The sequence below is a fragment of the Nymphalis io genome, chromosome 14 (genome assembly GCF_905147045.1).
Source record: "Nymphalis io chromosome 14, ilAglIoxx1.1, whole genome shotgun sequence".
Classification (NCBI taxonomy): domain Eukaryota; kingdom Metazoa; phylum Arthropoda; class Insecta; order Lepidoptera; family Nymphalidae; genus Nymphalis; species Nymphalis io.
In genome coordinates, this window is record NC_065901.1 from 6,858,697 (window position 1) to 7,145,420 (window position 286,724).

At 33.4% G+C, this 286,724-nt stretch overlaps 4 protein-coding genes across 24 annotated transcripts; 2 read left to right on the plus strand and 2 right to left on the minus strand.

Annotated features, from left to right (window-relative positions):
• Positions 1-23,969: 23,969 nt before the first annotated feature.
• On the minus strand, positions 23,970-194,341 carry LOC126773332 (furin-like protease 1). Of its 5 annotated transcripts, none has more exons than XM_050494181.1 (16): positions 194,199-194,341; positions 191,291-191,534; positions 67,754-67,931; positions 64,174-64,319; positions 55,290-55,418; positions 49,308-49,473; positions 42,481-42,653; positions 39,785-39,994; positions 39,197-39,335; positions 37,014-37,237; positions 35,212-35,351; positions 33,882-34,000; positions 32,687-33,142; positions 31,707-31,906; positions 30,151-30,241; positions 23,970-25,902 (listed from the first exon to the last, which is right to left on the minus strand). In XM_050494181.1, exons 2-16 carry the CDS (start codon positions 191,453-191,455, stop codon positions 25,247-25,249), a joined length of 3,192 nt encoding a protein of 1,063 aa, XP_050350138.1. In that variant the 5' UTR covers positions 191,456-191,534; positions 194,199-194,341; the 3' UTR covers positions 23,970-25,246. The 5 variants fall into 5 exon arrangements, with proteins under 5 accessions (XP_050350138.1, XP_050350137.1, XP_050350139.1 ...); XM_050494180.1 differs by having other exon boundaries at positions 191,291-191,573; XM_050494182.1 differs by having other exon boundaries at positions 191,291-191,585.
• Positions 194,342-203,962: 9,621 nt separating this feature from the next.
• Positions 203,963-223,823, plus strand: LOC126773344 (uncharacterized). Of its 2 annotated transcripts, none has more exons than XM_050494227.1 (8): positions 203,963-204,277; positions 206,129-206,310; positions 211,401-211,630; positions 212,750-213,196; positions 214,840-215,107; positions 219,010-219,109; positions 221,062-221,248; positions 222,733-223,823. In XM_050494227.1, exons 1-8 carry the CDS (start codon positions 204,155-204,157, stop codon positions 223,218-223,220), a joined length of 2,025 nt encoding a protein of 674 aa, XP_050350184.1. In that variant the 5' UTR covers positions 203,963-204,154; the 3' UTR covers positions 223,221-223,823. The 2 variants fall into 2 exon arrangements, with proteins under 2 accessions (XP_050350184.1, XP_050350185.1); XM_050494228.1 differs by lacking the exon at positions 203,963-204,277 and adding an exon at positions 204,469-204,959.
• Positions 223,824-226,188: 2,365 nt separating this feature from the next.
• On the minus strand, positions 226,189-261,633 carry LOC126773355 (casein kinase I). Of its 16 annotated transcripts, XM_050494260.1 has the most exons (16): positions 261,351-261,623; positions 260,573-260,926; positions 256,237-256,283; positions 255,760-255,917; positions 247,618-247,728; positions 246,336-246,499; positions 245,262-245,376; positions 242,939-243,058; positions 242,251-242,399; positions 241,377-241,547; positions 239,048-239,122; positions 238,460-238,540; positions 237,692-237,757; positions 236,483-236,608; positions 234,400-234,521; positions 226,189-230,681 (listed from the first exon to the last, which is right to left on the minus strand). In XM_050494260.1, the coding sequence occupies exons 3-16, from the start codon at positions 256,266-256,268 to the stop codon at positions 230,606-230,608; spliced, it is 1,566 nt and encodes a 521-aa protein (XP_050350217.1). In that variant the 5' UTR covers positions 256,269-256,283; positions 260,573-260,926; positions 261,351-261,623; the 3' UTR covers positions 226,189-230,605. The 16 variants fall into 16 exon arrangements, with proteins under 16 accessions (XP_050350217.1, XP_050350213.1, XP_050350210.1 ...); XM_050494256.1 differs by lacking the exon at positions 256,237-256,283 and having other exon boundaries at positions 260,573-260,849; positions 261,551-261,633; XM_050494253.1 differs by lacking the exon at positions 256,237-256,283 and having other exon boundaries at positions 260,573-260,885; positions 261,551-261,633.
• Positions 261,634-263,720: 2,087 nt separating this feature from the next.
• On the plus strand, positions 263,721-285,770 carry LOC126773420 (alpha-tocopherol transfer protein-like). Its single transcript, XM_050494367.1, has 7 exons — positions 263,721-263,849; positions 266,365-266,473; positions 282,077-282,236; positions 283,018-283,271; positions 283,573-283,679; positions 284,266-284,402; positions 285,202-285,770. The coding sequence occupies exons 2-7, from the start codon at positions 266,380-266,382 to the stop codon at positions 285,299-285,301; spliced, it is 852 nt and encodes a 283-aa protein (XP_050350324.1). The 5' UTR covers positions 263,721-263,849; positions 266,365-266,379; the 3' UTR covers positions 285,302-285,770.
• Positions 285,771-286,724: the final 954 nt, after the last annotated feature.

The window sequence follows — 286,724 nt, forward strand, 5'->3', positions numbered from 1 at the left end:
AATGAGATGTTTGCTCGGAATTTAACCCTTAATTTCCGTTTAAAATCCATCTTTCTATGTCCCTTTGCCTCATATTTTTGTATAACTTGAACACTATTTTTAAATAATGTTCTCAAAACTGCTATAATAAGATTGTGATAAAAAAAATATTGTAATTTTTCATCTAGACTCAAATATGGCCAGTGTGTTGTAGTAATAGTTAGACTACAAAGGTTTCTCCTGTAAAGGTGAAGACTCAGAAGCTGTTCCACGTCGTATTGATCCACTTCTTCCGATACATGCTAAGGTTCCCGCGTGATAATTCTTCACTGTCGGGCAAGAGATACATTGTTACACGATTTTAGTAAATCTCTGTTTTATACGAAAAACTACATACATTTACATACTTAAATAATATGTACCTATCTACTTGGCTTTTCATTTAGGTAGGGCATCGTAAAGAATGTGATGATTATATTAGAAATATTCAACTGAAAACAACGAATGTACACTGAATTTATGCTCTTCTAATTACAATAGGTTGAATTACGACGTTTATTGAATAGATGCATATTTTTTACTCACCAATTAAATATATTTTTTTATAAACATTCTCTTTACTGAAGCTTAAAATAAATTCGAAACGAGATTTTTAATATCGGTGTAGTGAATTTTTTGCCTGGTAATATTTTTTCTATATTAACGGACCGCTTGCTCTAGTTATTAACTAAAAATACGCCTGAAAAACTTTATGCGGCTTAAAACAAAGCTAGTTTGTAAAATTTTAGTCCTACGTCCCGCGTTGTAAGGTTGAATTCAGGACACAATCTATGTAGGTTCAATATATCCTGAATTGGTTTGCTGTGGTATGGAAGGTGGGTTATTCTTTGTAATTTCAACAGCAAGCGACGACCCAGATTCTGCAGTTGACAGCGCATTAGCACGGTAAGAAGTGGCATAACTATAATTAACTAATAAATTTTGGCAGCATAACTTACACTTACACACCTTCACGGCGATTTTCACATTTCATATAATGAAATGTGAACGATAATGTCTTCAAAATTTAGTGTCATGAATTTATCCAGATTCTCAATGATTCGTAGATGGTATTTCGCTACATCTGTATTTCAAACTTCGCGTGTTATCGGTAGTTTCCAATTGAGTACAAATCAGCACGCTTCGATTTATTGAGCAACTACTTGTAGTTTCCATCAACTTTGTAATTGACCGATCTTGTCGAGTGCACTTAATAACTATTCTGAAGTGCTTAAGTAATCCTCTAGACAACAGCTCACGTGCAGGAAACGTTAACGTTACGTTAAGGAAGTTTTATATTTCAATTATTTTATTTTTTTTCACTTCTTTAATTTATAATTGCTACTCTTATGAGAATCGATAAATAAAAGAAGAAGTGATTCAATACCAAATTAACGTTTGCTTTCAGGAAGCCTACAGAAATAGCCAGTCATTTAACTGAGTATAGTTTCGTATAGTTTATTTTATGCAACGTCTTAAAAGAGTTTTGCCATTGGATATTTATATTATGAATTGAGATAAAATAGTAATAACAAAAATATATAATTAATACAAACAAAATTATGGTTTGATATAGACTGAGAAGTGAAGAACATAATAACACTAGATTGGATATCATTCCGACATTTAACAGGGAGTACTTGCAACCCTTGAGTTCTTCCTAAAGTTAAGTTAAAATTTATAAAACTGTCATCAGACATGTTGCCATGTATGGATTAGATCGTAACGCCACTAAAGTAATGGATAAAAGGCTAATGTAATCAAATGAGATGAGAATATTTAGATGGATGTGTTAAGAAGAGACTAGACAGACTACGAAATTGGTATAAGAGGAAGTAAGGAGAAAGTAGCTGTAACTACAGAAAAGCTTATCTAAGCTTATTAAATATAAACGATTATATTATATATTATATATATATTATATATTATAGACTTTTTTGCGAAGAGATAAATATAAATATGATAATATAAGAAGCAGGCATGGCTAATAAAGCAAAATGAAGGAAAAAATTAATGCGCTGTGCTAAATGTGTGTCCGAAAAGGAGTTTCTGAACATATATAATGTCCTCCAGACCGATCGGCCGGCGGCCAATCTCAAGAGAGATTAGCTAACTACGTAGGAGATATTATAGTGCACAAGTGTTTCCGAAAACACAGGTGCACTCTCTATTCCCAAATCTCATAATCCGATGGCAATCCAACACCATCGGAAAGTCCGGAGTTCAGGCGCAGGACCAACGTCTTTACGTACTTTCCGAGGTACGGGAGAGTACACACTTCCAACCTCCAGACTCCGGGCTGCTACTGAGAATTTTCTTACAGAAAAACCTAATAACTTTTTATTGACCTGACCTGGGAATTAAACCTAGGACCTCCCATTTTGCGGCCTTACATCAAGCCACTAGACCAACGAGGCAGTCAACATATATAATAATAATATTCAGTGAACATATATAATAATAATATCATAATAATCTAATATAGAAAGGTTTAAACTAAGTTTGCGCTGAATAAATAGAACAAGTACAAGATAATGTCAGCATAAGCTTATCCGAGCCGAGATGGCCTAGTGGTTAGAACGCGTGAATCTTAACTGACGATCGTGGGTTCAAACCCGGGCAAGCACCACTGAATTTTCATGTGCTAATTTGTGATTATAATTTATCTCGTGCTTGACGGTGAAAGAACACATCGTGAGGAAACCTGCATGTGTCTAATTTCATTAAAATTCTACCGCATGTGTATTCCACCAACCCGTATTGGAGCAGCGTGGTGGAATAAGCTCCAAACCTTCTCCTTAAAAGGGAGAGGAGGCCTTAGCCCAGCAGTGGGACATTAACAGGCTGCTACTGTTAAGCTTATCCTTAATCGATGATGTTTTATTTAAAGAAATGATGATTTATGCTAACAAAACAAGAAATATATCAGCTAATATTTTTTATAATTTAAAAAATTAAATGAATTTTACATCATTATCATTGAATGTATATAACAAATTAAGATATCAGTCGTTTCCTTTGATAAAAAGAGAAGATTCAAATAATGAAATTTTTATGTCCGTTTACAAATAAAGTGAGTCATTTGAATTTGTATTTGACTTTAATACAATGTAATACCAACTAAATTTGCAACTTAAATAATATTTAAAAGGACAATGCTTCTATTTAAGTTAAATTCGTGCTTTCACCGTAAATGTACCTTGAAGGCCTCCAGGGCAGATTGAACCTTGTTTAATTTTATTCAAAGAGTACTAGATTCGGTATACATTTATGGTGTAAGCTATAGTAAGTATTTTTATTAGATTTTTAAATTCAAAGAGGCAAAACTCAAAATCTTTATAGAGGTAACTAAATTATCAAAGTGTCAGGTTGTTCTTAAGTTTATTCGTTTGAACACGGAGGGAATACATTAATTTAAATGAAAATCCTAACCAGTTCTTTTTCTTCTTTCTATGTCTATCTATCTATTGTAACTTATATTATAACAATTTCCAGAGGGTGGATCTACCAGTTATCTGTCCGATAGCTGGTTGGAATCACTACGGGTACGCGACCCCGGACTGCTCTAGCTACCAGTGTCACATTCCTGTATCTTCCGTGATCACAGTATCCTCACCCCTCTCCTTGATACGTTTCCCAAAATTATCCCAGCGTCACGCCAAAGAAGAAGGAAAACTAATATTAAACCCGGAGCGGTGCCTCCGTTTAGGCGTAAGCCAGTCACCTGCGGCCAAACCAGCACCACACGTATTGACTCGTCATTCCTGCGGATCCTGCTGGGGAGGAGGAGAGGGTGGCATGGGTACTGGGCAAGCCCGTGTTGCCATAAAGTCGCCTGGCCCAGGCGTAGCAGCATCCACGGAGAGGACACTTCGCTCACCTGTCTTGCAGGTGGAAAACAACACGGAGAGTGGCAGTCACCGGTTATAAGTCAGCACGAATAGGCGTAAGTGCGGACGCCAGGGGCCACTCTTGACAGTAGGAGGATCCATTGTAGATCCATTGATCAGTTACCGCCTGCTTTAAGTCGGGCAGCCCCCGATCAATAAGGTACTGATCCGCCTCAGCGTTAACTTGTTCCGCCTGGGTGAACGGAACACAAGCCTTACAGCTAGACGTTGACGCTGTGACATTAACCACCTGCTCAAAGAAACAAAAATCTCAAAACCCACAACAACGCTGCTTACATGCGCTTTGCGACATGGAATGTCCGAACGATGAGGACAGGCTTCCCGAACACCTACGGAAGCTCCGATTGCGCCCAAAAACTGCGCAAAACTTACAGTATCGACGTGGAGCTTAAAAGGCTCAATATCGATATCGTAGCCTTACAAGAGACCAGAACTGAAGACGAAGGGTCTTTGCGTGAAGCTAACTACACTTTTTACTGGAAGGGCAAGAGTTCCTTGGAAACACGAGAGCATGGTGTAGGTTTCGCGGTTCGAAACCATCTCATCAACGCCATAGAGACACCTGTAGGCGTTTCCGAGCGGATTATGGTCTTGCGTCTAAACACAAAAAGCGGCTTTGTCACGCTAATTTCCGCTTACGCACCGACGCTTAGTTCAAAACCTGAGACCAAGGATCAATTCTACGGCCAGCTCGATGAGACAGTGCGCAGGGTGAATCCAACTGACAGACTGCATATTTTGGGTGACTTTAATGCCCGCGTCGGTCAGGGTACATCAGCCTGGCCTGAATGCCTCGGTGCACACGGCATAGGCAAGCTTAACGACAACGGACAACGACTGTTGGAGTTTTGCTCAAGGCACCAGCTGTGTGTTACCAACACCTTTTTTAAAGGCAAAATGATGCGGAAAGTCTCGTGGATGCACCCTCGATCTAAACACTGGCACCAATTAGACCTTGCTCTTACAAGAAGGAGGGATCTACGGGAAACGCTCCACACGCGGGCGTTTCACAGTGCCGATTGCGACACCGATCACAGCCTCGTCGCTACTAAAGTCCGACTTGTCCCTAGAAGAGTCCATTCTTCCAAGCCACTCGGTCGAAAAAAGATAAATCTTTTCAAGACTCGTGACATGGAAGTAGTGGAGTCATTTGGGGAACTCGTCCGCGAAGAAGTTGCAACTTGGGATAGTACGGCATCAGCGCGAGTCGAATGGGAAAAAGTCAAGTCTCTTCTCACTGACACTGCAGGCAAGATTTTTGGCTATCAAAAGGCAAAATCTTACGACTGGTTTCAAGAAAACGAGAAGCACTTACTTCCCTTGATTGACTCGAAACGCCAAGCCGCTTTAAATTTTCGCCTTAACCCTTGCGATGCGACGCGTAAAGATCTCACGAAGGCAAAAGCCTCACTCCAGCGTAGCACGCGCTTCTTTGTAAATGCGTATTGGACAGAGCTTTGCCAAAGCATCCAAGCGTGCGCAAACGCGGGGGATATTGGCGGGGTGTACGCGGTCATCAAAAGAGCTCTTGGACCTACTCCAAAAAAGACGGCACCTCTCAAGGAAACCGACGGTTCTGTTATAACAGACAGCACCCGTCAGATGGCAAGATGGGTAGAATACTACAAGGGGCTCTACTCGTGCCCAGTGGATATTCAGCCAGAAGCAATGGAGCTTGTCCCGAATCTGGCAACTTGGCACGAGCTAGACGTTGCACCCACAGTAGAGGAACTTTATCTGGCCGTCAAGAAGCTCAAATGCGGAAAGAGCCCCGGAAAAGACGATGTTGTCACCGAAGTCGTCAAGCTTGAGTGCCTCTTGCCCATCCTTCATAACCACCTGGCTAAGTGCTGGGAAGAAAACTACGTCCCTCAGGATATGCGAGATGCTAACATCGTCACTCTTTATAAAGGCAAAGGCGATCGTGGCGACTGCAACTGTTACCGCGGAATATCTCTTCTTAGCATCGTCGGTAAAGCCTTTGCCAGGGCCATTTTGGGCAAACTACAAAGGCTCGCCGACCGCGTATACCCTGAGGCACAATGTGGTTTTAGATCCCAACGGTCAACTGTCGACATGATATTTTCACTCAGACAGCTACAAGAAAAGTGTAGGGAGCAACATACCCCCCTAGTCATTGCATTTGTAGACCTAAATAAGGCTTTTGACTCCGTGAGCAGAGAGGGGTTGTACTCGGTTCTTGTCAGAATTGGATGCCCCCCAAAACTCCTAAGGATAGTGCAATCGTTCCACGAAGGTATGGAAGTTACCGTCCTGCACAATGGCAACGCATCCACGCCATTCGACGTACGCCGTGGTGTTCGTCAAGGTTGTGCACTGGCCCCCACCTTGTTCGGAATATTCTTCTCAGTGCTTCTGAAGGTTGCTTTTGGAGATGAACAGCAAGGCGTCCACTTACACACGCGAACCGATGGTAGGCTGTACAACATCTCAATGCTCAAGTCCAAACGCTACAGGGAGGACCTATTTGTAGATAGTCTCCTCTTCGCTGACGACGCTGCCTTCGTTGCTCATGACCAAGCTCAACTCCAGAGTCTAATGGACAAATTTGCCAGAGCGTGCGACCTCTTTTCAATGACCATAAACTGCAAGAAGACCGTTATTTTAGCGCAAGGATGTTTAGAGCAACCAGTCATCTTGCTTAACGGCGCACCTTTACAGGTGGTTAACAAATTTTGCTACCTTGGGTCGCATTTGTCGAGCAATCTCTCGCTTGATGCAGAGATCGACTTCCGCATCGGCAAAGCAGCCTCTACGTTCGGGAGGCTCTGTTCAAGGGCTTGGGATAACAGACACCTTACGGTAAAAACGAAAATGCTCTTTTACCAATCATGTGTCCTAAGCACACTCTTGTATGGAGCAGAAACGTGGACAACGTACGCAAAACAAGAACGCCGACTAAACACATTTCACTTGCGCTGTCTTCGGAGCATTCTGGGCATCAAATGGCAGGATCGCGTGACAAACGAGTCTGTTCTAGGCGAGGCACAGCTGCCTAGCATCATGGCCATTCTAAAAAAAAAACGGTTACGGTGGCTGGGACACGTGCATCGAATGGAGCAGACCCGTCTTCCAAGGCAAATACTACTGGGAGAGGTTGTGGATGCAAAGAGGTCTGTTGGGCGGCCTATGCTCCGTTACAAAGATTGCGCTAAGCGTGATATGGTTGCGTTTAACATCCCTAGCAATCGATGGGAGGAACTGGCAGAGGACCGTGCCAAGTGGCGACGCCTTATTCACGAGGGTCAATCAAAGCATGACAATGACTGGTTTAAGCTACTAAAAGAAAAACGCACTAGGCGTCATGAGCGGGCTTCAAACCCCCGCCCATCTGGGGGCGCATACACTTGTCGGAAGTGCGGCCGGAGGATCCTCTCTCGCATTGGTCTACTCAGTCATGAACGCAAGTGCCTTCGCGATGCCGCTTAAATCATCTGTCAAAGATGCAGAGGCCTATATATATATAACAATTTCTTATGATTATAATTTACAAAAATTTATATGCATTCATAGTTAATATGTATTTAATTGAAGAACATTTACAATTTGTAAATATGTATACATTACATACATCCTTAGTTGCTTAATATGTTATAATTTTAATCTACGTCTGCTTCTATTTTTGTCTTTTATAATATCTGAAAACTTAGTTAGTTTTTGTGCATTTTAAATGTTTTATTTAAGATAACTATGTCTTCCTCATTAATAAACAATAAAAATACATTAACAATATCTCATTACTCACAATAGGCAAGTGCATATTCGCAAGGTAAAGGCAGTGAATCAGTGCGTATTCCGTAACAATATATTACTACCATAAACAAAGTCAATTGTATATTGTATTATAACCTCAGACTACATCTATTGCTTTGAATGCCTTAACGCTAAACTGGGTTGACATTTTTACTGGAGTGCTTTGAGAATATACGATCTATGCTTCAGGCCTAATGCGGTTTTAGACTAACGGCTGTTACTATTGTGAATTTGAATAATTTTAAGTAAACTGGTCAAGAGAAATTGTATAATAAATAAATATAGCTTGACGTTTGGAGCCGTGAAAATCTGCTAATTTTTATTTTTTATAGTTTCTGTGGCGATACCAAATAAATAGGAAAATATATGTGGACGAGTAAATAATGATGATGAGTGTATGTTTTTGAATAACAAACGATAAACAAAAACAGTGCAACTAGGTTATACTTTAAATCGTAAGTTTTGTTGTGATATGTGAAACAGTAAATAATAATATATCAATAATTGTCACCAACTCTAAAACGTTGCAAATTCCCTAGAGTCCAAACTCCTCCACTGAATAACATGTTACGTAATTTAAATAAAACCTGAATTACTGTATCTTGTATTGAATCAAATATTAATATAAATAAATTTAATATCAATACAAATATTAATTTTGTTACATTTTAAACATTTAGTGTTTGTTTTTGTTCGTATTTTGTCTGGCCACATCGTTCTCCCGATTTAGTTAAAACTTTGTACTGTTATTGTTGACTCTTTCGTCAAGGTTTCTAGAATCGTATGATAAATACAATAGGTGACGCAACCTAGTCAAGCCAAGAGCTTTTCTAAGACATATAACTCTCCGTCTTATTGTCTCCACAGGTGACAGCTCTGGTTCATTTTTCGTCCAGAGAGTCTGAATTACAATTCAACGATGAAAAGCTGAGCAGCTACCATTCTGTCACCAGTCTACGTAGTCATGATTAGTGACTGCGTTAACATGTACTTTAGTTATTATTTATTTCGATTTCTATATAATGATTTAATCGATCAAATCTATGTAAATAAATATTTTAATAGAAATAAGGTTATGTTATGTAATATTATTATATCAAACGTTTAGTAAAGTAATTATACTTATATACGATATTTTAATCGAAGATGCAGTAAAGATAAACAAATCTTAAGTTTACATATTCCATGTGATTTGCAAATATTTTTGCTATATTGTGTACGAGGAATAATATATAGTCTTTGATAAATTTACCTTAATTAATAATACAACATTATTCCACTTTAATAGTTATAACCACTTTAATTTCCGAACCAAAGTTCCGATTACAACTTCGCACATATTGAAACGACATATTTTCGCGATTCCATAGTGAATATCTTAGATTATTCAAGATCTCGACAACGGTATCAACATATATCAACAATGGTATCAAGTTTTACCCATAATGTGGTCGGAATAAGCTAAAGATAGCTAAATTTGCAGAAATTAGTGACATTGTGCAATGGTAAAATATGTGCGAATCTATAATTGTTCGATCGAATGCTACTAAGTGAAAGAAACACATTCCTCTTATATATATAATGACATTCTTTATGCTTATAATATTCATTTATATGAATATTATAAGCATAAAGAATGTCATTACAACTAATAAATTGTTTAATAGGATAAATTCTTCTTCCGGCCATATTGCGGAATAATATTGCAAGGCTCTACTAACTTATTCAGGCATGACTACTTTTTACGCAGATCAATTGCCTTCACAACCTTTTATATTTGAAACGGTAACATATTGGATTACAATAATTTTAATTTCTAGGCCCAATGTGCCGATCGGATATTTCTGATATGTGATAAATTAACCTTTTTTTTTAATATAATTATAGTATGGTAACGTATCGGGGGAAGATTATTCTTTTCAAAATAAGATACAAACTAGACGTATGTATCTTATACTTACATCGGTGAAATCAACAAAGCGAAATATATTAATTTTTTCAACAACACCATTTTCCCCCTAAAAGCTAAATTCGAAAAGAAACATCCAGGCAAAAATAATTTACTTTACGCAAGCATTTTCTAACAAAAATAAGAAAAATACTTGCAGTTTCAAATAAATTATGAAAATTACTGTCCAAAAATAACAGTATGGTGAATATTTATCATTTCGTTTATATATAGTAGTAGTAATAGTAGTCCTCCAGACCGATTTCAGCCACGGCGGCCAATCTCAAGAGAGATTAGCCAACTGCACAGGACATATTATAGTGCACGCAAACACAAGTGCATTCTCTATTTCATTACTCTCATAATCCTATGGGACGGCATTCCGACGAGACACGGAAAGAGTTCAGGCACAGGGACAACGGCTTTACGTGCTTTCCGAGCTACGGGAGTGTACACACTTCCAACTTTTATTTATTTATTTGTAAAAGCACATTTACAAGATACATATAAGCATTGAAAAAATGAATTTATAAAAAAATAGTACATCTAATATGCATGTCAATTACAAGTGTTCATAGCATTTTAAGATTCAATCTAATCAAATTCAAATTAAAAGTAACAAAAATCATCAGTAATTTCCTGACTTCGGCCTGCTACTTAGAATTTTCGACGGATAAACCCAATAACTTTTTATTGGCCCGATCTGGGATTTGAACCCAGGACCACGGGGTCTGCGGCTTTATATCTATCCACTAGACCAACGAAGCAGTCTAGAAGAGACTATATATTATGTAACATTTACGTAAACTTGCTACAACACAAAGCTTTTGAGCACCGATTCAAAGGCGTGAGGCATACAGAGGATAAATATTAAATTACAAATGAAGCAGGAAACAGACTTTAATGGGTTGTCACGATAAACTGAAGTGTTCATATAAATTACCCCGGGAACACAAGTCTTTTTATTTTTAGTAAGGAAATAATACAAAACTAATTTTTTTTGTTAAATATCTCAACTATTTTATTTAAAGAAGAAATTTATATTAAGATCATAGGTAGAGACGAAATTTATTATTTATTTAATTATATATAATTTCTTTATTAATAAATAAAGTTATTTCTCCTCACAATATGTCGAAAAATTATAAATCATTTTTTTTTAATAAATCTAAGCACACTTATAAGTTATACATCGAAATGGTTAAATCCGAACAAAAAAACAAGTGGCACTGCTAATATGAAGGTATCACATATCTTATTAGCAGTGCCACTTTTTCTTCCTTCCGTAAAGGGACATGTTATATATTTTTTCCATTTAATGTGCTAAATTTTAAACCTTTTGCTTTTTTTTATATTTATATTATTTTATTATTTAACATTAGATTATTGACATTTTGATCCGTGCAGTGACGGAGAAAGAATACATTTCACTGCCCCTCTCTTTCCCATGGGTGTCGTAAGAGGCGACTAAGGGATATCTGAGCGACCATCTGCTCACCTGGTGGTAGGATGCTAACATCCGCCTGGCTTGTTACCACCGTACGCATGGTGAAAAACTCGTGAAGTGGCTTGCAGCCGCGTTTCGAGGTCAGCCAGCGTACAGCCAGAGCCCGAGCGAGTATTGCCGCGATGGGTGTTGGTCCGGTTGGAGACGGCTGTTGAACCAATGCCGGGGGAAACTGTATTGACCTGCCGGTCAGGGAGACCCGAAGAAACGGCTGTTCCGCTGGCCGCCCGTGGCATAGTACAGGGGCCCGAGCGTGCCTAACCAGCTCGTGAGGCTGCCCCACCAGGCCACGCATAATCTCGGGGTGGACCGTCGTGCCGGTTGGTGACCGGTAGGTGGGGTCCCGGCGGCCACTTCCGGGGGGGTTCGGGGGCCCTTCCGACCGGCGGGTCAGTGTATTTTTCCTTTTGGCAACCACTTGGGGAAATACGCCTCCACACTTTGCCCATCCCTATCGTGGCAATACATCGCTCGCTTCACGTCTCTTTTCCATTTAATTTCTCCCAAATGGCGCAACAAAAAAGAAATAACGGTCGTACAGCGGTGCTCACCCCCACCATACCCACGCTGTTTGAGGTCGAGTTCTCTAACATCCGAGGACTCCACGCTAACCTCAACGCTGTCCACCACCATCTCGAGACAGCACGGCCAGCAATGTTGTTTCTCACGGAGACACAAATACTCCGTCCTGCCGATACCAGCTACCTTAATTATCCCGGCTACACGCTTGAAGAATCCTTCAAAGCGAAAGCCGGAGTATGCTTGTTCGTCAGGACGGATGTTTGCTGTCACCGACTGCGCTGCTTGGAGGACCCCTCCTTCTCCATGTTGGTGGTACGTGTGGACCTGGTTCGTCAGAGCCGAGTCTACGTGTGCCTCTACAGATCCCACAATGGTGACTTGGAGACTAGCCGACTATTTGACCATCTTAGTCGGGTGGCAGATGCTGCGCAAGAGCAATTTCCTAACGCGGAATTGGTGTTTTTGGGGGACTTTAATGCTCACCACGAATCCTGGTTGAAATCCCTCAAAACTGACCATGCTGGAAGGACTGCTCATGCTTTTGCTCTCACACATGACTTGACCCAACTGGTTGATCAGCCCACCAGGATCCCAGACATTGATGGGCAAGCACCTTCTCTACTGGACCTTCTGCTGACTTCTCACCCGGTGGAATATCAGGTTGTGGTTCAGGCTCCTCTTGGCTCTTCGGATCACAGCCTTATTTCTACCAGAGTGCCACAGGCCAAGCTGCCGCCACTAGCGGTATGCAAACGTCGCGTTTGGCACTATAAGTCGGCGGATTGGGACGGTATGCGCGATTACTATGCGTCGGTCCCTTGGAAGGAACGTTGCTTCAGTGGGAATGACCCGACAGCTAGTGCCGCTGCTGTTGCTGGCGAGATCATGCTGGGAATGGAATACTACATTCCTAGCTCAGATCTCGTCAGTAGGAGTACGCGTAACCGTTGGTTCACTCGTGAATGTGCCGATGCTGTATCAGCTAAGCAGGCGGCATATCGCAAGTGGATCAACGGCTGCATTAGCGGGGCATCTAACATTGACTCACTGAAAGCAAACTATAATAAAAATTCCAAGTCCTGTAGAAAGGCATACACGAGTGCGGATGCACAGCGCATTGTACAGATTGGTCATGACCTTGTTTCGCATCCTAGGGGCTCCCGTAGCTTCTGGCGTCTGACCAAGTCTGTGCAAAACAATTTCTGCCAACCTTCGCTGCCACCGCTCAGAAATCCGGACGGATCGCTAGCTCACAGTCCGCAAGAGCAAGCTGATCTCCTGGCTAAACTCTTTGCCGACAATTCCGTCATCGATGATTGTAGTGCACTGCCACCTACAATACCTGCATGTGGCCATACGATGCCTGACATTAAAATCAGGCAACGTGATGTGCGTGCGGAGCTGCAATCACTTGATGTACGGAAAGCTAGCGGTCCCGATGGAATACCAGCCATAGTGCTGAAGAAGTGCGCAGCGGAGCTGTCTCCTGTGTTAACGCGCCTGTTCCAACTTTCTCTCTCTTCGGGAAGTGTGCCGGAGGCTTGGAGAAGAGCTAATGTGCAAGCGGTTCCCAAAAAAGGGGATCGGTCTGACCCGGCAAATTATCGGCCAATAGCTATCACCTCAGTACTTTGTAAGGTGATGGAACGGATTTTAAACAACCAACTGATCCATTACCTAGAAGATCACTGTCTAATTAATGATCGTCAGTACGGTTTTCGACCAAAACGGTCCACAGGTGATCTTCTAGCGTACGTAACGCACCTCTGGGGTGAAGCTATCGACAAGCATGGAGAATCGTTGGCTGTCAGCCTCGATATCTCCAAGGCTTTCGACAGGGTCTGGCACAGAAGTCTTCTCTCCAAGCTACCGGCATATGGTCTGCCTGCTCAGCTATGCACCTGGATTGCCAGCTTCCTACACAAGCGTAGCCTTCGTGTTTTAGTAGATGGTTGCGCTTCACAATTCTATGTAGTGAATGCTGGGGTCCCCCAGGGATCTGTGCTATCTCCCACACTCTTTCTTTTGCATATCAATGATATGCTCTCCCTTGGGAACATACATTGCTATGCAGATGATAGTACAGTGCATGGTGGATACCACGGACGCGCAGTGGCTGGGCGGGCGGAAACTGAGGAGAGGCGGGAGAATCTTGTCATTGAACTCGATAGGACGTTAGATCTCATCGCCAAATGGGGCTCTGATAATCTTGTTGAGTTTAATGCCAAGAAAACACAGGTATGCGCTCTCACGGCGAAAAAGTCAACATTTTCCCCTCTTCCCTCCCTCTGTGGTACTCCGCTGGTGATGCAAAGCAAAATCGCCATGCTGGGGATTGACGTTCGCTGCGACCTTAGTCCAAGGGATTACATCGAGACTGTTATAAAAACAGCTTCACGGAAACTCGGAGTTCTGAACAAGGTGCGGCGCTTTTTCACGCCACAACAACTGTGCCTGCTGTACAAAACACAGGTACGGTCTTGCGTGGAATATTGCTCGCACCTTTGGGATGGCTCCGCTAAGTACCTACTTGAGGCCTTGGACCGGTTGCAGCGACGTGCCGTACGCATTATTGGCGACGTAAAGGTCACAAACACCCTTGAACCTTTACAATTGCGTCGTGAGATAGCAGCACTGAGCGCTTTCTATCGACTGTATCACGGCGAGTGCTCTGAGGAATTATTCTCTCTAATTCCTGCTTCCCCCTTCCTTCTTAAGTCCACGCGGGCTGGTTCTCGATGTCACCGCCTAACTGTGACATCAATTCCATCGCGAACAAAGAAATTTGGCAACTCCTTTCTTTGTCGCACTTCCAAAAAATGGAATTCCTTACCAGCTCACGTATTCCCCTCCTCTTACAACCCGGGTTCCTTCAAACGAGGCGTGAAGAGGCATCTTGCGGGCCGGCAAGGCGAAGGCGGCTAGTGCAGAACGTTTTTCCCGTCTGTACTGGCCGTCGTCGCGTTTGGACTCTACTACCACTTACCATCAGGTGGAGTAGAGTCATTTGCCCTCCCGGCGATATAAAAAAAAAAAAAAAACATAAAAATGCATTTAAATCAGCAATATATTAAGCGTCATTATGTTCCTGTTTTCTTTATATTTTAGGAACTAATAAAATATCATCTGCAAACAATATATCATAATAACAATATTTCATATTCGTTCTTTACAATTTTAACTACTTACAATAATAAAGACCAAAGCGCCATAGGTACATAGTGGAACTTCCCCGCCTACGTACGAAGCGCTTTGAATCCACATTTATTATTCGCACTGCGAAACTGTGGAATGCTTTGCCTGAGTCCATATTTCCTGATAGGTACAATGTTGGTGTCTTTAAATCCAGGGTAAGCAGGTATGTTCAACGGTTCTCGGTGTTTATTTTCCGAATCAGTGGTAGTTTCTAATTTGACTATCAATAAGTAGGTGTAATGCTTCTATGCCGAATAAAGTATTTTTATTTTGAATAGATAAGTCAGTATATAAGCAATAGAAATGGTTCAAGTACTGATCCTTAAGAGATCCCCATATCAACCGAGACCTTAAGAGATATTCCTTCGTCGAATTGTATTGTTAAGATAAGAAATCAAACGGTCGAACGCACATTCCTGTCCATGGTTTCATTTAATATTTAATCAAAGGATCAGAATAAGTCAAAGAAATTCCCTAAAGCATACTGAGTACTATTTTTCATAAAACACGATTATTAAATATTGTTTCAAATAGAGACCCTCACAGATCGGCAATTTAATTAATGTCTATACTCTGACCATTTGGTTATTAACTTATTGACAGATAGTACAGTGAGAGCGGCAATGTAACATTTTGATAAACGATTCGATTAATTATTGACACTTAAATGGTAGCTTTAGGTTGGTAAGTAACAATTATGGATGATGTTGATGGATGTTGATTTTTTTTTCTCCGTACCTTTGAAAGAAAAAAAGGAACCCGTATAAGATCACTTCGTTGTCCGTCTGTCTATCTGCCTGTCCGTAAAGACCCTTTTTCTCAGGAACGCGTAAAGTTATAAAGTTGAAATTAATACCGAATGCCGAGGCCTGCGGTTAAGTCTACACAATCAAAAGATATGGCCGTTTATGTCATATTTCCCATACATTTGCAAAGGTACTTCCCGTTGAGCTAGAATCATGAAATTTGGCAAGAAGCATAGCTTATAACATATGTAGTTACATACACATCAAAAAATTCCGATGACTTTGTCCGCGTGGAAGAATAAAAAAAAAACTACTACTATCCACTATAGAGACTCTAATGTTGTAATTAACAATACGTTTTGAGGACCGGTTTTCAAAGGACACGTACTAATAGCCTGTAATAAAAAAAAATTAAATCTTAAAATAACCTGGTAAATCTTTCATTATCGTGTGGTGGTAGGTAAACCTCAGTGCGCAAGTCCGACTCGTGCTTGCCTGGTTTTTTTGTTAGCGGTTTCTAAGCCTTGTGCTTATTATTATTAAATACAAAAAAAAATAAAAATAAACCGTTTTGTTAACTTAAAATTCAATTTTGTAGATTTATATAACAAATAATAGCGTTGAAATAATGTATGTCAGCCAGGTGGACCGACGACCTTAAGAAGGTGGCGGGCACCAACTGGATGCGGAAGATGGAGGACAGGGAGCTTTGGCGCACCTTGGGAGAGGCCTATGTTCAGCAGTGGACAACGATTGGCTGTTGATTGAATGTATGTCGTATCAATTAGGTAGTAATTCACGGAAGACTAAAATATATCATTATTTTTATTTTAATAAAACTGTTATTTAATCTTGGTTGCTGAATTTTTTATGTATAAAAATCCACAATTTAACGACATTGGTATGATGAGTTATTTACGACTGCTTTATCTATATATTTTATTGATGAATGATTTATTTAACTCTATATAAAACTATTATTTTCTATTCATTAATTAGCAGCGAAAACATTCTATTCCGTCACTAAGTGCCACAGAACTATATTTATTCGCATAATAATTAGTCTTAAAAAAAACTGTTAAACTTACTTATTATAATGTAGGAGTATGTAAGAAGTCAAAAATAAGTTTCATAAGATGAGGTAATTTACAAAAATTTTTATTAAGCAATTTAAAGTTAACTTTTTCGTATATTGGTTCAGTGACGTTCTAAGACAAAAGTTAAACATTGAATTAGTTTGTTTTTTTACATAGTTAAACGAATAAATAAAATAATTGTAAAATTAAATCTATTTGGATTACAGGTAAGACAATTAAGTTAATTTATACAGAATATAAAATAACAAAGAAATAAATCCACCATGTACACAAAGGATGTGATCTTCCACATAGAGGTTCTATATTAAATTTAAGGGTAATATCGGAACACATGTGTGGTACGAGGACGCAAAGGGATACGATCAAATTAGGGGGCGAACGCAACATTTTTCTCCCCTATGTAATTATTGGCATTTTAGGAAGAATCTCGAGTTTCTGAGGTAAAATTGAGATAGGGTGTCGTGACAAATATCGAGATATACATCTCAATGGAAGTGTTACTTTTATGCGGTTAATTTTACTGTATATTTGTTACGTCGATTCGTCCAGGGGATAGACCACGTGGATTTTACCAAAGGGCTATAATCTGGATAAGCACAACTAAAATTTAATGTGATAAAATGTGTAAATTTATTTTGTAGTTGGCACTGAAAGAAAACATTATGAAGAACCTTGCATGTGGCAAAAGCTTCTGATCGGAGGATAAATTTAAATCTGTATAAATTATTTCCTAGCTGTGCCCGCAGTTTCACCCGCATATAAATTAAAGAAATCACTAAAAACAGAATTATATTTCAGTATATACAACATTTTTAGTTTTATTTTCGTGGGATATTAGTATTTATTGGTTCTGCTTAAATCTATTCCGTCATACTTCTCTTTGCTTTATTTATAGTGACTGCAAACGATACCTTCACAGGAAATTGTGTCCATTTTAAACTGAAAGTTAAACCTGAGTATTTAAAAAATAATTAATTATTATCAACTAACTGACTATGTATAAAATTAACAAAACTATGAGACAAAAATTTATACGACGACGAAATGAAATACCTACCTAACCTATAAATTTTAACTTACAAAGTTATTTACATTCCGAAAACAAATACTTAAATATGTGTATTTTCAAATAACCTACTCAACTATATGTTGAAATATGATCTTATCTCGATATATTTCTTAACAATAATACCATTCTACCGCGAAACAGCAGTATTTGGTATTGTTGTGTTCCGGTTTGAAGGTTGAGTGAGCCAGTGTAATTACAGGCAAAGGACATAACATCTTAGTTCCCAAGGTTGTTGGCGCATCGGTGATGTAAGCGATGGTTAACATTTCTTACAATGCCAATGTCTACGGGCTTTGGTGACCACTTACCATCAGGTGGCCCATATGCTCGTCCGCCTTCCTATTCTATATAAAAAAGCATGTTTATAAAAATAACTAATAAAATAAATAATCATTTATACACAACTATTTGCCAAAAAAAAAACAATAAGCAGAACAAGTATATAAATGAGCAAACACAACTCAAACTTCAATCATTAATAACTCAAAATAATATTTTGTGGGTGGGTGTATTACGTCCAATTAAGCACGTGAAAACTCGACCGTTTGCGCGGATTTTGTGATTTTCGTATTCGTTTGGCCATCTCAGCTGCAAATTGTATACATGAATAAATTATAATAAAGACTCAAAACAAAAAATAAATATATTTTATAGTTGGTTATTTCACATCTACTCCTTTTTAAAGTATTAAAAATGATTGCATATTATTGTAACTAATTGTACTTTCAGTTATTTTATATCGATGGTTTACTTTTGTTATTCGATATATTAACTATATTGATCGAACATTGTGCACAGGCTTAGGTGAGATACTGAGGGTTTAAAAGTACAGATGGCCGCCCTGCAAAACATTATATTAGAGTATTATGGTTTGTCTTAACAGAACGACTATTACTTTGTGTATTTTATAGGATCCAATATAGAATGTTTAAGTAGATATTTTTTTATGTAAAAATATTAAGTCGCTGTTGAGAATCAATTTTCAAAACTCGTAATTAGATTTTGTTTCCGGAAACTATGTTACCCGGTAGAACTTTTTGCATGGTTTGGGTAGGTAACCCTCACTCATACTGCTACTACATTCAACCGTAAAACAGTAATACTTAGGAATGTTGAGTTTCGGTTTGAATGGTGAGTGCGCCAGTGTAACTACAGGCACAAGAGACTCAACATTCGCGGTTCTAAAGTCGATATGGGCAGTGGTCACCGCTTACCATTCGCCCTTCTGAAGCACTTTTTTAAATACCATTTTTGAAACAAGTGATTTTATACAGTGAGAATAGAAATATCAATTAAGCTTAAGCTATTTGGTTTAGTAATTTTACGTATGAAAATTACCAAGTATTTTTAGTCGTCGATTTTTAAATAATAATCGATTTCATTAATTGAAAACTGCAATAAATTAACGATTTATGAACTGTATATGAATCGTAATTTGGATCTTGACATTAAGACTTATTGCCATACTTTTAGCACAAGTAAATAAATTCGTTATTAAAACGAGAATTAAAAGTATTAAGTATTATGTATATAATTAAACAATATATAAATGTTTTCCGGTAATTGAACATGAAGCAGCCGAAATATTTAATAAAACATCTAGCAGAACATTTTTGGCACTAATGCTTAAAAAGTTTTATTTATTTAATTATTTTAAGGGCTTTTAAAGTGATGACTTGTCATTAGTAAGCGGGTGATTTATTTCAACTATATCGCCTACATAATATAAACTAAGTGTTCTAAGTATATAACGATTCCAGGCTTCGCTTTAATATAATGTTTTATACACAAAATATAATAATTACCAAATTTAATCAGCGTAATGCGATTATCACAGCTCAAAGCTTACCAGATATTGTACCGTCGATTGTAATCAACTCAATAAAGGACAAATTAACCACCATAAAACGAATTTGCATTAATCCGTAATTATATCGCTGACTATGATTTTATTGTTCAAATAGTATAGAATCAAATAACATTGTGTACAATTTAATAATTGTATTAATTTGACCTACTTTATTTTAATGTATGATTTTGATTTAATTTTTTTTTATTTCTTCATTAATTACTTTCTTTGTGTGGTGTAAGTTCTTCTCAATTTAATTTAAAAAAAATATTAATGCTCTGTCATTGTTTGTCCGAACTCTGTCATCAGAATAAGATGAATGGTTATTAATTTAAAAAAAAAACGATGAAAATAGTGCGTCGTACTTTTATTAATGATTGATCAAGCAAGTTCACATGTATTGCTACTGAAAAGCTTATCTCATTTTTGTTTTTCCGAGGAACGCCGATGAGCTTTCTGTTCGCTATATGAGTTGATTAAAATAGTTTTTTTTTAATACGGATTTTAATTTAATGTTTACTCTTAAAAAATAAAAAAACATGAATGTAATTTATTGAAAATAATGTATTTTTATGTTATAGGTAGGCGGACGAGCGAATGGGTTACCTGATGTTATTACTCCCATGTTTAATATTTCTTACATCGCCAATGTCTATGGGCGATTATAGATTCAGTCAACCTTAAGAAATAAGGTGTTGTGCCTGTACTTACACTCACCATTCAAACCGGAACGCAACAATACTAAGTAATGCTGTTTAGCGATAGAATATCTAGAGTGGGTGGTACCTAAGGGAACGGGCTTGCAGAGCCGTAAATTAAAAATTTTTATTAAAAATAATTATTTGTATTCTTTTGTTGTCACTCATTCGTTTTATCGTGTGTGTTTTTGGTTACGAGTTCTGTGTAACCAAACGTAATTGAGGGTAATTTTGTCAAAATAAGAATAATAATTGGTAATAGTACTTAAAAACATAGTTTGTGTTCGCGTTTCACGCTTGATCTTTTATCGTGTTATTTGTGAGCTACACTTTACCGGCAACTTTTATTTTTTTTTGCTTTTAATACATACTCGGCGGGAGCCAGGCGCGGATCCACCATTGTTGGCACGGTAATCATCCCCACAACCTTACTTTAGACCCGATAGAAGTGCCTAAACGTCCATGTTGGCAAAGCTTCGGTCATACATTTTTTAAGCTTCTCCTTTGTAGGAATCCAATGTATCGATTAATTATAAATGATTCCGTAGTCCGACTCATACTTGGTTGATTTTCGGGTGGCCATAACCTTGTTGGAGGGCTGGATTCGCGCGCGCTTCTTGCCGACTCTTTGATATTTTCCACGGACTCTTAATGGAATGTTTGAAAATTAAAACAGCAGACAGCTAACAAAACTACTTACAACTTTAATTACCGTCCGAAATTAGTTTTTTTTCCATCCGATTACATTTCTAATATAAATAATGGAAAAAAAAATTTTTGTAATCTTAGTATGTTCATTGTAAAATATACCATTGCAACAAATATTTTTTCTATTTTATTATTATAAACATATAATGATTTATTTTTAATACTGTTTTATATTTTACTGTTGAATCATATAAAGTATACAATTATTACACATTATATTTTAAACATTTGGAATGCTATACAGTAAGTGGGTAACTTTATGATGTCCTTGAATAACCATTACAAGAGATGGAGATTGAATATTAGATAAGTGTGTCCGCTAACACAGGTGTACTTCGTATTGTTCACTCTCATAATTTTTGCCCTCGAACATTGTAGCCTAATAAATTAGCCACAAGACCGTCAAATCTCACAGACCTTAAGTAAAAAAGTAAAGTGCGAATGTCTCAATGCAAATGTCTTACTTCTGGGCTAAGGCATCCTCTCCTATTAAGTGGATTTGAGATATATTTCAGAATACTGCTCTAGTGCGAATTTCATCTAACACACGCTGATTTCCTCGCGTAGAACCGCCTTCACCGCCGAACACAAGATAAATTATAAACAAAAATTAAGGAAATGAAAATTCAGCGGTTCTTACCCGGCATTAATCCCGCAATCTTCGATTAGGTTAGGTAAGCCTAGCACTTAAAAAAATTTCTAAACATAAAAACAATAAATATTATACATTTTTTTTATTAAAATGTAGATCAGATTTAAAACAGTTACATAATAAATTGTTTCTATATAAAATAACTACTATTTGCACATACTGTACAGAAATTCAACATATTAATAAGCGTTGTTTTATTGAAAAAAATGCATCTGCCGTGTGCATATCTACAACCTATTTTGGTACAGTACAGTATAATGTAATGGGCCTTAGCCCAGCAGTGGGACATTAACAGTAGCCTGTTAATGTCCCACTGCTGGGCTAAGGCCTCCTTACCCTGTTCGAGGAGAAGGTTTGAAGCTTATTCCACCACGCTGCTCCAATGCGGGTTGATGGAATACACATGTGGCAGAATTTCAGTGAAATTAGGCACATGCAGGTTTCCTCACGAGGTTTACTTCAACGTTAAGCACGAGATGAATTAGAATCACAAATTAAACACATGAAAAATCAGTGGTGCTTGCCCGGACTTTGAACCCACGATCATCGGTTAAGATTCACGCGTTCTTACCACTGGGCCATCTCGGCTATATATTTTGGTAATGACACATAAAACTATAGGAAATGTAAGCTAAACAATAAATAAAGTCAAATAAACCTTGAACTTGAATTAACACGACGTCATTGGTCGAGATCTAAAATAATAGTCGACGAAGTTGCTATTGAAGCTATGGAAGTAAAATTAAAGTGCATATAAGTAGGATAATGTATTATAAATAAATATATAATATAAACCGGACGGACCTGCTTGTATAATATAGGAGCTATTAGCAATATGTAAATTTAATGTTTGTTCATCTTCACTCCTGCCATTGGTATAGGTTTTAGACTTCAGGCGCTAACTAGTATAAATACACATTGCACAATTACAGCCTTGAGCAATTATTTTATTTACCTCTCGCTCCAACGACTTATATAATAGGTCCTTACATATGAAATTGGCTTTTTGTACGGGAGGAATATAAAGTCAATTTTTTTTTTGTAAAATATATTTAATTAATCAAAGTATGCACCGTTGTTATCTATGCACTTTTGCCATCTCATAGGTAGTTCATTGCATCTCCGCATCGGAGTTTAATTTTTTTCCTTGTAGTAGAAGGAATAAAATTAAACGAAAAAAATTAAAGTAGAAGTTGGCCAAATTCCGGAATCTGTAATTGGTAATCTGTTGGAGCAAGGTCCGGGGAGCACGGTGAATGTCGCAGACATTTCAATTGTAGCTCATCTAACTTAGTGGTTGTTTGTTGTACTGTCTATGATCTTGCGTTGTCGTGAAGCAACATTGGCCTAGAGCGATTGACCAATCTCGGTTGTTTAGCAGCTAGTTCTTCCTTCATGGTTTGCAGTTGCTGACAATAGATATCTGCCGTAATCGTTTGGCCAGATTTTAGAAAGCTGTAGTGAACGACACCGGCGCTAGTCCACCAAATACAAGTATCTTTTTCTGAGTCAATTTTCGTTTAGGGCAGGATTTGGCTGGGTCTCTAGGGTTTATCCATTGCGACGAGCGCTTCCGATTATCGTACAGTATCCACTTTTCATCACAAGTAATGATTCGATTTAAAATCCCTTCATTATTTTGTCGGTTGAGCAAAGTAACACAGCAGTCGACGTATTTTTGCAAGTTCGATTCACTCAATTCATGAGGTACCCATCGTTCAAGTTTTTTTACTTTCCCGATTTGCTTCAAGGGTATTAATACAGTTTTATCACTTACCCCGAAGGCTGCAGCTATCTCTGAAGTGCTTTGTGATGGATCCGCTTCCACAATAGCCTTTAATTCCTCATTTTCCTCTTTGGTCTCCGGCCGTCCACGGGGTTGGTTCTGAAGGTCGAAATTTCCAGAACGAAAAGGTTGAAACTAAAAACGTACCGTGCTTTCTTTTGCGACACCAGCGCCGTAAACATCATTAATCCTTCGAACTGTTTCTGCAGCACTGGTGCCACGGTAAAACTCGTACTCGTAAATACAACGAGATTTCATGTTTCAATTGTGCGGTAATAAGCGACGCCAAATAAAAAAATAATGAGGAAAATGACTGTTTCAAAACTCAAATGTACCAGCTAAATGAGTTTATAAATTTGAATTTGAAATTCTTAACCAAAGAGGAGAAATTTCAGATCAAAGTGGTCAGAACGACAAGACGCTAATTTCATATGTAAGGACCTAATATTTATATCACACACGCCCATTTATTAAATAAAACACCATATAAAAAATAGGAACTCATTTATTTACATACATCCAAATTATATTTACATTTTAGCTCATTACTTACCTATTCAAATGGCAACTTGAGCAAAATTATACTTAAGTAAAATATTATGCATCACGTTATTTAATAAGATATTATATTTAAATCAGGAAATAAGAAAATAAAATGAATAAAAAAATTATTTATGTGATTCTATAAAGCCAGTTGGTGCCGTTTATAAACGATTATGGAATTAAAAGTTATTATACGAATGATTAATTATTATAATTAAGAGAAAAATCAAAAATGTGTTTTTTTAATTTATAAGTTTTAAAGTAAAGGAAGTAAAATTGCTTATGTATTTATTTATTTCTCTAAAAATATTTATTCTAACATTTACCTTAATAGTCGCTTAGTTTCATAAAATTTTATATTGAAATACGTCACATATGCTAATCAGTTTTTGAATACTCAGTTATATACGAATATTTAAGCCCCAATAATATTATATTCAAACTATGTAGATTTCGCACGTTCCATCGCTAAAATTGAAAATATATTTCAAGTAAAAAAAGCCCATAATATAAATGAGCTCAAACTTTAAGCCTAATAAGACAAAATATACCGTATTACTCAAACATTAGCGTTTATATTAGATTATCCACAACAAGGTAAGGGATACTTACTTTTCCATTAAGCGATATTGATCTATAAATATAATAGCTTTTAAGACTATTATTGTCTGAGTATAAGATCCTGCACTTGTACGAACCCCAAGATATATCGATTCAATTACACCAAACATTTGCGCGTTGCAAAATTCAATATAATCTTTTGAGCGTATCAATTTCTTCCTTGCTTATATTCTTCTTCATTAATTACTATCGGCACGATATAACGTGAAAATAGAAAATTATATTAATATAAAAACTTATAATTATAACACATGGAATGTGATGTATTTAGATTGAATAGAATAATTAAATTATACAGTGTCAAGTTTGATCAATAAAAAAAAAAAAAACAAATTAATACAGGAATTATTAACAGTTCCATGAAATAAAAGCCGAAACGAGAAATCCAACGAAGTCTTCGGACTACATCATACAAACTATGAAAAGCCCTTCTTTGTACCAATTTCTTTTTTAACTTTATTTGAGTGTTTGTTATATATAAGTGTATCTTATACGGATAATAAAATTGTGACGTTCGATAGTGCTGTATCACAATGAGCCCTGCATATGTCAACTTAATACTAAATTAATGCATAATACTCGGTGCGAAAGGTGAGGAGACGCTATAAATTCATATCATCCTCCGACTCGCTTTCGCTTGAATACTTATTTAGAGCCTTATGAATCTCTTCCTCAATCTCTAAAGCGCTTTGCTGTTTATCATCTACAGCCAACTTGTTATACGCTATCTTGATATTAGAATCATAATTATTACCACAGCACGATACGCCCATTCGTTTAAGCGTACAAATAATCAATACGTAAAACGAAATGCAAGTAACAAGAACTAATGCTATAGTGAGTATCAAATTGACTTTGTAGTGCCAATTAGCGTCGCTAATTTGCGGTAGAACGGTTTTGGGATAGCAGTAAAGTTTCGATTCCACATCAGACATATTGTAAAGCTGAGCGTCATCCAAGCAAGAAGAACACTGACTATTGTGGGGTCCTGTGCAAGTGGCGCATGTATAATGGCAAGGAAGACAAATTAAAGGCGCTTTAGAGTAGTTATTTGAAGATTCCATGTCAAGCGCTTCAATCGTGGTAGGTTTGACATTATCTCCCTGTCGCTTCATTACAACTGAAGAGCCACCCGACTCCAAGTATGTGAGATTACGTCTTCGTGAGCTTCGTTCCATTAAAATTTCGCTGGCATAAGTCTCGGCCGGACAACGCTGATAGCATCGTCCGTCGTACAAGTGCAAACCCTTCGCGCATTCTAGTGAGAAAGAGATAAAGATATAATAAATACATGAGTTTAAAGAGGACCATCCGACACCACCCAGCACCGTACCAGCATCCATGCAGCATTTCTTGCCAGCGGACCATATGATGCAGAAGATCCACTTGCGAGGCTCGAAGTTCTCAGGTAAAGATTATGAAAACAGGGTACGATAGGGGATGGTAAGTAGAATCTCGTAACTGATCTCAAATAATTTTGTCTAAACATTTGGAAATGATTACATAAAACAAACGGACGTTAACGTTGATGCTCGACACATGCACAAAAGACACGTACAAAATTAAATGAAATCAGGAGAAATATTATTCGAGTGTTAAACGAAAAAGAAAAAAAATAGGGAGATTTTAACATAAATACTTTTAGAAGATAAGTTAAGCTTGGAGCGTCTGTTATATTGTTATGGGCACATATAAAGCAAAGCGATACATGCAATCAATAAAACGAAACAAAACAAAAAAGCCTATAATATAAATTCACAGGTGATTATTTAACGTCAGTTTGATTTATAAAATAAAATACAATTTTTATAATCTGTGACAAGACTCGACGTTACATTTTAAATGAAAATCTATAAACATTTTGTAATAAAAGATTGTTTATTATTACATTTAATTCACATCGGATTCAATATATACAAATTATTCAGCATTTACATTTATTTATAAATACAATTATCGGATATCTAATTAATGCCGATCAATGAATTTTACATGTATACACCAAAAATGTTACAAAAATGAGCTTTTTACCGATTTCTAACATCAAACGATAGTCACATAATATTACGACAGTTGTTTTTATTTCATTATTAATCAAAAATCAACCTTATTATAAATAATCTAATGTTTAATTTAGGAAGTAACTTTACATAATTAAGTCTAGCTACCAGTCGATGAGAAATCTTGAGTGTTCAGTCATTTTAAAAATTTACATGTATGTGAGCAATTTGTACAATTTTCCAAATTCATTATACGAATATATCTAATTATTTACAAATTTTTAACATGATCTATGTTATATGGATTGGCAATCACTTATATGATCACAACCATGATACGCTATTAAATTTTATTCTAGTTATTATATTTATTCACAGGGAACTACGTACTGTTTTATATATAAGGCGTTATCTATGTGACAGTTATATTCGTTTTCCATTCTCCGAAATAAAGATAACATATTTAAATAAAGCTAAAAGAATAATATGAAACTCCTTCGCAAAAAGTTGCAAAAACAAGTTCATATTGAATTATATTTTTTTAACTTGGTAGGATTTTATTTATAAGGAATAAGACCGATTTGACACTAACAATAAAAACATATATAATGTTATGTATACTTATTATGCTAACTTCATTAATATGCAGCTTACAGGTGATGATTTGATCAACTTAAAATATTGGAAATTAAATTGCTTACATTTTATTTTGTTTTGTATATGATTTAATGTGCTGTTAATTTTAACCAAGGGCTAGATAACTATAAAAAAACTGTATAAGTATTGTTGTTTGGCGGTAGAATACATAATGAGCGGGTGGTACCTACGCATGCAATAATTCTTACCATAAAGAAGACAAAAATATGTATCGGTTTATGATTAACATAAAAAAATATCCAATACATTGACATAATATAATATTGTCATAAAGTTTGACAGCCTTACTTGTAAACGTTGTCTAGCTGGTGATTAGTTAAACAATGCTGTCTTCTTCTTTCGAATGTCAAATCGATAATGATAGAAAGAGCGAAATGAGTGCTTACTAAACAGCCGATAAGCAACGTTTATAAGAATAACCATTACATTTTACATTTGAAGATAAACTACATATTTTATAAATGAAAAAAAAAACTCATATTCTTTTGCTAGTGTGATAGTGAGCTTGGAAATCTAAATAATTTTGTTAAGCAAACAATAAAGATAAAAATGCATTTTGCATACTCGTCGATTTTCCGCGATTCCGATGTGCAATTCGGAGAGTGAATTAAAATGATATCTATCAGTTGAAATTTCCGTACGATAACGACTTGGAGTTATACATTAAAATGCTGGATTTTATCCGACACATGCAGGTTTTCTGTGATGTTTCCCTTCATCGTTTTATATATATACGAGATACATTATAATCACAAATTAAGCATGCAATAATTCAGTACTTCCTGCTAGAATTTGTAACTGCGTGTTTTATCTACTGGATCATAGAGAGAATATATGTTATCTTACTGTATAATGGTAGTTAAATAAATATACAGTAATTAAATAAAAGGCATGCTATTAAAATGTTATTATAAATAAGTAAAAATATTATTGATTCAAAAAAAATGATTGAAAGGATTTATTGAATATATAAGAAATGCAAATATTGGAAATAAAGCAAATTTATTTCCAATATTTGCATTTTTCTATTTACGACAATTAAGTATTTAGGCTTGCTTGCTTGGGCTTGGATTAAATTGAAATCCTACCAAGTCGGTCCTACTTTAAAAGCTTTAATCGTTAAAGTTACCTAAGCTCCGGACCTACCACAGAGATAACGCCGCTATAAATACACTTAAAAGGTTAGAAGGCATAATTTATTGTTTTCCAAACTTATTGTACAGGATATGTTTGTTTTCGTATAGTGTAGGTAATGGCGAATTTCCACAACTATCGACTACAAGATATACATTTAATTATGCTTTTCATTTGAAAAAATCGCCAAAACACTTCATTAACATTTTTCACTTCAAATAAAACGATATATCTTATATCTTTCGAATAAATTAAATTAATTATTACATGTAACACGAGAAATTAAATGCAAAACATTTGGTATCGTGTTTTAAATAAGTTGCCTATACTTGGTTTATGGCAACAAATAAATATTTATTGCTATTAACAACGTAACAATTGTAAAATATATTTCTATTGCATCATTGGAGGTTTGACAGTGTTTTAAGTAAAGGGTCCTTGAATAATTATCATTATATAAAACTAACTAATATCATCAACTTACGATCCTTTTTCTGAGAATATTGAATATAAAACAAATCACAAATAATTTTAAATGAAAATATTTTTAGTTCAGGTACTTAACCGTTATAAAGCTGTTAAGAATTAAGACTTAAATCCACCATAATTATATTCATGTAATTGTTTTATTTTTAGCGTTACTATACTGGTAGAAAAATTTTCTATGAATATATAAACATTAAAATTTTGCATGAACTCCTAGTCCACCCAAATGAGTCTGTCAGAAAAAAGGTCGTATCTGATGGCGTGATCAGAAAGACCGAAGCATAACAATTGCCAGCAACTTTACATTAAAGTACCGCGGGCATTTTCTAACTATTTTTCCCCCATAGATAATATTACACACTATATGTCCACTTCGATTCGAAATTATCTTTCGAATACACAATGCAATTACCCGAGCAAAATGGACGTCATTGATTTGAAATACATAATAATAATTTATGTAATTGCACTTTTTCTCTGGCTCTTTAATTTTGCCGAATAATAGGTTGATTTTACAAAATACCTATGACATTATTGGACATCATTATAATTACAATATCGTACAAATTTTACATCGCAGTTATTTAAAAAGTTAGATAAAAGGGGAGATTATTAGACATTAATAGTATTGAACACGTTTGATTTAATTTACCTCTAGTTTATATTTTAAACTACTGCGATATAAAAATAAGTAAGCTAGCATTACATTAGGTATCCAAATATTCAGTTTTTATACCACTAACATACAATACATTACATAAATCATAATATAGGAATCGGACTATTATTATGTGGTAAATTGCGAATAGACTATAACTATAGACTTCAACTAATGTATTTAGATATTCAATTAAGTACGTTGAAAATATTATAGCATTATGGCAGTATCAAACAATTAATAAAATTATTTATTTATTATATAATAAACTGTGATCGGATATTATAAAATATAGAAAAAAATATTAAATAATTATTATATATAAACACCTTGTACTTATGTATGAATTCAACTAAAATCACGAGCCTCGAGTACTAGGGCGCCAGTGCCGGGGTGAAGATTCGAGGCAAGCAAGGCGCTCGCGGCGGCCTGTCACTCGTCCGGGCGGGCAGTTTCAGATTTACGCTAGCATATAGTGTACAGTTTGGCTTACTTCTACGGGGCTGTCTGCTCGGGGACATAAACGAAATACCGCGACCCGAGATTAAGAGGAGGAGCAAGAGACACAAACCTAGACAGCGGTGCGGTGGCTGCGCTGCGTGCGTGGCGCACCCGCTCGCTGCGTACCCTCCTGGCTCTACCACTGGCCCTTCTTCACGAATCTAAGCAAAGATACGAAGTTAAAAAATATTGTCACATAATTATAAAGGAATAATTAGGTAAAAATATTATTAGTTTTGCTAAAAATGTTCGGAATGTAATATACATAGTTAAAAATATAATTATTTTAGGACATTTTTTGTAAATAAAATCTTTGTTAAAATTATACACAACATTACTAAATTACATTAAATTAATTATCTGTTATCACATTGATTATCAGATATGTGAACTTCATACCGCATTCGAATATCTGCAGCTTTGTTTCAGCACAAACGAAATATCTATGTCAAAACGAATATATATTAACATCTGAATTTAACAGACATAATTTAGTAAATACCCTAAAACATAAATCAGCTCTTTAAATTTCCTTCAAAATAAACATTAAAGAACAGCTTATTTACTCTTCGATAAATAATTTACCCGAAATTAATTTCGCTAAAATGATAATATCGAACTTCTAAATTATTTATCTTTTTCGAATAATATTGTCAAATATAATCTACCAAAATAAAATAAGCAAAGAAAATAATAAGATATATTAAGAAAAAAAACAAAATATCAAACTTATTGTTAAGTCATCTTGTTCAAATAATTATCTACGTTGACAGCTGTGACAGTTATAACACACTTTTTTTTATAGTATAGGTAGGCATACGAGCATGTGGTCCACTTGATGGTACGTGGTCACCAACGCCCATAGCCATTGGCATTGTAAGAAATGTTAACCATCGCTTACTTCGCCAATGCGCCACCAACCTTGGGAACTAAGATATTATGTCCCTTGTGCCTGTAATTACACTGGCTCACTCACCCTTCAAACCGGAACACAACAATACCGAGAACTGCTGTTTTGCGGTAAAATATCTGATGAATGAGTTGTACCTACCCAGACGAGCTTGCTCAAAGCCCTACCACCAGTCAAAACTGCCCTACACTAGCACCTCTAAAAATAATTATTAAAAAATGTATATAATCAAATTGAATACGACAATTACAAGGGTTATTCGTATTTATTCGGCCGGAGGTCCTCGGTTCAAATCCTAGGTAGGGCTATAAAAAAATATTGAGTTTTTCTGTCGAAAATTCTCAGTAGGAGCCCGGAGGTTTGAAGATCCACCGTAGCCGAAATTGGTATGGAGGACATTATTGTCATGAACATTATAATTACCAATCAATAACTCTTAAGTGTCGGATATGCTATCTATATGATCGAAAGATCACACAGCACTTAGCTTCTGAATGGTGGGTTCGGCGTACTGTGTCTGACAGCGGTGAAACAGTATCATAAATAATCAATAGCACGCTATTATTATCTTTAACGGTTGTTTCGACGTTACTGCCCGATAAAGTGTCGCTTTTGTTTCTGTTAAATACTACTTTTTTGTCTGTCATAAAATTTAAAACTAATAAGAGTTTATTGTAATAAATTATGATCATGCCAAAATACAAAATATCACTCACCGCGTGCGAATCATGCCAGACAAGAGCAAGATCGTCGTCAATAGTGTTCTGTCTTACTTCCGGCGTTTCAGGGACATTTGCGCCGCTCCATGACGTCACACCACTCGTCCCAACAGAGTTGCTTTCTGGCGATGCATCATACTCCTGAGCCGGCGTCTCCGTGCCGTAGAATATTAACTCCCACTGCGTCAGCGGCCCGGCTATACAAACAAATGTTTTGTTTTGTAGCTGTTTTAATGAGATCTGTTGTTTATATTGTGCTTATATTGTGTAGAAAAAAGCTATATGCGGTGAAAATGTTATGTTAAATTTTACGAAAAAGGTTGTATATGTATACAATATTCTGAACGTCATGTTATTTTGCTTTCATAATTGTAAGGGTGAATTTATAGTGGTACAGCGTTTTCATTATCTGTATAATATAAATTCATACAAAATGTTTTTTTTTTTTGTTCTGTGATTTTAAAAAATATTTGCATAATAATTGAAGAATTTATTTAAATCAATATTAAATTAGCTAAATGCACTACCTACAGGTACAAGATATGATAGTTCTTGAAAAAAATGTTTGTAGCTTATACTGTTGGTTTTACTATTAAAATAGCAGAAAAAGAAAACTTTAAGCCTTTAAATACAAGCAGAATTGTTAATGTTTATATGAAAATTATTCTTTGTTATTTTAATAGTAAGGCCAGAATAGAAAACAACGTATAAATAAAATATAAGAAAACGAAATAATAAAAAAAAAACAAAACAGAAAGTCACTGCCAAATTGGTATAAATCGTAAGTGAAAAACTTAATTCCAGCGCAACATTTCTATCAAATTACCGTCTGCTACAAAATAAAATTTAATCAACGGAAACACACGACATGCAAAGAGCAAGTCCGAAACAAAGGTAATTGACGTGCAAGCTTAATCTAGGCGGCGGCCAAATAAAATACGCGCAAAACGAATCAACGGACAACATGCACAAGGTACCGTTGGCTTGCAGCGGCGCTGGATATATTCGCTGAATTTTCGGATACTGCTCGAACAGATTTGACATCTTACGCCCTCTGACATCAGACAAGGGATCTTTTATATCCCCTCGCAAATTGAGGCTCAAATCCGCCGTTGTCGACGTCGTCGGTCGGGACGTCGTGCTTTCTATTGGTGAGCGTGTGGCGGGTCGACCTTGTTTTTTCTGCGAGTTCCTATTTGGATTCTTTGAATTCTTATTCTTTTTCCTTTTCACAAGACCGACTGTATATTGTGTAGGTACTATATGGACGGCTTTCCCTCTATTATTTTTTCGTCCGGCCTGTAATACGACAGGACGAGTTGCGTTGCTTCTATTTCTCATTATCGGACTTCTAAATGGTATAGGATCGTTTTTTGCAGCCGGCGTGCTTGTTCCGTATAAAGTCAATGACCAGTCTTGTAATGTCGCTCGACCTAAAGTATCGAAAGTGTATTTTTGTAAGTCCCATGAGCTTCGGCAAGAATTAAGCAGAAACTTTTTCAAACTTTATTGAAGTAAGCAAACATTTAGTTTTCAGTCAGTTTCGATTTATGGGCGTCTTTCTAGACGTTGATATTAGTAAAGTTGGGAATCTCTCGTGACTAAAGTTTCCTTGTTATTGAGATTTATGGTTCTTTTTTTACTGTTGTTTAAGAATATTAGTCTATATATTCTCTTTATGGTAAATATATTATATATATTATTTCAAAAAACAATAAAATATTTCAATAAACTACTGGTAACTTCAAAGAAATAAACAAATCAATCTAAAGCCTTTGAATAGACGTCAAGAACACGAACCAATAATTTACACAATAGAAAGTCGAAAGTTTTCTGAACGATTTTGTGGTCTCGATCAAGATAAGTTGCACATTTTATTCTTACATCAGAAACCGTTCGTGAAGTGCACTCAATGACGGTCAACACTTCTCGAGCATGTAAACTTTCATGAGAAAGTATAACGAAAGACAAAGGCATCGTATGACAGGCACTGAATAACGCTGTGGAGATAATATACGAATACATGTAATTTTGCTTTAGAAAATATTTCACATGTTTTTACTCTTTTTTAAGATATTCTGATGATTATATTTCGATAATATTGACAATATTCGAATGACTGTTGTATTATGTACATTTCACTATAATAAATACGATTGTATATCTACTTACCCAAATATCGTCCTTCATTCGAGACTTCAAGCTGCCAGACCCCGAGGGGAGATTCTCCCCACATATGTACAGACATGAACGGCCAAGAATTGAAACCCGCGCGCGAGGAGTCGTGTGGTCTGTCGGAAAATTAACCGGCTAATTACATTAACCCCAGAGGAACGCCATTTATTGCTACGTTAAAGTATTTCTCTAATTAGCCTCATAACTTTGAAACTGTGCCATTTGTTATGTAGTGCACTTTTAACTATTTGACTTTGGTACTTATGTTAGGAACTAGTACAAAGGCTTACTCGTTGATGTATTGGCGACAATATAACTTTATTTACAAATACAAAATTAAATTTTCATGGTTCCAAATATAAAAAAAATACTTTTAGTGAAATTATCTATGAATTACTAAACTAAATATAAACAGTAGTAAAATATTCTAAAAATTTAAAGCAGAAATGTTCAAGTATGACATGACAATAATAACTTTATTTATTTCCTATTTTTTATTGCAAATGTCATAATTATTTTTTAATAATATTTCAATAAACGTAGCCCGCGCCGCTATAATATCACAATTATGGTCCCACAAAGTAAATTAAATGTCTAATTTACATCTGCATGCAGACCTACATTGATATATTTTTAATACTATCGCTATATCATTATAACTTTTATGCTGAAGGCGTTAAGAACCTAAATAGTATAAATATATGTAGCAAAGAACATTGTGCAGAGACCGAGTGAAATGAGGTTTTATTGCTACGTATGCTGTTTCAGAGTGATAAAGTGCGCCACTGACTGCCTCGAAGTTCAGTAATTGCGCAGTTAGTCGAATGGTATGGAGTAAGATGTATCGCATGTGATATCACGCCTCAGCATTACGTACCGACATTAAGTCTTAGCAGAATAAAATCATAAATGTGTTTTATGTGCCGGTAGTCTAAAATAATAGTCGTAAAGGCTTTTATAGGTAAAGTGGTTTAGTTACGAGTATACTTAATATAAAATAAGTTATTATCTCATATGTACTTAACCTAACACTAAAATGCATACGTACTAGACTTAGAAAGCAATTTAAAAATAAATGTTTTCAAACTTATTTTTTTCTAGTATTATAAGTTTGGGTATAATTGTAACATTACTGAGATAAAAAAGGCTTGTAACAAATATTTGTTAACATTTCATATTTCGTTCAACACAAAAGGCAAACTCCGTCAAAAAGTCTGTATGACTCAAAAGAAAGTATAATATCTGCAGGTGGGTAGTAGTTTTTTAATAGCTACTTTTATCAGCAACTTGCCTTACCCGTGATAGTAGAAATACATGATGTTTTTACCTGGGTGCGAGTAGTGTAACCCTAGTGCCAGCTGGTGAAGTGAGCGCAATACGAAGGTCGCCGCGCCGAGCAGCTGACAGTGACACACGTGCTTGCACGTGCTCCAAGTAGTTTACCCCGGGACACGCGCCTACATCGAGCTATTAATAAAAAATAAAACATTCAATTCTTGACTGATGAGTATTCAATACATACGTAAAAAAATCCACTTAAAGCGAACCCACATAGAACATGTAGCTGTGTTACAAGTTTTAATATAATTCTGTAGGTGCTTTAATACAATTAAATAATAGGCAATTTGTTATTGACATACATATATAACGCTGTTATTAGCATTTGAATATTAGAGTGTTTTTATATGAGGAAATTTAAATATCTTTTATACTATTTTGAAGTAATTAAATAAACATATGACGATTTAAAAAAAAAATGAATAAGCAAAGTAATATAAAACAATACAAATTCAGTTAATGCATTGATAGATATTTTTGTTATAATGCAAAAGATACTAAAGTAACATTACCGCTGATTGCGGTTTTAATTTCGTTCATTATTCAAATTATTCACCGCAGACATGACTCGCCATCGCTAAGCGATCCTGATTTCAAGTAATCATGTTATAATTAGAATAAAATATGATTGAAATGTAAACACATTCACGATTATTACTTTAAATGAATAAATAATAGTACGAAATCTTATAACCGTGCACAATAATTTTGCGCTATTCCTTATTTACTAAGGCACCACATTTTCAAGTTCCAATATTTGGATCGCCAGCGCCCAACTATTATAAATTCGCTAATTTAACATTCTGCGTTATTGGTTTTGTAATTGTATAGTCTTTATAAAATCAAATCTCGTAAGCGTTTGACGCTGAATTTTATACGCTGTTACATTATTACAATTGCTACCAGACACAATAATAGCAGTAGAACTTAGGAGAGGATCGTAATAAGGCACTGAATACTGAATTCAGTAAATTCATAGCTGAATAATTTCGATGCAAATGTACAGTGCATTTACGATTGTTGCAATTTGTAGAGACAACTAGACAATACCTGAAATTATTTATTTATTAAGATTCCAGGAGTAATTACACCAATAAAAAATATAAAAAAAAACAATAGCAATTTATAGTTTAAAACTAGATGCACTACCTATTAAAGATACCTTATACAATGAAAAGGAGATATTGCTTATATTATAAAGTTAAGAAAATTTACATGTTTTAACATATTATGAAAATTTAAAAGTTACAGAAAAAAAAGATAATAAAGGGAATAAGAAAAAAGACAGGCAAAAAAATAGATGATGAAAATAATAATAACAATCAAGTGGCAAATAATTCGAACAACATTTTCTTGGTGACTAAATGGATCCACTGAGGCACTGTGCTCATTTAAGATTTTACAAAAACGTGCTACTGGGAGTTACTACCTAAAATAGTTTTACAAAAAGGTCTTACTAATCTATCTTACATATCAATGGGAACATTTAATTTTATTCTAGAAACTAGAAAAGAATTATCATATATACTATTTAAAGTTTTATATAAAAACATTAAATCTAACATGTCACGTCGTTGACTTAAAAAAAAATTGAAATACTGTAGCCTTTCATTGTAGGTTTCCTACCTACAATAAAAATTTTTTTTAATTAGTAATTTGGCAACTCATTCTCTCTCTTCTTTCTCTTCTCTTTAAAGTGTTCAAGCTTAGTTTTATGTTATTTTATGTATTCAGAAGAATACATTAACATTGATAAAATTAGCAAGTTCATATTTATAAAATCAAACTAACCTGTAGAGTAATGGAAGACCTTGGAGGCACGGCTCTTTGAGGCCTCGGAGCTGCCAGTTCGCATCGTCTTTGCGCAGGGACCGGTTTCCAAGACCTTGCAAGCCGAACCATCCCAGCGGCATCCAGTAGTCCGTAACCGAAGGAATGTGATACGTTCCTTCCGACACCATTGACCCTCCATTCTCCGCCGATACTCAAGCGTTCTGGTCTTGCGGTCCGGACAACTGCAGGTTGAATATTTTGTAATAGAACGTACTACAATCTAAATGACATTTTGACTTTATATTAAAACTAAATGAAATCATGAAGAGTACGTTCTTGTAAGAACACAGAAACGCTGTTGTTTTTATATAAATATACTTTTTCTTGTAAAGACCGCAAGGTGACCCTTTGAGTCAAGCGAGTTCTCAAATATGTATTTTACTGAGAAGAACTAGTAAAATCTTAGTATTTTTTTTTTCAATTAATAAAAAAAAGAACAAATACAGGCAAATTCATATAAACATTGATTTTTGCCAGTAATTAAAATTTAAGCCCACAATCGTCGGTTATGATTCACGTGTTCTAACTGCGCTGGGCCATCTTAGCTTTATTAAGAGATTAGAATAAAGACAATAGTAGTCGTACGCCAAAGAGAATAATATCACTACGTTTTACTTTGCGCCATTTTTTGATTTAGTAACTTGTTTAATATTCATTCAATAAATAAATAAAGGAATAAGATAAGAATATGACAAAAACGAGTTTATTAATTTATACATAACGAAGGTTTTAAAATACTTTTAAGGTAATATAGCTTCATAGAATACTTAATATATCTTGTAGATTGATGCACTAATAATATATAATAAAAACATATAAATTCTAAGATATGTAGTATATGTTTGCGCAAAAGTTGTACATTTTTCATGCATATTTGTCGGCAGTTATTCTTGTCCGCTGCGGGTCAATACATTAACAATATTGGCATCATATATCACGAGTTGGGTATTATCTGTAATCCACGGTAATCCCGTATCTAAATGGCTTTTAGATGAAATGGAATTTAGCGCGAATAAATGCACTACGCTTGAGTTGGGTCCATCCTAAGTGTTTATTCATTAAAGCAAAACTCGGGGCGTTTTGTTGTTTTAGATTTATGAATAATGAACATCATATTTTATGCATTACTTTGAATACTAAAAACATACCGTAGTTAGATGTATTTTAATTTTGAAATAATTTGAAGTTTATATTACAAAGAAGGTTCTAAAGTATGATCATATTTTAATTTTAAATATATAGAATTTAAATTGTATTTTTGTGTGTTATTAATAAATTTAAAATGTAATGTAATTTGCTAAGGACAGAGGAACGAAAAGATCAGAACAGTAAGTATATTTTAACTACTAGTTGTCGTCCGCGTATGAAGGGTAGGGGGCAGGTTAGGTACCCGTTGTTGTTTTCTGTTTCCCTGACAACTTGTTTGGAAAATTTCATGATGAACGAATTTCATATGAAAATTAAAAACTTGCTACTACCTTCTTTATCGTTCATTAGATCGCTTTGACCGTTGGGCTTTGCTATTAAGATATATTATTCATTTCGTTAAAGTTCCTTATCAATTAGAAAACATATTTGTACAATTCATAACGGTCGAAGGACCATTAATAATTAAATAATTATTTTGTGAGAAGTCACAAAATAATTATTTAATTATTAATAATTTATTAATAATTAATCAATTAAATTATTGACTACCTTGTTGGTCTAGTGGCTTAATATAAGGCCGCAGACCCAGAGGTCTTGGGTTCAATTCCCAGGCCGGGCCAATAAAAAAATAATGTGTTTTTCTGACAGAAAATTCTCAATAGCAGCCCAGAGTCTGGAAGTTGGAAGTGTGTACACTCCCGTGCCTCGGAAAGTACGTAAAGCCGATGGTCCTGCGCCTGAACTCTTTTCGGTCGTGTCGGATAGCCGTCCCATCGAATTATGAGAAATAGGGAATAGAATGTGCACCTGTGTTTGCGCACACACTTGTGCACTATAATATCTCCTGCGTAGTTGACTAATCTCTCTTGAGATTGGCCGCCGTGGCCGAAATCGGTATGGAGGACATTATTATTATTATATTTATATTAAATGTGAATTCGAATATTAAGAGTTAAGTTCTCGTGAATAATATTTAAAATTTATAGTTTTACCGATATGTTGCATATCTCTCCATGTAAGGTCTCTGTTTGCTTGCAGCGCAAGCGCACATATGCCAGCTGCGAGAGGCGCGGATGCAGAAGTGCCAGTATGGCCCGCTGTGCACGAGTGGTGGAGGTCCGTGGTCACAACCTAGTAAGAAATTGAAGTCATAAACACAATGAATTAAAAAAATACGATTTATTCATAAGTTCATCTAAAAAATTTATTTATGTTTGTTGATTTCTAATGTTTCGTTTTCGTTAAATTTTATATGCGGTCAAAAGTTGATGCGATAAACTACTTTTTACCGTTGCTCCAAGATATATATATATATATATATATATATATATTGTTTGTTTGTATTACAACCATTACTTTTTATTATATATAGAATGGCGACAGTGACTGCCAGATGGTAAGTAGTCGCCAACGCCTAGTGGCAATATAAGAAATATTATCCTGTCCTATATGTATATGCGCTGCTGCCTGCATTACTAAGATGTACTGAAATGAAATGTTTCGCGATTAAATAATTAAACGGTACCAGCCCAAATTCGCAAGCACAAAGTAAAATAAATACAAACTCAATTATAACTAACCTGTTTCTCATTAATAGCTCCAGAACTATAAGTAGCAGCTAGAGTCGAACTGCACATCTCCGAGTACCACGGGACCTCGCCTCTTTCCGTCGCGGAAGATATGGAAAGGGTCCAGATGGAGTTGGTATAACCGTCACAATTACAATTGTCGTGTTCTCGACCACCGTTACCTGATGCCCACACGAAGATTGATCCTTTGCCATTACGGCCCTGTGTAATTAATTAAAACATTGAACGATGACTGATTAAAGCGGCACTTACTGGAATTGATTTATTGGCCTCGAGTCATATACATAACATTGTTCTATAGAATTATCGACTATAAATGAATCGTATTGTTTTATGTTAGCATGAATTCGAAATTCAAATACACGTCACATTTATAATTTAATTACTATTTTACGATGAATGTATTCATTACTCAAATCTGCCGTCTATTGTTTATTTAACTTATATCAATTATATAGTATGTAACATTTAATTGTGTATACTTTTTAGAATGTTATCTTCCATTTTAATCAACTAATAATAAAAAATATATGTAATAAACTTATAACTTTTTTAACTACAATATATTTACTTTAAACTTTAATAGTTTTTTGTTTAAAAATGTTGTGGCTATACAACCCATCACGTCGGAGGTGTCGATATGTAAGTAGAAAGGTAGTAAATATTAACCATATGTGAAGACATTTCCAATAAATAAGTTACACATGATAGAGATCATTGAAATATATAAACACACGCACTTAGTTATAGCGTCAATAGAGTTCAAATATTTTGTTCATTAACTAGTTCAAGTAGAAGCTAACTTATAAGGCTGCAGATCCCGAGGTCCTGGGCTCAAAGCCCAGGTCAGGCCAATAAGATGTTATTGGATTTTTCTGTCAAGTAAGTATTGTTTAGACTTCCGCGCCTTCGTTATGCCTGTTGATCTTAAAGTAAAGATCTTAAAGTTGCAGATCCCAAGGTCCTGGACTCAAAGCCCGGGTCAGGCCAATAAGATGTTATTGGATTTTTCTGTCATGTATGTGTCAGTGTTTAGACTTCCGCGCCTTCGTTGTGCCTGTTGGTCTTAAACTTTGTCTGGTCGCAATGAATTTACTATCCCATTGGAATTATTTTTGATAGAATAGAGAATGCATTTTATATATTTTTATAAGATAGACGCACGGGCAAACGGGCCACTTGATAGTAAATTACTACTTAAGGTTATTTAATCATGCTTGTAAATTAATAAATCTTTTCATTTATAAACATGGCTCTATTTTATCATTCCAACTGGAATACAAATACACGAAGTATTGCTTTTGGCAGTAGAATATGTGATAAATGGGTGGTACGTACCCTCCCCACACAAAGCCCTACCACCAAGTGAGATTCTAACCCTAACACTAAATTTCTACACACGCTTGTACATAATAAAATGTCCTAGATAGTTGCACAATCCGGCTGAAATCAGCCGAATCAGAAGGGCATCATAGGGCATAATAATTGAATGAATACTTGATTAATATTTGAGGAATTTAAGGTGAATGTTTAATTAAATCGTAATTAATTTATTCTCGACCTCCTAGTAAAATAATGATTCTATAATCAACAGTTAATATGAATAAATAATTATTAATATAGCTCTTTGTACGTTTACGTCTAAATGAAGTAATTTGTCTTCAGTTAAGAAATCGAGCCAAGCGACGACAAAATTAAAATATAGAATAATAAATTAAAATAAAATTTATTAAATGAAGTTAGAACATTGTCGATTATTATGTCAAACTTAATAAGGTTTTTCCTTAAAAAATTAAATCTCGTTTAGAAGGAAAGTCTTTTTGGATGTATACTTAAAGCCTAACTTTAAATAAAGAATTTGATAATATAGTTCCATGAAGTATGTAACGTTCGCGTAATAAGAAAATTGAAACTAATCAAAAGTTATTTCTCTAGAAGACACTTAAACTTTTCTTTAGAGCATACAGATGAAATGGTGCTTAGTTCGAAGGTTGAGAGATATTATGTAAATTTTATACCAGGAACACTTGACATGGATGGCGGAGAGAGAAAATAATTGCATCATTACAAAAATGACTCCACCAAGCTGCTCACTTTAGTTCACTTAGTTACGAATTATAGCATATCTATAAATAATAGTTTGTAGATTTCATTTTTTTTCGGTTGGTAAAATGTATCAGATTTGAGTGTTTTTTATTCCAAACAAAATGCATCCTTATAATTAATACAATAAGGTATATTTTATTCAAGCGGTCAGTTTTATAAATGAAGCACATTTGTATAGTGAATATTTTAATACTAATTTATAAAGCTAAAGTATTGCCGTGCATTTGCTTTATAGTTAAGAAATAATATAGTATTCATTTTTATTTATAAAAAAATATATAACTATTTATTGCGATTGTACCTAAGTATGTGTGTGAATACAAGTATACTTCCTGTATTTTTTCATTTCTTATGCGCTTATCCGGAAAGGGGAGCAGGACCAATTGTTTTCTAGGCAAGGCAGTGTAAGTAAAATTAGCAGAGGTCGGCCTGTTACTGAGGCAATTATTTGCCATGGGCCAGACCCGGGATTTGAACCCAGAACCTCGGGAAAATTTTATAAGCCTACTCACTAGATGATTATTTATAGGGAATTCTTATTGATTGTCTATGCTTGGGCATTTAATTACTCTAAAAGTTACCTTAGTGACACCTTCAATAAAAGCTCTAGTTGCCAGTTCTCCAGGGCCATCCACCGTCTTCCCGTCATCATCAGGACCCCACGAAGCGCTGTAGATGTCGACGTGTTGAGGGTTGAGGCTTAACGAGCGTGCTTCCACCGCGTCCGTGACGTCACCGTCTAGCATACGCACACCTACGACAAAATAAGATTATTTACATGAACGATTAGCTAATATTGACATGAAACAATTTTATGTATATTTATAATATAATATTGATTGTTATGATAAAATTATTTTGTTACACCAAGATGCCGGAGATCTTTAACTGTGCCCATTAATAAATTTAAAATCAAATCTTCTATAAATAAGATACATAACTCAATACACGATTACATAGAGGTTAAAAACTCGTGGAGTTGGTGTTTGTTGATTTCAGACAGGACAAGTATATAGATTGTATAATATTAATAAAAAAAATTATATAATTGGTAGAAAAGAGGAACTACTGTATCACTAGCCGGCTCTTCGGTTTAATCTTTATTCGGAACCAGTGGTAGCTTTATACTAAACAATCTAAATACAATGACTAAACTATATATATATATTTTGATTATGATAGTATGGTAATTGATAACATTACTATGTGCATTATAAACAATACCGTATGTATATAATAACATTGGTTGTTTTCATAGAAGCAGTCACAGACATAATATAAACAGGAAGAGTTAAGAAAAAATTATAATATCAAGTTGCCGACTTCGTTAAGTCAATATATCCTTCCACTTTGTACTTAAGGTGTAATTACATTTATACTAAAATCCGGTACGTGTCACATTTGTGTCTCGATACATACAAAAATTATTTTAAAAACATTCAAAGTCAAGTGCCTGTGGCAGTAAGTTTTTTTGTATAGAATAGTTAGGCGGAGTAAGAAATGTTAACCTTAGGATAAAATAGTTAGATTTGAAAAGTTTTTGCAAGAAATATTTTAAAAAGTTTATTTTAATTTCAGACAACACAATTTAATAATATATGAAAAGGTTAACATCTAAAATACGATACTGGTAAAATTAAAGGATATATTTTAAATGCAATATAAAAAAACAGTTTATAAATATTATAAAATAATTAAATAATACACAATTCTTAGATATTGGTCATGGATACAAATCCAAGCGAGTAACTCTGGTATTATTAATATACATTTCATGTTCAGCGGTAGAGGAAACGTTATCAAGAAATCTGAATGTCTCTGAATAAATTCTAACATCCGCCCATCCGTAATGGAGAAGAAACGGTGTATTAAACTGAGAACAAATCTATTTAACAGAATAGAAAGTTTATTCATAACATTCATACATATTCAGACTGTTATATAAATTATACCCATATTTGTTTTAAGTATTTGTTATAAAAAATAGAAAGATGTATTCATTAATACATCAATAAAAAAAAATCCTCGTAAACATAACGTTTGGAGCGTAACACTACGCGGTTCAAATACAGGTGCTACATATGTGGCAGAACCAACGATGTTTTCTTTAATTTACGCAAATTAAGCACATTAAAAAAATTCATGTTGCTTGCCCGGATTTGAATCAGCGATCCTCGGTTAAGATCATTGTGTAGTATCAGCGAAGCCATCTTGGCTCAATCAAAAATTACCAAAATAAAAGTTTCGACTAAAAACGATACTACTAATTATCTAAATTTACTATGTGATAATAGTTTGCTTGTTATAAATCGCTGTAAAACAACGAACATTTCTTATGTACTTTTATTACAACAAATTATATTATGTATCTACCTTATATTTCAAAGGTTTTTAATTTCGTTCAAAATTGGAGTACGCGTAAGTGAAGTGTGAAATCAAAAGCTATTTTCATATTAAAAACATCGATAAATATTAAAACAGTATTATTTTTAAAAAACAAATAACTTTTCATAAATTAAACACGGTTGGATATTACAAAGGAGGTCAGATTTATTTTTCCATCCTCATCCCATTCAAAAAATGACCCAGTGATGGCCCAGTGGTACGAACGCGTGAATCTTAACCGATGAACGTGGGTTCCAACCCGGGCAAGTACCACTGAATTTTCATGTGCTTAATTTGTGTTTATAATTCATCGAAATTCTGCCACAATATTGTAACCAAAAAATCTATATTAATATTATAAAAGCGAACGTACCTATATATGTCTGTTACGCTTTCAAGGCCAATCCACTAAATCGATTTTCATAATGTTTGTTTTTTCATATAATCTCGTGCTTGACGGTGAAAGCTGCATGTGTCGAATTTCACTGAAATTCTGCCACATGTGTATTCCACCAACCCGCATTGGAGCAGCGTGATGAAATAAATTACAAGCCTTCTCTCCAAAAAGGGAGAGGGGGCTTTAGCCCAGCAGTGGGACATTCACAGACTGTATTGTACTGTACAGATTGACATATGCCTACTGTATGATGGACGGGATGTGCAAGATGTCTACGTGCGCTTGTCATATTTAAAAAATTGTTGTATTTTCTACTAATTAAAAGTATTGAGAAATAGTTCGATTTTGTATTAAAAATAAGTGTTTATTTGCTCAAAACAGAAATTGAGTGTAACAATAATTATGGGTGACGCGTATGTTTTATACTTTATGTAAACGGCTAGACCGATTCATGATTTATACTTTATTTTATTGATTACATTTTATATTATTTTTAAATTTCTATTTATGTACCTATTTAAACTCTTAATGTAAGCTATTAGTGTATTCTTATGTATGAGAAATCTAATAAAATAATTGTTTATTATTGTTTTAGGTCCCTAGGTGGTTCTAGGAAAATGTATGATTTTCTTTGAAGAAAAATGTATTGTTTTTCTGTAAATCAGGAAAGACTATATTTATTAGACATGAATGTATGTTTTTCATGTATTTTGTGTTATTTTTCAATAATGCGAAGATCTATTTCGATTATTTCATTATTGACATGTTCATAGTAAATTATAGAACAATATTTTTAATTTTCAAACATTTCGTTTTAAATACCTTGATAGTTACTTTTTAATTAAGTAAAATCAACTAAACGATAAGTTTGCATGATCACAACAATAGCCAAAGGGGGAACATTGTATTTGCGAGTTTCACAGAACTTATATCGATGAGTTGTTGAGGCTTAAGAAACATATAATATATTATATCATTGAAATATGATATTTGTATTTCTGAAACTATTCCTTATTTATGCGAAGCGATATGTCGATGGATGAATGAAGATTGCGAAGTTAAATCGATGCTAGAGAATACGATACATTAGTAAATATTTATACATGTATGTAGGGTAAGATTATATAAACACATATCAGACAAAATGTACAAAATAGAATTTAGATTGAAGTTTATTTAACATAATAATAATTTTATTGGTGAAGAATACACTGAAAGATGCTATAAAAATCAAGTGAAACGGAACTAGTTTCGAAGATATGATATGTCATGATATGAGTCAGTCAGTCAGTATATCGCTTATCTAGGTATATAGAAGACAGAAAAATCTACTTAACATCTGCATAAAAAACAACTATAGTTAACGATTCAAGTCTAGGTTTCTAACTCAGTAAAATAAGCTTTAAGAATTAGCACAATTGTACCATAAAGAAATGAAATTATTAACTGAACCATATGAATTTTAAGCCACTTATTTTCTCATTTTATAATTTGACGCGGGAGAAGCAATTTTAGTGCTAATTACTTATTCACATGTGCAAGCAAGTTGGCAAAGAGCGTTGTCTCCATTCTGACCTAAAAACGTCTTATTACGCGAATCTACGTTCGTCTATTTAAGAAAATATTTTTACGAAACTTTTGTCACAGAAAATATGTTAATTAAGGATGAAAAAATTCTTTAGCTTTCATCTAAAGAAAGGAGCAAGAAAATGGGAAATTCAGTTAAAAATATATAGTAATCTGCTTGAAATGTTTGACTAACTTGCAAAATTTAGATTTTTTTTTACAATAATTTAATAAGGCAATTAATAAGGCATACACGTGTCAATTTAATTTCTTAAATAATATATTTTCATTCCAATCAAGTTTTAATAAGGCAATTAATAAGGCATACACGTGTCAATTTAATTTCTTAAATAATATATTTTCATTCCAATCAAGTTTTGTTTGCACTATGAATTAATTAAACAAGTTATGACGCTTATTTGATAGTTTAATGACCATATATATTGCAACAAAACAAGTTAGAATAGACAGGATTATTATTCCTATATTGAAATAGAGCCATTGTTTATAAATTAAGGGTTTTATAAATACCGAAAATGTCATCGATTATGTTATAAACATTAATTTAAAATTTTATTATGATTTAAATAACTATTATCGTTGCCATGTAAAATAAACAGTCATGCATTTAGTTAAACATATTTGCTTGAAATTAAGAACTCATTTAGAATCTAATCATTAAAAAATTAATTATTTCTTATTGCCACATAAACATTTATATACAATAGTTAAAAAAAAAAAGATACTCGAGATAAATTTTGTATGCTACAAACATTTCGATAACAGCAATTCTATGTGTAATAAAAACATAAGATAACAAAATATCTGCTTAGATTCACACCTCATTTTACTTTGTATTCCGTGGCGGGATCGAACATTCGTGTTTAGGATAAATATAATAAACTGTTCCTTTTCCAATACAATTGCAATGTTATATTCTTAGCATAATACCTATGTTTCAAATCATCTTCTCTTCGAAAACTGAAACTATCGGATGATAAGACAGTAATTGCCACTTAAAGTCTTAGTAAAGTGAAATGGCCACAATACAATTGTTCAAGTTAGTTTCCTAGATATTTAAATGAAGCAAACCAATTAAGATTAATTAGTTGAGATATGACTTAACGTGGTCGCTATTTCAGAAGTCTAAATAGTGCAGTGGCGGCCAATCAACGTTCGTCGATGAACTCAGATTCAATTCCACACTTGAATAGATATTTGTTTAAAGCCAATGTTTGTTTAGTTGAACATGTTATTCTTGTGCTTTTCTCAAACATAAATCAGACACCAGTTTAATATAATCCGAATATAGTCTAAGTCGAAATCAAAATATACTTTATTCAAATAGGCATTATTTATAAAAGCAACATTCAATCGTCATTTTACAAGATTAAATTTAAAGTTACCATTGATTCTTTACGTAGTTACGCTTTTTTGACAGATAAATTACATAGTTATGTTAATTAAATACAATTAAATTATTATTTATCTTGCATGAAATTCGACGAAAAGCGAAAAAACCTTACTTGGTTTTTTCTCTTTACTGATTATTTTACTACGAAACAAAAAAGAGTAACAACTTCATTAATAATAATTGATTTATTTGTTATTGTGAATAATGATTTGTTTAATCCACATTATTACATACTGCCTTTAAGGATATAAATCACCTAGTTATCTTTACTTGGTGGTAGGGCTTAGTTACCACCCACTCATCACTATCCTATCGCTAAACAAATATACATAGCATTGTTTTGATCCGGTTGAAAGGGTGAACTAGCGTAACAAACACAAGAGATATAATATTTTAGATCCTAAGCTTGGTGGCGCATTGGCGATATAAGGAATGGTTAATATTTCTTACGGCCCCAATGTCTATGGTCAGGGGGGTGATCACTTACCATCCTCCTAACTATATTATAAAAAAAATCTTTATTTATTTATTCTTTATTGTACTCCACTTGAAAATATTTTAGAAAATGCTAAGAAGTAATTAATGTATAGTACAATAAGTGGTCGTATTTCTTATAAGTATTTCCTTAAAACAACCCAATCGAAAGAGAGACTTAAAAATAGAAAATGGATGGTGCAGTAACTAACTTACATGAGTATATCAAGTACACGTTCTCCCTGTCTGACGATCAAATTAAATTGTTCACAAGCATTCCACAAATATTCAACGACTGAAATATTTAAATTACAAATATAACAGAAATTTAATTTCAAATAAGAAAAGAAATTTTTGCATTTGGAATTGTTTGTAAAATTTATATTGCATCTAACAAAACTTCATAGGAGAGTTGAAAATTGAGCTACACGCTCAACAGGAATATTCCCTCTTTGACGTAGTAAGAGCTTTTAACGGGGACAACCATTCCCCAGTCAAAAACATGATAGGTGTACACTTTGCTACAAAATAACAACGCCAGTTTAGTCGCATTTATATATTTGCATTGTACAGTCAGAAACGGCGATCGATAAAAATACTACTATCGATGGGCTAATATTCTGTAATCGACTTTCCTTTAATACTCGACTTTGGAAATTATTGTTGTTATCAGAATACGTAACATATTTTAATTGAATATATAAGTAATGTTTTTTTGTAACGTTGAGCTTGAACACATTCTGTTTTTATTTTAATCGTTCGACAGTGATTTGGTACAAAAAAATTGTTTTATGAATTGGAATAAATATTTATGTAAGTTATATGGGAGTTTATATATATTAATTTCTGTACATTATATGTATCAAGAGAGACAAGCTGACAGTACATGCACCGGTAAAAACCATTAATAAACAAAACCTACCACTTTTAATAAAAGGATGATTGTCGTTATACAAAATGCTATATCTATATCTTTTACTGCACTGAATGTAGCGTTTGTTTTGGCAGCATATGTACAAAGCGTAGACTGAAAAGCAGCCTAGCTGAGACTACGACCTTTTCACTAAATTATGAAATATGATATTGTTAACTCTTTTTTTATGGTTTTGTACCTTAATTTTTTGTTGTCTTTGTTTCTTTTTGGTGAATAAAGTAATTTATTATTATCTTACCTCCAACACTTGCTTCATATGCGACTCCGACAGCGCATAAAGAATTATTAGCGGTTGCTGCGACCTCTCCCGCGCAACGAGTGCCGTGTCGATTAGAATCAATCATATCGTATCGGGGCTGCGGATCTGGATCGTGGGAGTTCACGTCGTATGATGCCATGTGATCCTGTATCAGGCAAAGGTTACAATGTAAAAAAATAAGAAATCCGTTGCAAAATTTATTTCACGTAACTTTCATGGCGATAATTATAATTGAATTAAATAAAAATCCAAATTGGAGATATTTTATGTCGATATGCAAAACAAATAATAAAATAATATAATGTAATGGAATGCGATTTCATTCAATTTCTATATTTTATATTTTAAAATAAAACGTTTAAAAAGTAAGCCAAGTGTACACGAGCTAAGTTTTTAAGTGTCACATTTTTATACGCAAGTTGGAATAACGCTTAGAAGGTTGGAAAACTAAGTGAATATATTAGTTCATTTTCCCGCCTTTGGAACGTTCTTCGTAAAAACCAGAATTTTTTTTTATAATGTTTCCTATAAAAGATGATCGTTGTTTTTTTATGAAACAGATATATCCCATAGACGTGTTGTCCGTGCTCGTGATGTATATTTAATATTATTGGTGACGATGAAACGAATTTTACGTGGAGCCTTAATCTTGTTACATTTGTTAGTAGTAGGCCTGTCTTCTGATATTGTTTTTTTTTCTTATATTTTCGACTTCATTATTGTACTAGATGTTGTCTTCCTTGATAGAATATTATAAGATTCTGGATCTCTAGACTAATCTGCATGTATTTATATTATTTCTGACATTATATTGATGATTTGTTCGTTTTTCATTTTGAAAATGAAAATAGATCATATTAAAATTGAAAAAATTTAACAATTAATATTTTATTAAAATCTTAAATGGTACTTATGTTTTATTATTGATCTATTAATATATTAGCCGTTACATAATGAAACAAATGAGATGAAAATAATTTTTTTTTTTTTATAAATTACTTTTAAAATTATAAAGTTAAATAACGTATGTATGTCTTTTGCTTTTATTACGATATAAAGTCTTTTTAAACCTCACTAACATAATTAAAACATCAAAACGAATACACTCGCCTCATCGCGTTAATCTTTGTGTGTACGAATTAGGTTTTACCAAAAAGTGCTTTTACGACGTTTAATCATATGTTATTTAAATACCTTTGGTTTTACGAAGAGCTATTATATAAAATACTAGATAATGCGAGGCATGTGGTGCAATGTTGTTTGTACACAATTTTGCGATATTTATTATTTATGTATTAACATAAACCTTCGTGCATGTGACAATATGTTAAGTGCTATAAGCGAAAAAATTTTCTTCTAACTCGGATGAACGTCACAAAGCATACAAACTATCACTTTACTGGTGGTAGAGTTTTGTGCAAGCTCGTCTGGGTAGGTACCACCCACTCATCAGATATTCTACCGCAAAACAGCAGTACTTGGTATTGTTGTGTTCCGGTTTGAAGGGTGAGTGAGTCAATGTAATTACAGGCAAAATGGACATAACATCATAGTTCCCAAGGTTGGTGGCGCAATGGTGATGTAAGCGATGGTTAACATTTCTTACCATGCCAATGTCTAAGGGCGTTGGTGACCACTTACCATCAGGTGGTCCATATGCTCGTCCGCCTTCCTTTACTATAAAAAAAACTAAAACAAGTATTAACTTTTTGATATAATTGATTTGAGAGATAAAAGTGAAGTTTTAAACTGTTACAGTAAATAAACTAAGCATAGCGAATAATTATTGGAATTCAGTATATTGTACCCACGTAATAAACAATAAACAATAAACTTGGAAGGAACTGCATCTGTATTATATTGAGGGAAGTTTACATGAGTTTAAGAGCTCATGTATTGTAACTATGATATAATTATTATAACTATTTTATTAAATATATACATTTCAGTAAATATCATTTCCAAAGTATAAAGTATTATAACTTTCTTTAGCTCGATTTACAACCAGAGTATTTGAATATCCTTAAAGAAAGATTATCCACGATTGTACGCTCAAAAAACTGTTCAAATGATCCAATAATTCTCACTTCGTCATAAATGCTAAAAATAAAGCAATTGCATATGAATGAATTCGATAATGCCACAAAAGCATAACATCCTAAATGCAAAACAAACATTACATTACGTTCTGCATATCAGTGTCTGACTGTCAGTGTACTGACATTTAATTTGTTAAAAAGCATGTGACGAATGTTATTGGCAATAAATAATTATATATTATATATAATGAAGAAGTAATCCTGACCGAATTGCGGACGTGGCTAGTCTCAACGGCTACCTAATTGCGTAGGATATATTAAAGTGCACAGGTGTACTCTCTATGCCCTCAACTTCGTAATAACACGATCTTAGAGAGCAGGCGCAGGATCCAGAATTTACGTGCTCTTAAAGAAGCGGGTGTGCATCATATCAGCATCGACATCTTTAGCTTTATAAGCTAGATACTAAACAAATTAAGCAGTCTCCATATAAGTCTTCGCGTACACACGTGGTTTAACAAACTTAGGTCTGTTTCAGGAAGTTTACCCATTCTATAACCTACAATGTTGCAGCAAGCCATTAAATTTATCAACTTCCTTCTTCCTTTAGTAGTTAATATAAGTCTTATATAACTTAAATAATTTATAATAGATATCATTTATTTTCATATTGTTTTACTGACCAAGTTGCTTGTGCAAACAGTCATAATACCCTCAATATCTGTTACTGATATACCGAGGGGGTTTTCAATGGCCCAAGTTCTAGTTTTAAATTGGCAAGTCAGATATCAAACTTTATCAAGATCCCTAGCCTCAAACTTCACAACTTTTCAGTTCTAGGCATAGCTTTACCAGAAAATCATTTAGATCTCTCATAATTTCTGTCTTTATCGTAGCATTTATGCTGTTTAGCTCGTCGATTTAGCCTCGCTGGCTTTCATGCCTCTAATTATAGAGGTTCCTTACCTACTTCCATGTATACATTGATATCCGATGCTACTAACTGTCAATATTAATCTTATGGTGTTTTGACACAGCCAAAATACCATAATACGATGGCAGCAAAGTATATACGGACATCTGCATTTTTGTGAAAGTGTTTTTTTTTACAAAAATAAGATATATAATATTTTTAAATATTATATATAATATGATAGCACTTTCACAAAAATGCAGATGTCCGTATCTACTTTGCTGCCATCGAATAGTAATATTGACAGTTTATGTTTTTTCTTTTAATGTATTTCTGTATATATTGTATAAGCCTTATAGATTTTCGTAAGCTTAAAAAAATATATTTTTCAAAATGTAACATAATTTTAGTTGAGTCATATTTAGTTATTCAGGATCATCATGACAGCGCCTGCAATATTGTAACGACAATACAGTTTTGGAAAAAATCTATACAATAGTAATAAAATCTGATACAGAACAATGCCGAATCGGGGCGAAAATAAACTTAGTAAATATATATAAAGACTAAATATTATTGTTTTTTTTACTATGGGGATGTTCTTTCAAGCAAAACATTGTGATAGGTCGTAGGTAACTTATTAACATATTGGTAATTTACCTATATTCAAAGTATAATCACACAGAATATTCTACACTCGCGTTATTTGATTAAATACAAAAGCTTAGAAAAACTGACAGACAATTCCTGTGACGAATTTCCTACACAAATCAAAAATTAATTAAACAATTACTCATTTATTTTTTCATTAGTTTTTTTTATTAAATTATTATTAACGTAAATCAAATTAGCTACTTTATACGTCTTTCACGTGGCAAGATCAATACTTTGTCGCTAACGGTAATTGTGGAGTAGGCCATATTCTCAGGTCACATATGTGCCTATATCTGCTATAAATTTAGCGATAATACATTACAACTGGTTATATTGTATATTAATGTATAATTGTCATCTTGTTATAACACAGATGAAACGCTTATGCGCCGATTCGAAACATCGCACATGCAGCCGTAATAGCGCTGACCTAATTACCCGTTTTTCCAAACCAACATTGAGATTAAAGCCCCACGCGAGATGAATCGTGTAATTTCAAACTCAACTGCCTTTGTACGAGAATCTTGCTGAAAGCGGCGAAACACACGCCTCATAGCTTTTGCTATAATCACATGGAATACAAACAACAATGAGTATTTAATAACTGTTTGTCGAGACTAGTTAGACAAAAGTTTCAAGCTTAGGCTGCTAATGGAAAACTATAATTACGATTAAATTTGATCATCTGATATTTCGTAAAGAACAAATAATTGCGGCTTAGTAAAACCGGGAGTTACGATTTTTAATTAGATCTTGTTCGCCTAGATGGAATATACGACTGTATAACCAATACACCGATGTAAAAGAAACAAATAATAATTAGTATAATATATAGATTGATTTGAAAAAAATAACGGCTTGAAGTGCGGTAAATATTAAATGAAAGGAAATAGAAAGTCTGTAAAAACAGAAATCATTACATCAAAAAGATATATATTTAAATGTATAAAATTAATGTGAATTAACATTTATTAAAGCCTCTTGTAAATTAAAAAAAAAGTTAGCTTGTACAAAAACAATATTAAACTTTCCCAAGTCATAAACGAAAGCTGTACCAACAATACGAAACCTACAATTTCAAACTAGAGCTACTTTGTTCTTAAATGTCACTTGTACGAACGCCAACCTATTTATTTAATACTGTAGTACTTGCTCGAAGAACGATTTATACAAACAAACGCCTTTGACTTCAAACCACGAGTATACTCTGAAATGTTGCCTCGCGAAGTCAAAACTACGATTAATTATTTGGAATCTCTGTTTTAGTTGATAAATGCTGTACACTTAGCTCTTGTAGTCTTATATTTAGGCTAGGTTAAAATAATCAATCTTTATTAAATATAAAATGTATGAAAATACATAATTATTTATATTTTTTATCAACTATTATGAAGATTAATTCTTTAGTAAAAACTCACCCAACTAAAAACTTTTTATGCAGAGATATAAAAAAAAACACTAAAATTAAGAATCGACCAGTCTATAACCAGATGGTCAAACCCCTTAGCGGTCAATCAGAAATCGTTATCGCTATTGCTAATAACGTAATTGAGGCACCAATTAGTTATCGGTATATTAGCTTGAAAGCATGCCAACGCGACTGCGCCCGCCACGCGAGGAATCTATTCATAACCGCGGAATATGAGAACCATGCGACGCCGCTATTTAACGGAATTATTTAGAATCAAGTTAGATGATTTCATAAACAAAATATCAGACCGAACCACATAATCTACTCAAAATTTACTATAATATACAACTTTGGCATAATATATGCCTATTTGGCACAACAGCAAGTATTTAAATTATTTTGTACCGAGAGTAAATTCAATTTTATTTATAATAGTCATTCGCTTGCCCCTATTCCATTTATTTGTAGGCGGCGTAGTGGATTTTATAAGGATTTAACAGACTTTTGAAGGCCAACTGGTACGCCTTAGCTGGTTGGGGTTTTCGAACGTGTTGTTGTTGTGTCACACTAAGTGTTGACGATTTATTGATGTGTGCAAATAAAACAAATCTTAAGACGGCTCTAACGACATGCTTTATGGTGTGTTTTCTACTCTGCTGAAAACCACGTGATTTTTTTTCTGCTATAGTATGTCATGATTTATAATTTACAATTAAGATTTTCAGTGTTTCCATATTATATTATAGTTAATAATATAATTATGGGAGGGTACAATACGTAACTTATATTTGTAGTCTAAAAGCGATACTTCATCAATCATTTTACCAAAGCGTATTGTTATATCTATTCTTTGTGAATGAACAGTATAAAACTTAACACGTTAAAATACTGATTCAAAAGAATAATAATTTGAACCACAAATAGAGGTAAGTAATTAAACTTACGTAGTTAGCTATTAAATCCGGATGGTCAGTTTCTAAGCCGTCATCGAGGATTGTGACCACCACGCCTCTGCCAGTAATGCCTTCCCGCCAAGCGGGGATCACATTCATATCTAAGCCACCACCTCGGTTCTGTAAAAGATAAAAATACATATACATGTACAAACACTTTCTATAAACTTGTTCCATAAAACAAACTGCAGTCAGTTTCAGATTTACACAATTCATGTTTAACACTTAAGGTAAATATATAGTAAGTATTATTAAGACTAAAGTATAAGTAAATTGCTCATTGCTCCACTAAAACAAAAAACAAATATATTAAGACACAGAACTGTACTCGCAGACAGGTTTTAAATGCATGGTTATTAATGAAAAAATTCAATTCATAATAATAAAAGCGATCAAAAATATTGTAAGCTACATTTAATTTATATAATACAAGTTTCCACCCGGGGCTTCACCCACGTAAGACGGAGAACCAAGTGCTTAGTACCATATGTTCTTTTCAGTACCCCTGATAACGTGTATGTCTTAATGATTAAGTAATCTAATATGTGAATGCATAACAAACAAAGTCACTTTCAAATTAATATATTTATATTAATTTTGAACATTCAATTTCAATGAGAAATCATTTCTAACTTATACGGTCTCCTCTTTTAATTTCGTATTAATTGTCATTAGAAAATCATGTTGTATTCAATAAGCCGAGATGGCCCAGTGGTAAGAACGCGTGAATCTTAACCGATGATCGTGGGTTCAAACCCGGGCAAGCACCACTGAATTTTCATGTGCTTAATTTGTGATTATAATTCATCTCGTGCTTTACGGTGAAGGAAAACATCGTGAGGAAACCTGCATGTGTCTAATTTCACTGAAATTCTGCCACATATGTATTCTACCAACTCGCATTGGAGCAGCGTGGTGGAATAAGCTCCAAACCTTCTCGTCAAAAAGAGGAGAGGAGGCCTTTAGCCCAGCAGTGGGATATTCACAGGCTGTTACGGTTACGGTTGTATTAAATTGTTAATTACATACATATGCATATGTACATGCATATGCATATGTATGTAGGTATTTTTCTGAACAACTATAGTTACGACTAAATACAATGAGGCCTTTCGAAATCGACATATCACGACTTACATATCACGCACGCTTTATTCATGCTCATATTGATAGACTTCATTTGTAACAAATGATATTTTTCAGTGTAATGGATCAGTCATCGTTACGTTACTATTTTTTTCACAAAACAATAAATCCTCACATACCTACCAAATCAATCAATAACGGAAAAGTCGATACAAATGATTCAATTATAAAAAATAATAAAATATTGATTATACAATAAAGCGACTACCATTTCAGATAATATCAATAATAAATTGTTTCTCTAAAAACTTGCGTTCAAGATAAAAATATAATTAAAACAAAAGGACCATTAGGAATGTTAAGATAAATTACAGCACAAATCTTCGAGCTATAAAATATAAGATTGTTGAGTTAAAATATAGAAAGGAAACTAGATTTGCCTTTTCATATTTTTATGATTGCATTTATTTATGCCGGAAAACTAATTTGTCTAGAGTTACCCGTACAAATTTATTTTATAGACTTCATCGTCATCCGCTTGCCTTATTCCATTTCATTGATGTCATGTACAAGCCGCATAAAAAGAGTATTATTGGGAGACTTTTACAGGTTCCACATGCGCCCTTCCTTGTGAATGCTTTACGCATCAATGGTTGATAGGTAGAAATTATATTAGGTCCTTACATATAAAATTAGCGTTTTGTCGTACTAACCACTTTGATCTGAAATATCTCCTCTTTGGTTAAGAATTCCAAATTCAAATTTATAAATTCATGTAGCTGGTACATTTGAGTTTTGAAAACAGTTATTCATTTGTTTTACCTTATTATTTTTTTTCTTTGGCGTCGCTTATTACCGCACAATCGAAAACATGAAATATCGGTATATTTACGAGTACAAGTTCTACCGTGGCACCAGTGATGCAGAAACAGCTCGAATGATTAATGATGTGTACGGCGCTGGTGTCGCAAAAGAAATCACGGTACGTCTTTGGTTTCAACATTTACGTTCTGGAAATTTCGACCTTCAGCACCAACCCCGTGAACCAAAGTGGAAAATGAAGAATTAAAGGCTATTGTGGAAGCGGAGCCATCACAAAGCACTTCAGAGATAGCTGCAGGCTTCGGGGTAAGTGATGAAACTGTATTAATCCATTTGAAGCAAATCGGGAAAGTAAAAAAACTTGAACGATGGGTACCTCATGAATTGAGTGAATCGAACTTACAATTTATAATACGCGTGTTTACGCGTCGACTGCTGTGTTACTTTGCTCAACCAACACAATAATGAAGGGATTTTAAATCGAATCATTACTTGTGATGAAAAGTGGATACTGTACGATAATCGTAAGCGCTCGTAGCAATGGCTGAACCCTGGAGACCCAGCCAAATCCTGCCCTAAACGAAAATTGAGTCAGAAAAAGTTACTTGTGAGTGTTTGGTGGACTAGCGCCGGTGTCGTTCACTACAGCTTTTTAAAATCTGGACAAACGATTACGGTAGATATTTTTTGTCAGTAACTGCAAACCATGAAGGAAGAACTAGCTGCTAAACAACTGAAATTGGTCAATCGCTCTAGGCCACTGCTGCTTCACGATAACGCAAGCACATCAAACAACCACTAAGTTAGATGAGCTACAATTGGAATGTCTGCGACATCCACCGTACTCGCCGGACCTTGCTCCAACAGATTACCATTTTTTTCGGAATTTGGACAACTTCTTACAAGGAAAAAATTCAACTCCGATGCGGCAGTCCAAACCGCCTTCAAAGAGTTTATTGATTCTCGCCCCCGTAGTTTATTTAGTAAAGGGATCAATGAACTACCTATGAGATGACAAAAGTTCATAGATAACAACGGTGCATACTTTGATTAATTAAATATATTTTACAAAAAAAAATTGACTTTATATTTCTCCCGTACAAAACGCTAATTTCATATTTAAAGACCTAATACTTTGAAAAGAGAAACACAAGCTTTAGATAGATATGTAGATGCGCTTAGTGAAAGTTGTGACTTGTGACTTTGGCAGAAACGTACTTCGAGATTTTAATCTTACCTAGATTTTTTGATTTAGAAATGAAATTCGTTCGTTGGGCAGCTTCTATTTAATTACAAAACAATAGAAATGTCGATAAAAACTTTTTTTAATATTTCTTCCTCTTTTACTAATATCAATGAACTAAATAACACCAGTATTATATTTCACTAGAGCACCTCTTATGAAATATAGTGATAATTACTATAATAAAGATAATGTACAAATAACTTTTTAATATTACAAATGCGAAAGTTAGTTTTTTTTAGGCTTTTACATCTTAACAACTCAACGGACCATCACGAAATTTTGCATAAATGTTGTTAGGAATACAGAAAATGACAGGGTTTCTTATTTTTAATTCAAAGGCTGGCGAAGTCGTGGGCTGAAAAGAAACAGGGTTTAAAAAAAAGTAAAATCGCACTTTTTTTATGCAATTCGGAATGATATTATTTAATAAAATTTCTTTACTTCCCTAAATAAGGTTTTATACATTAAACAATATAATAAAATAAGCGTCCCATATCAATAACTTTATTAAATATGGGTTTGTAAATAAATATTTAGTAAAATATTTAGTATTGATTAAAATTTTGGTATTTTTATTTTATTTTTGTTAATACCAATTACATATTTAATTGAAATTGTATAAATTTATATACATTTATTACATAATATTCAACCTGTAATTGTGTGTGAATAGCAAACTTTAAGTTAACAAATATGAAGGCTTAAAAAACAAGAGGTAAATGGACATTAAGCCGAGACCAAAACCTATTAAAAGAATATCACTTTTACTCCCACAGAAGGGATTTCATTTTAAATTTGTAAATGAGAGCCGAACATAAAAATTTAATACCTTCGTCAAATTAAATCTCATCAAATGTTAACCAAGTCGCTTTATATTTAGGTTATATTAAAATAATAATAGATAATATAATATATTAAAATAATAAATTGACTGCCTCGTTGGTCTAGTAGCTTGATGTAAGGCCGCAGACGCGGAGGTCCTGGGTTTAATTCCCAGGTCAGGCCAATAATAAGTTATTCGGTTTTTTTGTCAGAAAATTCTCCGGAAGTCCGGAGTTTGAAAGTTGGAAGTGTGGACACTCCCGTGCCTCGGAAAGCACGTAAAGCCGTTGGTCCTGCGCCTGAACTCTTTCCGGTCGTGTCGGATTGCGCCCTATCGGATTATGAGAGTTAGGGAATAGAGAGTGCACCTGTGTTTGCGCACACCCTTGTGCACTATAATATCTCCTGCATAGTTGGCTCTCTTGAGATTGGCCTCCGTGGCCGAAATTGGTCTGGAGGGCATTATTATTATATTAAAATATATTTATATTAATAATTCACCCATGACTGTTTGGGGAAGGGGGTGGGTATTACAACGAGCCTTGATTCGCAGGTGGGACGAGGACCTGAGGTCCCCCTCGGCAGGCCTAATGACAGTGAAGGCGGTCCGCCCCCACTTGAGTCGCTGGGTGGAACGGAGTCACGGCACACTCACATTCAGGCTTACGCAGGTACTTACCGGACACGGTTGCTTCGGTAAGTACCTGCACCGGATAGCGAGGCGGGAGGTGACACCCTCCTGCCATAAGTGTGTCCGAGGGCGTGCACCACTCTGATGGAGTGTGCCGCTTGGGGACCTCAGCGCCTGTCCCTGGCGGCCTTAGTCGGTGAAGACCTCTCGCTGCCGAGTGTGATAAAAGTCATGCTTGGTAGCGAGAGGTGCTGGTTGGAGACGGTCTCCTTCTGCGAAAAAGGCAGCGGAGCGGAACCGTGAGGAAAGGGCCTCTGCTGACTCGCTTCGCCGAATAAGACCGGGAAGACGGCATTGGCGCTATGCGCAACTTCTCCTCCCGCCGTAAGTGTTGCCGGGGTTAGGGGGTCTTTGTACCCTGAGAACCCCCTAGGATTTAGAGGCCTGCAGAGGCGAGTCAACCGTCGGGGCGTCACGCCCGTATGTGTAAGCGATCCCGTGACGCCCCTCGAAAAGGCGGTGTGGGTACCGCTGGTTTATTAGTGGGTATTGCGGCGCATGCTCGGCGCCAGCGAGTCCCACATACCCCCCCCCCCCCTTCAAGTGGAAGAAACACGTAAATGAGTTTTTTCCAGCGAAAAAGAAAAAAAAGGGGAGTGGGTACTAGGAAAAAAGTAACCTTTATCCGTCCATGGGGTTCAAGCTTGCTTCATAACAAACATTATGAAAATCGATTTAGCGGATGGCCCTGAAAGCGTAACAGACATATAGGTACGTTCGCTTTTATAATATTAATATAGATTTTTGGTTACAATATTTTTTCTACTTTAATAATACAATTATTTAAAGTAGCTGAACTATACGTACATACTGTCCGTGTATTAATTTATTATCATTTTTGTCGAAATAGTTTTTAAGCATTAACAATAATGTTACCCTTAATTATTTTTCTATTTTATACATAAATATGAGATGATGTATTTTATTGTTATATAATAATTAACTGAAAAAAAAATAATACACCAAAACTTATACCAGAATGTGCTTCGGATATTTTAATACATTATCATATTATATAAGTAACTATGCTTTAAATCAAATAAAATCAATCGAAACATTTTTTATACGTCGATTCATAAGTACTTGTAACTTAACTATTTGATAGTCTTTTACAAGTACTTATGAATCGTCAAGCGCTACCACCGCTTCGGTATTTTTTATCCGCTTTAAATTTAGACTATTGGCGTGAAAAGCGTGAATTTCATGTTCTCGTTAGCATATAAATCTCTAAAGTATTGACAAAATTAAACTTTTAAATTCAAGATTGAAGTTCAAGATTTACGAGCGTAGAGGAAAAGTTTTGATTAAAGATGAAGTCTTGATAATTCTAAAGACAAAAAGTTTAACCGACACTTACTTTCGCTTATTATATGACATGTAGAGACATCTGGTGATCTAAACACAAAACTTTATTCAGGTCACAAAATTCAGAATTATTAATAAAAGTTACTGTACCGAATAAAAATGAATAAGAAAATTTCGTATAAAGTTAACATTACCATCGTTAAATTTGAAATTAGGAAACGCTATCATATCATATTCGACTTATATTTTCATATTTTATTAAATGTTGTTCTTTTCATTGTAAATAAGTCGTAATATGGTCACGTCCCAATTGTGCAATTTAGAATCATAAAATAAAAAAGTCCATTACAGTAGAGCTAATTTCAAATTGAAAATTAATACAAGGTATGTTAGGTTGTCTGACATTTATGCTCGCTACGGATATTATATAGTTATTATTGATTTAAAAAAAAAACTGAGTCGCTTAAAAAAATCCTAAAACTTATCGGACGAACAAATCTCGATTTCGTTCAGGATGAATCAAAGAAAATTTAACTTTAGTAAGCAAAGCATTTACTTCAAATTCACCGAAAAATTATGTTTTGATTATTAACTGTAAGAAATTTTAACTTTAGTCAAATATTTTCTATATATATTTTTATTCAATTTCTACAATATACGATGCATAAATGAGAGTACGTAAATGTCTCACAACAATGCCCTCCTCTCCTGTTTAAAACATTTGGAGCTTATTTCACTACGCTACTTCACTCCACACTGTTTAATATTGCATAATTTTCACCCAACACGGAGAATTTTTCCTCACGAGTTAAGAAAAACTTTATCGCCGCCACGACATCAATTATAAAAAAAAATATCATGTCAACATAAGTTAGTTGTACTGTATGATTTGGATGTAGGTCGAGAGAACACCGAGATACGACAATATATACAAAATAATATTTTTAAAAGTAACTTACGTTTGGCGAGAATGTAAACATCAATTTACTAATCTGACGTTTTAAGCATACTTGGCACGTGTACGACCTTATAATGAGTCTCAAACATACGCCAAAGAGCGTAGAATACTCTCATCAAGAGATAATAAGGCAGAAAATTAGCTATTAGTTGAGACAAGTCGTCTGGTAAAGGGAAAATTAAGATGTAATAATCCTACAGTATGTATGATGTGAAAGTCGATTCACACATATATTATAATTTTATCACTCTTATAATATTGTTCTATTTATAAAAGCTTGTTATGATTTTTTTTCGAATTATCTAAAACTTTTCATGACACAGTCAATAAATATCCGTACTTAGAAAATCTCAACGAAATAAAAGCACAATAATATTTCTTAACGCATGACATATATATTTAAAAAAATTTTTAGAATAAATTCTTACTCTCATGCCTTTCTTAAATATGAACATTATGATAGTAAGAGTAGGATGAAATATTTTTCGTTTCGATTTTAATAAATATCCATACCACACCTGGCCACTCGGGATCGTTAATTAGAAGTTGGCATCATTCCGTAATCCCTTATCGCTTTTCAATAAAGATTAAATGTAGCAAAATCTTGACTACGGATAAAACATTTTGTAAAAAAATCCTGATTTAATTCTATATTATTATGGTAGTTAAGGATTTTTTTAGCTTATCGCCGCCCTCTGCTGTAAGAAAGCCTCGCCCATGGAACGATAATTGTATTTAAGCAATATTTGATTTTTGTGAAAATTTTTCGTCTATAATACTCGAGAAGCCTCTAAGATTGACGTAAATCCGTGATGAGGTTGTTAAGATAATATTGTGTGTGTGTGTGTGTGTGTGTGTGTGTGTGTGTGTGTGCGTGCGTGCGTGCGTGCGTGCGTGCGTGCGTGCGTGCGTGCGTGCGTGCGTGCGTGCGTGCGTGCGTGCGTGCGTGCGTGCGTGCGTGCGTGCGTGCGTGCGTGCGTGCGTGCGTGCGTGCGTGCGTGCGTGCGTGCGTGCGTGCGTGCGTGCGTGCGTGCGTGCGTGCGTGCGTGCGTGCGTGCGTGCGTGCGTGCGTGCGTGCGTGCGTGCGTGCGTGCGTGCGTGCGTGCGTGCGTGCGTGCGTGCGTGCGTGCGTGCGTGCGTGCGTGCGTGCGTGCGTGCGTGCGTGCGTGCGTGCGTGCGTGCGTGCGTGCGTGCGTGCGTGCGTGCGTGCGTGCGTGCGTGCGTGCGTGCGTGCGTGCGTGCGTGCGTGCGTGCGTGCGTGCGTGCGTGCGTGCGTGCGTGCGTGCGTGCGTGCGTGCGTGCGTGCGTGCGTGCGTGCGTGCGTGCGTGCGTGCGTGCGTGCGTGCGTGCGTGCGTGCGTGCGTGCGTGCGTGCGTGCGTGCGTGCGTGCGTGCGTGCGTGCGTGCGTGCGTGCGTGCGTGCGTGCGTGCGTGCGTGCGTGTGTGTGTGTGTGTTGTAAATTATTTACACTACAGCTAAATATCATTAACATTAAAAGTATATAATATATAGACACTAAATATAATAATATTTCTAGATTGCTCAATAATAGAGCAAAACAACACTAACGCTCCTCTAATTACCCCCTGCTGGGTATTACCGTTCCCCCTTGTAAAAGAGAATATTTAAGAACTTATTTCCTCCAGTTTGTGGATAACCAAATTATCGCAGAATCTCTACTAGACATGCGGGTCAGTTGCCAACACTACATCTTAGTTTTCAAGGTACGTATGGACGGTTTAAGAAATGGTTAATATTTCTTACAGCGTCAATGTCTGAGTAACCATTTACCATCAGCTGTCCCACCCGTACCAGCACTTTCCGACATTATAGCGGTATGTTCGGTTAAAACGTTTGTTAAGTTTAATCCACATAGTATATCAATTGAGCTATGTCGTTTCAATAAAAAGAAACAGTGGGGAAATAATAATAAATAGCAACATACCAGGTACCACATGTGAGGCCACTTGGGATCGTTTAATTGGAGCTTGGAATCGGTGGAGCGCGGCCTTCCTTTCACTCTTGAGTGCAGTTCACGTTTCGACCCCGCTTCTCTTTTCATGGAGGGCGCGCCCGATGCTTTTGTTTCAGCTATAACAAATTATACTCTAATGAAGTTGAAGTCTATATTGTTAATTTGCGTGCCTATGATACATTGTATAGCGTAAATAGGTCTCAGTGAATAAGTGCCGTTGTCTAAATTAATAAATGAAATCCTTTGGAAGGTCATATTGCACGAAATAGACTTAAATATAAGTAAACATAATGTAATAAACAAATATATTAAAATTCAATTGTGCTTGTTATTGAAATTGAATAAAATAAAACGATTGAAAATCAAGTAAGAATGTTATATAGTATAATGTAATGTTAATGTTGTATATTTTGAAAAATGACATTGAAATAATTTGAGCCTTTCAACTTATATAAGCTCTATAGAACAGGTGAAAAGGTCAAGCGGAATTCATTTATAGACGACTCTGGTGCAACCTCATTCAATTATTTCACTAATTTCAGAGTTTTTATTCATAGGTATGTTAAAAATCTCTCAACGAGTATCTAAAGATATTTCTGTATATAATTGACCAAGCAACTCTTAAGGAAATCTTTGTAATTAAGATAATAAATTCGCTTTTTAAATACTAATGTTTCCCAGTACACAACGCTATTCAGTAAAAAAAAAAAAAAAACAATTGTCATTCGATTCTCTGAAAACCTTATGCTGATTTTGATACGTGTATCCTTTAATTGTCACCGTCGTCTTCTGAGATAAGTTTCAAGTGTGTTATTACGGTCTACCGGTAGCATTATACAAATGAAACTTACACATAATTGGCGGTGAGTCAATCTATCGTATTACACATACCTTAAGGGTATCAATCATACCAATTAATGTAATTAACACTATGTTATATACATAAAATTATATGTATTATTGTTATATATATTACATAATGTTTAATATTGATACCATTGATATTGATACCAGATAGAGATAGAGAAATTTAATTTGATATAGATGTGTCATTTAGGAAAACTAGGAACCATCTTTATTCATTAAAGCAAAGTAAATAGTCATTTAGTTTATGACAATTTTGTTTTTAAAGTAGGACTATGTACTAGCAGACGATCTAATATTATTATATATATATATATATATATATATATATTTTTTTTTTTTTTTTTTTTTTTTTTTTTTTTTTTTTTTTCAGCCTTTTGCCGTCCACTGCTGGACGAAAGAACCATCCAACCTCCCCCATAGAACGCCAACCATCCCGATCTTGGGCAGTCCGCATCCATCCCGAACCTGCCACCTTTTTTAAATCGTCGGCCCATCTTGTCACAGGGCGTCCTACACTACGTTTGCCTAAGCGTGGTCTCCACTCCAACACGTGTCGGCTCCATCGGCCATCAATGCGCCTGGAGACATGACCAGCCCACTTCCACTTCAGCGAGCTAATTCTAAGCGCGATGTCGGTGACTTTAGTTCTCTGGCGAATGTCCTCATTTCGGATTCTATCTGCCAGAGAAACCCCAAGCATCGCGCGTTCCATTGCTCGCTGAGCGACCCTAAATTGGTGGACCAGTCCTACGGTAAGTGTCCACGTTTCGGCACCGTAAGTCATTACAGGTAGGACGCACTGATTGAAGACCCTGGTCTTAAGCGACTGTGGGATCGACGATTCAAAAATATGACGTAACCTCCCGAATGCCGCCCAGCCCAAACGTATTCTTCTTTTAGCCTCCTTCTCAAAGTTGTGCCGGCCAAGTTGTATAGTTTGGCCCAGGTAGATATATTCCTGCACAACTTCAAGTGGAGAGCCATTTACGACCACTGGTCTCGGGGATACATGACGGTTTGCCATAATTTTGGTCTTTTCAATGTTCATCCCGAGACCTACTTGTCTTGAAGAATCGCTCAGGCTGTTTAGCATCTCTTCCAAATCCTGCAGAGTCTCCGCCATGATGACAATGTCGTCGGCAAATCGCAGATGTGTAATGTGTTGGCCATTTATATTAATGCCGCGTCCGTTCCAATATTAACACTAAAATAGAACGATCGCGGTTAATGAAGTCGACTCTTAGACCAACTCTGCCTCAGGTCGAAGCTGGTTGCGAAAGCTTGCAGCTGGAACTACAGAACCGATTTGCCATGTTGGAAACCAGGCAGGGCATTGACGACGCCACCAATGGTCTGGTGCGTGTCATCCGCGAGGTAGGCCAGAATTACTTTCGACAAAAGAGCAATGGACGTAAGTCGAAGCTCTCAGGCGAAACTCTGAACGAGATGACGAGGAGACGAGAACAGCAGAACATGACGCCATCTGAGTGTCAGGCACTTAACAGGAAGGTTAAAAAACTAATAAGGCGTGACACAAGACGAGCGAATACCCGGAATATTGAAGATGCTATAGCACTCAATAGGGGCTCAAAGGTTTTTGCAAAGTCACATACCTCCTGTTGTCACCTGACAAAACTCAGAACCATACAAGGCACAACCGTCACCTCAAAACCAGAGATTCTAGCTGAAGTCGAAAAGTACTATGGCGATTTATACTCATCACGAGTACCTCCACCTGAGTCCCACAGTGCGGATGACCCACGAGCCAGACTAACACGCCATCTATCAGACGATCTTCCCGACATCGATTTGGGCGAGATTAGGATTGCTCTCGGGCAACTTGGAAACAAAAAGGCTCCAGGAGATGACGGAATTACCTCAGAGCTTCTCAAAGCAGGAGGCACACCAGTTCTGAGAGAGCTGGCTAACATCTTTAATTCCGTCCTCCACAATGGTATAACACCGTAGACATGGAGCAGAAGTGTGGTGGTGCTGTTTTTCAAGAAGGGCGATAAAGCTCTTCTGAAAAACTACCGCCCCATTTCACTTTTAAGCCATGTTTACAAATTGTTTTCGAGGGTAATCACGAATCGTCTTGCCCGAAAATTCGATGACTTCCAACCCGTGGAGCAGGCTGGGTTTCGAAAAGGCTTCAGTACCGTAGACCACATACACACACTAAGGCAAATAATACAGAAGACCGAGGAATATAATCAGCCTCTATGCCTAGCGTTTGTGGACTACGAAAAAGCCTTCGATACCATCGAGACCTGGGCTGTTCTGGAATCCATGCAGAGATGCCTAATTGACTGTCGGTATGTCCAGGTGGTAAAGTGTTTGTACGAAGCCGCAACCATGACCGTCCAAGTACAAGATCAGAGCACAAGACCAATCCAATTGCATCGCGGGGTAAGACAGGGAGATGTAATATCACCGAAACTCTTTACCAATGCATTGGAGGACGTCTTCAAGAATATTATATTATCACAATAATAATTTATAAAATATTTTCAAGAAATTATAAAATAAATAATTTTAATTTTTGTTTTCATGTAGTATTAACAATTATAATTTTCGAAATTCATAAAAACAAATGCGTACTGATTAAACAAAACTAGCCTTAGTTGTATTTTTCTACCAAACGAGGTATCACTTATATTTAAATTATAATAAGTATACTTGCCTGTACTTGTGATATCTGGTAAAGGTTGAAAATCCCGTTTCTTCCTTGATAAGATTTTCTGTTGTTTTGCCCATTGCACACGATCGTCCCCTTGCAATCGGTCGTGGTGCTCGTGCGCAGGCGTTAAGGACCGCTTCGCTAACGAGTTGTGATGAAAGTGGTAGTGATTTTCGAATATCTAGAAAGAAAAAGGTAAATGTATTGATTTGGTCAACTAACTCGTAAGCACAGCAATCGTTTTCATAATTTCTCATAAAACAATCTTTGCAATAAACAGAATTTGTGTAAAAAAGTAACACCTGTGAATATGGCTTTTGTATTAGCAGTTTTTAGTCTATTCGGTAGCAAACGTTATATACTAAGAAATACATTTTCTTAATGCGTTTATAGAAATAGTGTTACAAGTATATATACCAATTACACTATGCACGTTCCACAGATTGTGTACTTTTTATACCGTTTTTTACAGAATATTACAAGATAAATAAGAAAACAGTGACTTGTTCTTGGAAAAGCAATTTGTTTATTTTTTTCAAACAACGTATTTCGGATAGTATTGTGTAGTTTCCGTGTAATTCAGTTTAACATCTAGTTTTTAATCTGTATTTGTATATGTATGTAAGTGTGTGTATGGTCGTAATTTTTTCTTTGATTGTAGGTATTGATACTTATCCTCAAAACGGTTGGGAACAATATACTTAATATATAGTTTGAAGAAGTAAGATGTAAGATTGATTAAGTAATTGAAGAAGTAAGATTGAAGAAGTAAGAATATAATATATATTAATCCTTACGAAGTTTTTTTTACTGCAATGGTATCCTCCTGACCAATTTCGGTCACGGAGGCAATTCTCAAGAGAAACGCGAACTGCGCGGGGTTTGTTATAGTGCGCAAGTGTGTACAAACACAGTACTGAGCATATCTCGACAGAATTCAATAACTTTTTGATAACTAGACCCTGGATTTAAACTCAGGACCTCGGGATTTATGTCCTTAGCTAACCATTAGACTTACGAGCCAGTAATTTACAATAATGAACCAATAAAAAACATAGTACACCAACTTCTCTGAAGCCGATAAATAAAGTACGTTACGTTGCCCAAATGTATATGTAATATTTATGTACATGTATAACTGTTCAAATAAATGGAAGTTAAAAAGAGATTTCGAAGTCGATTAAAAAACAAAAAAATAATTCACAAAGAAAAGTTCTTTATACAAACATGCGTTGAGCTCCATTAATTTGGATTCACTCGAAGGATGTTAATTAACGGCATTTTTTATCTACTTTAATTTATACGTAACGTATAAATAATTAAATATATAATATTATATTAATATTATAATAAAACCACGTCTTTTAGCGCTATAATACGATATGCATATTGATTTGATTGAGTTACTTTGTTATTGTCAAAAGGACATTGACATCTTTTTTTTCTCGCTGGAAAAACACATTTATGTGTTTCCCCCACATGAGGTGGGGGGTATGTGGGACTCGCCGGCGCTGAAGGCGCCAGAATACCCAGTAAAAAACCAGCGGTACCCACTCCGTCTTGTCGGGGGACGTCACGGGATCGCTTGCGCATACTACCGTGCCGTCCCGACGGTTGGCCCGCTTCTGCGGGCCTCCAAATCCTAGGGGGTACTCGGGGTACGGAGACCCCCTGGCCCCGGCGACACTCACGGCGGGAGGAGAAGATGCGCATAGCGCCGACGTCTTCTCCCCGGTCTTCTTCGGCGAAGCGGGTCAGCGGAGGCACTCTCCTCGCGCTCCCGCTCCGCGGCCTACTTCTGCGACATGACATTTTCGCAGAAGGATACCATCTCCATCCAGCACCTTTCGCTACCAAGCATGGCATTTATCACGCTCAGCAGCGAAAGGTCTCCGCCGATTAAAGTCGCCAGGGAAAGGCGCTGAGGCCCCCAAGCGGCACACTCCATCAGAGTGTGGCATGCCGTGTCCATAGGCGCACCACACTCGTAGCAGGAGGGCGTTACCCGCCTGACTATTCTGTGCAGGTACTTACCGAAGCACCCATGTCCAGTAAGCACCTGAGTCAGTCTGAAGGTCAGTGTGCCGCCTTTTCTCGTTACCCAGCGACTCAAGTGGGAACGGATCGCCTCCACTGTCGCCAGGATCTGAGGTCCCCATCAGCAGACCTCAGATCCTCCTCCCACCTGCGAATCAGGGCTTGCTGGGCGAGAGTCCTGATTCGCAGCACCTCCTCCAACCCTGGACGGTCGCCACGCGACCTCACTTCCGCCCAGAACCGGTACACTTCCGCGAACACCTCCGCCTGGAGCTCCCAAGGCGGATCGCCCGCGAGAAGTGTTGCCGCTGTCCACGACACCGTACGATATCCGCGTATCACCCTCACCGCTATGATTTTCTGCGGCCTTCGCAAGAGAACCTTGTTCCGAGCGGTGAGAGCCTCCACCCAGATGGGAGCACCGTACAGAGCCAAGGACCGCACAACACCGGCGTATAATCGCCGGCATGGCGTTTCCGGCCCTCCTACAATTGGTAGGAGCCGGCTTAAGGCAGCAGCAGCGTTGATGAGCTTCGGGCCAAGTTGGACAAAATGCTGCCCGAAGCTCCAACTTACGTCCAGGGTCAGGCCCAGATACTTCATGTGGGCCTGCACTTTAATCACCGTTCCCTGGACGGTGATAAACGCCCCTCGAGGTGGGCCTCGACGTGGACCGTGGAATAAGAGGGCCTCCGTTTTTGAGATGGAGACCCTCAAGCCCAACATTCCTATGCGGTCCACTGTAAGCGACGTACCGACTTCGGCCAGGCGAGCCACCTCCTGATAATTCCGCCCTGTCGCCGTGATGAGAGTGTCATCCGCATAGCACAACACCCACATTCTGGGAAGGACGGATGTCCGCAGGAGCCAGTCGAAGCCAACGTTCCACAGAATTGGGCCGAGAACTGACCCTTGTGGAACGCCACAGCCTACCCGACGCCAGACAAGACGCCCATCGCCCCCCTCCCAGAGGACTACCCGGTCCTGGAGGTATGCCCCCAACAGCAACCTGAGATAGGAAGGCACCCCGTGGTATCGGAGTGCCTCCCCAATAGTCTCGAAAGGAAGACTATTGAAGGCGTTCGCAACATCTATCGATACTGCCAGAACTACGTCCCATCGGGCCACCGCATCCGTGGTCCGAGTTTTCAGGGCGTCCAGGGCGTCGATAGTTGATCGACCCGCCCTGAACCCGTACTGAGCCTCTGACAGACCCGGTCCCACCTCGTCGAGGTGCTGAATAAGACGGGCAGCGAGAATTTTTTCGAAGAATTTGCCCGTCTCGTTCAGCAGCACAATCGGCCTGTATGCCGAAGAAGAATCTGGCGGTCGACCTTGCTTTGGCAACAGGACCAACTTTCCCTCTTTCCAAGGCTTCGAAAACTGCCCGCTGCACAGACATTGGTCGAACAGCTCCCGAAGCCTTACGCCTAGGTATTCCAGAGCGTCACATAGAACACGCCCTGGAATCCCGTCTGGGCCCGGCGCAGTGTTTTTGGCACTCTTGAGTCGGTCGAAGGCCACCTAAATCTCCCGCTCCGTGATCAGTGGTGGAGCCACTGTGTCGTCAATCATGGAGCGAGGGACCATCTGTGGAGGGACATGCTCACCTGAATGGGGGAAAAGTTCCCCGACCAGGCGCAGGAGGAGATTCGATGACATTGTCTCTGTCACGGGGGCACCCTTCGTGCGGAATTTTCCACGTACACCGCGGAACGGACGCCCCCAGGGGTCCCGGTTCAGGCCCGCCAGTAGTTCTTCCCTAGCTTTCTCCTTGGCCTGACTTATCGCCAGCTGCAGGCGAACATTGACATCTTAGGTTTCATACCAACATATAATATATTTATGGACTGTGAGTTAGTTGCGATGTTCGATGTCAATCTTTGAAATCCATCTGGATAGATTTATACAGTAGTCTGTTAATGTCCCACTAGTGGACTAAGGCCTCCACTCACTTTTGAGGAGAAGGTTTGGAGCTTATTCCACCACACTGCTCCAATGCGGGTTGGTAGAATACACATGTGGCAGAATTTCAATGAAATCAGACACATGCAGGTTTCCTCATGATGTTTTCCTTCACCGTCAAGCACGAAATGAATTATAATCACAAATTAAGCACATGAAAATTCAGTGGTGCTTGCCCGGGTTTGAACCCACGATCATCGGTTAAGATTCACGCTTTCTAACCACTAGGCCGATAACAACGGTTCTTAACTCTTCTTGCTCTTAAATAGTAAAAAAAAGTAAGAGCGTCTGAATGTCTCACTGCTGGGTCAAGGCCTCCTCTCCCTTTGAGGAAAATGTTTGGGGCTTATCCTACTTGATTTTATTCATTCCAGTGGAGTAGCGGGACATTTACATTCTGTATTTTTTATAATCATTAAGCTAATCCAATAATAATAAGCAAAGGTTTACTAAAACGTATAAATGTATTATTTGTCCGCTAAACCAGCACGTCCGTTGTCTTCGGATGAAATAATTAATATGATGATCAACGCAACCATTAGCTAGCTTTCATAACAGTCAAATGATATTTTAAATAAATTGTAAGAATAAAGTAAAATTTACAAAGCATAGTTGATACAAGTTAATGAGACACGTGTCAATGTGAAATGAAATTCAATGGAAATTTTATTTCAGTAACGTCACATTAACAAGGAATGTTAATAAATTGTGTAAGTGAATAAAGTGCGACCCAAGTGAGCAATAAATTTTCCAATGACACTTTTAATTAAAACCACTTAACCATTCGACTTTTACGATGAAACTTTTGTATAAATACTAGTTTTCGCCCGCGACGTAGTTCGTGTGTGAAGGGGGGGGGGGAGTATATCCTATGGCGTTTTTTGTACCCAGACGACGTGTATGCAAAATTTCATGATGATCGGTTGAGTAGGTGAGACGTGATACGAAACAAACATACAAACTCTATTATCGCATTAATAATATTAGTGAAGATAAAGACAGGTATGTTACAATATTTTTATACTTTTCTGCTCAGTAAGGAGACGATTCTTCCTTTAAGACAGTGCCAATAATTACTTTGAACCATTTATTTTGAGTCCTTCCATGATCTTATTTGGTACTGTTTGGTACAAACGCTAACACCAAAAATGAACACTGAATGAATCTATCATGTCCAGTAGTGGAATATTTATTTTAACGTAAGTTAACCTAATATAGAATATGTGGAAGTTCTATTTTACCCAACTAAAACCACAAAGTTATTAACTACTCACATATTTCTAATTGCAATATATAATAAACAGTGGTCCCGACTTAAAGCTGAAAGGGATGTTTAATTAGGAAACAGATGAGAAAATTACCAATTTTAAGTTTAGAATTAAATCGCTGAATGTAGTGCAAATGAAGTTAATTTAGTACTGAATTTTAAGTCTAGCGCGATATTAAACTTCACCGGTGGCCGTTTCCAAAACAACCGCATTGTGACCGCTTTAATTTGAACGTGGTTATCCTCTTTCGAAACAAATGGGATTTTACGCCTGGATACATTCACCGTAATATTTTTATTTTATCGACGATACAAAATCTATTCAATAAGCTTAAACAAGACTCTTTTGTGAGCCATCATTAAAAATAACCTTCACCCTTATTCCAATATTAGTTTCATGTTTAATTATACAAGCTCATTCAAATATTTAAAAAATAATTAAAATTATATTCGATATTCCAACTTACGTTTTATTCATTATCAAAATAAAAGTGCCTTTCATATAAATTATAATCTTTTATTAATAAAATTCATGTTTATTTAATAAAGGAATAGCGTTGAATTAAAATGTACATTTGAATTCCGGTGCCTGAATACAAATGAAATGCGAGGTATGCCACAACTATCAGAATAATGAGTGCAGTCGGCCGTGGAAATAGAAATCACTACAATAAAATTCACTTCTTTTTCCATTGGACTTTTATTTCGTAACATTCACGTTAAAATCTATTTTTTTTATAGTACACGTAAAGCGGATGAGCATATGGGCCACCTGATGGTAAGTGGTCACCAACGGTCCTAGACATGGCCATTGTAAGAAATGTTAACCATAGCTTACATGGCCAATGCGTCACAGACCTTTGGAACAAAGATGTTACGTCCCTTGTGCCTGTAATTTCACTGGCTCACTCACCCTTCAAACCGAAACACAACAATAAGTACTGCTTTTTTGCGGAAGAATATCTGATTAGTTGGTGGTACCTACCCAAACGAGCTTGCACAAAGTAAATTGAAATAAAAACGAAAATGATTATTATTTATTTACAAAACTACTATGAAAGTAAAAAAACAGCTTTTACCAAAACAGAAAAAAATCTCTCGAAATATTTTAATCGTCCGTCCTGCTCTATCATAGAGGTTGGTGAATATATTTATTTCACATTTTTCGAGACATGTCAGTTTTTTCAGAATGTTTTTATTCACCTGAGAATAGCAGATGAATTGCAAACACAAAGCGCTTGAAAAACTTAGGTATGAAGTTTGAGCCGGCAAGCTTTAGTTAAAATTCACTTCTTTTATTCAATGGGTGATCTCGACTCTAAAAATAACAAATTATGCAATATAAGTGTTTATTCTCTTTTACGTATACTCAAAAGAAAACTATATCAATAGGATTTAATATCTTGCTCTCTGTCCATTTGTGCTTCAGAAATGTTAAATTAGTTAAAATACAGTTCAATTGGTTTAAATTTTGTACACGGAATATTTTGCCGGTAGGCTCTCCGAGATCTTTGCGATTATTAAACAATAAAAGTAACAAAAATTGACGATTAACGTAATTTTAACCGAGAAATGTATTAGCATCTCTAGCTGATGATACCACCCGCACTTTTGTTTCTATCAAAAAAATCTGCTAAGCTACACGTGATAAACGCACCGGCCAACATATGTAGATTGCATATTACAACATTGTGATAGCGATCATTTTCTGATAAATTATTACTCTAAAATTAATTACCTCTTATTATACAAACATACATTTTTTTAATATTTTATTTATCTGCGTTATATTATCTTGTTTAATTTAACGTGTATACGTTTATTTTCGCGTAATCTCGTGCTTGAGGCTTAATAACCGAGGCGGGCAGAAACAGCAATCCAAACGGAGGTCATTATCAACAGCGGTTTGCTTATTAAATGTATTTTAGAATTCACGAACAGATGACGCCTACGTATTTAATTAATTAAAAAAAATAACACGTGTCATCAAATTAGATGACACGTGTTATTGTTTTCCGACTTCCGTTCTTAGACTGTAAACCTACATAAGTATGTACCAGCCGCAAATATTTCGCCGACAAACGACACTATGTATTGCAGTGTGTCATTTTGAAGAATGGGTGACCCAGTATAATAGCAGGCACACATTTATATTAATCTTCGTTCCTACGGCTGGTGGCGCACGGGCACTGTTACAGCGCCATTATTTACGGACGAAACTGACCAATTACCGGACTATAATTATCCATTTTACAAATTACAAATTCTCTAAATATTACACAATCGAAAAAGATATAACCTTTTGGAAACAAAAGTCACAAAAGGTTTACTAAAAATCGTGTAAAAAAATATTTTTCGTATTTAGAAGTTAAAATTTGAACAAATCTCTAAAGTAGGACAATACTACGTTACAATATATATACGCGAGCTGTATATGGACAAATTATTTACCTATCCTCTTGTAATCGTGCCTTCTTTCACTGCAGAAGTATTCAGCAAGTAAGTATTAATTATTATTCTAGCATATTGAGGAATGGTGTAACTATGTTTTATTTTCGTATTTCGTAATAAATGATATCCTTATTTGCTTGCACTTGCCCTTTTTTTAATTATTTACAGAGAATCCTAACTGCACGCCCTCCTGCGTTTGTAAGTGCCCCACCGATTTCCTCCCCTCGTGAGACACATAAATTCAAAGAAAACACGAACCCTTGAAGATATTTTGCTATCTTGTAGTCCCTTTTACCTTTTACGATTCTATAAAAAGTAGTAACGAATGAATGCTGAACATTTTTTCTGAACTTATTTTTATTTAATGTTTAGATAAATATATAATTGTATACATAAGATGGTGAAGTTAAAAAATATAAAAATTCAAAACTAACTTATGAAAACTTCAATTCTCTTAAAGAAAATAACGAAAAACCAAATGCTGCTTAACATGTATTTTTTTTTGCATTTAAGCAAAAACTTGTTCCGATTGGTTTGAAATTCGTTTAGTTTCGTTTACTTAAGGGACTAAATAGTACAGCCTTGTTGTTATAATGGCGGCGTCTTAGCTTCAATACTTTTGTCTATCCATTAAAAATAATAACAATAAGAAATTATTTGTAGCCCGGAGTTTGGAGGTTGGCATTGTGCCCGTGCCACGGAAAGCGCTTAAAGCCTTTGGTCTTACGCCTAAACTCACTCCGGTCGTGTCGGATTTGCTGTCCCATAAGATTATGAGAGCGATTGAATTGACTCGATTACACAAGTGTACTCTGTAAAAGAATTCCTGCAATCAATGTCAAACATTATAAAATAAAAATATTGGTATAATTTAACGAAAAAATTATAATAATTAGTATATATGTTTCGTAATTTAAAAATAAAATGTATGTTGTGATGAATTAATAGTTAATTATAGTTTAAATATTTGTATTTCATAAATAAAGTAACTAAACATGTGTATTATGTGTAAAGCAAATAAATTGAATTTAATTGTATTGCACTATAATATCTTCAACAACTAATTATATATTATTTAGATGCACTTATTGTATTATACTATTTGTTTATGATAGATACTCGTATTTCATTTATAAAATATTATAGTGTAAAGCCGTTGTTTAACTCGTTTGATATCAGGACGGGTAGCTGGTGTTTAATTAATTTCCCATTCCCTTGTTAACTTTTAATTATAGCGTTTTATTCGTTTTTTAAGAACAACTTAAGTTGAATTATTCAGATGCGTTTTCAATTACTTTTGTTTAATTTGAAACGAACATTTACAGAAAATAGTCTCGTGAGGAAGTTAGTTTCTATTTTACATTATAATTTGTTTTTTATTAAGATTTCTTTTTAATACTCGGACATTCGGTTATATTATATGATTTAGTATTTAATATATGATATACTAAATGAAATAACTTTTACTTTTTAGGTCATTATACATAATGTACTTGATATCGGACTTGTTAATTAAATTATTCTGATTTTATGTATTTATTTTAACAGGAAGAATAAAAAGAAGTAGGAAATATTTGAAAGATAAACTTGAATTTTTTGAAGGACTAAAAAAAAAGATTAATGAGATATATGAAAAATACTTTTTTTTACGTTTTCAAAACTTTCGTTTCTTTTATTTCTGAATTTTTTTTTTTTATAGAATAGCAAGGTGGACGAGCATATGGGCCACCTGATGGTAAGTGGTCACCAAACGCCCTTAGACATTGGCATTGTAAGAAATGTCAACCATCGCTTATAGCCAATGCGCCACCAACCTTGGGAACTAAGATTTTATGTCCCTTGTGCCTGTAATTACACTGACTCACTCACCCTTCAAACCGGAACACAACAATATCAAGTATTGCTGTTTTGCGGTAGAATATCTGATGAGTGGGTGGTACCTACCCAGACGAGCTTGCACAAAGCCCTACCACCAGTATCGACAGCCAAACATTTTTTGCTAACTCATAGATTATGAGTAAAACCTTGATGTAATGAGATAAAAACCTTGGATTTTTATGGAAAACCCTAAATAAATGTAGTAAGCGTCAAATAATATCGGGAAAAAGCACAGAAAAAATCTACAATAGATTTTTTAGTTTTTTTTTTTAAAGGAGAGGAGATCAAATGGGCCACTTTAATGGATAAATGAATTTTTGCCAATGCATTCAGAAACTATTAGTTTTTTTTATGAAAACAGAAAAGATCTAATATTTTATGTCCTTGTGTTTTTAATTAAGTCTAATTAGCTCAATTAACATCAAAACTGGATATTGCTGTTTGGTGGTAAAATAATTGATGTAGTAGTGGACCCCCCCCAGACGACAAAAGCCTCACTGATAAGATAGTATGTGACAGTTTATTATATATATATATATATGTATAGTGGCATTGATACATATATATATATGTATAGTGGTGTTGATGATTTCGTAAGCGAAAACGTTTTAAAAAAAAACGAGATCAAAATATATCTTTTCCGTTTTTTACAGCCCGAGGGATCTCACGGCCTGTTATTAACTCGAGAAAATCTTACATCCCGTGTTTACAAGGGTCCCTTATACCTATAAAGTTTATTTTATGATAAAACACGAACTTACTTGTTTTTCTCTACCATTTGTAAGATTTAAGAGCTAACAAAGTTTTGTCAAGAATCAAAATAAATTATGTACTTTTTATGAAGTGTGTTTAAAAACCGTTTTTCCCTTTAATCATAATAGACAATGTATTTTTTAATTTATGCCACTTTTTCTTATCTTTTTTATCAAATAGCATTTTGTACATACATAACAAACAAATGCTATAACGATACGTTTTGCAACTGTAGTTACTTGAATCTAAGAACACCAAAACTGTCTATAAGCGAGCACATAAAAACAAAATAAATGCAGTGTTTTGGATACTACGCAAAAAAGAAATAAAATGACGCTCATATTAACCAAATACACATCACATTTACTAAGCAAAATCCCATAAAAAATGGAACACTGATCAAAAAGAATAGTCAAAGCGGCTTTTAGCACAAAAACGTAACATTTTGCGGTTCTCAAACACGTATCTAGGAGTCAGGTAAGAGGCAACCATTAGGCTCGTAATGTTTTCTGAAAGACATATGAAAAGATGTTAAGGGGATAGTTCGCACCAGCTCGCGTGGTAGAGCCGGCGGGCAAGACGCGACCTGGCCCTAATCGTACCTCTTAGAAGTTGCCTTTCAACGTCGTCACTCGCCTGCATGTGGAACATTCACACAAGATAATCACACTCATGCTTCGAATATCTCGCGGCAACGACGTATTTCATATTACTATTGCATATTAGACAAGTTGTTTTAATTTTATCAAAAACAGTACTTTCAACATGAAAATAATTTTTGTACGGATTAAGTTCTTTGTTTTGATTTTTGAACAAACATAATCTGTTTTTTTAGCCTTGTTGTGACTTTGAAAATATTACAAATCATTACACGTATTTATAATTCACCTAATTGTCTTTAAAAAATCAAATTAACATCTAATATTAATATTTACTTCTCATTACTCTTTTTTCAGCAAATATAATATTACTTTTGTGACAATCGATGTTATTATATTATGTTAATAAACTATAACTATGCAACTATAGTTGCATTTGCTTTTTGCGTTAAGCTTTTTATATTTCGAAACGTATACAAGGGACCTTTTTGCGGTTGCTACTTCTCATATATTATGAAGTTAAAGTAAAATATTAAAATGAAAATGATATTCTTGGAAAACTAAATGTAAACTGAATTGAAGAATTTGCAGCTTTTTCAATGTCTAAAAGCTGGTGGGTCGATATCGCGACAGAATAAAAGATTATAAGGGCTTAAGCACACTTTTCCTACCGTTAAAACGTACTGAGTTTTGCTTTTAGGATTACCTCTTGTGCAAACTGGTTCTTTTTTTAAATCTAGTGTTCTATTTTTCCAGACGGATCAAAATGGCTGTCGATACGTTTCAGCTCATGGACGCCATTTTATAATTGAAATGGTGATTTTATTTTGTTGTTAGAAACACCTAATTCTACATAATATTTGATTTTTTTTATGTCCAAGGGATATTCAAGGGACACTCCGATTCTATGTCAGGCACAAAACCGTGCCACGAATAAAATATAGAATAATATATAAAAAAGTAAAGGCAGTTAGCCTGTAAATGACTCAGCGCTGACTAAGGCCATCTCTCCTTTTCGAAGACAAGGTTTGGAGCTTACTCCACCACGCCGTTCCAATGCGGGTTGGTTGATAAATATTAATACCATACAATATATAAACTCTAAGACTAAACTATATAAATTTACCTAATAAATAAGAAATATCCAAGGATATTGGATAATTTGAGTCGTGATGAGGTATCGTATACTAATGTACAATTTCGAAAGAGTACTGTTTTTCATGGCAAAAAAAAATCTGACATAAATATGACCCTTAATGTATAAGCGCGATGAAGCATTAACGGTCTGTACTACTACACTACAGTACAGTGCTGTGTCACATATACTTGTACTTTTGTGCTATAGGATATACGCTTTTGCAGGTGAGTACGCTTACACGGTCGAGGATATTAAGTGGCAATCATTCTCCGACGAAACCTGTCAGAAAACGCTAGGAACAGAAGAACGATTTATAAATAGTCAACTCAAAGTAAGGGTGATTTAAATGCATGTCAAAGTGTTAATTTTTCATTTTAAATTAGTTTTATGCAGTGGACGTATTTTTGAATAATGTCTAAAATTTAAATGTTTCCTAATTAAAGGTTCTATTTTGTTTCTATTATTTTTTTGTTGCTGAAAAAAATTATAAATTAAACGAAATAAGCCAAACACTTGTGTTTTCCTTATCAACCTCAGAATTCTTAGTAACGAATACACTGTCTCACTGACGTTTGGAATATTATTTTATGAATATGCGGTAACGCTATAATATAGCAAATAACTATATAATATTAAAAAAGCTAATATAAAGCGCTTTTCGCGCGTTTTTATGATTAATTTTTAACTTAATATCTGACTTCTAAAGCTACCGCTTAGATTAACATTTTCACTTAAAGGAAGATATTCCTTTTCCAACTTTAAGATAATGAGATTCCATGTTATAACAGTATACACACATAAAGAATGTTTTTGTCTTAAATTATTATACAAACCGAATCCTACATTAATCAAATTCCATTTCACCACGCCATATACATTAAAATTATCCCCGATCATGGGTTAAAACTCCGACCCTTACATAGAAGCTTCACCACAAAACCATTTTAGACATATAAGTCGCATACCCCAATAAATTCTCATAATAATAAGGGTCAAAATTGCTTAAAATGTAAAATATCTCAACATTTCATGCCTCATAGTACGAGGGGAAATGAGAAGCGTTGCTATGGTAACTACAGGATGACCTCTCCCATGGAATTGATCGCCATTTTTGAAACGAACACCTGAATAGTTGAAAAAATGTGTTTTGTTTTTGTTATACAAAGCAAAATTGGAAGCGATGTGATACGATGATGAACGTTACTAGTAGTAGCATTTGACAAATTAAAGGTATTTTTTTAATAAATTTTCATTAACAAATCATAAATAAAGCTTATTTTTACCAAGCAGTAACTACTAGTATAGTTAAAAATCCTTAACGTCATGTGTCATATAAAATAAAATGGGCCGTTGTTAAGGCAACGGGAGAACCTTGTAAACAATACAACCACCTAAAATATGTAGACAGTTATGCTCCGTCCACGTCACGCGACCCATGGGAAAATTCGGGGCAGACTTTATGCAACATTTCGTCTTTTTTTAATTCGTTACTTCGTCATTGTTACGTCGAAGAGTTGTAACAAAGCAATATTTTTTATAGGATAAAGGTATTTTTATTTTTAAATAATTTACATGGAAAAGGTGTCCTAAAATTTGACTTGTATGCTATATTTTATAATATTTTGTATGAATTAAGGACTAGCATTCTATTAAACGATTCAAAAAATTATTTCAATCTTTTTATAAAGTTGCTATTAACTTACAAAAATATCGGTAACTGAAAACAAGAAAACATAAAAAAATGAGACCAAAGGTTTACTACTAAAATTATTATTATTTATAATACAATTTCCATTGATTCATTACATTTCGTCATTTATGAAACAGGCACAATGCAATCCCGCATCCCGTTGCAATTGAAATAAACGTTTAATAGAAATGGAAGTCACAAAAAGCCATTAATTTCAACGACGTTTACAGAAAGATAACTTATCGTTCCAGACTTCGAGGGCCGATGCTGAAATCATTTCAACGGTAACTGAAATTCATTGGAAATAAGATCCGAGCAAACGCAATGTAGTGAAAACGTGCGCTATTGTAAAAGGCGAAGCTTTTACGGCAATGCCTCTTCTACCTCAACCCCCTCCTCGCCCCACCCAGGTCCCTCGCTTTGCAGACAGCGTGGCGGCGCTTTGATACACTTTATTTCGGCTGCATCTTTTAGGCTCACAATGAGTTTCAATGCTTTCAGACAGCTCCCTTTTTATAATTCATTTATGGGTTGCATACCTTAATTCAATTTGATTTCAGAACTAAATGAGTTACTTTTGAAAAGATAAAACGTCAACCTCACTATAATTATCGCTAGAAAATACGATAATAAAATTTTGAAGTATAGTAGATAGATTAATAGATATAGTACAATCCTACTAAGTCCAATTCAATAGGTAAAGTATATTTTGATGATGATACAAAAAATTTACTTTCTAGTTTTCACTGCGTCGCCTCCTTATTAGAAGTTGGAAAGGATTTATAGGTACAAAAAGTAGCATATGTCCTTTCTTGTGATTCAAGCTTGCTTTATAGCTAATTTCATCAAATTCAGTACAGTTTTTTTTATATTCGCCGGAAGGGCAAATGACTCTACTCCACCTGATGGTAAGTGGTAGTAGAGTCCAAACGCGACGACGGCCAGTACAGGCGGGAAAAACGTTCTGCACTAGCCGCCTTTGCCTTGCCGGCCCGCAAGATGCCTCTTCACGCCTCGTTTGAAGGAACCCGGGTTGAAAGAGGAGGGGAACACGTGAGCTGGTAACAGTTTAGCTATGATAGTATAACAGACATACAACGTCATTTTTGCATTTATAACATTAGTATTAGTATATAGAGTATTAGTAGAAAGTGATAAATTTAGTTAGTTGAAGACATCAATGCCTTAGCGATGAGGCCGCCTGTTGCATCTAAAGCAGCTTTGTATTCTCGATCATTAATTGTATCACGTGATTACGTCCCGTATTAAGCACGTCTTATTATTTGACACGACGTTGCATCGTAAGAAATAAATAAATAAATACTAAATAATTATTTGCTTTAGAAACTGAATCAAGTTAAGATATATAAAGATTTTATTTCTGAAATTAAACAAATACTGAAAAAATACAATTTTTTTTTGTTTTTAGAGCCATTACATATTTAAAAACAATACTTATAAAAAATTAAGGAAAGAACGCAATTCACTATCCAATTTACATTCAAGTATGGTAATTTGAAAGTCATTAATTAAAAAGTCCATTGTTTTTTTTTTACTAATTAATTTCCGGTATTCATTTGCAGTTTTAATTACCCTTAATTCTCAGTGTTGTAATGCCAATGTTTTTTCAATATTCAATAGCGATGTTCTGCATCGCTAAATAATTGAACCGAGGTGGAAAGGACTCTTATCTTTCCATTAGTTTTGCGCTGAATCGAAAACTCACCTGAAATGCAATTTAAATCATTTAGTGAATGCTATTAATTAATTTGTTTTATTTTCTATCTTGTTGCGGTAATTCAAATCAATCAAATATATTATTCATTAATTAATGTTTTTTAAAGTTTTGAAAACGGAAGCAATGTTCATTTTTTCTATTAACGGTAGATCGGTCCGTATCTAAAGGATTTCTTCAGCATCACAACTCTCACCTCCAATTTTGTTGTAAGAAAATATCATGCGCGCTACCTTTGGTAGCTTGATTGTACTATAACAAAAACGTAGGCGTTTTACAATAAAAGAACAAAGCAACATCTCAATCTTTTGAAGTAGGAACTTATACGTAACACATTAATTATATCTTTGTTCCGTTTGCAGTTGAAACGCTTGGACCTTGGAGTAATAGTGCAAAAACTTTCATTAAAAATATAATACCTCGTCTTATTGTCTTTACTAGTTACAGGACGGCTGGTTATTTTTTCGCCAAGAGGATTGGAATTTCGATTCAAAGATGAAATACTGCTGGCATTCTTGCCATTATTCCACGCGGTCATGATTTGTACAGTAGCTATTTTTAGCTTAGTTTATTAATTAGTGAATGTTTCAATATAAAGGAATAGCAATACGTCGGAGAATCGTCTATGATTGCAATATCCGTGCATATTGATAGGCTCAGCTGTGGACAGGTTAGTCAAATATCGGCTGGCACGCTAAAGCAACGTCGTTAACACCGTCGTTTAGCTCGACCGTGTGGTACTGACTGACACATCAATCTGTATACCTGCGAGAGATTAATGTTTCACTAAGCTGCAGCTTCGTTCAAGTTTTTATAGGTAAATTTACTTATAGCGCTTAATTATAATACTATTAGCATCTTTCCAGTTTCTTTTAATCACATAACTAACTTTCCGCCCCGATTTTGAACGGGTAAAATACAAATAAAGCTACAACAACGAACAACAGCTTTCTAAACTCAGTAGTTTTGCGAGTGCGTTGACAGTCAGGATAAATGGGTTTAATATCACTCAATAAATCATCGTTTAGTCTTAGATCGTGCCAATAAAACAACATATTGTGGTCTGTCAAGATATTCTAGTTTATAGTAGCCACGAATTAAGAAGTTTAAGGTTTTTTCCTCACATCTACACCTCAGAGAGTAAATATTAAGTGATTTATGTGATACTATATTACACTATATATTTATGTGATATTATGTGATACTACAGTATATTTCGTCCTGAAACTCATGACTCTTTGACGTATTTCACACTATTATGAGATTGAGGCAATAGAAAGAGTGCGCCTGTGTTCTATATAATATAATCCCCTGCACAGTTAGCCAGTAGTTTAAAAAGACTCCTGTATCCAAAATTAAATTATAAGGACTATATCACATAATTCACTTAATATTTATTTTAATTAATATCAGTTTCTATGCAATAACTCTTTCAAATATAAATATTACAATTTACAGAAAAAAGAGTTATGTTAACAAAAGTTACTTGTAATACTTATATTGCATAATAATTGCGCCTTTCTTTAACGTAAACACGAACACATTGAGTCATATTCTAAGAAATCCTTATTAAACCATGGAGAAAAGTGTCCGAGGAGGTAACGCATAACATTAAGTGTAACCTAAATATTCACGACAGTTTGTTTTTGTGACACAAAAACCCTTTACATTGGTCTATTACTATGAAGTATTTTCTGATGACAAATCTTTAAAATTCGTGGAAATTATAAATAATATGTACATATATACTTAAAACAAAACGATTTTATATTAAATTTTACTTATAAAAATATAAATACAATTAATAGAATAATTATAAGTGTGTAAAACGAAACCAACGCATTTTTATAGTAATATCTCTTAGTGTAAATATTTGACAATTCTATACAATATTATTATAAAGAATTGTTAAATTAAGATTTAAACTTTTTAAACAATTTATTCTCAAATAAGATAAAATATATGAGTTTATAAATTGACATTTGGTGTAGTGTACACACATCTACAATAATGTATTAATTAGTATTTTATAATGTGAATATATATTATCTGTGTATCTATCCATCTGTCATCTCGGATGACACACAACGCGGAGCGCGGGAAAATAGAATATATATATTGGTATTGGCCGAAGTGAAGACGGTGTGTGTTCATAGCGAGCTGATATATAAAATATAATATGTATTATTTAATTTGTAATACCGATATTACGACTTGAGTCAAAGCAAGGTCAAAGGGTGAACATTACATTTAGTAAACTAATGCTGGATAATAAACATCGAATTATATAGTTTACATATTTTTTTTCAAAAAAAGCTCGTTCAACGGTGACAAATCACAAACAAATGCTTATTGAAATTCTAGTTGATTTTTACATATATAATTGATATTCCAAATGCAATAGGTGGTAGGGCTTTGTGCAAGCCTCTCTGGGTAGGTACCACTTATACACCAGCTATTCTACCGCTAAACAGCAATACGTGGTATTGTTGCGTTCCGGTTTGAAGTGTGAACCAGTGTAACTACAGACACAAGGAACATAATATCTTACTTCATAAGGTTGGTTACTCCACCAATGCCTATGGGCAGTGGTGACCACTTACCATTAGATGGCCTATTAGCCCGTCCGCCTACTTATAATGCAAAAAAAACAAGTACATACCAAAATACGTGTAAAATTCTATTACAAATAAATATATCTAAATTTGAAAATGTCTTTATGGTAATATTAGAATAAAAAATATTCAAAGGAAGTTTAACAATACTATCTTACACTAAATTCGAGGTTATGTAAAGATCAATGAACTGAAATAATGAAGACTTTTGTTAGCACTGCGGTTGGTACCTACTTGGCAACACGATAACAAAGTTAGCACATAACGGTCATAAAGACGCACAAGATTTCACTCCATATTTAGTGAACATTGTATACTAAAAATTTCCATCTAATTAAAATCAAAAGAATTATTAAATTATTACTATATCGAATGCTTGCACTTTTGAGTATAAAAGTAAAATAAACTAGCAACCTGTAAATATGCTATTGCTGGACTAAGGCTTCCTCTCCTTTTCTACCATATGGCAGATTGTGTTGCAACCTTATACTTGTAAAGCCAAAAACCCATTAAAAGTCATTTGTCTTGTCCGGATTTGAACCCACTATCTTCGGTAAAGATGAAGTGTTAAACACTCGGACAAAAATCATATTTTTAAATACAAGACAATGTAAATATATTTTAGCTAAATTTAAATTATTTACAACATACATTCTTATCACTAAATTTAAATATATTATATGTGTTAAGGTTTAGTTATTATAATAATAATAATAATAATAATATCCTCTGACATTATTCACACACGGCGATTCCAAACTAAGCAGAACTTGTACTATGGAAATCAGACAAATGATATACTACATATACTATTTTTCTTTTGTAAATACATACTTATATAGATAATTACACCCAGTCTCAGGACAAACAGATCTGTTCATGCACGTAAATGCCAATCCTGGGTAGGAATCGAACCCACAATCCACCAACCACGCCAACCGGCCCGTCATCATAAAACTAATCTCCACCTGCGCCTTTGTCCGCGTGTTATAAGCACAACTTAAGCCCATGAAAGTTCAGATACTTGTCTGGATTTGAAACTGCAATCATAATTTGAGATTCACGGGTCTTGGATTTAAATATACTAAAACGTACAACAAAAGAAAATTGTATGATAATATGTATTTCATTTACACTACACGAACGTTGCTTCCACAACAATATAAATATATTTTATGCAAATACACATCTACACTATATACTCATATGGTGTTTGTGATCTACATGATGTTTAAATAAAACCGTTTATTTTCCGTAAAAGAAAATACGTAAAAAATCTTTGAAAAAATTCAGTCTCAACAATGGTTCGTTTTATAGTTTTTATCATCCAAGTTTTTTGTTCTATTATTCTTAACTATCTTTTCTATAATATAAATATTTTGTGTTATTTGGTTTGTCATTCTTTGACGCAGGGACTTTAGATCGACGAGACGAGAAGATTTTTTACATAAAGATGCACCGCTATGTAAAGTAGGCTCCTCTAAATCTCATAAAAATGCATATATAATCGCTCGTATTTGTAATTGAAAAACCGAATGTTTTTAGTTCCTTGTAAGCCCTAATTATTTTTGTTATTTAATTTTACAGGCGAATTTATCAACGGCGCGAAAACAAAACTTAATTTTAAACAAAGGATGTAAATTCAAAATATTTATAACACAATTATAATATAACTAGCTAAGCCCGCGACTCCGCTAGCATTTTTTTATAATATAGTAGTTTTATAGTATAGTAGTAACTATAATACATATTTAATAAAAAAGGGGATATGGGCCACCTGATGGTAAGTAGTTACCAAAGCCTATAGACCTTGGTAACTAAGATGTTATGCCCCTTATGCCTGTTATTACACTAGCTCGCTCACCCTTCAAATCGGTACACAACCATACCATATAATATCTGATGAGTGGATGGTACCTACCGAAACGAGCTTGCATAAAGCCTTACCACCAGTATCGAGGAATTTAATGACAAAAATAAAGATAAATATTTATGATGGATTGCAGTTATTTTAAATTATAGGTATAGAATATTTTAATAACTTATTTGTATATTTTCAACATCAAATTTTAAGAATTTGCAAACAAATCTTCATACCTTGATGAATTGGTGAATTTAAAAAAAAATGGTTATTGATACCCGTGGTTGAGTTATTAGAGAGTGATTAGAATTCCTGCTAATAACTAACAGAAAATATATTGTACTAATATACTTATTGTTAGTTATATAGCAGGAACTGGCTTAGTTAAATACAACATAAGTAGACGTATAACGTTTCCATTTCACACTTATACGTATGTTTGTTACATTTAGCACCTCAACTCGTCGTGGACAGCAAATCAACACTTTATTTACACAAATTTTTGCTATATGAATGACGCATTTAAATCGAAAAAAATGAATGCATCATTTTTATTCATAAAGTAATAATAATATTGAGACAATATTGTTAGATGGTGAAAAAAGTTAAAATGCAACAATATGCATGTAATAGCTACAGCAATGGTTTATCCAACGTCTGCGTCGCTAGCGCTTTTGTACAATATTAGATTAAATTGAATTGTACGGCTTGATCGTTAATAACGATGGCGAATAATTAATAATTATTATGTAGCTAAAATCATACCCAATGGAATCTATAGCCGATAATAATGTGTGAACTGCTGCATTCACTTCCTTCTCGTGGAATAAAGGCTCGAGTCCGCTTTAAACTTGAAAGTTCTTTTGAATCGCGGTAAAAATATGTAAAGCCATAATCACCGGAACACATAGCTGATTTTTAATGTGATATCCTGTGCTCAAAGGCTATCTGATAGAGAATGCTCTTTCAGCCATTTATATTTATTTTTATATTTATATATATATTTCAGGGACTTTTGCATGTGCCTACTCAAAAATAGGTTATATCTATTAATCGCGTATTCTATCACAAAACGTCACTCACTATCAGGTCGCTTATTTGCGCGTTTGCCATCAATACAACGTGTTACATAACAAATATGCTATGTAACACGTTGTATATAAAATCATAGTCAAAATCTTGTGCATGCCATTGCAAAGTTCTGTGTGGACGATTTTGTCAGACCTTTTTTGTAACTTCTACGGAAAAACTAAACGTTTTTAAACTTATTTAAGTATTAATTTTATTTTTGTTTCTTTTAAATATTAATAGAATTAGGTAAGTTAGGTAGAAAGAAAAATAGGTGTCATGAAGTGAGTTTTTATAGAATATATAGACTGAACTCTTTGTTATAACTAACATAAAATACGTACACAATGGTTCTTAATAACTATGGATTTGGTTCAGTGTGAAGATGGTAAAGTGTCGAGGTGTTGGCACATGGCTGATGGATGTTAGCATATGCTAATAAAGGCTTTCAGGCTCGTATGAGATAAATCTTCTTGCAACGTGCACCCTCCCGATTTATTCTTAGTTGTACAATTTATTCCGACATGCTTTAAAAGTTAAATGTAACGGCTTGTTGGTTCTGTCCGTACAATTATATTTAATATAGTTTTTAAAAAATATATATATTTTTGCGTTGAAGTTAACAGATTTAAATAAAACTTTTGACATGGCTTTTGGATAATTAATATACGCTTTTCTCTAAAAAATTGACTTACCTCATTATGGAAATGTGTCTTTCCTAACTTCCCACTTGGAAGTTATTTTAATTTGAAATATTTGACAGTCCAATCTGTAAACTAAAGATGTTTTTAGAAACATTTTCTGGGTTCTCATATATTGGACTTGGACACCGTAGGATCGATTACCGTAAAAATTGACACATGGATGTATTTTTTCATGTAGATGATTTGTATATTAACTATCTGTTTGTAACTCGGCGCAACATAGTGTTGTACTAAATCTACTTATATACCATTTATACGAACGCCATGGCGGTTGATATATATACATAGGCAAGACAACGCAAGCATTTGTATTTGTATAGTATTAGTACTTGTATAGTACATAATATGTATGTACCTACTTCGTATCTCACTCTTTATTTGTTGAAACCCAACATATTTTGATACGCTATTTTAACACATGTGCTCTATAAATTATAATTATCTAAGTAAATATCTGACTGTCGATCGTGCTCCGCGGTAAGTTTCAAATTAGTTTTACAGTAAGGCCTTACTGTTTAAGCCAAATGAAAACATGATAAAGCCGTTATTATTTTTACGAATATTTGCTGCCGTGACGGTATTTTCCTGTTGTTGAGGCGTATTTTTAGTACGCACACGAGGACATTGCTTTTGCGACGGCAATTTTAAAATTCAGTACCGCGTTATTTTGTCTTAAAAATAGTGTCTCGGCCATACTTTCGCAAATGTAATTGTCAACGTCGAGGATTAAATTATAATGTTTTAGTAGCGAAAGTACGATATTACTCCTACTAATAGACACGATAATAATAATAAATTACTGACTTTACGGGACGGCGTTTTCGCGACTGCACATTCTTATTCTTAAATGTAATATATTTTTAAGTTTTTATTGAATAATAATCAAAAATCATACTCAGCTTTTTACTCTTTGTATTCTTCCATAATAGTAAAATAATACAATTTCGTTTCATAATAATAATTTGCATTTGAAATAAACAGACGATAGTTTATTTAAAATTATAAATATCAAATATTTCACGCAACAGAAATGAAGTTTGAAATATCCCGTGTAGCAGTAGGACGCTGTTAATTACGAAAGTTTACGAGAAAGGTAGATTTAAAGCGTCAAACACAGTACAATTTAGTTTTACTAAAGTCCCTAACAAACGGGACTAGTGGATGAAATGTTTTGCCTCCTTACTTATTTATAAATTAACATGAAATTTAAATGATAAAATGAAATATTATTTTTAGCACAAAAACTATGGAACCTGATTACACATTTTACTTATAAACAAGCTGCAATGAAATTATACACTTAATTTAAACTAGGAATTCTCAAACTGTTTTCGTATTACCTATGTAAAATTAAACATGGAGAGAATGGGTTTACTGTAATTCATAACACAACAAAAAATTACCTACTAATATGATATATGAAAAATAGAGTTTTTATATGTATAAAAAGTTACGACGAGCAAATATGCCAACTGATGGTAAGTAATCACCAGCCCAGAAATTGTAATCATTGCAAATATCACCAATGCGCTAGCAACCTTGGGAACTAAGATGTTATGCTCTTTGTGCCTGTAGTTACGCTGGCTCGCTAACTCTTCAGACCTGAACACAACAATAGTACGTATTGCTGTTTGGGGGTAGAATATGTATCAGTAGTAATACATTCTCATGCTTGCACAAAGCCCTAAGAACCAAGTAATTGCCTTATTACATATGACTTCAAAGGTATTTTTTGTACAAAGATAAAAGCTAAAGGCCACCGAGAATCTACGTATATCTTCTGCTATCTTTATAAGCCAATATTGCTAAATAGGAATAAGATGAAAAATGTATTAAACTTTTTAAAAAATAACTATTCATAAAATCACAATATTACGTGTGCAAACAGCGAGTTCTATATTTTTCCCGTCTCGGTTTTCATAGAAATATATTTAATAGTAATATTCAATTCAGCGCGATGGAAGCACAGATAACAATAATAAAATATTATAAGTTCATTTTTTACTTATTTTTTTAATTAATGTTATGAAAATATAATCTGTGATGAACGCTTGATATAAAGGGTAAGCAGAATTGGTATTATTATAGAATGTCAATAAAATTAAAACACAATGAACACTAATACAAAACATACGCGACTACTGGAGAGCATCATTTTTTATGTAATTATTTTTTACTTATATGCAATTAGTAGCTAAAATAGTAATCTGTAAATGTCACTTCTGGGTTAAAGCTTCCTCTCTCTATGAAAAGACGGTTTTTGGAGACTATTTCACCAGAGTTAGGAGATACACATGTAGCAGAATTTCATTGAAATTAGACACGTGGCGGTTTCTTCGCGAAGTTTTCTTTCACTGGCGAGCGCGAGATGATTTACACGACGTAAACAGACGAAAGCTTAGTGAATGCCTGGGTTTAACCTGTGATCATTGTAGTTTAATTTTACTTCATACTATCATTACAACTTTCTGCCACATGTGTATTCCACCAACCCGCATTGGAGCAGCGTGGTGGAATAAGCTCCAAGCCTTCTCCTGAAAAAGAGGTGCGGAGGCCTTTAGCCCAGCAGTGGGACATTCACAGACTGTTACGGTACGTAAAGTTAGTTAATATCAAAATTTTCACCAACCTATTTCTTTAATAGTTATAATTAAGATTCGATCAAATACTGTATTTTTTCACGCTATTATCGTGTCATATATAGTGTATGTCATAGTGTGTCCTCTGACGATACATTATCTTTGTGTGCAATAAAGTAAATAAATAATTAAATTAAAAAGAAACCTCAACACCTATTCAATTTATAGTCATGTTCACTATCCTTGCGTTTTCTTAGCAGTTATTTATAGGCGACGTTCACAGTATGTTCATTTAAAATAACATTACACAGTCTCATAATCTACAATATAACACCAAGAATATTCCTTATTATTAAGCATATTTCATTAGAGAGTAAATAAATACTCTATAATTACAATTATGATTTTAAATAACGTGTTTTACAGTGTAAGTACATATTTTATCTCCAATTTATATTATAAGCACGCTAGAATGTTAATTTCCATAAAAGTTAAATAAAACTGACTGGAGTTTCAAGTTGTATCTTTTTGCATTTATAATTGGATAAAACACAAGTCCAATGAAGCTCGTATTTGTTGCTCTAATATAGAATATGCTACGGTGCATCCGAATATGTTCGAGTTGCATCATATTACAAAGAATTATTACCCAAGCGACGATATTTACATTGTGATACATTTTTCGCTGTAATGATAATTATTTTTATTATTTATATGACCTATATAGTTGGTAAAAATATTATTTTATATGGATGTAATAGTAATGCTTCGAGCAAGCCCGTGTGGGTAGGTTACCCACTCATCACATTTTCTACCGCCAAACAGCAATATTTAGTATCCGATTAATTATATAATTATAAAAAAAGATTCGAGTCCAGGACCTCGAGTTCTGCAATCTTTCAATAGATCAATAAAAAAATCTAAACTAATTTAAAAATAAAATAAAAGAGCAAAGCTTTAATTTCACAAATGCACCCAGTTTCACTATTTCAAAGCATGGACGAATTTTGTAAACATTTTTTGAGACAAAAGTTAATGTAAAACGAAACGACATCAAATTTATTAAAGTTAAGGATCGCACTATTAAAATATGAAAACGTTTGCAGCGCATTTCCAACACATACTGCTGTTACAAATTAAGCAATGTCTCATCTTCTTGTTATGCTGATTTTATTTTTTCAGTGTTTATTATTAAATGAGTCTTGTTCCGAATTTCATTCCCACGGTACTTAATTATGAAGATGTAGACATATACAGACCATTGGACTAGCCCTCGGGAGCCTATTAATTGTCCGTGTTTAAAGTACCGTGTTTGGGTACAATCAGTTTCTTTAATGTTTAGAGATATATTTTTATTTACGAGCTAAAGTTTATAAATAGTTGATGTACACTATATACAATTTAAAGAAAAACCGACACTGATTATTATTTTATTATATTATTTTTCGGGTCAATGCTGTCATACATTAAAAAGGGTTAGTTTATTCAACAATATTGTTAATTTTGTTAACAGTCATAGGAAATCGTTTACATAAAGATAATGAACTTTGTATAAACTGTTGGAACAACTATTAACAAACTCCAAAAAACGTACGAAATAATGAAAAAAAATCGCCCACGAAGCGTTGTACATATGTATGTGTAATACCCACACATATGTATATACATCAATATGCATGTATTTTTTTAATTCTAAGGTAACCATGACACAGGCCGACGTAGCCTTGGTAATCTTTGTGTAATGTCAGGAATAAGAAACTGGATAGTAAAGAACCTACATCCAGTATTCGACTTCTTTATTCATAATATGACAACAAAATATTTTATGTACGTGTTGTTTTTTTTTGTGCAAAAACAGTGAGCATACGAGCGAGCAACAATTTTACACAGCGTTTACTACTTCAAACATTGTTCAAAGTTTTCTAGTGAAATATTTACAAATATAAAAAGTTTCTTTTAGCAGCGTGAAGTCTCGTGATTCCTTTCTTTGCTTCCAATAACTTTACATTGAAAATGTATACAACACAATAAAGTTTATGAAATCAGATAAGCAAGGATTTTTGTTAATACTTTAATATCTACATTTTTATTAGGAGTTAATAATAGTAATTGACATTTAAAGATACATTATTTAGAGTCATATCAAATGTCAAACCACAAGATAAAATACAAGTTTAAGAAGCTACAATTGTAAAAGCTTTCAGTAAAAGTGATGCCTTTGAATTATTGTCATAATATATTGGATCTAAACTGTATTGAGCCCGGTTTTTCAGTTGCATTCAAAGCATATATTTTCAATTTTAATAATAATTATTATAAATTTTATAATATATATAATATAATAAATATATACATTACAAATATTTTTCAAGTTCTATTACTTAAAGCGTCAGTTACTCTACTTCGTCCTTTATTTTTAATATAAAAAACATGGCCTCAATCCTTTCTCCGATCTGTTATTCGAGTCAGACACAAAATCATTTAAAAACCAACCTCATATACCTCATTAAAACGTATATATATTAATCTTGAATAAAACTTTTTATTCACGTTAATTAAATGATTAATTATTTCTAAAAAAAATATTTTATGAATAAGGAATTTATGTACATTGTTTTATAAAAATATAAATAATTAGTTAAGGAAATGTTACTAGTGTATTTTTAAATCCGCTTCTAAAAGTATGAAAATCGATTTTTTTTCAACTTTTACTCCCGCAATGAACAGCAGTTATATATTATATTAAGCTTAAGGTAACAATGGGACCTAAGTAAAATCAGATTAAAAAACAAAGCATGAAATTCGATTCCTTTTGTTAATTTCTAGGGTTCTTAGTGTGTTTTCATAATATTTTCTTCTAACATAATTTTTTGAGGTTTCTTCAGGAAAACTTTCTTCTAACACATGATATTCCCGAAACACGAAACAATTGTCTGCTAAGAAAATATTCGCCCTGAGCGAGAATCGGAATCTCGAATCGTATCCGAGACAGAATCGCTATTATCTCTACCAGATATTTAGTCCTTATGGTCAAATTTTAGATATTCATAAATCCATTTACTTGCATCCATTGTGTTCATTAATAAACCACATATAAATTAAATTATGGACAGGTATCACAAAGTTCGTAGATTATTTAATGGGTCGGCTTAAGCTGGCCTTTCTTAACAGGCACTAATAAGCGGTCATGCCCGTGCGGTCTGATCCAGTAATTTGCTTTTGCCACCGCAAATATTTAGGGAAATAAACTTTGGTCAAGGCTAGTCATGACATGGCAGAGACTATTATCCTTTTCGAATGACATTTATTGACCATTTTCTAAATGTATTAAAGTCTTAATTAAATTAAAAGTTTACCAAATATGTTTATATTAAGGGTTGCATCCTATAAAAACAATATCGCCGCGGTTACATATACAATAATATTTGTGGTTCATTTCAAATTGTGGTTTCTGTTTACACTATAAAAAAAACGTAATTTTAAAAAATTAACAAATATTCATATATTTTCTCCATACAGAAAATTACTAGTGGCAGTAATTTGTTACATTTATTTTTATATCCAATAAACTTTTTAATATCTCGAAAAGTATGACTTAAAAATTTACAATGAAAAAATACTATTATCTTTCAATAATAAATATTTAATATGGACCTTTACTAAGACATTTTTCATACATTTAAATCGTTGAAATACGAAAAAACTTCTTAAGCTAGAATATTTCTGCATTTAATTATATAAAATACTTCTAATAAAATCATTGAATTTACACAATTCACACGAACGTGAACTAAAATCTTTAAGATTTTATTTTAACACGGCTTTAAAATTTCTAGTGCGAGAGGATTTCGGTGCGAATGTTTTATATTCGTCTTTTATGGAAATGTTGCTCAGGTGCAGGAGGCAGGTAAGTGCGCCTGTGCTTAAGTTGCACGCATTGAAATCAGGTAGAAATACCTTGTTCAGACTCAGGGTTTGAATGGATGGGCGAGACGAGAGAAATCCTGCAATTGCCCTTTCATATTCAAATGTAGTAGGAGTATACTCACGCCGGCGACGAAACCTAAGTTCGTCTGTTCGTGCGAAGCGAGATAACGTTGGTATTTTTTGTCTATAGAAATTATATCATTACCTTTCTCGAACGTATATATATTTTTTTGAAAAGACACACTATAAATACAAATTAAATAGATCATATTTTTATTTATATTAACGTAGGAACTAGTAATAGATAGTAACGTATTATAGTGAAATATCTTCATTTTTATAAAAAAATTTAACATAAAAATAAACAAAATCCAATTTATCAAAACCAAATCATTTTTACAGCTTTGTTTTAAAAAATTAATTATCGAAAAAGGTAAACATAAACATTCAAATAAAAAATGTAAGCAACGAGTTTTTATATACTCGCGGTTATATATATACGAAATGATGAAATATGACGCTATTTGGATCACGAAGTAAACGAAAAAACAGTGAGCATTAAGGTTGATGCGAGCCATAAAGGTATATTATCAAAAGAAATCACCTAGTGTAAAAAAAAGTGATAGTCATTTTATGGTCCTCGTTAAGAACACTTCGAGAACGACATTTCGAGCGACGTTTAAATTCAGGCAGGCAGGTTAAAAAGCTAGTTCGGGTGATACTTTCATAAGTACCCTTATAATTAAAACATCATGTTGGGCAGATTAACGTTTTTTTTTTCGAATTTTGTTATTGTACATCTTAATATATAAAAAATCCCGATGTTCGTGTGTATACTTCTCTTCTTAAACGGCTTGAACGATTTTGATATTTTCTTGTAATTATAGGGTTTTCTGGATGGATCTTATGTATTCATGGACCCGGTAGTGCTGATACATATATTTTTTTTTATTTTTCTTTCATATTTTAACTTTTAAATAATCGGCCAAGAAAATTAAAAAAAAAATAAGGACGAAAGAGCAAAGTTTATATTTTTAAACTAATTGCTAGACGCGACTACGTCCGCGTGAAAGTTGGTTTTCTTACGACATATTAAAAAAGGCATTTCCGTTTTTTTTTCTCTCTTTTTTTCTAACACACTTATTTGATAAATGTATTCAATGTAAACACAGTAATTTGTTATATGTATAGATTTGTAAGTAATATTTACGTTTAAGCAATGAAATTTATAGCGAAAAGAACTTATTTAAAAAAAAATTAAGTAACACTCTTTTGAAGCCATGCTGTAGAAACAGAGCTCGATAGTAGTATAAACAATTTTTTTACTATATTTTTAACCTTATATAGTACAATCTTAAACAAACTACTTATGACAATAAAAATAAACAAAAATCTTAATTAATTTACTTAATTACGAGGTTTTGGGTATAGCTGCTGTAGCTAAGTCTTACAAAATATACTATAATGTTTGTGTAACATAGATTTCATATATTGAAATATTTCAAGTGCATCGACTCTGCACATTTGTTTTATATCAAATAATCTTTAATACTTTATATTTTATCTATCAGTATTTGCAGTCAACTCTCGAGATATTCTAATTCAAGCGGCATCCGAGCAACTTAAGTGACTATGTATGAGATACGGCGCTTAATAGAATTTTTAACGCTTTCATGATGGGAAAGCTTGTGTGATGAGGGAAATTTCAGTCTCAGTTAGAGTAAACTTTCTGTAATAGACACTGATACTTTAATGGAATAAGTAATATTGCAATGAAACACTACAAAATAACTTCAAAACTGACCGGATACCTTCTGTAGAACCTAATTAGTAACATAATATTAACCGATGTAAATTAAAATATATGTATATATTAATTTTAATACAATGCAAAGCCACGTATACATAAAAATAATTTTGTTTGTGCGTAGTAATAATCTCATATGTGCGTAATACAGCCATCTGCTTGGTCGTTATTGGAGATAAATAACAGACAAGTTTCAATTATTAGCATGTAGACAAACAATAAATCGACCATGTCTAATAAATATATAATAATTATAATCAATTAATTAATTATTTCAAATTAAGTAAATAGGTTTATTATACGCAACATAACACAACAACATATGGCATGCAAGATCTAATTTAAATGTATAGATAAGTCAACAAAATTATGTAACAATTTATATATAAAACAGTTATTCTGTAAACAAACTATGTCTTTCAAGGATTATAGTAATTAATATAAATGATAATTACTGATAAATTTCGACGTCTAGTAGAATGAAAATATTTTTGTTTACTCACTCATATTACTCACATTAAATTGCGAAGAGTACTCGAAAATGGATTGCACTAGAGTATTGAGTAAAATTGAAGCCTGCTTGAAACACGCATAACAAAACCCAGCGTTCATATATTCGTCTAAAAACGATTTGGTATACAACATTATACCATACTAAAAATGATCGATTACCCGTTAAAGTTTCACTGTTAGTAAAATTTTAACGGACCTAAATATAATTATGTTATCAGCAAAAAGGTAAGTAATAAGCATCATCATTAGCAAAGTAATAAAAAGGAATCGATCCAGGTGCCACCCTCGAGAACACCCAAAAACTGGGTAAAATGAAATAATAATAATATTTGATTGCTAGCGCCTGATCGTGACCCCTGACATAAGATCAAACGTCGTCGTGATTCCTCAAAGAGAGGGTTACAAATAATTTTCTCAGAAAATTTAGAGATCGAGCTTATTATTGATATAAGACGGTCATTAGTTACGTCGTGTTTATTACTCTGGAAAAATAAGATGATGAATGTTTTTTCAAACTAAAAGCATTATAATAATAGAGGGTATTTATTCTAAAAATAATGATGAATTTAAAAATAGAATTTATGTTTTCTAGTCCCTTAAGAGGATCTAGAAATGTTATAAAACATTGTTGTTGTTGTACAAATGTTACAAAAGAAAAGTGGGGAACAATAATAGTAAAATAATAAATACGAAATGTATAATGCACTACTCATGTTGGTTTTTATTGTGATTAAAAATGAAGTTAAAAAAACTATTAAATAAATGTGGTATTTTATTTCCATCTCTTGATTTAATGTCACAAAGGAATATTATGTCATTAAAATCACTACAATTTCGTTACATTTTCGCAAAGGAAACCATTAAATCATATTAAATTTGTACATAAATGTTTCCCTCCAATGACTACGTTTAAAATGAAAAATAAACGAAATATTTCATCCTAAGCGGCTTTTCATATCTTACACACGGATTACATAAAACATACGCTAAGAAGCTGCGTTTAAACACGTTGTGTCTTGAGGCAAATAGCTTTGTAAATACTAAAGGATTTTTGCTTCAACAGTAACTTGATATTAATTTTTGTAATACCAAAAATTGTATTTGTTATTTTTGTTTTATTTTGGCTCATTATTTCCTATAACAAATAACATCCACCATCTTTCAAATCTTACTCTCATTTTTAAATAATCGAAGACGCCGAAATAAAATTCTTAATAACATACTCCAATACTCTTAAGCTTAAAAACATAATGTAAACATAAACCAATGTAATTACCAATTAGAAGAACAATTATTCAATTTTTGATCTGACCCGAAATACTCTATTTGCATTTTTATAAAAAATACATTAAGCTTTAAAACTAATAATAATAGAAAATAAGAACAACAATTACCATTTTTGATAGTTTAACATGGACTCTTTGAAACTACAATTGTATTTGGATTAATTATAAAGGTATAAGTAAGTCTCTCTCCTTTATCTCAACCAATCGGTGGACAGTAAGAACAATATTAGTTTTACACACGATAAATAGCACCAATTTTACATAAATGACATTCCTTACTAATTATAGATAGATAATTGACATAAATAATATAAACTATTCATTTTTAATGAATCATATCTATACAAAGCATACAAAATAATCATGAAATGATTCAGCGCAAGAACTATATATTGACGCCGCGCTGCACACATCATAATTAAGGTTTATTATCAGGGATATATTTCAGTTCAGTAACAAAGTTTGTGCGGCAATTTGGCAGTATTCCTAAGTCACTCGTTTACGATCTTCGACGCCGTTTAATTTATTGCCTCACTGTATCCGAGCTTAAAGTATGTGTTCGTCTATGAACACAGTAAACGTATCCTTCTTCTAAACATTGTACGAGCAATGCGCCAGGGGCTGCTTATTTTTAAATTACAGATTTGACATGTTACTAGTTTCCTATTCCAAATGAAAGTGGTCCTTTGGACCTTCGTAATATTACATAGATAAAATAATAAGTTTGGATTAGAATCATTTTCAAATATCGTGACCAATATCAATAATCAAGCTAATGTCAGACAGACAGCAAAACTTAAAAATAATAATCATCACTATGTTATTCATACGATAGGTATTTAAAATTTTAAGTTTATAATTTATTAACCCAAATACAATTCCGCACTTAGTATTCAGATTATCTGTGAACAACTTTGCGATTAAAGAATTGTAAATCTCAGGATTCAGCTTACTCTATGGAAATTGCAATTTCTCAGAAGTGACAGTTGAGCACGATTTCGGCATTAGGTCAGGTTTCGCTTTCACGGTACAGATTTATTAAGATTATGCAGATACCTAGTTGATTTGAAATTAATGTCAGCTTACCTTCTCCGAGTCGAAGACTTATATTTGTCATCGGATAACTGTAAGAACTGTAAGTGTATATTAAATTTATCGAGATTGTTACCACATAATCGGACGAGATTTCTCGCTGCGAACTCCGCAGGGAATTATCGCCAAGGACTATTGTCTCCTTCTGTGTTTGCCCTTTCACAGCAACGACAATCGCGACTTAAAATATTAAGGACGCACAAGTAGGCGCGGAGGTGGGATCCTCACTAGTCGTCAAAAGCCCCTGGATGGCACTACCGAGATCACTTCTCGTCTTCTCTTGGAAAAGGCCCTGCCAATTAGTGGAGCCCCGAAAGGAGTTAGGCATAATATTAAAAGTATCCCGCAGCATCCCACGCTGATAGCGACAATCGCACAGGTTTTTGTATGTAAAAATCCCACATACCCAAGTTTTCCCTTGAGGAAGGTAACATAATTTGGAGACTATTATTCTAGCCGTGCGAAGCCTAGTTACTATTTAGTAGTAGTTCATAATAATACAAAGGATTTGTTGTGTGTATATTATTCCATATTTTCGCATTTCAATAAATAAATTATAGTTTGAGAATTAAGAACGTTTAAATTTAATGAAATTATTCCATCTGTAAGATCAATAAACTACATATAAAATATTAAATTTAATTACAATAAAAAAGTTTTTTTTTTAATTAAAAAATTGCTAGTCATTTATGACTTATGTTTAATGTGAACAATATTAGTGGACTCAAGTAAATGGGTTATTAATTATGCAAGAAATAAAATACAAAAGTATCTCCGTTTATTCACTTCCAATCCACAAAATTGTCAAGCATTTCTAGAAATAAACCAGCGGATAACCGAGTAAAGCCAGCTTATGGGACAGTTTCGACAGTTAAAACAAATTGTTACTGGCGTCTGATTTTCCCCTCTTGGATATAACCGTAAAGGATAATGAAAACCTAAATTATGTTTATAATTAAATTGAATCGTATCAAAGGCTTTTTTCTAATTTTTCAAATCATTTTAAAAGTTTTTTTTTTTATTTCAACATTGCGTTTATAAAAGTTAATTTTCTCCACATGAACTTTCAGTTTATTATCTGTTTTAACGCTTCAAAAATTATGTATAAAATAAGATTCCATCAAAACTTTTCGAATATTTCAGGAGTTTATTGGTATCGTACAACTAAATTAACTAAACACAGTATGCGATTGTTAGTTTTTAAAAGAAGTTTTATATCTACCTATTTACAGATATATCTTCAAAGTAAAATGTAATAGCCTATAATACTGCTGGGAAAAGCCTCTTTTTTTCTTAAGGATAAAGTTTTGGGCTCCATTACGCTCAAATGCTAGTTGACGCACACAATATGTTACAGAATTTCAACTTACACATATAGATTTTATCATAATGTCTTCCTTAATAAGTGGGCATGAGATAAATCATGAAAACGTGAAAACACAGTGGTGCTTTCCCGAGTTCGAACCCACAATCTACAGTTAAGTTTCACGTGTGCATTTGGACCACCTCGGCGTTAAAGAAAACATTACGCGCAGTATTGTTTAATTTCCTACACTGTTATTTTGAATATAAATTACGTCGACTCATCGCCCTTCTTGACCACTGAAATAGCAACGTGCCAGTCCGCAAAGTTGTTTTGGGTACTACAATCAATCAACGTCCAGAAGTGGGTTACAGAACTCAATCAGACTCTCAGACTGAAAGAATGAATTATAATGATTTTAAAATGAATTTTAATATTTTTTATCATATACTTTATTAATATATTTACAGCAATGAATTTGCTATAAATATAATTAACGAAATAAAATTATGTTTGAACCTAATTTTCAGTGTTGTCCCTCCCAGTGTGCTCTTACATAACCTAGGTAATATTAGCTTATATCATACATTACCGGTGCTAGGGCTTTGTGCAAGCTCGTCTGGGTAGGTACCACCCACTCATCAGATATTCTACCGCAACACAGCAATACTTGGTATTGTTGTGTTCTGGGTTGAGTGAGCCAGTGTAATTACAGGCACAAGGGACATAACATCTTAGTTCCCAAGGTCGGTGGCGCATTGGCGATGTAAGCGATGGTTAATATTTCTTACAGTACTAATGTCTACAGGCGTTGGTGACCACTTACAATCAGGTGGCCCATATGCTCGTCCACCTACCTATACTATTTAACTTTGATTAATCGGATCATTAGTTTTACAAATGATATTTTAGGTTATATTATACTAGCAATTATTAAGGCTGTGCGATTCACAAAAATTTAAAACATTAGTAACGCCATCTATCGGTGTCGGTTGGTAAAATATGTTCTTAAAAAACGTGAAAGTTTTTTGTCTGCTAGAGTGTAATTTAATTTAAATAAATGCATTTATTTGAAATGTTCTTACATTAAAATACTTAGCTATACATAATTATTATGATTGATCTATCTCCCAAAGAGTTTATTCGCAAAATGTAATTTAACGGAAACCCATCATCACATTAAACTCGATTAAACACATAAAATTACTTTCTCGAAACCTGTTTACTCCATCCACTTAAAAACAAATTTTATTTTAGAAGACGGGAAACGTTTTCTTTTGTCAAACTTCTTTTCTTTTAAATTTGAATTTGAAATATCCCAATTTTACGTAAAAAAAATATTTTTTAACTTGGCTTTGCCCAAGCGACCACGAACGGTAAAACTTTTTGACAAGCAAAAAGTCCTAAATTTATATTTTGTTACGGGCAAATAACGCTCGATTCTTTGAAGATTACAAGAATTAATTTTGAACGAATACAAGGGGATAATCTTGATTTTTTAGGATATTCAACAAAAATGTAATCAACGCGAGAGGCAAGTTTAGAACATCCAGTACCTTAATGCTTAGTATTAAAACTAATAAATAAAAAGGTCCTTTAAACAAAACTCGTCGCATATTCTACCGTCAAATATCACTTAATATTGTCGTGTTCCGCTTTGAATACTGAGTTGGTCAGTTTAATTACAGATATAAGGGACAAAACAAATTGGTGGCGCATTACACAATTGAAGTCATTAGTTTTGTTATAATCTCAAAAGAGCAAAAAATAAACACAAAAACATGTACGAGAGTTTAAAATGTGGAAAGTGTTTTTATATAATACTAGCAAAACCCTCGATGAAATTCCTTTAAAATCTACCATTTTAACGTACGTAATGCCTATTTGAATTATAAATGTAAATTATTTAAATGATAAGCTAGCAACGGTAGTTGGTAGAAAATTGTTTTTTCGGTAACACACAAATAACTAGATTAAATTAAAGAGAGGCAGTTAATTCGAAATCATAGAAACGCTTTAATTTTATTTATTTGTATATACATAGGTTACAAGTATTGAGTTTAAAGAAGTTGCAACTAAATTTCTTGCCAGCTCTTCTCGGTAGAACTGTCATGATATATTTATAATGTGACGATTTAAAAGTGATTATTGAAGCCAACAAAATTTAAATTGATGAAATCAAATGAAAAAGTCAAGACAAAATACGAATGACGTACGTAAATTATTTCCCTACGGTTTAATATGTTTATCTTTTATTGTTTATCTCAATGACCTTTTGTATATTATTTTACTGGATAATTGTAATTTATTTTATAATTAGAGCGTTACATTTATAATATTACGATTATCAGATAAAATATAAACATACTTTAACATAGCTCAAAATATTATAAACTATCGAAATACTATGCCTTTTATTTAAATGTGTTCAGCTAAAACATACGACAACAGCGTGTCTTTTTTTTATGTTACAAAGTAATAGTTACAAAGATATTTCAACATCATATAATACAACGTAAAAACTTTTTCGAGATTAATTAACTCATCAGCGGTGTTTTAACAGCAACTAAACTTGCAAAGCCTTTCGATATCGTCTTGCCTGCTAATGGTTATCGATTACTTCGACACTTGCTATAAATATTCATTCATTGTAGATCCGTGTTTATTTACTAATGCCCTCTGATCCCTCTATTAACTCCGAGTCTAGATCGATTGCAAGTGACCTACTTTTATAGAAAATTGAAATCTATTATGTCATATAATAAACTCGATTATTTCTTACAGTGTGATGATTTTGAATATACCACATAACGTTGTTCTGCCTTAACTCAATTTGTAGATTTACTTTATAATTAAAATAAATTCTCAATTTACTGGTGGTAGGGCTTTGTGCAAGCTCGTCTGGGTAGGTACCACCCACTTATCAGATATTCTACCGCAAAACAGCAATACTTGATATTGTTGTGTTTCGGTTTGAAGGGTGAGTGAGCCAGTGTAATTACAGGCACAAGGGACATAAAATCTTAGTTCCCAAGGTTGATGGCGCATCGGCTATAAGCGATGGTTGACATTTCTTACAATGCCAATGTCTAAGGGCGTTTGGTTCCACTTAACATCAGGTGGCCGAAATGCTCGTCCACCTTCCTATTCTATAAAAATAAAAAAAATATTTTAAGAAAAATGTAATAAAACTTTTGGAATTCTATATAAATGACTTTTACTTACATATTTATTAAAAGGTTCGGTTCTGAAAATTATTGTGATTTCATTTTTATTTTTTGCCATAAAGAAAAGTATTATTGTCTTCATAAATACACAATTAGTAGTAAAAACAAAAACACTCATTCTTATGTAGTACACAATGAGACTAAAGAAAATATCATCGAAACTTTTACATACTAACCTAACGTGATAAGAACGCACTCTTAAAGTTTTCGTCAATTTATTTTTAATTTATTAGGTACACATAAATTTTAAATATTTTTTCAAATAATTGAGATCCAGCCGTTAGCTTAAAATAACACATTCTTTTATTTTATTTTTAAAATTGGCTGAATGACACATAAGACACGTGATGTTAAGTGTCACCGCTCATTGGCATTAGTATTGTAAGAAATATTAACCATGACCGATTTCTTCCACGACGGCCAAAGCAGACTAGACAAATATGCGGTACATATTATAATGCATAAATGTGTGCGGAAAGACTTCAGACGCAGAACGCATTTTTACGCATTGTAAAGCTGTTGGTTGTGTAAGTTGTGAGTCACTGTCAAGTTACAAATTCCATTCTGCTATTGAGAATTTCTCGACTCGAATAATCCAACTATTTTTTATTTATCAGACCCGGAGCTTGAACCCAGAAGACTGCAGAGTCTGCGGCCTTATAAGATAGCCACAAAATCAACGAAACAATCAAACCTTTCTAAAGGGCTTTCAAGGCACATTTTTAATAAAATTAAAATAGGTACATATCGACCATATATACATATAATATCAATATTATATAACTCTTACAAAAAGTCTTTGTATTTAAAGAAATATTTTTAATATATTTCATTGCGTTTAAATCTTTCTAACTTCTACATTTATCAATCAGAAAAAAACAATTAAATTATCTTTGAATTTCAAGACTTCAAATATCTTCAGACTTTTAACTCAATATAAAAGACGCAATTTTGTATTTCTTTGTAGTTGATTTAATTTTCAATCGTAAGAACTTTTAAAAGAGAATATTATTATTTCAATATCATTTTTCGAAAAAAATATATTCTCTGCCTTTATAAAAGAGTCAAATTAAATGAAAATTTTCTTAATACAGGTTGACATTCATAAGCTTTTTTGAATTGTTATTTCTAGAAAAATGAACAACTGAATCTTTCTGTCCGATCACGGCCACGGCCGGCGATCTTAAGGACTAGACTATGCAGGCGTCATATGCATAAGTGTGTGTGCTACACAGATGCATTCTATTTCCTCACCCTCAATATATGGCATATGGCAATTCGAGATGACTAGAGAGAGATCGATTCCATTTGATTAGCTTTTTCGAGGCACGAGATTAGCATCAATGATATTCAAAATGAAATAGCACATTTAGGTCTGACCTGGGATTTGAAGATAGGATGGCTTTGGGTTCTGCATCTTTATAAGTTAGCAATTAGATTAACGAGATAGTTATGATTTACAAATCAATGAATGATAACTGAACCCAAACGTAATCAATAAGGAATCCAAAACATTATTTTTTTACTTATTTTTTATTTATTCAGGTTACCAACAAAGCAGTAATAATAAAAATTATAGTTAAAAAGAAACAACCATTTGGAAAATGAGAGATATAAATGGTGCCTTAATGATATAAAACACAACATTTATAGCAGCAAAAGTTATAACCAGTTAAAAGACACAAATTACACTAACAAAGAATATAATACGGTTATTATCGTTTATTTTAATCGTCAGTAATGACCAATAGTACAATGCATTTAAATGCTTAAAAAACTTTGAAATTCTACTATTTGTATTATTATAACAACATATTTCAATTATTATTGACCAATGGTTAAAGGAAAAATCTTCCCTATAGTGAACTCTCGCATGAATTCGTTGTTACGTCACAGATAATAGTGTTCATAAAACAAGTGACCACCGCGTTTAGCTAATGACTCGGCAAGCTTCTATTTTAGGGTTACCAAATAATCAGGACTTTTCAGGACTCCGATATGTTACTTAACGCAAGGTCGCAAAAATAACAATATACAATATTCAACAAAACACTTGCCGAGAATGTTTCGTTATAATAATAATAGTAATAACAATATCCTGGGACATTTTTCACACACAGCCATCTGATCCCAAATTAAGCTTGTACAAAGCTTGTGCTATGGAAACCAGACAACTGATATACTACATATACTACTTTTCTTTTGTAAATACATACTTATATAGATAATTACACCCAGACTCAGGACAAACAGACATGTTCATGCACACAAATGTCTGTCCTAGGTGGGAATCGAACCCACAACCTTCGGCGTGAAATAGGTGGCGGCATCATCGTTGTGACATCTAATTGAATTAAATCACTTATAGACATAATTATTTAGTTTAAATAATATTAACATTACAATATAGGAATAGTCACGAATTTTGTGTATATTCTTTATTTTACATTTTAATATTCCTTTATTCTATAGATTATAATGTAACGATTAAGTATAATTCTGTACTGAATTTAATTGTTTTATCCTGATATATTTTTCCCAAATGTGGCAAACCTACATTTGATCATTCTGTGCATACGAGCGCCTGCGATAAAACCTAATGCGAACTTCCACGTTGCATGGGTATCGTTTTATACAAATGCAGTGTAATGAATGGATCTCTATTTTTATATAACCATAGATTCTATACAAATATGAACTTAATGATAGTCATAACAGTGTCTGACAGGATACAGTAATTGGAATACCGTCATTAGTGCTATCGGAATTGAAACACAAACGGAAATAATAATGAACAACACCTTTTATTAATTTTCTTTTATTCTTTTATATTCCGTGATGAAATTATAACACAATGCAAGTTGACGTGAGCCGAGATGGCTCATAGAATATAAAATGGACCATGGCATTCATGAGCTAAATCCCAGAAGATTTCAGTTTAAATTCCAAAAAAGCAACATTCCATGTGCTTGATATCATGTCGTGTTGAGCGTTAACGGAAAATATCACGGAGAGTATACTGCCTTATTTGTATTCACCAACCCTCGCTATAAAAGTGTGGTGGTAAATTCTCTTCAATTATCTACGGGTTTTTATAATCTACAAGTTGATTTAGTTATTTAGTAAATACAAACTAAATTATTGTGCGTTTTTAATAGTAAAAGTTTTAAGAATAAAAATGTCATTAAAGTTACAATTACGCCATTGGATGCAATTTATTCGGTTTACCTTATAATAGATTCAGCGCGTTTGGTACTGGCCAGCTTCCAGCTCGTCGGCCGAGAAACCTTTGAGACTATGTAGTTTATATTTTATATGCTTTAAAATTTAATAGAAAAAATGCTGTTGCTATTTAATATGGCTATAAATTAATATACACTGCGCAGGTATATTTTATATAATCTTAATTTAATAATACAATTCCCTTCAGCGTTACTTTTATTCCTTTTTGAGAATAGATCTACATCGTTGAGAAATAAGTCACAGTCAAATTAACTTTTTGTTGAGTCTTTTAAAATAGAAATAGAAGTTTTATTCTCTGCGACAATTGTAAATGTCCCGCTACAGTAAGTACATGAGACATTTATTCGAATTTGTCTCCTAACGGTCGTTACTGCAGCGATCGCTTCGCTGCATAGGACAAGTTGCCAATAGACGCTGTCGACGGGAATTTATTTAACTACAAAAAGTTTGGATCGGATCCACTATAAGTGTTGAGGAAACCTACGACAAATAGATGAAATTAAACTTTAAAATAACTTATATTCGATATTATATTTTAACTTAGCCTATCAATAAATTAAAATCCCACTCACACCTCATATCATTGTCAATATTTATACAACTAAAAGCTTTTCTGGCATGCGTTACATAACCAATAGAGTTATATATATTACGATATGAATATTTTATGTACATCCTTATATTACCCGTACAAAGCAGAGACGACCAGCTAGTTAAAATATAATAATAATAAAATAACTTTATTCACCAAAAAGAAACAAAGACAAAATTAAGGTAAAAACCCACAAAAAAAGAGTAAACAGTGTCATATTTGAAAATTTCGTGAAAAGGTCGTAGCCTCAGCTAGGCTGCTTTTCAGTCTACGCCTTGTACATATGCATATGCTGCCAACACAAACGTTACATTCAGTGCAGCAAAAGAAGATAAAATTACTGAAATTATGTTAATACAAATATATATATTATATATACAAACAATAAAAAAACACGCTAATTAGTGTAATGCATAGATCTCGATTCTCGGTAAAACATTTATGAGTCCCTGCTCAAAGTTAACTCGTTGGCATTAAGCACTCGACTATACACTTCTTGATTCCATCAACCGATCAGCTCATTGTTACCAAATTATTGATCTTGCTATATTGAATTAAAACAAAATAAAGAAAGGCGTGAAAGGCTATTTATTATAAAGCTTGTATAAATAAAGTAAGATCCCGCCGGGCCACTATAGTATAAAATAATTAATTAGAGCAAGGTCCCTCTAATAACCATAAGCCAACGTTTATAACAAGTTTATAATGTTAATATCCGCTTCATACATATTATATACATATTTCACAAGTTATTATATCAAATAAAAAAATAAGTTTATTTTATAATAACAAATTCTGTAAGCCTAGTATAGTAGTATATCAGATCAGTTTTGTGTCTCGTAAAAATTAGAAGTTTCGCTACATGAAGAGATATAGTTAATTGATTGACGATTTAAGCAACCGCTGGGACCTTGACACGAATGTCGAGCTGGCTTTCAGTTGGCTCCACTGGTCTCCGGGCTGGCTGACTTCCAACTCCATATCGACCGCCTGTGCCGTATATAACAGATATTATCTCGACGTAATTAGACACAGGAATAAACGAGGAACTTGTATAATTATACTTGTATGGTGTACTGCATTGTATAATTTAAATTATCTGGGAAATTAAACTTGTATAAAATTTAACATTAAACAACGAAGTAGTTTAATTTATATTTGAGTAAATTTATCTTTACCTAATTGGATCACCAAATGAGAAAAAAAATATGTTAACGATTAGCTGTCATTATTATTATTAAATATAGAAACGCAGACAGATTGAACATTGGTATGTTCCACTTCCTATATTGGCAGTGGAAGAAACATCAATGATACCCTAAACCGTCAATGGGCCTTGGTTGGTCCCATGTCACCATGGGAATTAAAATAATATCCTTTGAGCTTGTAATTACTCTGACTTACTGGAGGTAGAGTAATTGATGTGTGGGTCATGACGGGCTTACACAATCCCCTACCGCAAAGTAAGCTAATTACAAAATCATAAACAAATAAAATACTATGATGTCTATTATATTATTATTTATATTAATACATTCATATAAGTTACATTAAGTACTTGCCGGTCTGTTACATACAAAAAAAAAACAAATCAGTCGACTAAATTTACAATTTAATTAAATATTACGTCAAGAATATGTTAAATCTCAATAAAATAATCCCAAAATGTTTCTTTTTTATAATTATGAATTTAAGTAAAGAACCTTTTACAATAATAAGATTTATAGTTTAATACGTACATTAACAGAATTTATAAATTATCAGCTATAATAACATTACATGTTAATGTATCACTAAAAGCACTGAACCAAAAATATTGATTCCAATAGCGTAGTATTCCAGTTCATCTCGATACGAGAACAATAATAGCGAGCCGCTGTTTAAATCTAGGGATGTGCATTGTTTTAAGACTTTTTATTATTATACATTGAAACATAAATATATAATAGTTAAAATGCCAACATTTGCCAACAATAATTTATCGTTTAAATTTCGCAAAAATTAAGCATTATAAATAGCTCATAAAAACAAAGTATAAAATTTATTTACTTATATGAATATTATTGAACCACAATAATCAATTGCACAAGAATATCACAAACTTAAGTTTCGAAGCACCCACGGCAAACACTTCAATATATAATATAAATACGTATAAAATCGTTTATCCTGACTGCCCATCAACGCACTGTCAATACTACGTCGTCAAGAAAGCTGATATCTGGAAAGTAACTTACGCTCTCTAGGCTAACCCACTGAACCGATTTTGATAAAATTTGTTGTGAAGCAAGCTTGAATCCCAAGGACGGCCAAAGGTTACATTTTTACTAAACACCCTCCCCTCTCACCCTAGCACGCAGCCGAAGCTGCGGACGAAGCCGCAACCGATTACTAGTTTTCAATAAATCTTTAATGAATTTAAAATGCAACCGACAATACTATAGTTACCAGACTTAAATGGAGATCAGAGTTCACGATGCGAGACGGCGAATCATACTGAGTAAGTAGTAAAAAAAATTACAGCCTACATATGTCGCACTTCTGTTCTAAAGCTTCCTCTTGTAGATAAGACTTGTAGCTTGTTCCACCACTCTATTCTATTGCATTTTGGTGGAGCATAAAGTGCAATAAAAATAAGCATCAAATCCATCGAACAACCCTAGCGATATCACTGAGTGCTGGCAGCGTTTCCAAGTAATTAATAACTGATAACATTATCTCTAGTTAAACGACGGGTCATCACCGTAATTTTAATAACTCCGCGCACTTCGAGCGATGAATACAACAGACATTTATTATATTTTCAACGAAGCTATTAATGCTCATTTAAATTTAAACAGGTGTTTATGTTTATTTAAATTATAATATGCAATTATTCCAGTAAATACTACTTATTTATTTGTAGTTACAATATTGTTAAAGAACAAAATGAATATCTCAATAGGCTTTTATATCTTTAATTAATGTCACAATGAAACCTTGCTGCAACCACATGCTATCTGAAATGCCAATGTTATAAATTTTTAATATCCGTTTCATCAAACATGGTCTCGATAAAAATGATAATATTTAATTTATACTTATCCCCACGCATAATTACGTAATTAAAAGCCATAAATCCGTGGTATTATGGAACTGCATATGGCTTATTCATGGTACTAGATGACAGTGTAAACCATGTATAATTGATCCGGAAGTTTTTAAATTACGCTCGCTGAATATTTATTTACGATAACTTCGATACATATTATATGAATGCTGTTTTAATTTTTTTTAGTAAATGCCTATCTCTATTATTTAATTACTTAGTGAAGCTTCAGCTTTCAGCAGCATTTTTTCATGTGAAACATCTATTCGCGCATAACCGACTCGTATGCCGCGACGGAAAACGGCATGACGGTTCTCTTTATTCCTTTGTATGTGCGTGACGTACTTACTATACACACGAAGTGTATTTATTATATACATATATATTATTATTATTACGAAACTCACTATTTTATATTTATTTTATACCCTATTTATTTACTGGTTTTCTTTAATTATAAATTATTTTAATATCCATCAACTTCAATGTTTCACATATTCTGCCGGGCGTCCTGTGATGGCCATGTTTTTTTTTACCTTATACGTAGTTCTTTTATGTATTATGTACTCGACGGTTATGATTTCCAATATTTCAAACGCCATACCTGTAATAAAAAAAAAACAATATTAACATTTTTATTTTAGGTTATGTATTTGATTTTTTTTTTTCAATTGAAATTCTTTTGAAATATATTGCAGACAAAATAGCAAAATTCGAAACGAAATATATATTTTGTCTTAAATAATATATATAAAAAAGCCTCGAATATTAAAGACTACATAAGGATAGTACAACATTTTTATAATATGATAGCTGCTTGGGAAAATATTGAATAGATTAGATACATCACGATTGATTCAAAAGAAATTATATCTGAGCTACACAGAATGTGTTATTATTATTATTATTATATAAATAATAACGGCACACTGATGTAATGATAAGTCATATTTTATAAATATAAAATCAAACAAATTTAGGTAATATAGTTTCAAGTGATAAAAAAAGTATATTAGATTGTAGAAGCGATTGAAACAAAAAAGTTTGACGTTGATGCAACTCCAGTCATCTCACTTGCTGTAAAATAATAATTTACATACAAGGACTGCGACGCTGAGTTAATGGAAATTGTGACTGATGTTGAACCCTAAAGCGCTAGCATGTTGAAAGTTACCGCTTTAGGAGTTTTACTTTATGGCAGGACACTAATATTTGCCGTGTATAAAAATGTTTTTCAGTTAAACTAATTAATTTAAAACGTTTTCAGTTTTAATTTTATTACATTCTAAGATTTTGTACGTAACACTATAATAAAATATATAAAGATGATTTCGTATAAATTGTATAAAAAATACCACTCAAGACATTAACAAACAATCGTTAAAAATATGTGAGTTGGTAACTTAATCAAGCTTTATCAAGAGTTCTAGAAAGTTAAGGTACTCAATTTTAACCAAAACCGGCGACGATGTGAACTTAGCCAAATGAGGGATCAACTTAGAAACTGAATAACTTAGAATGGACGCGAGAGTTGGATAGGCAAACTTAGATAGATGTATATCCGAGCTCGGTTTTGCAAGTACTGTAATTTGTTTTCAGAGGATGCAATTTGTAGTTTAATTCGAAACTACTGCAAAACACTGGTGATTTGTGAACGTTTATTTTGAAATTTACACCTCAAACTTTCTAGAGATGAATAAATTTCATGTTAAGCAAGTAACTATATATATATATGTACAAAAAGAATAATCTTTTAAAAGAAAAATGTTCAATTTGCTATTTCAATATTAACAGAAACGCTCAAGCAGGTAATGTTTAAGCCTACATAGCGAAAATTGGTGGAAAGAAGTTGAAACGAATAAAAAGTGAAAATTGCTAGGTTTTCATGATTGCGAGCGTAAAAATTCTGATGAAAATAGGAGTTATATTGAAAAAGCAAATGAAAAAAGAAATATCCATGTGGGTAATCACGCAACAGAGCATACAGCAATAGTAACGAGGACAGGAAGGTTATTTTTTATTTTGATTAATACTATGACTCGAAGTAGTTTGCTGAAGCTGCCAATTATTATCAGACTTTCACGACGACCTAATAACAAAGTGAAGAAACTTTTGTATTTGGAAAATATTCAGATATTAAGTCTTAGTTTTGAATAGAATCGATTTACAGCAGTTACCTTTCAAAGAAGCTTAACATTTTACTAATAGCTGTGTCAAAGTCACAAAGTACCAAATGGTCTGTCTTATCCATAATTGAAGAATTACATAATTCAACTTCATGAATACATAACTCAGACATGATTCGACATGTCGACTTGAAATTCAAGCAACCACTGACTTTTTAAAGTAGTACAAATTACTGTTTGCTCAGTATTAAGTTAAAGGTCGTATTGTAAGGTGAAAATCAGAGAATAATGTGTGAGTCCGACCAGCAACGGCGCAGTGTGGACAACCACATTCAGCTGTTTGCCATTTTCTTAAAAGGAAGTAGAGGCGTTTCAAGTAGACGGAAATTAACATAAATAAAATTCTGGCTTTGACTGCAGTAGCATTTCCTGGCCAAAAATCAGAAAGACCATAGACCAGAAATTATACCAAATATTTCTTCATTAACGCTTATTAAGGCAACTTTAGGTATTCCAGAATCTATTTAATTACAGTTAAATTTTTAAGTTAATTTTGAATAATAATATGAGTATATTGGCATCATAATAGCTTGTACTTCGAGAAATTCGTTTGTAACCTATACGATTTGCGTTAAAATAGTATTCGTGTTCAAATGTATAACAATTTCGAGACGAAATGTATACTATAAAAACCTCAAACAAATATACCACTAAACATTTTTACATATCAGATAATATAATATAAATAATTTGAAAACAATCGTAAGAATAAAGAAACTAAAAGTCTATATATGAGCACAGTTTTTCATTACACCCAACCGATCTGTATTAGATCGGTTGGATGTAATGAAATACGGACTAGAATATATCTCTAGTATACACTATTTCTAGTATCTCCTCATATATCTCTAGTATTTCCTCATAAATGTTTATTTTCACTGAACACAAAAGCACTGCTTATTATCTACTTAGTTACTTCGCTTTCGAACATTTATAACGTTGAAACAACTTAGTACGGTAGAATCGTCTGCCATTGTTAATATTGTTTGAAGTATTATATATTATTTTAAAGGAAATTATATTTCATTTATAACCTATATTGCTAGACATTTAATGAATACTTTATATAACAAAGCTATCAAGCGAGTTAGTATTTATTTCCAAAATGAAATGAAAAGAATAAAACATTTCAATTACTTTATGAAGCAGTTTTATATTAAAACCGTTAACTCGAATATATATGTTACAAAATTTTAAATAGGTAATCCCGTTTCGACTTAGTTATCGAGTTATATAAACGAAATGGTCTGTGCACTTTGGAGCACGGTAGCCAGGTCATGCAGCTGTTTCCTGCAACTACGTTTGTTTCATGATTACGAAGCCATTAATTCCCTAGACGCGTTTATGACCAGTCATAACATTCGGCACAGGTATGACATTAATGTGCTAAGCTGAGAGGGTCGCGTCACATAAGAGGATCACATATGTTCGCAGGACACCCAAATTGGGTCACACTCGAGCCGAACTGAGTGTTGAATAATTAATGTCATTCACTGACCTCTCTAATAGCTTAAAATACATTCTTGATATCAAAAATAAAACTTATTTAACGCTAAAGTACCGTCCGATGTTCAGTTTGATTCATCAATTATGATTTATATATTTACACTTATCGGTATAGAAAATCATTAAAATTTAAAATTTGTTTGTGTATCTGTTTTAAAAAGTATATTTACAAACACCAAGAACCCAGTTTCCGGCTACACAAAGTCCATCCTTGCTGATGATGATGATGATGATAATGATGCATGGTATTCGTTTCTATAATAAGATTCAGCATATATATTTCTAATTCGCCCTAGGAATAAATTTATAAATTCCATCAAAAAATGAAATATTAATTTTTTGCAGGATAAATGATGATTTAATAAGATACCTCACATCGTATGTTATTTAATTACATATGAATTGGTGTAAAAGAATAAATACTGACTTTTTGCCGGTTTGCTCGGTAAAATCTACATTCCGAACCGAATATATACTTATGACAGTTCAAATGTACTTAAAACAGACATCTATAATAAAGAATATTTTAAATAGTCATGAAAAGTCGTATCTCTTTTTTTTTTTTTTTTTTGTTTAAAAATTGTAATTTTTAGTTTTAAGTTTGGGTGCAATAAAGTGTCAATAAATAATAAATAAATATATCGTTATGACAACCTTAACTTATTATTATTCAGATATATATATGTAATCATAATGAAAAATTCGATAATAAATATTAATTAAGTTATTAAATATGTAGCCTTCAATTGAGTTGGGCTTAATTTACTTATTTCAAACAAAACGTGTATTTATACACAAATGTGGCTTTAAAAATTTCACTCATAACCCACATGCAATAAAGAGGATTTCAAAGTATCATAAATCCGCATCAAGAGATTTGAGCCTTCGTTGGCAATAAAATGGATTTATGTTCAGGATCTTCAAAGATTTGCATACATCGTTATTGTAACATCACTTTTATCAAAATTCTGGGATATTAATATATTTTGTAAGAATTAAAAAAAACACCTTGATTATAAGTTTATTGCGATAAAATTACTGTACTGTTTTTTTTAGAATGTTTATTAGATATTAAACACAAACAAGGACTTATTTTTGAGTAAAATTCTTATGCTACATCGTCTCCATAAAAGATTAATCGTTTACTTATTTAATATTTAACTAAAATCAAAATGTAATAACGTTAATTAATTAAATCTTGTTATTTATTATGTCAATGCGCGAACAAATGGCTCCTTCGCTTCACATTATCAAACAAAACAAAAATTTAAATAACATCTCGATGCCGGTATGCATGTTTATTTATCTATCACGTTAAGATAATCGTGCGAAGAGTCACGTGTTTATTTTAAAACGACTCACATCTGTTCGTATACAACAAATAATATAACCACAGTTACTGAAAATAGCGAAGAGGAATTTTAAAATGTGACTATAATTAGCGCCACGTTAATTTAAAAAGGTTTTTGTTTTACTAATCTGTGGTATTTACATAAGAATTAAATACATGTAAAATATTATTTTATTATCCCAGTAGGTGTTAAGTAGCATACTATTCGGGCATAATGGAATGGTCAAATGAAGGATGCTATCGTGTTTCAGTGACAAGGGTGAGTGAGCCAGCGTATAGACACTAGGGACATGATAATTTAGATCGCGGTTGACAGGTCATTTACAATGAATTGTGTATTGAGTTTTGCGAGTTTATCGTGCAGTGACGGAGAAAGAATACATTTCACTGCCCCTCTCTTTCCCATGGGTGTCGTAAGAGGCGACTAAGGGATATCTAAGCGACCATCTGCTCATCTGGTGGTAGGATGCTAACATCCGCCTGGCTTGTTACCACCGTACGCATGGTGAAAAACTCGTGAAGTGGCTTGCAGCCGCGTTTCGAGGTCAGCCAGCGCCCGAGCGAGTATTGCCGCGGTGGGTGTTGGTCCAGTGGAGACGGCTGTTGAACCAATGCCGGGGGAAACTGTATTGACCTGCCGGACAGGGAGACCCGAAGAAACGGCTGTTCCGCTGGCCGCCCGTGGCATAGTACAGGGGCCCGAGCGTGCTCCTAACCAGCTCTCGAGGCTGCCCCACCAGGCCACGCATAATCTCGGGGTGGACCGTCGTGCCGGTTGGTGACCGGAAGGTGGGGTCCCGGCGGCCACTTCCGGGGGGGTTCGGGGGCCCTTCCGTCCGGCGGATCAGTATATTTTCCTTTTTGGCAAACATTTGGGAAAACACGCCTCCATACTTTGCCCATCCCTATCGTGGCAATACGTCGCTCGCCTCACGTCTCTTTTCCTAATTTCCAAATGGTAGCGCAAATAAGAAATAACGGTCGTTCAGCGGTGCACACCCCCACCATACCCACGCTGTTTGAGGTCGAGTTCTCTAACATCCGAGGACTCCATGCTAACCTCAACGCTGTCCACCACCATCTCGAGACAGCACGGCCAGCAATGTTGTTTCTCACGGAGACGCAAATACTCCGCCCTGCCGACACCAGCTACCTTAACTATCCCGGCTACATGCTGGAAGAATCTTTTAAAGCGAAAGCCGGAGTATGCTTGTTCGTCAGGGCGGATGTTTGTTGTCACCGATTGCGCTGCTTGGAGGACCCCTCCTTCTCCATGTTGGTGGTACGTGTGGACCTGGTTCGTCAGAGTCGAGTCTACGTGTGCCTCTACAGATCCCACAATGGTGACTTGGAGACAAGCCGATTATTCGACCATCTTAGTCGGTTGGCAGATGCTGCGCAAGAGCAGTTTCCTAACGCGGAATTGGTGTTTTTGGGGGATTTTAATGCTCACCATGAATCATGGTTGAAATCCCTCAAAACTGACCATGCTGGAAGAACTGCTCATGCTTTTGCTCTCACACACGACTTGACCCAACTGGTTGATCAGCCCACCAGGATCCCGGACATTGATGGGCAAGCGCCTTCTCTACTGGATCTTCTGCTGACTTCTCACCCGGTGGAATATCAGGTTGTGGTTCAGGCTCCACTTGGTTCTTCGGATCACGGCCTTATATCTACCAAAGTGCCACAGGCCAAGCTGCCGCCATCAGCGGTATGCAAACGTCGCGTTTGGCACTATAAGTCGGCAGATTGGGACGGTATGCGCGATTACTATGCGTCAGTCCCTTGGAAGGAACGTTGCTTCAGTGGGAATGACCCGACAGCTAGTGCCGCTGCTGTTGCTGATGAGATCATGTTAGGAATGGAATACTACATTCCTAGCTCAGATCTCATCAATAGGGGTACGCGTAACCGTTGGTTCACGCGTGAATGTGCCGACGCTGTATCATCTAAGCAGGCGGCATATCGCGCGTGGATCAACGGCTGCATTAGCGGGGCATCTAACATTGACTCACTGAAAGCAAACTACAATAAAAATTCCAAGTCCTGTAGGAAGGCATACACGAGAGCAGATGCACAGCGCATTGTACAGATTGGTCATGACCTTATTTCGCATCCTAGGGGCTCCCGTAGCTTCTGGCGTCTGACCAAGTCTGTGCAAAACAATTTCTGCCAACCTTCGCTGCCACCGCTCAGAAATCCGGACGGATCGCTAGCTCACAGTCCGCAGGAGAAAGCCGACCTCCTGGCTAAACCCTTTGCCGACAACTCTGTGATCGATGATTGTAGTGCGCAGCCACCAACAATACCTTCATGTGGCCACACGATGCCTGACATCAAAATCAGGCAACGTGATGTGCGTGCGGAGCTGCAATCACTCGATATACGGAAAGCTAGCGGTCCCGATGGAATACCAGCCATTGTGCTGAAGAAGTGCGCAGCGGAGCTGTCTCCTGTGTTAACGCGCCTGTTCCAACTTTCTCTCTCTTCGGGATGTGTGCCGGAGGCTTGGAGAAGAGCTAATGTGCAAGCGGTTCCCAAAAAAGGGGATCGGTCTGACCCGGCAAATTATCGGCCAATAGCTATCACCTCAGTACTTTGTAAGGTGATGGAACGGATTTTAAACAACCAACTGATCCATTACCTAGAAGATCACTGTCTAATTAATGATCGTCAGTACGGGTTTCGACCAAAACGGTCCACAGGTGATCTTCTAGCGTACGTAACGCACCTCTGGGGTGAAGCTATCGACAAGCATGGAGAATCGTTGGCTGTCAGCCTCGATATCTCCAAGGCTTTCGACAGGGTCTGGCACAGAAGTCTTCTCTCCAAGCTACCGGCATATGGTCTGCCTGCTCAGCTATGCACCTGGATTGCCAGCTTCCTACACAAGCGTAGCCTTCGTGTTTTAGTAGATGGTTGCGCTTCACAATTCTATGTAGTGAATGCTGGGGTCCCCCAGGGATCTGTGCTATCTCCCACACTCTTTCTTTTGCATATCAATGATATGCTCTCTCTTGGGAACATACATTGCTATGCAGATGATAGTACAGTGCATGGTGGATACCACGGACGCGCAGTGGCTGGGCGGGCGGAAACTGAGGAGAGGCGGGAGAATCTTGTCATTGAACTCGATAGGACATTAGAGCTCATCGCTAAATGGGGTTCTGATAATCTTGTTGAGTTTAATGCCAAGAAAACACAGGTGTGCGCTCTCACAGCGAAAAAGTCACCATTTTACCCTCATCCCTCCCTCTGTGGCACACCGCTGATGATACAAAGCAAAATCGCCATGCTGGGGATGGACGTTCGCTGCGACCTTAGTCCAAGGGATTACATCGAGGCTATTATAAAAACAGCTTCACGAAAACTCGGAGTTCTGAACAAGGTGCGGCGTTTTTTCACGCCACAACAACTGTGCCTGTTATACAAAACACAGGTACGGTCTTGCGTTGAATATTGCTCGCACCTTTGGGATGGCTCCGCTAAGTACCTAATGGAGGCCTTGGACCGGTTACAGCGACGTGCAGTACGCATTATTGGCGACGTAAAGGTCACAAACACCCTTGAACCTTTACAATTGCGTCGCGAGATAGCAGCACTGAGCGCTTTCTATCGTCTGTATCACGGCGAGTGCTCTGAGGAATTATTCTCTCTAATTCCTGCTTCCCCCTTCCTTCTTAAGTCCACGCGAGCTGGTTCTCGATGTCACCGCCTAACTGTAACATCAATTCCATCGCGCACAAAGAAATTTGGCAACTCCTTTCTTTGCCGCACTACCAAAGAATGGAATTCCTTACCAGCTCACGTGTTCCCCTCCTCTTACAACCCGGGTTCCTTCAAACGAGGCGTGAAGAGGCATCTTGCGGGCCGGCATGGCGGGGACGGCTAGTACAGAACATTCTTCCCGACTGTACTGGCCGTCGTCGCGTTTGGACTCTACTACCACTTACCATCAGGTGGAGTGGAGTCATTTGCCATCCCGGGGCATATAAAAAAAAAAAAAAAAAGAGTACATGAAAGCATAAGTGACCTCTCGATATCAGACAAACTATGTTCATAAAAAAACGGTATTCTAAAATAAAATTCAGAAATATTTGTCTAACAAAAATATATGAAACGAATACATTGTTTCCGATAGAATAAAATAGAAACAATTGTTTGAAATCAATAGTGATTGTTCACCGTTACACTTGATATGACAACGCAACAATGACTGTTATAGAAAAATACTTGGCTATTTTGTTTCACTATTGTGTAATATATATATATATTAGTAGTTTTAGTTCCGAACTTACACCGTACGAACCGTACCGTAACTACTTACCGAATATTGGTGGAAGTTCAGAAGGTTAAAGTTATCAGAAACAATCTCTATAATTAGAATATTTATACTACATACTACATATTTTTTACATATAATTGTGTATTTAAATAAAAGATTTAAATTAATTTTATAAAATATAAATAAAATAAAATATGATATGAATATACTATTGTATCACGATTTCTTTTTCAATAAATACATTTTATATTAAAATGTTTAATATCTTAATGTACATGTACTTGTTTTTAAGAACAATGCATGTAGCTATGTTGTTGGTCATAAGTTTACTATTAATGAATTCCTCTTATTATTAATTATGTATGTAAAAATAACATAATTTTAGGTTCAATTTAAAAACAAACCTTTTTTTATTTCAATATTACATTAAGAAATATATACCTAAAAATGTTAATACAATTAAACATACTTATAAAAAAAAAACATACTTAATACCTTTTCTGTTCCATAATATAACTTTATAACAAAAGGTTATATTTAATAAATTATATAAATATAAATAATATAAATAATATTTGACTATTTTTGTCAAATCCAAAAGTCTAACTAAACTATTTTAAAAATATCTCTATGATAGTTTATTTTTAAAAGTAAATAAGAAATGAAAACAATCTTAGAATAGAAAGAGTTCATAATAAACAGATTTTCATTCAGTTAATCTCATTGAAATGTACAAGCACTTTGTTGTTACTTAAAGAACGGGCTGAAATAAACTTTGTAACTGTTCACTTTGTACACAACAAAATGCATCTTTTAATTTCTTCAAACAGCCGAAATAGTTTAGAAACCAAATTATATTTAATGATAATTATTCAAATCGTACATACATTATGTTTTATTTCATACAATGTATTTAAAAGGATTTGTTGTAAAGTTCTTGTTTACTTGGATAAAAGCCGCTTGACAAATATTATATATTATAAAGCAATTCAAAATCTTAAACTTCTGTAACGTACAAGGTGATATAATCACAGAAAGCTATCAGAAATTTCAATACTCTTATTTATGGTTGCTTAAATATATACAATGTGATTTTGCGTATTATTGACACCTAATATATAAAAATATATGTACGATTAAATTAATATAATAATATTAATATACGTCGACACTTTTTGAACGATTACTATAAAAGTCAGCATGCACATACATTTTTCATGGATGTTTTTATAGTAACCACTTTGTTGTAACTTACAGCTAGATAGCGCTGGGACCCATCAACTATAATACCATTCAACCGATGGCCATGACAATTGATATAGATTTGAGCATAAGGAATATTTTAGCGCAAGTCGTATTAGATAATCGGTTACAAATTTAAAATTACATTGCGACGCATATATAATTAATAGACATCGTTTACTACAGTATCACTTGTTAGGAGATTAACTCTCAATATCAATCTAAGCGTTTAAAGATCTCGTGATAAAAATGAGAGGAAGTATATAAATAGAATCAACGATTCAAAGACATTTCAAAGACATCGCTAGAAAGTGGATTAGGTCATACACAGTAAAAGCATTAGACTTACTAAAAATTTAACCATTTTACGAATACTTTTGTAGAAGATTTCAGATGATTTAATATTTAACTCAATTGTTTATACTTGTATAAATAACTTAATTCAGAAATTATGACATACTTAATGTTCAAACGGTGTTCCGTTTTTTATAATTCCTTAATCAAGGAGCACAAGGGCGGGAGCTCATGAAGTTTGTTCTCCTGATTTAAGGATAAAGGATAAAGTAAATAATTGAAAATTCTTCGGACTATTATTGGAAAAGTTAACCCCTTGGTCGCGATCTTTTATAGTGAATCCATTGATGCCACATCAATTTCTTTTGATGATTTTACCATTATTATTGATTAAAAAAATAGATAAAGGTTATTTATCATTACATTTACTATATATATATATATATAATGTAACACTAGTGACTGGACTATGTATTGTCGAGCATTCGACAACACGGTTTGGCAGTATTTGTATATAGTTTGGAATTGAATTTACTCGTATGTCATTATAACCAAAAAATTAAAGGGAATGAATTATGAATAAACATCCCTTAACAATTAATTGGAAAAAAACAGTTTTTCTGTGTCAGAAATGAGTTGCGTCAACGCGTAGGTTTTTCGCCTCGTCACTAGAATCTGTAATTGGGAAGGTCTAATCCGTCTCGTTACCCTCCGGCTCCGTTTTCACCTAAAAGCATTTTAAAATAAATCTTAAGATACCTTTCGAAGACTTCAAAAACTCAAATTATTATTCGATTAAATATCAAATAAAATTACCTTCTCGTTTTTTTTTTCTTTTTATATATTTTAGGCAGACTGACAAATGTACCACCAGATGGTAAGGGGTCACCATCGTTCATAGGCTGTAGGAAATATTAATCGTTCCTTACATCGTCAATGTGCTCCAACCTTGACATGAAATCATGTCTTTTGTGCCTGTAATTACACTGGCTGATGAGGAGTGGAGTACCTACCAAGAGGGGTTGCGCAAGGCTCGGGCTCCAATCTCAATCAGGTCATGTAAATATATTTTTTGGCGACGAGTACTCAGTAGCAGCCCGTACTCTAGAAATTGACAATATTTATACTCCTGTACCCTGGAAAGCACGTGAAACCTTTAGTCCCGCGTCTATAGTCTCCGGTCTCCGGTCGCGTAGGATCTGTTGTCTTATTGGATTATGACAGTGTACTTGTTTTTGCGCACACACTGAAATAACCCTTACGCCGTGGCTAGTTTCGCTTAAGATAGCCGCTTAGGCAATCGATCAGAAGGCTACTAATGTATGAACTGTAGAGCTTTGTGCAAGCTCGTCTGTGTAGGTACCACCCACTCGTCAGATATTCTACCGCAAAACAGCAATACTTGGTATTGTTGTGTTCCGGTTTGAAGGGTGAGTGAGTATAATTACAGTCACAAGGGACATAACATCTTTGTTCCCAAGGTTGGTTGCGCATTAGTGATGTACGCGATGGTTAACATTTCTTACAATGCCAATGTCTATGGACGTTGGTGACCACTTACCATCAGGTGGCCCATATGCTCGTCCGCCTTCCTATTCTATAAAAAAAGGAGGACATCCAATACAAAATAATATTCGATTGTTACTGTTAACTGTAACTGTTTTGCTCTTTTTTTTTATCATTTCAAATTATTTAAAATATCAATAGCTCTGGGACTCAATTAAAATAAATTAATCAATTTTCATATAAATGATTTATACGCTTATACCATATTTTATTATAAATAATTCATATGAAATTAATGTCTTCATTAAAATTTTATATGATCAATGCATATTGATCACATAGTAAAATATCTTCAAGATCTCAAGTTACTTTTTAATTATAATATATTTGAGTTTAATCGTAAATCTTTTAAATATAATATATTTAAAAGATTCTTTTAAATATAATAAAATAATTATATAATTCTTGTCAATACAATTAATTCGACTTTATGTTTCTCGATGTTTCAAAAAACAAGTTGTCTCTCGGAGAAAAACACGGTGTGGCTATCAGAAGTTAAAATTGTGTTTTGTAACAGTGGCTATATTCTAAAAGTTGATAAATTAACTTAACAGCCTTTTGTACAAGGAACACGGATAATTCGAATAATTTACATTTAGATGGAAATTAATCTATCCACTTTTCCCCATTAATAACAAATCGAGCAATAAAATGTGCCCTTTACATCGACCAAAATATCCCGACATCCAATATTGTTGAATCGGTTCCGAGGTTCCCCAATGTCGACTGGTACGCGGGTTCCATACAAACATTTATTTAGCTGCGGTGAGACGAAACAATATTACGGCTATAAAGAATGAAATGGTGAGGAGAGAACGAGGGTGTTTCGACGAGTAATGAAAAATCTCCCTCTAACATAAAAATTGCATTTCTTCCAACATTTAAAACATACTCTCTCAATAGCTCCGCTGAAAGGGAAAATCGTGAGATTATTCCAGAAATTTTCGAACGTAATCGAACTCTCTTTAACATGTCAGGTAATTTTATCGTTTACTTATTCAAATGGAAGAGATTATTTCCTTTTATTCAAACTCCGATTTGTTGTAATAGGTAGTTTAAATCCAACTAATTTTTTATGCTTGTTATAAAAGTAATTTTATGTTTACAAAATATTTTAATTAACTATTATAAGAATAGCTGGTAAGAATATTATGAAAGAGAAATGCAATCACATACAGAACGCAACAAATACCAGTACACTCTATACAAATGAATCAACAGCGCAAAATCGCCCTGTGACAATTGTCACACCGTGCGATTTGATCATTCATATATAAATGGAACGGACTGCCGAGCTCGTAAATTGGCTTGCGTGAATTTATATGGAGATCAAGTTTTTGACTACCGTCTGAATATATTTTTAGTTTCGTCACAAGTCACTTCTATTCATAAAGACATTCCTTGAACCGATTCCTCGACCCTTCCTATGTCGAGTATAACCATCGCAAAGGTTTTAGTGGGTAGAGACTAAAAATAATTCGGTCCCCTTACCCACGGGTCGGGTATATTCGAAGATTTCCCCTGCATCAAAAAACAGGGATGAAATTTGCCATGAAGTCTCATTTAAATCCATCATCTATCGTGATATGTACACAGTCATAGATAGATAACTATACAATAAAATTGAACTTTTTGACAATCGCGCAGGAGCTCTTACATTTCCACAGTATTGTAAGCCATTTGAATAAAATACGATATTATATTGCGTTCGCAGACAGACAAATAGAAAATATTTAATAAAACGGAATCTACCATATAATAGAAATATTCGAAACCTATTTTGTTTTCAGATACATACAAATATTAGGGGCTCTGTAACATTTGTACTATCTATCTACCATACCAAAACCAAAAACAATTCACAATATCCCTTAATAAACTATATAAAATATAAAAAAACAATATAAACTCTATACGTAAGGGTAATAATGGAAATTGTGTTTAAAATTTGATTCTGTTTGAAGTCGTGAAGTTTCGAATGCATTGGACGAGTGATTTCCTCTCGCGACCGCGAATGCATATTTGGCTCCATACAATGCGATCTCATTGTTTATTGATCTCCTACATTATTTCATAATAACATTCTATTTAACAACAATAAACACGATTGGTCATTAATGAGTCGAGATGGCCTAGTGGTTAGAACGCGTGAATATTAACCGATGATCGTGGGTTCAAACCCGCGCAAGCACCACTGAATTTTCATGTGCTTAATTTGTGTTTATAATTCATCTCGTGCTTGACGGTGAAGGAAAACATCGTGAGGAAACCTGCATGGGTCTAATTTCATTGAAATTCTGACACATGTGTATTCGACCAACCCGCATTGGAGCAGCGTGGTAGAATAAGCTCCAAACCTTCTCCTCAAAAGGGAGAGGAGGCCTTAGCCCAGCAGTGGGACATTAACAGGCTGTTACTGGTCATTAATGGTGATTGTAAAAACACTGAAGAGACATAATTCTTCAAATATCTTACATAGTTTGTAACGAAATTTGAAACTAGTACGAGTAACGGAGATATATTACCGCAATTTATTTATTTAATAAAACCACCAACAGTATTACATATATTTTAATTTATTTAAGAAATAGTCAAATGCCAATCTCTAAGGCATTAGACAACGGTATATTAAAACGCTTCTTATATACTCTCATATAATTTGTAATAACTTGGTAGTTATAGAAGAAAAAGAGGAATCAGAAATAAATTTCAGGATTGTTTACAAATATAGCAGCAAAAGGTCTAGTCTGAATTTTATAGGTTTAATTAATTCAGAAGGCATACATTATTTTGCTAATGTCAGCTAGATTAGAGAATTAAAAATAAATTGTTATTTATTAAGACAAAACAAAGCACACCAACTTTGAGTAATATTTCGTTGTATGTCTGTACTTAATAGGGTGGGTGTATGCGCGAACGTGACACGAACTTTCCGACTTTATTAGCAAAAATTTATCCAGTGATCAATTATTAAAGGAGTCACACATATATCCACATAAGACTGACATATTTCACAATTCGATCATAATATTATGACGGGTGAGAATATAAAATACTTGTTTGAGACAATGAAATACTTTTTTTTATTAATATATAAATTGAAAATTTACGCAAACAAAATAACTTTATTACATTTATAATAAAAACAAAAGGATACATTTCTGTATAATATAAGCCACTATAAACTTAACTTTTTTAACAGCCTACTTTGAACGGCTTTTTATAAAATTACTGAAAGCAAATTAAAGTGCACTAGAATACAGTGAAAATTAGGTCAAAGGAGAGTTTTGCATATTAATAACAATCACGCGAGCGGCAACGCGGCTTGTATCATAAGCGTATCTTAATAAAAAAAAATGTTATAGATAGGCTAACGGGTGAACGGGCCACCTAATAGTAAGTGGTCACCACCGAACATAGACATTGTAAGAAATATTAACCATTCCTTGCTTCGCCAATGAGCCACAACTAATTATGATATTAAGTCCCTTGTGCCTGTAGTTACACTGGCTCACTTATGTAATGCTGCTTAACGGTAGAATAACCGATGAATGGATGGGACCAACCCATAAAGGCTGCCCTTTTTAAAAATATAATAAATGGAATATGTTATATACGTTTACGTATACGGGGAAAAACTTTATTTCAAATTATTCAGTAATACGAAGTCAATTAATAGTCATTTACATATATTAGCGTTAATATTAATACTAAATAAATATATACATACATACATAAAGCTTTTTTTCCGTCGTTATTCTTGAAATATACGAGTATATATATATACATATACTGGAACGTTTTCCAAAATAATTAAACATAAATTTCGTAAAACATGTTATATCTACTCATACCTATACTACATATCTATTATATATTTAAACACATACAAATTCAATATGTCTTTCTTAAACATCTGCAGTTTTCAAAAAAGTAAGAAGAAACATATAAACTTTAAAACATTTCAAAATCCGCGATGAAAGACTTTGCGAAAGTGTAAGTTTTAATAAAATATTTATTCGCATACGGATGACTAGTTACATAGCGACGTGGAATTACTTCGATTTCCACATCAATTCCCGAATAGAAATACCCTCGCTCATTCCTTCTGCCACCTTTATTTCCGCTATTTTCTTAAAGGAAATAACTCGGCTACAGATTTCCGATGAAACATCTTCGATATACTAGCGCTAGTGGAGTTGTAATTGAACTTTGACGTTGCATATTGGAGCCGGGAAACATGAAACTTAAATACGAACCACCAACTAAAATACAGCTAGCCCAACATAAATACGAAACGTATCCTGCTATATAATATGTTCTGTGATTTAAAAGACGAAACTATAATTTATAAAATCTTACAAATGAATGCTAGAACTTTATCTTTTACACAGACTTACAACAAACATAGGAACTATCGACCTTACTAATAAACGTTGTTTAGCGGGTGACCAGTTAAAAAATGCTGTTTCTTCTTCTTTCGAATGTTAAATCAAATTAATGACAGAAAGAGCGAAATAATTGTTAAACTAAATAATCACGACGCAACCTTTATAAGTAAAGTATATTCTCAGGCATATTTTCATTTCCGTACTTAAATGTTTGTCTTGACTTCTAAAGTGCTTCGAGGTGGTAATAGGTATAGATTTTTAGGTGTTCACTCTGTTTCCCTTTTAAAAAAGCCAGAATTATTTTAATGACGCACTAAATCTTAAAGAACTTATAAAACGGATGAACCTGTTTCACTGACAATACTAATATCGCATGAATGTATCAATACAGTAAAAATGTAAACTACGAAACTACTACAATATAGAAATGATATGTTATACACTTTATTTTGCTGTATTCTTGTTAGCGACATTTACACGTCTTCATTGTGTGTAGTTTGAGTTTTTACTGGCTGCTAACTTAACTGCAATCTGTATGCAATTCTTCTGATTATTGTCACTAAACAGCGCTTTTATTCTATACAAATCTCTGTTAACGTCAACGCTATCGAATAAGTAAAAAAAAACTCGAACTAAGCTCACAGTACACATTTAACACGCATTTGTTTTGTCAAAATGACGCGTCATTACGACTATGTCAGCTACTCAATAACTAACCGGAATTTATTAATTATTTTATGCGTAAAATACAAAAAACTTAACACGAGTGCTAGAAAATACATAATTTTGTGCCCAATGACCAATCGCTACGGACTCAATAAACTGGAACTAGAGTCCCTTATTAAAAAGCTAGGATATTCAAGTATAATTACTGAAAGTAGACATTTACTTTTTCGGACAATCGCGATAGGATCGCCTAATACATATTCCCTTTCTTATGTTCCATATTCAATTGCTACTAATATTGTGTTAACGTATTTGTTGTTATTATTGTTGAATTATGTAGTAAGTTAAAGATGAATAAAAGAAAAACACGCGCCGACTCGGAATAAATGAGATAAGCAAGCAAATGATTATGACGATACTTTAAATTACGATTGCGATTCCAATTATATTTAAGATTAGTTTTTAATTTAAAAAAAATATATAATATTTAATAAATTCTTATTTAAATGTTATTTACTATTTCAACAATTTATTAAAATATAATTTTAAGGTGATGATTATGAATCTCATTACTTATATTATATATTTTGAAAGACGTTTCTTAGGTCGCGCTTATCTTGAGAATCAATTATGATATTGACTCCAAACAAATTTTATTCAACGTGTTCAATACACAAGTTAAAATTTTCATCAAATTTCATAATGTTTTTCTTACATAATACAACAAATCCTTACGATTTTTATGAATGTTATCTAGAAGTAACTTAGAGTAACAAATTGACCTGTATGAAAAAAGCTTATTAAGGACTATAATACTAGGATAAGTCTGTGTGAGTACCTAATTCTACTAGATCGTTATCACTAAACTTACTTAAGGTACCTAATACAGCAAAACCGATCTTCAAATATTACAATCTACATCCCGAGCAATATTATCTAGCGGTTATAAGGGTCTGAGTGAGACCCTTGAAAGTCATTAACTAAGTATGTACGAAGTCGAGTAAACTATCGGAGAATATGCAGCGCGATCCCGAAATCCTCTGCGTAATGTCACTTGTTTCAAGATGCTCTTAATGAAATCTTAGCGTATTCTATATTGTATTATGTACATCTAGACACCCGGTAGCGTGTCAAGCCAAGTTCAAGCTAACAGGACTAGCGAGCAGCACCGTGTGTAACATTACACGAACCATTTGGAGCCACTTTTGACACCCTCATAACTAAAAAACTATTTTACATAAACATGTCAAATTTGGATCATATATTGAGACTTGCGAGATACATATGTGCTCCAAATTTCATAAACACAACTCAAACGGTTAATTAGATATTAACGTCCAAAAATCGACATTTTTATCATTGACTGACCTATAAATCAAAACTCTAACCCAGTTTCAGATGACCTAAAAAGTTCAAAATTGGCATCCAGATAGGTGGTTGGGTGAATACAAAGGAATAAATCAGAAACTATATCATTTTATTATAATTTTTCAATTAATTGATTCTATTAGGAACACTTACTTTAGTGCCTATAAGAATTAGCAATCAAAATTGATGACAGCCGGTCTTTATGTGGATTTTAAGGTATTTATGTAAATAAATAACGAGTGGAATACCACCCTTCATTTTTTTTAGTCGAAACATATTCGTTTTAGTACTTATAACTACTTGTAACTAAGAGTATAGTCGACTTTTCTATGTATTACGTTATTAATAATTATTTATAAGTAATGATCTTACACTATTGATATGCGCTAAATATTGAAATAATAATTAATACTAAATCCCAGTTAATATAATTATTATAGCCTTCGCAAGTAATAAAGCTACAAGTTCTTATTTTATTTTTCCGAATATTTGTCTTGCTGGTAGAAACTAGCCATCGAACATATAGCTCTTCCATGATTATTTTAGTAGGTACTTAATAATAATTCGCATATGAGAACTAGCCAAGTCAGACCTTAGGCTTCAATATATTATCCTAAGTTGTAAAAAGAAATGATATTTTAAGTTGTTATAAAATATTTTATGTTGTTATAAATAAATTTCAGGATTGCATTTGAACTAGGCACCCATTTAAATCTCACTTATTTTGTCTTTGAAGTCAACAACCAAGTCATATATCATAATATTGAACTTAGCTCTCCTTTCACATTTATGTTTTTGATGAGATAACATATACCGTTTTGTATAAATATTTTTTTCACAAATACTTTTTTTTATCAAAACGAATATTTTCTGTTGCTATTATACTTATTATTTATAATGCAGAGTTGACAAAATAAAGACGAAATTTGGATTGACAATAGGCAGTTACATACAGCCTGGCCTAATGTTCCACTGCTGGGCTAAGGCCCCTCCCTTTTGAGGAGAAGGCTAGGAGCTTATTCCGCCACGCTGCTCCAATGCGGGTTGGTAGAATACACATGTGGCAGAATTTCAATGAAATTAGACACATGCAGGTTTCCTCACGATGTTTTCTTTCACTTTCGAGCACGAGATGAATTATAAACACAAATTAAGCACATGAATATATTTAGTGGTGCTTGCCCGGGTTTGAACCCACGATCATCGGTTAAGATTCACCACTAGGCCATCTCGGCGAATAGACTGTTGTCAAAACTCAATTTCAGGTGAAATTACATCACATTCCATTTTTGCTTACATGCAATTCGAGCATTTTTTTGCACATTTGTGGTATATTAACTTTATTATAAGTAGCATTTCTTTTGTTTAATAATTTATACTAAAAATGTATTAGAATTCAAATGTTTATGTTATAATAATTAATTAATTAAATATATTGTAAGCGTAATATCTTTTAAAGCCCTCGTACATATTTGAGTTAATAATATAAATCTTCTCAGTGAATATAACAATGAACAGAGTATCCCATCTATGTTAAAGTGAATTAAAAATAAGTACGCCATTATTTTTTACATGTTCTCGAATCTTATTTTAATATTGTATTTTTGATATTATAAGTTATTTTATACATACATAAAATTAATTCGAATTATTTCTTGTATTTATTTAACCTTCATAGACATTTCGTTGTTCTTTAATGTTCTACCATTTATTTGAATAATAGTCTCGTAAAGTACAGAAAATTAACAAAAGCGCAAAAAAATTAACAAATTTTACCTTTAATCACCAATCGTTACGGACTTAATGCTATGCAAATTGAGCTCCATTTTTATGTAGTAATTATTTAAATGGCTAGGACGAAGAATGTCCAATAATTACAAAATGTATAATAATAAATATAAGTTAAACCTGAGTTTAAAAATAAGTAAACGTATTATGATGGAATTATAGCATACAAATGGCAAATAATTACAATATATGAAAAAAAACAACAACGAAGAAAATATACATATAAAATAACGTTTAAAATTTTAAGGCTGGTCTAGTGACGCGCTCGCTAACGACTCTTCGGTTTGAGAGCTCTTGGGAAAATAGGCGAGGCATCTTTACTAAACAAAACCATATAACAAAGGAACTATTTATATTCCTATAAATGCATACCAGTAGCGTGTTGTCCCATTCAACTAAGATATTAAACGTAGTAGATATATAAATCATGTTGTTTGAAACAGTATCAGTGGATGTGTGATTTATCGCTCATATCCAATATTAGTCCTTAATTTATGACACAAAAAGCTATAAAAATATGACATAATCTCTTGGAATGGTCTCATTTTCTGACATAAAAATAACTAGCTAATCGAAAAGCGAGTTTCATTTAAGCTCATTTACTTCACTTCACATTTTACTTCACTTTAGAGAAACAATTATGAAACGCCTATTCTTTTTTAATAGCAAACGAATTTTATAATTATCTACGCTTTTTCATTTTAAATTTATTATACACACACACACACACACATAAGGAAACGAAATGTTACAGTGTTTAGAATACCTGACTGTTCACTTTAATCTTAATGATTACGGATTCAAACTCGGGTAAGCACCATTGGGTTTTCCTGTGCTTTATTCGTGTTGAGTCATATCGTGCTCGGCGGTGACGAAAATATTGTGTAAACATCCCATGTAGTGATTGATGAATATCCGCCAAGACGCATTAAAGCAGCATGATGGAAATAGCTCCAAATCTATACAGGAGAAGCGGAGACCTTAGCTCACCAGTGGTATATTTACAGGCTAATACTTTTTACCTTTATATATATTAGTTACTATTATATTATTTATTCATGTAATTGTTCATCTTTTATTTATTTATTTATTATATTGAGTATATATTATTAGAAAATCATGCATAATTAAAATAACTTAGGTATTAACCGATGATCGTGGGTTCAAGCCTGAGCAGTCTCTGAATTTTCATTATAATTCATCTCGTGCTTTACGGTGAAGGAAAACATCATGAGGAAACTTACATGTGTCTAATTTCACTGAAATTCTAATTGGAGCAGCGTGGTGGAATAAGCTCCAAACCTTCTCCTCAAAAAGGGAGAGGAGGCCTTAGCCCAGCTATGGGACATTCACAGGCTGTTACGACACGACGATTATTATTCAAACTAAACTTATGGCCGCGACCTCGGCCGCGTTTATTATATAAGTTTATTGTGGGATCCCTATTGCGTATCCGTCAGGTACTTTGCATATGTGATTTTATTGTTATGTCTCCGGATCCCGTCATCGTAGCGACATAAAATAGTAAAAACCGCTTTTAGCGTCTCATTATTTTAAACACATTTTTTTTTATAAAAACTGATTTCGTAGTTTTTATGTTTTGCTCGAACAAACAGACAATTTTATTAAAGGAAATGTGATGTACTTTATATCTTTTTATTAGTATATTCTTGGCAGATGTCGACGAAGATAAAGAATTTCTTTCGTCGACTAATACAATTGGTAATAGGATCGTATATATAACACAAGTGACAATTTATTAGATTTCTCCCAATGACATTTTCCTGCCGATAAGAGAAATGGCACAAACGACTAATGAGCGGCTCATTTGTAATATCAAACGAAGAGTAAAATTGGAAACCATCCTTAAGAACTATCTTGCTCGTTTATTCGACAGGACAATAAGAATAAAAGGAAATTGTTACAGAGGCACTTTAATTATAACTTTTTTTTTATTATTTTGGTAACTTTATCCAAATGGAAAATACATTCACATCTATAATTTTCATACAGTACTTATTGATTATTTATACATATATATGATACATACATATGATGAATGACGAGATGGCCCAGTGGTAAGAACGCGTGAATCTTAACCGATGATCGTGGGTTCAAACCCGGCCAATCGCCACTGAATTTTCATGTGCTTACTTTGTGATTACAATACATCTCGTGCTTTACGGTGAAGGAAAACATTGTGAGGAAACCTGCATGTATCTAATTTTACTGAAATTCTGCCACATATGTATTCCAGCAAACCACACTGGAGCAGCGTGGAGGAATAAGCTCCAAACCTTCTCCTCAAAAAAGGGAGAGTAGGCCTTTAGCCTAGCAGTGGGACATTCACAGGCTGTTACGGTTACGGTATATAATCCATTATATAAGCCGTAAATAAACAACAGTAAAAAATACGTCATAACTTAGCAAAAAAGTATTTACCATTTCCAATAATAAAGGACTGACAGAGAAAAAAAATAAAAGCATTTACAAGAAAGGAATTTGAGAAACCTAGAAAGAAGTAGTATCGGTCACTGCGAGCGTAATACAAGGGGCCTACAGTCGAATTACAAACGAGCGATCTCTTGGGTACGAGAGAAACTTGTTGAGTAACTTAGAAACTTACTTCTCATTCACTGCGTGTGAAGTTCCGAGGACAGTAAAATCTAGTGACATAGAATCCCTCCGAAGTTCAGATAGTTGTCATTTAGACGATGAAACAAAAGGTCTCTAACTTTTTAGATCGTGTTTCAGACTCGTCGACGTTATCTGCTCACCTTTGATTAAATTAGCCGTAAGTTACACTTATTATCATAGAACTATGATTATATTTTATCTGTAGCTAATTGACGTATAATATATACTTGCAAAACTTTATGACAAACTGACTAAACTACAAATATTCTATAAGACTCTTTAATTGCAAAACAAAATATTATTTGTAGAACACAATTAACTTGGCCATAATTATTCATAATACACCCGTATCTATAATAAGTAATTTTATAATGAATACGCGTAATAAAATTAATACAACATTGCAAATAATTTATTTATGTATCTGCCAATATTTAAAATGTAAGCGTGAAAATAAATTTAGGTAGCGGATATTTTATCAACCACATCATATAAAACATGTGACCACTAATTAGTCCAGTAGTCAAATAATTAATGAGAGTCAATGGCACACGCGTTATCCAATATCCAGCTATTAGGTACGTCCTGGTCGGTCTACCTGACCAGCATACCTATAATTGTCGTTAATTAAACACATTTGTCTGTACCTCCGCAAAGCATTTGCAACAATTACCGAGCGACCGTACAAAATATTGCATGACGCAGTGGTTAATCTAGCCCAAATATTTTGTACATTAAAATCACGCATTTAGTATTTTCGTATTCAACCAGGAAAACGTTCAAATAATAACAAAAATATAAATAGTAGTATAATGATGTTTTATTTATTTAAATACTTTTTTGACCGCTATACATTGTGTAATAGGACAAAAGGCGGACTTAATGCCTAAAGGCATTCTCTACCAGTCAACCCTCAGGCTAAGCAGAAATTCGTGAAGGCGGTAATTGATAATAAAAATATACATACATACAAATATAACAACAACAAAGAAAATAAAAAACAGAGCTATAATATATATATATATATATATATATATATATATATATATATATATATATATATATATATATATATGAATAATAATGCATTATAGATGTTTTACATCATATTATTACAAATTAAAAATATTATAGTTTTAAATTGTAGACTTACTACGTAATCGTACTATAAACTCGACAGGTTAGTCTCAATATAAATCATTTTAGACCATTAACAGTAACATTAGGCTAATAATAATATTTATTATTTTTATAACTAGTGACATTACTGATACATCAATTTAAACAATGAATCTAAACACACTTGTGTCAAGAATAATATAGAAGTTTCATTACGTACGATCCAAAATGTTATATAACTACTTTAATTATATTAATTATATAATTATTAATGACGAAACCTACAATAACCCTCAAGTCTCAGGTGGTAGAGATCGGAAGGAGAACTTAGAGATCAAATTAATCATTGTCAAGATCTTCGAACAAGTAAAGAAAAAAGTTTTCAATAAGGCAATAAGATAGCATGAACTTATTACAATTGGTCTTGATTTATCAAACAACATATGTATTGTACATCATACAGATTAAATAACATCTTTCTAAATTAAAAACTGGATGTATTTTTTGTAATAATTATTTATTTCTAAAAATACGCTAAGATATACTTATAATTACATATAGGAATATTTTGTTCCTTACACAAACTAACATTTCTGAGGAAAATACAATTGTCACAATTAGATTACAAATAAAGGGTGTCGGAATTCTTTGCCATTATACTAATTGGGATAAACGACGTAAATAACACTCTGAGGGCATGCCGACAGTGACATATTACATTTACCTCACTTCAGATGAAAAAGTTTGGAAAAATGCGACGCCCGAAAATTCTACCTCTTTTATAAACATGCCAGTAAAAAAATGTGCGGTTGTGACGTCGACGGGTTTCGTTACAAATTAAAAGTGAAGTGAAAATGTACATTAAAATAAATAAATTGAAGAGAAGCTAGGTAGGTTTATCTAGGTAGCCAGTTAAGCTAACTAGGTAACGAGGAACAAGCCATAATATTATGGGTATAAATACAATATGGCAAAATCGAAGAAAAAACATTATTTATATCTTCAAATGTAGATAAAATAGACGGTTTGGTTATCTATATTTATATAACAAAAACTAGAAATAATGTGACAAATAAAACCAGTTATCGTTCTATTATCTATCAACTATCAATATTCGAAGATCAGATAATTTTACGTTAATGTAAATCCTGCAACTCAATTAAAATTAAACTTTGATCAGCGTTGAAAGCGATGTTAGATGATAGGCTATTTGATAAGCCTGTTGAAGTATCTAAATTATTAATTACTACAACTTAAGCTTAAACCGCATCTCTACATAAGGAAAATTATTAATTTGTGTTGTTTACAAGAGTTTAAGTATTTATTAACTTAGGTTTTCATCAAAAAGTATACAAAAATTTGTATCTTTTAGTTACATTTTGACGCATAGCTAATCGTAGCAAACAGATACATTTTAGTTTTCCACTAAAAGAAATCGAGTAAGCTAGCGGATATTGACTAAAATCGCGAATATTTGAACAAGTGTCTGGAAGTATAGAAGTTTTTTTTATTTCTATTTACTTAGGTATTTCTGGCGTATTTTTTATAAAAGTCATTTCAAATTTTAATTCTAAAGTTAGAAAAAATGCTAATATATAGCATAATATAAACATTTTATGTTTTCTCCAAATATCACAAGGCATTTCAAACTATTATATATATATTTAATGCGAACGCGAGTGTAAATGTAAAATGAAAGTGCTTTTACGGAAACAATGTAACAATATGCGAATTGTTTTGGAAGAAATCTTATCCTGAAGCTGAATAGAGTTTAGGAAAATAGGAGATAAGGTATACCATTTTTATCTGACATGACTCTAAATACTTAGAGAATGACGGGCATTGGAGAACAGGTTTTTTTTTTTTTAAATTAATATTTATTTATCACGATGTGACCATTAAAAAAAATGTTGTATTTATTACTAATTTTTAGGAAAAGAATTAAAATGAATACTCGTGCTACTCATATTTATTATTTTTTAATTGTGTCGTTTAGCTGTTAATTGGTTACAGGTCTGGATTTAAATCAATAGTCAAGTCAATGAGAGCTTATAAATGCTCATTAGTAGCTCGGTGGCAACTCGGAGTTGGAAACTTGTTGAGTAACATTCCCGTGCCTCAGAAAGCACGTTCAGCCATTGCTCCTAAGAGAGCCATTTTTTCGGTCATATCGGATTACCGTCCCAACGGTCTATGATAGCGAGTAGTTAGAGAGTGCAACAGACTTTTTTTAGAAGAACACCGTACATGCCATTGTGTGCATGTTGGTAAAATATATATATATATATAGGAATAGGAAGGCGGACGAGCATATGGGCCACCTGATGGTAAGTGGTCACAAAACGCCCTTAGACATTGGCTTTGTAAGAAATGTCAACCATCGCTTACATAGCCAATGCGCCACCAACCTTGGGAACTAAGTCTTTATGTCCCTTGTGCCTGTAATTACACTGGCTCACTCACCCTTCAAACCGGAACACAACAATAACAAGTACTGCACAAAGCCCTACCACCAGTAAATATAATTACTTATAAAAAATATAAGGTGTTTTATTAAGAAATCTATACTACTTCTACTGGTACGATGGTAAATAATAGCCATGAATAAGAATATTATTCAATAAAAGGTGAAAATTTTAGTTTGATTTATAAAATGTTAGATCGGGAATATATGTAAAAAGGTTTGAAAGCCGGTGACTACGGACGCGATCTCGATGGTGGATCACAAAAAAGCTTTCGAAATATAAACTTTTTATGAGGACAGGGTCTCACTTAAGCTAAATAGAAAATCTTAGATTAAGCTAGTTGGGCCCTTCATCCATTTCGACACCTCGATAGTTGCATAATCTGGCAATAAAACATCATACGAAGACGAAGTTCTTTTTGACTTAAAAAATAACAATATATAACAATAAAATACTTTACGACGATTTAATAGTGTTTTTAAATAAGTACTTATATATTACCACGTGGTAAGATTTCATCTGACACATTGAGCAACCAAATTAAGCACAGACCACACAGTGATGCTTGCCCGGGTTAGAAGCCGCAAACGTCGGTTAAAGTGCTAGAAACATTAGGCCATTCAGCTACAATATAATTGAAACTTGATCTGGGTACGTGTTTTTTACGAGAATTGTAACAAACAATATATAAGAAACTGCTGAACATTTATATGGATTTTATTTTTATTAGATTTATCTATAGAAGGCTTTTTACTTCAACTAGTATTACATACACCTAATGTTATTACCTTGTACGTCAATAATAGGCCAAACTTTGTTATCCCTCGATCGTCCTTCAAGGCAATTGTTCAAAACTTTCAAGGCCTTTGAACTAATCGGTTCATCGGTATATAACATTGTGATCAGGTTATTTTACTTCGAAACATTAGGTATAAATTTTCAATAGACAAATTAGTAAAAGATACAGGTAATTCAGGTGAATTCTATAATTAAAACATTTTTTTTGTAAACATCTACTAACAAAACCTGGCGTTGGCTGGCTATGAACATAATATTATACCAATTGTGATGGTGATATAGAAGTTGATGTGTTACAGCGCCATCTAGCAGCAAGCTATATCAATGTCGATAATATAAGGACCTTGATAAAAATGAAACATATTTGTGACATATTTCATAGTAATCAATTGTAGAAGTGAACGGTGTTGAAGTCTATATGAAAATGAATATGAAAATGGCTGCATTAAAATATAAACTGTAATCAAACTCCACATGGTTATGTAACTATGAAAGAAGCGAAAAAGAAATAATAAAAATGTTATTCTCCAACACTTGAGTCGAATTTATTTTACATAACAAGCGCTACACGTGTCTAGGTTCTTGAAGACCAGCAGTTCCTATTTCCCGTATCACACAATAACTTTACTTCAAGATTGAATTTATTATATTGTATTATATAATTTTTATTTCTTTACATTTTTTTTTTGTTGGATGCGAGTATAATATGTATATATATTTTTAAATATAGTATATAGTAACAGTAACAGTAACAGCCTGTTAATGTCCCACTGCTGGGCTAAGGCCTCCTCTCCCTTTTGAGGAGAAGGTTTGAAGCTTATTCCACCACGCTGCTCCAATGCGGGTTGGTAGAATACACATGTGGCAGAATTTCAATGAAATTAGACACATGCAGGTTTCCTCACGATATTTTCCTTCACCGTTAAGCACAAGATGAATTATAAACACAAATTAAGCACATGAAAATTCAGTGGTGCTTGCCCGGGTTTGAACCCACGATCATCGGTTAAGATTCACGCGTTCTTACCACTAGGCCATCTCGGCTTTTTAAATATATATAATATGTATTATTTCTTTGTATTACTATATTTTTATAGCAGTAACTCATATTAATGAAGATTTCTCTCAAGTAAGAAAATTATTTTAGCAGAAAGTTTATAAAAACATAAAACTCAAATAATGTTCATATTTTGAATTATATTCTCCCACATGGGACGGGAAATCCGACAAGACCGGAAATAGTTCAGGTGCAGGACCAACGGCTTTACGTGCTTTCCGAGGAATAGGCGTGTACACACTTCCAGACTCCGGGCTGCTACTAACTAATGTTTTTTCGAAAAAAAAACCTTCAAGAAAAATTTTTACTAGCCCGACCGGGGGTTTGAACCCAAAACCTCGGGATCTGCAACCTTATATCTATCTACTAGACCAAGTCAGTCAAACAATATTCAGAATATGATTGCAGAAAGTAAAACCGTTACATAGCACGATATTCGTGTTTTAACAGAAATCCAGAACAGTTGTCAAATATATCATCTTTATTTTATAAATATTTAAATTAAGATAAAACAGTTTAAGACATAATAAAATACTTAGAGAATATCTCATTTTAAAACAATACATTCAGTTGCACCTTTAATTTAATTATTATATCTGCGTCTAAAAGTTACCGACCATACGTGATCATAAGATATTATCAAAAGAACTGAACAAAGGTCAATCTACATGTCCGGACATGATCGTTACTGATCAATCAAAACATATTTTTAATCACGTAGATTCTTAGAAATCGTTTGTATCCTCATTTAAAGTTATCGCACCAATTAAATACGGGTATGAACCGGCAAGAAATGAAAATAATATGAAAATAAAGTGTAAGCTAATTTCTGAAATCGCTTTTAATTTATGTTTTGTATGAATTCATTATAAATTATCATGTCTTTTACAATTACTTCGGGATTATCGTCATCACCACTTCGAGGTAAAGCTTTTGACATTCAATCTGTATTTGTTCTCAAAAAATAACAATTCAGACAATATTAATCACAGTTTATTGTTGTTTTCGAGCTAATTCTTCCAAATGTTTTTACGTTGCAGAAATACTTTACAATTTGTACAAATAATAATAAACTTATTATCGTGTAAATGTAATATTATTTTGTATAATAATTGCAAATATTTTTAAATTTGCTTCTCAGTAAGTTCAAAGTTTAGGTAAACAATAATAATAAAATTATTCCATCATTTTACGAGTAAAATTAAAGTAATGCCTGTGAATTTCCCACTGCTGGGCTATGGCCTCCTCTCCAGTTTTGAAGGTTTGGAGCTTATTCCACCACGCTGATCCAATGCGGGTAGATGGAATACACATGTGGCAAAATTTCAGTGAAATAAGACACATTCACGATGCTTTTCTTCATTGTCAAGCACGAGATGAATTATAAACACATAAATCAGTGGTGCTTGTCCGGGTTTGAACCCACGATCATCGGTTAGATTCACGCGTTCTAACTATTAGGCCATTTCGGCTATATTTTACTTGTACATAGTCTAAAAGATTTGCCACTTCGTTTTAATGACATTTGTTTCTGTTAACAAAGCATTGGAATTTCGACTCGACTTGAAAATGCTGCTAGCATTCTTGCCACCATTCCGAGCGTTCATGATTTATAAAGTTATTTAAATTAGTATTTAAATTTCTATGATTTAATTTATTATTCAGATTATATTGATAAAAAACAAGCGTTTATTTTTGTTAGATCTTCATAAGAATTTGTAATTGCAATAGTGAGTTATTAGGTAACATCAGTATTTTAATTCATAATGTAAATGCTTAGTTTTAGTGAATTTCAGTAGAATTAACATCCTATAAAATAATTCAAAACTCCTTGAGATTCTTAATAAAGATTTATTAGAATATATTTTGACTTTCATTAGTTTATATTACGCTGAACAGTTTCCTAATTCTATTTTAGGCACGAAACTATTATACTTCGACTATGAACTTCAATTAAAACCGTTGTGATTCGCTCTACAAACTACCTGTCTAAGTGCAGAAACAAGACGGTATCAGGTAGAAGTCTCAGTTCGTAGAATAATACAGAACGGAACAATTTTACTCAACAGTAAAACTTGAGCAAAGTAAAATCTGAGCAAACGAAGCAGCTGCTCTTTTAAAGTCAAATATTTAGTTGTGCTACAATTTTTAATAATTATGAGTATAATGGCGGAGAGTTTGAACCTAGCCATCCAACTGTTACTCGTTTTTTGTTTGCACGAAGATTAATGAGCAGTTAGACAAAATGATAGCCCGTAGCTAACGTACTATTACTTTTATTTTATTTTTTATTTTAACTTGACTTTTAATTTTTTGTCATCCATCACCGTTACATGCATTTTGACATGATTGTATGCTATTTTTGTCAACACTGTATTATACAAGTTTATATATGTTTTACGGACCATTGCAAAAATAGTTATGGATACATAGAATATAAACAAGTAAAATATATTAACTAACAATAACAGACTTTGGTCTTCAAAACTCGAACTACATTATTGTTATCATATTGTGAAACATTAAGGCGTTCATTGCGAGTTTTTATTTATTATTTGTTAATAAAATATGCAAAAGTATGATAATATAAGTACATATTTAATATAGAGTACATACCTGCTTGCAGACAAGGACACACGGAACTTGTAACGAGTACTAGTGACATTTCAATTGCTGATCACCTTCACTTTCGAAGATAATACTGTGTACAAGATCACCATTAAAAACAGTGCATCAAAAAATGTCACTTGCCCCGATGTCGTTTAAAAAGTGAAGGGTGTTTACCTGGAACAAAAACGATTTCCGTTATTAAACAATCACTGTCTCATAATTTGTTGAAAAAATACAAGTACAACAAGAAATTACAAATATAAATCGTTTATATTTTTTTATTTTTGTAAAGATTAAACGAATAATATACTCCAATCTTTATTATATTTTTTTATAATTATTATTTGACCAATCATAGTTGAGTACTAGACATAGGTGTATCTCCTGAGATGCGCCAAAATTATCGGATCCCGGCCTTCCTATTTTCAAATCTGCGTGGCACACGCTCTAGAACTCGTCCGCTCCACCGAACATCGTTTCCTCGATATGGTCGTTGTATTTCTATACGTTTGTAGGATTTTAATCAAGGGTTGTTTATGTTATTTTACTATGTTAATCGTTCTTTATGTATTTAGAACACAATAGTTAGAAGGTAAAACAATACAGTTCTATTAAATATATTATATTGGTTGCCATTGAGTAAACCACATACATATAGGTATTCAATACGCAAAAAAGGAAAAATAGACTTACGAATAATAATATAGTAAAAAAGTATGCACAGGGCGACACTTTTTTTTTCTTTTCGCTGGAAAAACGCGTTTACGCGTTTCCCCCACTTAAAGTGAAAGGGTATGTGGGACTCGCCGGCGCCGAGCATGCGCCGGAATACCCACTAAAAAACCAGCGGTACCCACACCGCCTTTTCGAGGGGCCTCACGGGATCGCTTGCGCATATTACCGTGACGCCCCGACGGTTGGCCCGCCTCTGCAGGCCTTCAAATCCTAGGGGGTTCTCAGAGTGCAAAGACCCCCTAACCCCGGCAACAGTTACGGCGGGAGGAAAAGATGCGCATAGCGCCGACGCCTTCTGCACAGGGCGACAATAAGTAGTTGATCTATTTCATTCTTAGTGGTATTTACGGTAAGATAAAAATAATATGTACTTAATATTTAAAACAGTACATATCCCCAGTAACGATAATTCATATAATTCCTTATTTATATGTGAAATTATTGCAGTTACAGTTAAAACTCACTAGCTCCAACTTTAGTCACGTAGTGTAATTGTACACGCGGTACGGTAATTTGTATTAAAACAGTTGGTTTGAATTCGCTAAGATAATTAGAGCGTAGTTATTTATTAAAGCCAAGCCTTGAGCTCAAACCATAGCGTCACTCGTGTCATTGTCCCATTGTCTTTTCAATAAATCCATCAGAATATTCGCGACAACACGCGATTATATTTACGGTTACGGTTAGCTTTTAGTAAAAAAACTAATGTTATTTCGTAAATCTATCATGATTATATCACTATATATTTTATATACAGAATAATTTTTGTAATATAAAAAACAGCGCCTAATTGAAAATCTGATTAAAGGAACAATTTAGAGAGGTTTGTTATTTTTAGAAAGCCAAGAGTCGAAAGAGTCGTCGAAAGAGGTTAAACATCGTATTTTTTTTTTAAATTGGCTATGTTTAAACTATTTATTATTATTCGTTAATTTATTTTAATAAGACTTGCATGTGATACTCTTACATTATCTAGAGAGGACTGTTAAACATTCGGTCCCAGGATTATATAATAATTTACACAATATTCAATATTTTTAAATAATTATATGAAAAAATTACAATCATTATTTAATCTAAAAAAAATTAACAAATATTATATGACAAAAAATGTACGTCCTACACTACATTGCTTTGACACTAGTATTAATTTACGTTTGTCAAATCGACAGAAATAAAATATTCTTTATGATACGCATAAATATCTTAAATTACAATATAAATAAAACTTTTGACGTGAAACATCTATTGGCGCACTTTCGGGGTTAGACCGTGACGGGTAAACGGAATGACGCTTTCTTATGTCGTAATGCTCCTTTTTTACATCCTTCTGTATGCGTGGCACGTTTCTTATGTACTAACGAAACTCTATGTTGTTATATATTTTCTCCATATTTATAAGTTTCATACATACTATTATACTTATTATTATTATACTATTATATTGGTACATTTCTTTCGAATGGTGTACTTATATAAATATAATACTTATATCTACAAGACAAGCTACCGCCTAAGAATAAATGCTACAATGTATAGAGACATTTAACTGGCTCCGAACATTGCTAATGCTCTTCCAGTCATGAGACATAAGACATTAAGTCTATTACGCTCGTATTTTAAGGTAACCAGCTTTATCGCAGGACACGTTACGGTTTTAAAGTATGTTGAATATGTTTTAAGGAGCGTTCCGGGATTTTCAAAGATTCTCGGTTTAGCCGTGTATTGTATAAAGTTGCACCGTTTCTACGTTATATTGCTATCGTAAAAAACTTTAAAAGAAATTAAAAAATACAGTATGTAAGAATATTAAGACTTTGAATCATTAGAATTACCTACCAACTGAATCCAGTTACATATTTTTACATTTCCAACCCCACGGTAATTGTATAAGATCATTCTGTCTCAGAAAAGTCAAAACAAAGGGTACTAAAATTATACATCTCTTATACAATAATTTTAAAATTAAATGATCAACGAGAATAATCTATGGTATTCATTATGGATTTGTGAAAAATTGGCGTTTTGAATGTGGGCGAAGTTGGATTTAAAATAAAGTGGATACACGGAGTGAAGTAGAATAGTGTTGTCTTATAAATAAAGACACATTAATCAAGATTTGTTTGTGCATAAAATAACAGTTGTTTATCCATACTTCTTCTTCGATTGGACTAGTGTATACCTGTTGTCTATTAAACGGTATTACCATTGATATACTGCAGCGCTATCTAATAGCGAGTTACAACAAAATGTATACGATAAAAACATTTTCCATTAAAAATATATGTAGCCAACTTCTATAGTGATCGATCAAACGCCGTCGAAGCCTATTTCATTCTCGAAAAAGTATAGACAAATCCATTTTTATATATAAGATTAAAATTACTCAATGAGAAGTTTCATGTAAGTATAATTTTTTTATAGAATAGGTAGGCGGACATACGGCCCATAGACATTGGCATTTTAAGAAATGTTAACCATCGCTTACATCGCCAATGCGCCACCAACCTTGGAAACTAAGATGTTATGTCCCTTGTGCCTGTAATTACACTGGCTCACTCACCCTTCAAACAAGAGCACAACAATACCAAGTACTGCTGTTTTGCGGTAGAATATCTGATGAGTGGGTGGTACCTACACAGATGAGTTATATCATTTGCTTTGAAGGCACACGGTTTAAAATGAACTTTATAAAGACTATATTATGTAACTTGCTCTCCGTCCCAACTTCATACGTAAAATTCATACAAAATAACGCCGCCCATTTTTCAAAAATCCTTGTTTAGCGGATGCTTAAGTTATAAAATAAATTTTAGCTTTCTAGAGTAGTTTTGTTTACGCGTAGATAGTTAGTTATTCGGACGAACGATTTAATGAGTATAGATTTATAATAATAAAGATATAAGATATATAATGTTAGCTTTTGCCGTTTATCGAGTCGGGACGTATCGAGATAATGTTTATCGAGTTGACATTTACCAGGTAGAATTTAAATGTCAAATTAATTATTTGAAATCTTAATTTTACCTCCGCTTTATGATTGCGAATGTTCATGTTTTAGAGACGCTTCTGAGAGATGTAGACTTGTTATAAACGATGCCGCAACCAAAGAATGCAATATTTTTTTGTATATATTCACGTTACCATATATAATAAAATATGGTATATCGTTAAATTACTAGTATTTATAAAGCGTTTTTCGTAATGAAATATGCAGGCAGTAAACGAATTAACATCGATTTCATTATTTGTTCGCTTTCTGTGTATTTTGGGTACATAATACTTCGCTTAAATATACTTCGTATTCTGTAGTGTGCTTATATTATTAATTAATAAATCGACAACTATAACTTATATATATATATATAGCAAAATCTTTTCTGCATTTAAATTTTTTACTTTTGCAGAATAAAATAAATATATTCGAACTCCGCGCTGTTTTATAGACGATATAATACTTTTTTTTATATATAATAGGAAGACGGACGAGCATATGGACCACTTGATGGTAAGTGGTCACTGGCATTGTAAGAAATTTCAACCATCGCTTACATATCCAAAGCGCCACCAACCTTGGGAACTAAGATTTTATGTCCCTTGTGCCTGTAATTACACTGGCTCACTCACCCTTCCAACCGGAACACAACAATACCAAGTACTGCTGCTTTGCGGTAGAATATCTGATAAGTGGGTGGTACCTACCCAGACGAGCTTGCACAAAGCCTTACCACCAGTAATTTAGTACGTATTATTTTAGCATAAAATTTAAAATTACTAATAGACAAAGTTAAAAATATCTAATTTTATAAAACAAACGAAAATCCCGCCCCAAAAATATGAATTGACTTGGCGAAGTCGGAAATTAGCGCTATGAATTCACATTTACTTCTCGTGTTCATAATGATTGTTGATGATTCTATCAAAATGATCTTTATAACAATACTATGAATATACGTAAAATACTATGAAATATTATAATAATAACTTGAAAGTATTTAAATATGTAAAGTAAGTATATATTCGTATCACAGGCGAGATGGTATAGACATATTGCCTTTCAGAATAAAACATTATAATTCGGCACACGACTCTGTCCTTTGATAAGGGTAAACGAATTACTCAGAAATGATCCAAATAAATTACATCACCAACGCTCCCTGAGTAAAGTAAAGGAATTCCTATGAATAAAACGGCGAATTTGCTTAAAAAATATGAGAAGCGCTTATTGGGAATAGATAAATATGATTAAGAAATCATTCAATAAGATATTCATAATAATATAAAAAAAATAACATAACGAAAATAAGACAAGTCAATGATAAAAGTTAGGACTTTAATGTTAGTATCAAAATACTATACGCCGTATTTTACGAGTTTTTTTTTTGTTAATTCAATTGTTTGTAAACCGACGGTAGCTTTAGAGTGAATTTTAAAATAATTTAATTGATTGGTCTGAAATTTTGCAGGTAGTTTTAGTATTGGTGACGACACAAATATTATGTGAGTATTCTATTGCATGGATTAAATAAAACAGTTTTTAGTAAAAAGTTGCATCTCAAAGAAAAATACGAAGGTTTATATCACAAATTTCATCAAACTATAATAATTTTTTACTATGGATATTTCTCAATCTAATGTCTCTTTACTAGAATTTGGCCTCATCCCTTTTCAGGAGAATATTTGAAGCTTATTCCACCGCGCAGCTCGAATGCGGTTTCATATGTCGAAGGCAGATTTTTCTTCAACACCAAAAGCGAAATTATAAACACAAGTTAAGCACAAAAAAATCAGGCTTTCTTTTTGTAAGTATCTGTCTTTTTATACATTAAATTACATCAATATATTAAAAATATATATTTCTATAACACGATTCTACAAACAAAATACAAATAAACAAGTTGGAAACAATAATGCTCTGACTGCGACATAGCAAAGTATGTCACAGTTATTAACGTTCAACTCGGAAGGAACTCGGATACCTATAATGCAACAACTTTTATCTTCAAATAGTTATAAACGATTTTAAAGTTATAGCAATAACAAAAATGTTATATGTGTATTCACAAAGATCAACAGTGCACTGTTATAAGCTTTAAGATGTTAGAAAATAAATTTGATATGTAAATTCATTAAGCATCGTTACACATTATTTGAGTAATAAGCCTTACTTATAATTATAATTAATTCGTATTTATAAGAAACTAATTATAAAAAAGCGCATTTCATTACATTATAATCTTTTATTAATCAAAAGAAAGTAAACACAGGAAATTAGTTAAATACGACGTCCTGCATAAAACACAATAAACGTCTTATTTTATCTATCGCAAAAATATTATATCCTGTACAAGTAAGCAATAAATTGTGGCAATAATTATGCAAATACAATGTTTATCTTACAACTACAGGATGTAGCGAAATATAATTGTCTTTATTTAATTCTTTAATTGCTATGACTTTAACCACAACTTAAATTATAATAATAATATCCAACCCAATGCATTTGGGAATCCTTATCTTAATAGTTATCATATAATAACTCTACATCCTCGAAATGTATTAATATTTTCTTTTTTCCATTTCTTTTATGTTACAATGAACATATGTACATATAACAATAAATTTCAAATCATCACCATGTCTGGTGGTGAAAATTTTTACTAATATTATATATACATATACTGTAAGAGTAATCAATGAATATCAAATATTGCACTGCTGAGCTAAGGCCTCCCTTCTCTCTCCCCTTTGAGGAGAATTTTTAGAGCTAATTCTAAGATGCTCTTGATGGAACATTTTCACTTTACCACCCATATTTTTTTTGAATTATAAATACAAATACAACATTTTAACCAAAATCTTTGGTTAAAATTGATAGTTATCTTAGGTCACGAAATGTTTATACCATAAAGTATTAACCACTGACCATTTAGAAAAAAATAATTTCTTGTAATAACGTTGTCATGATATATTGATGAATACATTGCAAACAAACCACAATTTGAACACTGTAAGCCTTTCGGGTGTTTTATGAGAGATCAAGTTAGATTTGATCGAGAAAACTGCAAGCGCTCTGTAAGAAGCTTTCTCAGTCCAACCAGATTTATAGCCAAACTCTTTTGACAAGAAGCGAACAATACAGAAACTCCGTGATATTATAAATGTTATATACATTCGTATGTTCTGCTTTTCTTTGTGATCTTATACATTGTTACTAACCTACAGACATTGTCTAATCCGAATGTATACATGAAATACAATTCACCGTTAAACTGCCCTGAAAGAGCAAGGTTTTACTCTAATATGTTTTCGAGGAATATATATGTTAATATATCTATGTATTTTTTCATGACGACAGTTCTATATAATGACTAATTCATTTTAACTCACTAACATATTCATCATACCAAACTATAACGTCGTTAAGACAATCAACACAGGCAATACAACATCTGTCGGGTTTTGCTAGTAAATTATAAATTCCATAATCGATGGAAACTTTTTACCTTAGCAGATCAAAAATTGAAAAGTCATTCTTGTAAAGGGAACTCAATCCTCGATCTGTTGAAGACAACACAGACATTTTAAAACATAACCCTTCTCTGTACCGTTGCAGATAAATGCTTATGTTTCTGGCAAACCCTCAAAGCAATAAAACAATGACCTCGATACGTTTTTGAGACAAAATTGTTTCCATTTGTTTTTGTCGTGACAGCTATTAAAATATGTCGTAAAAATAACTTGAAGACTTTTCCTTGTAAGTATTATGTTATTTAGTTCTAAGACACGTCATTCATTATTCGTTGGCTTATTCTTTATCTACAAAAATTATCTACCAAAAACTATTGTTAAATAAATATGTTAAGTACATATGTATAATATTTTATTTAGAGAAATTAATATTCAAGTATTTTTAGCATGATGTTCTACTTTTCAAGTGACCAGATACCATGTACCTTTTTTGGCATACGAAATCTTGCAGATATTGGGTGTAAAAAAATCTGGAAACTGCAAAATTAGTTCATAAATGTGAGAAGTTGAAACACTAACTTTTAATTTTAGCCTTCCTAGATTTAAGTTATCATTTTTAAATATTAATTAATAGATATGTTTCCATAACGAATTTAACTCAATTTCCATTGACCACAGCTTTTTATAACATTTACAGTATTGGAACAGCCTGTAAATGTCTCTGCAGGGCAAAGACCTCTTCTTTTTAAGAAGAATATGTTGCGACAAAATTACATCTGACATCAAGCAGGTTTCATCTCGATTTTCTACGTCACCAACAAACACGTGATCAATTAAAACACAATTTATTCACGATCAATAAAACTCAATGGTGCTTACTCGGGTAACGTCCGAGTGTTATATCAAACTCAACTGTTAATAACACGAGAACATAATATTATATTTACCTTAGAGTGTGAAGGACGAAATTAAGAAATACTAATGTTGTTCATCGTTAATGGGAACCGACAGTGGTTCATAATAAAGTCGGAAACTCGCATCGTTGGTGTGGAAATTAAGATAATTTACATATTAATTGAAAAATCAGACGAGTTTTCATTTCACGAAGCTCAATGCTGGGTTTCGTTTGTCCGGTTGTAGATTAGTTTACACGGCAAAGCTAATTAAGCTGGATCCAATGAATATCCGATCATAATTTTGTTAGCAGGTTTATGTCGGAAATTGAATGGAAATGAAAATAGGCTTAAAATCCGACCAAATACAAAATGGTAATACGTTATATTTAAATGTCCTTTGTCCTTATATTTATGTTTCAACATGTAACAATTAACTTATTTCTGTTGCGAATTTCTTTTTATATTTATATGCAAGTTTTATTTCTCATAAAAACATGTATTATAACTACGTTTGCATTATTACATTTTATCATCATCAGCCAAACGTAATCATATTGAAATATTTTTATTTATTCTTAGTTCTCTGATACGAATTTTAATATCACTTATTTAAAATTCTTTACATTACACATTATCATGTAAAAATGCTTTACATTTTTTAAATTTATATTTTAATTTTAATATGTTAAGTATTTTTTTGAGCTGAGGCCTCCTTTTGAGGAGAAGGTTTCTTATTTTTTTTAATTAATTAAAATATTTTCCATTACCTATTTTAGGAATTTTATTTTATACATGATAAAGTGATCACTCTTTATATTAATTATTCCAATGTTATACATTGATTGGTTTTGATGTTTCTATTTAAGAGGTGAGAGAGCTAATGTATTTTTGAGGCGTAAATTATTACAATGCACGTAATTATTTAAGTCTCGGAACTGCGCATTTTAATTGTAAAGTATCTTTCATGCGCAATTCAACTAAACTAATGACGATCACATGTAATACTGATTCAGAAAATGTAACGTCATCATCATTTTAATTTGCAACAAATGATCAATTTTTATGTTTACGTTTGAACAACAAATTATCAATTTTTATATTTTATTATCTACGCTGTTTTTATGTTTATTTGTATGTTTACAACATACACCAACTATTCGTCTAATTGTGATGCAACTTTGCAAATGTTTATAGCTCAAAAATTATTAATTCATTGTGTTTCAATGTAATCGTTTTGTGTTGATCCTTATTCCTTGCGGAGCCAGTACGGGTAGCTAGTATTTAATATAAATCAGAAACAGCTTAAGTACATTAAGAAATCCATATTCGGATATATTTAATGCTGCCTATGACATTCGTTATAGGTATTTAAAATGAATATCAACGGAGCAAAAAAGCGGTTATTAAGCGTTTTTCGCTTATCACGCGTTTCAATATCTGTCTGTTAGGTCCGATATCATTTGCGATCATAATTAATGAACTTCAGTGCTGACAAAGAATATCGTATGATCAAATATTTTCGGTCGGTACCTATTCCTTTATTATTAGTAACAGGCTGTAAATGTCCCACTGCTGGGCTAAGGCCTCCTCTCCCTTTTTGAGGAGAAGGTATTATTATAACATTAAAATTCATCGCGTTGTACAATCATCGTTTGCTTGGAATCCAATTTTCTATAATGTGTTTGTTCAGTTGGATTTTATTGCAAGATATTTAATGGTACCAACTAATCCATTACAGCGCCAGATGCGTTCTCTTCTTAAGTATTTAGAATTAAAGTTACTAATTTACAAATCGGTTCACTGCAGTTTGTCATACTATTTTTAATTTTTTTACTAAAATGTTTTGTATCACCGAAACGATTTAAAATGAATACCGTAACGGTACTAAATACGGTTAATAAAATACAATAGACAGAAGCGCTTGCCGAAATTGAACTTTTATTTTTCGTTTAATAACCACAACCACACTTGACTATCTCGGCTCTTGTTAATTTTATTTGAATATCTTATTATAATAAACATTTGGTATGGCGTCAGCAATTATTAGTTTTGTCACGATGTTGATTATTATATCAGCATAAAATTACTCATTAGTTAGTTGGCAGTTTTTTATTGAGTGCCAGCGATATTTTTTTGTTGTCTGCTATATGAAAATTTTGCAATTAAAACGACGTATAAATATTATATTCAAAAAGTAGTCAAAATTGTCAAAGAAAACAAAGAAGTAATTCTTTTTTAAGTCTCAAGAAATAAACCAAATTTCATACAATAAATTGTTTTAGAACATGCTGCCGATTGTCTGTCTGTCTAAATATTTGTTCACGTGAAAGTTGGATATGATGGCATCAAATTTGACTTACTATGGAAACCATCTCACCTCAAATAAAAAAGATATCTTGTATCTGACTGCCTCGTTGGTCTAGCGACTTATGTAAGGCCGGTCCTGGGTTCGATTCCCAGGTCGGGCCAATAAAAAAAGTTATTGGGTTTTTCGGTCTGGAGAACATTATTATCATCTTGTATCTTCACTTTGACTATAATCATCTGGCTATTATCTATTTTCATCATAGCGTCCTAATAATTAGGCACCGATACACGCCCCTCATAAATCCTTTTAAAAACATTACATAAAAGACAATGCAGTAGTTTAATTACATGTTAATATATATAATTACAACAATTTAAGTTAGTAAAATGTTTTAGCAACTTTATTTTACTTTGCATGTTACGACTACTATTTAGATACTCTAAAACATTACCACATATTCAAAGTTTTGCATAAATTAGTGCTGTTCTTGTGCAAAACGTGCATTCAACCATTCAGGACGCAAATTAGATTTGCCTAAATTGTTAACAAAGCGTTCAATGTGTAGGTAATAATCATAGAACATAAAATGAATATGCTGAAAATACACATTCAACAATAATAGGTAATACACGAACAATTCATTCGTTATGTAGCTTTAGGTAGAACTTGATGGTTAACTACATTCTTTTTCGTTTTGTTCATTCAAATGAAAGTTATTTGTTGATTTTCATACATTATATACATGTTTGATGTAAAAGAGTAACTTATATATTTCCTGGCGGTTCTTCGCATTTCACATTTAGAACAGGTGGTTGTTTTACTTAATGTAAAGATAATATAGGATAACGCATTAACAGTGCATTTAAATGTCTGTTTGAATTAATTGATGTTTTGATTTTAATAATTCTTTTAATAAAACAACACACAGATATTAAAAAATATATATATAAAAAAAACGTAAAAACATGTTATTGTCTGATTATTAAACGTATATTGAAATAAAAAATTCTTATAACTAATTTTCTTCATTTAATTACAGACAAATTATGTGATCTCATTTAAGGTTCGCTTATTAAAAGTTCATTGATATTTTTTTTTCGTTTTTGCTAATCCCACCATTACAACTTTTTAACGGTATTTGAGGATTCAGAAAGAGAATACAAGTTAAGGCCTATGAAAGACTATTATTAATTAAATCCCCGGTTAGTAATGTATCTCTTTCAATAGCTTACAATTTTTACTCTTTTTATATTCTAGATGATTCTATTAAAAAAGTCTTAGTGATCCTACTAAGACTTTATTGAAACATCACCCGTTGCTGTTTCGTCCGCGGCAAGTTCAAAGGATAGCTTGGTAGTCCCGAAAATGTTTATGACCATATTTATTTTGTCTTTGAGTATAAAAAGACACTCTAAATTGAAAGTTTAAGACGGGATCTTATAAGCAATATTTTTTAAAAATCCACAAAGGCATGCATGCGGTCATTACAGCCCAAAGATGTTTTTTTATATTTAAAAAATATATGTTTGTTATTGCTTTACACAGCCCTGAGTGATTGTTCCCTTTGTTCAGAGGTGATATCGGAGCGTGTGGTTGGCATCCGACATGTGAATGTGCACAATAGCTGCGATTATGATCATGACGCTATCAGCATGTCTCATTGACAATATCCCATCGTCTACCTATTCAGGCGAGCCTAATATCACTTTTGATATATGCACGACATTTGATATATCGATTTCATACTTACAATTTGAATGAGCTTAATTTATCCAAAGTTAACTAGAGCGTTGCACATCCCTAAAGGATTGCTGCCTTTGTACGGGCGCGATATTGGAGCGTGTGGTTAGCATCCGCCCGTCCGGACGCGCACAATGGCTGCGATTAGGATCACGGTGCGATTAGAATGTCACGTTGACCCATTAGTAGGTGCTCGCTGGGTATTTATGCGAATCTGATACCTACATTGCAATGCTGCCGAATAATTGAAGTCTGCTGTAATTTTATTGAAATTTGTAGGTATCGCTGTTTTCCTCATTAATTTCGTAGTTTTATAGTTTGTTTCTAATAAAAAACAATAATGATAGCAACAATTATATTATATTTTCTCGTCTAACACATACGCTCTAAGAATGATATAAAACGGGAAACTAAGAATTGTGGAAAGTATTTCAAGGTAAGGCGATACCTTTAATCGTCATTTCATCAAAATCGGTTTCATCAAAGTCTGTCATCAAAAGCTATAACAAATTAAATATTGAAATATTTCTAGAAAATATTTTAATCAAATATTTGTTTACCGCTATTGTAGGCGTATAATTATAATGACTAAAAATAATTTACAGGGTTTTTCGATATTTCCACAATATATGTTTTTTTTTTTTTTATATTCTCCGGGAGGGCAAATGACTCTACTCCACCTGTTGGTAAGTGGTAGTAGAGTCCAAACGCGACGACGGCCAGTACAGACGGGAAAAACGTTCTGCACTAGCCGCCTTCGCCTTGCCGGCCCGCAAGATGCCTCTTCACGCCTCGTTTGAAGGAATATAATTATAAATATGTATAAAACCTTGTTTTTGTTTCCGTGAATTTTGTTACATTCTAATCATTTCCTTCACATCTTTACCACAAATTCAACGACGTTACGGTGAAGCTCACGCATATAACGTACAATTGCTTTATTTATTATATATGATTTAAATAGTTTGAATCTAATGAGAAGCGTTCCACGAAATGCTAAATGACATTAGCCTCGTGCAGATAATCGAGTCGAGACTCGACTGTGCGGTTTGTATCCGGACGCATACAATGAAGATGATTCCAATCCTGATACGATCAAAGCTATATGTAGGTATAGATTACATATACGATGTAACTTAGAGCTTTAGAGCTTGTTAGGTAAAATTTAAAGACCGAATATTCAAGTGAAATCAATAAATACTAATACTAATAATCAATTTATACTAAAATTATACATGTTATAATAACAATAATATCCTGGGACTTTATTCACACACGGCCATCTGATCCCAAATTAAGCAGAGCTTGTGCCATGGAAACCAGACAACTGATATACTACATATACTACTTTTCTTTTGTAAATACATAAATTTTGATTTGATGCTTGAACTCATACCAAATATCAAAAAAGACGAATCTAGTAATCTATATACTCTGCTTATGCATTATGATTGATACATAAACCGTTCGATATTCGTAATGATATTCGCCACTTATATAAGTATATATATAATTTCAGAGAAGTTTTTTGTATATTGCAGTAAAAAGTAGAAAATATATATATATATATATATATATATATATATATATTTATTGTAAAATATGTGTAGTCACAAGAAAAATATGGCAAAATGCGTATAATCCAGTACTAAATTAAACTAGGTCTCCTGCGCGTTGGCAGCATCTCAACTGCGCCAAACGAATATAGGTCATGTTTACATGTTATGAGTATTTTAATCTGTCAACTTTGACATTAAGCTGTGATGCAAGATTCTACCTATTTGGCGTCAGAAGTGCAATGCGTACTCAATCTATAGTTGTGTGAATCAAAAATATCACAATATTTTTTAAAGCATTAAAGCTACACTTCGATAAAAAAAACTAAAAATACGGAGTGTATATAATTGAGATAAAACAAATAATAAAGTGTTTTAATTTATTTAATACTATAAATAACGAAGACATATAAAAACCTCATTTTTAGTGCATCCATATTTGGCAGGGAATCGTGTTCAAATTTCTTTCTTGACCTAGAAATACCTTAAAGTTTACATTACTTTGAGCAAACGATATTTATAAATTTCAAATGCATTGTCTTTATAACCCTTGTTAAATTTCATTTCACTGAATGTAATAAAAGTGGCGTTTTTGTAGGAAGATAAAAACTATCTTGAAGCGACATTTGACAAAATCGTTACCAACGTCTCCGAAAGTAGATTTTCCTAAATAGAAACAAGTCAGCATTTATTCCATAATATCAATAGAGGTACATGATATATTATGCGTTTAGTTGCACACACATAGTCTGCATGAAAATCTGTAAATACTAACTTCATGCTGTTTTATCATCGTTCCAGTAAGTAAACATTATTATTAATTGTCAAATGTAAATAAATAAAACTGCAGGATTTATTGTACAACAAATACCTTAGCTCGAGTAGATGGATTACTTTACAAAGTCAGAGACTACTACAAACATACATACTAGTACATTGCTAATTACTTTTTTTATTATTCTCTTAACTTAAATTTTTTGGTCTTATTTTATATTTTGTCGATTACTGTACTAAAATATTTTTTTACTATTTAATTTTTTTTTCTGTTTAATCATTTATTTAAACAGTAGAAGAAATAAATTATATAGTCTACGTTTCAAATAGGAAAAAAAATCTTCGTTATATTTTCTTTGTAAATACGTAAACTGTTAACGATTATTTGAGGTTCAGCAAATCATTATTTAACTATTTTTTAACAGTTTACGGCGGTAATAAAATACTCCATTCGAATCTATTTATGTCCATACTTTATGGCTTAAACTATAGGGCAGTTTGGTAGAAGTTATTAGTCGCATTAAAATCTAAAAATCCAGAAGTTTAAACAGTTGAAACAGTTGACCTACAAAAAATCACAGATTTATATCAAACAAACATCCCTTCTAAATTATCTGTATTGAATACATTTATAACAATACATACCAATTTCATGACCCTTAGCTTCACCACCTCGTTACGTCATCTCCATTAAGACTTTCAAATCAAACCGAACCAAAACTTGCAATGAGGTCATGACCACCCTTATTGTAAGCATTGTGTCTGTGTAACAATCGTATTGAAATATTAAAAGTGTCACAATAAACAAACAAACACCTTTTTAGTGACAGAGTTTAAAGAATACTTGTTAATACCGTTATAGATTTTATAAAAGAAGGATGAAAGAATTGTATGAAAAAGCTATGGAAATTTGTTTCTAATAAAAGTATTGAATTTTAATAGAAAATATAATAAAAAATCTATGTTCATATAAATTCCCTGCATTTTTACAAACTGAAGTTAAAGCAAGTATAAAATTAGCAAAAAAACCAATAACGCCATAAAACTTTTCGTTTTTTTTTCAAATCGTCAATCGCTTCCGATCCAGCTAGTTTCAATCAGATGTTTACAGTGTGAACAGGTGCTCCCGAGTTATAGCTCATTCCCTCTGAATAATGGAAGGTTTTGTCCCACTTTTTAAGGCTATAACTCAAAACTTGTACGAGATGCGACGGCTTTTATATGAATCGAACGTCGTCGCTGACATTATTAGCAAATTTACATTCGTTTCTCGGGATATTTGATAGATTTTATAAATGCTTCTCAAAACTGGTTGCAAAATAAATGTTAACAAATAAGAAATATCAATCAGATAAAAGAAAAAATAGTTACCTAATTGAAAACAATTTTGATTGGCATGTTGCATTTAATCAATGTGTATAATGTAATAAAATAAACTCGAGTAAAATAATGGCAGGATAAAGTACTCATGCTTTTTATTTCTTAAATATCCACACAGAGGTGTTGTCCATGTTGCTATATCTTTTCTACTTTTTTGAATTGGCTTTATTTATTATGTGCCTTCATGTTTTTATTTCCAGATAGCGTCACAATCTTTTTTATCTAAATTACGATTGTGTGAATATACTATTAAATATATCAGATCTTAGTACCAAGAAACGAATGGATATCATTTCATTTCATTTCATTTAAGAAATATCGCGTTCCCTTCACGTATCTCTTTTGCGTTGAAAACATGCGTTACAATTTAGAATTCATGACTCATTTTCCAACGTCCTTTTCAATCGTGCCTTTATTACGACTTAAGTGCTATGTGACTTTTAGTAAGTCTAGTTAGATACAAGAAGTGTAAAATTATTCATTAATATTTTAACGAAAATATATATAACGGAAGATAAACAGTAACAGTAACAGCCTGTTAATATCCCACTGCTGGGCCAAGGCCTCCTCTCCCTTTTGAGGAGAAGGTTTAGAGCTTATTCCACCACGCTGCTCCAATGCGGGTTGGTAGAATACACATGTGGCAGAATTTCAATGAAATTAGACACATGCAGGTTTCCTCAGGTCAAGCACGAGATGAGTTATAAGCTCAAATTAAGCACATGAAAATTCAGTGGTGCTTGCCCGGGTTTGAACCCACGATCGTCGGTTAAGATTCACGCGTTCTAACCACTAGGCCATCTCGACTCGACGGAAGGTGCAAAATAAAATTGTGTCAATTTAATTTTTTGTTCTCATTTTGAAATGTAAAAAAAAAATTCGCTTATTTTAGTAAAGAAAAATTGGCGCTTATTTAACCACGCTGTTTCAGTGTGAGTTGTTGGATACACATATGTCAGCACTTCATCTGACACATTCCTCTAGATGTTTTCCTTTGCCGCGGAATACCAATTGAATAATTATAAACACAAATTAAGCACATGAAACTGGTGGTTGTCCCGATTTAAGCCTGCGACCTTCATGTACGATCCACAAGTCCATCAGGCAATCTCGGCCGATTATATTCGAATTTTATTTACATAAATTTGTTAATAGTAAAATTAAGTTATAAATTTAAGATGTCGCGAGAAATTCAATAATTTACGTAACAAGAGAATGATATGCAAATTATAATATTTTTTACAGTGTGGTCAAGGACGGTCGTTCGTAAGGTCAAGGCAAGCAAGACTTTAAAACGTTTCTTTTTATAAATTTTTTTTGTGTTGTGAAAAGTGTATGAACACGCAATTACGTAGTAGAGTGTGGCACATGTCTCTGACAAAGCATTACGCTATGTCAGTACTATTCGACATATATTGAAATTTTGACAATTTAGTAGACATTTTTATACACAAATCGAGATAAGAAGCGAATTATTAACTTTTAAAAATTATGTTAAAAAAATACTTAATAACAATCTTTCATGTATAGATCTATTAATTATTACAAACATTCAAACAACTTAGATTTTTAGTTCAATAATTCTAAAACAATTTTTAGATCAATTTAAACATTTTCCTCAGAATCGAGACAGTGTCCCAAAAGATCATTTTTGATAGAATTACTTTCAAATAATTTTCTTTTTTAAAGCGGTCTCAAATATAGCAAAAAATGTGACAGTCTTAGTACTAGTAAATACGGTTTTTATCGCTTTAGGCGTAGCGACTTGGTAACGACCTTTTTGCTAACAAAAACACTTTTTGCACCGCTGGTCTCACCTCTCATCTCTCCATAATGACTTGTGAATTCAATCATAGACGATTTAATAGAACAGAATATAACATTTAAGATGAAATGTACACAAGTTTTTTATTTTATGTAATACATTCAAAATTAAAAATACTCTGATTTAATGTAAAAACAGTTTATTTTAAGCTTTGGTATTTATTTAGGAGCTCTCTGAGCATCGATGTTATCGCTCCGTCGCTTTACCTGTCACGAATAATTTATTTGCAGCGTTGTTTCATTAAAACTTCCCCAAAAAGCAAAATCAGATGCTGGTTTTAATTGAACTTTTTTTTAATCGTTCAACATTTCAATCAAAGTTAAAACAGTCCTGACAAAACACGACAGGAGACAGGACAACACACACAGGCACGACTGCCAATATCAAGAGAACTATCGTCTGCATGTACACAATAACATGTACAGATAAACATTATTCCCTGGTTCTCATAAACCATTGAGAAAGCAATTTAACATGACCGGAAAGAGATCAGAACTCACTTCTTTACATGCTTATCAATGGAAGTAAGCAGTTATTAAGTACATTTATATACACTATAAAATCTTTATAAGTGATGACAAATTTGTACAAAAGTACAAAGCCCTTAAGAACTGTTAGAGGTAATTAAACAGGCAGTGACACAAACCAGACATTTTGCTAAAAAAGAAATGAAAACGGTACTACATTTGGACTATCGATCTTACGACCGGAAACAAACGTCTGAACACGGTTCTATCAACGAGGACCTATCGCTATCGAAAAAACATTGACCTAGAAATAAAGTAGTATCCCAAAATAATTTCCATATTCTATTCTACAAAGAATCTGATTGGTATATTATTGAGATTAGGAACCGCCCTAGATAATTTTTAAAAATGGAAAAGTATTCAAATAAATAATATATTTGCCATTATGTCAAATTAAATGAATGATTTTGTTCGGATATAAAAGTAAAATCATACCATCTCCATTGAAAGGGAAAAGACGCTTTGAATGAAAAAGTATTTTCCCATTCATCAAAAGAAATTGAAAATATAATTGAAACCATCTATCAGAAGAAATTGTCACAAAACTTTTGCAATTTTAACAGTTTAATAGACTTCAAAGAATTATCTAATTTGTGACTCGAATATCTAGAACACGAAACGAGACTAAACAAACAACTATCCTGGAACTATGATAAAAAATTTTGAAAGCGATGATGAGCTGTCATTTCATTTGAGGAAAATGTTAAAACTTTTCTCGTTTTCTTAAGTTTTAGTTTGTCGATACGTCTAGCATCAACGATAACTTAAAGAATCAATTGGCAAAGAGCCAACATCAGTTATCTCATTTGATGAGGTAAATTGATAGAAAGTGTCCACTTTATTCTTATGATTATATAAATGTGTTTCACGATTAATATTCGTAATAACACGATTTTTACTCTATTTAATATTGGCCCATTTTTGCACAAAAAAGAAAGCAAACGCTGTAGAAATACGGGTCTTAAGCGCACCTGTTCCTTGGGAGTAAATCGACTCCAAATGTAGCGCTTGTTCGGCAATACCCTTAGAATTTGAAAATAACGACTTTCTTTTATTTTATGAGAAAAACTATTAGAAAATGAACTTTTTATGGAGTTCACCATCATCATCATCATCGTCGTCGTCGCAGTATGTAAGAATCGTCGCAGAATTGAGAAGACTTATACCGTCGGCCGCCTGTCCGACGCCAATCCTCCTTGGGAATGCTCTTGCTGGTTCGCTAAATCCTCGCACCCGCGGTTAACGCGTTGTTGAGGAACTTACGGACTCGATTGATTACCAAACTTAACAAAAACCTTTAGCCCGCTCTCACTTAAGTTACAGGTAATATATACTGCTACATTTAAGTGTCGGATTCTGTATACAATTATATGACGTAAGTTAATTATTATTCAAAATCAATGACAAATAGAAATAACTGTGCATAATGCGTGATTCATAAAACAATGAATTATTTAATATTATAATTTGCGATCATCTTCGTATTAGAGTCACAAATCATAATCAATTATGATATGTTATATTAAAAAATATATAGAATAGTATTAGTACTCATAGAAAATCGGCATAAATATTGGTGATTAATATGTTTTTTTATAATATCGGTGTGCGGAAGTGCAAATAGAGTACCTAATGTTAAGTGGTCACCACCGCCCGTAGACATTGGCCTCGTAAGAAATATTAATCATTCCTTACATTGCCAATGCGCCACCAACCTTAAAACTAAGATGTTATGTCCCTTGTACCTGAAGTTTTATTGACTTATACACCCTTCCAACCATATTTTATATATATATATCGTAGTAGGATATATGATGAGTGGGTGGTACCTACTCATACGGGCTTGCACAAGGCCCTACTACCAAGTAGAGTATGATATATAATGAGTAATGAATGGTCAAAATACCTGATAACGTAGTTATAGAAACGTTCATCAGCATTTAATAGTATTTTGAGAAACATATTAACATAAAATGCCAAAAAGATAATGTATACGTTCAATAGAAAAAAATACAAAGGCGTCGCTAATATTACTTTACGATTGACTGGGTTCATTGCGAGAAAAAACAATTCAAACACACTTATGTTCTAAGTTTTGATAATGCTTTCGGATAATTCTCTCTTGTTTATCCAAGAAATACTTTTATATATTAAAGCCAGATATTCGATGACATATTAAAATCAATGTTACTATGAAATTTGAGAATATGAAACTCTTTGATATAATCTAGAAGTAAGTTTAGTGGATCTACTTCATAAATAATGTGAAACGCACGACTTGTAACTTATTTGCAACTATTTATTATATTAACTCTATGCCTGCAGAACAATATTGTTTAATCAATTTATTTATATATATCTTGTAGATTAGATTTTTCAGGAATTCTTAGGAAGTACTTCACATAATCAATACCGGCAACATTATCAATCTACAATTGAACAAACACTGGTCATAGCTGGTTCAACAGTACGCTAATCGAATCGGTTGGTCCAAAACATTAAGTCTTTACTATTATACCTAACCTAAATATCCTTGTATACGTATTGTTATTATTAATGTATAATTTAAACAGATATTCCAACATTGTAGTATTCTCAAACATCAACAATTTTTTCTTTGACGGCAAATTGTAACGATGATCTCTTGCTAAAATTATGTAACAATTTGTTTACGTTTAAAATTATATTAAAATGTAATTAATTTTGATATGAAATATGTATTGGCACGCCTCAAGTATGAGACCGACTCGTATATCGTGACGGCAAGCGGCATGACGCTCTCTTATGCCATCATGCCGTAGCCCGCCGCCGCTCTATATTGGGCGAATACAATATGCATCGTTTTTTATCTGAGGGCACGATCTCGTATTTATTTTACTTTTCATTAATTATAAATGTTATTAATAACCATCCATCAATATCTACATTTTTTTATATAATAAGACACCAAATGAAGAACTTCTAAAACTGTTTAACCAACAATGTTAAAAGAACGACTACCAAGTAAAAAATTACTACTAGCGACCTCTAATCATACCTGAGTCAAGTTGCAATCCGAATAGCCGTGGCCTTGCTTCGTTGGCAAGATTCCATATAGGCACTTACAATGTCGACCGTGTACGGAAGTGGACTATACACCGTTAAGCTGACTGATACTGAGATCTCTGCAACGCAGCTTCATTGACCCAATATTTTAATATCACTGTCACGTGTTCTCATATTGTATTTTTTACCGTGCAATGTCATCTCGCTGTTTCGTATTATATTATATTTTTCTTAAATTTACTTCTTGCATCACTACATATTATAATCTAGCCTCGTCCGTCTGTCGAACGCAATAAACTAAATAGCTCCCAAACGGCTAGAAAATTTACTGGCGTGCGCCGCGTAAACCAATATGTTTTATTTAGACTCTCTTTCTACCTGTACGACAACCACACATATACCTGTACGAAGCCGGGACGGCTAACTAGTTAGGTTTAATTTTCAAATCTTTATTAATACTAATTAAGATAATTTGCTTGCTTCATGTCATATTGACAAAATAAAAAGTAGATGAAAAATGTTTGCGTGCCGTTTGTATTAATTTAAAATTATTACAACATAGTAAATGGAAGGGTAAGCCTAATTTGATGGATCCATCAAGCGCTTTCATCTCTGCTGGCGATAAGAGACACTCGGGTCAGTGATGAGCAACCTTCAAAAAATCGCATTTTCCCGTTTCGTTAAAAGAAGAAAAGAAAATGTTATACAAAAATAATTCATGAACGCTTTCGTGAAATGCAATACTAATATTATAAATGCGAAAGAAACTCTATCTATCTGTTACGCTTTCACGGCTAAATCACATAAACGATTTTGATAAAATTAGGTAAAGAATAAGCTTGAACTCCAAGGAAGGACATAGGCTACTATTTATCTTATACATGCCTACCTACCTGGGCAAAACTACCGTACCATCTAAACTCAAAACTACGTACCATCAGTACATACCTTAAATTACGTTCCTAATATTCATTATTTTTTGGTCATACATATATATGATTGCCATATATGGCTGCCAATCTCACTATGTTTATTTTAAATGATTTTATATCATTGCGACGTTTCGGAATATGAAGGCTATGCAGTTTACTTCTATTTTACCTAAACTCTAACGATGTGGTTTGTGAATGCAAACTTTTGTGGCATTAAATCTTATCCGGATCGTTAACTTAGTATACCTTAAATAAAATTTAAATTTGTGGTCTGGCACATTACGCTTTTATATATAATACGTTTTCATTTTAAATGAAAATAATCCACTATTTATATTTAAAACAAAAATAATAGTAAATATTTCTTCTATACATATTTTATATATTTACGTACATTTTTTCTTTCGCCTTACAAATCAAAGTAACAGTAACAGCCTGCTAATGTCCCACTGCTGGGCTAAAGCCTCCTCTCCCTTTTGAGGAGAAGGTTTGGAGCTTATTCCACCACGCTGCTCCAATGTGGGTTGGTAGAATACACATGTGGCACAATTTCGATGAAATTAGACACATGCAGGTTTCCTCATGATGTTTTCCTTCACCTGAATTGCACATGAACATTCAGTGGTGCTTGTCCGTGTTTGAACCCACGATCATCGTTAAGAATTCACGTGTTCTAACCACTAGGCCATTTCGACTTACACAAATCAAAGTAGCACAACGAAAAAAAAAATTACTTCAATTTCTGTGAGAACATTGGCAAACGTACGCAGAGTCCTCTCAACCGGTAATGTTTCAAAGGCTTTGGTTACCTTTCCAAGCTTAGCTTAGTCTCCTTTGACGTTCTTGATAGCACTTCGTTAGTACCGCAACGTACCGTTATGATCTTCCAGCTCTGTGCTCTGTATTTGAGTGGCTCTTGAACTATGTTTCAATGTCAATCAATAGTAATATTCCCGTGACTTCCAAAAATTCATTGTTAAATAATAATATTAAACATATAACTTGATGTAATCTTTTTTGCATATATAATAGTACTCATACTATCTATAACTATAGATGGACATCATAATATGCAAATATCGAAAACATAAACAAAAATCAGATTAATTAATACAAGCAACCTCAACCTTCTTCAATGGAAAGAGAACTCTAAAACAAGTTCGCCTCGTGGAATCCAATTTCCCTACATTTCCACTTTTAATTCAGCAAATTCCCGGAGCGCCTCGATCCTCAACCGTCAGCTAGCTTTAACTTGTTTAGTGCAAAGTGTCGAGGCCAATAATGAGCCAGCAATCTACGTCATCACGTGCTCTTTTAGTGGCTTAATTACTTTTCCAATTTTTTTTTTGAATATTGACTTTATAAACAAATATTATAAATACACAAAAAAGAAACTGCGTCAATCAGTACATAGAAGTATAGGAGCTATTTATTACATTTTGTTAATAAACTGGTGTTATTTTTTTTAATACGTAACCGTTATTATTTGGAATTAAATAATCGGTGAAATTTTACGCAGCTAAGCGCTTAAAACTTGATATATTTTACAAATCAGTTTTTTTTAATTATTTATGCTGTGCTCTTAGAATAGTGTTTTATCAAATAATAGTTATAAAATTATCATGTCAAAAGGTTTATTTAAAATTAATATGTAATGCTCACGAAGAACATGCGATCATGATCATAATTTTGGATTTGAATATTTTTCTATTTACAAGTGAAAGAAATCATTTCTAATATAAATGTAAATTAGAAGGTCCCGCGTACCGTTTAATTTATGAAAGGGAATATTTAAAAGACAGGTAAATACATTAGATGAGCGTGTGGAAGATTGAGGTCGAATGAGTTTGGGAGATAAGTACCTATTCAAAGTTATATGACGAAACTATTTATAAAATCACATTATTTGAACAAATATTTAAAAACCATCATTAAAATTAACCAACAGCAACAAAATTGAGAAAAAATGTTGTTTATACGCATTTGTTTAATTAAATGTAATAACAGCGCGGGTAAAATGAACGTTTTACATATCTAAACATTCAATTATATATTAGCTATAATTATATATATATATAAGTATAGCTTATATTATTACTATAAACAATCATATCATATTCACAAATTAAATATAATTTTATATCGTTCGATAGCAATTTGTTTAAATCAGTCAATGTCAATCATAAAATCTAAATAATGAAATCAATGTAATATTATAAGTAGTTAATATATAGGTCGATAATTATAAGTAGCACCAGTAGCAATGTTCGTCGATCAAAGCTGAACAAACATGCATGATTGAGTGGCGATCGGGTTCTAAGTATCCGATGTCCCGAAGATTACGAAAATGTGGTGACTTATTAAGTCGAGATGTCCCAGTGGTAAGACCGCGTGAATCTTAACCGATGAACGTGGGTTCAAACCCGGGCAAGCACCTCTGAATTTTCATGGCGCTGAACTAAGCTGGTTCTAATCTCTCATGAATAAGTTTTATTACATTTCGTGAATGTTCAATAGCCTAATACGTATAAGAGAATATTGAATTTCGATATAATCATGTTGACTAAAGAATTTGAAAGACTTTTATGAATAGCCAAATTGGCGTCAACTCTTCTTGGAAATGCTTTTGCTCTCAGATTGGTCTCTCTCTGTGGGTTGCTAAGGCCCCTACATGCGCTTCACAAAAAAAAAACTCTTAATCGGCTGTTGCCGCTCTTATTCTTACGGGCTGAGATGGTGTGACCAAAAGGACAACGTTTGAAATCAATTATGAATTTTGAATAAATGTACATTAACAATATAATAAAAAATGTGTTAATAAAGCAAATAGCCATGTCCATAATTCGGTGTAAAAATTGTAACATATTATTATTAATTACGGCCAGTAACAGAACTGATATAGTAATCTAAATTGATAAGAATTCGATAATATAATGGAAACTATAGAAGTTCATGAGAATTACATACATTACTTGGTTTTCGTATTTGAAAGGTAATAATCAAAATTTATGTACTACCTTTTGCACTACAATTGTTTCACAGTATTATTTTATTTTAAATGGCAACCCTAACAACTGCTCTGAATTATAACTTCTAATTGGAGCAAGTTCCTAATAACCTCGAGGAACTAAGTTATCACGAGCACGTGTTCGACGACTCAGGGGTCATGAGAATCAAGTTGAAATTAATTTGTTCCCCTTTCGTATTGATTCATTTCAACAGGATTATTAATTTTAATTTTTAATGATTGTTAAAGATACGTTAAATATGAACATCATATTTTTGTTATAGAAAGGTTCAGCTTTACTTCAATTAAACGTAAAAGTAACAAAGCACATAAATATTAAGTATTTTATATTTTTATTAATACTTATACACTTGTTACATAAATATCTGTAGCAGACTGAGAATAATATTCCGGCAGGGGAGACCAGACGGCCGGAGGTCAGGGCGATAAATTGAGAGACCGGCTATAAAATATAACAGCATCGCTTACTGCATTTGACTGAACACCGATCTCCTCAGACGAGGTTTCATCGCAGTTCACGCCATGTAGTGTACGAGCTTGAGTGCGATTACACCATTTGCATATATAGCGAATAGTTCACTGGACTCTACATACACATGGTAGAAAATTCATGAGCCAGATCAACAGATACTTCCGTTTTTTCTCCAACAGAGCTCTCATTTTATCTTGATAGGAAATAATGAAGTTCACTGTGTGCGTCTGTCCATATAAGCTAAGCCAACATAAGTACATTGTATTTTATTTTGTTCATGAGTTTAGAATTTGTAAATACGACCGCTCCAGCTTTCCTATAATAGCACAACTATAGTTATAAAGCACAATATACATAATTTTCGACAAAACAAAATTTTTGTATGATTATATTATGGTCATAATTTTTCAAAAATTACACGATCACTAACAGATACATAAACACTAATACCAAGATTCACCAATCACTATATTATATTTAAGAAATTTCTTAAACTATAAGTTCAAATAAAAAAAAACCATTATATTTATTTTAACATGTCAAAAATAAAATTTACTAAAATAATTTACGTTAAGCATTTGTCTTTACATGTAATTCCCAAAAGTATACAGACGTATGTTACGTATTATGTACGAGTACGTGACGCGATTACCTAAATGACACTCAATTGACAGAACTATCGACTATGCCGTACCTCGTAAATAATCATTTTATTACTGTCAGTTAAGTGAGAGACGAAAGCAAAATTCGCTTTATCCGGTCGTTGAAGGAGTGATAAATTCTGTCGTTTTACTATCCGTGTCGTCGTGAATAATTTCGGCTTTACTGAGTTAAAGTCTGAACAAACGTTCTCAGTGTTGCAAACTGTAAAATGCACCCGTATCTGAGGAGAGCAGTGCCGTTTGTCGGAAACTTCTCGCAGCCGTCTCACACAATCATCTTGAATGAGAGCTTGCATTTTAACTCATTTTTTATAAAGCTGTACTGATTACACAGACGATATTTCTTCTCGTTTCAATTTTCAAAAGAGACTGATCACAAATGAATCGCTTTTCAACGTACTGACGCTAGATTGACTTTATGGAATCTTTTGTATATTTAGAAGTCTGTTTATTTAAAATCCAAAGATCGGTGATGAGATGAATGAAACTCTTTTCAACGAATTTCAGCATTCATTATTTCATTTGTGACTTTCTCAGATATAAAGTAAAATACATTGTGTTGTAATAGCTTATTATAACAAATTGATAAACAAAGTTTTATTCCTTAATAAAGTCCTAAAAGAATATCAAATTATAGGTACAAATATTAGTGGTGATTTTATTCTCAAGACAGATCACGATGAAACAATAACGGCAACAATATACCTTTTGCGATTGCATTTACAAAGTAAAATAAAAATAAAATCTCCAAAACTTGCACGATATTGTGGAAATATAAATTTAGTTTTGTATTTCACATATAAGAACTCGGAACATAAGTTCGGAATGGTTGCAATTTGCAAAGTTTTCCTTATCTAGACCGGTCCAAAGTTATAAGGAACGTGCTTCGAGTAGGATTTGAACTGGCTCCCCGGTTCCTCGATAATGGTCGCTGTGGGCCCATTCGCAAGGAACTTAAGTTCACGAGGTCATACTGTGGCAGATAATCTAGATAAAGTGGATATAAATTTGCAATGAATGCAGTTTTCGTGTGGATTCAGCGTTTTTTAATCATTTTTTGTGCTGACTAAAGTAATATTGCGTTTTATATGAACTTTTGCCCGACTTTTGGGTTTACTTTACTAGGTTAGTACCTAATCTTATATATATGTATATCAATTTTATATAATCATTTCATTTATTTTCATTATATTATCTGTGGGATTTGTTAAATTAGGATAAAAAGCTAAAGTAGACTAGTCTGCTTAATTGTTACTTAAAACGCTGAGGCATGAAATGGAAAATACATTCAAATAAACTCGTAGATTGTCATATCAGAGAAACGTCACATTAAAATCAATATGTAAACCAAACAATAACTACATCGTTGTTTTTGTAGCCGTTGTTGTTGTAATTATACTTGTTCCATGGTTAACCTTGGAACCATTTTTTGTGCGACCCAAAACCAGTTTTCAAATTTATTGTCGGTCAAAAAAAAATAGATCACTATTTAAAATTCCGCGCATATGTTACTGTGAATCTTAATATTGATTTGAATATGTCGGTAACTGCCAGTCATCTGAAATAAAAAAGTATATTTTTATCTCCGAAAAATAAAAAACGTCAAGTGTATTGCTTTTTAAGTAAACAATTTGTTTCAATCTGTTTTCTTATATATTTTCTTTAGCTATTAAAATATAAAGAGTTTTCAACTAAAGTTTTACTCTGAGCAGCACTGAAAATAAGGGGCATGGTCGCCGCCCCATTAAATCCTAAGCAACCACAAAAGAAGGATTTTATCAAATTCAATCCCTAAGGGATTAGAAACGAAGAGTGCTCTCATGCATAAAGAATTGAATTTGTACTTCAAAAGGCGAATCCAATTGAATCACTAACCACTTTACCAAATAACCAAACACAGTAATTAATTTAATAATTCAATAGAAATACAATTTTAACAACAATAAATTTAAAGTTTTTATTGACTGACTTAGCTTGTTTTTAACCATGTAACTTGGGATGGGGCCGTTAATTCTGTGTTGTTAATCTTAGAATGTTAAGACAACTAAAAACTTGACAAACGAGCTTGATAATTCCCAGCAAACGAATGCACGACAAATTGCAACTGTCGTCTCAAAGAGACATTTAAAACGTTAGCGTAAATCCCAAACAACTTTTGAATGCCGTTCTTCATGTTGTTTTATAGCTATAGCGGTCACGCGTTCAACTTTATCACATATATAGGTTTTGAAATAGATGTTTTGTGGAGTTCAATACTTCTATTCTTTTTAACATGACCGTAGTCATTAAAAAACTTACTACAAATGTGAACTTAACAGTTTTTGTATTATTTCAATCAATCACATAAGCTATTATTCCTACACTTACGATAGGATGGCTTTGATATTAATATTAAAATATGTAAAAGCATAAATTAATTCAGACTAGAAGAATTTAAAGCTAAAACATTTTATCACGTTCTAAAAAACATCTAGGTCGTGAATAAGTCCAGCGACGTCAGCTGCTGTACCGAACGAACAACAAACAAAATTGTTATTGTTATGAATAATTGTTAAAGTCATTCAAGTAGCGGCATCTCATTGTAATTACAAATATATTATGGTATTTATAACCTTAATACTTTATAATGCTATGTTAATATACAATAGTACCCTGTAGTGCGGCTGCTTTGGAATATGTCCAATTTAGAATACGGTTTGGACGTGACAAATTTTGCTCAGTATATACGACTTGTTAGAAATACGACATTCATAAAAATTTATAAAATTAATAATCATTTAAAGTTGATTTCTAATTACTGATTGATAAAAGCAATAAAGTTTATGAGGTAGAATATATTTATATAATGCAACTAAATCGCTACCTTCATTTGATTACAAATTAATAAAATCGTTTTAATGATTCTCATATCTGACTCCCTTTACTTATTTCGCTTTTATAGATTAACCATAAATATCACACATTGTACTGAACAGCGTGCTCTTGTACTGGAGATTTGAATTTTTAGTATTTTCACGCATGCGCATATGGTTGACTAGAATTAGAATGTAGACACGAAGATAATCGGTTCAAGGCCAGTAAAGCTTTTACTTTGTCTTTGTTATCAATACCATTTTATTATTTTGATTAAACATCGATTGTAAAAAGGCACATTTAAGAAGAGTGTAACGTTTATATCCATTAATAACGTACATCTATATCGATAGTACAGTGTGTTTATACATATTTTTTACATGTGATCTGATGCTCTGTCTCCGATCATGTCTAATTGCTGTCCCACAGGGCTATGAGAATTGAGGAATAGAGAGCGCACCTTCAATTGCGTTCAGTTGTGATCGATAGATTGAGTAATATAAAAGAAAACAAGTGACAAATTCACAAGTCTGTTCAACCTTATTTTATAAGAATGAAACTTTTATATAGATAAATAAATTTTCAAATTAAATGAGATATTCCTTGACATATAACTGGTATAATAAAAAAACTATATGAACATCTGCTCACAACCGGCGAAACTATAGTAGTATCCCCCTATTATTTATAAACATATTACAAATATAAATAATTATAATTTAAGCAAGCCATGAGTGCTCTAAGATGTACATTACAGTACTAAACGGTCTCAGTACCTACTGGTATTATTAGGGATTTAATTTTTATTTTAACATAATTTTATAGGACACATTACATGAATTCTAATTTAAATATTTTTACATCATTTCTAGTATTAATTTTTGCTGCGTCAGATATTGTTACAAACACCGCATACAAACTCACAATATCTAATAATAATGGATCTATACATTAATTTTACCAATACGAATCTATTAATGTCAACATACCATATGATAGTTGTTAAAAAAAACGTAGAAATATACAGTTTTATATAAACTTACCGTTCGGTCCACACGATCTAACGTAGAGTTTGTTTATAAATAAACAGCAGAAGTCGATAACCATTAAAGAGAGCTGAAAATATTTTCAAACGTTAAAAGAGACCGAGATAGGTCAAGACCTTTTTGGAACGATAACTGCATAATTTAATAAATCTAGTACTCAAATACCACAAATAAATGCTTAAATAAAGAACCGAGATGAACACTTAAATCTTAGCCCGACATCGTGTGTTCAAACCTACCTGGGTTTCAGCATCACTGTATTTTCATGTACTTAATTTTTGTTTATAATTCATCTCATGCTCGGCGATGAAGGATAACAGTACCGGATGAACATCTGCATATGTATCTAAAAACCTCTACAGGAGCTGCGTGGTGGAAAAACCTACAAACCCTCGAAAAGAGAGAAGGCTTTAAAATATACCTGATTAAACGTTTTCGAAATTTTACTATTTAACATGAAAATATGCGCAGAGTTGACAACTATTCTCGTTAAAAGTTTTAACGCATTCGTGTTAAAATTACTCGTAACAGTTATACTTTATATATATTCACTAAAATGTGGTATAAATGGAGAATATACCGATAAAGATAAAAACAAAATCTTCAGTACAAGTTACTAAAAAAGAAAGAATTAAACTGACTGAGCGGGTCGAGCGGAGCAAATAAAAGACGGACGGATTCAAATGGACTTATTATGAAGTCGGCGTGCGACCTACCGCGGTCGCACGAGCTGAGAATATACACTATAATTTTTTTTTCGCCTTCCTGTCCCACCGATAGGGTCACTTTCTATGCACCTTATATTAAATGTTAACATCAGAAAAGTTGCAAATATCACAGCGTTCGTTCGAAGCGCGGAATTTATTTAAATACAATCTGATCTAACTGGCGATCTTTAAGTTTATTTAAAAAAGTAAACTAATTTCTGATTTTTACCTCTTTATTTATAACGATCCTCTATCTTTAGGTCTGGATTTATTATTATAGATAATGACGAACCCAATAAATATTACACATATACACACATAATATTGTTTATTATATGTTTCCATAATATATTATACGTTTATATAATGTATATGAATAAAAGTAATAAAAACAAACATTTTATTGGTAATTATATAAGAAGATTTCAAACGAATAAGTAATAATCGTCATTAACTCATGAACCGTTCGTAATAAATCATACAGAACCCTTAATAGCAAAGATTATTCGCTTTCAGTAAATGTCTGTCGTCCAGTCTTTAAATACAGATTGCAAAGGCACATTTCAAACGATTAGCAACTCTAATTGCACCATAATTCCTCAGGAATGTCGTGTTTGTTTTGTATTGCTCTTCAGTTAAAAATAAACAACACTGAAACGGCGTATAAAACATTTCACTACTATTTTCTTATCCCAATAGCTTTAATTAAAGCAATCATATTGTCCTATAAATGGTTTAATAGTCAACCACAATGTTTGTTTTTTTAAAAGACTTTTTATAGATAAAATTATATACTATTAGGTCCTTACATATGATATTGGCGTTTTGTACGGGAGGAATATAAAGTCAATTTTTTTTTTATAAAATAGATTTAATTAATCAAAGTATGCACCGTTGTTATCTATGCGCTTTTGCCATCTCATAGGTTGTTTGATCCCTTTACTAAAAAAACCATGGGGGCGAGAATCAATAAACTTTTTGAAGGCGGTTTGGACTTCCGCCTCGGAGTTGAATTTTTTTCCTTGTAAGAAGTTGTCCAAATTCCGGAAAAAATGGTAATCTGTTGGATCAAGGTCCGGGGAGTATGGTGGATGTCGCAGACATTCCAATTGTAGCTCATCTAACTTAGTGGTTGTTTGTTGTGCAGTGTGTGTGATCTTGCATTGTCATGAAGCAGCAGTGGCCTAGAGCGATTGACCAATCTCGGTTGTTAAGCAGCTACTTCTTCCTTCATGGTTTGCAGTTATTGACAATATATATCTGCCGTAATCGTTTGGCCAGATTTTAGAAAGCTGTAGTGAACGACACCGGCGCTAGTCCACCAAACACTCACAAGTAACTTTTTCTGTGCAATTTTCGTTTAGGACAGGATTTGGCTGGATGTCCAGGGGTCAGCCATTGCGACGAGCGCTTCCGATTATCTTACAATATCCACTTTTCATCACAAGTAATGATTCGATTTAAAATCTCTTCATTATTGTGTTGGTTGAGCGAAGTAACACAGCAGTCGATGCGTGTTTGCAAGTTCGATTCACTCAATTCATGAGATACCCATTGTTCAAGTTATTTGACTTTCCTGATTTGCTTCAAGAGGATTAATACAGTTTTATCACTTACCCCGAAGCCTGCAGCTATCTCTGAAGTGCTTTGTGATGGATCCGCTTCTACCTTTAGCCTTAGCCTTTAATTCTTCATTTTACACTTTGGTCTCCGGCCGTCCACGGGGTTGGTTCTGAAGGTCGAAATTTCCAGAACGAAAACTTTGAAACCAAAAACGTAACGTGATTTCTTTTGCGACACAAGCGCCGTACACATCATTAATCCTTCGAGCTGTTTCTGCAGCACTGGTGCCCCGGTAGAACTCGTACTCGTAAATATACCGATATTTTATGTTTTCCATTGTGCGGTAATAAGCGACGCCGAAGAAAAAAAATAATGAGGAAAAAACAAATGAATGACTGTTTTCAAAAGTCAAATGTACCAGCTAAATGAATTTATAAATTTGAATTTGGAATTCTTAACCCAACAGGAGATATTTCAGATCAAAGTGGTCAGTACGACAATACGCTAATTTTATATGTAAGGACCTAATATTATATTATATGTATTTATTTGAAAAATGTTTAAGTACAATACATTAATTAGGTTACTATTATATCAATAATGATCATTTAATTATATATAACCGTGGAGTACCGGCTTAGAATAGTACTCCCCCAATCTCATCCCGTGGGTGTCGTAAGAGGCGACTGAGGGACGGGGAAAAGGGGGGATGGGCAGCAGCGTCCCCCCTCCCATAAACATCTTACCCCCTACTGCGCTCGCCAATACGCCTGCCCAGCGCGGCGAGTATGGGCAAACCACCTCCCTAAATGGCAGATGCGCCCAAAAAAAGGCCCCCAGTTACCGGCAAGCCCGCTAGGCCCGACCAAGGTAGCGGTCGCGGTATCGGCAGGGCAGGGGGTGCTAAGAATCACCGGTTCACGGCAGGCTACCGTATAAAACGACTGAAAATGGCAACGTATAATGGACGCTCGATGAGGCTGGACCATCACCTCGCCGAATTAGAAGTAGAGTTAAGTCATATAAACTGGCATATACTGGGGTTATCTGAAGTCCGAAGACAGGGGGAGGACACGATAACTCTAGAGTCCGGTAACTTACTCTACTTCCGCGAAGGTGATAACCTCTCCCAGGGTGGTGTCGGTTTTCTAGTCAAAAAGGATCTCATTAGCAGCATTGTGGAAATCAGTAGTGTGTCGAACCGGGTAGCGTACCTTGTCCTAAAACTTTCCGACAGGTACTCCCTGAAGGTTGTACAGGTATATGCGCCAACTTCGACATACTCTGATGATGTGGTCGAAGCGATGTACGAGGACATCGCAAAGGCCCTCAACGACACCTCGAGGGCCCACTACAATGTTGTTATGGGAGACTTTAATGCTAAAGTGGGAGTACAAGATAGCGGTGAATCGAAAGTCGGACCTTACGGCTTGGGCTGCAGAAATCACAGGGGGCAAATGCTGGTAAACTTTCTCGAAGCGCAGGGGCTTTTTTTGATGAATTCTTTCTTTCAAAAGAAGCCTCAGAGGAGGTGGACCTGGCGAAGCCCCGATAACGTGACAAGGAACGAGATAGACTTTATCATCTCGAATAAAAGGCACATATTTAGAGATGTTTCAGTGATCAACAGGTTTAATACCGGAAGTGATCACCGCTTGGTTCGAGGCACTCTAAATATCAACTTAAAAGCCGAAAGATCGAGAATGATGAGGTCTACTCTCCGACCTACCATGCTCCAAGCTGCTCAAGGCTCCGAAAAGTTCCAAATGAAACTTCAAAATCAATTCACCGCGTTGGAAACCATAAGCAGCATTGATGAGAGAACCGACACGCTGGTCAAAATACTGCAAAACACATCCCGCAAGTGTTTTCCGCCACAGAGAAGAGACAACGCACCAAAAATCTCTGCTGAGACACTCGAGCTCATGAGAAAACGATGAGAACTACCATCGTTTTTGTCAGATAAGGCCTTAAACCGAACAATAAAAACGCTGACGCGACGCGATCTCCGACGCTCCAATACCCGTGCCATCAAGGCTGCGATTGAGCAAAATCGGGGATCGAAAGTGTTCGCTCGCAAGTTTGGGAGGCCGCGTCTGACAAAACTTAAAACTGAAAATGGTGGGGTCGTTACCTCTAGGCCTGAGATTATCGGAGAAGTAGAGAGGTTTTATGGGCAGTTGTTCTCTTCAAGATCGGATAAACCCATGGGAATCAGTATTGATGACCAGCGCGCCCCTCTTATGCGCCATTACTCCGAGGAGCTCCCGGTCGTTGACCAAGGAGAGATTAGGGCGGCTCTAGAACAGCTTAAAAACAACAAATCTCCGGGAGATGACGGAATCACAACAGAGTTGCTTAAGGCAGGCGGGACTCCGGTCCTGAAAGAGCTAGCAAGCCTCTTTAATTCCGTCATCCAACATGGCAAGACCCCGGAAACGTGGAGCGGGAGTGAGGTGGTACTGTTTTTCAAGAAAGGTGATAAAACCCTCTTGAAAAACTACAGACCAATCTCCCTCCTGAGTCACGTGTATAAGCTGTTCTCAAGAGTCGTCACGAACCGTCTCGCCAGACGACTTGACGAGTTCCAGCCCCCAGAGCAAGCCGGCTTTCGATCAGGCTACAGCACCGTGGACCACATCCATACTGTTCGGCAGATTGTGCAGAAGACCGAAGAGTACAATCAGCCGCTGTGTATGGCATTTGTGGACTACGAGAAAGCCTTCGACTCCATCGAAACCTGGGCAGTGCTCGACTCATTGCAGAGATGTCATATCGATTGGAGATATATCGAGGTACTGAGATGTCTGTACAACGCCGCTACAATGACTGTCCACATCCAGAACTGTAAGACGAAGGCGATCCAATTGCGCAGAGGGGTGAGACAGGGGGATGTAATATCCCCGAAACTGTTCACCAACGCGTTGGAAGACGTTTTCAAAACGCTGGATTGGACTAGGTATGGAGTCAATGTAAACGGCGAGTACATCTCACACCTTCGATTTGCCGACGATATCGTCATCATAGCAGAGTCGCTGGAACAACTCACCGAAATGCTGCGTAGCCTAGGCGAGTCTTCCCGGTGTGTCGGTCTCGGCATGAACTTGGACAAGACCAAGGTCATGTTCAATAGGCATGTCGTGCCGGGACCGATATACGTCGAGGGCAAACCTCTCGAAGTTGTTAGTGAATATACCTACCTAGGACAGATTATACAAATCGGTAGGAACAACTTCGAGAAGGAAGCCGATCGAAGAATTCGCTTGGGATGGGCAGCATTTGGCAACCTTCGTCAAGTCCTCAAGTCGTCTATACCGCAATGTTTGAAGACGAAAGTCTTCAACCAATGCGTCTTACCTGCCATGACATACGGTGCCGAAACGTGGACACTAACTGCGGGACTAGTCCACAAATTCAAAGTCGCTCAGCGTGCTATGGAGCGAGCTATGCTCGGAGTATCTTTGAAGGATAAGATCAGAAATGAGATTATCCGGAAAAGAACCGGAGTCACCGACATAGCTTGCAAAATTAGCAGGCTGAAGTGGCAGTGGGCTGGTCACGTATGTCGTAGGACCGATGGCCGTTGGAGCAGACGAGTCCTAGAGTGGAGACCGCGAATCGGCAAGCGCAGCGTAGGGCGCCCTCCAGCCAGGTGGACTGACGACCTTAAGAAGGTGGCGGGCACCAACTGGATGCGGAAGGCGGAGGACAGGGAGCTTTGGCGCACCTTGGGAGAGGCCTATGTTCAGCAGTGGACAACGATTGGCTGTTGATTGATTGATTGATCATTTAATACATATTTTTTCTTTTAGTTATTATAAATAATGTACTTATAATATAAACCTTATTTACCAATGAAAAAGCAAGCATAAGAGCTTTATTATTAAATTATTTGAGTCAAAAACTTCAGCCGCGGGAAGCATACAACAAATTACGAACTTGAACGAAGATTTATAATACTTTACGCAAACAAATTAGCCGAACATACCCTATTAAATATTCACATGTACCTTAAACAACAACAAAGAACTTGTCCAATATTTAAAAAATGTTTTTGCGAATCGAAAATTTAAAACAAAAAAAAATTAAACATAAGCCTTCGAGTCGAAGTTAATGACTCAAATAAAAACTTGACTTTAAACTATTTAATCTTTATCACTAATGACAGTCTTACACAAAATTTTGTACCTTCGTTGAGGTAATATAACGTGATAAGCCTTACTTCAGTAATAATAATGTCCGTTCCCAACAGCGACCTTCATTAGGACAACATCAGGTACCAGTTTTTTTTTCATCTCGAATATTGGACAACCTTTATTATCTACGCATAATCGGTTCCTAACATGCTAATAACATGACTAGCTTCTTATTACTACGTCAACTCCATGTCATTATGTTTTGCTTTGTTCGGGATTAATAATAGCTTAAACGGTTGCTAAGTGCTCAGGCTGATGACAAGTTCTTTGATGATTTGCATCCATGTCGTGTATTGAATAAACTCTATACTCGCTACTAAAATTTAGCCGTCATACGCTTAAGAACATTAGCATTTTGCTTCTTTAATATAGAAACATGCAAATAACATAATAAGAATATATCACACCATTGAAGCATTTTAATAATAAAATAATATTGTATTATTCAGTTTTAATGCATTTAATATGCTTTTACCGGAATAATAAAAGAGTTCGACAAGTAAGATAATTTTATGATACGTATCACGAAGACATTGAAACTTTGCAAACCGCATAGAAAGTAAGCAGTACGAAAGAGTCAATGGAAATTCCAAAAGTTTGCAGAATTAATGGTTTTCTTTATCAGAGTTTTAATTCCAATTTAGTTTTCAAGATAAAAACGCGAAAGGAACTAAGAACTAACGCAGGAGTCGACTAAAATAAAAAATGTTTTAAAACTTTATCGCTTAAATGTACAAGTTTTTTCATCAATTCATCTTAAGTTAATAACCTACATAAAAAATGAGTGATTACACATATTTTCGAACCCTATTGTATTATCTACAAATTTAATTTATTATTAATTGAAACCAAAAATTTAATAATATAATATATGAAATTCTTGTGAGTTTGTCATACACATTAGGCAGATTCTGCAGAAAGACATAACGGCCACATTTTGACCCTTTTTGAATTGACAATTCGATATCAGATCGGGTGAGTCCCCAAACCCAAGTATCGTTTGCATAACATAGGACGGTCTTCCAAACGCAAATAAATGGATGAGTCAAATTACTTGTAAGACGCAATTCGTTGGGTCAACGAATTTAAGATAGAGAGCAATAGGAAAGAAAACCTGTTTTTTATAATATAATAAGCCCATTCGATAAGTTAGGGATAATTTAAAATATTACCTTTAAATTAATGAGATAACGTTTTAAAATAATATAATTACAATATGAAATGTGGTTCTTAAGGAAAATAATATATTAGGAACTTGTGTTTTGGGATTAGTAGCATGTTATTTTTGACTTTGTAAACTGTATTATGATCATGACATGAAGATAATTTTTATAGTGTTCTAAAACAACTTTTCTATTTGATTTCACACATTGTAAATAAATTATTTCAATCAATCACGCAATTAAACGCAAGATATTTTAATTAAATAATCGTATACCAACAGAATTGTTCTGCAAATGTACTAGCTATTAAAAGCGTTCTTCGAGTGTGCTAAAATAGCAATGTATGAGTTGTCTCATACATGTAATTTTAACCATATTTATAATCATTGATGTTCACTCTTACCCTTTTGTCGTCATGAAACCAATAATCCAAATTATTTACGAAGTCATCTGATTAAATTTTATCCGTATCAAAAGGATGCTTACATAAACTCTTAAGACTGTACTCAAATTCTATATTATTGCTAACTAAAGTGTTTTCTCCAAAAAGTAATCTCGATTCGATTCGTCTTGATCGTTCAAAAACAATGGTACAACAAGATGGAAATTATTTATGAAAATGTGTCAAAGTATTTAAAGGATTAAATTTAAGCGTAAATGGAAGCATGATAAACGTAAAAAGCTTTTCTTTTCTAAATTTTACTAAATGCAAATCAGTTTTAATTTTATTGCATCTCATTTAACTTATTTTCTTTCCATGTCGCTCTCTGACAACGTATCAATTCGAGCCGAGTGGAACTGTAATCCTCTTTGCAGGATGAAAGAAGTGCTTTTTTCATAGATACATCGTCAGCCATAGATATAACATTCTGATATTTTCTAAGCTTGTCTACACTCATATAAAAAATTGTTTTATATACGAGACACAAAAACTCAAATCATGTTTGAAACTGAAACTTAAATTTAAGTAAATGAAAAATGAAATAATATGAGCGATTAATAATAAAGTTCTTTTTAAATAGCCAAACATTGCTATCACAAAATATGGATGAAATATAAGCCAACTTAATGAAATCGGTTTAGCAAAGGCCAGGCGACAGAATGTTTGTGGTTGGTGGAAGATAAAGCCGCCAACACACAAAGCAGGTACCCCCTTCTTGAACCCCTATACTCCCTCGTTCTGAGGCAAGGGAGACCGATTAAGCCGACGACGATTGCCCCTCACAAAAGACAGTCGCGAACCCCGCCCTCTCTTTCGACTGCAGAATGGATTCGAAAGAAAACGGAATCTCATTCCGAACCGACGCTCATTGTTTGAGAATCTCTCACAATTGCTTTTTCAATTTTACAATCCTCTCAAACTATTCCTTAGTTAGGCTTTCGATTTGTCACTGCTTTCGTTTGTTAGACAGCAAATGATCGGATAATGGCAGTTTCTAATAGCCTTTTTAATTAACAATTATTTAAGGGCGGTTCAATGTAAACCGAATTACTTAAAGAACGAATCATAAGTTTCAGCAATTTTGAAGGTTCGAATACAAAATCAAATTAAAAGACACTTAGTTGTTATATACTGCGTATCTACGTATATATAATTTCAAGACAACGACACACTTAATGCAAGCTCAGGTCATTCTCCGTATCGCGGCGCCAACGCATTTTGGCATTTTGCCGACAATTTTGACGACTTTGCGTTCGGTCATATCAGTGAAAACATCACGAAGGAAAACTAAACACAAGAAACTCACTCATAATGACACTACGCTAAAAAGATCCTGTAGAACTGGATTCTAATCTCGGGATATTGGCCAATCCACAAACAATAGGGTTATTTCTATAAAGGAAATCACTGCACTTAGTTAAGATTTACTAGCATGTATTTTATAAAACCATTAAACCGTGTTATTGGTCGTATTTTACAAAAATCTATAAAGTAATTATTATGTCAATGAATAAAGTAATTAATAAAAAAACGTCGTTACATTCAGAGTCACTGATTTATCTACTCGTAAAATTTTGCGAGTCATTTGGTACAGTTGAAATAATATTTATCGTCATATAGGAATAATCCACAAAGAAAGATACGGCCCCATTCTGTGCCTGTTATTTGAACAACGATGAACGTCTCTTATTCCGAGCGACGATGCCAACGATGACTCTTTGTGCTCACCTTATATTTTAGATTGCTCCGAAAAGTTTTCTAAAACAATTTACATTACGTTTCTACTTTATTTTATGCGACCATAAATATATGATGGAAGACGTCACAAAAATATGACGATTTATGCTAAAATCCGACAGACAAACAATAGGGTGATCCTATAGAGGGTAATGTATTCGTATAACCAGTACATAGCAATCACTAGACTATATTCTATGCAAATCTAGCAAAGGCATATAGATGGGCAAAAAAAATATGACACTTGATAGTCGAAATATATATATCTCGACCCAGCGGATAATTGGAAGTCGACTTATTGTGATGCACTATTCAGACACGTATAGCATACAGGATTTTGTGTTATACTTTTTGTTTTAATATTTAAGTAAATATTTTATATCAATTTTTGACATTTCACGATCGATTTTGTTGTTACGGGAATCATTATAGTTTTAAAATAAAATTAGTTACAGTGAAAAATTCTTGCAACTTCATTTTAAAGTAATGAAAGAACAAGTTAAGCTAAAAATTATAATCCAAACATTTTTCGCAGTAAAACACATATCTTATAATATTTTGTGTAAACATTTCAAAAAATTTCAGCTGCGTAATACCATTTACCTGTTCCCAAGAATAATGAGCTATTCTAATAAACAACATGAACATGATTTTTTTTCATTGAACTGTCTTATTTTCTGTAAATGAAATCCTACGTACCCTATAATTAATATAGTTTGTTTGAAGAATCAATTCAATAAATTAATTATCTTCCTTTTTATTATATTATATCCAATAACAGCACTAAAAATTTAACTTTTTGTATGAATCATAGTTCAATCAGCTTAAAAAATTATGTCATTCAAATCGTAATATTTTACATCCTTCCAAGACTATGTTACGTTACGTGGAAATAAATTTGTGGATCGTTAGCTGCTTCATCGTAAAAATCTCTGAGGCGGACGAGCATATGGGCCACCTGATGGTAAGTGGTCACCAACGCCCATAGACATTGGCATTGTAAGAAATGTTAACCATCGCTTACATCACCAATACGCCACCAACCTTGGGAACTAAGATGTTATGTCCCTTGTGTCTGTAATTACACTGGTTCACTCACCCTTCAAACCGGAACACAACAATACCAAGTACTGCTGTTTTGCGGTAGAATATCTGATGAGTGGGTGGTACCTACCCAGGCGAGCTTGCACAAAGCTCTACCACCAGTAAAATCAATTCATACTAATTTAGCAGTTATATTTGTACTTTAAATTATTGTATTAACTTTATATATATGAATAAAAATACCACACCTACATTTACTATTATATTATATATTTAAATATTAATTATAAAATGAGATTATTGCTATTTACTATGCATTATACTAAAAACCTAAAAAGGCTAAATAGAGTAACAGCTAAAATGAAGAGAGAACGGTCTTCCGTTATGTACAGTTAAGAAATGAAAAATGCCATTAGTTTATTTTCCAGGATTTCAGACTGGATCCATTAGAGCTATTTTTTCAATTTTAATAAACTCAACATAAAGCTCTTTATTTACTTGAGACTGATATGCATTATTTAACGTCAACATACTTCTAACCACTATTTTTAGATTACATCTAACAGTTTTTTTTTACTTTTATTGGGTTTATTTGTAATTTGTTTGACTTTACTAAGACAAAAAGATTTATATATGTAAGATATATTGGTCTGCCTCGTTCGGTCTAGTGGCTAGATATAAGGCCGCATACCCCAAGATCCTGCGATTGAACCCCAGGTAGGCCCAATAATAAGTGTTCGGCTTTTTCTGCCAAAAATTCTAAGTAACAGCTCGGAATCAGAAAAATGGAAGTGAAATGGAAGTCTTGTGCCTCGAAAAACAAGTAAAGCCTTGGGTTGAAGTCTTGCGCCTGAATTCTTAAGGACTTTTTTGCATATGGAAGAGCTTATCCCGGTGTCACAAATATTTTCATTTAGTCACTAGTATCCCAACTTTGTTTCTATGTATTGTACATAAAATTAAAAAACCCGAGATCGCCTAGTGGTAGAACGCGTGAATCTTAACGATGATCGTGCATTCAAACCCGGGCAAGTACCAATGAATTTTGATGTGCTTAATTTGTGCTTATAATTCATATCGTGCTTGACGGTGAAGGAAAACATCGTGAGGAAACCTGCATGTCTAATTTCATTGAAATTATGCCACATGTGTATTTCACCAACCCGCATTGGAGCAGCGTGGTGGAATAAGCTCCAAACGTGCTCCTCAAAAGGGAGAGGAAGCCTAAGCCCAGCAGTGGGACATTAACAGGCTGTTACTTTACTTTTATTGTACATCGTTGAAGAATAAACTCTTTTTTAACTTTTTTTTTTACAGATATCCAATAATATTGTAATCTTCAATTTAATTTATTGAAATATCGACTTTTATTGCTGAAAGCAAAGATATTTGACATGATGATAAATTGAATATTATAATTATTTTTAAAGTTAATATCCCACTGCTAGGCTAAGGTCTGGGCTTTTTTGAAAAGAATGTTTAAAGCTTATTTATCACGTTGATGTAATACAGACTGATGCATACACAATTACACATGTGCAGATTTTCAACGGCATATGCAGATTTCCTCACAATGTTTTCGGTCACCGCCGAGCACGGGATGAATTATCAACACATGAGAATAGGGTGATGCTTGTCCCATTTTAGCCCGCACTCTTCAGTTAACATTCACATGTCACAAAACCATCTCGGCTACTCATTATTTATGAAGCATTTTAAAAAGACAAACTTATGTCACCTTAAGCAATTTCATATAAAACGATAATTGTTGTTACATTTTGACTTTAAAAATTGAATATTAAATGTGAGTATACAGACAATTTACACAAAGCGTATTAAATGTTATTTTCGAGATAATTGTGAAATCGTTTTTATTTGATATCAGCGCTTAAAACAAATTAGGTGCCAAGTTTATCACAATCTCATTACGACTCGCTTGTAATAACAATCAGCGACGTTTATCATTACACCTAATCATTGTAGTTTTTATTATTTTAATTGTAACTATTATAAACAAGAAATATCTATCACTAAACTATTCGTGTCGGCTTTGCATGAGAAATTAGGTGTCCTTTTATATTATTCTTTTAAATCTATTATATGATTAAAATTAGTACCGAGCCTAGCCTAGCCTAGCCTAGGCTATACATCTTTGCGCGAAAGAAAGACGTAGGTCTTTTTAAGCCGAGATGGCCCAGTGGTAACAACGCGTGAATCTAAGCCGATGAGCGTGGGTTCAAACCCGGGCAAGCACCTCTAAATTTTCATGTGCTTAAATTCTGTTTATAAAATTATCTCGTGCTTATCGGTGAAGGAAAACATCATGAGGAAACCTGCATATGTCTAATTTCACTGAAATTCTGCCACATATGTATTCCACCAACCCGCATTGGAGCAGCGTGGTGGAATAAGCTCCAAGCCTTCTCCTCAAAAAGGGAGAGGAGGCCCTAGCCCAGCAGTGGGACATTTACAGGCTGTTTCTTTACTTTTATTGTACATCGTTGAAGAATAAAGTCTTTTTTAACCTTCTTTTTTAGAAATCCACTGTTGTTACTGTATGTATTTTTTACATTATTTTAGTCTTTAATTATTACCTCTTAAATTACTGCTCAAACACCGGTAAGAAGTTTAGAAAAATTTTAACATCCATAAATACAAAGAACTACTTTATATATAAATAAATAATAATAACTCTATATTATAAAAATGTCTGTACATAGCTTACTAATAAAGAATAAATAACAACGTGAGTTAAAATGTAAAGTTCTTATTCAGATTCCCGTTATATTTTAACAATTAAAATTTCAAACTTCCCTACGGTGGAAACATAAACACATGTATATTATATATATGTAATTACTTACAAGTACTTAACTGGGAAACTAATAGCACTTATAAAAAAAAAACAAAGAATTTGTCACGTTTTTAATCAGTGTGAAACAGTTGACACACTTCGAAGATAACGGTTGATAAAGAAATTGCGTGAGTGATAAAATGAATTTGTTGATATAACCGCTTTTGTTCTTAGTACATACTCAAACATTTAAGAATCATCAGAAAATCATATTAAAAACTTCTCTTTAATTTTAATTTTATTTACTATACTAAACTAATGACGTTAATAATAAACGTTGTTTAGCGGATTTATAATCACAAATTTTATATAACACCTATATTGTTTGCACAAACATCTTCTTTATTCCAATGTCATTATTGATGATAGGCAGAGACAAATCGGTGAGCGCCTATTCAACCTCTGTCGTTTGTTAGTAAAGCAGTAAATGTCTAAATTAAAGCGCTCATTTCACTTACTTGAAGAGTGTTCAAACTTCCTATGGGGATTTGGCTCGCGAAGACCGAAAACATAAGCAACTCGTGTGAGACATGGTGGGTAAGATAATAGTTTAAATTAACTCCGCTTGACCAGCCATGCTGAACAAATATACACATTAACCAAGACCATTGTCCTGTACACAATTCCCTAGTTACAAAATCACACTTCAAATTTATACATAATCGTCCCGGCTGCGCACGCATAAGAGGAGAAAAGTATTTTGAATAGGATTTTCGTAAAATCGGGGAAGGAATAACTGTGACAAACTTCAAGTCAATCGGGCGGATAATTTAGATCGTGATGAGTGGTATTTCGCTTATATATATAGATAGGTACATTACCATCGGACACATTTTACTTCGATATTCTTTAACGAGAATATTCGGTGACATTTACATGAAAAATAATGGTCTTAAAGTCGTATATAATGACATACTATCTACTATTCTATCTAAAACATGTCCATGGCAAAATGACAACATCCTTTTGTATCTCGGCATCAAAGCATCTATTCTCTTCACTATTCACTATCATACTGCGGCTTTCAGACTAAATGATGCTGACAGTTGTATGCTCTTAAAATATACTGTTTTTTTATAAATATCATCTAGATATAGTAAGAATAATAATGTGATTGGTGGAGGATATTTGATTTTTGACCGTTCCTTTAGCGATACACGCAATTAAATTAAAAGTGGTAATATAGATTCACTTTGAATGATTGAGCTGTTCTATAATAATAAGTTTAAATTCACTGCAGAATACGATTCGATATATCAGACAGTTATATGCGACCTTGACTATAATAATATTATACCATTTAAAAGATACACGAATGAAAACAGCGTATCGACGACGTAAGTCGATTTTCAACATTTCACGAGTGAACTACGAAGCGAGTTCCTACATAATAGCAATGCTGGTAAGATAAATAAATCTTTGGAGAGGAGATTTATAAAAATTCTGAAGTGACTTTGTTTTAAATGTATGTGATGTTATATTGAAAGAATTATCACGGCAAATACGTACATATTTTAATCTCCCAAGTCTTTTAAAGTAATATATCATCATTTTAATTATTTTAACAAGGAAAATAATACATATAATATATATGACTAATAAATGACTCCGTGTATGACAATGAAATGTTCTCTACTACGAATGTACGGTGTATGTTTGTTAACCTAAACAGTAGTAAAATTTTAATGTATTCCATTGAACGCATTGGTTAGAATAAAAGTTGTAGTATACAATAGTAATATACGATGTTTAGATGAGGCGAACCTCGTCTCTATTTTTTTTTCATCCTAAATAGAAGTAAGGCGTACCGTACAGTCACGTAAAATTTAGACTATATAAAATATTTTATCTTGTTATAAAAGCTAATGATGTAAATATAATTGAAAACTTAAGAAATCGCTTTGGTGTAAGTATTGGTATGTATTTCTCAACAATATTGCTTAGTCTTATGTTCATTGTTGTGTTCCGGTTTGAAGGGTGAGTGAGACACACATTACAGGCACAAGGGACATGACATCTTAGTTCCCAAGGTTGGTGGCGTATTGGCTATTTAAGCGATGGTCGACATTTCTTACAATGCCAATGTCTAAGGGCGTTTGGTGATCATTTACCATCAGGTGGCCCATATGCTCGTCCACCTTCTTATTCTATAAAAAAAAAGAAAGCCTTTTTTGTAATTGAATTAACGATCACAGTACGTTACAAACAGATGAATTCAAGTTGTCACATTAAATAAATAAGTCTAACCACTTAAATTTCCTGTTTATTTCTGTCTCTCCAATTCTTGCGGCGAGAGACTCACTTAAAATGGAAGTCGAATTAGTTTTGAAGATTTAAGGAACATCAATTTCTCTTGTATTCATATTTCCTTTCGCGTTATTAAGAAACTAAATATAAACAACTGTTGCTGTTGTAACATTCAATTGAATATGTAAATTGTAAAGTTAATAATGAAGAAGAAATGTTTCGCTTGAACATTTCTGAAAACAAACTCGTAACAACATAACAGAACATTTTAACCCAAAATATGTGTATTCCATTTAATTTGCATATTTTAGGTAGTGTTTATGAAGATGTCGTGAGCACATGAATTGTAGCAAAGTGGGCGGCGACGTTAAATGGAACATTTCCTCAAATCCGTTGTTGTTACATGACTTTGCAGCATATGCGGTCTACTCAAAATAACTCACTAATTTTATCTTACTGCAGTCTTGACGACGCGGTCATTTGATACACTGCGCAGTCGCTTTCAAGTTTAATCATTCGATACGTACGTATATAATGGCCTTTATTTTTAACCGAATTCGAAAAATGTGAAGAAATATTTGTTTTTATGAAACTATTGTCCATTCATGACAATAATGTTGATCTGCCTCCACATTGGCAATTATCGTTAATGCCGGCGATGTAATGTACATTTTTACTTTTAAATCTTTTCGCGTATTAAAAAAACCGATAGTCCATCAAGCAATAAGTAGACTTAATAACGTTCTGATTAGTAGATACATCCGTTTTGTGTTCCAGAAAATTACTCGGGAATCAAAAAAAACTTGGATTACGACAAATGCTTATGTAGCTACACAAACATGTACATGTATAAAGAGGGAATTAAACCATCGCTGCTTTTATTCCCTCTTTATACATGGCTGTCGACAAATCCAATTAAAAGACCTTCGCATCGGTCATTGATATTTATATTGAATTTCATCTAAGGAAACAAACATATAATTTTCAAATAAAAAGTACTGCAAATTAATCTTGTTTCTATTAGATATATGAGTTACAATTAAATTAGTATAATAAAATAAAACATTATATTTAACTAAATAAAGATAACGAAATATATAATTAAGTTTACAGTCTATATAGACATACAGATACTTATTATGAGTATTAATTTTAAAATAACCTTGTACTTTTATAAAGCGCAAAGCTGAGGCAGGTGACATATTTTTTTCTTGACTGTGAGTTTGTTATATACCTGATATAAATAGTTATTTTAAATGACCAATACTAATATTATAAATTTGTTGATTAATTATATATATATATATATATATATATATATATATATATATATATATATATATATATATATCTTATATTATATATATCTTATATAGTTATAATACATTTGTAAAAAAAATATTACCGCCCTTCAACTAATCATTCATTTTTGGCTATAAAATATGTGAGTTAGAAATATGCGTGTCAATTCATCATCCAGCAAATCAGCCAGCTCGTATGCTGTTGAGCTATCAGCTTAGTTGATATTTTATAATATATAATAGATATTTAATAAATATTCATTTATAATTAATAAAATATACGTACCTCTCCAAGAAAGACGAAACCATGGTCCAATGCCACTGCCTCCGCTGTCTCTTTTCCTGCAGGTATATGGACTGCCCATGTTGGCGTGAAATGCGCGTACGCGACTTTTATCAGCGACATCAAAGGCACCAAGATGGCAAAGGATATTATTACTCCCCGCGCCATCTCACTCACACTCACGAGCTAGTACTTGTCAGCATGGCACACACACAACTAAAAGTGTTTCTTTTCTAAGTTTTGAATTCTAAAATCAAACGTAGAGGACGTTGCCTTAGTTTGCGTTCTGAAATTATATCTATTGAGTGGTACAAAAAACTTGTGGTTTTTGTTCAACGTTTTTGTTTTTTCTTTGTTAGAAGTCAGGTAATTTCGGTGGGTATAATTAGATTGAGATATTAGTCGTTTGTTGTTATATACTCCATATGGCTTTTCCGTTCTTTAATTATAATTTTAATTGTTTTAAACGAACTATCGTATTATTTTAATAAGGCTTACAAATTGCGGGTTACAATACGATTATAGAATAATAACTAAATAGATAAATAGTAAAAACAAAATAATATAATATACATTTTATAAACGAGAAACTGTGCCGTAATAAGCGTAATTAGGACTTTCTTTATCATAATGGTTTTAATACATGCATTACCTATTATTATATTACAATTTATTGCTAATAATAGCAATGAATTGTTATATAATAATATAAATGCGATATGTTTTAGATCGTTTCATATCATTTATAAAACACTTACTTTTCTACCGTTAAACATTAAAGCTGTAGCTTTATGTTTGTTTGTTTTAACCGATCGTTTAAATATAAAAAAAAATTATATATATTCTACGTATCTTTGTATGATACTTCGTATTTCGTTATACAAGTAAAATCTTCTCGTAAAATCACAGAAGAATTGTACCAAAAATCAGGTCAAGTAGACAGCAAGGACTACAGAGCCGTGAGCGGAAATCAGCCTCATACTATGATTCGCCTTTATTAACGTATCAATAGGCTTTCATTAATCAAATGTTACTTCCCTTATTATGAAATACTTATTCAGTGGCTATATTTTCTCTTGAATGTTAAATGAAAGTCTACAGTTTGCATATTTTTCTATTGTAAGATATTTTCAAAAGAAGAAATCAATGTTATACAATTCTTTTCTACCGTGTTGATGAACCTGTGATGGTATCATAGGACAGCAATCAAATATTTTTTTTATTAAACAAGTCGTAACAATAAAATCTTACTAAAAATGACATTTAAGTGACTCTTATTATTAACAACGTTATATTTGACCAATTTCTGCACAATTACAATACATTGACCTAAATACGATTTCCAAACAAAAGGATTAAGCGCTAACAGAATTAGGTTTAGTTGTGTTCATTGTAATGAATCTAGCCTTCGACAGGGACGGGTTCATTGTCCCGATGTTAACGCACACTCAATTGTTCGTGATCGTATCTGGCTCAATCTATCAATCAACGGATACACCAAAGATTTGTTATTTGTTGAAAACGATATAATATAAGAATGGTATCTTAATTTGGTTTCAATTGAAAAGCAATAAAAGATATTGAACGGTATCGAATTGGAAAAGTCAGAGATTCAATAAAGAATGTAATTTAATATTTTGTCTGCACATTACGATATTGATATTAATATAATATTATTGTGCTATATGTATTTGACTTTGGGATTAAATAAAATCATTTTAACGATGAATATTTTGATTAAAACTTTTATATATTACGTTATAATCAAATAATAATATTTAAATAACAATATATTTAAAAAAGTATAAATTGAAACTTGTATATATGTGTACAAAAATATTCATTTAGAATATCTAAAATAATAAATGTAAATTCCTAAACGAAAATAACGCCAATCGTAAAGAGTAATGAGAATTCTTGACTAATATTTGTTATATATTTCGATTATGTGATTGTTTAACAAAAAATCGTATAATATTTAACGCTCCTAGAATTGGGTCATGTATAAATAAATAACTTATAATTTATGCCTGCATATTTATTTGAAAAATGTATACCCATTATCTATATTTAAATGCGAGTACTAGCAGGCGTTTATTATTTCAATTAATATCTTCCCAGCAGAGTCAGCTTTGTTATTTATTATTATAGATTATATTTTACCCTTGCTGAGAGCAACGAAGTGTTAATGAAAACATTATTTAAATTTCGCTGTCATAAATAAATTATTTCACGTTTTTACATAAATATTATTTTTAAAAACTCATATTTCATGTATGATCTATAATATGAAGTGGTACATAATATAATATAAATATATAATAGTTTGTACCTCTGGTAAATACTTAGTATGGAAATATTGAAATAACTTAACAAATCGTTTATGGACATGAAACTTTGAAAAGAATAATATGTTACAACATTTACTTATAATCAAATAATGCTTTATTAAAACATAGCTTTTTATTATATATATAATATATACATAAAATGTTGTGTACGTATAATAAATATAACGAAGTATATGAACAGTTAGATAGTTTTATCTGCTATAGCTCGCATAAATATAAGGTTATTTGCATAGGCACTTATGTTCTGTACGATACAACAATAGACATTATATTTATTGATAGAGACAAGACATATTATATCTTATCTGTGTTTCATTGGCGGCTTGGGTAAACAATTTGTTTTTATGACTAATCGTCAATGTAAGTATTTCGCGTGCAGTCCACATCGAGAGGCGGATGTTTCATCAATGGAATTCGATGGGAAGGACCAAGATTCCGTGGCACTTAGACAATAGTAGCCGGTGAGAGTCGGCGCCGCTGTGACGAGCGTTCACCTCTCTCATCCCGCCTCACTTTATAGCAATACGTTTAATGAATCTTATATTGACATAAGCACGTACACAAACTTAAAGCAACATCCACTATGTTTCACAATAATACACTACAGTCATAATAGGACACGGCACAACTGTCAAGTAGCGCGTGAATATCGCAGCGGAACGGAGCGGTACACGTCCACCACGTTAGTACACGTGATGCTGACTGTTTCGTTTCACTTGCTCTCGCCTCGCCTGGCCGATGCCGCGATTGGAGCGCGAGGCGACGCTGAGTTTGCCAGCCTTTAGAAAGTTTGCCAGCGCTTAGGGATTTTTGTTATTATATAGGTCCTTTAAGCTACCTCGATTTTAAATTAATATAATTTAGAACAATTACTTTCATTTGTGTATTCTATTTCATTTATAGCATGTAACTGAAAAGGAAAATAGTGTTTTAATATTAAATTCGATGTTACGTTTGAAACACAACCATAACAAATGATAACTATTTTATTTAAACAGTTTCGTGTACAATAAAAATACCTATTAAAATATTATATTATTCTATACCGCGGCGCGTGCTGCCCGATTTCGTTTATTTTCACCATGGATAAAAAATTCTGATACCTACATATGTCATCTAAAAATATTGATTTAAGCTATCGTTATTACCTAGTATTAAACGCAGACATCTGTAAAGTTATAACAGTCCTATCGTATTTAATTGACAAAAAGTTAAACTTTAATAGTTAACTACAATATTTATTACTAAATATTCCCCAATTTCTGCCTCTTTTGAGTTAAGATTTCCAAAAATCTTTTGTTCGAGGATGCTTACATTACAAAATAAAGCTTTGTTTCAAATTTCAGCTTTCTTGTCTTAGCAGTCGTCAGAACAAACAATTTTATATGTTAAATAATATCAAAAGTTGAAATGGCCTACATAATTTTGTTACTTTTATTCTTTACTTATTTTGAACACCGCATAGAATTTACTTATTTACATTTAATAATGTTGTTATTATAGCTATGACGCTACCATACACAAACAACAGGTAATGTCCCGACGTATTTGCGATTCATATTATCAGCATATATCAATAACGAAATACTAACTGTATAAACATTTTTATATTTTTTTCTTTTTAACCTTGAGAAGAAATTTTAAAGACAATCCTTCTTTTATAAATAGATGCTACCCACGTTACATACGTAACGCATACAAATTATACAACGAAGGCTTTCATAAGCCAACTGTGTAGACCTTGACTGACAATATAGTTAGTAAACGGATCCACGTCTAGAGTAAGAGAGGAACCAGGAAATATGGTAAGAATACAAAACCATAGCGCAATTAAGATCAAAAAACACCATCTATTGACCGTTGATGTAAGCTATTTTCTGCCACTTTTATTTCCCGTGGCACGCCTTAAGACTGTAGAGGGGTGGACAGACACGTATCTTGCATTTTTTTATGAAATATTTATACTTAGCTTTAGTTTAATCCGCCGAGAAATACATTTTCTCCACAAATTTCACCACCCTATTGCACCTCTCTGGGGGATGTTTTAGAAAGTTGTATTTTTAACATTTTATTATTTGCATCAAGGAGTATATGTAACAATTCCTAAGAAAATATAGTATGGAATAAGGTTTTTCATGGAAATATTTTAACCCCTTTTAACCCCTTTACAAATATCTTTAACAGAGAGCTAAAATGTCAATTTTCATTACTCTAATTTAACCATAGACAGACCTACAAAAATCCTTTTAAAATCATTTTTACACTTTAAGGTTGACTTTTCAATAACCTCTGAATCAAGATACACTTCTGAATTTTTAAAAAAGGCCGCTTGACAAATAGCAATTTTGCTAACTAATTATATTAACACTAATGGTTCCTCCATACTTACTTTTTTGCACCTAACAAAATCTTAAATTCTAATCTAATAGTAAAATAAATCTCTTATATACGATGTTAACATTTTAGATTTTTAGGTCCAGTAGATCTATTTTATAAGAACAAACCGCAGAAAACATCATGAAATGTCAAAAAGCGATATGCAAAATTGATCAAAACAATTATCATATTTTAAGAATACACGCACCAATTTCTTTGTTAACATTTCACGGGTGAGTAATGAAGTGAGTTCTTACAGAATAGCAATGCAGTTGTTTGATCTGTGCTTAAATTATTCAGGCGGTCAGAATGTATGAATAACTACAATAAACGCTTATACTTTTTAAGAAACAATTTATACCTTTCGTTTAAATTTCTACCCGTATTTACTGATACGGTACTTTATTATAATCTTGATGTTCATCACGCTTTGACGCACAAACGGAATTTTATCCCAGATTTCTAAACTTATCTATTCATTTTATAAGGTTCTCTACAAAGCATGTAAATAATCCCTGAAATTTACATTCAATTTTCAATTCAGGAACTTCAAATAGAATGAAGGCGTAAAAATATTATTTTACTTAAATAAAAAACAAACGAATGTTTATATTGTATTGTTAAATAAAAACAAATAATTGCATTTTTTTTCGTATTTCAATAGTAAAGCGAACTATGTTATTACAAATGTTAGATTCTTTTTTTTGTATTAGACATATTCACACACAATTTAATGTCATCCTCATGTTTCATAGTCACTTACAAATAATTACTATTATAATTATTAGAATATCAATAGTGAAATATTGAAAACAGACATTCGCTGTGTCTTATAATATAAAATGAGCATTTCTTATATCACTACATATAATAAAAAGGTCCCGCGGCGCGTCTGTCTCCCTGTCTCCCTGCCTGTGTTCGGTAAGCTCCAAGCTATCAATACGAATTCTTGGTTCAGTCTTTGGTTTTCACCAATAGACGGAGTGTTTCATGAGGAAGGTTGAGATGTACATATATTACATATATTAATTATGGTTTTGTGTGAATTGCCTGAAATATGATGATGATTGTTGAAGATGTCGGAAAAAATCATGCCAATTGCGAGCTTTACCGGCGTACGCCATGTAAAGCAATACGTAATATGATATAACCGTATTATGTAGACCCTTATTCTACACGTACGAAACCGTAGCTAGTAATATATATAAATTTATTTCGTGTATGTCGGTAACGGCTCTAGCGATTTGACTCAAATTTTGTATTTAGATAAGGTTTTGCTTTTTAAATTCTTATAATATAGGTGTATTTCCTAAAAAAAAACATGTTTTTTCACGAAAACTTCTTTCAATCTAAACTTCTTTAATAACTAATTATCTAAATATATATACGCGAAATACCACTCATCACAAGATTTCCTAAACTATCCGCCCGATTGACTTGAAATTTGTCACATTTACTCCTTCCCCAAGGTAGACGCAACGCAAACGAATTTTATGCAAATCCTATCCAAAATACATTTTCCTCTTATCTACACGAGAAAAGCCGGGACGATTAGCTAGTTATTAATAAAGCCAAGTGAAACCCAGTTGTCCAGGTAGTCCTTTAAAATATGTTATAAAAATGATTATCTTAGTTAATGTCGCATATCAAGTTCCGACATTTTACAGTTGTTTTCTGCGACTTCGAGTTTCGTTTTTGTTCTAAGAGAATTGCTTTACAGTAATATCTACAAGTTTCATTAAAAATTAAGTGTACTCAATATGGACCCTTTTTGGATTAAACACTAAATTATATAAATAAATTGTTCTAAATGAGGTGTTAAATAATAGGTTTTTTTTTTAATAAATACTTTTAGAGCGTGAAGCTTTTAAATAATCAAATAGCCTTGTGTAGTGGCGCGAGTGCGCTTTAACGTTAATATTAACGCAGAAGGCTCATTCGCTCTCATATGTTGGCAAAAGCGTAGTGCGGAAATAGGAAAGTGTGTCAACCAAATATTTTAAATAACATAATCATTAAAAAATATATACATTACTGGCTCCAGATATATTGACTAAATGTATGTAAATTTTGTACAAATTGAAACTCGAAATTTTTAGGTTGGATATGTCATGCTGTAAGCGACATTATAGTAACAAAATATATAAAATATTTTTATAACGACGAAACTTGTATATTTTTCAACAAATCTAACTTAAACTTCACTTTCTAAATTTTAATTGTACTTTAAAAAGTTAAAAATCATAATATTATGTTTACAAATGATATACATATTAAGTTATTAGATCTATAGTACTTATATTATAAACAACTGACGAGTTGGTATGTATATTTGAACGCGCCCACCTCAAAATCTAGAAGTCTGATTAATTGAACAAACCTTTTGCGTTATTTAGCTTGTTTTATCGGCTAATGCCTAATGTATCGCTTAATGATATCGACTATATAACTTCACGCTACGATCCTAAGGAGCAGATCATTAGCCCTAAGGGTCAACCAATCTTTGTCAAATTAGTATAACTGTAATATTCAGTTAATGACAGGCCTTATTTTTAGTTTACACCGTCATCATGTTTATAAAACGGGTATTTTTATAAAAATTTAACGAAAATGTAACCCCTTATAATTTTTACTCACCTTATACATTTTTTTTTATTATTTAATAGCAAATGGCTCACTTATTCATCTGCCCGATGGTAAGTGGTTACCTTCGCCCATAGTCACTGGCATTTTAATAAATATCATCCACATACATCTTCAACAAAAAACTACTGTGTTTAATCTAGTTTTAACTCACTAACCCTTTAAATTGGAAAATAGCAGTTCAAAATGTTACTAATTTACGGTAGAATAATAAATAAATGAGTGCTACAAAACTTACAAAGACACTAACACCGATAAAATAAAGAAAAAAACATATACATGTATAAATCGTATATAATTATAAGTTACCTACACGTTATCATAAGAAACTTATAAATTATTAAAAGTTTTAAAACACAAGAAAAACTGCTTCTCACGAAGAACAGTGTATAGAAAAACGATGCTATGATTGATTAAAAGAAAAAGAATGGCATAGCAAAGGAAATAAGTTCGTTAAAAGCCTTAATTGCACACGTGAGAAGTCGACACGAATCGTGAGTAATAAATAAAACGAAATTACCTACAGTTACAAACGAACGATTATTTTACTAATAAATAACAAAAATATAAGACGATACTTAAATTAAACCATATATGTGCAACATACATAGATATGTATTAATATAACCATACTACCTATAAAGCTTTAAAAATACAATTTAAAAATTGGAGAAAAAAAACTAAGTTTATTTTTTATCCCTATCAATATATCAATGATAAACAAACCACGAACGTAAAACTACTAAAATACTAAATCAATCGAATATGAAAAACTGGTGCAATCAAATTTCCATACCAAACTAGTAATTTACATATAAACAAACAAATGCCAAAAAATTGCACGTCAAAACTTTATGACAACACAATTTGAATATAATATTTTTGAAACTTTTTTTTTAAAAAATGTTATTCAGTTCAAAAATTAGCGATGATCCCGCTGATATGAGATCAGGATCTTAGAGGTAGGTTAAAAGTCAAATCCAAGCAACTTCAGTGTTTAATTAATTATGGGCTTTACTGTACATAAACAATATCAAGGCGTTGGTTTTTGAAGAAACTTTGACAAAGATCAGTCACACAATAAAACAAATTTTAAAGAAAATGCACGAAATAGTGTGAATATCTAAGTTTACTGCGGTAGTCTGTAGTTGCTAAACATTGAGCAGGCATTATTAAACAATTTTTTTAAATGATTCTGAAAATATTTGCCCAGCTTTATTTTAAGCGGTTAACCTCGATGGTATTAATATTTCATCCATATCTTGCATCGCTTTTACACTGCTAGTTATGGAACCACAATTACTATACAATACGAGCAATCTTAGTTGGCCGGCCTGATATTACAATCTCTGCAACGTTCACGTATATAAAACAGTACTTAAAAATCAATGTAATAATCGACGTTTTATGTTATTGTAACTTATAACCTCGCAATATATAAAACGCCTTACTTCCTTAATTTACATCAAAGAAAAAGATTTAAAAAATCATTAGCTACTTTTAAGTACAAAATTAAATAACTAAAAGAAAAAATATTGCTATGAATGTATAAAAATAATTTGCATAACACATACCTGCAGAAAGCTCTATCGAATATTAAAGCGAAAAAGATTTTATGACCTCTGGGGCGAAACCAGATTTCCTACTGATGTATAATCATAATATGAAACACGGGTTGTATTTTCAACAAGTAAGATTTCGTATTCTATATAACGCGATGAAACGAGAACTGAATACGCTATCGAGGAGGCTTAGCATGAGTTTGATTAGTGAATGGATTTAGAGATAAGACGTATTCATATCTCAACACTAAATGAAGATGAAGTAAAAGTAGTCTACACATAAGACTAACAAATCATATAATAACAACTTTGTTGTAGTAAAGGCCGCGAAGTATCTAAACCGATTACAATGGTCATACCGTAATTACTTATGTCATATTACTAGATGAGTATTCTATATTGTATGTAATATATATTTAAAGACTTTACGTAAAGATTTCAATAAAACTGGCCCCTGTGACGTATACTATAATTCATAAGTATATGATTCGAAATTGAAACCTTTTGATTGAACATAAAAAAACTAGTGTATTGTCTTCCTATTACCTTTTTGTATTTGGGACGGTACTTATAATAATATACTAAGCATAAACTATATATGCAATTATAATTAACTTACAATATACAATTTTGTAATCCTATACTCGCCCCTAAATTGTTGTCTTCATACTTTCACATCACCAGCCGAAAGACGTCCACTGCTGGACAAAGGCCTCCCCCAAGGATTTCCACGTTGCCGTGTGGTGACGGCGACGAATATCACCACCCCATCTCATCCCATGGGGGGCGTAGAAGTCGACCCGAGGGAATATACACCAGAGAACGGGCAGCAGCGTCTCTCTGAGTACTATGACTAACTTACTGCGATCGCCAAACCGTCTGCCAAGCGTGGCGATTATGGCATATCCCCTCATGATTCGCGCAACTTCATACTTTACACCACTAATATTGTTATATTATTTTATTTTGCATATTTTATTTATACACAAGGTACTTAATTGTCCGTTCTTTTTTTGAATTTTATTTCTTTATAAATTATAATGATTATAATGTGTTTTGTATATATGTAAGTATGCATGTTATGTTCCAGTACTTTGGAAAACGTATATTTTAGCTTTAGCAAAAATAACCTACAAAATTAAACATTAGTTCCATTATACACATATTATTATTATATTATTTACTTAAGCTGTGGAGTATATTTTACCAAATTATGTATTTCAAAACTCAATAACAAAGAAATTTGTCAAAACTGTCATATGATAGTCGACAATTATTGTTCATTTACTTCCTTCCAGAAGTTTCTTTCAAAAGTTTCGACAAGGGATCAAAAGGATAAGGTTCTGAGGAAGTTCTTAGTATTCGGCTGATTCTGCGAATGTGTTTTAGCATATGTGTTCTTGCAGAAACTTAGTGACTCCTTTAAACTATCTAAAAGCAGTTGAATTGTGGTTCCTTCACAGCAACTGCTGTGGCTCAGTGACGATATTCGTTTCACATGGAGTAGGTTGTTCGTGTAAAAGATTTACAATATTTAGGCTGCAATCTACCGTCACAATGGGCTGCTGCGCACTAAGGGTGCCTAAGGTGTGCCAGGCAATTACTAAATATACACAATTGTTCTTTGAGGTTAATCAGTTTTGTTTTGACTTTTAACTAAATATCTATTAACAGTTTTCAAAACAATACGTCGTTTTAGGGTAAATATTTACAAAGATTCAGGTTTGTGGTAAAAAAATATAAAAGTATGTGGGAGGTTGACTTTAGTCTTTGGAACCGAAGGTTAGACAATATCTAGCACACTAATAACTTTAATTTAGTACAAAATTAATAGACGAGTCAGTCTATAAATAAGTGTTTATTGTTCTATTTAAAAGTTTTTATCTGTTTTTACAATACGGCGGCTTACGTCGACGACATAATGGATCCCAGTGACGTCAACCTGTAACACTTCGCTTCTTCAAATCCTCGAACGTTTTTGAGTACCTCTGAATATAAAATGGACAATTTTTTTTTTTAATTCATATTATTTTTTACTTTTTAATACATTTTATGTGTTAACATTTATGGATTTTGCATAAAGTATTTTAAGATTATTTGTTAAGACTATCCAAAGATACACACGCCCTCACATTTACACAACAACATTTAAATTTTAGATTAATATTGATTTGAAATAAGACCTTTTCGTAACACTTATTTTTTTATATAAATTGTATTTGTATAGGAAGGAACTGACTTTTGACACACGCTTCGCACTATAAAGTTCAGAAGTCAGGGCTTAACTACCAAGATATAATAGTAAAAAATGGTTAACAAAATAGTTTATTATATTGTTATTATTGTTTGGTAGGTACTTAGTCATTACTTATTTATTCGGACTTGATGGATGGTATTTTGAGACTCGCCCGCCTGGTGACGCTGTCGAGGCCATTAGGCCCAAGAGAAAAAGTCAGATCGAAAACAAAACGTTCTTAATACATATTATGCAAAGTAAAAACCCGTAAATATCACACTAGCGTACCGTAGAACCTCTACAGAGGTAAAAATAAATCAGAGTTACGACAGGAAACGTGATAAATATTATAATAATGATCAATGGTATAAATCTATATATTTTATTTTCGATGCTGTCACAATATTAATAATTTCATCTATTGTACTACTCCTACTTACTTTTAAGTGCAGGTTAATATTTTACATTTAAATTCAGAACAACATGCATCTAGTTCCCAACGCTTTTTTTATATCAATGGAGTTCAAATAGCTCCATTTGAAATTATTAACTCTGAACCATTGACCTAGTTGTAAATTTCCAATCCTTAACGGTCGATTTCTTCTTGCGCACTTGCACTTTGGTATTATTTGGTAACTCAGGAAGAAATGCGTTATATAGGCACAGCTATAGTTCACGCTCCTGTTCAAAATATATAGCAAAGAAGAATATAAACGAATCCGATAACACTTAATTTCGTGAAACTAATATCTTTATTTTCATTTATGGTTTTATTGAATACAAATAATACTGACATTAGAAATTAGGGTATTTCTAAAAATTAAAAAATAAATCCCTATAAAAAATAAAAATAAAAGATAAAGGTTTTAGTATTAACTAAATCATTTATTATTATCACTATGGGTCGAAATACAAAATTGACGACTTAAGCAAATAGAAATATATACAAAGCAAATATATATAACAAAAATAATAATACTATTGTTCATATCATGATCGTGTGCCGTGTGGAATGATGACAAGAATGCTAATAGCATTTTTCATTTGAATGGCAATTCCGATTCATAGTATAATTAACCCTTCTGCTCTTTTAGTAAGAGTTCTGTGCCCTTCTGTCCGATGTAGAAGCAATAAGTAGGATTGATAAATGTTTTATTAATATATATATATATATATAAAAAAAAAAATGGATGGTAAAAAAATGTTATATGATTTCATGTATAATCGCTTACAGTTTCGGTAACATACCAAATACTTGCCAAACGCAATACATCGCATGCATAACTATAAGCATAATGCTTTTTACTTTCAAGTACTTTGTTAAAATTGCCATTACGTGAGTCGGCTACAAACTAGATGTCGCTAGTAGTAGCCTGTGTGCTAACACAACTCACAAGTCAAAAGATGGCAGTATTCATTTGTACTGTTTTATCCTATATGTCATGTTGATTCCACCAATGAACAAGTGAAAAGTGTCCTACTTTGAACTTTCATGACGTCATTATTTCCACGTTGGAAGCTGTATAGAAATGTCATGTTTTAGTAGAAAATTATTTATGTTTTACACTAATGTTTTCTATGAAAACAAAATTTAATTTTGGTTTTATATTGTGATGCGAAATAAGAAACATTGAAACAAATAAGTTAAAAAAAATTTAACATCACACAATGATTTTAATGTGGAATTGCACAAATCAACATGACTCTTGTTAACGAAGATATGAGTAAGATCTTAGAATATCTGTCAAGAAATGACCAGGAGTATGACGGAGTGAATTCTAAAAGTGAAAAAATGGATAACTTTCATCCCGACAGATTACTGGTTCGTATCTTTACATTTACAAGGACTTTACAATCGTTGTTTGATAACGTATCAAACCGTCTTTATAGATAGCTCAAAGGCCATTAGGCGGAGAAATTGATCGCTATTGTGAAGGGTATGAATAAGCGTCTCAGTAGACGCGCGGTGAAGCAATGAAATCGTGACCACTGCACCTCGTTCCGTAGCTTTCGTGGGTTTACGCTCCCACTTTTACCGTTATCTGACTAGCCGTTCATTTCGTTTTTGGATCGGACGTGGCTTGGTCTCTAGTTTCTTTTTCATTTAAATCTTGGCATTTCCTTATCTAATTAGTGTAGTATCGTAACGCGGGTTTACCCTAACACACATATTTACACTTTTATTTTATGCGTTCCCCGGTTCAATAACAGCGCGCTAATCGTGAGGCCGGCGTATTCAACGACGTAAACAAGCTTTGCCAGCTAGGCACCATGCGGTTGAAGTCTTTTCCATATGCCAGATGAACGCTTACCAGTGCACACACCATTAATAACTTAAACTTAACAGTCGCGTAAATATAGAGACTTGTGAGTGTGAACTGTACTTATATGTGTAACATAATAGTGAATGCAAAATTGATAATTAAACAGTGAATTATATGTTCTAATGTGTAATTTTAAAATTAAAAATGGATAAAAAGCTAGACTTGTTATCCTTGTTTGAGGTAATATTATTTTTTCTTTTGATTTTTAATGTAAAATTTACTCAATATATGGCCATACAATAAATCATATGTGATTCCAGTTAGAAAAGCAAATAAAATAAAGTAACTACAACAAATTAGTGGTTTGTGTACAAATTAAATATAGGATAATAGATTGATAATACATACATACATATCTTAATAATTTGATTATGTATCAAGGTCTATATGTACATATTTTGTATCTACTCAAATTATAAACTGCACACTTAAAATGCATCTCCTTTCTCTTCATCTCTGAGTAAAAGTTGAAAATGAAAGTAATTTATATATGACAAAAGTAAAAGGCAGAACTGCTGAAATTTATCTTCATTTAAAACTCACCAAATTGAATAGAACATTTAAAACATTCCACATTTAAGTGATCACTAAATTTTTTTATATTTTTGCGACCATGACAAATTTCAGCCAGTCTTTTGTACTATAAGAAAACTGAATTACAGAATAATTAATTAGTATATTAAGGACATAATTATAAACAATTGCCTTAATTATTCTAAAAACGAAACAAATTATGGCCAGTTATTACTTCCTTGGAATAATTAGTACTTTTCACTACTTAAATTAAAATTACATTAAATAATGATTTCTTGTTATCATCATTATTATCACAGTATTTATAATTAAGGAAGAAATATTTGTTACATATGTGAGCAAAATTGCATCATTCTTATTTAACATTGTACCTGATTTAAGATAGAACTGGATTTGTTTAAGTTAGAGTAAATTTACTATACTAGTTACTTCCCGTTTAATAATTCCATGAAATAGATTTTAATTTATTATTAATTCTTGATTTTTCTGCATTATAACTGATTATTAATATCCTGAATAAGTTTATTGTATACTTATAGCTGATTGGACTACCAAAAAATATTACATTAGTAGATCAATAATTGTAATAAGTAATAAATCCAAATTTTGCATATTATGTTAACTAATGCAACAGTATAAGATTAAATATATATAAATGCTGAACTAGTTTGTTCTCATTACACAATGTATTTAATTTACATGAGTATGTATGATGCAAGACGGTATCATATTTCCTTTTTTTTTTCTTTTCAAAATTATATTTTGTAATTAAAATATTTTTATTTTTTTAACAAGATAATTTTTTATTGTTTCAGTCGGATTCGTGGCAGGCCTCTGATGATTTCCTGGAAAATATTTTTTCTTTAGAGCAGGGGTCATTGAACTTTTTAGAGGATTCACTGCCTGATTTAAATCTAACACCTCACAATGCATCTCAACCAGAAGGAATGAGTAGTTCTTGTTCCGACAGTGGATTATCGAGTGACCAGGCAGAATTGTAAGTAACCTTCAGTTATATATTTATTTTTAAATACAGTTTATTGATACGAGTGACCCAACAGTATGTCAGAAATCCTCATAAATGTACATAGTGTATGCCAGATAACATTATGATAAAACAACATCCTGTGATTTGAATTACATAAGGTATTATAATTGAGTTTTTTTTTTTTAATTATATTTTACAATCACAAGGTATTATATATGTTCATGGGGAATATTAACTAACCTGAAAGGTTAAAAGCTATGTTCAACAGATCATAACAAATGTGGTGCATGAAATCATTATTTTAATTACTTCTATTAGAAGTAAGTAGAGTGCATACTTGGAGAGTAAATTACATAAACAAAGACTAAATATTGCACATTACTACTTATTATTTGGTAACCATATCAATTTAAAATGTATTCTTAAAAAAGAAAAATTTTATTTTCAATTCAGAATTTCTATTTTAAATTTTGCTTACATAGTAGTCACAATGTAATAATTCGTGTATACTTTTGGCATTAACAATTACAGCAGATATATTTTACAGTTTTAATTCATCGCACAGATAACAATTACATCAGGCTTTATTATTAGGACGTAAAACAAGTTGTGTATAGTACCGTAACTCGGGTTTCGTGAGTCAGTTCCTTCTATTAAGAATGCGCGCGATGAAAGTGCTGTTAGAATTTTAATTTTTTTTTCGCCCATGTGCTCTATCATAAAGTGTGCTTAAACTTCATATTACTTTTAAAAAAATAACTAGCATTTGTGAATTAAATTTTCAGAATATAGTATAATAAAGTAATATAATATATATAATTTTAGATAAGCTTATTACAATTTCTTTTTGTTGTATCTTTTTTATAAGAATAAAAAAATGTAATAATAATAATAATAAATGAAATAAACAATAATATAAAAAATAGTATTACAGTAATCTCTTCCATCAATTCCAGAACACCTTCAGGTAGACTAATTTAAAAAAGAAGAGTTAATTATGGGTTTATAATATTCGCAAGATTTTCCGTCTTATATTTTATGATAAAAAACAGTACGCAATCCCAAAGATATATAAAAAAATATTGGAATGTATGTAGGTAATCGAATATTCTAATGAATATTCAATATTAGTTGTAGAGCGATCGATGTGTTAACAGCGCAATGATTTTCAAACCGCCTAGCGATGTAAAAGTCGCAGGTTCGATCCTGGTCTCTTAGGGTATTGTCGTCCCCACTTCTAAGACAAGCTTTACGTTTAATTGAAAAAAATAGGGTTTGCTATTATTCTTTTCTTTTAAGGAGCTTAATGCATACGAATCTTTAAAGCTACCGTCAAAATACGATACTTTCTGGAGTTTATTATATTTAAAACATATGGCCTTTAATGTTACTATAAAAAAAAATGGACGCTTACTTTCAAGCGGCCATTTTTGCATTCTTTCTATTGTGTAAAGTAAATACACAAATTATACTGGATTTTTATTACAAACTACAGCTTGCACACGATTTCCTTCAGTTAAGTTTAAACACTACGTTCAAGAAATATAAATTAAGAAACATTTGTACGTTACACCCTTACTGCAGTTTTGTTTCGTTACAAACGAAGTATATTTATATTTAGGTTTCCTTTTTATTTTTCATATACATATACGACATGACTTGTAAATTGTTTTATGTAGCGAGTAAATGATACACATAGCTAAAAGTATATGTTGAGTTGAGTCTATTTATCTTGAGTGGGGCTAGCCCCGCTTTAATACTTGGTGTCCCGCTATGACAACACAGGCTACATGACAGGAATACAAACCCACCATTCATTAAGTAAAAACTACATTTCCCTTCACCACGGGTAACAAGAGTAATTATGAACACATTAAGCATATGAAAATTCAGTGATGCTTGGACGTGTTCGAACCCGCAATCTTTGGTTAGGATTCACGTATTTAAAGTAACCTAAATTCGTTAATTTATAATCAACGGCATTATATTTCTGCAGTCCTTTGTATCCCTAGCACGTAGAGATTGTCATAATATGTAAATGCTTATTGGTTTTAACTTGTCATCAATGCGCGCATATTAAACAATTTCGTTTTATAGTCTAGCAATTTGGTTACTCACTTTTTGACATAGCTTTAGAATGTAACTGTTTCAGATTACAGAGTAAAAGTTAAGTTTAAAAAGCGTAATAAAATAATTTTGTTAACTACTTAATCTTAATTTGGTCTAATGTATGTACATTATAATATTTTTGAACTTAAAATTGCGGGTTTTGTACATAGAAAATAAAGCAACCAAATAACATTCCCGTTTGTGATCTAAGCATAAGATGTTTTTTTGCTAAGCACGCCTATTAATTGAGCATGGAAATCGCGGAACAAACCACCAGCAATAAGCGGTATTCCTAGTTATAGGTAGATATAAAATCGTGGATACACAAATAAGATCTCCATTTAATACGGTATTATAATACGAGTTACTAAGTATTATTTGTTTAATGAATTTTATCTAATCGGATACAGGTCACCACGTGTAAACGAGATCTTACCGTCTGTGTACCTAGTGAAGATTGCACTGTTGCGTGTCGATACAATTTATTGCTCTTGTTTCATCTTGGCTTACACGATTATTTTTTTAACGTTTAAATAATTAAATAAACAATAGCCCTTATTTAATTGATAATAAAGTTTAAATTGCTACATATTTTTGATCATTTCACGCGTTCCTTTGCCATTCAACTTTTAAGTGCTTCCTTAAACCTTTCACTTGTCCGAGCTTCGACGTATTCGGCAAAATTTTGATCGTCTGGTAATTAAATAATTGTACTGACTCATGATTGTATTATTTAATGATGGTTTAAGTACTAACTTAGTATTGCTGTCTTCCAGTTGCATGCTCAAGAAACAACTTATTAATTTACATTCAAATTTGTATTCTTATATATCTCATAGTTCCAATACATAACGGTAGTCACCATTTACAAGCAGTTGAGCCTTTCTTTAAGTACAAACTCGACCTATTTACATTTCTTAAAGAAATAATCGCTTTGCAAAACGAAAGTTCTGGTAAAACTTAGTACATTTTTTTTTGACCATATTTGAAATTGTCCCTGTCATAATTATGTTACACAATATCCTTAAATATTAATAGCAACATCAATATAAGTTGTAGCCCGCGGTTATGATGTCATGTTAAACTTGTTAAACACGGTCGAATATGTTCTACAATATGCGAAATACATTCTAAGCAATGTAAGCTTTCTTTTGTGCGATTAATAATTATGTGATTTGTTAATTATGTGATATGCGTTTGTCGACAATAAATTATTATATATACTGCCATAATCCTTGTTAATTTTAGTTTTACTATAATTTAAATCTCGTATTCTTATATATTGTCCTTGGGTAAGGTATCTGTCGAATAAATGAATGTGACATTTTCAAAACTGGCTCGTTTACATCACACTTCTCTGATATGTAATATATATCTTACACTATAATCTTAATTATGAAACGTATCTACATGAGATACAGTTTAATTGAATACAGTTTTTACGGTGACACTTTTTTTTGTTTCTTTATTAAGTCATATTTTATTTTGAGTAAACCGACGACGTGCGCTGATTTGAATTTTAAGATATTATGGTTTATTAATGTGTAATTATAAAAAATCGTGTCGCTCTAAAAACTAAATTAATGAAAATGCCTTATTTTCACATGCAACTTTTATCATTATATTTGTAAAAAGAAAAAAAAAAAATTTTTTTTTATGATAATTTGAAATACGGTATCATAACAGTTTATTAACTAGATCTCTTTAAAAAATATTCATTACTTAAATTTTATATTCGAGAACAAAAAAGTAAAAGTAGATACGACTTTCTAGCGACTTTATCTGTATCGGATAGCAACTGGTTTGACAGAATATATATATATCATATAGCGTTATATAATATAACGTAAAGGTTACATTTTATTTTAAAACGTGTTTTAGACACGTTGAATGACTTCTTTTATCGTCTTTAAAAGGAATTTATATCGAAGCGTGGTTTTAGCTCATAACCTTAATATTTATCAATATAATGTACCTTTTTTCTTATCACATTTGAAATTATAATCTAATGATATGTATTCGTTACCATATATTTTTTATTGTACTATTCTCTTTTTAAATTTTTTTTTTCATTCATTTTGTTTTTTATCTGTAATTTACAACAAAGGATAAAAGGCGAGGAAATTATTTCCCAAATATGGCTGTACCTGTTCCCATGGTCGGTGAGATTCGATAGGGTCGACTTTATGTACATATATCGATAATATTGAAATCTCGATTTTTAATGCAATATTTATTTATATAGCGATCGTAGAATTATTGAAAAATAGTATTTTTTTAACACCGTCATAAATTTTAGTGTAGAGTATTTTGATAGCTTAGCCGAATAACTGTTATACTAGTGTAATTAAACTATTAAACTTTTTTAGAGGTATCTCTTTAATGAATAATAATAAAAATATAGACCTATTCATTTAACATTTAAGACAATCTATAAAGTCGAATATAGAAAATGTTGGATATAGCTTATCCCTAAGATTCTGTGACTAGCCTTGATGAAATAGCAAGTTTTATTTTCATAACGAGAGAGACGCGGTAACTATCAACTGATAAGTTGTTTAACAGAAAGATCTGGATATATCTGTCTCGTTCTACGTATGTTGCTGTGCTATTTTATCACATTCAAGTTAAATTATTATAACCCAGTATGGGTTCATGGAGCAAATGCATCCTGTTATCTTTTTTGTCCACATGCACAGTCAAAAGAAGTAAAACCATCAATTTTAAAATACAATTGTTTCCTAATCTAATTGCTTACTTACGAGAGAGAAGCGAATATATAAAATAATAAAAATACTCTTTCATTTAAACTACAATCTGTTTTTTATTCGTTTTTTTTACCATTGAGTATGTAATTTAATCTGTAATTTAAAAAGAGTTTATATATTTTTTTTATTTGATACCGATTCTTTAAAAATAATATGTGTAATACTTATTTGTGTACACGAAGTATTTTAAAACAATTATGATATTCATAACCCTTGTTTTAGCGATTTCGAGCAACAATTGTCGCCTTTCCTCATCCAGAACTCGTGTGATGAAGATTTATCAGGGTCCGTTCTAGAACCGATGAGCCCTTGCAACACCCAGGATGTTATCATACAAGATACGAACGATACCTCGAACAGTTCCACGGAAGTACAGGAAGCATTTGACATGCTCGACTTTGAACAGAATGTAGTGCCTGGTTTCCTGAATAACAATACATTCCAAAGCCCCGGTAAGGTTCATTAAATTTATAATTTAATTTTTAAGTTGTCTGATGATGAATGTATGGTATGTAGAAAAGCTTAGACAAAGGCCTCATCTCAAGGGAAAGTCTTACATTTTATTTTATCACATAATTCTAGTGCCGGTTATTGAACATATGTGTCAGGATTTCTAGCACATACAGGTTTAATCGTGATATTTACCGCCTTTACTGCCAAGCACGAGATGAAAAATAAACACAAATTAAGCACACGAAAACTCCACGGATTTGAGGCTAGACGAATTTTAACCACACGCAATGTGGATTCATTACGTGCGGTTTAATATACGATTTTTACATGGATTCTATGTTTTTTTTTATATAGGAATTTATTATATTTTTTATATAACAGGAAGGCGGACGAGCATATGGGCCACCTGATGGTTAGTGGTCACCAATGCCCTTAGACATTGGCATTGTAAGAAATGTATGTAAATAGAAACCATCGCTTACATAACCAATGCTCCTTGGTAACTAAGATGTCTCTTGTGCCTGTAATTACACTGGCTGACTCACCCTTCAAACCGGAATACAATAATACCAAGTACTACTGTTTGCGGTAGAATATCTGATGAGTGGGTGGTACCTACCCAGACGAGCTTGCACAAAGCTCTACCACTAGTAAACGTATATAATATATTAATGTTGTATATTCCATAAATAATTATAAGAAGAAATTGAAGAACGCACTCATTTAGAATAGTAGTCAAGCCCTTATAAATTGATACAGATGTTTTTAAAAACATATAAATGCCCTTGGAGATAATATACATATTGTTAGAATAGTATTTATTGTTTGAGTATAGGCTCTTCTATATTCAATCATAGAATTTATAGAATTTAGTTTACTTAATGGTTTAAGTAACAACTACATCATTATAATACTAAACATAAGTTTCAATAAGTATGCTGTAATTGCGTTATTGAAAATGAATCATCAAAACAATAGTAAACAGCTGAATACACATTATATATAAAGTAGAACAATAAGAAAAACATTTTAGTTGCAAATTGTAGAGAAATAATATTAAAAATTGTAAAATATATGCTACATAAAATTATATTATTATATGCTAATTTTTTTCTTAGGTAAGGTTGGTAGAAAACGCCGTCTCTCTCACACAACACAAGTCGTCCAACCGAAGGTTCAAAAACCAACTGTTAGGTTACCTACTTCTGTCCAAAAACCCCAGCTAGTAGTTAAGGCGCAACCACAAAAACCCCTCAAAGTTACGAATATACAAGTCATCAACCCCCAAACTAAAGTATATTCGAAGCCCGTTGAGAGTGTCGCACCGCAACGAAGAATGATCCGCGTCGCACCAATGGCTGGCAACCCAAGATCGATATTGTTGCCAGTCACAATAAAAGATATGAAAGATCTTAAATCAATTAAAATAATCAACGCAGCGGATCTGAAGAACGCGACGAATATCAAAATAGCGGCGGCAAATCTACTCTCGCAGAGTAAACTGCAAGATTTCAAAGTCGAGTCTCGCAGTGACTGTGATTACGATCAAAACGGCAATCATTGTGGTATGTACATTTTTGAGTTATTGAAAAAAGATTCTTATTTCGAAAGCGTTATGACTCATAATGAAAAATTGAATTGATTTACTGAGTTTATTAAAGTAGTTTAGACTAGAAATATTTGTCAATTTATGAGTATTTAATCACCAGCGCCATAATAATTGTACTGCAACAATCACAGCTAACGTAAGTTGATTGATGTCAATTGTTCTTATTTAGGCGTACGGCTAATATATATAATCTGTTGCTAAATATTGGTCATTGACTCGATCGAACATTTTTATAGTATCTTTGAACTTGTAAAGATTTGGAGGCCGAAATTTAAAATATGAATTCAAGCGTAGCAGTATTAATTATTTGCTGAGTCAATTTTTTGGAATAAATAACGTTTCAAGTATAGGTGGTCAATTATAAAATGAAGAAGTTACTTTAATACATTGCATTCGCTTTCAATTTTACATAATTTTTTATTTGTTTTTGTAGATAAATATATAATATAGATAAATTTTAACTTTAATAAATTAAAGTTGACATTCAGCGAAGGTCGTTCACAAGATTATATTATATTTTTGGTTGTACCGAACAATAGGTATATAAGTATAAAAAATCACGACGTAAATTACGTATGTTATATAAAAATATGGTTAAATTAACATCGAGCTGTCTCTTTCTATCATAATTAATTTGACATTCTTATGAAGAAGGCAGACAACATTGCTTAGCTAATAAACATTTATAAGTAAAGCGGAACATTATTTATTATTTCGTGTCAAGTTGGATGTTATATAAAAATATGGTTTAATTAAAACATCGGGTTCTCTCTTTCTAACATAATTAATTTGACATTCTTATGAAGAAGACAGACAACATTGCTTAGCTAATGAACATTTATAAGTAAAGCGGAACATTATTTATTATTTCGTGTCAAGTTTGTATCGCGTGTAATTTTGTCATTATCGTTAATGTAATCTGTTCGATACGTCTGAATACGTTTTAAAAGGAATTGTTTTTAGTATTATTAAATAATGTCGTAGTACTGTTTTATTTCCTAGACATTTAATCCGGTTTAAAAGTTCTGATAAGATCTTGTTTATATTTTTAAATAATCTACTAAATGATAGGGTTTGAGTGAAGTACAAAAAAAAAACAGTTTAAAATTAAAATGATAAAAAAAAACATTAAGAAATGGATGAATGGAAGCTTAGGGATAAATAATAATGAAATAATTTCATAGTTAACAGTTGTTGTGATTATATTATACAAAACCCAATCGAGTATCACTTCAGTTTACAGAGATTAGACGACAGTTGTGCTTAGTTAGCTGCCTTTATTGGTAAATTCTTTAATATTTTGCATCTATTCGAGTGTCTCAAGGTACAGCTAACAGTACAGCTACGTAAAGCCGTGACTTTTCGGCAGCAGATATACCATCTGCCGTAATTTGACCTATGATATAATTTATATTTTTTTTTCATATATGTGTTGATCGGATAAAAATAAACAAGTTTTGTGACTAAAAACAATATCTTTGAGTAGTTACTGACTGTATCTTTAAAAACTTTTTATTATTTAAAACAACTGTATGAATATTTTATATATATAATACAAATGAAATTCTTTGCAAAATAATAATTAAGAATTGATTTCAGATGACTCGGGCACCGATCACAGCGATGACGAAGACGATCACAAGGAAACCCAATTGAACGACGGCAGAAACGGATACCCCCGTCTCGTTCTAACCGCCGAGGAGAGACGGTTGCTAGCAAAGGAGGGAATCACCTTACCGACCAGCTACCCACTGACCAAGCACGAGGAAAGGGAACTGAAGAGGATCAGACGCAAGATTCGCAACAAAATTTCCGCCCAGGACTCCCGTAAAAGGAAGAAGGAATACGTCGACGGCTTGGAGGATAGGTGAATATATGTTATAATTGTTTTTTCTACATATAATTAATATCGCGACGTTTTTAGATAGTGTCTTATCTGTTTCTGAGAGATAGCTGTGTACGTTGAGTAACAGAGTGCGCAATCGATATTTATATAATATAAAATATAAATGTATATGGAGATTTCACTTTAATATAAACAATATAAGAATAATTTATATGAATGCTCGATAAAAGACTGTATTCTCGGCATTTGGTTGCACAAAAAGAAAATTATTTTGCCGTATATACTATATACGGCAAAATAATTTACTAATAATAGGAATACTTTGTTGAGTAGCTTATAAGCGAGAATTTTTCGTGATGTTTTTCATTGACTTTTTAATATAAAAAAGGCAGGCGAATGTGCAAATAGGCCACCTGTAAGGCATCGCTATTGCCCATAGATATTGGCGTAGTAAGAAATATTACTCATTCCTTATATCGTCAATGTATTACCAACCTTGGGAACTGATATGTAATATCCCTTGTATATGTAGTTACATTGGCTATACAACTCACACACCAATACTAATTACTGCTGTTTGGTGATTGAATATGTGATGTGTGAGTGGTACCTCTCCAGACAGCACAAAGCCCTACCACCAAGATCAAACTGACTTACAACTTAATAATTCGAAGGTACAATAACCCCAGACCTCTCCTAAGTATTTATACATTTCATTTTATATATCTTTTTTTATTTCTTATTAACGGCTTTGTGTTAATTGAACACTATGTATTCATCCCGAGTTCGTTCGAGTGAAATGGATTAATACTGCGTTATAAATTTAAATAAATCCATCGTTTATTTTTTTCACTTTTTAATCATAAAAATGTTTACTGTGTGACACATATATTAAAAATATATTATAGTATCGCAAACTTTTCTGTAGGCAATTAAATCTACGAAGTTTTCATATATATGTCAGAGATAATAAATTTAAACGGGTATACGACGTCACCTATTTTAATAATATAGCAACATCACACAAGGTGATTGACATCTTATGGGTTACTGGTCGGTTGTCAGTCATCAAGTTGTGAAAATATAAGACGGGTGCCTATTTTATTGTACAGCCGAATAATGGAAATATAAAATATAATGGTGTATCTGTCAGTAGCGCGTGTAATCATTTGTCTAGCGACCCCCTTGGTATCTTGCTCTCAGGACAGCGCCAGCGCCGGACGTGCGCGCTGACTGATTTAATCAAATCAACATATTGGGCGACAATGGCGGCCATTAAAATGGCATCCATTTGAATCCGCGACATATATATGTATATATTATTGTTCACTTAACGTTCCCATGGAAAACGGAGTAGCCGACGATTTTCTTTACGAAAACGTACCGAACCGAACCGAACCGAAACAGCCTGTGAATGTCCCACTGCTGGGCTAAAGGCCTCCTCTCCTCATTTTGAGGAGAAGGTTTGGAGCTTATTCCACCACGCTGCTCCAATACGGGTTGGTGGAATACACATGTGGCAGAATTTCAGTGAAATTAGACACATGCAGGTTTCCTCACGATGTTTTCCTTCACCGTAAAGCACGAGATGAATTATAATCACAAATTAAGCACATGAAAATTCAGTGGTGCTTGCCCGGGTTTGAACCCACGATCATCGGTTAAGATTCACGCGTTCTTACCACTGGGCCATCTCGGCTTTACGCAAACGTACATAGTAAGTTATATGTGCCAAAAAATAAACGTATAAACATTTTATGAATGTCTAGGTTTTGACACTACATCCTACAATAATGCAAAATTTCTATATTAATCTGTTAGTTAGTAGTTAGTACTGCTCGATTCCGAGAAAAAACAGACAAACGACAAAAACCTCACTTTACCTCTTTACTAATACTATTATAATTAAAAAAAGAAAAAAAAAATGTCTATCCTCAATGTTCTATACCGATTTCTGCGAATATATTTGTAAAAGTTTTTCAAACAGATTATAAGGAATATGGTAATTTGAGCGATGCACTGGTTTATGATTAATATGTAGATTATAAATACAGTTAATATAATGTCACTATATACACATAAAAGCCGAGATGGCCTAGTGGTTAGAACGCGTGAATCTTAACCGATAATCGTGGGTTCAAACCCGGGCAACACTGAATTTTCATGTGCTTAATTTGTGATTATAATTCATCTCGTGCTTGACGGTGAAGAAAAACATAGTGAGATAACCTGTATGTGTCTAATTTTATTGAAATTATGTCACATGTGTATTCTACCAACACGTATTGGAGCAGCGTGATGGAATAAGCTCCAAACCTTCTCCTCAAAACGGGAGAGGAGGCCTTAGCCCAGCAGTGGGACATTAACAGACTGTTACTGTACCGTATATACACATACATAACACTCCGCTCATATAGCTTGGTAACATTAAATATACTATAATCGAATATATTAATTTAATTGTTTATTCCTTATAATTAAACCTTGACAAGTTTCTTAGTGACATATATATTGCGCGTAGAATCTTGAAATTGTTCATCCGAAGACTCGTTGTTTCTTACTGTCATCACAAAATCAAAATATTTTTTTATTCAAATAAATTTATACAAGTACTTATGAAAGTCACCGACATCGCACGTAGAATTAGCTCGCTGAAGTGGAAGTGGGCTGGTCATGTCTCCAGGCGCATTGTTGGCCGATGGAGCCGACACGTGTTAGAGTGGAGACCACGCTTAGGCAAACGTAGTGTAGAACGCCCTGTGACAAGATGGGCCGACGATTTAAAAAAGGTGGCAGGTTCGGGATGGATGCGGACTGCCTAAGATCGGGATGGTTGGCGTTCTTTGGGGGAGGCTTTCGTCCAGCAGTGGACGGCAAAAGGCTGATACATACACTTAGTACCTGCACGAGATCCAGCTCACATTCAACCCACGCACTTTTGTCAGAAAAATGTTAGTGTTCTCCCGTTACTACTTCCAATCCTTTATTATCAATACATAGATTATAATAACATTAAATAATGTTAAGTATGTACACATAAATAACAAAATAATTTTTTTTAAATTACCTACGTGTCACATTTAACGAATGTCATTTAAAACACCTAATACGTTTATAACGTGATATTATATTGTTAAATTAGAAAGTATCTTGCATCAGATATACTCTGAGTGAGTCAGAGACCAACAATCAATGAACACGTCGACACCAGACACGCTGGCAGTAGATGATTCATTTTAATGTATTTCAAAATAATTACGAACGGTTTGAAAAATATTTACCGCAAATTACGCCTTGTGCTTTGATTGTCAAGAAAACATTTTAATATTTCGATAAACAAGTTGGTCTTTTTAAAGTATTTTCTCAAGATGAGACCTCGCAGAACATATGAGATAACACCGGAAAAATACCCACTAAAAAACCATCGGTACCCTCACCGTCTTTTCGGGGGCGTCACGGGATCACTTGAGCATACTACCGTGACGCCCTGATGGTTGGCCCGCCTATGCGGGCCTCCTATCTTAGTTGAGTTCCCGGAATACATAAAACTCGACTAGCCTAGGGAGAGAAGGTGCGCATAGTGCCGACACTGTCGCTCCGTGGCCTCCTTCGGCGACATAACACTCTCGCTGAAGGAGACCAAAGCCATTCAGCACCTCTCGCTGTCGATCATGGCGTTGTTCACGCTCGACAGGGAAATCTCCGCCGACATCACATATGTCCTGCTTTTAAATATTATTTTAAATAATCTTAATAATATACTTTATGTAAATGTTATACGTACTTGTATTTATATACCATGGATTTTAAATTTTTAATGCTTAAAAGTTATCTTTTTTTAAACAAAAGTAAAAGAAAATAAGAACATCTATAGCAAATATGTAGGAAATAAAATAAGAAATAACGAATCATATTTCCGACAGGGTCAAACAATGCACAGCAGAAAACCAGACGCTTATAAGGAGGATAAAAATACTTCAGACGCAGAACCAGTCCCTAACGCAACAGTTGAAGAGATTACAGGTATATTGAAGTCGATGTTTTGATATTTTATACTACTAACATAAATTTGCATTTATAATATTAAAATAGATATCTTTGGAATCTTTTTATAGAAACGAATACCATGCCTCAGGTGGGATTTATTGACTTTGCTAAGTCGGAAATTATTTGTAATACGTTTGTCTTTACTCATTGTGTTTATAGTATGATTGTAACCGTTTCTTTCGATATTATTTATAATATTCAAAATACTATAAATAATATCGAAAGATATACCTTTATAACAATATTATATATATAATATTATATATGTATATATAATATTGTTGTAAACATATCGTGTCGCAACTGTTAGTATGATTTGTTAACAAACATCTATTTATAAATAAATTCAGAACATATTTTAACTGTAAATATTCATTATAATTTTCTATTTATATAGTATCAGTATAAAGAAGTAGCTTGTAATTTTCTTGCAAGTTACTTGAGATAGAACCTACATTCCAGTTTCATTCATTTATTCAGTTCATAGTTAATCGCTTCAAAAGCGCTCGTAAGATATTGAATAAATTATTTTTTGATCTTTGACAATAACCGGTTTTATTAATAATTATTGAGTTGTACGATTATATCAATTGTCTACAAGGAAAAAAAAACGTTTACATGCGAGTCAGACTCGCGTTGAGAAGGTTACTTAATAATTATTTCTTTCTTTAGTAATTTACAGATTTAATGTGTTTGTTGCGAGTCCCTTTATTATTATTTTTTTTTAAATGAAAGAGGTTGAATATTTTCGGAGATAGAAATGATCGTCTAAATTATATTATTATGATGTTACGGTTTACTGATGGAATTTAGGAAAGTTTAAAAATTTATCGTAAATTTTTCCTCATACAGTTTCCATTTGACCTCATTAATTCAGTATTTAGTATTAATTAGTATTTTTACACTTGTGTTTAAAAATATAATTGTGTACAAGTGTGTGCGCAAACACTGGTGCATTAATATTCCCCGTCTCTCATAATCAGACGGGACAGCAAATCCGATACGACCGGAAAGAGACCACGCCCTTTACGTGCTTTCCAAGGCAAATTCTTCTACAGAAAATCCAGTAACTTATCGGCCCGACCTGGGGTTCAGAAACTTTTATTTTCGAAAATATTTTTTGCATAAGTTTTTAGTGCAAGTTGGAGCAAAAAGTATTGATTTTTCCATTCTAAGTCACCCGTTGATGTTTTACATAGACGTGTGAGGTGCGACCAATCATTTCGATACACATAACAATATAATTGAAATATTTGACCGTGGTATAATTATTTTTGCTATTTATATTTATACTAAAGGTATTTACTTTATAAGTACGCATTATTTTGTATTATATACTAGTCTTATGGCATTATTCGTTTTTATATTATATTTTAGTGCATATATAATTTATAAAGCGAATTTCGTAATAAGTCCAAAATATTAGTGCGATAAATAATATGTATAAAACATGGTTTAAGAGTTTACTTAAAATAAACTATTTCAGCACTTTTTTTATATTTGAATAGAGATATCTATATATATGAATCTTATATAAAGGTAAACATAGTATTTCACCAAGGCCAATGACGAATACACGGAAATATGCATAGAAATGTTGATAAAGCTGAAATTCCACAGTTCACAGTTCGTTAATATAATATATACGACATACATTTTTTTTAAAGTACCAAGCGTTTAGCGGTTGCGTTGTGCACGTTTAGTATTAGGATTTATTCATTTAAAATATGAATGATTTTACATAATTTAAATATCGACTCCATCGTATACAATGAAAAGTAAATCATTAGTAGGATTACTTGAAACTTGCGCGATAAATATAAAACGAAAACAATGTGCGCGGAAAGTGCGTGGCTCGCACTTCAGCCACGCTCGGATGGACTCTGTTTACAAAGAAGGCTCAGTAATGATGCTGGCGTCGCTTGCAGAGCGTGCTGTCGGGCGTGACGTCCGGCTCGGGCGGCAAGGCGCAGCCGGCCACGTGCCTGCTGGTGCTGCTGCTGTCCGTGGCGCTGGTGGCGCTGCCGTCCGTGCGCGACGACGCGCGCCGCGCGCCGCCCGCGCCCGCCGCGCCCGCGCCCGCGCTCACCCGCGCGCTGCTCTCCGCCACCAACAGTGAGTACACTCTACCGATTGTTATATTATCTTCCATTCGACTCTGCTAGCACTGGATGCGACGATATGCTGGAATATGTGTTGCATTCGTTTTCCATGTTAGATGTATTAGGAGTGGGCTTCGAGTTCAATACGCACACATTTCAAAGAAATAATGATTACGATGTGGATATCCACAGTTTCCCCCTATTCGATTTTGGTCACGGCGGTGGTTCTCAGAAAAAAGCCAACTACGCAAATATATAGTGGACAACTATGTACGCAAACACAGGTGCACTTTTTATCCTGACTCTCCTAATCCGATGCGACACTAATTTGTTACGAATGTAGATAGTTCAGCTGCAGGAACTTAGCATTTTAGAGACATTTTAGAACTCTAAACGGCCCAATCCGGCATTTGTACCAAGAACTTAAGATTAGTATTTTGTTGTTGTACCATAATGATAATAACTACAAATATACGGAATACTAAAACTATATATATAACGGAAATTCGAATGAACTATCATACGAATTTCCGTTATTGTATCGAATACCGTTCGCTGGCTGTGACCATGCTGATTTTTATATTATAAATGCGCATGTGAGTTTGTTCGTTTGTTGTCCTTTAAGTCTTAACTGCTCAACCGATCATCACGGTATTTTTTAATTCAAATTATCGGGGGTACAGAAAATGACAAAGGACCTAATACCTCCTTCCTCATACGCGGACAAGCCGTAGGCGCTTTACGACTAAACCGATTTAGATAAAATTTGGTAAGTTCATAGGCTTATTTTTACCTCATACATATTCCCTCCCCCTAGGCGCGCTCCCGCGGTTTACGGTAACTAGTGTTTTATAAATACATTATATTTGTAAAATGATGATTCCAAATTGATAGTCTATTTTAATTGATATATTTATGTTAAAAATGTTTTTGATTTTTATACAAACATTTACCGGACCTAATTCATCCTGTTGTAATATATATAGAAGAAATCGTCTCGTCTAGCCAAAAATAAAAGAGTTTGCAAAGTTAGTATTGTGATCAGTAACAATAGCTTTATGTAATGCGATAGCAGAAATAGCAGTTACAATTACATAAATGAAAGTTTACCGGCCGGCCGACCGTGACGTCTGAATCAACTATTTAGGTTTTCAACCTTTTTCCACAGTTAAATAACAAGTTTTATATAAACAAATACTCAACAATAGGAATTCGGATAATATATAAAAATAACTTTTGTTAAATCATAAATAATTAACCAACAGAAATTATACATGAAATAAGATTTATATTATATAGATGAAAACATCTGAAATAATTTTAAACTTAAATTTATAAATTCTACATTCGTTTGTCATTCGTGAATGGGAATGAAAACGAAACAAGATGTATCTATTAATGTCATATTAAAAAATTACTTTACTGTATTATATCGAAAATATTAAATTAATTGATTATAAAACTATGCAAATATTAATGTATTTTTTCTCGTTGCAGAAATGGTTCTGGATGAAACCGTAATAGACGACGGTGAATTTAATATGGATGAACTGATAACATTCAACCGCGCACACTCCGACCACGACTACCAAGTGGTGAAGAGCCTGGACAGCGGCAAGGCGTTGACCGGCGGGTACGTGGATCTGCCCATAGACGAGGACTGGCCCCCCAATCTCAAGAAACGTATGAAAAAGATAGAGTTCGATTACGACGACGGCTCGGATTACTTGCCGCCCATAGTTAAGGAAGAGAATTATGAAAATTCATACAAAAGTATGTCAAAAATCGAAGACAACGATATTAAATTGAATAACGATTTTCTAACAAACACGCTCCTGTCGACGGGGCGGAAGCTGGGCGAGTTGCTGGAGGCGTTCCCGCCGGTCCCCGTCAACAACGAGGACCTCGTGATCGAGGAGGTGTCGGATTTCGATACGAGAAACAACATCACAGGAGTGAAGAGTTTCGTAGTCAACGGCTCGTAAAATGTTTTCTTATTTTCTATTACCTATTATTTCGCTATCCACACATCGCATATTATTCATATCGGATGTTATTTTATTATAATTTTATACAGATAAATATTTTTTATTTCTTTTTTCAATGAAATTATTCCTTGATTTAGTTTTAAGTTGAAATATATGACCCATTTTACCATAATTGTTGAGATTGTAGTGAGTTTTGTGTTACTATTTAACGATTATGGTAGTGTGTGCGTTCGTGATTGTGTTTAGGTTAAGTATTACTTCGTGACTAAGTATATCGAAACATAATAATTCGTTGAGTATGTATTTATTTTAAAAATCAAAATTAATATATTGAATGATAGATGAATTATATTTTAAAGAATTTTTATAAACTTTGGAATGTCATTCGTTTTTGTCTAGATTAAGGTATTTTTAAGCATTTTCGTTACTTGGTGCAATTATGTGTAAGTACTGATCTACAGTTTTAGATTATAATTATTTTAATAGAATTATATTAAATAATAAGTTCTTATTCCTTTCAAATTATTTTTAGAAATGTCGGTTCATGAGATCGTTAAATTTGGAATACAATTGTTATTTTAAATAAAATGTGACGGAAAATTGGTGTTTGTATTGAACCCTAAGTAACCTTAAAGCAGAAGTGTAACAGTGAATTCTGTTTGATAGGGATGATTATTTATTTGTGACGTCACAGGCTGCTGTAATTTCGCGCTAAACACAAGCCCAATTTAAAAGACATAGGTTGCGATTAGTTATCTATATAAGTATGTATTTACAAAAGAAAAATAGTATATGTAGTATATCAGTTGGTTGGTTTCCATCGTACAAGCTCTGTACAAACTGAATTTGGGATCAGATGGTCGTGTGTGAAAAATGTCCCAGGATATTATTATTATAATTAAGTAATAATAAATCTATACATACATATTAATATTATTTTAAGAAATATTTAATTTATAGATATTTTAATAAAAGGGGTAAAGCGGGTAGGGTTTTCCCCTTACTAGTATAATTACGCATTTATACAACTTGGCAACGTTCACTCAAGTAACGTTTAAAAATGTTGTGAGATCACCCTCTTACTCCAATCTGTTGAATTTTCATGAACAAGAGACATTGTCAAAAGCTTTAGTAAGATCAACAAACATTGCCGGAGATTTTATTTTACTGTTTAAACTTTTTCCTATAGTGCCAGGATGATATAATATGATAACAATGAAGATAATAAAAAAGTAAATTAGAATTAATAATCATAATGTTTTGGTAAGTCCGATTCGTCCATCATCCAAATATCTCTCTCTTTTTGACGGAGAAATTTTTTTCCGTTTGTAACCCAGCAGAACCTATATTCATTGGTACTGGCAAAATCTATAGCTAAGAATTATGTCTTTTAATTTTTGGTGTAAGATTTTCTGATACAAATACAGGTCTCCCTGGTCTATTTGTCGACGTGACAGCTAATGTTCGCGGCGTAGCTCGGTATGTAGCAAATTTGTGATTTTTAGAAAATAAAAACTGATATGACACACGACCAGTCGCTTTCGCGGTCCAGGGGGAAGGTAGAATTACACCCGCAAATCGTGGTACTTAACCACCACTTCACAAGCTCTAGTTTTAATAAAATTGTGCACTAACTTATACAGTTTTGCGTTGGTTCTAATTTCGAGGACCCTCCTCGCTAATACTGGTTTGAGAACCCTCAATAATAAATGAGAAGACTAATTTTGCAATGTCTCCTGAAATAGCTGCTAAACCAATAAACATAAACTGCATATAATAATAATAAAAACAAGAATTTTCCCTCCGTGGTACGCCCCACTCCGCTCACACCCGGACACAATCGTTGATTGTTGTTAAGATCGCTGTAAAACCATTGTTAAGCGTCATGGGGGAATCCTTAATTCGCAAACTCCGCCAGTAATAAATATGCGTTAAATATCAATTTCAACATATAAAATAAAATATTAAAATATAGGCGTTCTTTGTAAAGTACTTCGTAAGTTAAAATGTTCCTTCAAACGAAGAAACTAAAGAGGCATCTTGCGGGCCGGCAAGGCCCCGGCTAGTACAGAACATTCTTCCCGACTGTACTGGCCATCGTCGCGTTTGGACTCTACTACCACTTACCATCAGGTGGAGTAGTCATTTGCCATCCCAGCGCATATAAAAAAAAAAGTACAAAACAAGTGATTTAGATCTATTTATTCCATGTATTGAATTGTTCATAATAATTTTATTGTTTTTATGTATCTACATATCCCGACTTTATATAACGCATTTTTGACAGTATCAAAGTAAATTACTTCCTAATAATATTTTTATTTAAAAAGAGTACTACTTGTGCTCGTTAATAAAATTGAACATTTTGTATCGACAGATTTCGAAATGTGCCTATTTAAAGATCATAGTGTGACGATAGCTATTACAAAATAATAATGTTAGGGTTCTATAAGCATTATTCTAATTATGTATAGATGTGCTAATAGCTCTGCTTGATTTGCGTATGGCACTTTATTTTTATAAATAATAGAACACTATTCCATTTATATGCTATCCATTTCAATTCTACTTCCGAAGTTCTGATATCAACTTCACTGACATTCAAAAAGGAAATTTTCACGAATCCATTCTGATTTTAGATCTCGACCGATGACGTCATGTCAGGACAAACTCAAAAGTTTTGGCTTTACTCCTGCTATTAGAATGAGTTATAGAGATACTATAAATACTTTTATTTTTATAAATTTTCACTTCAAACAATACATTGTTTTTATTCAGTATTTCGAAGCTGTTTCTAGGATATGTTGTCTGCTATTATTTCCAAGGGTTCGGCTTCAGCTGTTCTAAGCACATAAGTGCGATAAAGATCAGAACAGACAAATAAAAAGTAAGTATACTTTATTATTTTGGTTTTGATTGTATATTTTAATAGCGTTTACACAATGAATAAAACGAATATCTTATAATAAGCTTTATTTAATTATGAGTTAACAAATATTTTCGTATTTTTGAAAACAGGTTGTGACCTTAACTGAATATAAGTCAAATTGCGTATGCAAATTTACATGTTACAGAAAAAAAATTAAACACTGAGAACTGTTTTCTATGATAATGAATATTTATTTATATACTTAACAATAAGAATTCAATTCAGTTTCAAAAGCATCATGTATTATAATACATAAAGTTATTAACTATAGCTCAAAACATTCCTCGTGCGTCCTCAAGCCGGCCGACAGAACTTGACTTACTTAGTAAGCGAAATTTTTAAAAATTATAATTTAAATTAACTACACAGTACAATACGCGGCGAACGCCCTCTGCCGGCGAACCACGCACCTCTACATCAGGTGCAATCTTTACAATAAATACCCATGTATATTCCATTCACATCAAAAAATTATTTGAAGTATGAAATTAATAACAAATGGTGCTTAAAATGTTGTTTGTGATAAGATGAAGCTAGCCGAAATGCGATCAGGTATCCGCGCTGTAGAGGTTCGTGGTAATTCGGTCGCTCAACTCCACTCGTCGTTCGCGATCCTCAACCATCTCTTTCCTCTCGCCGCTCACACTCACGCAGAACAATCTTTTGCATTTAGAGATCACACAATTTGACTTTGACTTTCAATATTCACTCTAATTTGATTATTCTATCTAGCAAATAGAAAGTAACAATTAGGTACAACTATTAATAATTTTAAGACTTACGTTTATTACATTCGGTTATACTGCAACGTGTACAATAAGTATTTACGATCTATTCAACGAGGGGAATAATTTTGTTTACAATATTATATATAAACTCAGATTTTTTAAAATTTTCAGTTTATACATCGACGATAATTGCATTCTCTATACTTTCTCTAAAAATATGAAAACGACACAACAAGATGTTTTTTTTTTTTTGTTATCATTATTATTTATTCAAAAAACATGTCAACTTTTACTTAACCAAAACAATAAGACTATTAGGGGGGATACAATTTTGTGATGACTACATATCAGTGATTAATAAAAAATACTTTACAAAAACGCCAATGCGATCGGTAATACTTATCTCGCCGTACAAATTGATAACGAACGGACTCACCGTATCACATCAAATAGGCCACATCGGGATACCGTCACACTAGACTCGCTGCCGACCGGGATAATATTATAACATCACGTGACGACATATAGTAAATACCATTTCGTTACAACATTGACTTTAATAACATTTTAAAAATATATTTATCAACTTGTTACAAAGTTATTCATCTTATTTGACCAATGTCAATTTTCTATTTCGTTCCCTTCTTTATCATATAAAACATCGCCACCGCGCCCGGCACGCAGCGAGTCTCGCGACTGCGGTATACAACGACGCCACGCCGCTCAATAATCACATCTGCAAACCTTATTCTATGCAATTCACGATACGAATCTTTGCCACGTTGTATCAAAGCAAAAATATACAAACGTGTTTTTTTTTTTCTAAGCTGTACAATTTATACACTATCAACGTACAACGTAGCGAGCGCGGTGAGTGCCACTCTCGTGCAGGAGGCGCGACCGGTGATATTATTTACTCAGTCTATTCACAGTTCGATACTAAATCCTAAAATGTATCTCTCGTTCAAGACAGCATGAAATGTGGCTGCGGTCGTATCGAGGAGTGACTGAATTTCGATAAACTCTGATATATTGGAATGCCCCCTCCCCCGTCGCAGCCGACCGCAGCCGATAAAGTTTAGTTTAATGTACTCTTCGCTATATTAACATTAAATAAAAACATTACAATATAAATTGACACGAGCCGAGCCGAGCACGTTTAAATACATGAGATGACGTTTCAATCAGTCTTGTGGGGCAACGCAGCGACATCACTCGGGACTCCGATTGAAACAAATTATACTTTCAAACTATTGCAATGAATTAATACATAAATTATTGCACGTTATATATATATATAAAAAAAATACGTCAAATAACGAATCATATATCATACTTAGATCGACATTATCGCTTGCCACAAACAAAGTAATTGAAATAAGATCGCCCTCTCGTTTATTGCATGAAACTGTATAATGAAATTATCACTCACTAAAACTATCGTGTAGGCATAAATTAACATATGTAGGTAATTACGTGGCGTCAATATAGGAACGGAGCCGATTAAATATGTTATGAATAATTGTTTCTCGCACAAACTGAACTTAGTAATAAACAATGACTAAATAAAATTATATCTAGAATATGAAAAGTACAGGCAATGTGTTGAAACAAATGTTCTATGTCTTATTGAATACAGCAGGCATTACGTCGTGAGCTACAGCAAATTAATCAAAATCTTTGATATTAAAAATTATACTTTTATAAATGACAATAAGATATCAGCCATCGAAATAATATCATATCACAACCGCTTCGTAAGTCAAGTGGTCAACACATCGCCCGACAGACAATTTCAACAACACATAACTTAGCAGTCACGACATCTACGCTATGGTAAATCATTACTTACGTAACAAAATCGTATAATTACACTCGACAGAAACTATAATAATGAACTCGCAGTGATAACACTGCATCACTAATTAAAGGGAAGCGATACATCTAATGTTAAAACTACGGCCGTTCGTGATAAATGATCAATGTAGCGTTCGATTTGTTCAATATATTACGATCTGGAATGATACTCCGATGAGTGTGAAGTGAGGTAAAGACAATCTCGTGTCTCGGGGAGACGAATAAATAGAACTCGTAAGGTTTAATATGAAAGTAAATAGCTACGGACGGGAACACAAACATGAAAGCCAACCGCACCTCGAATACATCAAGTACAATATGGAGCTGTCCCTGTACGGAATTATATATGCAATGTGTATCAATCAATCATCAAAAACAAAACTGAGATATTTTTTATTTATATCTGTAACGCTGCTTAGCGATCACGTGCAGGTCTAGTTTTGTCTTTGGTTTTCTGTCTATGGATCGACAGTATCGATCATCGATCCGTTGACGACTACTGTTGTATAAGCCTTGAATAGTAACTGTAACGAGAATTTCGAATGAGAGTATACTAACGAATTGCAACATTTAAATTTCGAATTCAATTTCAAAACATAAAATTTTGATTATATAATAAATAACAAATGATTATTGACTATGTCGATTTAGATTTTAACTTCCGTCTAATTCACCAAGTGGTAAAAAGTTTTATCGAAATTTAGAAAATAGTTATTTATCCTAAGCAATAATACCAATTGTTAAACTGAGAAAAAAAATTGCGTAATAAAAAATAATTTGTTTATCAATTATTTATGTATAGTTGATTTATTAGTGGTTATTGTACATTTATGTTGGACGTCATGAAGGTAATTTTATTTAAACTCTGACCATCTTATTAATAAAAATATATTAAGTCCATGTCTCTTGAAACTCAAACGGAAGAGACACTCATTTAGACCATAGATAATATATATTTTTTTAATAAGTTTGTCAGAAAGATTCTTATATTAAATATAATATAAATGTAGCTGCCTGGCCAACTGAATTGAATTGAAATCAAAAACTATTTCAAAAATAGAGTAATCATTTATATATTTTGTCATACATATATCAAGTGCTCCGATTTCTATATAAAATACAAACTGAGTAATCAAGTAACGTTACCGCATCATAATTAAGTTAATAAACTAGGGAGCCGCGGATTTAAGAGAAATATTGCTAACATAATACAAAGCGCATTTTAATTATATAATTGTCATAATATATGAAATAAAAATAAATATATTCGTTTGGTATTACTAGATTTCATGATATCTATTAACGGATCTAATAAAATAATTTTAGATATTTGTAAGGAAAACTGTATGGAGTTTTATATTACTCGGATTTCAATATGCAAAACTTTTTCGGTTCTATGAATTATGTGGATTTAATAACAATATCTTATTGTTAAGATTATTCTCTGTCTAAAGCAATTACAGGTATGATCGTTTTTTAAATCAATAAACTTCGATTATTAGCAATTATTCATACAAACAAATAAATGCGTGTACATCGAAGGGTCGAGCGAACGCTTTATAGTTAGGGTTGCCAACTTACGAACACGAATATTCGAAATATAATCCAATTCGTAAATAGAATATTTTACAATTGCATCGATACATATATAAGTATACATTTAAACATCCAACATTGTTTCGGAATTAAATCATAAGTTAGCACTTTAAATCTCTCCTATTTTCGTAGGACGATACAAATCGAAACAATCGGAGGTGCGAATCGATAATAAGAAATAAAGCAATTATAAATACATGAAGTGAATTCGTTCTATGATACATGTAGTGGTGGCGGGGCGGTCGGCAACCCTGCAGTCACGCGCACACGCGTCACTTGTACGCGCGCGTCGCACACTTCTTCTTTTTGCGTTTGAAGAAACAGCAACATCTGGAATAGATGGATTGTCTGCATGACGATTTTTTTTAGTCTGCCTGAGGTTAGTTTCGTACGTCGATATGTTAGAATTTGTTTTAAACGTTCATAAATGTCGAGACTGTCGGTAGCATCGCTTGAGAATGATTTGTTTTGTTATGTATTTTGTATTTAAATAGTATTCCTTACGAATTTTTAACCACAGACAGTGTCGATTTTCACAAAACATTATATTATGTCATAGTAAAAGCACAACGAATTAAAACAGCGAGCAAAATATAAAAGTGGAATGATAACTGTGTGGAATAAGCTAATATATAAGAATAAGCTCCAAACCTTCTCATCAAAAAGAGGAGAGGAGGCCTTTAGCCCAGCAGTGGGACATTCACAGGCTGTTACGGAATGATAACACAAAAATTCTACACTAATCATTTACAACAACTATGTATAACTATAACATCGGATTCTGATAAACTGTCGCTTAAATATATCAACCATATTGAAATTTCAAAATAGCCTCGCAGTATCAAAATAAATTCTATATACACTCTAAGATATTTAGTTGACATAAAACTATTATAATATACAAAGGGACATTTTTTAAAATATGACTTACTTCGATTAAATATCAAAAACATAGACACCTAGAAGAATGCATCCAACTAATCTAAGCGTTATTATTATTCTTAAAGGTTTTTTTTTTTTATAGAATAGGAAGGCGGACGAGCATATGGGCCACCTGGTGGTAAGTGGTCACCAAACGCCCTTAGACATTGGCATTGTAAGAAATGTCAACCATCGCTTACATAGCCAATGCGCCACCAACCTAGGGAACTAAGATTTTATGTCCCTTGTGCCTGTAATTAAACTGGCTCACTCATCCTTTAAACCGGAACACAACAATAACAAGTACTGCTGTTTTGCGGTAGAATATCTGATAAGTGGGTGGTACCTACCCAGACGAGCTCGCACAAAGCCCTACCACCAGTAAATAATGTAAGGTAAACAGAAACCATAATACAAAACACATTTCGACTTAGTTTTAGGTATCATTAATACAACATTAAAATAGAATAGCATACGCTTTGTCGTACACCAAAAGAGTTACTATTATAATAATTAAGATAATCATAATAATGAATAGCAATAAATTTTAATAAATAAATAAAACCACACACAGCAGGTATTCATAAAGTTAAATAATACGCCTCGAGTCGGATTTTAAATGTATTAAGATTAAGATCGAACTTGGACAGAAAAGGAATCGGTATAAAAAGAAGAAAGGAATTTTAAGAATAAAATTTTCATCAGATCGTAGTCGAGTAAAAGTTTTTAAGAAATTCAAAACAGCGTTTTATATAGTGAGGAGAATTTGGATGAAACAGTATACAGTAGAGAAGAAAAAGAATGTGAGTATAGAAATACACTTCGCAGGAGCGAAAGCGGATTGGGAGCCACGCGAGTTTTTCGCGAAATTCAAAAATGTCAAATTTGCCAAGACCAAATATAAATTGAATACAAATATTTTGCATACGCTCGAGTTTATTTAATTGCTCATCTCTAAGATCAAGATAACAGACGTCAGCATAAGAAAGGAGTCTGAGCTAACGCAATTTTAGTAGGAAACGTTAGAAGATTATGTAATCCGTGAATGGAGTGAAACATTTTCCTAGATCCTAAAAAAATTTTGGTCATTATAAATACCTAATTTTTTTAACTTTGTCGCTTAAGGAAATTATAATATTATTAAAGAAAACGGGTGGTAAAAGAGAATAGCCACACGGGGTAATAATTTATAACTAACTACCGATTAGAATAGCCTGGCTTTTAAAATAATTTACTTTACAGACAAAATAAATAGTCATCAGTAGTCTTCATTTGAACGGGAGATATTACATTCGAGAAGCTTGGAACAGCATTAAGATCTGACAAACATTTGACTTTATGCCGAGTAATATCTTGAGCTATGATATTTATACATATATAGCACCCAGCGTCCAGCATTTGGTAATACCGAAACGACTTCTTGCTTCAAGAAAGACGTCATGCCTACCGTACCGTACAAAAAACCGTAAAAATTCCGATTGTGTGCCTACAGTTCCTTTAAATGTAGTGTAGGCAAACCACTTTATTTCGTAACATGACGTCACAAAACTTAACTACAATAGATCTAGGCTTATTATAAAACAACTGGCATATTTTTTATCTAATCAAAGTACCTTGAAGCTTTCCAAATATTAAAAAATTTTAACCTAAAAAAATTGTACTAAGAAGAGAAATAAGAATTAATATGCCAAAATATTTTAAACATGGTAATGACTATGTGAAAATATGGTTTTAATTGTAATTATGACACTTATTAAATCTAACTTACTTTGTAAAATAAAAAAGAGGTAAAACAGAGTACAATCAATTATTGAACACTTGTACAGATTAAAAAAGTGTTTTAGTAATATTTGATTAAAAGTGAGAAACAAAAGTTTAGTTTAGAAAGCTGGCGAGCATTTCACTAAAATTTTAACAAATACTGTTAACTATTTATAACTATTTAAATTTAACTCTTTTGTTAAAAAACTACATATATTTCTCATGCCTGATAAATTTCTGGAGCTGATAATCAATATCATCTTAAAAATTAATAATTATAGATATTCTTAATTTTCAAGTTCAATATTTTCTAATTTTAAAATTATTTTGTTTTAAAATGGACAGTAATTAGTCATAGTGGATAATATTAATTATTTTTTTTTAATATTTTAGATATTAATATAGTCTGCCACCGGCATATAAAAGAGATATGGCAGTTTTATTTAAACAATAAATAACGCAGACTTGTCGTCTGACCATTCTTCTCTGTATTTCATTTTGTTTTTATTCGAACGATGCAAGTCTGCCTATCAAAACTGTTAACCATCGCTTACATAGCCAATGCGCCACCAACCCTGGGAACTAAGATCTTATGCCCCTTGCTTGTGATTACACTGATTTGTCTCATGATTCGCCCATATTAAATGGGACATGACGCTATATAGCGTGCTAATTTTTTTAACCATTTAGGACCGATGTTAATGGACAACACCAGAGGCAGACGCGGTCCTCGATATTCGTTACGGTATAATCACTATTATTAAGACCATTTGCCATGTGCAAATCATAATGTAGGAATTTTGTTCACCAGCTTCCTAGCCATAGATTTTAAATAATAATAATTATTTGTATCTGGTAATTTTAAAAGAAATTTACGGTTATATTATATATTTAATAAAATTATCGCTTGGGACTTTATATTTATCAAGTACATGTGTAATCTGTGTGAAAAATGATACGAGTGCATGCGTTTTTACTATAATAATGAAGTGCTTTGACTAAAAACAACGAAAAAAAATATGTATATTGAACCTATTTAAATATGCACCACTAAATAATTACTAAGGTCCTAAGCCATAAATTTATTTAATGTAATATATTATAATTAATTTGAATAACACAATTGAAAAATTATAGAAAATATTCCTTTTAAATGTCAAAATATAAATTACATGGCAGTACATGTAACTACTAAGTCTACTTTTAGGTAGCTGGATGAGTACCGGAGTATGATGGACAAAATGGCGTGCACGAAACACTAATTAAAAAAATGTTCATATTGGAATGCTAAGTCTCGTTTCCTGAACGCCACCGAGGGCGGGCGTGCGTGTGTGCGTGTGCGTGTACTTAAGCTAATAAAAATAAAACAGAAGGGTATGCATACAGTTGAAACACTGACTTGGTGTCGTCGACGACGTCCACCTCGTGGTGCTGCGTGATGGGCGTGTTGCTGTGGCCGGCCGTCGGGTCGTCCGCGCCCAGCTCGCCGTTCGTGGAGCTCACCACCTGCCATCGACGCGAGTGTCAGATACTTTATGTTTCCTAACTCAAAATTCATCACTCTCCACCTGCAGTGCGCCTATACCATTTATTTGGTAATGATTTGACGAAATTTTACAGCCGCCTGCATCAAGCCAATCTTCCTTGGAAACGGTTTTCCTAGATAGTTTCCCGCCACCAAACGGGTTGTAAAAGCGCTCGATTATTAACAATTGAAATAAGCCTTAAAATAAAAATGTTTGTAAAGGGTAATTAGAAATCGAAAATGATTCGTTCGTAGTGTTCAATCTGTATAGGATAACATTCAAGCAACAATTATAGCACACTTAAAACACAAATGCAGTTTTAGTTAATCGAAAAGCATTTTCAATACGGTTTCAAAAAAATATTTGCTTACTTCTACGAACACATATTTTCTCGAATTAATCAAGCGTCATTTCAAAAATATTAATTCACGAATGATCGATAGATAGCGCCACATCTAAAGCTATCCTGACTGACACTGACTTTGACCGGTAATTTTAATTTAAAAATATAACTTGCTACCAATAAGTTGACAACGGTTCAAAAAACATATTTCTACATTAATTATCTGATTATTTTTGATTTAATTAAAACTCGTTTTTTCGAATGTTTTTTCCAACATCTAAAACATATATGTAAAATCAGATTACAAATTATATTTTTCCTATTGGAAGTTTTTTTACTTAATAATCATATCCCATACAGATCGCAATTAACGCTATTGGAATAGCGTTAACTGCGATTGGTATGGGCAACACGGGATCGTATTGAAATCACCATGGTATATATATATCCATTTGCTTCTTATGGTTTAATATAAAACACAATCATTAATAACATATCTTATATAACGTTTGTTATGCTGAAAATCATAAACAAATAATTTTCTTTTATACTCAAAGAGAATATAAGTTAAGTTTTAAAGTTATTTTTGAAAAAACATAAACAGTTATTTTTCGATAAAATTATATTTGGCCATCCAGTGATTCTACATTCATTTTTACCGTCAAAGTCAGTGTTAATTTAGCTCAATTAAAGCGGCATGCAGACATTCACACAACGATTGCCGCAAATTGTTCACAACTGACCGTGGACACCGATCCGGGAAATTTCACATACCGAAAATGCTTATTCTTCAATAGCTAAAAAATAAATACAACAATATACATCCACATCTCATCGACGAATAATATTGCATAAATATCACAAGGAAAGAAAATAGTACGACTTTAAATTCATGCATATTATAAATTATTTCGAAAAAAAAAAGTAATTAAAGTTGCCATGCTCTCAGCAAACAAGGTCGGAGGTTTCAAATAGTGTTCGAATATTATGGACCTGGAGAAAGTGACAGAAAATTTCAAGTAATTTATTACAAATATATTTTCTTTCTACAGGGGTCGCATTTTGTGATTGATGAAACGGAAAATTATAAAACCAAACGATCTGCCACATAAAAAAATAGTTTATAAAAAATAAAATTGGCGCTAAGAAAATGCCATAACTATTGGGTTTATAGCCTAATATATAGAAGTTTATAGCCCACCATACTAATTATAGAAGTGCTGTTTTTTTTTAAATAATAATTTTAAACGAACGAAGGAATACTAGATTTATAAAAATGCCCATGCCATGCTATACCGCTCCGAGGGTTAAATAACCGCCGCTAGAGTCGCTATACCCGCAAAGAAGTAGATTTATTCAATAATGTACAACTATTTATTACACACAAAACTTCTGTTTAGCAGGTACTTGTACGATAAATATCCCTCTTGTTTTATATAGACTTGTAACAAATTAATTGCAATTTATGGAGTTTTCTTAACGTTTGAGTGGAGGACACATTGTTATAATTTTCATAACATCGCGCGACAACCGAATGCGAAGCGAAATAACGAATCATCTCATCGAAGGTAATTGGTTCACAAGGGAATCCCGCTCACCTGCACGGAGCCGTGGCGGTCGGCGGGCGTGAGGTGCCCCGCGGTGAGCGGCGTCGCCTTCCCGCTGTGCGGCCAGTTGCCGCCCGTGTTGGCCGTGCCGCCGGTGCCCGAGTCCTTCACCGCGCCCTGGAACGTCACGTTACGACTCACTTTTATTTTGGATCGAGTGACAGTTTTTATCGGTGAAATAATATGTCCGATAAAAGCGAATTCATTTGTCAAAAGTTTGTGAATATCGGTGAATCGATTTATGTTTTGTACGTATTCAATTATCTAATATTAAATCACGTTAGCGTAGATTTGTTCATTGAAGCTGTTCATTATAACATAAGACGTTTATTCGATTGTTTAAATCTTTTTCAATAAATGAGGCACAAATAAGCCTATTACAAGCCATCGTAGAACCACGTGACTCACCACGTTTCACTAACAGCTGACAGTTAATCTTAATTGACTATTAAATAAATACCGGTCCAAGTTTATAAGGCTTGATCTGCAAAATTGGCTTAGTTTTACATCAAGATAGTTACGTACACATATATTTCACATAACGATACAAAATCAATATGTTTTTACAAAACAATTCGATAAAATATGTAGTATGTCTTGCCTTTAAAAATATCTAACAAACATATTATTACAATACATAATTATATAACTTAATAAAATCATTGTTATTAAAAATATTTTTTAAAATATTAGGATTATTTAAAATAAATAATAAGAATTATCACTAAAGGCAAACGTTATATCACACATATCAGGTCAAGGCCTCTATTTAGCAATGGTATAGTTTAAAAGCTGTAAGCAAACCGCCAATGTGATGCATTCGTATGTAAATTACGCTTATTTAGTATAATCATTGTCACTCATGATTTTATGTTAAAATGTCTTAACAAAACTAATAAGGTAGCGATAGCAAAATATAATATAAAACTAATTTATTTACAAATGGACTATAAAGTATTATAAGTTAATATATAAAATCGTCATACAAAATATTTATAAATATTTCTCAAATACTTAACGAACAATTGGAATGAAGGTATTAAGGATTACGCCATATTTAGAAAACACCATAGTTAAGACGTATAATAAAAATGAAGGAAGTCAGCAAAAAAATGCAATTGAGTGGAGAGATTTGAGGCGTATGTCAGAGATAGCGAACTATAGGTTAAAAACACAAAACAGGGTATATGCGGACCAAACCTCTCCGGATATAAGCGCCGCCTCATCGTCCTCAACCAAACCAATCATATAATCACACAAATCATCCTGCACCGACAAAAAAGCAAATAAGTATGCCAGCCTATTCACTATTCCACTTTGTGATTTATGTGTATGTCAATAAGGGCTATTCTCAACAATCACATCCAAAAACAATTTTCGCAAAAATTATATTGAATTAGTGAAAAAACTGGCATATAAATAAATAATTTGGTATAATAAAGGTGGTTTACATATTTCAATAAATTACTGAATCCCATAGTTATAGCCTATTCCAACCACAAGAACAAAGACAAATAAACAAGTTAACATTTGATAACGAATTATCATTCGAGTCGAATTCTTGAATTATTATCTATGACATTATAAATTCGCGAAATGTGGAAACGATGACATTTTGAAAGTAGAAGTATGACCATAAGTAGTTAAGTGGAACAGTGTTGTTTTATAAATAATTAATATTAAGAACCGTTTGTAGTACATGATATAGCAGAGTTATTTGCAAATCTCATAGAATACGTAAATCCAAGGTTTGTTTATCTTTACTCCTTCGATTGGAATAGAATTCATTTTTCAAGTTTTGGAAGTGATTTCGATTTAGGCGTGCTTGTGATTAGTGGCAGTGAGTACAAATCACTATTTCATTATGCACATATATTTATTTAGCCAATTTATCGTTGTGCTTTAAATATTTTTATTTTCTATATAATTATACTATTGATATAATATATTTAATATTTATTTATTTACCTTGTGGAAAGGCTGATGTCTATCTCGATTTGGCGACACGACGATTTCGTGTCCAGTCTGGATCGAGCCCACTGGCGTTGACTGAAATAAATTACAATAGTTATATAATAATTATTTCTATATCGGCTTCAAACTACAAAACATTAGCAATAAATATAGTTTAACGAATGAAGGACACAGAAAACATACATTTAATGATTTATATATTCAATATGGGCAATACGAAGTAACGTCTGTGATGTAAACAATCTAGCGAGTGTTAATAAAATTAATTACAATAAAAATATATTATATAATAGATAAATTTGATTATATGTATATAAAATAGCTATGTCCCTTATATAGTAAGTATAAATCTACATACAATAGATTAAAAATTAGATAGACGGCATTAAAACCATAAATACATGAAAATAAACTAAATATATGTATGTAACGTATAAAACCCATCTATTACGTAGCTAAATATATAATTAATAGTATGAAACACTACATGTACATTACAAGATTTAACTAATCGAATGTAAATACCTAATTGAGTTACCAATTACTACGTCAGAGCGTACATCAGTAATGCAATGAACTGACCTTATCGGATTTATTTCTAACGATATTTGAAGGTGGTGCGTTACGTAATATACGCATAACGTGCATGTTCGCGGGCTGGCGGCGGAACGCATGCGGCATACAACAACAAGTCAGACACATCGTGCGAAGCGGATACTTATTATATTAACTCGCTTCACTTAATGCGAATCAATTATAATTTGATAAAGTCATATCGAATGTGTTTCAACACAATTTTATGACATGAAACAGGAAAATTAAATACTTATTTCAATATGATTCATTTAACTTATGTTTTTGTAGTAAAAAAAAAAAAAAAAAACAAAACAATTTAGTTAAATATACCACATGATAATATTGTTGTTTCAGAACACTTATTAATTAACTAAAAAAGAATTTATAAACATATTATGACGTCACGATAAATACTAATCTACACAAAAACACACAATCACATATTAGCTTTATTAAACAAGTATAATAAATAATAATTTCTACCAATTAGCAACTAAGATTCGTCGGATAATAAAATTCATTCATCTTTACAGTTACAAATTATAATTTATTTCTAAATTTGAACTTTAACTTTTAAATACCGGCTGTCTAAAACATTTTTAAATAAGTAAAAAAAAAAAATTAAAATTTTCATTTAGTCCAAGCACTATGCAGGAAATAAGACACAAAATTGCATAACAAGGCACTCGTGATTATGACTAAGGTAAAGCATTTGTGCATACAAAGACTTCATTAAAGAAATGTAGGGCGAAACTAAAAGCTAATTGTGTACAAGGAGATATATATATATATATATATATATATATTATATACATTGTACGATATTTGGTAGTTACATATTAAATTTATTATAGTAGTTTTCGTCAACTGTAATTAATGAGACGATATACAAAATTAGCAATTAGTAGACAGTAAGATTCTATGAAGGCATATTGTCTTAATAACAATTATTGTCATACAAGGTAAAATATTAACAGAAATAATTAAGTCTAAATGAGCAAGTTTAAATATAAATCCAATGTGTTATAAAAATAAATTTAAATGAAAAGGATTGAGAAATTAACAAAAGAAAATATTTAGTTAACGATAGACCGATTTTATCTTTATAAAATCTATTATTACACTTCAAGAATATTTTTGGTTTTTTTTTTTTAATTTATCCATATTAATAAAAAAAAACAAAAATATTCTTATATTACAAGTCTAGTTGAATTATAGCAAATGTGATTTAGAAAGCAAGCTTAAGCAGATTATTCAAACTTTAATGTTATTATAAATATTTCAACGCACAATTTTAAGTGATTTTCTCTTTAAGAAAAAAATTGTTAGTTTACTTTTTTTTACAAAGAAGGTGGAAAATTTTAATTCAAAGTGTGCTTTTATATTTTGTTATTAAATTAAGTTATGCATACATTACTGTTTATGTTATATACACGCACATTACACAGGGCTTTATTTGTATATCATTATTCTATACTCTATAAATATGCCATCATTAAATGTTGTGAAAATATATGTTTTTAAACTTTTTATACTGAGGCATGATGAGGGTCTCCGGTCTGTTTTTATTTCCATTGTAATTATAATTACAGTAAGTTCATCGTTTCATATAACTAATATATTGCCATAACCACATTCAAAATTAGGTATCAAGTATTGCCAGAAACTTTTAGTAAATACACGTGTCATCTCTATTTTCTTAAAAGATTTCCCACATCGAGCATACGGTTATGAGAGCTGGCGAGAAAAATTTTATATGATGTGCTCATATGGCATACATTTTTTATGTTAATCATGCCATAGTAAGCATTAAGGACCACTGCCACTGTGATAGCGCTGTACTGTCAATGCTTAATAAAATGTAATTTGCTCATTTGCCTCTAAAGTTATTTAGAATCCTTATTTAAATAAATACAGAAAACTGTTAAGGATTTTAAAGGTTTTTTTATGATTTTAAACTAATATACTTCGTTAGATCTAAGTTTGATACAATAAATAAAAAAAAATGTACGCCAACGTTTTGTATTTATGGCAACATTAATAAACAAATGGTTGCAACTAGAATAAAGAATGGGAATGAAGTTAGTAGAACATTTTTTTCTACACTTTTATAAATACATCCCGTTATATTGACCGTAAGTTCCAGAAGTGAAAATGAGCAAATAATTTGGGACGAACCTTTTTTTATAAATTTAAAGCACTAACGCAAAAAGATAGTGACTGAGGAACTCATTTTACTGAAAACAAATAAATCGAACATAACTTGACTCCTCGCCAGCTCCCAGAGTGGAGGAGCACACGAGTACAAGCGCTGCTAAGCATGAGACGGGTTTACCATTGTCTTGCCGGTCCAGTCGAACTCTCCGTCGTCGACGTACCCGCGCCTCTCGAACAGGTCGCGGAATATCCGCCGCAGCTGATCGTAGTCGGGCGTCTCGAAGAAGTCCAGTCGCCGCACGTAGCGCAGGTACGTGGCCAGCTCCTCCGGGTGCCCCTCGCACAGCACCTACACACGAGGACTCGCTTTACAGCTGCAGTAGTAAGTTCTAGCTAAATGATATTCTTAATAAACAATTAATAAGCAATCTTTATAAAAGTTGAACTTAGTTACTCTTACCATTATAAGTATTGTCTTTATTACAAACAAAATTAAATAGTATCAATCATATTTGACACTCTCGTTAACATATTAATATAAAACTATAGATAAATCAGCTCGAAGACGTTTGTTTTCGTAGTGGTATAATACACGCAGGGACTTAAAACTCAAACTGATTAGCAAGTAATCCCGCAGGACAATTCATAGTTTTCCCATCACAAATAAAGAAATTTCCATTGGAAACAATTTACGCAAAATTAAAAGAAGACTAGTAATATATAATATTAGGGCGTTACGTAAAAAGGGCCAATCATTAGGTTTCAAGTGGAGGCAAAAGAAAGATAACTGCTGTTTCTAATTGAAAAGCAGTCACATAAAAATCAGTATATCATGCACAAAACAGACTTATTGTTTTTTTTTTACTAACATTACCATCTCAAAATATTGGTCAGATATAAAATGCGGAACCTGACTATAATAAAAAAATATTTATTTATTTATCTGCTGACCATATACTACTACAAACGCAAAAACGTCTTAAACCTGATTTAGCTGTAAACATAAATAAGTAATGTATAATATAAAGTAAAGTAAATTAACATAGAACTACCTCAATTGGAGTCGCTCGTTTGGTATCACCGATTTTTTGGTATCTTTCTTTGAGTGTATCAGCTTTTAAACCCTGCCAGGGTAAGGAACCACGTAAAAAATACATAAACATATGCCCCAGAGCTTCTAGGTCGTCGCGTCTAGATTGTTCTGAAAAATAAAAAATAAAAACATTTTTAAGGTGGTTTTAAATTGATTAACATTTAAGGCATATGAAAAAGACTCAGTATTTTTATTACTATATAATATATTTTATATGCTACGTTACATTTAACACAAAATAAGATAAACAAATTGGAGATTAATTATCATTTATTAAATATATTAATAGTTTAATAAAACATAATACATCCATCAAACTTTTATTTCAGTACATTGAAATTGTAATAAAATATCTCTTCATTTTTAACTTCTTATGACGTAGATTATATCAAAACTAATTGTAGTAAGAGTAAAGTAAATACCCCACTTAGTATTGCAAGGTTTGGAGATTGTTTCACCACGTTCCATTACCGTGGTTTGGTTCAGAAACATGCAGTTTTCATCAGGATTAATAATGAACACAAATTAAGCAGATAAACACAGATGCAAACATGATTGCGGCACATAATCCGCGTTCTTCGCTCAAGATCCTCGTATTCCGTTCACTCGGTCGTCTCAACTTACAATTGTGAATATTTGTTACGTACCTTTTCCTAAATGTGTATTTATTGACATGTATCTCGCAGTGCCCGTAAGTGACTTGTGCTCCCGGTATGGGATATGTTTGTTTGTCTCTAAGTCTATATATTCTTTGGCCAAACCGAAATCTGAAAATTATAATAAGATAACATTAAGAAATTATGCAGTTAGTCAGTTTTTATTTTTATGACATAATTCGACTTTTACACCTTCGAAATGGTAATTCAAGATTGCGTAAAAACTGTCTACCAATAAGAACCAGCAATAAACACAATATTCACCCTAAACTCATTTCAATATTAAATAATAATTACATTCCATGACAATTGAATTCAGATATTTCTATAGTATTAGCATGTATATATGTATGTATATATAGTGTTAATTTAGTATGTTAAATATCACATACATACAACATATTATAAAAAACGTCGTGGATAACATCTTACATTAATGTAAAAAAATACTAATCGGTTTTAAGGATAGATTAAATTTTTAAATTAGAAATAAATGTAAGGTACGTTAGTTTAACATTTTTTAAGAATTATGAAACAATACAATTGTAGAAAAACTTTAGATGTATCTCATGCCTAAAATAACCTTAATATTTTTCTGCCAAATTGCTTCAGTTAATATGATATAGGTTTGGCAAGAAAGTATAATTATATGCTCATAGATATAAAGCAACCGAGCAAAACTTTTATATGGTAATTTGATGTCTAACGAAGCCTTGATTTTTTTAAGACATTTATGCCATAATATATATCAGCGAAATACAACTGACTAAATACGAAATCTCCGAAACCATGGGTCCGATTGACTTGAAAACATATTTACTCCTTTCGCGACGTAGACGCTCGCTAAGAAATTATATTTGGAAATTTCAACTTCAAGGGGAGAAATGCAAGGAGTAACTTTGTATAAATTTCACCGGTACGTAGTTATAAATTACTGTTTATAATTTTAAAACTTTTCGAGTAGTATCTTTGTTAAGTTTAACAATGTTCACAAAAATGCGTAATACAAGACACAGCGCTGTATCAAAGTTACGGACAAAAAAATTATCGTTACTACATTTCAACCACAAACCACGTTGTAGCAAAGATTGTATTACTTCACCGTTTTCATTTGTGCTCGCTTATGTTATCAAGTTATCACAAATGTATTGTTACGAATAATCAAATGAAATCTTTGCGCTTTAAAGTTCCTATTCGTTTTTCGCTTATTAAATTTACTAGAACAAATGTAATGTTAAGTCTCAAATTTACTTACGAAATTCCTATACTTTTATGGATTCTAAAAAAAAATTGTGACAATATACACCGAAATGAATATCTTTTAAGCAGACATAAAATCAAATTTGATTTGTTGATTCATAGCTAATATTATTATTTAATTCTCATCCGTTCCTTAATTTGTAAATTTTATGATTATAGAATAAATAATATATTATACATAAATAGGCTAAAACTAAACAGTATTTCTTCCTGATTGTCAACCGATAGCGAGTAGCTGTTGAGAAACTTTAGCGTTATCAATAAAAAATTTAAGTGGGAAAAAAGTTCAAGACACAAAATCATATAATTTCCCTCAAAAATTCAATAATGATCGAAACCCAGTTATATATGAATATTCGAAGTCATATTATAAAAAAATAAAAACATATCGTTTGAATAAGTAATTGAAATGGCATTCAATTAATTAACTGACAAGAAGAAAACGAACCGAAGACAGAAAAGAAAGACAGCTGACGCGGTAACGGTTTCCTATCCACATTGTCTGCAGTGTATAATGGGATTACGAAGGTCAAGTGTCTATCGATTCGCGAAAACTGGGCCTCGTGGATTCAAGGTGGCGAGTAAAACTGCGGCACGAATTATACATTATATTAAGAGGCCATTGCCTATGTGAAGAGTCCAATTAACTAAACGTTTTAAAATCATGATAACGTATGTAGAGGAATTATTGTTATATCTCCGTATCGAAAATAGAATTAACAGTATATAATTTTACATTAATTGCAGCGCGGTAACATTTCAGTAATTTCATTTAGAAATGGACAGTGACCTGAATAACAAATGATATACAATTTTACTAAACATTACATCGAAGTAGAACATTCAAGTAATAGGCCACTTTTTGTCTTGACATACTTACATGCAAAGTAACATTTAAACTTTATGATAGATATATAAATAAACGCGGATCACGACTGCGATGTACCGAGTTAACGCGACAGCACAAAGGTTTCGTTAATACTTAACGCAATATTCCTTAATAATTATCCTCTTAAGCTCATTAACAAAAGGTAACATAACAGAAGCAACTCACCAATGATGTGAATGATTTTTTCCCTTTTACTCGTAGCTCTACCTATTAAAAAATTTTCGGGTTTCACATCCCGATATATTAGATGTCTCGTGTGGACATATTCGATGCGATGTAACTGTAACAGAGGAACATTCATTAGACGTCTTCAATTGCAAATATTATAATAAACTATCGAGGATTAAGTTTCGTATCTTTGATCCTAATATATCTCTACGTTTAACAAGTCAACGGCTCTATCTATTAATGTTGTGTACGGGGTAATTAGTAAAACAATATCTGTCTTCTTCTTTTAAATGTCAAATCAATCATGACAGAAAGTGAGAAATCGGAGTTTAACTAAACACCCGTTAAACAACATTTATAACTAATGCCGTTTGAAATGTTTAAAATAGACTAGGGAATTTTAACCAATTTCCAGACCACTTTAGAGCATAGTTTATAAGAGAGAAAGCTACTACTTTTTTTAATAATAACACAAAAAAAAAACTGACAAAAAAACCCTTAAGCATTATCACATACAGCTTTTTATTGAGGTAACATGCGATTTGGTGAACTCTTTTTTTGAAAATCGAATGAGGCGTTAATATGAGATCACATACATACAGAGTAAACATAAACCCTCCTTCGCGGTAACATGAAAAAACAAATCAACAGTATACAAAATATGCTAAACTTCGTATTATGACTAAGAAATCTCCGAAGCAACAAAGATATGATCATCGACCGATAAGATTTGTGCAAACATATTAGCACTACTTTGCACGATTTGAATAACAGACAAACTGTTCGGAGTTTATAAATGCTGTAAAATGTTTTAACAATAAATTCCAAAGTTTGCCGTATTTTGTAAGCTATTCATTTTATAATAATACAACTGCAATTTATGTAGCAAATGAGTTATTGTTATTATCTTAAGTTTCTGAAACGATATTATTTTTATACCCCTTTGAGATGCATTTTTTTTTAATTCTTAGGAGTTGAGAAGAAATATGTTATATGTTTCTTTATTAAATGTTAACATGAATAATAAAATGTAAGGGAAGATATTATCAAATATATTATAACAGAACTTACCAGCTGCATGGCGATCATCAATACAGTCTTTAAAGAGAAGCGACGGCCGCAGAGATCGAATAGATCCTCTAGCGACGGCCCGAGCAGTTCCATGACCAATGCATTGTATTTACCGCAGGGCCCGAAGTAGTAAACTTCTGGGATGCCTTCCGCTGTCGACGGAGCTGTAGGGCCGAGGATGGAAAAGGGAAGGAAAGGAGAAAAAAAGACAGAAAAATTTAGTACTTACGTTTAACACGCGCGCACATAGCATTGCTCTCGCTCGCACCTAACATAGACACAACACTGAATCCGATATCAAAGGTTCAGGCTCACGAGAGCAATGCTCGTACAAATAAAGGTTCTGCGGCGGATGCTAATCTACGTCATGACCATGTTCCGACAAAGATGAAACAATCAATATCGGTTGCGGTGTTGTGTCTAAGAAACGCGTTTCTATTGAACGTATGGCGACTTACTAGCTGCATAGCGATCATAAGGACCGTCTTGAGCCTGAACCTTCTTCCGCAGTGAACGAAGAGGTCCTCTAAAGAGGGTCCTAGCAACTCCATGACCATGGCGTTGTAGCGGCCGCCACAAGTACCCAAGTAGTACACTTTTGGTATGCCCTCTGAGCAATAATTTTGAATAAATAACGCGGACTAAATACTCTTTAAATATCACTATACGTAGTACATAGTAAGAATCGTATATTTAATTTATAAGTCAAAATATTTATGATGAATAAAATTATATACATGTTTATTCTTACTGTGTTAGGAAATCTGTACGATGATATAACGATAAAATCATTCTATTTCGAACTGAACAGGTGTACTCTACACATTATTGTTACTCGTGGCAGAAATATTTTACTCGTATGAAATCTCACTGGAAATATATACAAACTATTTTGTCTTATAAACAACGAGAAACCGTCTTCGTGTACATTCAATAGTAGCTTTTATTCGATAGATATCAACCTTCATACATCATTGTTAGTTAAACATTTTAAAAAATATTCAGCGTTGGAGAATGAGTACATCGTATTAACCATGTACTCTTCGATCAGCATTGTTAATAAAAACTTGAAAGTAATATTAAGATTTCTAAAATTTCTAAAATAGATCAAGTAAAAAATCGCACCCAATTCCCAAAATTGTTAACATTATAGTTGATATTAAAATGAATTAATTAAGAACATCTAATAAATGAAATATTGTTTAATATATCACGGAACCGATGGTTCTGGTGGAGGCACCGATATATAAAGACAATTACAAAATATATAAATTCAACTCACCGTGCGTTCCTAACAGTTTGTAAAATCGGTACTCCAGGTGTAATTGAGGAGCCTTGGATTTCATAGGCTCCATCTTAATCGCTACATGTTCATTGTTGTAGAGATTTTTCCCTGAAAATAAAATATAACATGAAACACTATTTAAATAGAACAACAAATCTCTAAGATTTACGTTTGACGCAAACAGATTTCCGCACGCATTCTAAGAAACTTCATTATAATTTGTTAAGTGTCTATGAAACACTTTGGTATTACCATAATAAAAGTTTAATTAACGGCGTGTATTATATTAACATTTACTGACATGATGTAATACTTGACTACAGGGTAATGCTATTATTATACTAAATATTAAAGTGGTAAGTTTTCTTTTTTACGGAATTAAAGAGACATATATTTAAGATAGTTTTAAAATGAGCTAAGATATTACTATTATATAACAATGAATCTTTAACAAAATCTTTATTTAAATTAAAAGTATTTTTTCGTTGATAAAAATTCCCATTAAACCTGGGACCTTTGGAAGACAGTTTCGTAGATATTTAAATTTTTAAACTTTGAAACGAAGGGCGGAGACGTATTGCCAACTACATATTTCAGAAATTTTATCCCGCCGTGACGTCAATGCCATAAGGTAATGCCAGGGTTTGGAAACTTGAAATTTTGACAGTTAATGCATTTTATGATGAAAACACGCACCAAGAAAGGAAATTCCACCCCTAAAGGGTTGAAATAAGGAATGAACGTTTGTATGGAAATCCGTCATTTTCAAAGTTAGAAGCATGAAATTGTATATACAAGCTTCTGGTTAGAAATACATAAATATGTATTTTAGAGTTTTTGAAAATCTACCCAAGAGGGTGAAATAGGGGTTGACAGTTTGTATGGGGAGTCCGTCATTTTTTGAAATAAGAAGAATGAAATTTAATATTATAGCTTCTGAGAAAAAAAAAGCATACGTATTTCGTCATTTTTGGAAGTTCAATCCCAAACGGGAAAAATTGGGTGGAAACATTAACATAAAAAATGGTCTGATCTGCTTGAAATTTACTGTTTGTGTTTCTTAAATGAATTGATAAAGTTCAAATTTTTGGAAATTCCATCCAAACGGCTGCAAATGGCAATAGCAAATGGAAATACTACACCTAATATATACTATATATAAGGAGGCATTACAATAATTTAGTAATTCCATTTTTTTTTTACTTACTAGAATAAGAATAATAACACTCATATTATGAATACGAACGGTTGAAAACATCTATACAATTTTTTTTTCTGTCTGTGATTTCAAAAAACTGCCTCTTTTAAAGTTGATATGGCTATTTGCGAGTTAACAAAATCAAAACAACACACATATCATGAAACGATAGGTCATGTGTGTTTGATTATTTGTTACTTCTTCAAGCTTTAACACAGCTAAAATATAACATCATTAACATATTTTGGCTTTTTATTATTACATTTTATCCTGTTTAACTGGATATTTGAAATTGTCGCGGGCGAAGCCGCGGTTGAACCGCTAGTTTTACATAGAAATCAATTAAATGTGTGAGACCATCAATAATAAAAAAAAAAGTATATACAACCCACGGTCTCACTTACAAACGTTGTTTAGCGAGAGATTAGTTTAACAGTGCTGTCTCCTTTTTTCGAATGTCGAATCAATAATGACAGAAAGAGGGAAATCAGTTTTTACCTAAATAGTCGCAAAGTAATGTTAATTAATAAAGCCGTTAGTCTTTTTCAATCTATCAAACCAGTACATTTATTGTAACGTATAGTTAAAATCTGATCTGGCCTAACGGGTGCGCGACACGACACGATATTGGACAGCTACTATATATCGTGTCGTAGAATGATTTTATAATTTACACATCGTAGTCATTACCGCCATTTTATGGGTTGTGTAATAAAAATCGGACGTCATTAAGGCCGCTGTGTTATTCGTCCGCTTTTTTATTCTAACTTTCCTATGTCTATTAAAATATAGAACAAATTATAACACGATAATTACTGCATCCACAGCTAAAAGTAAATTAATTTATTAATTACCTTCAAATAGAGATCAATTATATATTGTTTAAAAACTAATTATTACCAATTATATATGGAGACTTGTGCAGTCGGTAGGGAAGCGGGACGGACAAAGGAAAAATGTAAATGTAATTTGGAAACAGCATTGAGTCATCTGGAATTTATTTTTCTTTATCGGTAGCAATCGTAGACGCTTAAACTGTCTTAATAGGTTACTCATCTCGTAAAAAAAACTCGTCTAGAGGCACATAAGATAGCATTCGAAACTCAACTCTCTGATAATATGAAGTAAGCGAGTACATCTTGACGTCACACGACTGATTCATTTGCGACACCGTCCATTGTAAAGATTGTCACTATCAGATCTCAATGGTTCCGTATCTTATCAGCCAGCGAATAAAATGGAACAATACGACTTACCATCGCTTAGCGATTTTACTATTAACAATGTTATCTGTACATCGACAATTCATCCATTTTAGTTTTTATAAAAATGTATTCATTTATTATATTATTTAAATAATTATTAAAATATTAGAAGTATTTGCTACATGCTATAAAAGTCCCACTGCGAGGCTAAGGTCTCTCCTATTGAGGAGAAAAAATATAGTTTATTTGACCAAGCTGCTGTAATGCGGTTTAGTAGATAAAAATGACGATTCACGATGCTTCGCTTTCCTTCGCCGCCGAGCACGAGATCAATTATTGACACACACCTGACACATGAAAAATTCAGCGGTGCTTGCATGTTCTAACAGTTTGGCCATCTTATTACACTTGACGTTATAAAATGTAAAAATATTGTTTATTTTTTAACGTCCTACTTAAAAAGGGGTTGTTATATGCTTAATGTGTTTATCTGTGGAACCGTATATCGTAGCACCCAAACGAATCGACCGATTTTGATGCGATTTTTTCTGTTTACAGTTTTGAATTATGTGATCTGAGAGATGGGTTTCAGCTATAAATTATAAAGATCGCTTTAAAAGTTAATATATATACATATATATGCTGACGTACAATCTTATCTTAATAGACTTGATGATAGTCTCATGTTGTATAATACATTGTGTATTTTATAAGATACAGTGCAAATGATAATTATGTCAATGTAACAATCAGAATTCTTGGGATTAAGCGCGACGTGACAGGAAGCTACTACACACATAAATATATAGAAATTTTGACCTCTGTTATATAAACAAAACGAATACTTTGAGGCGAAATCATTTTATATATAACAGGATAAACCTCGGCTTAATTTAACGAAAATATTTCTTTATTTAGGCATTTATACTTTCTTTATTTAATTTGTTGCTCTGGTACGGACAGATTTTAATTTTAATTTAACATTTACGAAAATATTTAAGGAAATAACTCTCAAGCCAGCTTTTTAAATGATTTAATATTTATGTTATCAAAGTAAATGTAATTTTTACAAGCTTTTCGTAATTTACCTTTTAGTAAGTGTTCATTAAAACTTGCAACTAAATTAAAACTAAAACTGTTTCCATCTAACCGATTGATGTTTTGTATATACATACTTATGAAGCTAGTGACGGTTGTTATAGTATGCGAATTTAAACAAGGTTGATTTTAAATTTTGCTACAAGTGTATTCCACAAAACGCATTGGAGCAGCGTCTTGAAATAAATTCCAAACCTTCTCCTCAAAAAAGGAGAGGAGGCTTTAGCCCAGCAGTGGGATATTCAGAGACTGTTACGCTACTTTTCTTATTTAATTTTAAAAAGTTATTTAGTTGAATCTGATGAGAAATAAGTCGCCTTTGTAATTCACATTATACAACACTATCATTTTTTGTTTACCAGTTTTGTTGGTAACATAGCTCGCGTTGACAACACAAAAGTTGGCAATTTTTCTTCAGTGGACAAAGCAACGTAAAGCTTAACGTTCGTGCTGCCTTGACAAAAATAAATCATTCATTCAACACGACATGATAATGACATCTGATAAACTTCACGACGAAAAAATTATGTCACATAAACGAAGACACGATCAATGTAATCAGATCTGACCCTTGTCCTCGCAAAATGGGGTCACAGTTTCATTCATAACATGACGAAGATTTTTTTATGCGTACATGCGATGCTGTCTACTATAACGTCTGGGAAAATATAACGCAAACAGCGAAAGACGTAATAACGAATTATAAAAATATTACCCCATATCATACATAGCTTATTTAATAAAAAGGCGAATGATATTTGTTACAAGTTATAAAAGCGTAATAAAATGAATATTATATTTAAGATAGCATGATTGTGACTGGCTAGGGATTTATATACCTAAGGGATTTGTATACGTTGTATATTTTTAGAAAAAAAAATAAACATGGAAACAAGACGTAGATTTTATATATCTATATATTTGTCGTTAGATACTTTTTTAACAAGAACTAATTTTCAAAAACCACAAGCGTGTTCTTTGAGAAAATTCGAGATTCCGTAAAATTCCGGAAATAAACAGTGTCACGTTTATTCCTACCGCCTAAAAGAGTCAAGAGGAATGTTAGTCGGTTTGACTAAAAAAAGTCTAAGGTTGGCAAGAATTGTGTTCTAAAAAAATAAAAAAATAGATGCTTTCCTGATTTCAAGAGAATTCAAGCTTTAAAAGAATAAAACAGAGCCTGAAGTTTGTATGCAAAAAAACACTTACGTATCGATGTTTTTTTGTTATTTACTATTTCAAGTGACAAATATGTAAAGTCAATATAATTAAGTCAGAAGATATATAATACACCGAAACTTTAATATTATTAAGATTTTATTGATAAATTATAAGCAGCATTTGAAAATACAAAAAAAAATACTTGATATAAATATTTAAGGAAGGTAACCCGATTTACGTAGAATGTATCACATCAAACGAGTTTGGAACATATGAATATGAAAAACTAGCTTCATGCTTAAGACCTAGTTTTTAATCGGTAAAGTTTTCCACGACGACATGGTATCGCGCGCGTCAGTTTTATTGTTTTTCATATATTCATATGAAGAATGCGTTAAAAATTAATTTAATATGATTAAAGCTTACCTTTATATTAAACAATAGCAATTTTCATTTTGAACCGTCGTTAGTTACATTTAACTTAACAATAATGTTTTAAAGTTATTAATAAAGAAGTAAGAAATAAGAGACCAGATCTTTTTTAAATATTGTCATCGTGATTTTCTGTTGCATGATAATTAATCGTTCTAAATAGTAAAGTTCGGTAGAATAGAAAAGAGACACACCTCAAACCGTGGGTGTCGTAAGAGCCAACTGAGAAAAATGTTTGTGTAAAGCATATTCGTGAATACAATACAGCGCTTAGCGTCTCAATAGTATACAATATTTATGTATGTTGGCGGAAAGCCGACCTACCAGTAAGGCGGCGTCAAGCAAACGGTCGCCGTAAGCGATTCAAATATATGTTTTCTTGCAGTGTTACATTGTCACTTCTAAGACCCCATATATATGAGATAAGGATATTAAGGACTAAAAACAATTATTATTACATTCATATGTTACGAGTATCGGTAATACCTATAGTATATATTTAAATTTACTATTATATTTAAATATTAATGTAATATTATTAATACGACCTCAAAGTAAACACCTGCTTTTTCAAAGGATTGATGTAAAGGCTTATGGTCAACACAGATTAAACAAAAATCTACGAAAACATGATGAGTTTTAATTTTAAATGTATCTCAATAAAAAGGTCCTTGTCTCCTTCGAGTCGGCGTGTATTTTAAACTTAGCGGCGACCCAAATCCGCGTTGAAAACATCGCTGCAATTATAATTCGAAATGTAAATAATATATCGAACCATAGGATTCACATGTGGTCGCTTTAATGACATTTCGAATGACGCCAGTTCAATCCAATTCCCCATCCGCCTGCAGCCGTATAAGTTCCAAGTGTTATAAGCGATAAGAAACCCTATTGCGTACGTATTAAGGCTTACATACATCGTAAATAAAAATATAGTACGCATCAGGTTATAAAATTAGATCTATAAGCCTTAAAAAGTACAAACACATTTACGTAAAGATAATTTTGTTTTAAATAATGAGACCGCTTACAAAATAATTCGTTCCTCAATATTTCATTGTCAATCTGAGCAAACAGTATAGTTTTTGATTTTACATTAATATTTACGCTAATAAATAGGTATTACAAACACTGATTATATGGTTGAACCAATAACATAAGAGTATGGACGTTAAATTTAATCATAATAAAACAATTATCTTTAAACTCATACAAACTCATAGCCGTGTGTTAATTGATAGTAATTATCATTACGCCGCTCGTTACTACTAAGGCGTCCTAATATTACAAATTATGTAATTATTGGTTTTTAAAATGTTTTATATGCACATAAAGACATTTCATATTTTAAGATTTTACCTTTGGCAGGTAGATTGCTATCACTTTAATTATAATGCCCGGTTTATCTGAATCCAATCCAGTTCATTCCAGTGCCGGTTTACATTTTTCCAGTAAGCAATCCAGTACTGGACTAGACCGCTGGACTGGAATAATGTAAACCGGGCATAACATCAAAAATATGAGCAATTTCCGTGAACAGTTCCCACTCGAGCAACTAATTACTATAAGTAAATAGATAAAATATAACTACAGACAAATATAATAAACAAGGTTACTAGACAAAAAAAAAAAAACATTAATACAAATGCTGTCTCATCGTCCAATTATTTTTCGGTCTTTAGAATATCAATTTACCTAAACATCGTTTCAAAGAAATCAAATAAATTATTACAAGCATGGGATGAGTCATGTCTTCGAACGGCACTTTTACTTATACACACCCTAGTCAAGTCTTTATCTTCATTAAATTGTAAATTTTTTAACAATTTACATATATAATGTTGTTTCAAATGTATTTTATATATGTATACAAATATGCAAGGAACAAACAACTCACCGGATAATAAATATAAGCAAGCAAGTTAGTTTAAAATTAATTTAGAAAGATTGTAACAGTGAGCGGTGCATTCTGGTAACAATAAAATGAATAAAATTTCGATAGTTTATCAGATTAAGCTAGGTTAGTTACAATTTAACTAAAATTATACTATGATATTGCAAATTGATGCGCCTTCCTTGATCCTTCACAGTTTTATCGTCAATTTTACAATATCACTAGATTAATTATTAAAAACGAATTTATTTACGCTCATCTGATGACCAATATATATATTTTTAAAACGACCAATCAAAACAATCGGTTACACGTTACAACGTCATCGAGTAAATTGCCTTTGTTATAAGACAACCTTTGTAAAAGTACTCAGTAGGGTAAGGATGCAAAAACGAATTGCAAAATCGATTCGACGTCGAACTCGGCTAAGGTTATTACTGAACGTATAATGTTATATTAACGGTCTTAACGAGACCGCGAGATGTCAAGAGATTTTAAATCAGAAACAACTGAGCGTCAACGAGTAACCGTTCACGGTTCATAATAATAGCCTTGCATTTCGTACGACGATATATTGAAAACACCTGTGCGTTATACATTATATCCTTATTTATCTTTTTTAGGACCGCTTGGTTGGTATAAAAGTTATTTTTTTATGTTTTTCATACGTAATAACAATCTTAATTTCCTTAAAAAAAATCGAAATTTTGTATTTATATGTATACCATACCAAATATACCAAAACAGAACCGTTGGACAACCGATCCCCTTTTTTGTTTCGCTTTGTTTAAAAGATTGTTTTTAAATACATATTAATAAATTTTAGAATCGCATGAATCAGGTCACAATCGCAACAAAGGTATCGTTGCTAAGATGTTTGTAAATTGATCTAAAAAAAATACAGTTTGTTTATTTTTCATTTGTCTATCTGATTTTTATTGTACATTTTAATTTCGATATTGTATGTATGATATCTATATATAATATATATATATATATAGTAGTAAAACATGTGCAAGAAGAAATCTCTTCAAAAGGTAAACATGCCTTTTATATATAGTACTGTTTCAACATTATTATTTTTTTATATAAAAATCTAATTTATCTTTAAATAAAGAGATTAATATTATTTCTACTTTTTACATTCTTACCGAGTCTGAGTTCACCAAAGTTACCGCAGCCGATCTTTTTGCCGACGCGGAAGTTGGGCCCGACCATAAGGACGCCCGAAGACGAGGTGACGGAATGTCGCGACGTGTGCATCGCGCTGCTTCCGCCCACGCCACGCCCACCCACCGCTCCAGTCGCGCTGCAACAGTGTAAAATCCCCTTTATAACAAAATAGCTTACATATCAAGCAGAAGAAAGATCATGGAAGTGCTATTTTCACTAATGATTATTCAGTGCATAACTTGCTAATATCTTGTGCGTAGCATCGTTTTTAAACCTGTTAGGTATAACCAACCAACTTAGGAACCCTGGTACAGGTATATTTTGTTCAAACCTTGGTTCCAATGCACTGGCCTTAATTTAATTATAGAGGAAAATCATTGTCAATAAGGTTGGTTGAATCAAAATAGTTTTCCTTTACTTTTGTGAAAGAAAATAAAAACACAAAATTTCCATACCCATAGGCCATAAGTCTTCCACAGCCCACCATCGAGAAATTTAAATTCTGAACAATAAATTCATTTGATCATTATACATATTGAATTTAAACAACATAGAACATTAGAATGATCGCCAAATATTTGTATTGCATATGAGTGTATCTTCCCCTTATGTCCTTTGCTATAAGATTCAATATTATTAATATAATTTGATGCTAACGCCCTCTAAATATAATCTTGACAATGAATTTCATACCATTATATCTTGTAGTAAACAAACTTTTTAGCAAATACAATACCTTATTTCTTTCATATATTATATGATGTAATCAATGAAACATCTTTTTTAATTATAGGATATCACTGCATAAATTCCTTTTTTTGTTTATTTGATGGACAAAAGCTTTATCCCATAATATATAAATGCATTATACTTATAGTAAACTAATATGAATAGTTTATAATATAAAATTTGTATTTATACAAATATATTTAATGAATAACAAAATAATAATATATTTACTAGGAACTGTGATGGCTGTATAAATAATTAAATATATGTAAATTAATTACAATTTCAAGTAGGGTTAGTGATAAATTAATGAAAAATAATATTATTGAAACTAATAAATGACACATGATTGGCTCAACAAGTTCACTGACATAGTTCAAGGTTAGTTTACAGATTCAATAGGATTCATGTTTTAACATGAGCTGATACTCTGTCTTAATCAAATTTAAATATGAAACATGATGACATTAGTTGCTAAAAATATGAATCAATTAAAATAATATCCTCATAAATATTATTTTCCTTGTAAAGTTAATCATTTAAAAGTATAAATAATCATCAAAATAGTGTGCAAGTCCTGGATAGTTTTTTTTATATAATAACACAAGATGTTGGCTTTCTATTATTTCATTCCTATTCAAGTATTGAAGGTTTTACTCGTGCATAAAGGATATTTAGTTAAACACTGATTTACTTCTCTCTGGCATTCAAAAGAACAAGACATGGCATTATTCATATAAAAAACCCCTAACACTTACAGAGATAAAGACGTAAAAGTATATATTTTATTTTTATGTTACTGGATAATTGTAAGCACTGTGACTTTATAATAAATCTAACAAGATTATAAACTATAGAATAAAATGTAAAAGAAACATTCAGTTACCAATGTCATGGATCAATTTCAGTTAAATTATAAACATACAAACCTAAATGTTTATAAGCTATTAAATTTGATGGCTTTTTTTTTGCTCAATTCACAATTTTTCAACAGTTCATAATCTTACTACATTTATTATAATCTAACGGTATTTACATTTATCAGATGACATACATAGAGTATCTGTGATGAATACACTTATTTTACTTTCAACTTATTTTTATTGAAGAAGTGATTTAGTAATAGCTAGGACTTTAATTAAACTAATTGTTCGAGTAAGGAGAAAGCTTGTTTAGCTTCATGTTACGATTAATTGCTACTAATAAACATAAAATAGGTACATTCAATTGGTATAATTTTCACTTTCTATTTTTAAACACATATTAAAAATATTTTATAAGCAACTATGAAGTACATAATAAAAACTATCTATTTGTGCAATAATGCAACTATAGTAATACATTATGTAGTTACAATGAAAGATTCAGTAAGTGTTGGTATATAATGTTACAAATGTAAGCATGGAACCCTTCAATAAAGTTAAGTTTTAAGTTAAGCTCTTTAGACAAAGCACTAGTATATACTACATATTAGTTATCTTGTAAATAAAATAAAGTTTTGTTCCAATATAGAATGTTTATACTAGAACATTATGCCCGAAACAAATTATTCTTTGGAGATATAATGCTACAAATACACCATAATCAAGTTAAGTATACTTTGAATGCAATGAATCATACCAACCGTTATTGGCATTGAGTCTAAAAGTGAAAGTTACTTGATGCACTTCCATTGAGTGCACACTAAAAAATATTTTAGTCAAATTTTAAAGATATCTGCTATATGATTAACGTATACATTTATAAAATTAATTTTGTTTAATGTGTAAGTATATCTTTTCTTATTTAAGTATAAACATTTATAAAAATGATTTGAAGAACAGAATGAGAACTGTATATTTCAAACTTTATTTTCCACATTTTTTGTATTTGTTATGTTATTTAATGAAGTTATTAATAAAATGATTTAATTTTGATTATTTTAGTTTTTATTATACCTTTTATATTGATAGATATTATAGGATAATTTATATATATTTATAAAATCTTCATTAGAAAATGCACATATATTATTATTATTATTAAAACTACACCTATAGATATAAAGCTTAGTGTTTATTCTAAATTCAAAAAGCATATTCAATAATAGACTATTTGAATTAAAGACAGATAATGGTTGAAAAAGAATACTTACAATTTTCTATGCATTACCAGTTTTTATATAATTGTATATCCTGTCTGAATCCTGTTTAAAACACATACTTATTGTACCCATCACTTTTGCTCGAGTCACATGTCAAATTTATGTCGAGATACATGGCTCACAAGATTTCATTTTTTATTATTGAACAATTTCAAATAATGAATCAATAATTGTTTACTATATCACATTAATAAATACTGTTAGTATTTTTTTATGCTAACACAACAATGTGTTCAATGTATTGAACAATATTGAATACAAATTTATATAGCAGATAACAAAGTTATGTTTTTATTAAGAAGCGTTATCAAGAGTATTGTGTGAGATACAAGATGTTTGCATATTGTGAATCACTAACATATCTATTTATAATATTAGTGGCATGTACATATATGCATTGAATTGTATGTTCCTACAAACTGTTTCCTTACTTTCATGGGTCAGATATTTGAAGCCTTGATAGGATTTTGTCATATAGATTGTTTTATCTATTTAAATATTAAAGGTGATGATAATCAAGATATGATAACATTTCTGTTTAAGATGATATTATCATAAATTTTTTATATATTTGCATACAATTTTGACTTTAACAGAACTAAAACAACTACTCAAGACTGAATCCAACAAAATTACTATCCATTAGAAATACACTTTAGTATAGGTAATTTAAAGGTGTTTATAAATAAGGCCCTAAGACTTTTAATTTCTCTATCATTGTAAATATTTTATTAGATGAAAGATTGCATGGTACTAACAAATTATTTTCAAAGAATTTGACTGATGTTAGCAGTAAAACCAATCTTGTTTTAAAATAAAACAAATTTCTCAATAATAATGATTAAAAAACATGTTAGAATGTTATATAATGGGATAATAAAATATTTTGTAACCACTTGTAAAATATTGTATTTAAAAACAAATAGAAAGTAAATTGTTTATTGATAATGATATTTAAAAAAATAATTAAAAAATATGATTTTAACCTTCAAACTTTTACTATTGTGGTATACAAGTACTAATTTAAAATTTATAAATGGTTATTAAAATAATTACTAATTAATTATGTCTCACAGTTCCCTATCATATTTAGGAAATTCCATTTTTGAAGTATGATTTTTTAAATTGTTATTTATTATTAACTTAAGTAGCAAAATATCATAGATATTTTTTTTTTAAAGTTAATTGTTTTTATAATTATATTACGTTCTTCAACCTACTTCAACATCCATGACATGCTTATTGAACTTACAATGGTTATAAATTTTGTTATTATTATTTTGTCAAAATTAAAAATAAACAGGACTTATTAATTAATATTATTTCCATATTCTTCATATTGAGTATATCATAACTGTTATTATTATTAATGAGAAAAAAGTAATATTTATAATAATAATAATTACTGAAGTATTGATAACAGCAATAACAGGAGAAGGAATAACAGGTATCTTTATTTAAATATTATGTTCCTAAATATTATAGAAAACATTAAACAAAATAACACCAAAAACCTTGTCTGAAATATTTATAAGCACTTATTCATATGCATTTTAGGTTATATTCTTACTACACAAATAAAACTTGTTACAAAAAGCACAAGTTATTTCATGAATTACTTCATACTCATAATAATTGATATCTTCAAATTCAAGTGTCATTACTCATAATAGGTATTTTTAACCTACAACATTGAAATCTTATAAAGAGATTATATTTTTAATGTGTGTTTTGTATATTACATTCTTTTATCATTATCACACTGAAATTGTGTTTCTATGATGAAATATAACAATCATGAATGATACATATACAGATGATATTATACAGCAATACTTGAGAGAAGCATAAGAACTTGATCAACTTGAATAATACGAAGCATACTACCCTACTGATAATTATTAAAGAAAGATCCTTACGTGGAAGTTCTTTTGTCGTCGCTCTGACGTTCCTTGTCCTTGTTACCCTCACGCTTATTCATAATATATGTTATGATGTGCAGGCACTAAGCCCAACACCCCCGTTCACTCCCAGAGCCCACCGTCAGTCGGGGCCACACCGCGCCGTAGTCCATGTCACAGCCTCCAACCACTGCACTGCAATTTCGCCATTACACTGCACACACCACCAATCCAGACCCAACACTTTTATAAATATTGCTATTTTTATTTATCTTTTGACACAGCAAACACTACACTATTCAGAATTTATCTTAAAATCATTTTTGTCACACTGCAACCATAATAAAGATGTTTCGGCGACTCGCGAATCGACTGTTTAATAATGGTAAACCTTTAAGTAATTGATAACTGTTTTTTAACTGATAATGACTTCTGATAATTTTGATACAATACAATAGGAAAGGAACGAAAATTATTACAGTTCGCCGTTTCACTGTTCAATGTTCACTGAAGAGTAACAACAAGCAATGTAGGTGGTAAAATCTATACCAGTCCAATGAATAAATTTAACCTTAGGGCGTTGTATAACGCCTTAATTAATGTTAGTCGATGTTAAAAGTGAAAAAACAATCGGGAAAACTTAACAATTGACAGGTCTTCTATGTGGGAAGTCAACCCAAATAAAATTATCTGTCGGCACTATTCGTATTGCAACAGATTTATTAGAAGTATTCCTTAAACTTAAGCTCACAGCCCTTAATGCGATTAAATTAGTAAGCAAATAAAAACACAGTACGTAATTTATGATTAGCTTCACAACGTCGCCGAAACATCAAATTTCAAATGGACATTTGTCCTGATAAAAAAGTTTAGGTTTTGTAATGGCCACCAATGGTACACTTTATTCACTTTTATAACTGTAATTTATTAATCCTGTTTTTTTTTAAAGAATTAATTGAGAAATTAAATTATTTAAAACTTTACTCAAATATATACCATCTAACGACAAAATTTCATGGTTAAAAAATATTATTTCAAAGAATAATCACTGAAATATCGCCATTCGGCGCATGCGCAAACTTGTAGTAGGAGATGTTGCTACACTAAAATTAAACAATTTGAAGTTTTTTTGTAATCTATGTTCTAAATGAGGTTCATATATATTTTTAGTGATATATAATAAAGTCTGTTACAATCTAAACTATATTGAACACCAAAATTGTAAACAAATTGTCTACCCTTTAGAACGTATTATGACTTTAGGGAATAAATATGTTATTTATAAAATCCGTACATACTAAAACATATTTGGAAACAGGTAACACAAACTAATTATATCTCGTTCAAAATAAACAAAATGAGCAGAACCCTTAATGTTGCTATTACTAAAAGTAAAATATATTATATTCTGACTAATCAAAGAACAGCGATCAGGAAACCAAAACAAACAAAAACGAAAAACTTTATTTGTATTAAAATAATTTCTTAGTGACTTATGATTTTTATTATTATATATTCATACATTAGATTGACGTGTGCACGTGTAGTCCTGTTTATAAATATATCGATATCAATATTTAAAGATGAGTCATACATTTGGTAAAATTATCATGTGTTATTTCAAAAATAACTTAAAATAAAAAAGTTGTATATTTTCTACCAGCTTAAAACCAATTTTTTCAAAAAATACGGTCGAGCTATTGTACTTAATAAATATGTAACAAATATTTCACAACAACAAACAACAATGAGGTTTAATTATTATCTTAAATATGTCTTCTCACAATCTGACAAGTTATTTTTATTAATGTTAGTTGATGGGAGCTCAATTTTATTATTAATGTGTAAAGGAAACTTACAATATGAATCTGTTAAGGCGCCAATATTTAAATAGAGTTTGTTTTGGTTTACAATCTATTTTAGGAATATTTAAAAATATATATAAGTGATAGCATGTGATATTAAAGGTAAGGCATATTTCTAAATCAAATTTATAACTTTTGCTGTTATTGTGATAGTATATAAATGAATAATAGGAATACATGAAAACGATCTACGAACTTGTAATGAATAAATATCCTTTTTTTAAAAACGTAATAAGGATTTTTGCTTTATAAAACTGGAAGTAATTCCACCTTGTGCATTTTCCTTATATATCGAATCTTATCTTACAGTCAAATATTTTAAATCAACTCCTTAATTAAAGTATAGGTATATATTTCATTAAAAACATGGTTTATTTACTAAAGTTAAAGATGTGCGACCCATAATAAATTACAAAATACTGTTGGCGTATTCTGTAATTAATCTGAAGCTCTTGATTGTGTAGTAGGTACATGACACAAGATATAAGCTAAAAATTACGCTGTACGTGTATTAAAAGTTATGTTTTAGCTTATATTAAAGCTCCTAAAATCGAATTGGGTGTTTGTATCGTAATAGTATTTATGATCCTTGTAACTCTAACTAACTGTAAAATGGCAAAGGCATTTGGTTCCATATTAATCCAGCAGCTGTTTTAGATTAATTAAGTAATACCAATATTTTAAGATTATTTAAAAAAATCAAAATTAGTTATTATCCCGCATAATAATATTATATAGAAATAATTTAGATATAGAATATGATATAGAAGTTTTAAAATAAATACCATATACCATGTTTTTTACTATTTTAATATAAGATTACCTGCAACAGCAGGAACTCTAATTTATTTTAAATATATTTTTTAGCTTTACTGCCTTTAAACATTAACATCAGGTTGTGCTTTTAACACCATCAGTAGTGAATAATGATTTTTTTTCGTATCTTGCTAAGGCGTTCAAAGCACTCGATTTGAAGACCAGTTTTTTCTACTTCAAACCCTGAAAATAATATAATAATAAAGATCTGTCATTTTTACACAATTTTAACATATACCTATAGAAATATTAAAAGTATAGATGGTTACATTTTTTATAAATAGTACATTGGCATATACCTATATAATGCAATTTATTGATTGACATATACATACATAGGGTAAGTTATACAAGTCGTGAAGAACAAATGCGAATTCGCTAATCTTAGTTGAACTTCGTGGCATGTGTGACGGTGATTTTCTGTAAGCAATAGATAGGCATACACTCGACTCTTGCGACGTATCTACGTTTACATTGGAATATCGTTTATACTTCATTACTTCATTTGGTAGCGGTACTCAACTACTCACAGTCTCTCAGTAACAGTAGAGACGCGGCACAAAACAGACGCGTCGTATGTTAGTTTATCGTTTCATATAAATGCGTAATACTCAGTAAGTTTAATTTATATTTTTCTTCCGACTCTTAACAGTGAATAAAAATGTGTATACTTAATAGTAATGGCAGGTTTATGGGTTATAACATGCCTAGTTGCTGCTCAATATCTAAAATCGTGAAAATAATTTTATTTCATATAAGATTAAAATCATTTTTATGGTATATTGTTGATGGCCGTTGTTGATTGTAGACGTTGAACTTGAAACTTGAAAGCTAATTAATTCTGTCATATACATATATATATGTACACATATACAAACGGTATATATATATAAATATATAGTACATCTTTAAGATTTTTCTTATTATTGTAGGCAAGTATATAAACACACGTACCTAATCGTATTTAATAAATATTTTGAACACACGAATCGAATACTTGAATTGAATGAGAAAGATTGTCCCGAAAGATCTTGAAACCGGTTTTATCAATACCGGATATTAAGCCACTTTAATTACACAAAATTGACTTTTATAGAATTGATGATGTAGGTTCAATTTTTATTAAATGCATAAGCATTTCTGAGTGCAATCACCGTAAAATAAACTACTTAATAAAATAATAAATCTAGTAATAGAATCAACTTCAAATATTGTAATTAATTATTTTCAATATATGAATGAAAGAAAAAGCCAACCTATTTCTTTATTATTTAATATTTATTTAATTATAAATTATAAGTTTTTTTTATATTATTATTTTATATGTATATAATGTACTGGGGTAAGCGTTCTATGGTGTACCTGATCACGATTGCGACTAAGTAATACTTTTGAGTGTAAACTGTAAACTCATAACTACGGAGTATATAAAAGGCTTATGAAACACTTACAAATAAAAAAATTGGATACATATGAGAGAACATCCACAACTCAGTAAACAGACGTCATATCAGCTCAACGATCAATAAGGCCGCGGTATAATTTAAAATTAGTAACTTCGATTTATTTTTATCACACTTAAGTTTAATTATTTAGATATATATTATATGATAAAAGACTTAAAATGATGACGTCATTTTAAAAGCATGTAAACAAAAAAAATATTCCATGCTTGATATATGTGTTAAGCATAAAGCACCAGTTTTTAAAGATTTCGTTATAGTTGTCTTATCTGATATGAACTTATCTGAAGTACTAAACATTGATCTAGAAATTGACTTAAACTGTTTTTTTTTACCACATAACGATAAAATCTTTACTAATATTACAAATGCGATAGTGAACTTGTTTATTTGTTGTTTGTTCACGCTTTCACTTCCTAACTATTAAACAAAACTTCATGAAATTTGCATACACGTTAGTGGTACAGAATAGGGTATTTAACACCTGCCACCCCTCACATGCGGGTGAAGCCACTGGCGCATATTAGCATACCAATCCATTAAAAATGAATATTTTTATTATTAAAACAAATAAAGAATACAAGCGTGTTTTTTGAATCGTAAATTAATAAAATGTTTAGATTTGAAAATGAGTAAAATATGAACGTGAATTACAACATCCGTAACCGTCTTCCAACGTTGTTCTTCAGAAATATAATTTTTCTTCTTTATTATACCTCACTCCACTCTATTGTGGTCTATTCTATTCATACAATTTGAGAGGTTTTCTACCTCGTTTTTTTTTATACAATTCAATGTCACGCATGTCGGTGAAATAAAAGTTAGAAAATATTATGTCTATCTGCCATAGTCGTGATCATAAAATGAGGTCGTGACCTTATATTCTAGTTCTCAATCTTCCGAAGGTCTAGTACAAAACTCGAAGACACTACGTCAAACATAAAAAAATTGTAGAGGTTAAATTTTATTAAAATAATTAAACAAAATATAATATTTTATACGATATTTTACGTAAAATATTACTTATAACATAACGAGGAAAAAGAAGGAATTAATAGAACTTGTAATAGTTGAGTACTTTATAAAATGATTTTTTTATTACTCATAACAACGATCTTTGTCTCGATTCTTTGAAATAATATCATTTGAATTTCAGTTTTTAAGCAATTTGAATAAATATAAAAGCTACAACTATAAGTATATAAATTTTATATTAAAAAAACTAATCACAAATATTTAATATTATTTTATTTATTAAAATTGAGTTAATATTTTTTATCGATAATATAAATGTCATGTCGGAACTACTCGTATTTTATAACTAAAAAGTTTTTAATCAGAAATCTTAAATTTTCTACCACAATAATAATATGTCACTACGTACAAATGGCACATGTGTATAATAATGTAAATAAACTACGATAAAAATATCTTCAATTTATATATAAAATATAAAAAACTCGACGGTCGAAGGTCTTAATAAATCAGTAAATATATAGGGTATATATAAGGTATGTTTTAATTTTATTCTCGTAAAAATTAAGCTTGAAACAATATAATTTAAATAATAAAATAATTTTAACATATTCACGTTGTATCGTTCTTTGAGCATAAGGAAGTTTAATGAAGGAATACGTGTAATTTTGTAATATCATTTATTTTACAGAAGCAAAAGAATTTTATGAACATGACAACTAAACCAGAAGACTCTACGAAATGTGTAGAAGAATTGAAGGAATGGATCAACCGACAACCTCATCTACCAAAAAATATAGGTATTTAAACACATTTTTTAATAATATATATCGCAATTACTAAAAAAGTTGTAACATGCTTAAATTACATTAAAAAGATCAACAAAATAAAATTACGTGCATATGTTTATATGTATATAGCAAATTTTATTAGGTAGGTACTTAATATTTTTTGAATAACGATATACTGTTTATTTATTTATGTTGTAAAGAGTACCATTTGTAAAAGTTAGACTGAGTCGGTAAATATCCTACTGTTTGCAGCGATCTCGTGTTCAGGTTAACATTATGTTATGGAGCTTCTTCCACCACGTTGATCAAGTTCGGGTTGATGTATAATTATGTATTTTACTACATTATACATTATGTATTTCACTACACTGTTAAACGCGACAAGAAACACATCAAAAGTGATTAGTAAGCGCAATTGAAATTCCTATCAGCTAAAGCCGATCGTCGGTTTAGGTCTACCAACGTGTTCTACCAATGAGTCATTTCAGCTCTAATCTAATTCTAAATATAATCAACATATACTAATTCTTTATTTTATTTTGTTTAAAATATTGTAGGCATTAACATAATACCTAGAAAATACGTCAACGTTTTTTTTTTAAATGAGCTTCAAGCAACTTGGATACCTACGTAGCGTAATTATTATTAACACTTTTTTTAGCATCGGTAAATTAAATAATATATGCTTAGATTTAGAATAATTCACGGAAAACTAACCAAACATTTTTTAATAATGAATAAGATAATAATACAAAAGAATGAATATCATTTAATTTGTGGTGCACTCATTGTTTGAAGAATTCGTCAATGACAAAGTCTTTATAATGGTTTTGTTGAAATAATCAGCTTATTAAAATAGTTAAACTTTTCAAGTCAGTGTTCTTGTAAAAATATGTTATTATTTCGGAATTATTTAACAAATACATACATAATATAACGAATATACATACAGAGCAAAATTAATGAAATAATTGCTTTCGTAAGTAAAAAATTATTATTATGTATGCTATTTTTGATAAATGTTTCTGTGCATTTTGTATTATATGTTGCAATTGAAAACAGTAAAATCAAGGAATCAGGATCCCTCATTTTCGGTGAACATGCATCATGCAAGCAGTACTTTTTTTTTTTTTTCTTCTCGCTGGAAAAATACATTTATGTGTTTCCCCCACATAAGGTGGGGGGGTATGTGGGACTCGCCGGCGCTGAAGGCGCCAGAATACCCACTAAAAAACCAGCGGTACCCACTCCATCTTGTCGGGGGACGTCACGGGATCGCTTGCGCATACTACCGTGCCGTCCCGACGGTTGGCCCGCTTCTGCGGGCCTCCAAATCCTAGGGGGTACTCGGGGTACAGAGACCCCCTGGCCCCGGCGACACTCACGGCGGGAGGAGAAGATGCGCATAGCGCCGACGTCTTCTCCCCGGTCTTCTTCGGCGAAGCGGGTCAGCGGAGGCACTCTCCTCGCGCTCCCGCTCTGCGGCCTCCTTCTGCGACATGACATTTTCGCAGAAGGAGACCATCTCCATCCAGCACCTTTCGCTACCAAGCATAGCATTTATCACGCTCGGCAGCGAAAGGTCTCCGCCGATTAAAGTCGCCAGGGAAAGGCGCTGAGGCCCCCAAGCGGCACACTCCATCAGAGTGTGGCATGCCGTGTCCGTAGGCGCACCACACTCGTGGCAGGAGGGCGTTACCTCCCACCTGACTATTCCGTGCAGGTACTTACCGAAGAATTGCTAAATTGAAGTGGCAGTGGGCGGGGCACATTGCTCGCAGAACCGACGGCCGCTGGGGCAGAAAGGTTCTCGAGTGGCGACCACGAACCGGAAGACGCAGCGTGGGCAGGCCCCCTACAAGGTGGACCGACGACTTAGAACGAGTCGCGGGAAGCCGTTGGATGCGGGCAGCGCAAGATCGGCCAACGTGGAAATCCTTGGGGGAGGCCTTTGTCCAGCAGTGGACGTCTTTCGGCTGGTGATGATGATGATGATGACTTACCGAAGCACCCATGTCCAGTAAGCACCTGAGTCAGTCTGAAGGTCAGTGTGCCGCCTTTTCTCGTTACCCAGCGACTCAAGTGGGGACGGATCGCCTCCACTGTCGCCAGGCCTGCTGATGGGGACCTCAGATCCTCCTCCCACCTGCGAATCAGGGCTTGCTGGGCGAGAGTCCTGATTCGCAGCACCTCCTCCAACCCTGGACGGTCGCCACGCGACCTCACTTCCGCCCGGAACCGGTACACTTCCGCGAGCACCTCCGCCTGGAGCTCCCAAGGCGGATCGCCCGCGAGAAGTGTTGCCGCCGTCCACGACACCGTACGATATCCGCGTATCACCCTCACCGCTATGATTCTCTGCGGCCTTCGCAAGAGAACCTTGTTCCGAGCGGTGAGAGCGTCCACCCAGATGGGAGCACCGTACAGAGCCATGGACCGCACAACACCTCCTACATTTGGTAGGAGCCGGCTTAAGGCAGCAGCAGCGTTGATGAGCTTCGGGCCAAGTTGGACAAAATGCTGCCCGAAACTCCATCTTCCGTCCAGGGTCAGGCCTAGATACTTTATGTGGGCCTGCACCTTAATCACCGTCACCTGGACGGTGATAAACGCCCCTCGAGGGGGGCCTCGACGTGGACCGTGGAATAAGAGGGCCTCCGTTTTTGAGATGGAGACCCTCAAGCCCAACATTCCTATGCGGTCCACTGTGAGCGACGTACCGACTTCGGCCAGGCGAGCCGCCTCCTGATAATTTCGCCCTGTCGCCGTGATGAGAGTGTCGTCCGCATAGCACAACACCCCCATTCTGGGAAGGACGGATGTCCGCAGGAGCCAGTCGAAGCCAACGTTCCACAGAATTGGGCCGAGAACTGACCCCTGTGGAACGCCACAGCCTACCCGACGCCGGACAAGACCCCCCCTCCCAGAGGACTACCCGGTCCTGGAGGTATACCCCCAACAGCCTCCTGAGATAGGAAGGCACCCCGTGGTATCGGAATGCCTCCCCAATAGTCTCGAAAGGAAGACTATTGAAGGCGTTCGCAACATCTATCGATACTGCCAGAACTACGTCCCCTCGGGCCACCGCATCCGTGGTCCGGGTTTTCAGGGCGTTCAGGGCGTCGATAGTTGATCGACCCGCCCTGAACCCGTACTGAGCCTCTGACAGACCCGGCCCCACCTCGTCGAGGTGCTGAATAAGCACCTTTTTTTTTTTATAGAAAAGGAAGGCGGACGAGCATATGGGCCACCTGATGGTAAGTGGTCACCAACGCTCTTAGACATTGGCATTGTAAGAAATGTCAACCATCGCTTACATATCCAATGCGCCACCAACCTTGGGAACTAAGATTTTATGTCCCTTGTGCCTGTAATTACACTGGCTCACTCACCCTTCAAACCGGAACACAACAATATCAAGTATTGCTGTTTTGCGGTAGAATATCTGATGAGTGGGTGGTACCTACCCAGACGAGCTTGCACAAAGCCCTACCACCAGTATAGTAAAGTCCTGGGCAGCAAGAATTTTTTCGAAGAATTTGCCCGTCTCGTTCAGCAGCACAATCGGCCTGTATGCCGAGGAAGAATCTGGCGGTCGACCTTGCTTTGGCAACAAGACCAACTTTCCCTCTTTCCAAGGCTTCGGAAACTGCCCGCTGCACAGACATTGGTCGAACAGCTCCCGAAGCCTTACGCCTAGGTATTCCAGAGCGTCACATAGAACACGCCCTGGAATCCCGTCTGGTCCCGGCGCAGTGTTTTTGGCCCTCAAGCGGTCGAAGGCCACCTCCATCTCCCCCGCCGTGATCAGTGGTGGAGCCACTGTGTCGTCAATCATGGAGCGAGGGACCATCTGTGGAGGGACATGCTTACCTGGGTGGGGGAAAAGTTCCCCGACCAGGCGCAGGAGGAGATCCGATGACATTGTCTCTGTCACGGGGGCACCCTGCGTGCGGAATTTTCCACGCACACCGCGGAACGGACGCCCCCAGGGGTCCCGGTTCAGGCCCGCCAGTAGTTCTTCCCTAGCTTTCTCCTTGGCCTGACTTATCGCCAGCTGTAGGTCTTTTTTCAGCTGACGATAAGCGGCCAATAGCTGTCCCTCCAAGTCCGCATCAAAACCGTTGCGCCTCCTACAACGGACGTAAGCACTTCGCGCCCGGCTGCACGTCGCCCGAAGCTCTGCTATTTCGGGCGACCACCAATACACCTGCCGGCGCGGAGCTCTATGCCGGAACCTAGGCATGGCAGCATCGCAGACCTCTTTGAGGGCACTGCGCATGTGGCCCGCTAGCTCTTCTGCACTGGCGCCCTCCCACCTTCCTGTGGAACCCCACCGCTGTACGATGGCAGCCTCCCTGGCCAGCTCACGATCTAGCTGGCTAAGAGACCACCTCGGAAGCGTGGTTGGCACCCTAGAGGGTTCCACCGACCTGCGAGAGGTAGAGATCTCAAACCGGATGTACCTGTGGTCCGACAGAGTCTCCACCTCCTCCTCTACTCTCCAATTCAACACTCTGCGTGCTACAACATGGGTGGCGAAAGAGATATCCACCACGGACCTCCCCTGTTGCCGCACGCACGTGTAAACCTGCCCCCTGTTGAGTAGGGATACAGGCTGGAGAGTAGTGCCCACACCTGAATGGCCATTCCTCGCGGATTCGTGGCAGGGTTGCCCCAGGCACGTGATTTAGCATTAAAGTCACCCAAGACCAGTATCGGCCTCGGTGACTGCCTGGTCACCGCAGCTCTGATCGAGCCGAGATAAATCTCGAACTCTGCCAGGCCGCGGTTGGGAGAGAAGTACGTACCCACAACAACGAATTCTCTCCACCCTGCCACTACGTAACCCGAGCCCCTCTCAATGAGTGAGAGAGAACTCGTTTCACTCCGGGTAGTAACCACCACGGTGCCGTCCAAGTCTCCTAACCAGTTAGGTAGGGGAGGGACATAATATGGCTCGCAGGCCACAGCTAGGTCGATCTGCCACTCCGCCATGGACTGCAGCAGCAGCAGTTCGTCTGGAGGAACTTTATGTTTGTGCTCATGTTGACATTGAAGCTTCTTCCTCGGCCTGGCGCCGTCCGACATTGGTGGTAGTCTGGGTGCCTAAGACCACCTTACCCTTTGTGATGGGGGGGTTGCACTCCCCTGATCCCATCACGTGCCCAGAGGGCTCACCAGCGTCTGCGCACACAGCACAGCGGAGTTTCTCGGTACAGCCCGCCGACTTGTGGCCATCTACGCCACACCGGAAGCATAGACCCCCCCGTTCCGCTTTGGATGGGCAAAGCACCATCGTGTGGCCAAGGCCCATACACTTGAAGCAGCGCAAAGGGCACTGCTCCAATACGCATACCTTGGCCGAGCTCCACCCTACGAGGAGGCGACCGGCATCTGATATCTTCTTCGCCGCTGTGAGAGGACAGGTGACGCGGACCATTCCCATATATCCGGGACCACGCTGCAACACTCCGCATCTGACTGAGTCAGGGGAGCAGTTCCCTGCACGAGCAACTGCAGCGACCAATTTATCTTTGGTGACGGAATCATCCAATCCCGTCACCTTAAGGTCCACTCGATGCAAGCAGTACTTACCTTGGCAACCCATTGTTCAAAGAAACCTTTTTTAAACCTTATTTACAAGTATCTATAGAAAACTTTTACATTATGTTTTGAATAAAATAGGCTTAGCATATTTAATGCATTTGAAACATAATGCATCGAACCGCAAGCGCTCTTGTCTCTTTTTATATAGATAAGCGTCACCCTTGTTTTTTATGTAATTTTTTTAAGATAGGACTTCATGATCAAATGGGACTCCTGATAGTGAGAGGTTACCTTCACTTGTACACTAGCTCTATATAAGTATGAATCACATTTTACATTAAAATAAAAAATGTTATGAATTGTCGGAAAGCCGGAATAGAGTAATTTGAAGTATTACTGTTCGTTGGTAGATCAACTGATAAGTGAGTGATATCACTCTATGGGCGCGAACCAATACCACTGGGTGGGGAATTCACATAATTTTGTAGTATCTGTATATGGAAAAGCATTCTTTCTATAATCTGCTCTCATTGATATGTTTCCATCATATTAAGTGTCATGACACACTTATGTGTGTAAGCAGGTCGAGTTGGATAAGTTCCATCTTATTATAGAATAGTATTAAGCCGATATAACGTTGACATAAAAAAAACTATTGTACCTATTTATCGAAGAAACGCAGATATAATTTAAATTATTATAATATTAAAAAACATTCTGAGTCGAATATATTACATTCTTGTGGGTAACCATCTGCGTTCAAATGTGAATTAAAAAAATAACTAACTTAATTTTTTAGTAATGAAATAAATTGTGTTGTATTCACGAACAATTTTATACTCGTAGCGGAATCTAGTATCATAATAATGTCCTCCAGATCGTTTTTCGGCCACGGCGGCCAATCTCAAGAGATATTAGCCAACTACGGAGGACATATTAAAGTGCACAAGTGCGTGCGCAAACACAGGTGCACTCTCAATTCCCTAACTCTCATAATCCGATGGGACGGCAATCCGACACGACCGGAAAGGGTTCAGGCGGAGGACCAACGGCTTTACGTACTTTCCGAGGCACGGGAATGTACATACTTTCAACTTCCAGACTCTGGAAATGCTGAACTGCTACTGAGAATTTTCTAACAGAAAAACCCAATAACTTTTTGTTGGCCCGACCTGGGAATTGGACCCAGTATCAGTCAAATCTAGTATATCGTCTATACAAATAAATAAAATTGTAGTTTCCGTCTGTGATTTCAAAATAACTACCTTTTAAAGTTAATATGGCTATTTGCGAGTTACCAAAACCAAAACAATCATTATTTTATTTTTGTATGTCTGTTTGTCTGGGCTAATCTTTGAAATGGCTAAAAATTACAAATGGAAATAATTGAATTCTTATAAAAAGTATTTCAAGGCTCCGCTTAGTCTTAATTTAATCGAAATCCATTGAGTCTATCAGAAGTTCTAAAAATGTACGTATTTTTGTTGTTATAACATACGTTGCGGCCATTAGCTTAGATGGCGGTGTGCTAAATACGTCAATTTTTGAATCGCGGTGTCTTGATTTTCCGGAGTAGGATGACCTTCCTTAAATAAGGCCTTACATATTAGTATTCGCGTTTCGTTCAAATTTGCGTTGTCGTTATTCTGTCGTCGTTTCATCTGATTGTTTTGATTTTTTTCATTAATTTAATTATTACTATTAACTATGTTGTAATTTAGTTCTACTAGCCGTAACTTCTTAAATAATATTTTTGTTTTGAATTTTAGAGATTATAACTGGTTACCTATTCCTTACTTTTAGGGCTTAATAAAGTTTGCATTAAATTGTTTAGTTTTATCCTTACTGTTGTTTCATTAGATAAGAAGGTTTGTATTTTTCTCGCTCTTGATTTACCCATGGGCAACGTATAACGCATACGTAGCATGTTCACGTGTAAGTCATGCCAAAGATGTCGTTGTTCTAGCAAATGGAAGGAGGCATTACAATAATTCAATATATCTATTTATTTTTAATTACTAGAATAAGAATCGCTCTAGCACCATAAAGCGGTTGTGTGTCTTGTGAATATTTGTTATTTCTCCACGCTTGATCACAACTAAAAGATTTCATAATTAACATATTTCGGCCTTTTTAGCCGTTCAACTAGATTCTGGATAATGGCGCGGGCGATGCCGCGGGCCAAGCACTAGTTTATAAGCATATAGAATAATTGTAGTAAAAATTCTTACATCGAAAGATGTTGATAAGTCAACTATTTAGAGGCTGTTTAGTATATGCACGTTCGACCAAATACGATTATTTCGTGAACAATTCTAAAAAAGCAAAGGCATTAAAATGCTCTCAAATATTTAAAGTAATACCTACTAAATAATTCATTTTAATGATTTGTAAAACTAAGTAATTTACAATAGCCTTGGACTAGATACTTCTTCGAGTTAAAATTGTATTGTGAATATTTTTTTACATTTAACAAATTTCTAAAAATATATATATTAAATGGTAAATTAAAATCAGTTTATCAAATACAGAACGAGCATGTGACACTGCTCTGTCAACCATGATCTTGTCGAAGGTTTCTTGTAAGTGTAATGACTCATAAAATAACTTAAAACGTTGTTTTACTAACATTACAAAGATAAACAATATATTTTTAATTTATTCGGCTATTAATCGACATTTTAAGTTTTAAGTTAGCTTGGACATAAACCTGCATAATATCCTCGTATATCGGGTAGGAGTCGCCACAATGTCCGACTCTTAATGTAATATTTATGCAATTATGTTCTTATATCAAGAATACGAATAAGTTTTTAATTGTAATACGAATTAGTCTTTAATTGGTCACTATCGTATTATTTAATAATGTTTTGTATCTACGTAATAATAATAGTGACTAACTTAAAATAACCCTTCAGATCCTGAGGTCCTGATTGAAATCCTGGATCGGTCCAATAAACTATCAGTAACAAACAGTAATTTAACGTTGACAATGTTTATAGTGCCTCGGAAAGCACGTTATATGGCTCTGCGAATTATTTCTGGTCGTGTATGATTGTCGTCTCATCGCATTATAGAATACACCTGTATATTAAAAACGCTGGAAAAACGCCTTACGCGTTTCCCCCTCAGGAACAGTGGGGGGGGTATGTGGGGCTCGCCGATGTCCGAGGCGCCGAGTGCGCCCCGAACAACGGAATACCCACTAAAAAACCAGCGGTACCCTTTCCGTCATAACGAGGAGCGCCACGGGATCGCTTGCGCATGCTACCGCGACGCTCTGACGGGCGGCCTGCGTATGCTGGCCTCCATTCTCTAGGGGGATTACCAGGGTACTGAAGAACCCCCTAGTCCCGGCGACACCTATTGCGGCGGAGGGAGAAGGTGCGCATAGCGCCTCGTTATTCTCCCCAGTCTTCTTCGGCGGAGCAGGCTTGCAGCGGCGTCCTCTTACCGCTCCCGCTCCGCGGCCTCCTTCTGCGACATTACATTTTCACAGAAGGAGACCATTTCCGACCAGCACTCATCGCTTCCGAGCATCGCGTTGATGATGCTCGGCAAGGAGAGGTCTCCGCCGACAACTGCCGCCAGAGAAAGTCTCTGGGGCCCCCACGCGGCACTATGCCGGCATAGAGGCGCTGACATAGCGATCCCGGTCCTCCCACGTTGGGTAGGAGGCGACCCAAGGCGGCAGCTGTGTTGATGAGTTTCGGGACGAGTTGCACTAAGTGCTGTCTGAAGCTCCATCGCCCGTCCAGGATCAGGCCCAGATACTTCATCTGGGCCTGCACCTTGATCACCGTCCCGTGATACGGGATACTCGCCCCCCCGAGGGAGGCCTCTCCGTGGACCGTGGAAGAGGAGAGCCTCCGTTTTGGATATGGAGACTCTCAGGCCCAGCATTTCCATTCGGTCCACGGTCAAAGTTGTTCCAACTTCGGCCAGGCGGGCCGCCTCCCCAAAATCCCGCCCCGTCGCGGTAATGAGGGTGTTGTCTGCGTAACACAACAACCCCATACCGGGAAGGACGGGTGCCTTCAGAAGCCAATCAAAGCCGACGTTCCACAGAATTGGGCCGAGGACCGACCCCTGTGGAACGCCGCAGCCTACCCGACGCCGGACCAATTCACCGTCGCCTCCTGCCCATACGACCTCCCTGTCCTGGAGGTACGCCTCCAACAGTCTCCTCAGATAGATCGGCACCCCTTGGTATCGGAGTGCATCCCTGATCGTCTCGAATGGGAGACTATTAAAGGCGTTTGCAACGTCTAACGACACCGGCAGGACCAATTGCCCCTGGGCAATTGCTTCTGTGGTCCGAGTCTTCAGGGCGTTCAAGGCGTTGATCGTCGAACGTCCCGCCCTGAACCCGAACTGAGCCTCCGAGAGACCCGGACCAGCCTCGTCGATGTGTTGAACGAGACGAGCTGCGAGAATCTTCTCAAATTTGCCCGTCTCGTTCAGCACCACTATCGGCCTGTATGCCGAAGAGGAGCCTGGTGCCCGCCCCTCCTTTAGCAAGAGCACCAACTTCCCTTGCTTCCAAGGCTTCGGAAACTGCCCGCTGCGCAGACATTCGTTGAACAACTCCCGAAGCCTTGTACCTAGGTATTCCAGGGCATCGCACAGAACACGCCCTGGGACACCGTCCGGACCCGGCGCCATGTTTTTGGCCCTCAAGCGGCCGAGAGCCATTTACATTTCTCGTTCCGTGATCAATGGTGGAGCCACTAGATCTTCTATCACAGAGCGAGGGGCCATCTGTGGAGGAACAAACTCGCCTGGGTGGGGAAACAGTTCCCCGAGCTGCTGCAGGACGAGCTCCGGCAGCAGCGTCTCCGTCACGGGGGTGGTTTGGGTGTGGAATTTTCCGCGAACCCCTCGATATGCTCGCCCCCATGGGTTTCGGTTGAGGCTCACCAGCAGCTCTTCCCTCACCTTCTCTTTGGCCCGACTTATTGCCAGCTGCAGGTCCTTTTGTAGCTGGCGGTAAGGGGCCAAAAGCCGTCCTTCTAGGTCCACGAGGCCGTTGCGCCTTCGACAGCGGACGTAGCCCGCCGCGTCCGATTGCACGTCGCCCGAAGCTCGGCTATTTCGGGCGACCACCAGTACACATGCCGGCGCTGGGCTCTGCGACGGGTCCTCGGCATGGCCTCATCGCAGACCTCTTTGAGGGCACGGCTCATGCGGTCCGCCAGCTCTTCCACGATGGCACCCTCCCTCCGTCCCGCACATTTTAAGACATAAAAATCCTTCACTTGACAAAATATTTTAAATCCTTCTTGACATCTAAAAATCCTCCTGTGCATAAATTTTTCAATAACTATAATACAAAAAAAAAACCAAAAGAACGAGTCTTACCGAGTGACATGTAACTTTTACCATCTTCTACTATATAGACTATTAATATTCTTAAAATTCGAGTTCTGTTTCTGACAATACATCTACTTTTTTTATTATATATAAAATATTATTATATAACAGAACAATATAAGATCGTTTTGTTCTTATTTGAATACTTATTAAGCAAATAAAGAACTCGAATTCAGTTTTGATTTGGACTCTGTTATTACCACTTGATAGCTATTGTGAACGACAATGAGTCGTTTTGTTCGTAAAGACTTACCAGACTCATTTGACATATTATAGAAAAGAATACCTTATTGTAAAGAGATAAGGTTTAAATTCATCATTTTTATAAAATTTTATTCTTCTATCATTACATTATGTTACCTTTAACATTAATATATACAACACCAGCAAAATAGGACTTAATGTGCATTTTTTTGTTTCATCGTTTTGTTCATCTTCTGTTATATACATTCTATCTCATTTAAGTAAATATATAAAAGTTTTAAAAGTCATTAATTGTCAATAAATGAGCTAGTATAAACCATATTAAACTTTTTCAAACATTCATAAACTTTTTACTATAAAATGTGATGAACATGTGGGCGGTCCAGACGGGCTTGCCAGTAAACCTTCATATAGTAATATTAAAAGCTTTGAAGATGTAAAATTAGATCAAACCCCTTTATTTTGTTATTACTATATGCTTTTGCATGATCTAATCTAGAAATTATAATCAATACTAAAGACTCTACATTAAAATTATAACGAGTTCGACGAAATTTACTAATTTTTCAGCTTATGAATGCCAGTTTCAGAATCGCGCGCATCAGAATGAATGTACAAAGTTGCCAATCAGCTTTAAAATACTACCAGTATTCAATACCTAATTAGTAATATTTAGTACCTTTGTTTATATATTTGGTACCTATGGATTATCAATGAAATTTTATTTAAAAAATGGCCAGTCATTCTGATGTCAAGATGACCGGCCGTTTATGATCTTCGCATAAAGGCTCCGTATTGAGCATTTGGTTTTTCATATCATTTAGTAGGTACGTATTTGGTACTGGGACTTACATTTTATTTGATCACTAACTCAAAAAATAAAGAATATATGAGTTAAACGTTTAGTGCAACAATTTTTTACAAATTAACGGTTTGGCGAGTAGACTAAGTTCAAAAGTTAACTAACAGAGAAGTTTTACAGAAATTAAAATATTAACTGTTTCTTCTCAATACACATTTGTAATGTTATATATGTACGGAAAAATGTTAATGATTTTGTGAGAAAATGTGATACTCATAACATTAGTACAAGAGACAAACACAAACTAATTACTCCTGTTACTTGACTGCATAGAGTAAGTAACTCTTTTGTGGGGCAATGTATACGGTTCACACATATAGTAGTTTTGTTGATCGAAGGTTCTACAATGGATCCCAGAAAGCATTCAAAATGCTTTAGTTGCTTCAGTAAAGGAACGCTTGTGTGCTAAAAGTTATCATACAATAAATGAATTTATGAACAATAGCACACCTTGGGAATGAAACGATCACCACCTGGCTATTTAATTTTTTTTTACACTATAAACGAAACATGACAAAAAAACCCGCTGAGTTTCTTTCGCTGGTTGTTCTCAGTGCTGGGTGTTTCTTTTTAACCAAACCGGTGGTAGTTTCTAGTTTGACTATCAATAAGTAAGGCAAACCATTTCTTAATATTAGTATGATTTCTTGTGGCTTAATCGATATCTTAGACATCTGTTTCCTGGAAAATTAATCTCATTCGCAGGGCTGTTACTTGGCCACCCAGTTCATCAAACCTCGCTTCAACCTATCATTTTCGGTTAACCTCATTTATTGTCCGCTTTAGACAACGCTTATTAGATGTCGTTTAACATACAAACCATTATAAACTTTTATTATACTCATTATACATACATTTAAAAAAATCTAGTTCCTCTACATTACTTATTGGTTCGTTTATGTGAGATTTTGAGTAAGACAATGATATTCCAATGCAATGATATTATAACATTTGTTATAAACAAAATTTTACGATTTTAATTGTATAATTAATACTATAATATAATTTTACTATAAATTACTATAATTTACTTAATTTTTACTATAAATATTTTTGCAACGTGTTTTTGAATGAGACAATAAAATAAGACAGAAAATATAAAACTATAGACTTAAGTAATTGAAACATTTAAATTACCACTTTGTTCTGAGAGTATAAAACGGGTAGTTCAAGCATGACCGTCACGCTAGATGTTGGATGCTACTTGAGAATAAATGTCTCAAAAATGCTTTATACAAGTTGGGTTATAAGTCAGAGGGCGTCCGAAAATAGTGAACCGAGATGATTCGCATTAGCGTTGTTATCTCAATTATTTGATACATTTTATGTAAGTCGTATGAAATTGTTTGTGTGTTCATTTCACATGATATTTGTGTGATCATACATATTTGTTCTTATCTTTTTATGACACAAGTAGTTGAACTTAAACTTTTCCACGAAATTGTAACCTTGTTACTCTTAATTACTACATTAAACTTTCGGTAGATAGAAATAATTAATAAAAGCTATGAGGTATTTTAAAATAACTCCGGTTACCAAAAATATACGAAATTATTATTCGTTTTTCCGTTATTACCGTTCACGACTAATCTACTTATCACAAAATATCGATAATGTTGTCATCACAGATTATATAATCATTATGACTAACATATGCATCGTTTGATTTCAAAATTCTACGAATATCTCGTATGGTAATAGTTATAATATTATTATATTTTCACATGGATATTGATCTCTTATTCTTATAAACCGTTAAGGCGTTTTAACTTTTGGCAATTTAAAAGAAAATTAGAGCGCGATTTGGTCTTCCCATTTTATAAAAATCGTATTTTAAATAAAAAAATATATATATATTTTATTCTTAAAGCTGTTTTTTTATATTATATAATAATAATAAAATAATACTTGATGGATAACGCGCTACTTAAACTATTATTATAGTCTCTATGACCTTCGTTTTGTAATATAAAAACGCATTAAGGATTTTGCGAAACTTTTATTTTTAAGCGAGCAGTGCACAGATGAAATAAGTAATCTTTATGTAAAAATAAGTGTTGAAATGTTTTCCCATAAAACTTTTATTACGTTTAATTAACGATCTACGTGTTATAAAAATATTACCTCATTCGAAGATACAATAATAATTTATAATATAACATAGTTTTTTATTAAACTATGACAATTTATTGCTCATCAATATTATCATAGTAGTATTTGCGAGTTATATATATATATATACTTTATTTTATAAAATAGGATATATTTAAAGCATGGAGTTAATATTAGTTGATTTTCCCGGATATATCAATTTTATTAATATATAAAAAAAACTATTAATAGATAACTACTGAGTTTTCCGAGTTTTTAAACTTATTCTCGGTAGAACATTCATTTCGAACAGGCGCGGCGGTGGTAACATTACCTTTAATATAACCTTGTTAATTATGACATATAAGTGCTTGTAAGCACCTACTTTAATGAAGTATATCTTGTTTTTATATATATTTATTTTATAAAATCACTTACAAGAATGTATTAAAAGTTACATTAAAATATAGGTACAACACAATGGAAATGTTTCCATGGAAAGATAATCCATCTTTATAATGTAAAGTTCACATACGTACGTACGTTTTCATACCTTACAGATTCATTGTTATGGAACAATCTTTTTTATTTATACCTACTATCGAGAACTAGCTTACTAACTAATATACATGATACTAAACGACTATTTTGCCTGTTAAAAGGTCAATGACATTTTATACCATTCTGTAATATTAGCGGCTAGCGCTGCAAATAAGATCAAAGTCGCACATACCACGTGACTGTAATAATTAGAGCTGGATAAAATATACTCATATTCATACCGAAATACCGCATAACAAAATATTGGTTACGTACTACACAAAATACTGATCAATATAACTGATCCGAATAACTTGATAAAGGATTATGTTATATAATATGATAAGAAAGCGTGGAGTTAGCATTCGACGCTTTTCATGAAGGTTAAATATTAAAAATTTAAGTGTATTTCATTAACATACCTTTGTAATTTCACTGTCGTAAAAAATTAACTGCTGAGATTTTTGCCGGTTCTCTTCAGTAAAACCTATCAAACCGGTGGTGCTTTTAAATTCAATTAAAATTTGTAAAATGACAAGTGGCTACTAGAGCCTTTATAGTATTTTATAGCTAAGTAAGTAAGTAAGCCTGTAAATGTCCCACTGCTGGGCTAAGGCCTCCTCTCCCTTTTTGGGGAGAAGGCTTGGAGCTTATTCCACCGCGCTGCTCCAATGCGGGTTGGTGGAATGTGGCATAATTTCGATGAAATTAGACACATGCAGGTTTCCTCACGATGTTTTCCTTCACCGAAATGCACGAGATGAATTATAAACAGAAATTAAGCACATGTAAATTCAGAGGTGCTTGCCCGGGTTTGAACCCACGTTCATCGGTTAAGATTCACGCGTTCTTACCATTGGGCCATCTCGACATTTCATTTTATAGTTATTGTATAATATATTAGATTTTCTTTATTTTATAGACGATTTTGCAAGGAATATTACTTTTAGTAGCGATTGAAAGTGATACAATGCGAACATCAAATGTTTCAGGTAATAATCTCTTGCTCCGGTTCGCGCATAGCTGTTACTATGACTTGGAAAAAACAAAGAAGGCGTTGGAAATGTTTTTTACGGTGAGAGGAACATGTTCCGATCTCCTCACGAACAGGGATCCCCAGTCGGCGCAAATGCAGAAAGTTATTAAAATTATGTGAGTTTTAATTTGTAAAACGTAAAATTAATTAATACGTATATATTTATCATACAGTTTTTATTTACCATTGACTTAAAGCAGTAGCAATATATTTTCTATAATTGTAGTTGTATTCGTAGGAGTAATTTTAAGTTCGTGGTAGAGTGCCGTTTGGAATAGTCTGGACTCTGGATAGATTTAATCAGTTCATTTTTTACCACGAGTGTTAATTATGAAGTTAACTTTGCAATTATAGACATAATTGACTCACTTTAAATTAAATAGGTGCGATAATAATGCATGTTATAGCTCATATTATTTAAAAAGCTGCGACCTAATTGGTCATTTATCATCTAGCTCAATCAAGACTTTGTATACTTGTGCGCCAGTGTGAAAGCTTGATAAACAAGATTTCGTGTTTGGTATCGCATTTACGTTAAGCATCACTTAGATCAATCACGTCTAGGGATCGTCCGTTGGATCTGCTCTTATGCGAGATGGAGTTTATATACGTACAAGTTTTCTTTCCTCACGGTAATTACCTTACCGAATACTTCCGTATTGAAATCGACGAAATTTCTTTTAGATCAATATTTTCTATGCATAATCTCGTCTCACTACTGTACTTTATGCTTAATTCGGGGACCAAACACGACAGTGTGAGAAGAAGTAAATGTTTACCTGGTTCAGGTTAAGACGTAGGGAACCTAACGTCCCAACCCCTCCACACACACACACATTATCTAGTTTAAAAAAAGGGTTAGATATAAGCTCTAAATCATTATTTCGAAAATTCCAGAGACCTCTGTCAATATCGCATATCCGGCAACAGATGGCTTTGGATCTGGCAGCTAAACGATCCGGGTCTAGAAAATTACGATTATATATCAGATGTCAAATTTTTTTTCCTGAGTACTGACTGTAATTTCCTTGTGGGCGAAGATTTACCAGAAGAGGATATAGTCATGATGGATGCAAAGGACATTACACTGAGATTTCTAACTAAGATTAACCTGTCAGTAGCGAGAAGACTAGCGAAGTATCAGGAGGCAAGTATGAAATATTAAAACAGCATACTATGTGTACAACAGTGTATGTAACTATTGTATAATAAAACAATGAATTTAATAGAAACAGTGACAAACAGTATATTAACTTGAGAAGTAAAAATAAACTTGCAACACTTTTTAGTTTCAATTTTTCGACTTCGCAAAGTAATCAATTCATTAATCGAGTCTCGCAGATCATTTTATTATATTTTTTTACAAATTAATAAAAATATTTTTAAGAAATGTTAATATTACATATTACTTTAAAATGAATAATTTATATCTTTAAAAATAAATACAGGAAGCAATGCCCATCAGACTTAAACAGATACACGTTGTGAACGCCCCGCCTTTCATAGACAAAATATACGGAGCCTTAAAACCTTTCATGAAGAAAGAGATTACGGAAATGGTTTGTATCTAATTATTATTTAACAGCAATTTTTCTTTACATTTACATCTATCTCTTTCAGTTGGAAGATAATTCTGTGGTGACATAGGCAAACGGTTCAAATATTGGAAACGAATTCAATATAATTATGTTTAAATACTCAATATTTTTTTATATCAATTACCGCATTGATCTATTTAGTTCTCATTAGTTTAGTCTAGGCTAGAGTATAAAGCTGTTAACCTTAATGTCCCGAGCTTAATGCATGGGAATTCTATGTTCCCAAAGTTTGGAAATTGCAAATGTTAACACCACGAGTGTTTTTTTGCCTCTATCCGATTGTGTCGGATTTCCTATTCACGTGTATGATTTATTTTCGGATTGATAGTTTGGGTTATGGATATATGTTGTCTCTTAATAAAAGTCAAATTATGTTCTCCTGATCGATTTCGGTCACGGGAGCCAATCTCAAGAGAGATTAGCCAACACCGCAAGACATATTATAGTGCACAAATGTGTGCGCAAACACAAATGCATATATACATATATATAGTCAATAAACCGATGAAAGAATATTAACAAATTCCTAAACTAATTTTCCTTACAGATACATTTCCATCCGCCAAAGTCAGAGACATTATACAAGTATTTTAGCAAGGACGAATTGCCGTCCAACTACGGCGGAACTCGACCTTCTATGCTCGAACTCAAGGAGGATGTCATGGCGAAAATCGCGAGCAATAGGTGAGGAAAAACATAACCTTTGAATGGTTTAAATCTGTATGTGACTTTGTTATATGCGTAGTCGTCTTTCGCGTCTATGCATTTGTTCGCTAACTTCTAAATAACACTTTAGATATTGATGCGGCTTCTGCGGTTGTTTAAAAATATATCTTCAAAAACGTTAAGTATATCTTAATTGATATTATGTTATATTTCTTAGAACAATACCTAAAATATTTTTTTCATCAATTAAATTTTTACAATATTTCATTTAGTTTCAATTTATTAACTTGAAATATACAATATTGAAACATAATATACAATATTGAACTTGAAATATACAATTGAGCTATACAATGAAGTAAAATACTCGCAATAAAAATAACTTTTCATAAGGCAGCTTAAATTTTTCATTTACACATTTTGTACCTATAAGACTGTTTTTTATGCGTTATTATTTATAATATACAAATTAATTATGTTAAAAATAAACTTAACTAAGGCCGATGAAAATCTTATATTCATTTTTAATAAAGAATTTTATTTTAAATATATGTACACTGTTTACGGATGTTTTTTTGTCTGATTGTTTTAAAAAAATGTCATTAAGTATACATTATCAGTGGCTAGGCTATATAAAATCCCGATTATTTGACTATAACATCGATTATTGTTTTTTAATAATATAGTTTTTATACGTAATATTCTGTCCTTATAAACACAGACATCAGAAAATAAAATGGCCCCTTATTTACAATAATAATGCGCTCCGTAGCCAAATTTCGCACAAAAATATCTATAACGTTGATATTACTTTCAGAGATGCATTGTTAGACGAAAATCTATGGAGGATCGTCGATAAGAAAAAAACCGAATCGTCCATAGATGCTGGATCATTCCGAACCCTCGCTATTGACTAAAGTATATTTGTATACGTTGCTATGTAAGTAACAAGGTTCTGGCTGTGTTAAAAATGCACAAACAACCCATATATGTGTGTTAGATAACAATATTTTTATTCTATTTTTGTATATATTTAACATAATATCGATAAGTTTTATCAACAACAATGTACTGGCTGTGCTGACAATATACACTATTATATTAATTTGTAAACATACACAATAACATTTGAAAGACACTAGCATATATGTGCTAAAAATACATACATATGTGTAAAATTCAATGGATTGAAATACTTTTTTTTTTATATTTATATTAAAAATATAATTAAGCTTTGTATAAACTATATAAATATTGTAAAAGTTTGTGAAATGTGTGTGTGAAATCCACGTGAAAAATATTGGGAACCTGTACGTCAAAATATTTTGTTTTGTATAAGAATATTACGTTTTATTAAAAAATATAATATACATTTCTTTCAATCTCTTCACCCCTTTTTTTATCGCTGGAAAAACGAGTTACGCGTTTCCACCACGGGAACAGTGGGGGGGTATGTGGGGCTCGCCGGTGTCTAAGGCGCCGAGTGCGCCGAACATCGGAATACCCACTAAAAAACCAGAGGTACCCTTTTCGTCTTAGCAAGGAGCGGCACGGGATCGCTTTCGCATGCTACCGTGAATCTCTTCTCCCTGCTGAAATATGACGCACACAGACTTTTTCTATAAAAATGTTATTGTTTATTTTTTAAGCAACAAACGTTTTGTTTCAATAAAAAAATCAACTTTAGTTGACTCAAGTATCATACCAGTACGGTACTGTCGTACCATATTAATTGTTGCGTATCTCGAACCACTTTCGGACTCAGCTGCAAAACACAAGTGTGAAAGAGTTCAGGGTAGGGCCTTCAGCTCTCCGAAGGACGAGAATGTACGGCAATGTAAATGTTATCGGCCGTACCCAAAGATTATATCCAGGAACGCGGGACCTGTGGTAAGCTAAAAATTAACGTTAAGCGTTAATAGGATCTGAAAAAAATACCTCAGACCTGTACCGGTACCGGACGTACCGGAAATAAAGATTCAGTTTTCGTTTAAATGATTATGTATTTGATATCGTAGAATCGCAACAAAAGCAATGTCGTCAATAGAGTTTTACGTATTAATTTAAAAAAATCTGCTTATATTGTTTGTTTATTCTGCTTATATCATTGGGCATGGTTTTTTTTGCAAATGATGTAGACGATTGTAAGATTTTATTATTATTTATCTGGTATTAAATACCTCAATAAATTGAACAGTGTCCGCTCGTGTGGAATCGTTTCGCATGACAGCGCTAGAACATGACATATGGAACTGGCACTGATACAGCTGGTAATTACTTACAGTCAATTGTCCATTATCATGCATGATGGTTCAGTGGCAGGCACCACTGAGTTTTCAT

Coding starts and splice junctions, on each gene's coding strand:
- LOC126773332 (XM_050494181.1), bottom strand. CDS start 191,455: ATGGCGCGGGGAGTAATAATATCCTTTGCCATCTTGGTGCCTTTGATG. Junction 30,242..31,706: donor TCTGGCATGATTCGCACGCG/GTGAGTGATATT, acceptor ATCTTTGCTTAG/ATTCGTGAAGAAGGGCCAGT. Junction 25,903..30,150: donor GCCACCGCACCGCTGTCTAG/GTTTGTGTCTCT, acceptor CTTTCTCACTAG/AATGCGCGAAGGGTTTGCAC.
- LOC126773344 (XM_050494227.1), top strand. CDS start 204,155: ATGACTCTTGTTAACGAAGATATGAGTAAGATCTTAGAATATCTGTCA. Junction 204,278..206,128: donor TTCATCCCGACAGATTACTG/GTTCGTATCTTT, acceptor TTATTGTTTCAG/TCGGATTCGTGGCAGGCCTC. Junction 213,197..214,839: donor TCAAAACGGCAATCATTGTG/GTATGTACATTT, acceptor AATTGATTTCAG/ATGACTCGGGCACCGATCAC.
- LOC126773355 (XM_050494266.1), bottom strand. CDS start 260,634: ATGAATAAGCGTGAGGGTAACAAGGACAAGGAACGTCAGAGCGACGAC. Junction 247,729..255,759: donor CTTTGGTGAACTCAGACTCG/GTAAGAATGTAA, acceptor TTTTATTTTCAG/GGAAAAATCTCTACAACAAT. Junction 236,609..237,691: donor CGGCGCTTATATCCGGAGAG/GTTTGGTCCGCA, acceptor GTGACGTTCCAG/GGCGCGGTGAAGGACTCGGG.
- LOC126773420 (XM_050494367.1), top strand. CDS start 266,380: ATGAACATGACAACTAAACCAGAAGACTCTACGAAATGTGTAGAAGAA. Junction 266,474..282,076: donor TCATCTACCAAAAAATATAG/GTATTTAAACAC, acceptor CAAATGTTTCAG/GTAATAATCTCTTGCTCCGG. Junction 282,237..283,017: donor CAGAAAGTTATTAAAATTAT/GTGAGTTTTAAT, acceptor CGAAAATTCCAG/AGACCTCTGTCAATATCGCA.